Raw genomic sequence first — 288358 nt, forward strand, 5'->3', positions numbered from 1 at the left:
ATGGGCTCCTCAAAACAAGTCTCAAATGATCTGAAAACAAAGATTATTCAACATAGCTTTTCAGGGGAAGGATACAAAAAGTTGTCTCAGAGATTTAACCTGTCAGTTTCCACTGTGAGGAACATAGTAAGGAAATGGAAGAACACAGGTACAGTTCTTGTTAAGCCCAGAAGTGGCAGGCCAAGAAAAATATCAGAAAGGCAGAGAAGAAGAATGGTGAGAACAGTCAAGGACAATCCACAGACCACCTCCAAAGACCTGCAGCATCATCTTGCTGCAGATGGTGTCACTGTGCATCGGTCAACAATACAGCGCATGCATAACGCCTTTTTGTATGACCAAACAACTCAATCTTTGTTTCATCAGTCCACAGGACCTTCTTCCAAAATGTTACTGGCTTGTCCAAATGTGCTTTTGCATACCTCAGGTGACTCTGTTTGTGGCGTGCTTGCAGAAACGGCTTCTTTCGCATCACTCTCCCATACAGCTTCTCCTTGTGTAAAGTGCGCTGTATTGTTGGCCGATGCACAGTGACACCATCTGCAGCAAGATGATGCTGCAGGTCTTTGGAGGTGGTCTGTGGATTGTCCTTGACTCTTCTCAGCATTCTTCTTCTCTGCCTTTCTGATATTTTTCTTGGCCTGCCACTTCTGGGCTTAACAAGAACTGTACCTGTGTTCTTCCATTTCCTTACTATGTTCCTCACAGTGGAAACTGACAGGTTAAATCTCTGAGACAACTTTTTGTATCCTTCCCCTGAAAAGCTATGTTGAATAATCTTTGTTTTCAGATCATTTGAGACTTGTTTTGAGGAGCCCATGATGCCACTCTTCATAGGAGAATCAAATAGGAGAACTACTTGCAAGTGGCCACCTTAAATACCTTTTCTCATGATTTGATACACCTGGCTATGAAGTTCAAAGCTCAATGAGGTTACAAAACCAATTTAGTGCTTCAGGAAGTCAGTAAAAAGTAGTTAGGAGTGTTCAAATCAAGAAAATGATAAGGGTGCCCATACTTTTGCACCGGTCAAATTTTGTTTAAATGCAGATTGCACATTTTCTGTTAGTACAATAAACCTCATTTGAATCCAGAAATATAACTGAGTCCATTCGTTATTAGATATATGAAACTGAAATAGCTGTTGCAAAAACCAAAATTGCTATAAAGAAAAAAGGTTAACATTAATAGGGGTGCCCAAACTTTTACATATGACTGTATTAAAAATAAGGGCTTGCCTATCACAGTACTTAATGTTTATGCCATCTGGGCCTGGTGACTTGCCTACCTTAGTGTTTTTGAGGCAATGCCATACTTCTGCTGGGTTAAGCAGGTGACATTTGCGTATTTATGGCATCCTTGATCATGTCGTCTGTCATGGGATTTTCTTGTGTAATTACTGTAGAGAAAATGGGGTTTAGCATATTGGCCTTTCTCTCATCCTCTTCCACCATTTCATCCAGATTATTTGTTAGAGGACCCAACACTATCATTTTTGAATTTCTTACTTTTTATGATGTTGAAGAATATTTTTTAATTATTTTTACTTGCTTTGACAATGAGTCTCTCTGCCTTTTTCCCTTGATTTGCTTTTTACACAATTTATTTTCTCTTCTGTCTATAATTATTTAATGCCTCGTCACTACCCTCTTGCTTTAATTTTATAAACGCTTTATTTTTGTCATTTATTACGCCCCTTACAGTAATATTTAGCCTTAGTCTTTTCTAGTTTTTTTCTTCCCATAGGGTATATATTGTGTACAGGTCATAATCAGGGCGCTTATAAAAGTGTCTCATTTCCTTTGTGTACTTATATTTTCAAGGACACTATCCCAGTTTGTAGCACTAAATCGTTAGCCATTGAAAATTCACCATCCTGAAGTTTAGTGTCCTTGTACCACCTCTCTTATTCACCTTAGTAAAGGATAAGTTAAAAGTTAGTATTTTGCAATTACTATTACCCAAGTGACCCCTACCCAAACATTTGATATTCTGTCTCACCCATTGGTTAAAATTATATCTAGAAATGGCCCCTCTTGTTGGGTTATGTGCCAGTTGTGAAAGGTAATTGTTTTTATAATCTTCAAAATATGATTTTCTTTGCTGGACCTGCATGTTTCTGCTCCCCAATTTATATCAGGGTATTTGACAACAGAAAATATAATAATAAAGAAAAGAGATGAGGCAGCAAATCAGAGAGAAGCCTCATCTATTTTCTTTATGATTATATTTTCTGTTGCCTCCATTATATTTTGAGACTTATAAAAAACCCTTTCAGTATTTCATTTATCTTTCTCCCATTGCCTCTACCCATAGGGACTCTACATGTTCATTTCCCCCACATATATTATCATGCAGGATAAGTTATAGGAATGAGTTTATAGGTGAGCAAACCCCTGTACCTCGCTATCCTCTTTCACGCATCAGTTTTTTTTGCCATCAGTCACAATCCATCCTTTTTTGAAAAAAACGGATCCAGTGAATTATGCCACTGGATCCCTTTTTTTAAAAAAAAACTTGTATTTCATCTGTCATTTGACGGACCCGTCATAAATTCTTTTCTCGTCGGCCAGAGACAACGGCCAAAGTAGTGATTTTTGTGTATGTCGAAAAGTCAGACAGCGACGGATCCAGCACCATCCGTCGTTGGCTATAATGGAAGCCTATGGGCGCAGGATCCGTCGCTGTCCGTCAAAAGATGGAATCCGTCGCTGTCTCTTTCTCTCTCTCCAAAATTCTGCTCCTTTAAAATTCCTCCAGCTGCTACTTCGATGGATCCATCAAAAAAATGGATCCGGTGCATCAGTTTTTTACAATCTGCACAAGATCCGTTTTTTCAACACTTTGACGGATTGTGACTGATTCTAAAAAACTGATGTGTGAAAGAGGCCTAACATTATCATTTCTAATTTCCTTTATCTTGTTGGTGAGACTTCTGGCATTAGTGTAACTGCATGCTATGTATTTCTCTCTACCTCTATTCCTCCTCTGTTCCTCAGTAGTGGTACCCTAGATAGGACACCCCTCTCATTTGCCAACTTAGTGAATTTTTTGGGGTGTGCTAGATCAATACTAACCTCACTGATACTCTTCCCTCTACCTCGCCTTTTAAAGGGAATCTATCACCTATTTTTTCGCATATTAGATGCGGCCACCGCCATCAGGGGCTTATCTACAGCATTCTGTAATGCTGTAGATAAGCCCCCGATGTAACCTGAAAGATAAGAAAGACGAGTTAGATTATACTCACCCAGGGGCGCTCCAGGTCCGGTCCGGGTCCGATGGGTGTCGCTGTCGGGTCCAGCACCTCCCATCTTCTAGCGATGACATCCTCTTCTCTGCTTCCTATCGCAGCTCTGGCGCAGGCGCACTGCTCTGCCCTGTTGAGGGCAGAGCAGAGTACTGTAGTGCGCAGGTGCTGGACCTCTCTGACCTTTCCCGGCACCTGCGCACTGCAGTACTCTGCCCTCAACAGGGCAGAGCAGTGCGCCTGCTCCGGAGCTGCGACGGGAAGCAAAGAAGAGGACATCATCGCTAGAAGATGGGAGGCGCCAGATCGGACCGCGATACCCAACGGACCCAGACCGGATTCGGACCGCCCCGCCGGGGTGAGTATAATCTAACTTGTTTTTCTTATCTTTCAAGTTACATCGGGGGCTTATCTACAACATTACAGAATGCTGTAGATAAGCCCCTGATGGTGGTGACCGCTTCTTATATATGAAAAAAGAGGTGACAGATTCCCTTTAACTGTCACCCAGCTAGCTGTGGTACTGTCCTGCAGCTCCACGCTACCATCCTCCACACATCTACTCCAGTAAGGAGCTGCCCAGTCAGCAACACACTCCTCTATATAATGTCTTTGGATCTCAATGTTACCAGCTGTTCATTTAGTTCCAATACCTGGGTTTCCAAATGTACAACATGCACACATCTTGCACAGCAGAATGTACCCTCAAACAAATAGTCAAAGACATGAGATAAGATGTACACTGGTTGGCACTGTCAATAATGGATCACATATTACTAATAAAGATTACCCAACACAGCAATATAAATAATTATATAAATAAGTAAACACAGACAGTGAATTAATAAAAATTACTCCATTCTAAACACCCTGACTCCAAAGAGTCACACACTGAAGGCGAACCACACTTGGGAACAAATCACTCGCAATCACTTTAATTCACTATAATCAGGTATAATCTAGTTGCCTTACCTATAGCTGAAATCCATGTACTAAAGGTTGGTCAGGATAAAGAAAAATGTAATGCACGGTTGTTGGCAATGCACTATTTTATTGAATTTCAAAAATAAATTTAGACAGCCCATAATGTACATTCCAAAAATAAGAATCATCTCAAATAGCCAAAATAATATTTAAAACAATCAAAAATATATCTGGTATTTTACAGGACTGAAAATATATTCATGTTCCTTGCTAAAGCTTATCAATTAAATAGAAATTCTTAAGTCTATCCTTTCAATGTTTCCTTCTCTTGGATCTCTTTTTGTCAATGTTACCATATCCAAATTGAAACAATACATGCAAAAATAAGGAACATATTTTTTTTCTTTAGGTGACGAATAATGTAATTCATGAAATATGTTAAAATATTTAAAAAAACTGAATAAAAATATATTACATTGTATTTACTGTAATAATTTGCTATTTTTTTAATTATGAAGGAAGCGGCAGTTAAATGTTTATTCTAGGGAATAAAAATATAACTAAGTCCTCAAATTGCTTAAAAAAAAGAAAAAGAAAAGAAATAATACTCATCCTCTCTAATCTATTTAACATCTCATTCTGACCGATGATTGACTATGAATATATTCCTGGTGTGTCAAGGACTGGATTAAAGATGGGAAGGTTACTGATTATATTTGTTGCTGTTTTTATGTTTTCTAAGGACTTAAAGGGTTATGCCATTACTTTTACATCCTTTGACTAGGTCATCAATTGCAGATCAGTAGTAGTTCAATACATGGCCCTTTCACTGACTGCCATTGTCCAGATGTAAGAAATTATGGAGCTATACAATACATCTCTATCAATTGTTTAGTGGCCATTTCCACATACTACCAATCCTCTTCTAAAATATGTTACTCTCCAGAAGACCATTTTAATAAACATAAATTACCGTCAGACATGTAGATCATGGGTATAAAAGTCAGCTCACTTGTTTCATTTTATGCACCCTAATCAAGGAATTGTTCCCAATTTTGCCTCTTGACAAACTGGTTTATAAACCCATTCTTGAAGTGAATGTCCACCATTTTCATTTCTAAAAAGAGCTAAAATTTTGCGAAATTTAATTGCATATTTTATTTTTGCATCTTGCGAAGCCCAATTGTCCAATATTGAGTTCCAAATTTACACCCCAGATGAAGAGTTAAATTAAAAACACAGCCTGGCGGTCTTCATCCACCAATAGTGGGGGGGCAAATAAAATGTATTTAAAAAATGGCTCACTGCTGTTAAAAAGAATGGATACTTAACCTCACTCCACCCCCCATAGGTCACGTTCCCCGCAACATTATGTTTTCTGCTACCATCATTGACACACCGTAAATGGACAGAAAAGCCTGCCTAGTCAATCATTATCTGCAGTGGGTCAATGCAGCAGCCGGTGAATGAGTAGGATTTTGTATGATGTCAAGAACAGAACAAGGAAGCACAGAGGAGCTAAGCTCCATTATGGGCCGTGCATTTTGTTTATATAACTTTCCATGTGTGGTGTTGAAACAATGAGGTCTGGGTCCTGCTCTACCACCTTCTATTTTGGGGCCTACTGGCATGTAATGACATGAGATTCTAGCATTAGACACCCTACTCATTGGGTACACTTGGGATGAATTTTTAGGCTCCTTTGGTCAAAATAGTGCCACCTAAGTGCTCAATGTCATTTACATGTATTATTACTTACTGCAGGGTATTTGCACAATGTTTTTAGGTTATGTCTGTTAACAGCCAAAGTGTGAACACATTGCACTTATACCAACATGTGTTCCAGCTCATTTCTTTGGTTTTGTTTTAGTTTTTTGCACGTAGTACATAAAGGGGTGTGGCTCCCCTATTTTGGGCTGTGCATATGGTTTATATAGCTTTCTATGACCAGGTGTTGAAACAGCCATATCTGCAACCAGCTCCATCTATTCTGAGGACTGCTGGCACATAGCAAGGTGAACTACACAACTAGGCCAGGAGTAAAGAAGAGATCGGGGGGGGCATCCATGCGTGAGTAAATGGTATTGCATTCTTGGATCAAAGATGAATTACAAGAGATGGGTAGAAAACTCTTTTAATTGTATGAACTTGTTGAGAATATTTGTATCCCTGGATCAAAGTCCTGAATATTTTAAAGATATATGAGGAAATTTATAAAGATTATATAGTTTTAAAGTATGGGCATTGAATTGATAATCTTGTGGATAGTTCTAGAAAGTGTGTTAGTAACTGGTTGATGTAAGCAATTAATAACAAAGCTTGTATTCTATAGTTTTCCCTAAACAGCCATAATCTATTAGGAGCCAAGAGAAAAAATGAAATATTTGCAATATACTGAATACATTTTACAAAAAAAATCACTGTAAAAAATTAATTCTTATTTACTAATATAAAATCGATCTCATCTGTGCCATACATACATATAAAATAAATTTCCTTTTAAACCTGGACAATAAATAGCTAATTCCAGTGTCGTAGATTTTGGCCACTTTGTACTCCATAGGAAGTTGAACTACAGTATATACAATACAGAAGTATAATAATAACTAAACAATATATGTTTCTTATTTTATATAATAATTTTTACATATACAGGGTGTAAAAGTAAAATTGTCATTTTATTTGAATTAAAGGTGTACATTGTAGTAATGGTATAGAAATATTTCTTGTGTAAGTTATTTCCATTGCTTTATTATGTTGCTATTTCTTTTATGCTACAGCATAAGCCATTATTTAGATCCTCTCTAAAATTTGGTTTTAAAAATATAATCTCTGTGATAGTTTTCAATACAATTTTCATGATCAATTGAGAATATTAAGAATGATATAGGACTATTCCAACTATGACTGGAGGGTCAACATAAAACATGTATAGTCCAAATACAACTCTTCAGATAGTAACCAAAGCAGTAATTGGTCATGTGGAGAACATGTGCTTTTGATGAAAAGAAGCTCTTAGTTTGGCACAAGGAGATGACCCTACTCACCATCGTCACATAGGACATCCGAGGGGCATAACTTTGTGGTTGGTCAGGGCCCTAGGTTCTGGGGGTCAGGAGGGCACTGTTAGAATCTGCCTTAATTTGGGTACTGTATGGCATGGAACATTGTCTTTTCTAGGCTTTAATTAAGTGAAGCCTGTGCAATGACATGGAAGATCAAGGACTGAAAAATGTCCTGCTAACCAAGGTCAATTAGGCATCTTCCTCTTCTTTGTCATTCAAAGCTTTCTACCTTTGACCCTACCTGAATTGAAGAACAATAGAAAAGTCATAGATATTTTTTTACTCTCAACAAGTCCAAACCTGAAGCACATAATCTTCATTCTTAGCAGCATTTTAAAAAGTCTGAACATGTAAAATGAATCAATGTTACAAAAAAAACCTATTTCAACCTTTACGTCTACATATTTGACGTTTGACATTGAATGAAACTCCAAAAAAAATACGTGGTTAAACACAATGGTTCCATGTTTCTTTAGTCCATAAACTGTAGAGAAAATCGGTAACAAGAGAAATCCTTCAGCAAGTTATAACCAAAGAAGAGTCTTCAGTAAAGGTTTTAATATAAATTGACATTCTCTGACAATGTTGAGTTTCCATATGTCGGCAATGAATGACATTTGCAGCATGATTTTTATTTCTTCATATTATGAAGAATAGAATGACTTAAGCACACACTTGCTCTTGGGTAGGATGAATATGCATCAAGAAGTATCCAGAAGAAATCACAGTGTTAAAATGTTAAGTATCTCCATTCCAGAAGCATCCTCTTAGGTATAGTTCCACCCTTGACTACGAGCCTTTGCCTGTTAGCCAGGAGATATCACCAGTTCTAGGAGAAAAGCAGATCGTAAAGAAAAATCATATATCCCATCTTAATTCTGTTAAATAGCTGAAGGAGTCAAAAGGGGGAAGTGTCATATTAACAAAACTCTTTTCCAGACTTGTCAATTGCACTCTGGGGTCAAATATCACTCCACTTCAGTATTGCGGCATTGACTCTAAACTGGCTAAAAGTATTAACTTATCATATCTATCATATTTATGTTATGTGGTATAATAGATATGTTGGAAATAATCCTTTTGTTTGTTAAATTCAGATCACTTAGGTTACTTTCACATTATTATGGTCAGTATTTTGCATCAGTATTTGTAGGCCAAAACCAGGAGTGAGTCCAACACATGATGGGGTGCAAATCTTTCCATAGGTTTTCATGAATAGATCACACTTTCGGTTTTGATACTTACTCATCAAAATACTCATGCATGAAAGTAGCTTTACTGCTAGTAAGACACCTAACTATAGATGTCAGCCAATGAAGGTGCACACAATTACACACTGTAATAAGGCCCAGGCTAACAATAGTGCACTTTTAAACATCTCATAATCTATTAACTTACTTGCAATGACGGACAAACATCCTAAGCAGATTGAAGCATTAAAAGATTTAAAAACACAAACATTATAAATCACAACAATTAAAAATAATATATTTATTAACACCTATAGCTTTATGTTCTTTCATTTCATTAAAATACTTTATTCTGCATGTGTGTTTATTTAACCCTTTACACACTTTAGGATTAGTAATGGATAGGTGTCTTATTGACACCTCTCCATTACTAAGCCAAGCTTAATGTCACCTCACAATACAAAGGTGACATTAACCCCTTATTACCCCATATGCCACCTCTACAGAGCAATGGGAAGAGAGAGGCTAAGTGCCGGATTTGGCGCATCTTACAGATGCGCCTTTTCTGAGGTGGCTGGGGGCAGATTTTTTTAGCCGGGGGGGAGGGGGCAATAACCATGGTCCCTCTATAGGCTATTAATACCTGCCCTCAGTCACTGGCTTTCCCTCTCTGGTGCAGAAAATTGTGCGGGAGCCCATGCCAGTTTTTTCCGTGAATACATTCTTTTAGTAAATACATACAGGTCCCAAATTTTATGCACACATACTACTAACAGTATTAGACACTGACATATATAAATCTAAATGTTCTGCATGGGTTTACTGTATGTAAATCATGTCTCCTATCCTGTTGGGTTTTGCAATGATTTTACAGAAGCCGACAAATGAATTATCGGCTATTCTGCTATCTCTCTATGAAATATAAAGATGTATCTATATATGTGTGTCACTGACACACATATATATATATATATATATATATATATACACACACACACACACCTATTCTACATGTATATATCTATTCTATCTATTATAATCTAACCTATTCTATTCTATACCGTACGCGGCATCTGCCGGCTTTTAATCTATCTATATCTATATACACAGGGTGGGCCATTTATATGGATACACATAAATAAAATGGGATGGTTGGTGATATCAACTTTCTGTTTGATATATGGAAGGGCGAAACTTTTAAAAATGGGTGGTAACCAGGACGGCCATTTTGGATCCAACTTTATTTTTTTCAATGGGAAGAGGGTCATGTGACACATCAAACTTATTGAGAATTTCAAAAGAAAAGCTATGGTGTGCTTGTGTTTAGCATAAGTTCATTATTTCATGAGTTATTTACAAGTTTATGACCACTTATAAAATGTGTTCAAAGTGCTGCCCATTGTGTTGGATTGTCAATGCAACCCTCTTCTCCCACAATACATACATTAAAGCCTAACTGATTTACCATATTAATGAGGAATATTCATATACATGTATATTGAGGTATAACTATGATTATCAGACATTCTAGAAGAATAGAACTCATTAATCAGAACTGGATTGGACATACTGTCTACGTCAGACCTCAGCTGTCATTTCAGAAACTTCTCTTGAAAAAATGAGAGCCGCATCATCAGCCGTTCCTTATGCTGATCACGCTGATGGCCAGAGACCAACATTTGAATCATGCTTCATGGGCCACTTTAATGTCTTGCCCCAATTCTCAAAACTCCCATTTTGGACACATTTATAGTTTACCACACATTTTCAGAAGACCTGTGACCAAGGTCAAAGTCAAAAGTGGTCAGTTTTTAAATCCAACATACGGTTCCAGAGATAAGGGAGATAAGGGTATTTTTATTTACAGGTAATTTTTATGGTCTTTAAAAGGGTGTTTGGTTTACAGGATTCTCTTGGGTGTGTCTGCACACTGCAATGCATAATTACCCTTACACCCCCTTGGTACTTAAGAAGGGCCATATTTCTGGAACAGAGTGGTGAGGAGTGCACTGAGGAACAGTGGAAGTAAAAGAAGCACAAAACTGGCCACTTTTGACCTGGTGACATGACTTCTTTAAAGGGAAGGTGCCGCAATTTTATATAATTTGCAAAAAAATAGTAAGTAACAAAACATGTTGTTTCAGCAAATGTTGTACTAACCAGGATTTATGGTTTGTTTGTAATAATGTTTTAATGTAGCCACTGGGCGCTGCCATCTTGATTTGCAGATCTGTGGAGGACTCATACAGTCTGCAAATATGGCCGTCCCTGGACATAGGAGACTGCGGTCGGCTCCCGACCCCACATTGCAGCCTCATTAGCAGTGAACTAGGCACGCCCCTGTGGGCTGCACCATTCACTGCTGTAGGTGTGGCTGGGCGCCATTTTACTGTAGCCCAGTGCTATCTGCTGAGCTCCACTTACCCTCTATCACAGAAACACTTGTGGCATAACAGGTCCTGTGTTGTGAGGAGAGGCTGAAGATATGGAGAAGGTGGTCAGCAGAGGAGAGAAGCGCTCACTGGAGCCGGAGGATGGAGAGTGGTGAGTGCGGGTGACTTTCCTCTATGCTCCTCTGTCCTGCTTACTCCAGGCTCGGCCCTGTGCTTCCTGCTCTACTGTGTTCTTCTGCTCTGTCTCCGCCTCCTCACTCACAGCCCCAGTGATCTCCGGTAATCTGACACCTTTGCTTTTATGACAGCTTTTATGGCTGTCTGAGGAGGACAGTGACTTATACAGCCCATAGTCTAGTGTATGGGGGGGGCTGGAAGTTTTACCAGTGTGGGCATATCTGTAATACTGTCTTGTGTGATACTGCCTGCTGAGCGGTGTATCTAATCCTCTCCTGTGTGATACTGTCTGCTGAGCCGTGCATCTAATCCTCTCCTGTGTAGTACTGACTGCTGAGCCGTGTATCTAATCCTATCCTGTGTGATACTGACTGCTGAGCCATGTATCTAATCCTATCCTGTGTAATACTGACTGCTGAGCCGTGTATCTAATCCTCCCCTGTGTGATACTGACTGCTGAGCCGTGTATCTAATCCTCACCTGTGTCATACTGACTGCTGAGCCGTGTATCTAATCCTATCCTGTGTGATACTGACTGCTGAGCCATGTATCTAATCCTCTCCTGTGTGATACTGACTGCTGAGCTGTGTATCTAATCCTCTCCTGTGTGATACTGTCTGCTGAGCCATGTATCTAATCCTATCCTGTGTGATACTGACTGCTGAGCCGTATATCTAATCCTCCCCTGTGTCATACTGACTGCTGAGCCGTGTATCTAATCCTATCCTGTGTGATACTGACTGCTGAGCCATGTATCTAATCCTATCCTGTGTAATACTGACTGCTGAGCCGTGTATCTAATCCTCTCTTGTGTGATGCTGTCTGCTGAGCCGTGTATCTAATCCTATCCCGTGTGATACTGACTGCTGAGCTGTGTATCTAATCCTCTCCTGAGTGATACTGACTGCTGAGCCGTGTATCTAATCCTCCCCTGTGTCATACTGACTGCTGAGCCATGTATCTAATCCTATCCTGTGTGATACTGACTGCTGAGCCGTGTATCTAATCCTATCCTGTGTGATACTGACTGCTGAGCCGTGTATCTAACCCTATCCTGTGTGATACTGACTGCTGAGCCGTGTATCTAATCCTATCCCGTGTGATACTGACTGCTGAGCTGTGTATCTAATCCTCTCCTGTGTGATACTGACTGCTGAGCCGTGCATCTAATCCTCTCCTGTGTAATACTGACTGCTGAGCTGTGTATCTAATCCTATCCTGTGTGATACTGACTGCTGAGCCATGTATCTAATCCTATCCTGTGTAATACTGACTGCTGAGCCGTGTATCTAATCCTCTCTTGTGTGATGCTGTCTGCTGAGCTGCGTATCTAATCCTATCCCGTGTGATACTGACTGCTGAGCCGTGTATCTAATCCTCCCCTGTGTCATACTGACTGCTGAGCCGTGTATCTAATCCTCTCTTGTGTGATGCTGTCTGCTGAGCCGCGTATCTAATCCTATCCCATGTGATACTGCTCTCCTGAAATACTCTGTGCTGCTGTCACCCTGCTGGTTTTATGTGTGATCTACATGGTGGTATGAACTATATGGCAGTATTATGTGAGAACACTATGGCAGTATTATCTGCTAAAAGGGGACCCATTCTAGGGTGGTTCTGGCTGAGCACCTGCACACGGGTCAGGGGTAATAGTTAGGTGCAGTCAGGGGAGGGCTGGTGAGGCAGCTGAAGATAGGGGTCTCATTTTTATCGTTACTGTATGGCTACATTTCCCCCATCCTGCTTCCCAGCGTCACCCCGGACTGCGCCTGTGGCCTCGCTTTCACACATCGCCAGGACAGGATCTGAGGAGGGGAAGGTGGTCTTTACCTGCAAAGTCTGGATCAGGCTGATTGATGGCCGTTCTGATCCAGACTTTACATGCAAAGACAGTCAGTAACTTTGCAGGCCCCATCAAAATGGCTTCTCACTGTGTTCCTAGATGTCATAGGTTTTTGTGCCAGATTTCAGTAGCTGCTCCCCCTAGTGTTAACAAGTGGAAATGCCAAACTTTTTAAAATTATTTTTCATATTTTGCAAAATTAAAAACAAATGATAATATTTTTTAAGAAAATGTAAACATTAATTCTTTACATTTTTTTCAATTGCTGAAAAAAAATTTTTTGGATGGCACCTTCCCTTTAAGGCTGAATTAATGGTGCAATGATTGGAGGTGTTTTAGTCCTAATCTTCAATATAGCAAATTTAAGTACTTTATGCAGAGCACCAAACACCCTTCGATTAGCCTCTATAGCTCTGCATATGGGATGTCTACTCAACCTTCCATGGAATTTTTATATGTTGGCTGGTGCCGGTATTTTTTCTTTGAACATTGCGTATGCATGTTTATGTTCAGTAGTTTTGTTATTTGTATGTAAATTATTCTAAAACTTTGCTGATAGTAATTAATTCCTAATTTTTCTAGCACTGTTTCATTGGTCTGTAACATACAGTTGTGCTCAAAACTTTACATACCCGGGCAGAATTTTTGCTTTTTTGGCCTTTTTTCAGAGTATATGAATAATAACACCAAACTTTGTCTCCACCCATGGTTAGTGGTTGGGTGAAGCCATTTATTGTCAAACTATTGTGTTTTCATTTTTTAAATCATAATGACAACCAAAACATCCAAATGACCCTGATCAAAAGTTTACATACCTCATTTCTTAATACTGTGTATTGCCCCCTCTAACATCAATAACAGCTTGAAGTCTTTTGTGGTAGTTGTGGATGAGGTTCTTTATTTTCTCAGATGGTAAAGCTGCCTACTCTTACTGGCAAAAAGCCTCCAGTTCCTGAAAATTCTTGGGCTGTCTAGCATGAACTGTGCACCTCCCCAGAGTGGCTCGATGATTTTGAGGTCAGGAGACTGAGATGACCACCCTGGAACCTTCACTTTGTTCTGCTGCAGCCAATGACTTGACCTTGTGTTTTGGATCATTGTCATGTTGGAATGTCCAAGTATGTCCCATGTGCAGCTTCCGGGCTGACGATTGCAAATTTGCCTCCAGTATTTGCTGATAAGTGCTGCATTCATCTTTCGTTCAACTTTGACCAAGTTTCATGTGCCTTTGTAGCTCACACATCCTCAAAACATCAGTGATCCATCTCCGTGCTTTACAGTAGGAATGGTGTTCCTTTCATCATAGGCCTTGTTAACCTCTCCAAATGTAACGTTTATGGTTGTGACCAAAAAGTTCAATTTTGGTCTCATCACTCCAAATTACCTTGTTCCAGAAGTTTGCCTCTGTGCTGTTTTGCATATTGTAGGTGAGATATCTTGTGGCATTTGCGCAGTAATGGCTTTACACATGATTGGAATACAAGACTAGAAGGATACAACTTATTTGCAAGAAACAGACTTGATAAACGAGGAGGAGGTGTTGCATTGTATGTTAGAAATGTGTATATCTGCACAGACATTGAAGCTTCAGAGACTGGGAGTTCTGTGGAAACTGTTTGGGTAAGAATACAAGGACAGAACAATGGAAAGGACACCATTGTAGGCATTTACTACAGGTCGCCTGTGCAAGCTGCAGATATGGATGAACTCTTTATGCATCAAATGGCCAACTTCTCCAAAAAATATGACGTAGTTGTCATGGGAGATTTCAACTATCCAGACATTTGTTGGGAATCTCTCTCAGGCAAAACTAACAAGTCAAGGAAATTCTTATCCTCTCTTGCTGACAACTTTATCTTCCAAAAGGTAGGGAAGAAAAACTAGGGGATCTGCTACCTTGGATCTATTCCTTATAAACAGGGAGGAAGCAACCATGCTATTTTAGAATTTTGGATAACTAGAGGAGGAAGACCTGTGAAGTGTTAGGAGTCAGGTTCCTGTGTCTGCTCTGCAGGAATCCAGACCCCCTTACATTCTGCGGTCTCTTGCTCTTTATCTACCGCAGAGGAGATTGCCTTGCAGCAAATCTCTCCAGGGGCTAAGTCCCTCTGTCCTCCTACTGAGCATGCTCATGAGACGGTTTCCCATTGGAGATCGGGAGTCATGTGCTCAGGTCCTACTCCAGATCTCATTGGTCCATCTCGGAGATCTGGAAGCTTCCAGAAGGTCCCGGCTGCTATAAAAAGCGCGCATGGCCGTTTCGCCATGCGCAAGTATAGACTATACTGCTATGTGTGAATGGTGATGAATGTATGATTCTGGTGACTGACTTATTATGAAACACCTTCCCTCTGATATTACGCATGTGGTTAGGGAATTAGTTCAGTAGTCTGCGCAGTAGCGACGCCGCACACATGGTAGGTCTAGTTGAAGTTGAACCCATGTTCATTATATCGCCTTATTGCTCATCTCCCACTACTCAGCAGCGGTTGTAACACCTACTGCATGGTGGACCCCGAGCGGCGAATGCACTTTATTATTATTTTTATTTAGTGAGTTCCGCCGTTCCTAACATGAAGACTCAGACGTCAAGGTTAGATTTCAGAAAGGCAGATTTTAAGGGATTCAGAAAGAGAATGGGAGGGATCCAATGGCTGGATATCCTTAAAGACAAAAATGTCCAGGAAGGATGGGAAATCTTGAAAAATGAAATTCTCAAAGCACAATTGTTAACAATTCCGAAAAGAGGGAAGAATAGGAAGCATTTAAGGAAACCAGGATGGATGAATACAGAACTTAAGCACATGCTAAAAAGGAAGAAAGAAATGTTTATAAAATGGAAAGAGGGAGGCATATCTAAAGAAGAATATAATGCTGTCTGCAGAACCTGCAGGGCACAAATCAGATTATCTAAAGCTGACAATGAATTGAGGCTTGCAAGAGACGACAAAAGCAATAATAAAGGATTTAGGGGATATGTCAAAAGTAAAAGAAAAGTCAAAGATGCTATAGGATTTTTACAGGATGAAAATCAGGCCAAAATCACCAGGCTATGTAAACTTTTCATTAGGGTCACTTGGATGTTTTGGGTTGTCATTCTGATTTAAAAAGAAGAAACACAGTAGTTTGACAATAAATGGCTTCACCCAACCACTCACCATGAGTGGAGAAAAAGTTTTGGTGTTATCATTCATATTCTCTGAAAAAAAGGTAAAGAAAGCAAAAATTCTGCCGGGGTATGTAATCTTTTGAGCACAACTGTACTTTCTTTTGTAATTGTAACAATGTGTTATCGTACGTGCTATTAATCATTATAGGTAAAAGGTCTACATTTTCCCTTGTATTTTTACCAACAATAACTAATCTCAATCTCCTTTGCATTTCTTAACAGTCTGAAACACAAACATTGTTTCTATCAAACACTACTTACTCGACATCACGCTTGCGTATCGGTTTTCCTGATGCCATAACTTCTGCTACCTTGGAAACTATAGGGTCATAATTCATGCTGGCAACTGCAATGACTTCATCATTCCTGGAATACACAGACAAAAAACACAAACCACCATCCTTAGTTTGTATAGGATAAATCTATTTATGTTAAGTAACTAAACTATTACATTTGAAATACTTATATAAAAAACACATTTTTGTGCTTAATGTTTTTATTCTTTTAATGAACGCTTCAATCTTGACAGTAAGTACAAATAGATGACCAAGAAAAAACTTGCAAATTTCAATTAAGCCTTCACCTGGCTGGGGAAAGGTCTTTTATTCCTTTTCCTCATTTGGTTACATTGAACGTGACGACATAGAACAGCTTATTCAAAAAAAGTTGGGACACTATGTAAAATGTAAAGAAAAGAAGAATGCAATGATTTGGAAATCTCTTAAAGACATATTTTATTCACAGCAGAACATAGAACACAGATGAAAAGCTGAAAGTCAGACATTTTCCCACTTTGATTTGAAAATATTAACTCATTTACAAATTAATGGCAGCAACACATCTCACAAAAGTTGGGAAAGGGCCATGTCTACTATTGTGTAATTGTTTAACGTCTCCTTTTCTTTTCACAATAGTCTGTAAATATCTGGGAAGTGAGGAGACCAATTGCTGTAATTTTGGGAAAGGAACATTATCCCATTCTTGTCTGATACAGGATTTTAGCTGCTGAACAGTCCTGGGATTTCGTTACTTTTTCGCTTCATAATGCACCGAATGTTTTCTGTCTGTGAAAGATCTGGACTGCAGGCGGCCAGTTCATCACTCAAACTCTTCTTCTGTTAAGCCATGTTGTTGTGACGGATACAGTATGTGATTTAGTATTTTTTTGCGGAAATATATAAGGCTTTCCCTGAAATGAACGTTTCTGAATGGGAGCATAATTTATTCTGAAACCTCTATATGATGCTCAGCATTGATAGTTCCTTTGAAGATACCCATGCTCTAGGCATCAATGCAGCCCCATACCATCAAAGATGCAGGGTTTTAAATTGTGCTCTGATTACAAGCTAGATGATCTCACTCCTTTTGAGTCTGTAGGACATGTAGTACACAATTTCCATAAAAAAAAAAAAAAATTAAAATTTTGATTCATGCTACCACAGAACTGTTTTCCATTTTGCCTCAGTTCACTTTAAATGAGCTTTGGCCCAGATAAGACAGCAGTATTTCAGGACTTTGTTGATGTATGGCTTCTTCTTTGTATGATACGCGTAGAGCTTTAACTTATATTTGTGCATGGTACGATGAACTGTGTTCACAGACAATAATGTCTGGAAATATTCCTGAACACATGCAGTAATTTTCACAACTGAATTATGCTTGTTTTTAATGCAGTGCTGCCTGAAAACCCTCCTGAGCATCCAATATTGAGAATGGGGTTTGACCCTTATGCACATTGATTTTTTCAGAAACTCTGAATCTTTTGATGATATTATTTACTGTCATTGGTAAGATATTCAAAGCAAAGTCTTTTCAATTTTGCATTGCGGAACATTTGTCTGAAATAAGTTTACAATTTTTAGACACGTTAGTTCAGTTTGATGACTCCTGACCACATTTGGTTCTTAGAGACTCTGCCTTTTCATACACAGTGATATGACTTAGTTGAAAATTGCCCCTCCATCACTTAAATTTCAGGCCTTTTGTTAACCTTGTCCCAACTTTTTTTGAAGATGTGTTGATATAATCAATTTCTAAATGAGATTTTTTTTTTATCAAATGGATAAGGCCTAACTTTCAACTTCTGCTCTGTGTTCTATGTTCTGTATGTGATAAACTGTAACCCCTGTAGGGAGAGCATGGTGTTCAAGAGACTGCTGCAGCTAAACAGCTGAAGCAAACAGGGTTACATAGTTGCAAATATTAATAATTATTTTTTGCCGCATTGCCTTGTACTACAACTCTCCAAAGCCTTTGCTCTTCTTAGAGCTTAGAAGAGGTGGAGCAGCAGCAAAAGAAATTACTGATTGGCTGGGAAAGAAGGGAAGAGGTAACTGCACTGAGGAATATGTGGGCTGTTGTCCATTGCAGTGAAGACCCAGCAAAGGAGCACAGATTGAGTTTTGACAGCTTTGCAGACCTGTGTGAGAGAAGAACAGTGAACCCTGGAGCTGTACAACATCTGCAGACCAGCCAGATTACTAGGCGTTGCCCACCGCCCTCTGGCCTTATCTTGGAGGATGATCCAGCCATTTATTCTCTGTGTCCCCCCAAGCATCTGGACTCTGCAGCCCCAAGCTGGATTCCTGTGTGACATTGGACCTGCTATATTAAGGGGTGCTTGTACTTGTAGTTCTCCATTGTTGAGGAAGTCATAATAGAACTACTTATTAAGGGAGTGTTGCTGGGATTTGTGGTTTCACATGCCAGGAGGATCATCAGTAAGGGGGATTTTTTTCTCATTGGTTTATCAAGTGCACCAACGGTTCCTGTAAAACTTCCGCAGCAACCGGACACCAATGTTGGACTGTATTACTAGCATTGCTGCAGCCATTTGTGGATTTAGTGTTATTTGTTAGCCGAGTATATGCTGTCATTTAAAGAGAAAGTGTCATCCTTAACATGCAGGTCTACTGCAAAGCAAATGCTGTACCTTTTAAGACAAGAACTTATCTTCTGGGTTTATATGGTATTATTGATTTTGCTGTTCCTTGTTATCCCTGTCTTCAAACCAAACAAGAAAAAGAGCAATGATTCCCGGCCGCTGCCACAGAGTGAAGACAAGGGGGTATGTTCTCTGGATCCTTAGTCATTCGTACAACTCGTTTCATAGTCAGATTGACTTCTTCATCAGGTTTCCTTTGCTCGCCGTGTCATATATTGAGGGTAACATACTTCCAGCGCCGTTTATCTTTGTCTTCTTTTATCCCCGTGTATTTTTCACCATTTGACCTCCTATAATTAAACCCATTAAGTTGTGCCAATCATCTCACATCATTGTGAGTGTGTATAGAACGTGTACGTGGGTTTCCTGATTTGAACCCCCGGCAGAAGAGAAAGACGCTCCTGCATTCCCCTAGAACTCGTAGCAAGCATTGGGTATATGCAATGCACCACACTGAGGTGAGAACTACCAAACACTCTGCCCATAGAAGCAGTTTTAAGGGTTATTAAATAAATATGGCTAAAGAAATTTCCAAATTCTTACATATTTATTTGCTCTACAATTTCACAGCATCCCAATTTTTTTTTAAGTAGCGGTTGCATTAATGTTTGTGATAAAGTTATATTACCTATTGAGCAAAAAAATGTAGAATGACATTTTATACTTTGAAAGCATGATTTTCATAATACTAATTACAAGTTGCTACTTTAGTTTCACCTCTTCATCCTAAATGAATTCCAGTACCGATATCAGTGGCTCCACTCCATGACCAGCTTTAGGATGCATTTATACTGCACGACTATCAGAATTCTTGATAATGGTGCAGTGTAAACAGGTTGCAGATCACCAGAGCGAAACACTCATTCATCAAGTGAAATGATCTTTTAGCTTCAGCGTTGTATGTGTGGGAGATGTAGTCTAAGCACGCTATTAAATGTCTGCCATTCAGAAAATATGTTGCCAATCATCGATAGTTTACTGCTGTGAATCATTCAGTATAAATTCACCTTTAGTTTTACAATATATTTGTATAGCTTATGGACTTGAGCCATCCATGGACAAATTACATATGAGCTGTCCATGACTTATGTTATTTGAATAGCTACAATGTAATATTACATTTCCTCTATGGTGGCTGCAGTAAATGAAATATTTAGCTGGTCAATACTTTTTGCAAAAAAACCTGCTTGGCAAGAACATTTACACTATTAATCACACTGATCAGCAAAAGAGTAATAATTAGTGATGAGCAAGTATACTCGTTGATCGCGTTTTTCCGAGCATGCTCAGGTGTCATCTGAGTATTTTGGCGTGCTCGGAGATTTAGTTTTCGTCTTCTAATCTTCATGAATTGCGGCTGCTAGACAGCTTGAATACATGTGTGGAATGCCTGTTTGTTAGAGACTTCCCACATGTATTCAGCCTGTCTAAAAGTCGCAAATCATGCAGATTAGACGACGAAATCTAAATCTCCGAGCACACCAAAATACTCGGAGGACACCCGAGCAACTCATGACTAGTAATAATGTTTTGAAATTTTGACTTTCAGGCTCCATAACGCACCATCCACTACTGCTTCAAATGTGAGACTGTCATCATTTTATAGACAATCATCTTGGCTTTCTCACTGCATTGTTGCAAACTGTATACATACTGTCACAGGTTTATCACAACAGAGAGGGGTCAGAAGACCGCAGCATCTGATTTCACATACTCCAGCACCGATTAGAAGCACCTCTCCTTCATATTAAACGGTGCAAATTTCAGTTAGAAGTGCAGGGGTTAATCTGTTCAGCTTGGAGTCTCTGTAGCGTCCCAGCTTGGATGATCTCAACTGTTCAGTATTGGTCACTCCCCTCTCCTATATATACTCACCTCAGGCAATCTGAATTGCCAGTGTTAAGTCTTTTACTACCTGATGAAGAGTGGAGAAGTCTGTTGTTGGTAAAGGCGTTTTGAAGTATTTATCTTTGACTGTTGCTAGGTGTTTCGGCTGTGTACAATTCCTCATTCTCCTTCTTAGTTTCCCTACCTTCTCTACTTGGTGTTCCCCTTTGTTGTCTGTGAGTGCATATTTATATGTTTGGTATATTCATTTATCCCTATACGTCCTTCCTCGTTTGTCTGGTTTGTGTACATATATACACTATTCCTTCCCACTTTCCTGGGTGGGGGGTGACATATATAGGGCTGATTCAGGAGTTCAGCAAGGTACATGGCCCCAGCATCTTCACCATCAGAAGTAATCTGGGGAGCAGCTACTGTGTTCCTAGCATTAGGAACAGGGAAGGAACCCCCGGCCCTGGGTAACCTGGCACATACCCAAGTGAGTCGACTAGTATATACCAACTTTGGGAATGTGTAGAAGAGATCTGAGGTCAGCTTTCAATCTCAACATGTTTTAATCTGCAGTGTAGGGTGAGATATGGAGCCTGAAAGTCAAAAGTTCAAAATATTGCTACACTTTTGCTTGTCATTGTACGTTATTTGTGATGAGACAGCAAAACTTGATATCCAGACAGATAGTGCCTTAATAACCACTTTTTTTTTTCTTTTTACGTTTCTGCAGCCAAAATTATTGATCCTGGAGTCAACAGGGTGTCTCTGTCTGACAGGCAAGGACCCGACCTGCTCAAAAGTTGTTTCAGATACAAGATGTGCACCGCTCATCATCTTGTGATCATTAGAAAGTTAAGTTATGCTGTCCAGCCATCATGTCAGCTAAATATAACTATATTTTTATAATTTTATTTTTTAAAAACAATTGCAGTAATTTTTTCATATTTTTACAAAATTATTAAGGGACTTACCAAACGTCTCTTTTCTCCATTTTTCATGTATATATTTTAGCAGATATTCTCACTTCCTTGTACGCTATTTGTAAATCATGGAAAACCCGTATAATACTGATTTGTATGACATTATTACCAAAAAAAGTAATTAAAAGTTAATTATAATTACTGTATTTATGGATTGCTATTATTTTAGTCCCAGATGATCCAGGCTGAATAATTGCTTTTGAATGATCTGTGAATATGTAAATAATAGCCCATTAAATACAGAAATTAAAAGTGTATCATGCAAAACTAGGAGAATATTTCCTGCATTTTGTTACCTTCACGTCCCCAGGATTAGTGAATTTTGAATAGTTACAGAGAACTTCAGAATGAAATGCAATATAGTTTAAATGTAGGTCCCACCAATTTAGACTGAACAACAGAGTTACCGACTGACAGTCATAATAATGAATTTGGCAAATTTTCTTTGTTGCAAAGGGAGCAACTCATTCCTGAAAAATTACATTGAGTTAGCAAAATGAGACGTTTGAGTCTTGTGACTTGACTGGAAGGAATGGCAGTTTTTTTTGTTTGGCTAACCAGATTACGACAATTGGTTCAATATGGTAGCAAAACCTCCAATGGAAGTAGACTGCATACCTACTATGTGGCTCCTGCGTTGTCAAACGTCCTTACCGAACATACTCAAGTCTACTTTTCTGTAAGACTAGTTTCTAGTCCATCCTTACAGAGTGAAGTTCTGCTTTGCGGCCTGCCAAGTCTTCTGACTTTTCTGGCCAATCTCTTCTGTGATTTTGCTTATACGACTTGACACGGCCAACTCCTCTTTGTTCTTGCTTATTGCAGTGCAGTGCTCCGACTGCAGAAAATACAGCCTCAGCTCAGCCTTTCTTGTGTTAGTGAAGGAGACTGGCAGAGGCTTAGTTTTTTTTTTTTAAATATTAATTTAATTTTGTGGTGTGTGAATTAATGCGTGAATGTGTCAGAATTTCATGTCAATGGCACCTTTAGAAATATATTTAATTAGAAAAGTGGTGACATGTTCAATCCTTATTTCTTCCGCTGTATATATTGCATTTGCTGTATAAATATATGAATTATTCATTGTATAAATACAATATAATAGATACACTGTGTAACCTGACAGTAAAGCTAGAGGCAAAAAAGTAACTAATTTGTCTGTATAATTCTAATTTAAATTAGGTTGAAGCAGTCGAGACATTCTGCTTCTCCCACCAGCTGTTAGCCTTTACCTTAGTGTCTTATTATAAATCTATAAGCTGGCGGCAGTTTAAATACACTCTCTTATGCTTTGAGTAGTGATATAACGAAGTCTGACCTTGTAGCCACAAAGAGCTACATAGTTAGAAAATGTAACTAAAAATGAAATGGCTTTTATGGGAGAATTATAAGGCCAACACCTTGTATTGCAAAGCTAAGGAATATTTTTTTCAAATGTCAATAAGGCGTGAAGCACTACAGGTCACCAAAAGTTAGAATGAGGTTGTCTACGATGAAGCAGAAGGGTCTGAATTTTGTTTTCCAGAGACAGAACCATTCCTTTCCCTTTGCTGTGTCTGGAAATGCAACTCATTACTGTTCAAGTACATATGTCCAAAATACCAACATAGTCTTAGGACAGGAGTGGCGTTGCTTAAAAAAATGTTTTATGTTATATACCTTTGACTTAAAGTCCAGGATATATGTCAGATGCCACCAAGATATAAGGTCAAGTTGTTAACTCTGTTGTTTAGTCTATGAGAAACCAGAGAGAGTAACCTTCACCCTGGAGACCTGAGTGTTCCTAAGTATTACCTCCACTGATCTACGCAGGATGTCATCTCACTATTGGGATACAAGCGCCTTACGGTTCTCCTAAATTGCAAAATAATTTATAGCTTTACACAAGCAGTTTACAAGTTTAGGTAATATCCAGTACTCATACACCATTTAGCATTTCCATTAGAAAAAGGTGGAAAAAAAAAACAGAATTACAACAAATTATATCAGTTATTTAGACCAACATTCACTTATTTCTTCACATATATTTATGACACTTAAGGAAAACAGCATGAACCTGATCAAGTAGGTATGATCTGTATATATCACTTAGACCTAAAAAAGTGGTGACATAATATGTCAACATTGATGAGAAAAGAAATGGAACTTTTGATATAAAATGTATATAATAACCAAACCTGTTGATGTTAGCAGTTTTTGCTTGTTTTTGTTATTCCATGACAAGCATCAGTAGCCCTAAAGTCTCCATTTGTTGGTCCATTAAAAATGCCAATTTTTGAAAACTATGACTATTCCACAAAAGTCAAGATGGTTATGAGCTCAACTTGACTCCTTAATGACCTGTGAAACATTTTTGTCACAGGTTACTGTGGGATGTATGGGGGGGCTCAGGAGCTGAGCCTGTTCAACACATGGTACATACTGGCTGTTTTTCATTGCTGGCATCTGCCTGTAGCTGCAGTGGTTAGAACGAGTTCCTGTTGAGGATTTAGATGCCACTACCAATCACTCACAGTGGCATTAAATTATAATGATTGCCACTTGCAATTTATGCCCTGTCTCTCATTGCCCCACCCATAACATGATCATGGTGAGCTGATGTTTTGACCTGGAAGACGGGACCTGCTGAAGGCCCATTGGCCAATTGTGATGTTCAGGCAAAGGCCACGCTCACATGCTCAGTTTTTGATCAGTATTTACAGTACATAATTATTTGTAAGCCAAAATCAGAGGAAAAGTATAATAGAAACACATGCACCACTTCTGTATTTTTCACCCATTCCTTGTTTTTGATTACTAATGTAAGATACTGAACAAATACTGAACATATGAATATGGCCAAAGGCTGAGCTTAATAGGAGGACTGCAGTTATACTATACTAGCTATGAACCCGTTCTATGCCCAGGTGGCGAGCATTTTTATTGGTATATGGTATCCTATCCAGCTATGTGCTGCCACCCTCCTATCCTGGTATGCATAGCACCCCTCATTCCTATCCTGGTATGCATGGTACGCTCACCCGCCCAATCCTGGTATGCATGGCACCCCATTCTTCATCCTGGTATGCATGGTCCCCTCACCCCCCAATCCTGGTATGCATGGCACTCCCTCATCCCTATCCTGGAATGCATGGTCCCCTCACCCCCTATCGTGGTATGCATGGTACCCCTCATCCCCCAATACTGGTATGCATGGTCCTCTCATCCCCCAATCCTGGTATGCATGGTACTCCCTCATCCCTATCCTGGTATGCATGGTACCCCTCATCACCCAATCCTGGTATTCATGGTATTCCCTCATCCGTATCCTGGTATGTACAGTCCCCTCACCCCCTATCCTGGTATGCATGGTACCCGTGATCCCCCAATTCTGGTATGCATGGTCCTCTCACCCCCCTATCCTAGTATGCATGGTCCCCTCACCACGTATCCTGGTATGCATGGTACCCCTCATCCCCCAATCCTGGTATGCATGGTACTCCCTCATCCCTATCCTGGTATGTATGGTCCCCTCACCCCCTATCCTGGTATGCATGGTACCCCTCATCCCCCAATCCTGGTATGCATGGTACCCCTCTTCCCCAAATCCTGGTATGCATAGTCCTCTCACCCGCCTATCATGGTATGCATGGTCCCCTCACCCCCTATCCTGGTATGCATGGTACCCCTCATCCCCGATTCCTGGTATGCATGGTACCCCTCATCCCCCAATCCTGGTATGCATGGTACCCCTCATCCCCCAATCCTGGTATGCATGGTCCCCTCACCTCCTATCCTGGTATGCATGGTACCCCTCATCCCCCATTTCTGGTATGCATGGTACCCCTCATCGCCCAATCCTGGTATGCATGGTACCCCTCATCCCCCAATCCTGGTATGCATGGTCCCCTCACCCCCTATCCTGGTATGTATGGTCCCCTCACCCCCTATCCTGGTATGCATGGTACCCCTCGTCCCCCAATCCTGGTATGCATAGTCCTATCACCCCCCTATCCTGGTATGCATGGTTCCCTCACCCCCTATCCTGGTATGCATGGTACCCCTCATCCCCCAATCCTTGTTATGCCTGGTACCTCTCATCCCCCAATCCTGGTATGCATGGTCCTCTCACCCCCCCTATCCTGGTATGCATGGTACCCCACATCCCCCAATCCTGGTATGCATGGTACCCCTCATCCCCCAATCCTGGCATGCATAGCCCCCTCACCCCCCAATCCTGGTATGCATGGCCCCCTCTCCCCCCTATCCTGATATGCATGGTTCTCTCACCTCCCCTATCCTGGTATGCATGGTCCCCTATTAAAAGTGCACAAAAAAAAAACCCATTTATACTCACACTTCTTTCCTGTGCTCCAGCACTATTCTATTACCACTCTGGACATGGCTATCCACCTGTCCTGGGACACCCACACAGTGCCCCCTAGCGGACAAAGTGGTCACTACACCACATAGTGTATTTTATGTAGTATCTATAAACCCATAGCGCTGTCCGGTGCCATATTGCTGAAGACACACTGCAAGTGTGTTTTCAGTAAAATGGCGCCGGATCGTGCATGCGCAGCACGATTCCAGCCACACTCCAGCCCTGGTCTCCTGCCACGAAGAGAAGCGACGCGGCAACGCTCCTCCTGGTCAGGTAAGTATGTAAGTACTTTTGAATACAGCTAGACATTATGTGCATATGCACTCCAATTTATGCGTTCTAACCTTAAGCAGTGCTGGCTTCCCCCCCTATTTTCTTGTTGTTGGTTTGTGGCTCACCACCACTGTTGCCGTGCACGCTTGGTTATGTCCGCCATAATTTTTCTGTGTTCATTGTGATGGATTAGGCTGCTGTGCACACACACGGCAGCCCCACCCTGCCCCAAGCTTTATTTAATTGTGCACCTGTGTCTGGACCAACATCGCCCTTCATCTATGTTTGCTGGTCAGGCAATGTGTGGAGGCCATTCCTGATATGTCTGTGTTCAGACCTGGTTGGCCTTCATCTGCACTTGCTTCATCTGGCTTCATGGGAGCGATCCAGTAATGTTCAGGTACAGATTGCACTTGATGTGGTCATGCTCTAAATGTATTTAGGAGGCCGTAATGGCACAGCATTTATTAAAAATATATAGAGTAGGACCCCCCATATGAGATTGCCTTGGCGTGGCGGGGTGGCTCAATTGAATTGATCAATTTTTTTGCTAAATATCTCATTTTTGAATACAGCTAGACATTATGTGCATATGCACTCCAATTTATGCGTTCTAACCTTAAGCAGTGCTGGCTTCCCCCCCTATTTTCTTGTTGTTGGTTTGTGGCTCACCACCACTGTTGCCGTGCACGCTTGGTTATGTCCGCCATAATTTTTCTGTGTTCATTGTGATGGATTAGGCTGCTGTGCACACACACGGCAGCCCCACCCTGCCCCAAGCTTTATTTAATTGTGCACCTGTGTCTGGACCAACATCGCCCTTCATCTATGTTTGCTGGTCAGGCAATGTGTGGAGGCCATTCCTGATATGTCTGTGTTCAGACCTGGTTGGCCTTCATCTGCACTTGCTTCATCTGGCTTCATGGGAGCGATCCAGTAATGTTCAGGTACAGATTGCACTTGATGTGGTCATGCTCTAAATGTTGCTCTAAATGTATTTAGGAGGCCGTAATGGCACAGCATTTATTAAAAATATATAGAGTAGGACCCCCCATATGAGATTGCCTTGGCGCGGCGGGGTGGCTCAATTGAATTGATCAATTTTTTTGCTAAATATCTCATTTTTGAATACAGCTAGACATTATGTGCATATGCACTCCAATTTATGCGTTCTAACCTTAAGCAGTGCTGGCTTCCCCCCCTATTTTCTTGATGTAAGTATGGCATCGGAGATGGCGGTATGCAGTGTGCACGGCACCGTCATCTCTGGTGCCATACACACTCATCACCGCTGGCTGTCTCACTCTTTCTGGAGACAGACTGCGCAGGGGCGTCACGCTTGCGCAGTCTATAAAGGCTTCGGACAGAGTGACGCTTACAGCGTTATATTATAGATACTACATACAATACACTATGTGGTGTAGTGACCACTTTGTCCGCTAGGGGGCACTGTGTGGGTGTCCCAGGACGGATGGATATCCATGTCCAGAGTGGTAATAGGAGCAAGGTCCTAAATGACTGTTATTGATCCCAAGGTGGGTGGCCTTGGGATGAAGGCTTGATTTTGTGCTGATCAGCAGAGCTGATGTTTTGTTCCAATGTGTTAGGGTGAAGCCTTCAGGTGATTGATCCCACCCGTCTCACCAATCACCTACAAACCCACCTAGGGGCATGTGTCTAGAATGCCATAGTAAAGTATATGTGTGTGAATGGTTGTAGGACCTGTGATGAGGTCATAGCCATGTGATCCGGGGGGCGTGGCTACGGACCATATAAGGTGACCAGGGTAGGTCACATGAGTGAATGCTTGGACCCGGTTGGTCCGTATGGAAGGTCTTGTCAAACCGACTGTGCTGAGGAAGATGTGTCTGCCTTCCTGAATGCACGTGTGTAACATGGCTGCACGTGTCTGAGAATTCCCAGGAGAGGGAATGAACGTCAGGACTGAGAAGCAGCTATGAAATGACCCGGACAGGGGACATAACTGTGAGGCTACAGTGCCTGTGCACCGGACATAACAAAGCCTGTGTCACCACAGGGTTAACAGAGTGGAGCTCTGTAATGGACGCTATGCTGTTTTGATATGAACATTCTGTTGCTGTTGATGGTTTATGCTGCATAATAAACCGAATGGACTGAGTTACGTTGAGAAACCTGTGCCGGACCTGATTTATCGGCTGCCTAGCGAGTATCCCCTACCTGAATGACAAGCGCTACCTTACAACAGGTATTGCAGTATATACAGTGATAATCAAAAGGGTAACAATGTTTGAACTTTTGACTTTCAAGGACCATATCTTCACTATCCACTACTGTTTCAAACTACCATCATTTTATGTAATTTGTAGTATACAGGAAGGAAAATATTTTTCCATCACCAGGAGCAAATGAGCAACAATGCATGACAAGAATCTGCATAACTAAACATATGCTAAATAGTTGCAAGTCAAATTCATGTATGAGATACCCAAGATGATTGTCTATAAAATGATGGCATTTTCACGTTCAAAGCAGTAGTGAATGGTGAGATATGGAGCCTGAAAGTCAAAAGTTCAAAATTCCTATAGCCCCATTTGGAATCTCTATACCACTCCGCTGTGGCCTCTTCTTTTCAATCCATTCTTTCTACTCAAGTGTGGTTTGATAAAGACCCATAATTGGGTCGAAACGTTACCTTGACACTTAATTATTGCTGTGGTGACCTCAATAAATCTGAGTGCGGCTGTTTCTTCATCTATACATTTAAAATCATAACAGGCTACTGAACAGCCGCCATGCTCATGAATAACTCTTAGTTATTGGCAGTTGGATATTTCACAGTTTGCAGGTGCAAGATGCAATGTTCCAAAAACTAGCTCATATTGCAAGTGGCAGTATCTTCACAAATTTTTTTAGGTGGCCAAAAATGTCTTTTTGTCAAGTGGAAGTTTCTTCAGGAATCACTAGTTTTTTCTGGAGCTTTGTCTTTTCTAGCATTTTTAGGTCGTTTACTGAGCCTCTTTTTACAATTTTTAGGTCTCTCCCTACATTGTGGCGCTCTTTGATTACATAGCAAAAACCTGCTGACAGAAGAATATCTTTCAAAAAAGCTCCAAAGTTTGAACATATGAAGCCTCGGGATCCCAGCGGCGGTTGGGTTCGCAGCGGCGGCCTGGATCCGAGCGGCAGCTGGGATCCGAGCGGCGGCTGGGATCCAAGCAGCGGCCGGGATCCCAGCGGCGGTCGGGATCTCAGCGGCGGCTTGGATCCGAGCAGCAGCTGAGATCCCAGCGGCTGTCGGGATCGCAGCGGCAGCCTGAATCCGAACGGTGGTCGGGACTGCAGCGGCGTTCGGGATCGCAGCTACGTCCTGGATCCGAGCGGCATCACTTGGGTGTTCCAAAATGGCGGTTAGCGTACTTCCGGTGCGGCGCAGTGGATTGTGGAATTCGGGGACATCCAGACGGAAGTGGATGATGGACAATTTAAGGCAATTATATATAGATTATATATATATAGATTTTGTTTCAGTCAACAAAGTTGCTTTCTTTGAAAACAGATTATTTAAAAAGTTGATAAGCTAAATTTCACTAGACAATGGAAACTAATTATGTGGATTCATAAAAAGATATGAAATAAAAAAAATTGTGTTCCATACCTCGTATAAAATGCCACAAATTTTAATTCTTCAATATCTCCTTGAATGATAACATCATCAAATCCTTCCCCATTACCTGAAAAGCAAGGTATTTTAATATAGACCTGTTTTATCTATTTGTCTGTGCTTGAGTAAATAACTCATGTTTCCTGCTATTACGTGCAACAGCAAACTTGATTGCAATGACCAGCGCTAACATAAAACATTGGTAACTATGTAGTTTAAATTTGCATTCATACTTCGTCACCTCGGTATTCTACTTTGGTAGATTACCAAGAAGTACAAAGAAGAAAGTATCATTGCAGAATCAGACTACAAAGTTTGCCCATTGCCAGTTTCTATAGAGACAGATACGTTTGCACAGGATTTGTGGACACAAAACAAACTTTTTTTTATTAAATTCCTAACAAAGTTGATTGCCGTGTAGATTTCTGGCTGTAGTTTACTTATGACATTAAAAACAGATTGAGGGCAATATAGACCCATCTCACCTGTACTGTGAATAATACACGGTGGGCCATTTATATGGATACACCTGAGTGGCCATGTATATTGATACACCTAAATAAAATGGGAAAGGTTGGTGATATCAACTTCCTGTTTGTTGCACATTAGTATATAGGAGGGGAAAAACTTTTCAAGATGGGTGGTGACCATGGCGGCCATTTTTAAGTTGGCCATTTTGGATCCAACTCTATAAATGGCCCGCCCAGGTGTATCCATATAAATGGCCCACCCTGTATATACAAAAAGTGAAACTCATATTAGATAGAGTCCTTAGAAGCAGAGTGATCTACTGTATTTCAAGTGTTTACTTCTATTAATGTTGATGATTATGGCTTACATCCAATGAAAACCCAAAAGTCATTATCTCAGTAAATTAGAATACGTTATAACACCAGCTTGAAAAATGATTTTAAAATCTGAAATGTTGGCCTACTGAAATGTATGTTCAGTAAATGCACTCAATATTTGGTTGGGGCTCCTTTTGCATCAATGCGGCATGGCATGGAGGCAATCACCCTGTGGCACTGCTGAGGTGTTATGGAAGCTCAGATTGCTTTGATAGCAGCCTTCAGCTTGTCTGCATTGTTGGGTCTGGTGTCTCTCATCTTCTTCTTGGAAACCACCATTACCACCATATTAAGTGGCCCTTTAAGTCAATATCCAGCTCTTTACGAGTTTACAGATATGACAAGGCTGGGTCCTTCCCTGGAAGAATATCTGGCTAGTCCCGTGTTTGAGACTCTTAAATGTGGCTCCATGGACTTTATTTGCATATTCGTATTTCCCAGGGAGCAATGCACCTAGGATTTCACTGTGATTGAGCGACTTTGCCGGCTGCCGCAGTGTTTTCTTTGACTGGTCTCCCTGAGGTCAGTGATTGTTTCGTGATGTTGGTCTACTAGGCATTGCTCCCACCTAGCCAGAATCCTACTCCACACTGATGAGGGGCAACACCCCGAAACAACTGTCTGTGGATGGATACCTGGCCTTGGTATTTCCCTTGTCATATCTGTAAACTCGTAAAGAGCTGGATATTGACTTAAAGGGCCACTTAATATGGTGGTAATGGTGGTTTCCGAAAGGAGCCACCCCTTGGCTGGGTCCTTCCCTGGAAGAATATCTGGCTAGTCCCATGTTTGAGACTCTTAAATGTGGCTCCACGGACTTTATTTGCATATTTGTATTTCCCAGAGAGCAATGCACCTAGGATTTCACTGTGATTGAGCGCCTTTGCCGGTTGCCGCAGTGTTTTCTTTGACTGGTCTCCCTGAGGTCAGTGATTGTTTCGTGATCTTCCTCTTGACAATCAAGCACAGTGACACTGTTGTTTTTAAACCAGGTATTGGTACTTTTCGCAGTGTGGACAGGTGCCAAGTCCTGCTAGAGAATGATATTTCCATCTCCAAAAAGCTTGTCGGCAGAGGGAAGCATGAAGTGCTCTAAAATTTCCTGGTAGATGGCTGCGCTGACTTTGGTCTTGAATCTTGATAAAACACAGTGGACCTACACCAGCAGATGACATGGCTCCCCAAACCATCACTGATTGTGGAAACTTCACACTAGACCTCAACCAGCTTGGATTTTGCACCTCCCCACTCTTCCTCCAGGCTCTGGGACATTGATTTCCAAACAAAATGCAAAATTTACTTTCATCTGCAAACAACACCTTGGACAACTGAGCAACAGTCCACTTCTTTTTCTCCTTGGCCCAGGTTAGAAGGTTCTATTGGTCATGAGTGGCTTGACACAAGGAATGCGACACTTGTAGCACATGTCTGGATACGTCTGTGTGTGGTGGCTCTTGAAGCAATGACTCCAGCAGCAGTCCACTCCTTGTGAATCTCCCCCAAATTTTTGAATGGCCTTTTCTTAACAATCCCTTTCAACGTTGCGTTTATTCCGGTTGCTTGTGCACCTTTTTCTACCACACTTTTTCCTTCCACTTAACTTTCCATTTATATGCTTGGATACAGGACTCTGTGAACTCTGTGAACAGCCAGCTTCAGCCAGCTAAAGAGCAATGACCTTTTGTGGCTTACCCTCCTTGTGGAGTGTGTCAATGACTGCCTTCTGGACATCTAGCAAGTCAGCAGTCTACCCCATGATTGTGGAGCCTACTGAAACAGACTAAGTGACCTTCCTAAATGCTTAAGAAGCCTTTCAGGTGTTTTAAGTTAATCTAATTTACTGAGATAATGACAATTGGGTTTTTATTGGCTGTAAGCCATAATCATCAATATTAACTAAAATAAACACTTGAAATAGATTACTCTATATAATATGAGTTTCACTTCTTGTATTGAAGAACTCAAATTAACGTTTTGATGATATTCTAATTTTGTGAGAAGCACCAGTGTGTGTATATACATATATGTATCTAATATATAAAGCTCAAGTGTGTGTATGTATGTATGTATGAATGTATGTCCGGGATTGGCAGACGTCTGGACCCCGAGAGTGTCCTAGGCTATGTTGTGAGGTGAAATTTTAACCCCGCGCGTTCCAATTCAGCAAACAATTTTGCCCCTATCTACATAATGGGGAAAAAGTGTGTGTATCAAGCCACGCCCCTCATTATGATGTCATAATGGTTGCCATGGCGACGCTAATGTCATAATAGGTTGCAATGGCGAAGATGCTGTCACAATGGTTGTCATGGTGACGATGATGTCTTAATAGGTTGCAATGGTGACGGTTATGTCATAACGGTTGCCATGGTGATGATGATGTCATAATGGGTATATGGGCACGGGACTATGGGATGGAGGATGTGTGATGGGTATATGGGCACTGGACTATGGAATGGAGGATATGTATGATGGGTATATGGGCATGGGACTATGAGATGAAGGATGTGTGATGGGTATATGGGCACTCGACTATGGGATGGCGAATACAGTTGTGGTCAAAAGTATTGAAACCCCTGCAATTCTGTCAGATAATACTCAGTTTCTTCCTGAAAATGATTGCAAACACAAATTCTTTGGTATTATTATCTTCATTTAATTTGTCTTAAATGAAAAAACACAAAAAGAATTGTCCTAAAGCCAAATTGGATATAATTCCACACCAAACATAAAAAAGAAGGTGGACAAAAGTATTGGCACTGTTCGAAAAATCATGTGATGCTTCTCTAATTTGTGTAATTAACAGCACCTGTAACTTACCTGTGGCACCTAACTGGTGTTGGCAATAACTAAATCACACTTGCAGCCAGTTGACATGGATTAAAGTTGACTCAACCTCTGTCCTGTGTCCTTGTGTGTACCACATTGAGCATGGAGAAAAGAAAGAAGACCAAAGAACTGTCTGAGGACTTGAGAAACCAAATTGTGAGGAAGCATGAGCAATCTCAAGGCTACAAGTCCATCTCCAAAGACCTGAATGTTCCTGTGTCTACCGTGCGCAGTGTCATCAAGAAGTTTAAAGCCCATGGCACTGTGGCTAACCTCCCTAGATGTGGACAGAAAAGAAAAATTGACAAGAGATTTCAACGCAAGATTGTGCGGATGTTGGATAAAGAACCTCGACTAACATCCAGACAAGTTCAAGCTGCCCTACAGTCCGAGGGTACAACAGTGTCAACCCGTACTATCCGTCGGCAACTGAAAGAAAAGGGACTGTATGGTAGGAGACCCAGGAAGACCCCACTTCTTACCCCGAGACATAAAAAAGCCAGGCTGGAGTTTGCCAAAACTTACCTGAAAAAGCCTAAAATGTTTTGGAAGAATCTTCTCTGGTCAGATGAGACAAAAGTAGAGCTTTTTGGGCAAAGGCATCAACATATAGTTTACAGGAGGAAAAAAAGAGGAATTCAAAGAAAAGAACACGGCCCCTACAGTCAAACATGGCGGAGGTTCCCTGAAGTTTTGGGGTTGCTTTGCTGCCTCTGGCACTGGACTGCTTAACCGTATGCATGGCATTATGAAGTCAGAAGACTACCAACAAATTTTACAGCATAATGTAGGGCCCAGTGTGAGAAAGCTGGGTCTCCCTCAGAGGTCATGGGTCTTCCAGCAGGACAATGACCCAAAACACACTTCAAAAAGCACTAGAAAATGGTTTGAGAGAAAGCACTGGAGACTTCTAAGGTGGCCAGCAATGAGTCCAGAACTGAATCCCATAGAACACCTGTGGAGAGATCTAAAAATGGCAGTTTGGAGAAGGCACCCTTCAAATATCAGGGACCTGGAGCAGTTTGCCAAAGAAGAATGGTCTAAAATTCCAGCAGAGCATTGTAAGAAACTCATTGATGGTTACCGGAAGCGGTTGGTTGCAGTTATTTTGGCTAAAGGTTGTGCAACCAAGTATTAGGCTGAGGGTGCCAATACTTTTGTCTGGCCCATTTTTGGAGTTTTGTGTGAAATGATCAATGTTTTGCTTCATTCTCTTTTGTGTTTTTTCATTTAAGACAAATTAAATGAAGATAATAATACCAAAAGAATTTGTGTTTGCAATCATTTTCAGGAAGAAACTGAGTATTATCTGACAGAATTGCAGGGGTGTCAATACTTTTGGCCACAACTGTATGTATGATGGGTATATGGGCATGGGACTATGGGATGGAGGATGTGTGATGGGTATATGGGCATGGGACTATGGGATGGAGGATGTGTGATGGGTATATGGGCATGGGACTATGGGATGGAGGATGTGTGATGGGTATATGGGCACTCGACTATGGGATGGAGGATATGTATGATGGGTATATGGGCACCGGACTATGGGATGGAGGATAATTATAATTTGCTATAACTAACCACAGTTAGTTACTATGCCGGGCTCTTCAACTAGTATAATATATATATATATATATATATATATATATATATATATACACACCGTATTTTGCGGTTAATAAGACGCACTAGATTATAAGACGCACCTCAAATTTTGAGGAGAAAAATAGGAAAAAAATCTTTTTTTAAAAAAAAAATGGTGGTTCTTCTTACAATCCATGTGTCTTATTGCTTGCCAGGGGGTGGTGGCTGTGGCGAAGCGGGGTCCCAGGGTCACTGCTGGGGGAGGCAGGAGTGGGGCGATGCTGCGGACCCCAGACTTGAAGAAAGGGATGTTGGGATGTGCGACACTGAGGGTGTTGGGTGGTGCGAGAGCTGTGCCAACATTTTGTGAAAGCCCGGAGCCCTCGTACTTCCTTGGTTTACTTTGCGGTGGACTCTGGGAAAATGGCCGCCAGAGGGGGCGCATGCGTAGATGGAGATCTTGGCGCTGAGATCTCATCTCCTGAGATCTTGGTGCCGAGATCTCCATCTGTGCATGTGCTGCCCACCGCCGGCAGCCATTTTCCCGGAGTCCACCACAATTTAAATCGTGGAAGTGCGGGGGTCCTGGGCTATCACAAAATGTCAGCGGAGCCTCCGCACCACCAAACACCCTCAGTGTCACACCTCCAAACACTTCCTCTTCCCAGACTACGGCCTTCAGCAACGCACCACTCTTGCCTCCTCCAGTAGCGACCCTGGGACCCTGCTCCACTGCGGTTGGTAAGGTATATTCAAATTATAAGACACACCCCCATTTTCCCCCAAACATTAAAAATATAAATATGCAAAATCATCTTTATACCTGCATATCTTATGCTCTTCCCAAACATTGCAGTCCACAGATAAGGAATTGTATTGATTTCTGTACCTTGAGCTAACATATTCAGTGCTGCAATACGACCTGATGAAAAGAGAGGCGAGAAGTCAGATTTACTGAGTAATTTTTTTAGTAAAAAAATATAAAAATTATAGGGTACAATTTTAATAAATAATAAGCTTTTTTATTTTATTTATAATTTCGTCATACGGTGGCTCAGTGGTTAGCACTGCAGCCTTGCAGCGCTGGGGTCCTGGGTTCATATTCCACCAAGGACAACATCTGCAAGGAGTTTGCATGTTTTCCCTGTGTTTGCGTGAGTTTCCTCCGGGTTTTTTCGGTTTCCTCCCACATTCCAAAGATATACTGATAGGGAACTTAGATTGTGAGCCCCATTGGGGACAGTGCCAATAATGTATTTAAAGCGCTGTGGAATTAATGGCGCTATATAAATGAGTAAAATAAATAACGAGAACCTAAAGGAACTGTAGATATTGCTATTATTGATGTTAGAGGGTTTGAGACTACCAATAGACTCCGGCCACGTTGCCTCCAAGCCCTAGAGGAGCAGGATAGTTGTCTGAAAAATTTAAGGATAGTAACACGGGTTGTTGAGCCCAAGGACGTGGAAGCCTGAGGGCCTTGGAGGCCTACTGCTACAGGCAACTTGCATGAAGGAGACCCAACCAGGAGTGTTCACATTTCCAAAAAAGTATTGGCAGACACCACCAAAGTGGCATCAATTTCACCACAGTAGAAATAGTATAATAGGGACTTGCAGGTCTTCCACTAAATCCAATCCAGCAGATGGACACCCAGCCAGGAGTGTTCACATTTAAAGAAATGAAGGCCTTACACCACTGAAGTGACATCGATTTCACCACAGTAGAAATAGTATATAATAGGGACTGACAGGTCTTTCACTACACCCAATCCAGCAGATGGACACCCACAAGGAGAGTTCACATTTTAAAAAATGAGGGCCTGTCACCACCGAAGTGGAATAACTGTCACAAAAATAGAAATGGTATAATTGGGACCGACACATCTTCCACTACAGCTAACCCAGCAGATGTAGGCCAACCATGACTGTTCACATTTCCACAAATTTGTGTTAACAGCAGCAGCAGCCACAGAAGCGACACTAAAGATATCACAGAGTGCAGTTACATGACAATAATGCATCACACTAAAAAATGGAATATCACCTAGTCTGTGCGATTGGGGTGCAAAAGTCCTTGGAGAGCCATGACTTGTTCATCTTATTGAAAGTTAGGTGGTCTACACTTTCAGGGGACAGCCGGATGCGCTTATCCGTCATGACACTACCAGTAGTGCTGAAGACACGTTCTGAGAGATTGCTGGCTGTTGGGCACGATAAAACCTCCAAAGCATGTTAGGTGAGCTCAGGCTACTCATCCATTTGGCAAGACCAAAATTTGAAACTGTTCAAACCCTCCCTGATGGTATTGATATTTAGTTCTAGATACTCCTGCATAATCCTCTCCATTCGTTCACCACGTGTAAGACTTGGACTCTGTTGTGCTAGTGCAGGAGTTGGTCTTAAGAAAAGTGTCAAAGGACTCTCCGAAATTTCTTCTTTAACTTCCACCACTGCTGCTGCTAATGATTTGGCAATGACGAATTGACGGGCCGGAGGTTGGAAGTCTACAGCTGCAATGCGAACTGTGTGCTTCACTGCTGTCTTAGGGAAAAGCTCTCTTTAGGTTGTATGAAAGCGTGTTTCGATACGCCAGCATTCACGGGTCCCATTCTACTGCAGGAATCATCTGGCAAAATTTGGTTTTATAACGTGGATCTAATAAAGTGGCAACCCAGTAGTCAGCATTATTCCTAATCATAACTATATATATATATATATATAGTGCAGCAAGAAGGCACTTATATGTCGGGCTCTACCATGAGGTCCAAGCCCATGCTGTGTTGATGGCTGAGTAACAATGAGGCTCGTTTCCTCCATTCCCTCCCGCCAACCACGAACAACAGAGAAGGGAGGCTTATTCTCTTTATCTGACTGTTGCTCGCCCATCACTTCTTCCTCCTCAATTTGTTCCTCGGATCTTGCACCTTCGATAACAGTTTATTTTCACCAGCCCCCCTTGACCACAGTAATCCACCCTCCCTTGGCACCTGCCTGTGTGACAACAGACTTGAACTTAGAGACAATGTTATCCCTTCCGCAGCCTCCTCTGCTTCCTCCTCTTCTTCTGGGACCACCATCTCCTCCTGCAGGCTATTCAAAGTCTGCTCCAGCATATAGATGACCAAAACAGTGATGCTGTTGATGGCGTCATCAGCACTAACCACCTTAGTATCCATTTCAAAACTGTACAGAAGGGTGCAGAAGTCCTTAATCTGTGCCGACTCTGTAAATGTGATATGCGCCACGTCCGTACTGCGTTGGCCCAGGCTATATGACATGACATACTGCATCAGGGCTCGCTGCTGCTGCCACAGTCGCTGCAACATGTGCAGAGTGGAATTCCACCGTGTCGTCATATCGCATGTCAACCTGTTAACTGGCATTGACAAAGACCTCCGTATTGATGCAAGTCGATGAGCAGAAGGGATGCAAATGGCGGAAATGAGTACATAGCTTATCTGGTTTCTGAAGCAGTTCACCCAGGACAGGATAGTGGATGAGAAAACACGGTAACACCAGATTGAGGATGTTCATGTTAGTGGTAAAATTTCTTTGATATAACTTGCGTTTATTTGTGAAAAAAACGGAAATTTGGTGAAAATTTTGAAAATTTCCCAATTTTCCAAATTTGAATTTTCATGCCCTTAAATCACAGAGATATGGCACACAAAATACTTAATAAGTAACATTTTCCACATGTTTACTTTGCATCAACACAATTTTGGAACCAAAAATTATTTTTTGTTAGGAAGTTATAAGGGTTAAACTTTGACCAGCAATTTCTCATTTTTACACCACCATTTTTTTAGGGACCACATCACATTTGAAGTCACTTCTATATGATAGAAAATACCCCCAAAGTGACACCATTCTAAAAACTGCACCCCTCAAGGTGCTCAAAACCACATTCAAGAAGTTTATTAACCCTTCAGGTGCTTCACAGGAACATTTAACTTTTTTTCACAAAAAAAGTACTTCAGGTCCAATTTTTTTATTTTACCAAGGGTAAAAGGAGAAATTGGACCCCAAAAGTTATTGTGAAATTTGTCCTGAGTACGCTGATACCTGATATGTGGGGGAGGACCACTGTTTCGGCACATGGCAGAGCGCCGTTTGACTTTTTCAATGCAAAATTGGCTGGAATTGAGATCGGACACCATGTCGCGTTTGGAGAGCTCCGGATGTGCCTAGACAGTGGACCATTTTGGAAACCAGACAACCCAAGGAAATTATCTAGATGTGTGGTGAGAACTTTGAACCCCCAAGGGCTTCACAGAAGTTTATAACATACAGCCGTAAAATTAAAAAATCATATTTTTCCACAAACATGATCTTTTAGTCCCCAATTTTTTATTTTCCCAATGGTAACAGGAAAAATTGGACCACAAAAGTTGTTGTCCAATTTGTCCTGAGTACGCTGATACCCAATATGTGGGGTAAACCACTGTTTGGGAGCATGGCAGAGCGTGGAAGAGAAGGAGCACCGTTTGACTTTTTCAACGCAGAATTGGCTGGAATTGAGATCAGACGCCATGTTACATTTGGAGAGCTCCTAATGTGCCTGAACAGTGGAAACCCCCCCAATTCTAACTCCAACCCTAACCCCAACACACCTCTAACCCTAATCCCAACCCTAACCCTAGCCCCAACCCTAATGGGAAGATGGAAATAAATACATTTTTTTAATTTTATTATTTTTCCCAAACTAAGGGAGTGTTAAAGGGGGGTTTGATTTACTATTTATAGCGGGTTTTTATGTTTTGCAGCTGTCACACGCTAAAAGATGCTTTTATTGCAAAAAATAGTTTTTGCATCACCACATTTTGAGAGCTATAATTTTTCCATATTTTGACCCACAGAGTCACGTGAGGTCTTATTTTTTGCAGGATGAGTTGACGTTTTTATTCGTACCATTTTCGGGTACATTTTTGATCGCTTTTTATTCTAATTCTTGGGATGCAGAATGAACAAAAACCAGCAATTCATGAATTTGTTTTGGGGGAGGGCGTTTACACCGTTCCGCGTGTGGTAAAACTGATAAAGCAGTTTTATTCTTCGGGTCAGTACGGTTACAGCGATACCTCATTTATATCATTTTTTTATGTTTTGGCGCTTTTATGCAATAAAAACAATTTTATATAAAAAATAATTATTTTTGCATCGCTTTATCCTGCGAGCTATAACTTTTTTATTTTTTCGCTGATGATGCTATATGGTGGCTCATTTTTACCGGACAAGATGATGTTTTCAGCGGTACCATGTTTATTTATATCCGTCTTTTTGATCGTGTGTTATTGCACTTTTTGCTCGGTGGTATGATGATAAAGCATTGCTTTTTGCTTTGTTTTTTTTTGGAAGTGATTCACTAAAGGGGTTAACTAGTGGGACAGTTTTATAGGGCGGGTCGTTACTTTTATTGCTTTTTATTTAAAAAAAGAAATGAATTTAATGGAGAATATTTTTGTTTTTTTTTCCATATTTAGGAAGTTCTTTATTTTTACACATGTTATTTTTTATTTTTTACTTTTTTACATTGTCCCAGGGTGCGACATCACTATATAGTGTCAGATGGCTGATCTGGAGGTTTGCACTGCAGTGTCAGATCAGTGATCTGACAGGCAGTGAAGGAGGCTTCTCAGCACCTGCTCTCAGCAGGCACTGAGAAGCCACCTCCCTGCAGGACCCGGAAGGAACCCTCAGGAGGCCCTCAGAACAATGCGATCACATCGCGTTGTTCTGAGGGTCTCAGGGAAGCACCCAGGGAGCCCCCTCTCTGCGCGATGCTTCCCTATGCCCCCGGAACACTGCGATCATGTTTGATCACAGTGTGGCGGGGGTTAATGTGCCAGAAGTGGTCCATGACACATTGTGCCAGGTTTCAGCTGTGATAGTCAGCTGACCCCCAGCCGCGATCAGCTGCGCTACCCCTGTGAGCGCAGCTGATCGCTATGACGTACTATCCCATCTATGGGCATTAAGGCCCAGGACACATGGACAGGATAGTACGTCAAATGTCGGGAAGGGGTTAAAGTCAAGTTCCTTAGTGTATGACATTAATAACAGAATAATTTTTTGTGGCCTTTGGATCAGGCCTTTACAGCTTAATTTCAACCCAAACAAATGACAAAGTGTGATACGGCGGGTTGACTAACTTTTTGCAAATGAAAAATTATGTTTTTTTTTAATGTGCTTTAGATCTGCAGACAAGTTCATATCACCTCCACAAAATGACTACGTGGGATACAGAAGGCTGTTTTACATTGGGCAACAGAAAAGATTATAACTTTTTTTTTGCGCGTTAGGTCTGCAGACAGTATTATATCACTGCAGCACTAAATGACAAGGTGGGATAGAATCATAGAATGGTAGAGCTGGAAGGGACCTCCTGGGCCATCTGGTCCAACCCCCTGCTCAAAGCAGGATTCGCTAAATCATCCAAGTCAGATGTCTGTCCAGCCTCTGAAGACTTCCATTGAAGGAGAATTCACCAATTCTCGTGGCAGCCTGTTCCACTCATTGATCACTCTGTCAAAAAGTTTTTTCTAATATCTAATCTGTGTCTCCTCCCATTCAGTTTCATCCCATTGCTTCTAGTCTTTCCTTGTGCAAATGAGAATAAAGTTGATCCTTCTACGATGTGACAGCCCTTTAGATATTTGTAGACAGCTATTAAGTCTCCTCTCAGGCTGCTTAATATTTTTTCAGTAGCTACATGTGAATTAGAATGCTATACTCATACATGGAGCACAATAGAAGAAATGCACAAAACGTGCCCTGCTGTCTTTCTTTGTGGACCTCTGTATGGCCAAAAAAGAGAAAAAGTGCTGGAAGGTAAATTTAACAGCCACACTGGACACTAGCTACCTACAGTATCTGACTAACATACAACCACCTGGCTATCTAGCTAAAATGTGGGATACAGCAGGCTCGGGTTTCCAATCACGGATCCGAATGTGCCATATTCGTGCCGAATTTATGTTTGGCGATAGTTTTCCGAACAAATTTGCTCATCACTACTAATTAGAAATAAATAGAAAAACCACATCCATGAGACACATGTGCAAGTAAGTACATTAGAAATCAACACCATGTTCAGGGTGGATTGTTGCCGGTAAATCCTAAGCAGAGAATACATATAAAGATAGACTGAATGGTCTGTTTTTTTATTTGTTTCTATTCTTGGTTTTGGCTAACAGAAAAAAACACTTGTTGGAGAAGTTTTCAGGCCTAGATTTATATGAGCAATGTTTATAAAGAAGTTCACTATTATTGTAATAGTATCTAACAGTATTTCTTTGAATCCTGATATATAATTACTAACAAAACATATTTTTCCACCTTTGAACCATCATGAGAAGAATTCATGTTTTTCTTTTCCTTATCTAAATAGCCTCAATGTTTTCTTGCAGATATTCTACATCAAGCACAATTTTGATAATCAGGACATAGTCTATAACGCTTAGTAAGATTATTCCTAGGTCATATTTATTTCCATTAGAAGCCAGATTGTCTGATGCCACAATATGAGGAATTGTTCATGTTTACTAATATATATTTAGAAATTATAGGAAGTAGCTAAACTTGTTAACAGACATAAAGTGGCATTAACACTGTGTGTACACACTGGGAAAATCTGACACATAGGCTAAATGTATCCATTGACCATATTCATCCAGGGTAGGCCAAGAGAGTGTCCTTTGGCTGGTATTAGTTTGTATGCTCTGTTTTGCTGTATGTCAAATAGTGCAAGGTGTATTTTTTTCCATAGTGTCCTATTGGTGATTGATGCCACTGTATGCAGATATACAGTGCCTTGTAAAAGTATTCGGCTCCCTTGAACTTTTCAACCTTTTCCCACATATCATGCTTCAAACATAAAGATACCAAATGTTAATTTTTGGTGAAGAATCAACAACAAGTGGGACACAATTGTGAAGTTGAACGAAATGTATTGGTTAATTTAAATTTTTGTGGAAATACTAAAACTGAAAAGTGGGGTGGTGCAATATTATTCGGACCCTTTACTTTCAGTGCAGCAAACTCACTCCAGAAAAAGTGTTGTTTAAAGTTAGCAACAAGCCACCTGGGAGACACACCAAACATGTGGAAGATGGTGCTCTGGTCAGATGAAACCAAAATCGACCAAAAGGCTACACAGCTCATCACCCTGAACACACCATCCCCATTGTCAAACATGGTGGTGGCAGCATCATGGTTTGGGCCTGCTTTTCTTCAGCAGGGACAGGGAAGATGGTTAAAATTGATGGGAAGATGGATGGAGCCAAATACAGGACCTTTCTTGAAGAAAGCCTGTTGGAGTCTGCAAACGACCTGAGACTGGGACGGAGATTTGTCTTCCAACAAGACAATGATCCCAAACATAAAGCAAAATCTACAATGGAATGGTTCACAAATAGGTGTTAGCATGGCCAAGTCAAAGTCCAGACCTGAATCCAATCGAGAATCTGTGGAAAGAGTTGAAAACTGCTGTTCACAAGCGATCTCCATCAAACCTCACTGAGCTCGAGCTGTTTGCCAAGGAAGAATGGGCAAGAATTTCAGTCTCTCAATGTACAAAACTGATAGAGACATACCCCAAGAGACTTGCAGTTGTAAACACAGCAAAAGGTGGCGCAAAAAATTATTAAGATAAAGGGGCCGAATAATATTGCAAGCCCCACTTTTCAGTTTTAGTATTTCCACAAAAATTTAAAATAACCAATAAATTTCGTTCAACTTCACAATTGTGTCCCACTTGTTGTTGATTCTTCACCAAAAATTTACATTTGGTATCTTTATGTTTGAAGCATGATATGTGGGAAAAGGTTGAAAAGTTCCAGTGGGCCGAATACTTACGCAAGACACTGTATATCAATATATACCTATATATCAATATAATGAAAACATAGGAATGTCTTTGTTAAATTGCTAGTGATTTTCTCTGCATGAACAACACAATGGCAGTGAGATCATCCACCCTGGAATCATCACCCACTGTGAATTTATAAGTTGGACATCAAAAGACTCTGTCAGATAGCACTGTTTGTGGAAGCCTAGCAGAGTACTTCCAAGGACAGGCTTAGTTCAAGCCAATCAGTTTACCAGAACCCAGGGGTTGGCCAGGCCTTCGCTCTTCAACCCCTGTAGAAATCTGGACTTTCATAATGACCCCTGGCTGGGGCAACAGAGTCAGCTATCACCTGGTAGAGGAAGCTGACGGGGCAAGAAGGATCGTCACTCGGGGTCAATACCAAGAGGTCACGTCAGAGACAAAATCAGAAAGCAAGTGGGTGGTCAAAATACAGGCTGAGGTAAGAAAAAGGATCAGGAAGACACAATAAGAGCAAGGAATAGAGCTACAGACCAGTTAAGAACTTTTTGACTGGCAGTGGAAGTCAAGAGCTTCAGAGTTTTAAATAGCTGACAGCTCTGTCCAAAACTTTCAGGAAGTAGTAATCAAAACCAGACAAGAATTAACCCTTTAGGTACCAAAAGGCCCAAGAATAAAACAAGACTCTGGCTGTTACACGTTGCCAGCAGTGGCCGAAGCAGAATTTGAGGGCACAAAAACCGGCATAGATGTTACATTCTCTTCTGATCCACATCCACTGCTGTATGCAGTTGGCATCTTACAGGCGCATTCCAGGTCCATTCACTTCTTCATCAGGAAGGGAGTGACACCAGTGACATCTCGGCTACAGATAAATCTGCTGGTTTGGGTGTGAAAGTGTCAGGTAGAAGCACCTGTCCTATGTATTAGATGTCAATGTAGAAGTGGGAGGAGCTAGAATATCTCTTTAAAAAAGACATAATAAAGACATTGATACCGATATCTCATTTATGGCAACATGTGGAGCATTGACTCCTTAATGATCATCAATGAGCTTTTTTACTGACCTGAGTAATAAGAGAATAACGTCATCCTACAAGAAAGAATGCAGCAGGTTGCAGCTGTATACTAGTTTGTTAACAGAGAGAAGAGGCCCCTTCTTTAACCCCATCAGCACCCTGTGATCCTTGATGGCACCAGAGGTCATGTAGTGGCCTTGTGGACTCAAAGCTACAGTGTTCTCTTATATTGTTAGCAACATTTAAGTGTAAAAAATTATTTCTTTCATTTTCTTATTCCACTTTGCGACCACTACTGTGCACACTTGAAGAGGTAACAAACTTACTGACAGCAGTTTTGAATATTTTGAGAGTGCTAATTCTAAAATGGTGTCACTTTTGAAGGTTCTCCAATACAGTGGGGAAAAAAAGTATTTAGTCAGTCAGCAATAGTGCAAGTTCCACCACTTAAAAAGATGAGAGGCGTCTGTAATTTACATCATAGGTAGACCTCAACTATGGGAGACAAACTGAGAAAAAAAAATCCAGAAAATCACATTGTCTGTTTTTTTTTTCATTTTATTTGCATATTATGGTGGAAAATAAGTATTTGGTCAGAAACAAGCAATCAAGATTTCTGGCTCTCACAGACCTGTAACTTTTTCTTTAAGAGTCTCCTCTTTCCTCCACTCATTACCTGTAGTAATGGCACCTGTTTAAACTTGTTATCAGTATAAAAAGACACCTGTGCACACCCTCAAACAGTCTGACTCCAAACTCCACTATGGTGAAGACCAAAGAGCTGTCAAAGGACACCAGAAACAAAATTGTAGCCCTGCACCAGGCTGGGAAGACTGAATCTGCAATAGCCAACCAGCTTGGAGTGAAGAAATCAACTGTGGGAGCAATAATTAGAAAATGGAAGACATACAAGACCACTGATAATCTCCCTCGATCTGGTGCTCCACGCAAAATCCCACCCCGTGGGGTCAGAATGATCACAAGAACGGTGAGCAAAAATCCCAGAACCACACGGGGGGACCTAGTGAATGAACTGCAGAGAGCTGGGACCAATGTAACAAGGCCTACCATAAGTAACACACTACGCCACCATGGACTCAGATCCTGCAGTGCCAGACGTGTCCCACTGCTTAAGCCTGTACATGTCCGGGCCCGTCTGAAGTTTGCTAGAGAGCATTTGGATGATCCAGAGGAGTTTTGGGAGAATGTCCTATGGTCTGATGAAACCAAACTGGAACTGTTTGGTAGAAACACAACTTGTCGTGTTTGGAGGAAAAAGAATACTGAGTTGCATCCATCAAACACCATACCTACTGTAAAGCATGGTGGTGGAAACCTCATGCTTTGGGGCTGTTTCTCTGCAAAGGGGCCAGGACGACTGATCCGGGTACATGAAAGAATGAATGGGGCCATGTATCGTGAGATTTTGAGTGCAAACCTCCTTCCATCAGCAAGGGCATTGAAGATGAAACGTGGCTGGGTCTTTCAACATGACAATGATCCAAAGCACACCGCCAGGGCAACGAAGGAGTGGCTTCGTAAGAAGCATTTCAAGGTCCTGGAGTGGCCTAGCCAGTCTCCAGATCTCAACCCTATAGAAAACCTTTGGAGGGAGTTGAAAGTCCGTGTTGCCAAGCGAAAAGTCAAAAACATCACTGCTCTAGAGGAGATCTGCATGGAGGAATGGGCCAACATACCAACAACAGTGTGTAGCAACCTTGTGAAGACTTACAGAAAACGTTTGACCTCTGTCATTGCCAACAAAGGATATATCACAAAGTATTGAGATGAAATTTTGTTTCTGACCAAATACTTATTTTCCACCATAATATGCAAATAAAATGAAAAAAAAAACAGACAATGTGATTTTCTGGATTTTTTTTTCTCAGTTTGTCTCCCATAGTTGAGGTCTACCTATGATGTAAATTACAGACGCCTCTCATCTTTTTAAGTGGTGGAACTTGCACTATTGCTGACTGACTAAATACTTTTTTTCCCCACTGTATATAAACCCCTCAAAGTCACTTTAAAACTGAATAGGTCCCTAAAAAAATAAGGTTTGCAATGTACTTTGAAAAAATTACTGTTAAACTTTTAAACCTTCTAATATTCTAGCAAAATAATACAACATTTCAAAAATGATCCTCATGATGTAGAGATACCATAAATGGAATTTATTAACTTTTTTCTGTGTTATGGCTATCTAAATTCAAAGACCGAAAATTGCATTTTTTAATTTTTGTCATAAATAAACGTAAAACCTAAATTTACCATTAACATAAAGTACAATGTGTCACAAAAACAGTGTCAGAATCACTGGAATATGTTACAACATGCCAAAGTTATTACCAAATAAAGTGGTACATGTCAGATTTGAACATTTTGGCCTGGTCAATAAATGAGGTAAAGTCCTTATAAAGGAGCTGGTAGACCTAGGTATTCTCATTTACTTGAGTTAACCCCTTCACCCCCAAGGGTGGTTTGCACGTTCATGACCGGGCCAATTTTTACAATTCTGACCACTGTACATTTATGAGGTCATAACTCTGGAACGCTTCCATGGATCCCGGTGATTCTGACACTGTTTTCTCGTGACATATTGTACTTCATGTTAGTGTTAAAATTTCATTCAAATAACTTGCGTTTATTTGTGAGAAAAACGGAAATTTGGCGAAAATTTTGACAATTTCGCAATTTTCCAACTTTGAATTTTTATGCCCTTAAATCACAGAGATATGGCACCCAAAAAACTTGATAACTAACATTTCCCACATGTTTACTTTACATCAGCACAATTTTGGAACCAAAATTTTTTTTTGTTAGGAAGTTATAAGGGTTAAAAGTTGACCAGCGATTTCTCATTTTTACAACACCATTTTATTTTTACGGACCACATCACATTTGAAGCCACTTTGAGGGGTCTATATGATAGAAAATACCCAAAAGTGACACCATTCTAAAAACTGCACCCCTTAAGGTGCTCAAAATCACATTCAAGAAGTTTATTAACCCTTTAGGTGCGTCACAGGAATTTTTTTGAATATTTAAAAAAAAATGAACATCTAACTTTTTTTCACAAAAAAAGTACTTCAGGTTCAATTTTTTTTATTTTACCAAGGGTAACAGGAGAAATTGGACTGCAAAAGTTATTGTGCAATTTGTCCTGAGTACGCTGATACCTGATATGTGGGGGGGAATGACTGTTTCGGTGCATGGCAGAGCTCAGAATGGAAGGAGCGCCGTTTGACTTTTTCAATGCAAAATTGTCTGGAATTCAGATCGGACGCCATGTCACGTTTGGAGAGTCCCTGATGTACCTAAACAGTGGAAACCCCCTACAAGTGACCCCATTTTGGAAACTAGACCCCCCAAGGAACTTATCTAGATATGTGGTGAGAACTTTGAACCCACAAGGGCTTTACAGAAGTTTATAACGTACAGCGGTACAATTAAAAAATCATATTTTTTCCACAAAAATGATCTTTTCACCCCAAATTTTATTTTCCCAAGGGTAACAGGACCCTAAAAGTTATTGTGCAATTTGTCCTGAGTACGCTGATACCCCACATGTGGGGGTAAACCACTATTTGGGCGCATGGCAGAGCTCGGAAGGGAAGCAGCGCCATTTGACGCTTTTGGCTGGAATTGAGATCGGACATCATGCCGCGATTGGAAAACCCCTGATGTACCAAAACAGTGGAAACCCCCCACAAATGACACCATTTTGGAAACTAGACCCCCCACGGAACTTATCTAGATGTGTGGTGAGAACTTTGAACCCCCAAGGGCTTCACAGAAGTTTATAACGCTCGGACGTGAAAATAAAAAAATATTTTTTTTCCACAAAAATGATATTTTTGCCCCCAATTTTTTATTTTTCTAAGGGTAACAGGAGAAATTGGACCCCAAAAATTGTTTTGCAATTTGTCCTGAGTAAGCTGATACCCTACATGTGGGGGTAAAACACTGTTTGGGCGCATGTCAGAGCTTGGAAGGGAAGGAGCACCATTTGACTTTTTCAACTCAGAATTGGCTGGAATTGAAATCAGACGCCATGTTGCATTTGGAGAGCCCCTGATGTGCCCAAACAGTGGAAACCCCCAATTCTAACTCCAACCCGAGCCCCAACACACCCCTAACCCTAATCTCAGCCCTAACCCTAACCCTAACCCTAGCCCTAACCCTAGCCCTAGCCCTACCCTAGCCCTAACCCTAGCCCTAGCCCTAACCCTAACCCTAACCGTAATGGAAAAATGGAAATACATTTTTTTTATTTTATTATTTTTCCCTAACTAAGGGGGTGATAACGGGGGGTTTGATTTACTATTTATGGCGGTTTTTATGTTTGGCGGCTGTCGCACGCTAAAAGACGCTTTTTATTGTAAAAATAGTTTTTGCATCACCACATATTGAGAGCTATAATTTTTCCGGATTTTGACCCACCGAGTCATGTGAGGTCTTATTTTTTGCGGGACGAGTTGACGTTTTCATTGGTACCATTTTCAGGCACGTGACATTTTTTTATCGCTTTTTATTCCGATTTTTGGGACGCAGAATGAACAAAAACCAGCATTTCATGAATTTCTTTTGGGGGGTGCGTTTACACCGTTCCGCGTGCGGTAAAATTAATAAAGCAGTTTTATTCTTCGGGTCAGTACGGTTACAGCGATACCTCATTTAGGTCGTTTTTTATGTTTTGTCGGTTTTATGCAATGAAAACTATTTTATATAAAAAATAATTATTTTTGCATCGCTTTATTCTGCGAGCTATAACTTTTTTATTTTTTTACTGATGATGCTGTGTGGCAGCTTATTTTTTGCGGGACAAGATGACGTTTTCAGCGGTATCATGGATATTTATATGCATCTTTTTGATCGCACGTTATTACACTTTTTGTTTGGCAGTATGATAATAAATCATTATTTTTTGCTTCGCTTTTTATTTTTATTTTTTAAGGGGTTCGCTAAAGGGGTTAACTAATGGGACAGTTTTATAGGGCGGGTCGTTACGGACGCGGCGATACCTAATATGTGTACTTTTACTGTTTTTGTTTTATTATTTTCAAAAAATGGATTTATTTGGGGGAATATTTTTTTTTTTTTGTAATTTATTTGGCGATTTTTTTAAAATTATTTTAACACTTTTTTGTTATTTTTTTTACTTTATTACATAGTCCCAGGTGGGACATCACTGTCCTGTGACAGATCGCTGATCTGTCACATCACAGATCACTGTGACAGATCAGCGATCTGTCACAGGCACTGCAGAAGGCTTCCTCATGCCTGCGCTTTGCAGGCACTGAGGAAGCCAGCTTCCTGCAGGCCACCGAAGGCCCCCGTCGCCATCTTGGATTCGGGGGCCTGCAGGAAAGGAGCCCCCGGCAGCAGCGCTGCACATTGCGCTGCTGTGGGGGGCTCAGGGAAGCACGGAGGGAGCCCCCTCCCTGCCGATGCTTCCCTTTAACCCCCGGTACACCGCGATCATGTTTGATCGCGGTGTGCAAGGGGTTAACGTGTCGGGGGCGGTCTGTGACCGCCCCTGAGACATTGTGCCGGGTGTCAGCTTTGATAATCAGCTTACACCCGGCCGCGATCAGCGGCGCTCACCACGTGGGCGCCGCTGATCGCAGTAGACGTACTATCCTGTCCATGGGCATAGGGGCCCGGGTCCCATGGACGGGATAGTACGTCTGATGTCAGGAAGGGGTTAAACACTAGAAATTTACATTTGCATAAGCTCTGAGTTGCTATATCCTCTCATTATATGGCTCCTGGATGATTGAGTTGGAGATCATTTTGTTACACTGCAGTTATGATTACCTTGCATGTGTGCCATCTGCCAGTGAGGAACATTAACTTTTTTGTTATTTCGGAAAGCAAGTGGAAAAGTTACAACATCTCCTGCAGCGAAGACACCAGGAACATTGGTCTGCATCATCTAGAGGAAAGGAAAATGATTTTATATAATGTCATAGCACATCATATCATCATATAGGGATTAATGGGGTTGTCTGATACAATTTTATTTCTTTCTCACGGGGCTAACTACCTGCCTCATCTGTCTGGTGTTGGCTCACAGCAATCAGAGACTTCTGCTTCACATCAACAGGGCAGCTCTTCTTCCAGTTTGCTCTGTCAATGGTGCGTGACTGCTGACGTCATGCTGACTGACAGTCGGCTCCTCGCAGTTAGGCAGTGGGGAGCTGACTGTCAATCACCATGACATTGGCAATTATAACCTATCAACAAAGCAGAGCGAAAGAGATGTGATGTCACTGGAAGTAGAAGTATCGCCGACAGCAGCAATCACTCTGTGCTAGCAGAGATTGGCGCTGGGCACAACAGGCAGGTAGTTAGCAACTAGCTGCCTGTAAGTTCCTAGGCCCATAAGAGAAAGATAAAATAGTCCCGGATAACCCCTTTAATTATCGTCTTTGGCACAAATATACACTACAGATTTACAGTGGAATTGATGTGCCATGCTTTATTGTTATTCTTTCAGAGCTGGAGGAAAAATTAGGATTGTAGGAACAGAAGATCAAAACTGGTATTTCTAGGGAATTAATTTCATTATCCTAGGCCACATTAGTAGGAATCTCTTGTTAGAAAATTACCTGTTAAAATCAATATTGTATGCAAAACATATTTTTTACTTTTTGGTGATGTTTTGCTAGTTTTCTATGTCATCATCAATGAAAAATAGAAGTTTTTACACTGATCACCACAAAGGGCTAACACTTGGAGAGCTCACTTCTCAAAAGTCATTTCATTATCATCACAGGCTAAATTGTCATGAAACATAACACTTTTAATATAGAATTACATCCTCCAAATTAGGTGATGGTCACTCCTTTCTTCTCTGCAAAGTCACCACTCCATAGGTCACAGAGCATGACAAAAAAGATCTTATAGGATCCCATAGGCTGGCATTATATGCATGGTCTGTTATGTCACTGCAAGCTTTCTTCAGACACTTACAGTGACATAGCAGAGCTTTGTCAGGGATCAAAGTGATCAGAGAAAAGCAGCATGATGATTACACTGCAGCGCTAAGAACATGACGTCGGCGGGGAGTGGTGATTAGCAGCCTCGTTCCATAGTGCTAATACTAGGCTATGAACACCGTTCACCACCGCAGATTCTCACCTCATCCCAGATCTCCGCATCCCGTCACTTCCTGTTGCTCGCACTGAGCGGTGACAGGGGGAAACTGGAACTCACAGCTTAGCTGTGGGCTGCAACAAAATGGTGCCAGTCTCCTCCCATAGCTTTGACCTGGACGTTGCAGGGGACATACTCAGGTAACAACTGGAGGCAGCCACACTGAAGGAGATGGCATTGGACAACTGCAGACTCCATGGGTTTGGGCTGCCGTATTTAAGGTATGTAAGTGTCGTGCTAGGGCTACTTTCATACATCCGTCTTTTGTAATCCGGCACGATGCGGTGAAAATTGTAATCGGAATTGGATCCGTTTTTTTCACATAGAATGTAATGATCGCCGCATCGTGCCGGATGGACATGCGGCGCCTCCGTTTTTTGCCAGATACGGCAAACATGCGCCGTCCGGCGTCTGCAGAAAAAGTTCCGATACGTTTTCTTGCAGCGCCGGAATGGCTTTTTAAAGAGCGCATGCCCGGACACTGTGAGTTTTAACCCCACAAGCGCCCGGCGAATGCAAAATATTCTCTCTCTCTCTCGTCCCCCAGTTCAACATACCTTTCTGCGGCAGGCTCCTTTATATCCGGCCAAAGCCGTATCAGGGGACGCATGTGAATCCGGTGTCACCGCTGCAGCCCGGATCCAACAGTGCGGCTTTTCACCGCACGGTGCCGGAGACAAAACACCGGATGTGTGAAAGTAGCCTAACCATTTACACACCATCAAATTCAAATGGCAGCCCCCAGTGGCTGAAGAAAAAAATGAATAAGTACAAAAATATTTAGCCAGTGCATTTAATTTTGCATTAAAAATAATTGATTATATCAGTAATAATTATTACTAGAAAAATAAAAATCATGTCACGTTCCCTTTAAAAAAAAAAACCTGTGCCTTCCTTACCTTCCCCAAGTCTCCACAAGTGCTATGATATCTGTAGTTTGTCTATAGCGCTGACATCACATTGTCAGTGCTGCAGCCAATCACTAAGCTCAGCGGATCAGCTGGTGTAGATAGTGAAAGTCACTGAGGTTATTGATTAGCTACAGTGCTGCAGACAAACAACAAAGACAGATGCAGAAGCTGAGACTTGACACTGGACCCATGGAGGGTGAGGAAAGCGGAGTTTGATTTTTTACAACAAACGTCACCTGGAAATGGAACTTTCCTGAAAGTGGGAAACTCTTTAATCACAAATAAGTAAGCCTTAAAATGCAACTTTACCTTGTTAACTGGGATGTATCCTTTGGAATCAATGGTAATGCCGCTCTGTTTCAGAAAACCTGTAGTTGGACTTGCTCCTAAAACAATGATACGTTTTGCAATCAGGTTATTCTTTTAGCTGTGGGTACCACAGAGGACATTGACAGTTGCGCTCTCAGATATTCCGTAGGAGTAGCAAGTTGTTTGTCGCCTAGTAATTCTCAAAGTAAAAGTTTAAAAAAAAAAAAAAAAAAAAGAGGATCGATTTTTTTTATTTTAAATACTGTATTTCTCTGTGAATAAAAGGACAATAAAAACAATATGATAATTTACAGCAACCAGGGTTATGCCAAAAATCTTTCTTAAGGCATATACTGAGTGCATAACGGGATACAGAAGTCATAGGAAAAGTGTTATGCCTCACACAAATTTTGTCTTTCACTCAATTCACTGCTTCAAATCTTTTACTCAGATGTTTTTGTAGTTACTGAAGTACAATTATAAGCAATTCATAAGTTTTGTTTTTGTTTACAAATACCTCAAGTTAATGAAAAACTCAAAATTTACAGTTTTGACCCTAATTTTTTAAGACTTCAGCAATTTACCCTGGCATGCTGGATATCAGATTCTGAGCCAAATCCTGACTGATGGCAAGCTGTTATTGCCTAATCAATGCTACGAGCTTATCACAATTTCTGTGATTTTGCACTCTTCGAGGATTCACCACAAGTTCTCAATGATATTAAGATTTGGGGCGTTTCCGTAAACCATAGTGCTCCATTATGCTGGAAGCAATGTTCATCAACAAATTGTTTCTGGATCATTGGGAAATGTTGCTTTTGGAGGATGTTTACATACTATTCTTTATTCGTGGCAGTGTTCTTATGCTAAATTGTGAGTTAACTCACTCAAATGGATGAAAAGTAACCTCACATATGAATGGTCTCAGGATACTTTGCTGTTGGCAGGACACAAGACTCATAGTAGTGTTCACCATTACTTCTTCGGGCATTCTTCCAGATATCCCAAACAGTCTGAAAGGGGTGTCATCAGAAGAAAATACAGTAACTTTACCCAGTCCTCTGCAGTATGATCTATGTATTTCCTGCAGAATGTCAGTCTGCTCTTGATGTTTTTCTTGGAGAGAAGTGGCATTTTTATGCCCTTTTTGACAAGATGCACCGACACTTACCTGCTGTCATTCAAGGGCAAGCTCTGTACTGATTTTGAACCAATCTCATAGATGAATAATGAAATACTCATTAGGAGATGGTCCTGGCACTTTATGGACTTTCTTGGGCACTATGAATCCTTCTTAAAAGCAATTGATACTCTCTCTTTGAAATTCTTGATGATAAATGATTGATTTAAGGTAATCATACAACAATATTCTTGCCTTTTTACACCCTTTTGATGCAAAGCAATGATGTTTACAAGTGTTTCCTCAGAGGTAAACATGGTTCATAGAAAAAGACAGTGATTTTAGCACCAGCAATCACTTAAAGAAACTAATCTGCCCTTATAAGTCAATCAGCATGGTATCAGCTACCTTGTCCTCGTTAGCACTTTCTCCAGAGCTAATGAAAAAATCACTGAAATTATGTATGCAGGTTATTTGGTGGCTGGGCTGAAGTTCAGTGGGTAATGGGGTTTTTGGTGATTAAAAAAGCACTCCCAAGCATTTTTTTTATTCCCTAGACATGTCTAAATGTGTATGAAACGTAGGGCAATTGCAAAAGAAATAACACACTGATCAACTCTGGTTTGTTTCCACCATCCCAGTCCCCTTCTCATTCATGTGACTGAAATTCCGACTCGCTGGATCACACAGGGGTTTAAGTGTGACCCAGAAGTCGCTTTTACAATGTAAGGCTAAGAAGCATCATAATAAGGCTCCATAGGTTTACATTGTAACAGTGACCACTGGGTCACACATAAACCCCAGTGCGATCCAGCCAGTCACATGAGTGAGAAGAGCGGTGATCGGTTAATTTTTTTTTGCACTTAAAATACATTACACACAAATGTAGATGTGTTTAAGGAATAACAAATTCTTGGAGTGATTTAAATCATTTAAATTAATTTGCAGTTGAAGGAATGACTTTGCAATTTTTTGCAATTCATCTGATCACTCTTCACAGCAATCTTGAATTATCGTAATTCAAATTGCCAAACTGAAGCAGCAAAGATGTGAAAAACCAAATTTGCTTTAGACTCAAAACTTTTAGCCATGACTGTATATTCTGCATATACAGTTAGGTCCACAAATATTTAAACAGTCACACAAGTATTGACTTTTTAGCTGTTTACCAAAACATATTCAAGATACAGTTATATAATATATATGGGCTTACAGTGCAGACTCTCAGCTTTAATTTGAGGATATTCACATCCTAATTGTTGTAAGGGCTTAAGCTCTTTAATATGTAGCTGCCTCTTTTTAAAGGGACCAAAGGTAATTGGACAATTATTTCAAAAACTCATTAATGGGCTGCATGCACTATTCCCTTATTAAGCCATCATCAAATACGCAGGTAAAAGGTCTGGAGCTGATTCCGGATGTGACATTTGCATTTGGAAGCTGTTCCTGTGAACCCACAACATGCAGTCAAAGGAGTAGGCCCTCTCAATGAAAGAGAAGCAGACCATTATTATGCTGAAAAAAGAAGAAATCTATAAGATAGATAGCAGAAATGTTAGGAGTGGCCAAATCAACAGTTTGGTACATTCTTAAAAAAGTGCACACTGGCGTGCTTAGGAATTTGAAAAAGCCTGGACATCTACAGAAGAAAACAATTGTGGATGATCGCAGAATCCCTTCCATGCTAAAGAAAAACCCTTTTATAACATCCACCAAAGTGAAGAACACTCTCCAGGAAGTAGATGTTTCAGCATCTTAGTCAACTATAGAGAGAAGACTGCATGAGAGCAAATACAGAGAGTTCACTACAAGTTGAAAGCCATTAATCAACCTCAATATTAGAACGGTTAGATTAAACTTTGCCAAAAACACCTAAGAAGCCAGCCCAGTTCTGCAAAAAGCATTGTTTTGACAGATGAAACCGAGATCAACCTGTGCCAGAATGATTGGAAGAAGAAAGTATGGAGAAGACTTGGAAAGGCTCATGATCCAAAACACACCACATCCTCTGTAAAACATGGTGGAGGCAGTGTGATGGCATGGGCATTCATGGATTCCAATGGCACTGAGCCACTAATGTTTATTGATGATGTGACTGAAAACAGAAGCAGCCGAATGATTTCTGAAGTGTACAGGGCGATACTTTCTGGTCAGATTCAACCAAATGCAGCAAGGTTGATGGGCTGGTGCTTCACAGAACTGATGGACAGTGACCTAAAACATAGGGCAGAAGCAACCCAGGAGTTTTTAAGGCAAAAAAGTGGAATATTCTGCAAAGGTCAAGTAAATCACCAGATCTCAACCCCATCAAGCAGCATATCATCTGCTTAAAACAAAACTTAAGGCAGAAAGACCCACAAACAAGCAACAACTGAAGTCAGCTGCAGTAAAGGCCTGGCAAAGCATCACAAAGGAGGAAACCCGGCGTTTGGTGATATCCATGGCTTCCAGAGTTCAGGTAGTCATTGCCTGCAAAGCATTCTCTATAAAGTATTAAACATGGACATTTTATTTATGGTAAAGTTAATTTGTCCAATTACTTTTGAGACCCTGAATGACTGAATGAGGAGGTTTTATCGAAAAATGGTTGTACTTCCTAAAAGTATCACAGGATATTTTTGTTCAACCCCTTTCATTATACCTGAAAGTCTGCACTTCAATAGCATGTCTGATGTTTCATTTTAAATAAATAATAGTGTTATGAAGAATCAGTCACTGTGCAAATATCTCTGGACCTAACTGTATGTCCTCAGCTTACCCAGTGCTTACAAGTTGCAGAGTCTACATTGATTTCTTTTGAAGACAAGTGTAGGGATAAACCTGTGACTTCCCGAGTCACCTGCACTCTGCAGTCACTCTCAGCTGGAAAAGTTTAGCAAAAAGTCAAGACTGCTTGTTTGATTTGAGAATCTATGGTCAGGCCAATATATGATAAATAAAATACGTCTGCTATGCATTTGCGGGAATTAGTCCTCAAATCACTAAATACAAAGTATTTTAATTGATAGAATTGCTATTTATTCTACCTCTTACCTATTCCAATGACACAAACATCAGCTCGTAGAACCTTTCCACTTTTCAGCACCACCTCTTTCAGCTGAAAGGCATAACATTGAACATGTGACGTCATGTAAAATAAAAAGACAAAATCACACAGCAAGGCTGTGCTAAAATTGGACGTAAAACTGTTTCAAATATTGGTAAAAAAAAAGCTGGCGTAGCGTAACAGGAAGGGCGTGTTTGTGCGCAGTTGACCAACTTCTCATAATTTATACCACAAAAGTGGCAAAAATTATGAAAGCTATATACCCCAGTCCCTGAGTGGAGATTTCTCACGGTGATGCACACAAGCATATGCTTGTTCAAAAATTTGGTGCATCTTACTCCAGTGCACTGGTCATCAAAACTGACTTGGGGCACAAGAATATTTTAGTAAAACTCTAGGTACAGTTGTCGGTACCCTCCACTACATTGATTTCTACAAAGTGAATAACATTTTTTAAGGGGAATCTGTAACCAGATTTCTGCTGTTTAATCTGAGAGAAGCATAATATAGGGGCAGAGACTCTGATTCCAGCGATTTGTCACTTGCTGGTCTGCATGCACTCATTTTGATACAATCACAGTTTTTTCTGCTACAAACGTAGCAGCGCTTAAATGCTGAGCCCTTTATAACCCCGCCCCCACCGATTGGCAGCTTTCTGTGTGCACTGTGTCTTGGCCGAAAGCTGTGGGGCGTGTTTACTCAAAGCAGATGACTAGGAGGCCTGAGGCAACTAGTTCTGTACTGATAATCTGCTGACAAAATGCTCATTTTATTGAAACAGCAACACGCAGCCTAGTAATTGACACATCTCTGGAATCAGGGTTTCATCCCCTACATTATGCTGCTCTCGAATTACATTTTGACAAATACTGACATCCAGGATATACATGTGTATAGAGTGTACCCTCAAGGAGGACATACCCATACAAATAAAGAGGGGGGGCAAACTCCCGCAATAATATAATCCTACAAAATTTCTGGAGTACGAAGCCCCATATCAGAAATGAGAGAAAAACAGATCAAAAGATATTTAAAAGTTCAAGATTTTATTAATACAATTTAATAATATTATATAGACAAACAATACATCATAGAATCATAGAATCGTAGAGTTGGAAGGGACCTCCTGGGCCATCTGGTCCAACCCCCTGCTCAAAGCAGGATTCGCTAAATTATCCCAGACAGATGTCTGTCCAGCCTCTGTTTGAAGACTTCTATTGAAGGAGAACTCACCACTTCTCGTGGCAGCCTGCTCCACTCATTGATCACTCTGTCAAAAAGTTTTTTCTAATATCTGATCTGTGTCTTCTCCCATTCAGTTTCATCCCATTGCTTCTAGTCTTTCCTTGTGCAAATGAGAATAAAGTTGATCCTTCTACAATGTGACAGCCCTTGAGATATTTGTAGACAGCTATTAAGTCTCCTCTCAGTCTTCTTTTTTCCAAGCTAAACATTCCCAAATCCTGCAACCTTTCCTCATAAGACAGGGTTTGCAGACCGGTCACCATTCTGGTCGCTCTTCTATGAACTTGCTCCAGTTTGTTGATGTCTTTTTTAAAACGTGGTGCTCAAAATTGATGAGTAAAGGTAAATGACTAGGTGGGCAAACACGGCAGCAAGCACATGGCACACCATGTAATCAGTCATTTAAGCGGACTAAGTGACACTCCGTGTCGTTACGTATGTACTGCAATACGGCCGGTGAGGAGTGGGGCAAAATAGTGTGTACACCCTTGTAAATAAAGTTTATAAAGCAAAACAAGAATCTATTGCTAGTAACATGGTGTCATATATAATGCTCCCTCCATTATTGCACATGGGCCAACTAGAAAAAAATGACTACATGAATCTAAAGTGCCGCAAATCGTGCTTACCCACAATGCTAACCTTCTAGGGGCTTTAGGGGGACGTTCACAACAGGCATCCCACATGAGTGAGCAGTAGCACGATTTGCGGCACATGTGCAATAATGGAGGGAGCATTATATATGACACCATGTTACTAGCAATAGACTCTTGTTTTGCTTTATAAACTTTATTTACAAGGGTGTACACACTATTTTGCCCCACTCCTCACCGGCCGTATTGCAGTACATACGTAAGGACACAGTGTCACTTAGTCCACTTAAATGACTGATTACATAGTGTGGCATGTGCTTGCTGCCGTGTTTGTCCTCCTAGTCATTTACCTTTATTCATCAACATGTATTGTTTGTCTATATAATATTATTAAATTGTATTAATAAAATCTTGAACTTTTAAATATCTTTTGATCTGTTTTGCTCTAATTTCTGATATCATACTCCAGAATTTTTGTAGGATTATCTGCTCTCGGATTACATAGCAAAAAAGCTGCTGACGGATTCACTTTAATGGAAGACAGAAAAAAAACAGCACTGACGACTTCAGAGTTTGAATGAATTAAGGCAGAATCTGTAATGAAAAGAACTTTGCCCTTTTCCATCCCATGCTGTATTTGGCTCTGTTGTCGCTTGTTTCTCAGGCCTCTGAGCTTGTATGTTATTGGTAACCAGTACTATATGTAGAACCTTTATGTACTGATCGCAAATGGGGAACGCCAATGACCTCCAATGCAATGGGACAAAGCCCTATGGAGAATCACAGAATCACCATGCAGCGGTGTACAGAGCCTATGGCTCTATGGTGTAGTGTTACAATAAAGGAGTTGCATGCATAAAGCTAATGCACGGGTTTGCCTCAGTTAAAGGGTATTTTCAAATGTCGCGCTTTCTGCATGAATTTTTGCCTTGAAACATGCAGCATTTTACTGTCCCAGCAAAGTGAATGAGCTTTCTGAAATATCATGCGTATGTTGTTAATTTTTCCTTGCAGATTTGAAGCAGTGTTACATGTGCAGATTGTCAATTTTTTTTCCCTGATTTTTGCAGCGTTATTCACTCATTCTAATGATCAGGGGAAAACGCATGTAAAAACGTGGCAAAAATGGACATTTTTATTACTTCCAAAAAACATGTCTTTGAAATCTCGCTCAGTGCAGCAAATCAAAAAGTGGAGACCTCAGAAAGAATGGCTGACTCCTTTGCAGGCTGCAAAAAGAAATCCTTTATTTAGGGAATAGAGACTATAAGGAAAGGAAGGGAAAGGAAAGGGTGGAAGGAATGGAAAGAAAGGAAGGAAGGAAAAGGAAAGTAGGGAAGGAAGGGAAAGGAAAGCAAAGGGGAAAAGAAAGAGGGAAAGCAAGGAAGGAAAAGAAAAGAGTGGAAGAAAAGGAAAGGAAGTGAAGGAAATGAAGCGAATGAAAGACAGGAAGGAAGGACGGATAAGCAGCGCTAGTTATCAAGGCTACACGGTACAGAAACTCCACGGTATGTATCAAACATCTTCCAATATTTACAAGATTGGAATCAGCACTGAACCTTTTACAAGCAGCGTTATACTGAATAGATCACATACAGCATATACAAGGGTAACAATAAAGTGTATAATTACAGATCAACTACATAATTAAGGAACAATTTGTATATAATAATCACATGTATAATATACATATAAATGTGTTCAATATATGATAAATAGATAGATAGATAGATAGAGCTATACCTTTCCTTCTTGTTCCCTTAATTCAGAAACTTCTGTCTGCATGTAAAACTTCACTCTGTTGTTTTCAAACATCTTGGATAGAAAAAAATACATTCATGTTTTTTAATATCTTGACAATTTGTATATTCACGTAGCATTAAAAAACCATTAGTGTGTGAATCCCTCTCTATCAACAAAACAGCCCATGTGTGGGACTAGACAGAGCAAGCCTCTGCCCCATCATGCGCATCCAAGTACCTTGAGCACACATAACATGTTCACTGGTTGTCCTTCCATGGACAACTTTTATTAGGTATTAAACGCTGTAAACTGGGAACACCCAACAAGATTTGATGTTTTCTACATGATTTCACCCAATTTGCTAGTCATCACAATTTGGCAGATGCTAATTCTGCTCCAATCCTTACACTTTCTCATTTTTCTGTCTTTCAAAAACTGTGCTTCAAGAAATGATTGTTCACTTGCCCCTAATTCACTTCAGCCCTTGGCAAATGTCATTGTTGAAAAAAATAATTCTTTCATTCATCTGTCAGTGATTGAACATTATGATTGATGAGTACAATTGTTATATTGAGTAACTAAAGCATTAAAGTGGCTAATGATAATTACGACATACCCTTGGTATGGCCAATGCCCATGGTCAGCTATTATCAGCTTTGGCAGCGCCCGGGAGTAATCAGTGAATGGAGCTCTCTGGCACAGTGCCATTCACTATAAAGTGTCCACTGCTGAGAACTGCAGCTCAATGTCTATTCTCAGTACCAGTACCTATCACATAGACCAAAAAATAAAAGGCTCTTCTATTGGACCTTTTAAACAAAACCTATATAGAAGCCTCCTATACATACAGGAAATTCAATAAATATCATACATATATTAGATTTAAGAATATATCAAAAAACAAGTTCATCCAATATACCTTCCATACACAGGGGATATATGATTAATATCATTTATGTGTACATGCTATTCTCAGTAGCAGCCATATGACTACAGTGTGAATAGAGCTGTGCTGTGGAGCTGCAATTATTGTTTATATCTGGCCTCCCCTGGAGTTCATAATAACTGACTGGTAGGGGTGCTAGGTGTCGGACCCTCATCAACCTGATATTGATGACCTATCCTAAGGACCCCTTGTGAAGGAAAGACCGGTTCCTCCCACGTCACCAATGTGACGTAACTACACAGGCACAGCTCTCCGATGCCCCCTTTGTCTCTCAGGTCAGTAAGGGAACTGCACCTAGAGCAAATGGCCGCCGGGGAGGATGTCCTGTTACCCGCTGGGTATTCTAAGATTCGTAATCAGAGTAAAAGCATCAGCCCAAGATTAATTTTATGGTTTAATTGCCTCAAGGGCGCACTAGATAATTACAGAGATATACAGTAAGCTATACAATGGAATTACAGTGGATTTGCAGTCAGAGTAAAATATAACAATAATGGTACAAGACTTAGTGATATTAAGCTGGAGGTCAATTTACCAGGTTGTAGGTTGCATGTGGATGCCGGGAGCTCTGCAGTCCACAGGTACAAGAATCTTAGTTGCTGGACAGACCCCAAAGTGCGTGCCGCTGCTCCCTTGGCAGATCTGTCCCCAGTTCCTTCTTAGATCATCATCATCTGGTTCATCTATGAGAGTGAGACTCTGCCATGTGCTGCTAGTTCTTAAGCATGCTGGGTTCCTCCCCCCTGTGTCAGAGGGTGGGCTAATAATCTCCACCCTTTAGCTCCCTGGAGAACTTATTCCCAATATCTAAGAAAGGGGGTAACTTCCTCCAGGATGATCGGATCAGGACACGAGAGGTACCAGTGAATGCGGTTTGTTTTGCCTGTTGTGTGGAGAGCAAACATGGCCCCATTGGGTCGCTGTGGAGGGCCAATCTCTATATCTCAGGTCCCAGAGCCCTCACCAACTCAGGAGTCGCACTGCCAGATGCGCGATTTCCTCAGGGTCACGCGGATATTTTTTATGAGTCTATAACTCGAAAGGTGTGCCCATAATCCATGATCCTAGGATGGAGTCGGAATGGCTGGGAGAGACAATGGATGTGTATTTCTAATTGAAGCCCCCAGGCACCTTCCTGCCCTATGCTGGCGTGGCTCCTACTCAAGCTTTGAAGTTCTGTTTTGGCCTTATCTCATTATCATACTAAAAGGCCTTGCTATTCAACATTGGAGCACTAAATCCTGCTTTCTTCATGAAACCCCTATATTTATAATAATTGCTCTAAGGAGAGATAATCGTTATCATAAACCAAGGCAAACCCCCTTTAAAGACATTTTTGTAGTTACGATATACATCAAAGGTCCTCACCCCATTTTAGATTGAGAGCCACATTAAAATTGACCAGGCATATCAAGAAAGGTATCAGACATCAAATTTGTGAAAGGAAATTGTGTATTCTAAGTAAACCCATACGGGTATGGGAAGAACATTCAAACTGCACCGGTTGACCTTGGTAAGATTTGAACCCAGGACAACAGCGCTAACCACCGAGTCACCATGATGGACACAACATAAAATGAAATTATCAAAATCAAAAGTTTACATTTATTAAACGTTAGCCAGATACTAATAAGTACCAGCAAATTTATGGAGAAAAAATGGCAAGTGATGTGCCATGATTATGAGAGTTACTATCGCACTGTTTGTGGTATGATCAACCTGGTTTTAACCACCAGTAAAATAATTCTGACCCTGATGCCAGGTATCAGGAACTATCAATTTAAGGCACATTTGTATTTGACAAAACCAACCTACAAGCGAACACGATAAGAAAGCATCTCCACAATCACTTTGCCGGTAGACAGGGGTGATGGCCTAACAGTGGAAGCCCCTCCTTCCATCTAATACCTTTAGATGCCATGTTGCAAAGGTTAAATGGTCAAGAATCAACTTAATTGGTTTCCAGTCAAAGCCCCCGATGCCTGGGCATTGGGATTTGGTAACACACAGTACTGCAATCTTCTGCCGCACCGTTGTTAAAAGGTTTACTCTTAAAGGTTGCCAAAAAATATGGCACAGCAGTCAATTAGGGGTTAAAGTAATTTGCGCCTTGTGCCATTTATTATTATGGGGTATTTTTGTAAATGAACTATTAGGCCATCTCAGACATGAGGTGCTTGGCATTCAGCGCCCCCTATAACTTCATCGAATCCTGGGCCAGAAAGCAAATTTTAAACCTCCCCCTTTGTTACGTGTGTTTTATAATATGGGGGTCCATTTGACCTCCTTAGACATGGTGGCCTGGCTTATACATCTTCTTCTGCACCCTCTCTACCTACAACCATAGAAATTCTCATATTCAAAGTTATTTTGGTTTCATGGTTTTTATCATTTTCAATTCTAACAAAAGTATAGAAGCCCTTTGTTTCCGTAGCTCTTAATTAATGATTGAACAAACTGATCATTCTCCCGGGTAGGAAACTGACATCACTGCTCTTTTCTGTTCCAGCCTTACCCTCTAATTTTTTTTGCTTCCTGATTGTTTCTTTTCTTCTCTGAAAAACATGACACAGCTCCTGTCACATTCAGCTCTGTCATTACCATAATCACACACATGGAGAGGTCACGGCGTCCCACTAGATCTCCTCAGTAATCTACTGATGGTATGTACATTATAAGGTTACGATGTGAACCATGATGGCTTGTGATATTGTGGATCACATTCAAGTGAAAAGCATTGTGAACAGGCACAGGCTAAGTGTGAACATGCATCTGTAAAGTTGATCAAAATTGTGAAAGCAGCACTCAGATAATGGCAAGAAACAATATAACAATATGACCCCACATACATACACATATACACTCACTGGCCACTTTATTAGGTACACCTGTCCAACTGTGTGTTAAGACTTAATTTCTAATCAGCCAATCACATGGCGGCAACTCAGTGCATTTAGGCATGTAGACATGGTCAAGACAATCTCCTGCAGTTCAAACCGAGCATCAGTATGGGGAAGAAAGGTGATTTGAGTGCCTTTGAACGTGGCATGATTGTTGGTGCCAGAAGGGCTGGTCTGAGTATTTCAGAAACTGCTGATCTACTGGGATTTTCACGCACAACCATCTCTAGGGTTTACAGAGAATGGTCCGAAAAAGAAAAAAAATCCAGTGAGCGGCAGTTCTGTGGCCGGAAATGCCTTGTTGATGCCAGAGGTCAGAGGAGAATGGGCAGACTGGTTCGAGCTGATAGAAAGGCAACAGTGACTCAAATTGCCACCCGTTACAACCAAGGTAGGCAGAAGAGCATCTCTGAACGCACAGTGCGTCGAACTTTGAGGCAGATGGGCTACAGCAGCAGAAGACCACACTGGGTACCACTCCTCTCAGCTAAGAACAGGCATCTGATGGCTACTTTCAGCAGGATAATGCGCCATGTCATAAAGCTCGAATCATCTCAGATTGGTTTCTTGAACATGACAATGAGTTCACTGTACTCAAATGGCCTCCTCAGTCACCAGATCTCAATCCAATAGAGCATCTTTGGGATGTGGTGGAACGGGAGATTCGCATCAGGGATGTGCAGCCGACAAATCTGCGCCAACTGTGTGATGCCATCATGTCAATATGGTCCAAAATCTCTGAGGAATGCTTCCAGCACCTTGTTGAATCTCTGCCACGAAGAATTGAGGCAGTTCTGAAGGCAAAAGGGGGTCCAACCCGTTACTAGCATGGTGTACCTAATAAAGTGGCCAGTGAGTGTATGTATAAGACAGGTGGCTATATAAAAAGTAAAACCTTTAGGGAAATCTAAAAGACAAAAAATGTCTGAAACATGGGGAATAAAATAATCAACAATTGCTATGACAGCAAAGAAATCCCAGACGGAATTGATAACCTGATGGTGGACGTGGTAAAAAACCCAGCTACAGCATGGTGCAAGGAGGAAAGGACCCCACACGTATTGCCACGGAGCATGGTTTCCTCAGGGGAAATTGATGCTAGAATTGTTAGAGTCTATTTTATATTTAATTAGTAAAATGAATACATAATAATCAGGTGTATAGATGGCAAGATGATGTCGTGTCTGGAAATAACAATCGTGCATGCGCGCGGTACAACTGTGTGAATATTTCTTTAAGAATGAGTGACATAGATGCGGTTGCACATTTTAAGCCAAAACCAGTGAATCATGAGGTAAGACTTACGTAATTGCGCTTGTGCAATGAATTCAGTGGTGACAGCGCATGCGTCAAGAAATTAAAGTATTAAAGTTTCATTGTTTGTTCCGGCGCCTGCGCAATGGGTGAAGGTGTTAAGTCGCATGCACAAAAACAAGTGACTAAGGAGCATAAATGCAACGGTAACATAAATAACGTAGTTGCGGTTGCGCACTATGGTATAAGAAAAAACTGGCGTAGTTATGTTTGCGCAGTAGGACAAAAGGTAGCAGCGCATAAGTAAAGTTGTTAGGATGTGTAAGTCCATATACAAATTCATTGTTTGATTATTATGCTTGCACACTAGAAAGAAGTTTTTAGCAACAAAAGCATGAAAAGTAAAGGAATAACTAAACTCAAAAAGCACCAGTGCATTGAAACACAAGGTAACGATTGAAAGCCCAAATGCAGTGAATGATGATGCAGAAGCATCTATACAACGCATGTATTGGTAAGCAAATACCATAATAGTGTCCAAGTCGTAAGTCACAAATTGAGCACAGTATTGTCAAGAACTATAAAGAAGAATTTATTTCTCAAAACTGGAAGAGTGCCTTAGAAACATTTTATCACAAAAATGGAGATTGATCGCTAAAGAATATATATATGAACCCAACTCATGAAAAAAAAGAGAAAAAGAGGGTGCACGTGCGCCATATGTAGTAAAAACACTTCTGTAAATTAGGCCTAAGCTACAAAGGGGGAACACACAGTATGCAATATAGCATTTAGTATATAAGGCAACCTAAGAAAAACATGTGGAAAAAATAGGACTACTATGTAGAATGAAAAGGAAAATTCAATAAGGTGAAAAGAATGCTAAAAACATGAAGAAAATGAGAGTAAAATGTATTAGAGAATGGGGCTCAATAGACTGGAGCAGCAGCCACTGCCGGGTCTCTGCCGCTGTACTCCGCCTGGTCTCTCAGAGTAGAGCGTTGACATGACCGCGAGTGATCTATGCAGTGTAGAAAACGAGACGGCATAGGTCACTCATGGTAATGTCTCACGAGCGATGACGTCAGTAACGTGACCCGATGGAGTACAGTGTTGACTATGATGGACCGGCATGGGACCTCCATGTGGACAACGGCAGACTGGTGTGGTTTTTTTTTAAAGGGGTAAAGAGGGAAATTGTTGGGGAGTTTTTTTTCAAATAAAGAATTTTTTGTGTGTGTGTTTATTTAATTTAACTACAAGGTTAGTAATGGAGGAGCCTGACAGATGCCACTCCATTACTAACCTGCCATCAACTCCACATTCCCATTACCCCAATTGCCACCACACAAGGGCAATAGGGAAGGACCAGTGCTAAGCGCCAGAATTGGCAAATCTAATGGATGCACCACTTCTGGGGTTAATGAGGGCTAGTCTTATTAGGCTGAGAAGGGGTCAATAGCCTTCTAAGCCTACTAATATCAGCTCCCAGATGTCTGCTTGGCCTTAGCTGGTTATTAAAATTAGGAGAGACCCCATGTCACTTTTTGGGGGGGTCCTTCCATTTTTAATAATAAGCAAAGGCAAAGCAAACAATATGAGGCTGATCTTAATAGGCTGGTAAGGTCCATGGATATTAGACCTTTCCCAGCATAATAAGACCAGCTCACAGCTTTCTGCTTTCCCTTGGCTGATTATTAAAAAATAGAAGGGACCCCACATTGCTTTTTTCATTTATTTATTTATTAACAAGCACAGTAAAATACATACTCAAGGCATTGCTCCACTTGGACCTCCGCCTCCTTGTACAAGATTATTATTTTTTTTATTATTATTTTAAGTCATTTCTCTATCCATATTTGTTTACAGGGAAATTGTACTGCTTTTATCCCCATTTTCCTTTTTCAGCCCCCTAGAGATTACTACGACCATTTTACAGCACCAAAGTTCTGGTCCGCAGTGACTTATAAGGGGTTCTAGAGCAGAATGCAATTCAAATTTCATATATTTCATGTTTACATTCTAAAGAACTACAACTTTATACGTTAGTTATGTACAGAGATGGCTACTCTTAATATGCACATGTACACACCAGTTTCTGTTTCGAAGTAACGGTCAGTCTTGATAATTATACATAGGCTCTTTGACTGAGCACTCCACCCATCAGCCTGTGACAGTTTTAATTACAGCAGAATCCTACCTACCCATATAAATGTAGGCATCAGCCTAGGAGAGGAATCACATTTGGATAGGTTCCCAGCAAAGAAGGTTGCCTTCCTATGGCTGCTTGACATGCATGAATTATATGCTAAATATCTTTGTTTTTTACTATTTTCTAGAGCAGTAATGCAATTCAAATGTCATATATTTCATATTTACATGCTTTAGAGCTACAGCGTGCAACATTATTTGGTAGTTATGTATGGAGATGGCTACTCTTAGTATGCACCTGTACACCCCAGATTTCTGTTTGGAATTGACGGTCAGTCTTTTGATATTTATATGAGGTTTGTGTCCAGGGTTAAGTTCGGATCAAGTTCTGGTACCCAAACCGAACTTTGGACAAAAGTTTGGCCGCACCCAAACTTCCACGGGTCCACTCATCCCTATGCATAATGTGTCAATGTGTGTGTAATGTATTACCATTTGTATATTTCATATATGTGTGCCTATTGTTTTTTTGCATTGAAATGTGTGCGTTTATATGGATGGGGCAGACACAAAACCTACAGAGGGACCTTTCAATCACTGAACTCAGTTTCTCGCACTGCTGTTGAGCTCAGCGATTAATTGTAGCGGTCATTTGTGCTGTATATATCATAACACCGCTTCAGCCTGTTAATGAAAGAGCTGGCGTGGGAGCAGAGGAAGGTTCTTTTCAAACATTTGAAGCTTATGGGGTCAAAAATGTCATTTATGGAAAGCCCCTTAAATACTTTTTTTATTATTATTATTATTATTATTACTGTACCTTCATAATTGCAAGGCCAACCTTTTCGCCTAAAAATTTCTTAAAGGGAATGTTCTCCAATTCTACCACAGAAACAGAATGAGCTTTTTCATAAAGATAGGCTGCTACTTCCATGCCTAATAGATAGAGATACATTTATATAAAAAAATCATTACATACAAGATTGGATATTCAGGTTGACACAATTGATATGTCAGATTAGAAAGGGTGTAATAAACTTTCACTGTCGCTTGATAGACTGTTGCTTGCTACATTTCTACTAGCTCATATATCATAAAATTCACATCTGTAGTTAAACGAAGCATATATTAAAATTTGTGTAGAAATGAAATATAACCCCTTGCTCAATGTCACTATGAATGTACCTGACCATTGGTTGAATCTAAATGGGCACTTGATTTGATGTACACTTGTATAAAGCAACAGCAAAATGGCAAAGGCAGAAATCAATTGTGCTGCGCAGAGGAGAATGCAAAGGATAGAGGTGCTAGCAGGAATCAGCCTTCCCTTTCTGCAGCAAAGTATCTACAGTTGATTTTTTTTCTCTTATGGAAATCCATTTGCAGCTACGAGGGTTTTTTTAAACTAGTCTTTACTAGTCAACTCAGCAATGTAGTTAGTTTGGTGTCCCTAAAGCTCCTGATGTGTACTTTTTCAGTACTCCCAGGAATTCATGTATGTATGTACAGAATGTGTTAATATTATGCCTCCAATTTCAAAGCTTACCTAAGAAAGAAGCACCCACAATCACAGCATTCCTGCTAGTTGCCAGTTTCACCACCCTGTTTGCATCTTCAGGTGTTCTTATTGTGAATACATTATCCAGTTCCTTTCCTTTACAGGTAAGAGTCTTGGGACTGTAAAAAAATCAACTTGTTATAATCTTTTCACATATACTTTACATATTTCTCCCTTTCACAGCTTAAATTCAATCAACCATTTGTTGCTGCCCTGTTTGAAGGCAACATATGTAGTGTCAGAGACCCTGATTTCTAGCACTGGGTGCATTCACCCTTGTTGGTGCGGTAGTTTTCATAAACTCACAGTTCATTAACTGCAGTGCAATCCAAAACTGTGGTCATATCAATGTAATGTACCCGCTCTTGAGTTCCCAACATTCATGAGCAATGGGCTTATCTTGCCCTTCGGCCTTGATTAACAGCTTTTTCCATACACAGCAAGTAGTGAACCTGATGCTTATGAGCAGGAGGACTATACAGCTCTTACTGCAGCCAATAAAAAGACAATTTGTGAACAGTACTGCACAGACAAAAATATGTGACCCAGCATATTACTCAGGGTCTCTGTTACTACTTTATGTGCGAATGTCCCTAAAAGTAACACATGCTGGAATTGCGCTGCATTACACAGCCTCAACACTTGCGGGGATGGCCTGTTTGTTAGGGAATCTCCTCATGTGTTCAGGCTGTCTAACAGCCGCAAAACATGTAGCCGCAGGAAGTCGAGTACATTATCCAAGTACACCCAAGATACTCAGATAACCCCCAAGCATGCTCAGATAAAACGTTATCCGAGCACGTTTGTTCATCACTACTCATAATATATGCTGGATGTGAGACCCCACATTCTGGATGTGATATCTCTCCCTTTAACACATGTTGGTTTTGTGAATTCCCTCCCAGTAACACATGCTGGATGTGAGGTTGCTCCCAGTAAGGCTATGTGCCCACGTTGCAGAAATGCTGCGGAATTGTCCGGAGCATTTCCGCAACTCCCCGAAGCGGGTAAAACGCATGCGGAATTCGCATAAGTTTTCCCGCAAAAGACAAGCGTTTTTAGCTTGCAGAATGCTAGCGCTTTTCCAAGCGATTTGAAGCATCACTTGGAAAAGTCATTGACAGGTTGGTCACACTTCTTGTCAAGCATAGTGCTTGACAAGTGTGACCAACTTTTTACTATTGATGCTGCCTATGCAGCATCAATAGTAAAATATAGAATGTTAAATATAATAATAATAAAAAAAAATAGAGATATATTTACCCTCTGTCGACCCCCAGAGTCCTCCGTCTTCATCGGCGATGCCGGCAACGTTCGTTCCCAGGGGTGCATTGCGCGACTGACCTCTGATGACGTAGCAGTCATGTGTTTTGCGGGAAAACTTAACAAAGAAACCACAAAAAACATATGACCATAAGTCCTGTTGTAAAATTGTATATTTTATTAATAATTCAGTAAAAATAAAGTTTTTAAAAAGCAAAGCCACAATGTCGACATCATGTTATAATCACTATATAAATAGAGGGGGCAGTGCTGTCCACTTAAGGGACCATACCTATTCAATAGACACTTTGCTGGAAAAAAAGTGCAACATAAGCGTATAAAATATAAAATTTAAAAAAAACAGATAATTGTTACCACGAAAAAAAATTTTTCACCAATATATGCAGAGAGAAAACAAATTGTTTATTACTAAAGAGTGATAAAAATGTGGACAAATAAAGTGCAAATATAAGTGCAGTAACCATAAAAGACCAGCAGGCGTCTTAGTATAGGGAATAATAATCAAACTACCCGCAAACAGCAATCAGTACAAATGTATAGGCATGATCTATCTAGGCTCAGGATTAGTATAAACACCCATAGCATAAGATTCAAAACATCATTGTTATTTAGAACTATAACTTACAGGTTGTAAAGCTCCTGGACATCTGGGATAGCTGCCCCTACCCAACGCGCGTTTCGTCCTGTAGCTGAAAACAATTTGTTTTCTCTCTGCATATATTGGTGAAAAAAAAATTTCTGTGGCAACAATTAGCTGTTTTTTTTACATTTTATATTTTATACACTTATGTTGCACTTTATTTCCAGCAAAGTGTCTATGGAATAGGTATGGTCCCTTAAGTGGACCGCACTGCCCCCTCTATTTATATAGTGATTATAACATGATGTCGACATTGTGGCTTTGCTTTTTAAAAACTTTATTTTTATTGAATTATTAATAAAATATACAATTTTACAACAGGAATTATGGTCATATGTTTTTTGTTGTTTCTTTATGACTCAGATGCTGCTGTCTTTACCAGATCTCATATAACATAGTTAGGTCCAGAAATAATTGGACAGTGACTGAACCTTTGTGATTTGGGCTCTGAATGCAACTATTCTGGCTTTAAAATGAAAGATCTGTGATGCAATTGCAGTGTTTGTGTGGCGCCCCTGAGGCTTCAGTCGCCACAGAGGTACTGCACCTTCTCCTAAGGTGTAGTGTCCCACCATCCAGGTAAGGTGGGAACTCCTGACCACACTCCACAGCTGCATTCCACACACAGGATAGTTCAGTGGGGCCACCTAACAGCTTCAGGCTGTGGGTTAGCAGAGCACCCCTCGTGGAACCCTGCTTCCTAACACGAGATGTGCTGGGAGGCGGGTGGAGTGAGATGATATAAAAGAGTGGGAAGAGTGAGAGTTAGAGGTCGGTTGGTTAGTTGGTTAGAGGAGAGAGAAGAGAGAAGATGGGTGTCTGAGGGACGTGCTGCAGCAGGTCCCAGTGACCTGGGCTGCTGGCACGAGAAAGATCAGAGAAAGAGACTGATAAGATTGATAACCTAACCTTCCATAAGAGAGATAGAAGAGATCGTAACGAAGGAGAATAGAAGGACGGTGGGAAGTTGGTTGAAGAAAGATAGAGAACCCTTCCAGTCCAGAGAGCGCAAAGGCCGGGGCCCGGTCCCCGAGGTTGATTGGATCTTTATGTCCGGCAACAGACACCGGAAGAGTAGTGAGCCGCTAACGCCTTGCTCCCATCATAGATTTGGGACACAACAGCAACTGAATAGAGAGCCGGGACGCAGTGAGGAGTCCCCGAAGCAGGTTACAGCTGTCTGTCATACAAGTAAAGACTAGGAACACCTAGAGAGAGGCATTCCAGGGTAACTAACTACTGGAGTGCTTCGCACCTAAAGGTGCATTGGAGGAGTCGTTCAGTAAGGTACATGTTGGCGGAGTGTGGAAGGGAGAATCCTACCCTGCCTGGAGGTTGGCTGGAGCCCTGACCTGGTGAACACGGTACGGAGGCAGGCAGTTGAGTGAACTGCAAACAGTGAGTAAAGCTTTGGAACCGCACACCCTGGTGTCCTCCAGTTATTCCAGCACCGCTACACCTGAGTAACAACATCGATACCATTCTGCGCCTCTCCTCATCCATTGCACCTACACTGCCCTGGGACTACAGCTCCACCTGTGGGGAGCTACACCATCTTTGCTGCACCACACCATCAGTCCCAGCGGATCTGCATGCAGCGTTGGCTCAACATCTTACTTGCCAAACACCACGGGTGGCGTCACGAACTATTCTAATAAACTTTAACACCATTAACATCACCGCCATTGATATTGGGCGCCCAGGGCCACGGACCAGGTCACCGCTGCTGTGACACATTCCCACCTTGACACCGGCCCGGTACCGAGTACCCCGCTGCCCTGGGTGTGCGAGGGCGACCCATTTGCTTTCAGGTTTAATTAAAGGGATTGAAGAAAATTATCCTGTGAAACATTTGGGAATTGCAAGCATTTTTCTACAAAGCCTCCTCATTTCAGGGGCTCAAAAGTAATTGGACAAATTAACTTTACCATAAAAAATGTTTATTTGTAATACTTTGTGGAGAATGCTTTGCAGGTAATGACTGCCTGAAGTCATGGCCATTACCAAACGCTGGGTTTACTCATTTGTGTGCCAGACTTACTGTGGATGACTTCAGGTGTTGCTTGTTTGTTGGTTTTTATGCCTTAAGTTTTGTCTTAAGCATGTGAAATGCATGCTCGATTGGATTTGAGATCTGGTGATTGCAGAATATTTCACTTCTTTGCCTTAAAAACTCCTGGGTTGCTTTCGCAGTATGTTTTGGGTCATAGTCCATCTGTACTGTGAAGCACCGTTCAATCTACCTTGCTGAATTTGAACACTAGTGACACAGTGCAATTACAAGCCATGCATGCCCATGCCATAACACTGCCACCACCATGTTTTACAGAGGATGTGGTGTGCTTTGGATCATGAGCCGTTCCAAGCTTTCTCAGTACTTTCTTCTTCCTATCATTTTGGTACAGGATTGTCTTAGTTTCATTTGTCCAAAGAATGCTTTTCCGGAATGGGCTGGCTTCTTTAGATGTTTTTTGGCAAAGTCTAATTTGACCTTTCCATTTTTAAGGCTGATTAATAGTTTTCACCTTGTGGTGGACCCTCAGTGCTTGCTTTCATGAAGTCTTCACTTTATGGTAGACCTAGATATTGAAACACCTACTTCCTGGAGAGTATTGTTCACTAGCGTGGATGATGTCAAGGGGTTGTTCAAGGGGTTTTTCTTCACCATGGAAAGGATTCTGTGATCATCCACCACTATTGTCTTCTGTGGACATCCAAGTCATTTTGAGTTCCCAAGTTCACCAGTGTGTTTTTTTTGCAGAATGTACCAAACTATTGATTGGGCCACTCCTAACCTTTCTGCCATCAATAAAGAGCGTTGAGATAATTGTGCAATTACCTTTGGTCCCTTTAAAATTTGCCGCTACATATTAAAAAGCTGTAATTACTAAATCCTTACTCCAAATAGGATGAGAATACCATCAAATAAAATCAGAGAGTCTGCACTTTAAGCCCATACTGATTACCGTATATACTCGTGTATAAGCTGAGATTTTCAGCCCATTTTTTTGGGCTGAAATCCCCCTCTCGGCTTATACGCGAGTCATATATGCCAGGGGGTCGGCGGGGGAGGGGGAGCGGGAGTATCAGATCATACTTACCCACCCAGGTGTGTCTCTGCAGCCCCCGCTTCTCCCACGGTTTCAGGCTCCTTCCTTCAGTGGTCACGTGGTACCGCTCAATAAAGTCATGAATATGCGCATATTCATGACTTTAATGAGCGGTACCACGTGACCGCTGAAGGAAGGAATAGCTGCCGGAGAAGCGGGGGGGTTGCAGAGACCGCGCTAGGAGGGGGTAAGTATATGCGATATTCACCTGTCCCCAGTCCATCGCTGCGCGCCACTCTGTCCTCCGCATCTTCTGGCTGTGATGTTCAGGTCAGAGGGCGCGATGACTTAGTTAGTGTGCGCCGCGCCCTCTGCCTGAACAGTCACTGACAGAAGGACCCAGAAGACCGAGCAGCGCGCAGCGATGGACCAGGGACAGGTGAATATCTCAGGTGCCGGGGCCGTGAGTCAGTGGTGACACCGGCACCTGTCCCCCATAGCACACCAGTGTTCCCGCCTGCTCGGGACATCGGCACATGGCCCCCAGCAACGAGAGGTGAGTATGTCATTGGTTTTTTTATTTGCAGCAGCGGCATCATATGGGGCCTATTCTATGGAGCATCTTATGGGGCAGCCAGCATATGGGGGCATAATCTATGGAACATCATATGGGGCAGCATATGGAGCATAATCTATGGAGCATCTTATGGGACAGCATATAGGGCCTATTCTATGGAGAATCCTATGGAGCATCTTATGGGGCAGCATATGGGGCATAATTTATGGAGCATCTTATAGAGCATCTTATGAGGCAGCATTTGGGATCTATTCTATAGAGCATCTTATGGGGCAACATATGGGGGCATAATTTATGGAGCATCTTATGGGGCATAATCTATGGAGCATCTTAAGGGGCAGCATATGGGGCCTATTCTATGGAGCATCTTATGAAGCATCTTATGGGGCCTATTCTATGGAGCAGCATATGGGGGCATAATCTACGGAGCATCTTATGGGGGGCATAATCTATGGAGCATCTTATGGGGCATCTTATGGGGCATAATCTATGGAGCATCTTATGGGCATAATCTATGGAGCATTTTATGGGGCAGCATATGGGGCATATTCTATGGAGCATCTTATGGGGCAGCATATGGGGCATAATCTATGGAGCATCTTACGGGGGCATAATCTATGGAGCATCTTATGGGGGCATAATCTATGGAGCATCTTATGGGGCAGCATATGGGGGCATAATCTATGGAGCATCTTATGGGGGCATAATCTATGGAGCATCTTGTGGGGCATCTTATGGGGGCATAATCTATGGAGCATCTTATGGGCATAATTTATGGAGCATTTTATGGGGCACCATATGGGGCCTATTCTATGGAGCATCTTATGGAGCATCTTATGGGACCTATTCTATGGAGCATCTTATGGAGCAGCATATGGGGGCATAATCTATGGAGCATCTTATGGGGGCATAATCTATGGAGCATCTTATGGGGCATCTTATGGGGGCATAATCTATGGAGCATCTTATGGGCATAATCTATGGAGCATTTTATGGGGCAGTATATGCGGCATATTCTATGGAGCATCTTATGGGGCCATAACACTTTATGGAGCAGCATATGGGGCATATTGTTCTATGGAGCATCTTATGGGGCCATTATTAACCTTTATGCAGCATTAAATGGAGTATATTTTGTATGGAGCATCTTATGGGGCCATCATGAACTGTATGAAGCATTAGATGGGGCTCCTGATTCAATATGGATATTCAAAAACATTTAACCTACTGATGTCTCAATTAATTTTACTTTTATTGGTATCTATTTTTATTTTTGAAATTTACCAGTAGCTGCTGCATTTTCCACCCTAGGCTTATACGTGAGTCAATAGGTTTTCCCAGTTTTTTGTGGCAAAATTAGGGGGGTCGACTTGTACTCGGGTCGGCTTATACACAAGTATATACGGTATGTAACTGTATCTTGAATATGTTTTGGTAAACAGCTAAAATGCCAAAACTTGTGTCATTGTAAGAAATAATGGAGGGTGCGGCCAGGATTGGTGTGCTGTCCAGGGGCATCGCTAGCATCAAAGATCTGACCTCGAACTTCTTGCCCGGGGTCCTGGATCTCCTGTAACCACCGCATTGAACTGTGTTGACGTCAACATGACGCTAATACAATTAATGTCCATAATATAACAGCGAGATACAAGTTCCCTTCCCTATCACTGTCCATCCCGTAAGCTGGAGCTGATATAGGCTTGTGGCTTACGAGCAGTTAGAGTACTTCCACCATAGAAGTTAGAAGCAAAGACACAGGCTGCGGTGCCAGGAATCAGGAATAGGTGATTAATCTTTATTGTTTTTTATATTATCAGGTTGGGGGGGCCACCATAGTATATATAAGGGGTTGTGGGTGCAATTTTACTATATATAAGAGGCCATGGGGGCCATCATACTATAAATAAGGGGCTGTTAGTCCTATCACACTATATATAAGGGGCAGTGGGGCCATCATACTATATGGTGTGGTCGTATGGGGAAACATGTACTTTGGGGCTTGATCTTTTCGGACCCCTAGCAATGCCCCTGGTACTGTCAGTAATATGTCAGAAGCAGCAGTACAGCCAGATGTTTGAAGGAACAACAAAATGGAAGTTGCTTAGTTTGCATATTGGAAGAACTTGTAGAAACTCCTAGCTATTTTTCAAACAGTGAAACATTTTATGTAGATGATACAATATACTAAGGTCTTAAGGTTTTCATTTAAATCAGATCCTTATAGATATTATTTTATAAATCTGTTTTTACTTTTTGACAGTAAATTGTTTTTTTCCATTTTTTTGTACATAACTATGGGGGAATCAATCTTGCTTGAGGTTCTGTTAGCAGTATTTAGAGATAGAGTTGATATATCATATTTTTTTGGACTATAAGACGCACCGGACCACAAGATGCAGGAAATTAGGAAAAAAAACTGAAGCAAAAATGTGGTCAATTCTGTACTTAGTATCGCCTCTCCTGGTAAATATGGTCCTCACATCCCCATCCTGATACACATGGCCCCTCATCCCTATCCTGGTATGCATGGCTCTCTCATCCCTATCCTGGTATGCATGGCCCCCTTATTCCTATCCGGTTAGGAATGCTCCCCCTCATCCTTATCCTGGCAGGAATGATTGCCTTCATCCTTATAGTGGTATGCAGGGTCCCCATCTCGTCCAAGTATGCATAGCCCCATCCCTATCCTGATATGCAGGGCCCCATCCTTATCCTGGTATAATTGGCCCCCATCCTAGTCCTGGTATGCATGGCCCCATCCTTATCCTGGTATGATTGGCCCCATCCCAGTCCTCGTAGGCATGGCCCATCTTTATCCTGGTATGAGTGGCCCCATCCCAGTACTGGTATGCATGGCCCCATCCTTATCCTGGTATGATTGGCCACATCCCAGTCCTGGTATGCATGGCCCCATTCTTATCCTGGTATGACTGGTCCGATCTCATTCCTGGTATGCATGGCCCCATCAGAAAAGATTAAAAAAACAAAAACATTACACTTACCATCCTCCGCTCCCTTGCAATATAGTGGCTGACACTGCGCACTACTGAAAAGCAATGAATGCTCACTGCTCTCTGCAATGAACAGTTCCGGTGAGTATTCCGGCAGCTGTGCTCTGCTTGTGAGCAGCGCATGACATCCCTGCCATGCGCTGCTTGCAAGCATTAAGCAGCTGCTGACAATGGAGTAGGACACTGCAAGGGAGAGGAGGAAGGTAAGTGAAATGGTTTGTTTTTTTAATCTTTTCGGATGGGGCGATGCATACCAGGAACGGGATGAGGCCAAATCATACCAGGATAAGGATGGGGCCATGCATATCAGGACCAGGATGAGGCCAATCATACCAGGATAAGGATGGGACCAATCATACCAGGACTCAAATGGGGCCAATCATACCAGGAATAGGATGGGGCTAATCATACCAGGATAAGGATGGGACCATGCATACCAGGAATGGGATGGGGCCAATCATACCAGGAAAAGGATGGGGCCATGCATACCAGGACCAGGATGGGGCCAATCATGCCAGGATAAGGATGGGAGCAATCATACCAGGATTGGGATGAGGCCAATCATACCAAAATAAGGATGGGACCAATCATACGAGGAACGGGATGTGGCCAATCATACCAGAATAAGGATGCGACCAATCATACCAGGAACGGGATGGGGCCAATCTTACCAGGAATGGGATGTGGCCAATCATACCAGAATAAGGATGGGACCAATCATACCAGGAACGGGATGGGGCCAATCATACCAGGATGCCAAAAAGAAATTAATATTCATTGCCCTCCATGCCCATGGGCGTGAAATGCAATGAATAATCATTTCTCTTTAGCAGCGGGCACAAGAGTTAGCCACAGCTGCCGGCTCCTGCCTCTGTGACCTGCTGCTCTGCCGAAACGACTCCCCCACCTCCCCAACACAGCCAGAGCCAGTACATCCAGACTATATGACGCACCCCCCATTTTCCTCCACATTTTGGGAAGAAAAAAGTGCGACTTATAGTCCAAAAAATAAGGTAAAATGTCTACATATGCTAGATTTTTATCATGTAAAAAATCATACCAAGAAGAATCATTTGAGAACTTTTACCACCTTTAATGTCACTCACAATCTGTAGAAATCTGTTGAGTAAGGAACTGAAATAATTTTGAGGCATAAAATAACTAAAGCAGAAACCTGGCATTTTAGCAGGGGTATGTAACCTTTTCACATTAATTGCATGCTTTACAGCAACCATGTGAATAATAGAAAAAAATTGTATGGAGAGAAGTCACAGGATTGTAGTTTTGTTGGCATGCTTTACGATCTGTACAGAAGTGATTGTGCAGGGAGGGGGAACAGTCGACCTGTGTCTATCCTCTACTGTGAATGGTGTTATCCTTTGATATCTATATACTGTATGTCATCATCAGCTATATGTGAGTTTTTATTTCAATCCTTTATGAACCTCCTTGATAGCATGCTAAGGTGTGTAAGTGTGCATATTTTTGTGCATGGCGCTCATAATGCTGAATGAATGGAGATGTTTTGAAAATTTTGTTTCCATTTTCTTCATCATATGCATACCATTAACTTGTCTATCGATCCTATGATTTATATAATTCGTGACTTTTTCATCCTGGTGTTGCAATTTCAATGTTGAGGAGTGTATAAACTTGATTCATTTTCTGATAATTCATTCCCATTGATTACATCTAAGTGCCGTACTTAATTGATACAAATTGTATTTGGATAAAGCAGCTGAACTCACCTGCTTCCAGTGGCAATTAGCAGCTTGTTGTACTCCATCCTAAATCCATCCTTGAAAACAACCGTCTTGCTCTTTGTGTCAACATTGACAACCTAAAATCAATTCTGCATAATGTAAATTTAAGAGAAGTCTGATGTATAAGTTTATTAACAAGGAAAGTTAAAAAAAGCCTAGCTGGTATGTCCATATGACACTAAATGACTGATTTACCATAGCCAGGGCCCAATTTCCCATCAGGGGCATTTACAGAAGCACTGTGGGGCTAGCCCTGTTCAGCAGAGAGCACAAAAATGCCACCGACTACTGACAGTCACCATGTGCTCCCCTACCTCATTCTCTGTGACCTAGTATGGAAATTCCACACTAACCATAAAACTGTTATCCAGGGAATAAGACATCCACAGTTGCAGATATACAATAAAGGTACACACGTGGTCAAAATTGTTGGTACCCCTCGTTCAATGACAGAAAAACCCACAATAGTGACAGAAATAACTTGAATCTGACAAAAGTAATAATAAATCAAAAGTCTATGAAAATGAACAAATGAAAGTCATACATTGCTTTTCAACCATGCTTCCACAGAATTATTTAAAAAATAAAACTCATGAAATAGGCCTGGAAAGAAATGATGGTACCCTTAACTTAATATTTTGTTGCACAACCATTTGAAGCAATCACTGCAATCAAACGATTCCTGTAACTGTCAATGAGACTTCTACACCTCTCGACAGGTATTTTGGCCCACTCCTCAAGAGCAAACTGCTCCAGTTTTCTCGTGTTTGAAGATTGCCTGTTCCAGACAGCATGTTTCAGCTTTTTCCAAAGATACTCAACAGGATTTATGTCAGGGCTCATAGAAAGCCACTTCAGAATAGTCCAATGTTTTCCTCTTAGTCATTCTTGGGTGTTTTTAGCTGTGTGTTTTGGGTCATTGTCCCATTGCAAGACCCATGGGCATCACATTTCTCTCTAGAATCCCTTGATAGTCTTGAGATTTCATTGTACCCTGTACAGATTCTAGGCACCCTGTGCCAGATGCAGCAACGCAGCCCCAGAACATAACAGAGCCTCCTCCATGTTTCACAGTAGGGAAAGTGTTCTTTTCTTGATATGCTTCATTTTTCCGTCTGTGAACAGAGCTGATGTGCCTTGCCAAAAAGCACCAAATTTGTCTCATCTGTCCATAGGACATTCTCTCAGAAGCTTTGTGGCTTGTCAACATGTAGTTTGGCAAATTCCCATCTGGCTTCTTTCTGATTTTTTTATCAACAATGGTGTCTTCCTTGGTCGTCTCCCATGAAGTCCACTTTGGCTCATACAACGACAGATGGTGCGATCTGACACTTATGTTCCTTGAGCTTGATGGTCACCTTTAATCTGTTTAGAAGTTTTTCTGGGCTCTTTTGTTATCATTCGTATTATCCATCTCTTTGATTTGACATCAATTTTCTTCCTGCGGCCACGTCCACGGAGGTTGGCTATAGTCCCATGGAGCTTAAATTTTTTAATAATATGTGCAACTTTAGTCACAGGAACATCAAGCTACTTGTAGATGACCTTATAACTTTTACCTTTAACACATTTGTCTATAATTTTCTTTCTAATCTCCTGATACAACTATTTCCTTCACTTCCTCTGGTCCATGTTGAGTGTGATAGACACCATGTCGCCAAACAGCACAGTGAATATCTGTAGCCCTCTATACAGGCCCACTCACTGATTCCAAGATTGTAGACACCTGTGATGCTAATTAGTCGACATACCTTGATTTAACATGTCCCTTTTGTCACATTATTTTCAGGGGTACCAGCATTTCTGCACAGGCCTATTTCATGAGTTTTATTTTTTTTTCTAAATTATGTGGAAGCATGGTTGAAAAGCAATGTCTGACTTTCATTTGTTCATTTTCATTGATTTTTGATTTATTATTACTTTTGTCAGATTCAAGTTATTTCTGTCACCATTGTGGGTTTTTCTGTCACTAAACAAGGGGTACCAACAATTTTGACCACGTGTGTATAATTATAATTACAGATTTACAATGAAGGTGGAAGTACAACTACAGATACCAATAAACATTTAGAAATAAACTCATTTTACAATATGCTAAAATTATCCAGAATTCTTACCTGTGTTTCAGTCAGAACTTCAATATCATATGTATGGAAGAATTCTTTGGATCTAAGGAAAATCTGTTCTGCTTGAGAATCCATTGACTGGAAATCAGCAAAAAATAAGATGGTTCAAGACACAACATTGGGATGGTTTGGTGTAATTAAAGTCCAGGGTCACACCACCGTATTTTCCGTATGAGTGCAATCTAACTACACATCAGATCGCACTCGGACCAATGTTAATTTTTGAGGCCATGCACAAGTCCAATTTTTTACTCGAACCAAGCCTATCTCAGGAAAAAATTGTACCATGTCCAAGTTTAATTCAACATTCGAATCTCACTTGGCCATGCAACTCTAGAGGTGCATGGAAAATATCGGGCTGAACTCAGATGATAGCTGAGTGCAATCCGATTTCCGTGCACTGACATGATGGGCAAAATGGAGACATTTTTTTTCTATATCTTCTGATCATCTGAGAAAACCGTATCACACTATGCTGACACTCTGATCAAACTCCGATCAGCTTTTGATCAGAGTTTAATTTGCATAATTGACCCAATTCTCTCGGATGAGAGAATCCATGGTTGTATGGCCGTATTTTGCCACATACGGCCATGTTGTGGCCCAAGGATAAAGCCTGATCAGATGATATAATGAGAAATTGGCCGTACTAATATCTAATAATGAGTTATACTAGGTAGGTTGCTCATTAATACCAGGGAGACTTTAAACGCTATCTGTGTACTAAGCAACAGGAGCTTAAAAGACTGATATATAGTTGTGTGCGGGGGAGAAATAATATATCTTCCATTTAATTTATTAAATACCACCTCTTTCTATGTTCAGCAGTCTAGTAGGTGGGTCTACAAGGTGTTTGATAGGCGTCTGTGTATGCAGTCATCCATAAAAGGTTATCAATTACTTAGTAGGACCGCCCACTGGACTCCAAAACATTGAATGAGCAGAAGTTTGTATTATTAAAATCCACGTTATACTTAATCTTCTCCCTCAACACTGCACACCAATCTGCTCAGTCCCGTCAGCTCAACAATATACTGCCCTTAGATAAGACTCCATTACCAATGATTCCATTATCTTGATTACTGGACATCATCCGTATAACCATATATCTCTTTACAACAAAATCTCACTAAAAATGTATACCAGTACATGTAAGCATACAATGTGCATGCTGAGGTTAGATACATATCGATAGATACATACTTTGCTTAATTTTGACCGGTCATATGGTAGATACTTCTCCGAAGTACACATTACGATTCTGTCGGAAAAGCCCTCTTGTCTTAGCGTTTCTGCACAGACTAAGCCGGCGGGACCTATAAAAAAGGAGAACATTGTTAGGATTGGAAATAGCTCTTATTGTTGATTATCAATGATTTTCTGAACTAGAAAAGCTTTTACCTGCTCCAATTATGAGCATGTTAGTTATTGCCGTACTGTAGTTGCTGAGTGCTATGCACTTGGCCATTACTTTAGTCCTTCTCTGTGACTGTAGAGCCTGTGGATGACAAACATATTGTAACATGCACTTTTCATTCTAGCATTAAATATAGTTAAAATTAGTGAATTGATTGATATGTACGTGTCAACTCCAGCAAATATATATTATAAATAGTATTTTTATTTATTTTGGAAATACACATGTATATACAATAGTAGATATTGCAGCTCCACGAATGTGGGATATGTAAGGTAGCGCTGTTATTCGGGTAGGGGATACTCGCTTAGCAGCCACAAAACCAGATTCGGCATGGGTTTTCCATAAACAATCATAGTCCATGCGGTGTATTTAGCATCATAAACCCATAGCAGCAACATAAACTTCATAACATCAGCATAGCGTCCATGACAGAGTTCAGCTCTGTAATCCCTGTGGTCACACAGGTTATGCATACACAGGCTCTTCAGCCTCAGTTATCTCACCCACGTCAGGGTTTCCTCATGGTTCCTTTATCACGCTGCAGACGTCCATTCCCTCCAGGGAATCATCAGGCACATGCAGCCATTCAACACAGCGTTCCTTGCTGTCAGGAAGACAGCCCACATCTCTCCCAGACGGGGCCTTCCAAAATGGACCAATCAGGTCCCTGCATTCACTCCATGTTACCTACACTGGCCACCTTATATGGTCCGTAGCCACGCCCACCGGGTCACATGGCTATGACCTCATCACAGGTCCTTGAACCATTCTCACACACTTTACAATAGCATTCTTAACCACACCCCTGGGTGGATTTGTAGGTAACTGGTTCCGCCCGACTCTCCAGCTACCTAGAGACTTCCCAACACATTGAAAATGCACCTCAGCAGTATCACTGCTGATTAACACACACATAAGTCTCCATCTCAAGGTTATTCAGTATTCTGCCATTCATCCCTTCTCCTGGGACATCCATACAGCGCCCCCTACCGGCCACAGTGGTCACTACACCACAGATATAATTAAAGAAAGTCACCTGCTGCTCCCCTGCTTATACATTTTTTTTTTTAATTTCAATCCGCCATACGGTTCCAGATAGGTCTTTTCATTTAGTGCAAATTGTTATAGCCTTTACCAAAGGTGCTGTTCTCATAGGATATCTTTAGGCTGCTCTGTATTATTACCATGTGATCCCCATAAAAATTAACACTAAATATAGGGGCCAATATCTCTGGAACCGCATAGCAGATTAACTGGTTATGCAGCAGCACTAACGTAAAAGCAAAAACTGGTCAGTTTTGGCCTCGTGACAGGTCCTATTTAAAGAGATTCCCCACTATTTTTTCATTGATGATCAGCTGTTCTCTGTGTCAGTGGCAGCGGCAGCTCGATTGCGGAGCTGCTCCATCCGTATTCTATTCAAATGAATAAGTAGAAAATGTGCAGTACCCTGCCAAGGCCACTATCAAGAAAAACAAAAACAGGCAGAGATGCTTACCTGTCTAAATAGGCCTCAATACAAATGCACTAAACTGTAAACTGTGGCCTCTGTTCACACAGGATGCATTAAGTTAGCACTGGGAAGCCGGCCATAGGGCATCATCAATAGGCTTGAATCAGATGCTCTGCATTCCTTGTGTGAACATTGCCACATACAGATTATATTTTTTTTGCATTGGTGTGCCACACGGCCAATCCCTGTTTGAAGGCTGGCTGTCTCATTTGGTATTATTGCACCTGTGCAGTTGCCATTTTACTTGGGTCCGCTGCACCCTGTTAGTGCATTTGTATTGAGGCCTATTTAGACAGGTAAGCATCTCTGCCTGTTTTTGGTTTTTCTTGAATATTAGTTTTTTTTCCTCTTTTGGGTGTTTGTATGTTAGAGTAGGACTGGCAAGTGTAGGACCTTTGACGCGGGTTGCCAGCTTATGTATTATGGCCAGAATATCAACCAATACCTGACATATATTGATGTGTTTTTGTGCACTTCATATATTTTTTTCGGGGTGCAGTTGGGCCCAAATGGTTCTGCTTACTGTGGCCTGTGTTCACACAGGATGCATTTAGTTAGCACTGGGCAGCCCGCCATAGGACATCATTAATAGGCTTGAACCAGATGCTCTGCATACAAATTGTATATTTTTTGCACTGGTGTAGGTTGGCTGTCTCATTTGGTATTATTGCACCTGTGCAGTTACTATTTTAGTTGAGTCCGCTGCACCCTGTTAGGCTACTTTCACACATCAGGTTTTCGGCGTCAGGCGCGATCCGGCGTCGTGCCGGAACGCCGGATCCGGCAAATGTTTAGTAAAACCGGATGTGACGGATCCGGTTTTCTGCCGGATCCGTCTTGTTCTTGACAGACAAAACCGGATCCGTCTCATCCGGTTCATCCGTTTTTCTATCCGTTTTTCGACGGATTACGCCGGATCCGGTTTTTAAAATTGACCCTTGTGGCCTTCCGAACGGGATTGGCTACTGGAAAACTATATATAGAGTGTTCCTACAGCCCTTCTTTGACAGGTTGTCGAGGAGAAAGTGCAGGTTGGAGAGAAGAGCAAGTTACTGGCGAAGATGGATGTTGTGATTGGAAATATTTTGAAGAATTTGGCGGATTTTATAGCGGAGGCGAATCGTTTGAGGGTGATTGTTCTGGAGAAGGAGAGAGCGAGACAGCAGCGCATCAGGCATCGTAGACGACGTTTGTGGATCCACCCCATCACAGCCAAGAGAATGACGCGTGGGGTCTATTCTACACTCTGCATGGACCTTCGACGAAACCCGGATAAATTTTTTGGATATGTTCGGATGAAAATGGAGAATTTTGATTACTTGGTGGAGCGCATTGCACACCTCATAAGAAAAGCGGACACCTATTGCCGCTTCTCTGTTTCACCCGCAGAGCGTCTGATGGTGACTTTAAGGTAAGCCACATTTATTGGATGTGATCGCATCAGAGCACACTTTCACTGCAATCTTGTTGGTGGTAGTTTGTATCTCCACGTGTTATAGCTGAGTTTTGGTATGTAATGCTGTGATTTTAAACTAATTGATTGTTTTTTAATTCCCCACAGATTTCTTGCAACTGGAGAATCCCTTTCGTCACTGCATTTCCAGTACAGACTCGGGATTTCCACCATATCAGGAATAGTGAAGTACACATGCCGTGCACTGTGGGACTCCTTAGCTGAAGAGTTTTTACCAGAGCCCACAACAGAGAGGTGGATTGAAATTGCTGACAAGTTTCAACAGATATGTCAGTTTCCCAACTGCTTGGGCGCTGTGGACGGGAAACATATCCGCATTGTAAAGCCAGCCGGATCGGGATCGGAATATTTCAATTACAAGAAATATTTTTCAATTGTCCTCATGGCCATCGCTGACGCGGAATACAAATTTATTGCTGTGGATATTGGGGCCTATGGCCGCTCCAATGACTCTCAAGTTTTCAAACTGTCTGCCATGGGGCGTAAACTGTATGGAAACACCTTCCACTTCCCACCCCCTAGACCGCTGCCGCAAACATCTGGTCCACCTATGCCATTTGTCTGTGTAGGGGATGAAGCCTTCCAGCTGTCAGAACACCTTTTGAAACCATACTCTAGCAGAGGATTGACAAGACCAAAACGCATTTTTAATTACCGCCTCACAAGAGCAAGAAGAATGGTTGAATGTACCTTTGGTATTCTGACAGCCAAATGGCGGGTCTTATTGACTGCGATCAACCTCAAGACAGAAACTGTTGACGAGGTGATCAAAGCTTGCGTGGTACTGCACAATTTTGTTATCTGCAAGGAACCCATTTCCATTGAGGACACCTCTGAAGAAACCACCTTGCAAGATTACCATGACATTACCACTAGAAGTTCTGTGACGGTTTCAGTAATGAGGGACAATTTTGCACTATACTTTATGTCACCTCAAGGCAGAGTACACTGGCAGGATGACAGAGTGTGAAAGATTTGTGCCCTAACCAAACTTGTGTACCTTCTGTACCAACAGTATATACCTTTGCCAACCAAAGTTGGCTATCTTGTCATGGTCTCTATTTTTAGCTTTAGGCCACAGGTGTGTATCTGGTTGTGTTTTATGCAAAGTATTTCACCTTTTAACAAAAGTTGTGTACATTGTTATGAAATCACCAACAATAAACACAACTTTTTAGGTGAAATACTTTGCTTCAAACACAACCAGGAACACAACTGTGGCAAAAAGCTAAAATTTACCCACAGTTATATACCTGGTTTTGAATACCTTTTTACCTTTTAAATACCCTTTATTTAACCTTTTTTTTAAACATATTTCGCCGCAGAAAGAAATGACAGACAACCAGTGTAAACAATAATTTAACTTTTATTTAAAATATTTTTTTGTTTGTAAACTGTTTTTAAAGTTAAAAAAACTTTTTTAATAAAGGTTTGAAAAAAAACTGGGCATTTTTATTACAAAACACATCATAAATCTGTGTAGTGTGGGGTGGAAATACTGCTGGAGGGGCTGCGGGACACTTCGACACTGGGAGTGTGGAGAGAGGATTGGGATCGTGGTGGGGAAGGAACAGTTAGAGGTGATGGTGTGGAAAAAGCTACAGAATGGGTGGACATGTGGGAGGCAGAAGAGGTGGTGGGCGGTGGAGTGGAGGGTTGGGCAGGGACTGTAGGAGCAGATGATGTTGATGGAAAGTTGTATGGGGAAGGAGTTTGGTACGGGGAAGGAGTTTGGTACGGGGCAGGTTGCTGGAAGTGGGGAGATGTCTGGTACTGGGGAGGTTGCTGGTACTGGGGAGGTTGCTGGTACTGGGGAGGTTGCTGGTATGTAATAGGAGGGGGAGGATGGAAAGTGGCTGGAGGGGGTGCAGATGTAATAGGAGGGGGAGGATGGAAAGTGGCTGGAGGGGGTGCAGATGTAATAGGAGGGGGAGGATGGAAAGTGGCTGGAGGGGGTGCAGGTGGAGGAACTACAGTGGTGGGAGGTGGAGGTTGGGAGGTAACCTGCTGTAGAGCACCGTGGCACGAATGCATTACATGCATCTGCTGGGTAGGAGATAGTGTTGCCATGCGCTCCACAACAGACCTGAAAAAGGTGTGGTTTGGCGAAGATCTTGCTTCTGAATGCATGGTTTGCAGAAGTGTCTTCACCTCCAGAATGCTGGAGTTGATCTGCTGAAAGCCTGCGGAGATTTGCTCTGACAAGACTTTTAGACAGTTCTGGAAAGATGCATTCAGATGCAAGAACTCTGGCGCATAACTCTTTTCCTGACCCCTCTGCCGCTGCCGCCCAGTACCCGCAGGTGTACTAGAGGTGGCAGGGGCAGAAGGGTGGGGTAAAGGGAAAGCGATCTCCTCACCAGCAGCTTCATGTAATGTAGGCGTCCACGATGCTCCTGTGCTGGTGGATGGGACAGATGGGTCGAATGTGTGGGAAGGCTGGGAAGGTGCAGATGTACCGGGGCGGTCGAAGTGTCCCTCGGTGCCGGTCTCCTCAGGGATCGCCTCAGAAGGGTCCAATCGTGCAGGCTCCCGAGTGCTGCTCACCGTGCTGTGGAATAAAGAGAAAAAAAAACAATTAAAATAGTGACATGGTATGGCCCTGGCTGAAAAAAAAAAGTTACATCTAAACATTTTTTTGTCACATGTGGTGTGTAATATTTACCTTCTGGTGAGCATTGTTTCCCGGAGGAACGACAGGGCTCGTGCGTACTTGTACTTGCTCCTGCGTCCTCCAGATCCACTCGGGGCCCGCATCTCTTTATTGAACTCCTTCTTGAAACGATCCCTCACAGACCGCCACCGCTTCACAATTCTCTCCCCTGAAACGAGAAAGGACAAAGTGGTTAGTATACAACATCAGTGTTTCCCAAACTCCAGTCCTCATGGTCCCCAGGGGTCATGTTTTCAGGATTTCCATAGTAAATAGAAATCCTGAACACATGATCCGTGGGGACCACGAGGACTGGAGTTCGGGAAACACTGGTTTAAATCAAGCAACCGGTACTGTATATACTTACTCTCTTTAATCTGGGCCCGAGCTTCGAGGTCCTCCCAGCGGTCCACAAGGAGCGAACAGATTTCCTCCCAGAGTCGTCGGGTAACGATCAGGTCAGCGTGGCGGCGGTCAGCCATATTCCAGAGCGGCTCCCTTTCTCTGACGAGATCGATGAGGCGGTCCACATCAATCCCTCCATCCTCACCGTCAGAGTCGGGAGCACGCTGTGAAGGCTGTTAAAGAAAAAGACAAAAATAACATAATTAGCCTCCACAAAAGAAATGAAATAAAAAGTGCAAAAAAAACAAAGCAAAAATATTTATACTTACACGCTGGTGACCGCCGCGTTGCTGTCGCCGACGACCCTGGGAGGCACTGCGAGGACCTCTTGGCCGAGCACCAGATTGGGAAGACTAGAGAAGAAAACAAAAAATGTTATGTCTTTGGATGTAGGCATTTGTTTGCTGTGTGTGGTCTGCAGAACATTGTTTTCTATGTGTTGTGTGTAGTGTGATGTTGTGTTTCTGCGTTTGATGCAAAAAACTTACCAATTGTGAGCCCACTCCAAGTGTCTGTCAACCCCTTCCTTCTTCTTCTGGGAGCTCCTCTTCATCTTGTGATTCCTGTTTTGAAATAAAAGGCAATGAATACACATATATTACAGAGATGATGGATTTTGGAAATAAAAACTTACCGTCAAACGCTGACGATGCGAGGGAGGGCTCCCAGAAGAAGATGTGCTGTCTTCCTCATGGCCAGACTCCATGGCTGTGGGTGGTGTTTCTGCTGCTGCCATTGCTGCTGCTGCTGCTGCTGCATCTATTGGGTGGCTGTTGAATAAAGAGAAACAAAGGGCCAATGAATATCTTGATATTCCATAGCCCTAGTTTGGAGGAATGGGGGATTTGATAATTACCGTCTCTCATCTGCTGCTGGACTCCCCTCCCGTTGTTCAGCATGCTGCTCCATTTGGGGTGGTGCTGATGGTGCTGCTGCTGCAGATGTCTGCTGCCTTCTCCTGCTCCTGGTTCTTGGCTTGGGTGGCATGTTGGGTGTGGCTGAGGGTCCCACTGTCTTGCTTTTATATATGTCTTGTGGGCAGAGCTACTGAGCATGCTCAGACCAAAGAAACCGGATCCGGCCGCCGGATCCGGCTGTCGCCGGATCAGGCGCATTGCGGCGCTCATAGGCTTTCATTGTATGAAAAAGCCGGACATGCCGGATCCGGCGTGTCCGGCTTTTTCGCCGGAGACAAAAAACGTTACAGTAGCCGTTTTTTCCAGACGCCGGATCGCGTCACATTGCCGGATCCGGCGAAAATCGGATGAAACGCATGGCCATCCGGCTCGATCCGGCTCTAATGCAAGTCAATGGGGGGGAAACCGGATCCGGCATTGCATTTCGCCGGATCCGGTTTTAGTCAAAAGCGCCGGATCGCGCCTGACGCCGAAAACCTGATGTGTGAAAGAGGCCTTATAGAATCATAGAATCATAGAAACGTAGAGTTGGAAGGGACCTCCTGGGCCATCTGGTCCAACCCCCTGCTCAAAGCAGGATTCGCTAAATCATCCCAGTCAGATGTCTGTCCAGCCTCTGTTTGAAGACTTCCATTGAAGGAGAACTCACCACTTCTCGTGGCAGCCTGTTCCACTCATTGATCACTCTAACTGTCAAAAAGTTTTTTCTAATATCTAATCTGTGTCTCCTCCCATTCAGTTTCATCCCATTGCTTCTAGTCTTTCCTTGTGCAAATGAGAATAAAGTTGATCCTTCTACAATGTGACAGCCCTTTAGATATTTGTAGACAGCTATTAAGTCTCCTCTCAGTCTTCTCTTTTGCAAACTAAACATTCCCAAATCCTGCAACCTTTCCTCATAAGACAGGGTTTGCAGACCGGTCACCATTCTGGTCGCTCTTTTCTGAACTTGCTCCAGTTTGTTGATGTCTTTTTTAAAATGTGGTGCCCAAAACTGGACACAATATTCCAGATGAGGTCTGACCAAAGAGGAGTAGAGGGAAATAATGACTTCACGTGATCTAGACTGTATGCTTCTGTTAATACATCCTAGAATTGCATTTGCCTTTTTTGCTGCTGCATCACACTGTTGACTCATATTCAGTCTGTGATCTATTAGTATACCCAAGTCTTTTTCACATGTGCTGTCACTTAGCCCTATTCCTCCCATTCTATATATGCTTTTTTCATTTTTATTGCCCAGATGTAGTACTTTGCATTTCTCCCTGTTAAAAACCATTCTGTTAGTTGCTGCCCACTTCTCCAGTTTATTTAAATCTTTTTGAATCCTCTCTCTCTCTTCTCTAGTATTAGCTATCCCTCCTAGCTTTGTGTCATCAGCAAATTTAATCAGTTTACCCTCAATTCCTTCATCTAAATCGTTGATAAAGATGTTGAACAATACAGGGCCCAGGACAGAGCCCTGTGGTACCCCACTTGAGACATTCTTCCAACTGGATGTGCAGCCATTTACGACCACTCTTTGGGTCCGATCACTAAGCCAGTTATGAACCCACCTAACAGTTGCCTTGTCCATTCCATACTTAGTCAGTTTTTCAATAAGGATTGTATGAGAGACTTTGTCAAATGCTTTGCTGAAGTCAAGATATACTATATCTACAGCATTTCCTTGATCCACCCAATCAGTGATACTGTCATAGAAGGAAATTAAGTTAGTCTGACATGACTTATTAGTTACAAACCCATGCTGACTCTGTTTAATCACTTCATTCTTATCCAGGTATTGACATACATGTTGTTTAATAATTTGTTCAAAGATCTTTCCTGGTATAGAAGTCAGACTCACCGGCCTATAGTTGCCTGGGTCCACCTTCTTCCCCTTTTTGAAGATAGGAACAACATTTGCTCTTCTCCAGTCTTCTGGCACTTCTCCTGTTCTCCAAGAATTTTCAAAGATTATGGAGAGGGGTTCAAAAATTTCTTCTGCTATCTCCTTCAGTACTCTGGGGTGTAATTCATCTGGACCTGGAGACTTGAATTCATTTAGGTTAGCTAAGTGTTTCCTCACTATCTTTCTGTTTATAGATATCCTGGATTCTTCTATTCCCTTAATAGGACAGTGAATAACAGTTGATGTTACATTTCCTTTCTGAGAGAAAACAGATGCAAAATAGGAATTTAAAAGTTCAGCCTTCTCAACATCCTGTCTTACCATTTCATCATTTTCATCCTGTAAAAATCCTATAGCATCTTTGACTTTTCTTTTACTTTTGACATATCCCCAAAATCCTTTATTATTGCTTTTGACATCTCTTGCAAGCCTCAATTCATTTTCAGCTTTAGATAATCTGATTTGTGCCCTGCAGGTTCTGCAGACAGCATTATATTCTTCTTTAGATATGCCTCCCTCTTTCCATTTTATAAACATTTTTTTCTTCCTTTTTAGCATGTGCTTAAGTTCTGTGTTCATCCATCCTGGTTTCCTTAAATGCTTCCTATTCTTCCCTCTTTTCGGAATTGTTAACAACTGTGCTTTGAGAATTTCATTTTTCAAGATTTCCCATCCCTCCTGGACATTTTTGTCTTTTAGGATATCCAGCCATTGGATCCCTCCAATTCTCTTTCTGAATCCCTTAAAATCTGCCTTTCTGAAATCTAACCTTGACGTCTGAGTCTTCACAGGTCTTCCGCCTCTAGTTATCCAAAATTCTAAAATAGCATGGTCGCTACCTCCTAGGGTCCCAGCCACTTTTACCTCCTCAACCATTTCCTCCCTGTTTATAAGGATTAGATCCAAGGTAGCAGTTCCCCTTGTTTTCTCCATTACCTTTTGGAAGATAAAGTTGTCAGCAAGAGAGGATAAGAATTTCCTTGACCTGTTAGTTTTGCCTGAGAGAGATTCCCAACAAATGTCTGGATAGTTGAAATCTCCCATGACAACTATGTCATATTTTTTGGAGAACTTGGCCATTTGATGCATAAAGAGTTCATCCATATCTTCAGCTTGCACAGGCGGCCTGTAGTAAATGCCTGCAATGGTGTCCTTTCCATTGTTCTGTCCTTGTATTCTTACCCAAACAGTTTCCACAGAACTCCCAGTCTCTGAAGCTTCAATCTCTGTGCATATATACTTGTTTCTAACATACAATGCGACACCCCCTCCTCGTTTATCAAGTCTGTTTCTTGCAAATAAGTTGTATCCTTCTAGTCTTGTATTCCAATCATGTGTATTGTCCCACCAAGTTTCAGTGATTCCAATGACATCATATTTCTTTTCCTGTGTTAGTAGTTCCAATTCTCCTTGTTTGTTGCCCATGCTTTGTGCATTAGTATAGAAACATTTTAGTTTGTGATTGGTTTCTCTTTCTCCAATATTTTTATTAATTAGATTCTTTCGTCTTTGTTCTTCCTTTCCACTTCTAATAGCAGAGTTCTCGATAGCATTTGTCAGGTGTATGGCTTTTTCTGGTCTTTTGCTTCCCTTCCCATGTTGTTCTAGTTTAAAGCTCTCCTTACAAGTGTAGCAAGGCGACTTCCAAATACATGCTTTCCAGTCTTCGTAAGGTGCACCCCATCTCTAGCAAGTAGTCCATCGTATAAGTAGTTCACTCCGTGATCCAGAAATCCAAATCGTTGCTGACGGCACCATCGATGTAGCCAGTTGTTCACCTGCAGAATCTTATTCCACCTCCTTGTTCCATGGCCATCCACTGGGAGGATGGAAGAGAAGACCACCTGCGCTCCCAGTTCTTTCACTTTCTTGCCTAAGTCTTCAAAGTCTCTGCAGATGGTTTCCAGGTCGTTTCTTGCGGTGTCATTTATCCCCACATGTAGTAGCAGGAATGGGTAGTCATCTGTAGGTCTGAAGAGTCCTGATATCCTGTCAGACACATCTTTAATTTTTGCACCTGGAAGACAGCACATTTCTCTTGAAGTTATATCCGGTCTGCAGATAGCTGCCTCTGTTCCTCTCAACAGGGAATCCCCCATGACCACCACTCTCCGTTTCTTCTTCACAACATTTTTCTTTCTCCATCCGGGAGGACTCTGAAGGTGTACAAGGTTGTTGTTTGTTGGCAAAGTCTTATCCTGATGTATTTCTTCATTGTTTTCCTGCGTGAGAGCCTGGTACTGGTTTCTGAGCAGTATGGGTGCTGACTGCCTCCTGATCCTCCTGCTTCTCTGGGTCACATGTCTCCATTCCTCTGTTTCTTCAGGTGCACTCCGAATTTCTTCTCTTTCTGTAACATGAAGAGATAATTCTGCTCTGTCTAAGAACTCTTCACCTTCCTTAATGATCTTCAACGTAGCTAACCTCTCTTCGAGATTTTGCAACTTTTCCTCCAACAGGGACACAAGCTTGCATTTGTGGCATGTGAAGTTTGGCTTTTCCACTGGTAAATCTGTGAACATGTAGCAAGAAATGCAGCTCACCAAATGGCTCCTGGCCTCTTCCATCTTGAGATTTCTTAAAAACGATCAAAGATGAGCCAAAATTCCAATTTCCTCTTTTCAGCTGCAACGGCCAAAACCCAGTGATCGTTGAGCTCGCGGAGACTCTTCACTTATCCCAGAAGGCACTGGGAATATGCAAATGATCTCCTCAAGACTCTTCCCCTGGTTTTCCGATTTCCTCTTTTCAGCTGCAGCAGCCAAAACCCAGTGATCGTTGAGCTCGCGGAGACTCTTCACTTATCCCAGAAGGCACTGGGAATATGCAAATGATCTCCTCAAGACTCTTCCCCTGGTTTTGAGGAGAAATACAAATGCCTTAGTGCATTTGTATTGAGGCCTATTTAGACAGGTAAGCATCTCTGCCTGTTTTTGGTTTTTCTTGAATATTGAAGGATTTTTTCCTCTTTTTGTGGTTTCAAGGCCACTATCAGAAGATGGAGCAGCCCTGCAATTGAGCAGTTGCCGCCACAGACATTGGGAACAGCTGATCGGCGGGGGCACCAGCTGTCTGACCCCAACCGATCAGACATTGATGACCTATGCCAGTGGTCCCTAACCTTTCTGACCTTGAGAGACACATTTAGCTCTAAAATAGGGTCGCAAGCCACATTCAGCTCCGAGAGAGGGTCATGAGCCAAATCCAGCTCCTGCCCCCTCAAAGTAGTGGGAACCAAAGCCCCCATTATAGGCATAATGATAACCAAAGCTTTTCCACAGAAATCCCCCTGAAGCAGTACACTGAGATCGAAGGGTTCCCACAATACCCCCATTCAGAATTCTCACATCCAGCAATTTCCAACACACTGTCACATCCAGCTTCAAGCAACTCCTCCAACAGGTAGTATCATCCTGTCTCCAGCGTACAATACTTAAATTATCTCTAAACCCCTAAGAACAGTATATTTGCATCAAGATCTGCTCTTCTGTGCATGGCTACTCACAAAATTCACTGTTTTGAGATGTACTCTTCATACAGGTTTGCTAAATGTACCAAGCTGGCAGACAGTCGCAAGCCATAATTCATAGGACCATGAGCCAGATGTGGCTCCCAAGCTATAGGTTGGGGACCCCTCACCTATGCCAAGGATAGGTCACTCACCAATGAAAAAGTAGTGGACAACTCTTTAAGCAAGATTTGGTGAAGTATTGGTAACTGGAAAATGAAACAAGGTTTGCTCAATAAAATCACAATGTTTGGTATATTAGATAGTTAGGTTGATGAAATGGAATAGGAGGGTGTAGAAAGGGAAAGTTGTCAAGATTAATTTCATATGTATTGGATTCACTTGAACTGAACTAATTTGTTAGGACTTATTCAGACTATTATGTTTTAAATGAATGTTCTCTCCGTGTTTTTCAGGAATAGGACATGTGTCTATTACAGTCCATGAGGTTCTTCCCATGTATTTGTTGTTTTGAGAACTGAATGTCCTCAAAAAATAAAAAAGGAGACATGTCCATTTTTTATCTGAGTCTTCTATCAAATTCGTCAATGCAAGTCTATGTGTCCATGAAAAAGAGGGATAGAACATGAATGTCATGTGTCATTCATGCACTGACTGTTTTGTACTGTTTAATGAGTGTAAGAACATAGTAACATAGTTATTAAGGTTGAAGGAAGACTTTAAGTCCATCTAGTTCAACCCATATCCTATCCTAACATGCCCTAACATGTTGATCCAGAGGAAGGCAAAAAACCCAAGTGGCAAACAGTAAGCTTCACATTGGGGAAAAAAAATCCTTCCCGACTCCACATACAGCAATCAGACTAGCTCCCTGGATCTGCGCAATATTAAGGAAACTAGTGTATATACCCTGTAATATTATACTTTTCAAAAAAGGCATCCAGTCCCTTCTTAAATTTTAGTAGGGAATCACTCATTACAACATCATGTGGCAGAGCGTTCCATAGTCTCACTGCTCTTACAGTAAAGAATCCGAGTCTGTGATTATGATTAAACCTTCTTTCCTCCAAACGTAGAGGGAGCCCCCTTGCCCCCGTCACAGGTCTAAGAGTAAAAAGATCATTAGAAAGGTCTTTGTACTGTCCCCACATATATTTTTACATTGTAATAAGATCACCCCTAAGCCTGTAATTTTCCAAACTAAATAACCCCAAGTGTAATAACCTGTCTTGGTATTGCAGACCCCCCAGTTCCCTAATAACCTTGGTCGCTCTTCTCTGCACCCACTACAGTTCAGCTATGTCTTTCTTATACATCGGAGACCAGAACTGTGCACAGTATTCTAAGTGTGGTCGCACTAGTGACTTATATAGAGGTAAAATTATGTTCTCCTCATGAGCATCTATGCCTCTTTTAATGCATCCCATTATTTTATTTGCCTTTGCAGCAGCTGCCTGACACTGGCCACTAAATGTGAGTTTGTCGTCCACCCATACACCCAGGTCTTTTTCAGTGACAGTTTTGCCCAGTGTTTTACAATTAAGCACATAATTATACATCTTATTTGTTCTACCCAAGCGCATGACCTTACATTTATCCCCATTAATGCTCATTTGCCATCTATCAGCCCAAGCTTCTAGTTTACATAAATCCTCCTGTAATATAAAATTTAAAATTGTCCTCCTCTGTATTGATTACTCTGCAGAGTTTAGTGTCATCTGCAAATATTGAAATTCTACTCTCTATGCCCCCTACATGGTCATTAATAAATACTGTACCCCTGTGGTACCCCTCTGCTAACTGTGACCAAGTCTGAGTGTGCTCCATTAATAACCACCCTTTGTTTCCTATCCCTGAGCCAGCTCCTAGCCCACTTACACATATTTTACACATATTTTCCCCTATCCCCATTGTATCAACCTTTTGTATGGCACCATATCAAAAGCTTTTGAGATGTCCATGTACACCACGTTCACTGCTTTACCTTGGTCCAGTCTGGAACTTACCTCTTCATAAAAGCTTATCAGATTAGTCTGACAGGAACGGTCCCTCGTAAACCCATGTTGATATTGGGTCATGACTCATGAGGTTATTCTTCTTCAGATACTCCAGTATATTATCTCTTAGACAAGGATTTTACCCACAGTTGAGGTTAAACTTACTGGCCTATAATTTACAAGTTCAGTTTTTGTCCCCTTTTTAAATATTGGCACCAAATTTGCCATACGCCAGTCCTGTGGTACAGACCCTGTTATTATGGAATCTTTAAAGATTAAAAATAATGGTCTATCTATGACTGTGCTTAATTCCTGCAGTACTCGGGGGTGTATCCCATCCGGGCCCGGGGATTTGTCAATTTTAGTGATTTTTAGATGCCGCCGTACTTCCTGCTGGGTTAAGCAGGTGACATTTAATGGTGAATTTTTGTTATCACTGATCATGTTATCCATCATGGGATTTTCCTGTGTAAATAGTGTTGAAAAAAAGTCATTTAACATATTGGCTTTTTCCTCATCCCCATCCACCATTTCACCCACACTATTTTTAAGGGGGCCAACACTATCATTTTTTAGTTTCTTACTATTTATGTAAAGAATATTTTGGGATTATTTTTACTTTCTCTGGCAATGAGTCTCTCTGTCTCAATCTTAGCTATGTTGATTTGCTTTTTACAGAATTTATTTAATCTTCTGTATTTACTTAATGCCTCATCACTACCTACTTGTTTTAATTCTCTAAATGCTTTCTTTTTGTCACTTATTGCTTGTAAAAATAATTTTATTACTCGAGAATGACTGTTACTACACCAAAAAATATAGTCGTGACTGAGACCTTATTCACAGTTACAGATGCCTGAGGTTTGGTTTCCCAACTAGATAGCCTTAGGATATATTCACACAACTGTATTTTCGGACCAAGTGTTTTCCATGGAAAAAAAATGACATAACTCAGACGTCATTAGTACCAATGTTATTCAATTCGGCTGTTCAGATGACCATTTTTTCACACAGACCAAGAGTTTGCCTGAGAAAAATTGCACCTTCCCACCTACTTGCTTTCCCTCTATCTCCTCCCATCTCAGGCTCTGTCAGATGAAAATTACCAATTCAAGTCTATAGCGTGCAAAAAGAAAAAAAATCGGATCATATACGCATCAACCGCTTCTGATTTTTGTGGATACTTTTCAACTGGAACCGGAATCGGTCATCAGGTTATTACTATATAATCTGATGACAGCATGAGGTAGAGTCTGAGACACAGTTCAGGAATGTGCTGCTTATTAGGCCGAGTGCTGTTGTTTCCATACAATTAAGGTTTTATCAACAGGAGATAATTATTGACTGGACCACAGTGCACTGAGCCCTAGTCTGACTCTGCCCCCCTCCTCGGATAAGCAGCTCACTGCCAATATACAATGTACTCAGAAAGCTGTGGTGTGGGCAGGGCTAGCATTTTGAGTTCTGCTTCAGCACCTGCCACATCTAAAAGCTCTGATTGTGTCACAACTGAAGCACCATAAGCTAAGTGATACATCGCTGGAATCAGGGTCTCTTTTCCTACATTATGCTGCCCTCAGATGAGGTAGCAAAAACCTTGAGACAGATTTCCTTTAATATAGCAAACTGTATTTGAATAGCGTACAGATAACAATACTAATTAAAAATGATCAATTTTTTTTGTGGAAAATCGGATGATTTTGTATACGCTTGTGTGTCCTTAGGCCTAGAGGATTTTCTTCTTTAAACAAACCCTACTTGTTCATGGTGTCCCTTGACACTAGGCAGCTGGGATCCCAAGTGATCTGCTGTTGTCCATGGGAAAAACTAGCAGAAAATGTTCAGCTTTCCTGCATCTGGATCACAGGGATCAGAGGCGTAGCTAGTGTTTTGGTTCAGGGGGGGCGAAACTTCTGAGTGGGAACCTTATCAGAGAATCTCAGCAGATGACCGCGCTGTTGCCAAAATAATCTATAGATATATTCCATTATTGCGGCGCCAGCGTGGCCCCACAGTGCGCACCACAATAATGGAAGAGAGAGCGTCACATGACGCTCCCTCTCTCATCATTACCCTCTTCCTCTGACACACAGCGGGTGCGCAATGACGTCACTTCATCGCATCCCCGCTGTGTGCCGGTCTGACTGCAGCGCAGCTCCTGACATCAGAGCAGAGCCGCTGCCGAAATCAGCGTGGGAGCGAGGAGGAGAGGTGAGTATAGTTTTTTTTTTAATTTATTTATATAGTGAGTCCTGGTTGAATGATTATGATACCCCGTATGGGGGGGCGACAGCATGATACCCGTATGAGGGGGCAGCATGATATACCCTGTATGAGGAGGGGGCAGCATGATACCCCATATGATGGGGGGCAGTATTATACCCCATATGAGGGGGGTAGTATGATACCCCGTATGAGGAGGGGGCAGCATGAAACCCCGTATGAGGGGGGTAGTATGATACCCTACATGAGGGGGGACAGCATGATACCCCGTATAAGGGGGCAGCATGATACCCCATATAAGGGAGGGCAGCATGATACCCTATTTCCTGGATCCACTCATTCCTCAACCATGAAACCACAAAAAACACTAGTGCACGCCCTTATCATCTCCCACCTCGACTACTGCAAGATCCTACTCTCTGGCCTCCCCTCTAGCACTCTGGCACCACTCCAGTCCATCTTACCCTCTGCTGCCCGACTAATCCACCTGTCTCCCTGCTATTCCCCAGCATCACCCCTATGCCAGGCCCTTCACTGGCTTCCTATTGCCCAGAGACTCCAGTTCAAAACCCTAACCATGACATGCAAAGCCATCCACAACCTGTCTCCTCCATACATCTGTGACATGTTCTCCCGGTACCTACCCGCACGTAACCTTCGATCCTCTCAAGATCTCCTTCTCTACTCCCCCCCTTATCTCTTCTTCCCACAACCGCATACAAGACTTCTCCCGTGTTTCCCCCATACTCTGGAACTCTCTGCTGCAACACATCAGACTCTCACCAACAACGGAAACCTTCAAGGAGAACCTGAAGATGCACCTGTTCTGACAGCCTGCAATGATCCTCAGTCTACTGATGCACCGCACAATCAGCTCTAACCTCTCCTAGTGTATCCTCACTCATCCCTGTAGACTGTGAGCCCTCGCGGGCAGGGTCTTCTCTCCTTCTGTACTTGTGTGTCCCTTGTCTTACACATGTTTATTGTACTTGTCTATATTTCCCCTTTTCACATGTAAAGCGCCATGGAATATATGGCGTTATATAAATGTATAATAATAATGAGGGGGGCTGCATTATATTCTGAAGGGGCTATATTATATTCTTTGGGGGGCTGTATTATAACATATGAAGGTGGCTACATTATAAAGAAGGAAACTAAGAACAGAGATAGAAAGAGAGGAAAGAAAGAACAGAGAGAGAGAAAGAAAGGACAGAGATAAAGAAAGAAAGAACAGAGAGAGAGAAAGGAAGAACAGAGAGAGACAAAAAGAACAGAGAGAGAAAAAGAACAGAGAGAGAGAAAGATTAGAGAGACAAAGAAAGAAAGATTAGAGAGAAAGAAAGAGGGGAAAGAAAGAAAGAACAGAGCGAAAGAAAGAATAGAGAGAGAGAAAGGAAGAGGGGAAAGAAAGAAAGAAAGAAAGAATAGAGAGGAAGAAACAAAGAAAGAAGAGAGAGAGAGAAAGAAAAAAAGATTAGAGAGAGGAAGAAAGAACAGAGAGAGAAAGAAAGAAAGAAAGAACAGAGAGAGAAAGAAACAGAGAGAGAAAGAAAGAAAGATTCTATAAAGATACTAAAGCAGCCCGGTTCCCATTGTAGTGCCCACCTGAACCACCCGGTGCAGGACATATCATGATCCGCTCACATGGCCGACATCCCCCAATCTAAGGCGATCTCGCTGTCCGTGCTGTCGGAGCAGACGGTGATGGATCTGAAGCATTCCCTGAAGTGCCTCCATGGTTCCGTCACAATGTCCTCCCGAAATTACCTCATTTCCGGTCAGCTTCCAGCACGTTACTTCCGGTGGAACGTCACGTGCGAATTTTAAAGTGCTCCTCGGGGCTCTGCCGTAGACTCCTGTGTCCGCGGGAAAAGTGAGCTCCCGACTGGGGCAGACGCTCTCTCAAAATCAAGACGGTTGGGAGGTATGAATGCTACCCACCATACACCTTGTACACGCATAGCTCCACACACCTCATAGACACACGGTTCTGCTTTCTAAGCCTCGGGCACACGCGACTCCGCAACGTACACCTTGTACACACACGGCTCCGCTCCGTACACCTCTTACACACGCGGCTCCACTCCGTACACCTCGTACACATGCAGCTCCGCTCAATACACCTCGTACACACACGGCTCCACTACATACACCTCGTACACACACGGCTCCGCTACATACACGTCGTACACACACGGTTCTGCTACATGCACCCTGTAAACCCCTCCTGACCCCACACATACACTTCCCCTCATCCAGCACTATGACAACTAGCACAGCAGAGTCCATACACTGAGACCCCTGATCATGTGACCTCGACTCCTTCTGTCCTGTGACCTCATCACAGGTCCTGTTGCAGAGAAGAGAACAACATACATAGCAGCAGAGCAGGGAGATCATCAATTCTCCCTGCTCTGACGCAGATACAGTTGCAGTAGCGTGAATCCGGGTGGGCCCCCTCAGAGCGTGGGACCCGGGGCCACCGCCCCTTCTGCGCCCCCCTTCCCCCCGGTAGCTACGCTACTGACAGAGATAATTACAAATTACACAAGGCCAATTAAAATATTGTGTTTTCTGTGTAGTGTAGGACAGATGAGGCTTGTCAAAAGCATGAGACTCTTTATATCCTCCTAGGCGTAGAGCGATACCCGCTTGTCTCCCACCAGAACATGGTGACACATGGGCCTCACTATTGTTGAACATTAAACTTTTATCTCAACTTATATCATCTTTATTTCAACTCTTTAGATAATTAGAACATTAAAAATCACAGAAGGAGACAATTACGTTGCTAAATCAGAGATTGGTGCAGTCAGAAAAAAGCTTTTTCATCATAGATTATTTTGTTCAAATGCGATTTCCCAGCTGTGACTTACCAACAACTGAGAGGCATCACACCAATTAGACTCATTTCACAGTTTGAGAAACAGCAATTAAGAGAATTTTACTATTTTTAGTCATAGACCAAAACGAATTATGACTAAAAGTATTCACATTAAAGGGGCTGTCTGGCTTCAGAAGAAAAGTCACCAATCACTCTATGTATACGCGCACTGTTATGATTCCCCTGCACTTCTTGTGAGGGTGTGTGATCACGTGACTGCATACTTGTGGTCACATGCCAACTAGTCTCACCTAGTGTCTCTTAATAGAAAAGAGCTGAGAAAAGTGCAGGAGTCTAGTCGGTATGTAACCACAAGTATACACATAACAGACACAGTGGATGTGATCACAAGACTGCCCACACACACCTGGAATCTAGGGGTATCGGGAAAGTGTGCACATAACATGCTGTCACGTTCGACAGTCTGCAGTAACATACAATGACTGTAGACTTTTCTTCTAAGACCATACAACTCTATTAATTAATAAACATAATAAACCAAACGTTTAAAGCAAACAAATCTAAATAGCATTATCTAGTGAGTGACTTGCCTGTTTGCTTGCACGTATATACACTCTTTCTTTCTCTATTTTAACCTGCAATGTATAAAAAAGCAATAATATGGAGAAAACAATAGTCAATAACTATACATCAGCAGGTATCTTAAAGCAACAACTCCAGCAAATATGAATATTCCCATAATTATTATATGTCAGTCACAATGACTGTCCTTGTGTGGCTGCAGTAATATTTTATCACAATGGTCAGAAGTACCATTGTATAAAATAGGATTTAAAAAATACAAAAACACCTTCTGAAACTGCAGCAAGCCTTTAAGGGACTCTGTCAGCACAGAATGACAGTCCAAACCAAGAAGAGATGCTCAATACACCCATCGTGTGGCCAAACATTTAATTACACCTTCCCACCTGCTTGTTTTCCATATGTCTACACCCTCTTTGATTGACAGCTCTGGCTATGTAGAGCCAAACAAGGGCATAGACTGATTGTTAGAATATGTTTGGTGCAACAACTCTATTCCTGTCTATGAGTGTTTAGTTGCTAGATTTGTATGCTGTTTATAAAGTAAAAAAAAACTCCCAGAGGCTCACACAGGGAGAGTATGTGACTGTATTTCCTGTTTTCCTGTGTCTGTGTATGAGAGAAGCAGCCTGCTGTAGATGATGCTCAGACAGAGACACACAAATGATTTATTCCTGATCTATTAAGCTTATCATATATTGTTCCTGAATAAAGAAGCTCTGTTGTCACACGCTTCGAGAGTATCCTGAATAATCCGCTGCCAACAGGTTATGGGTCCAGAGTGACACAGAATCCCAGAGTAACACTGCAACAGAAACCCAAAGCAAAAGCAGCACGGAACAACAGAGAAGATGTCCATTAGCAGCAATCCTGTCAAGTTCTCAGTGCCAAGCCTCACTAACCAGAACTACCAGTCCTGGAAATTCAAGATGAAGTTACTGCTCATAAGCGAAGGTATGTGGAAATATACTCAGGAACAAGTGCCTCATCCATTACCAGATGATTGGCTAGAGAAGGATCAGAAAGCACAAAGCTACTCCCTCAGTGTAGATGATAATCAGATTGTGCATATATGCAAGTGTGCAACTGCAAAGGAGATGTGGGATGAGTTAGGCTGTGTGCACACGCTGCGGAAAAGGTGCGGATTCATCCGCGCGGATTTTGTACAATCCGCAGGTGAAACCGCAGGTCAAAAGACCTGCGGTTTTACCTGCGGATTGCTCTGCGGTTTTGCCCTGCGGTTTTTCATCTCCTCAATGGAGGAGATGGCAAACCGCAGGAGAATCCGCAGAAAGAATTGACATGTCAATTCTTTCTGCGGATTGAAAACCGCAGATAATCCGCGCGGAAAATTCCGCACCGTCTGCACTGCGGTTTTTGATTCCCATAGGGAATCAAGGTACTGTACACCGCAGCAAAAACTGCTGCGGGTCCGCAGCGGCCAAAACCGCTGCGGAACCGCAGCAAAATCCGCAGCGTGTGCACACAGCCTTAGAGAAAGTGCATGAAAGATCAAATCTCAGCAATAAGCTTTATCTCATGAGAAAGCTGCATCGGTCTAAGCTAAGTGAGTGACAGAATATACAGGACTATATAAGAAACACTCTAGAGCAGTGGTCCCCAACCTTTCTGACCTTAAGAGCCACAGTCAGCTTAGAGAGAGGGTCGCGAGCCAAATTCAGCACTGAGAGAGGGTTGTGAGCCACATCCAGATCCCACCCCTCTCAAAGTAGTGTCAACCAAAGCCCCTATTACAGGTATGATCATAACCAAAGCTTTTTCACAGAAATCACTCCATAGAAGTACCCTGAGATCCAGGGGTTGTTCTCACAATACCCCTATTCAGTATTCTCCCATCAAGGACTCCCAACACACTGTTGCATCCAGCTTCAAGAACCTCCTCTAACAGGTAGTATCATCCTCCAGCGTACCATTACCTAAATCATCTCTAAACCCCAAGACAGTATATGTGCATCCAGATCTGCTCTTCTGTGCAGGGCTACTCACAAAAATCTCCATTTTGAGATGTTCTCTTCATACCTGTTTGCTAGAACAGGAGCTAATGCACCAATCTGGCAGACAGTCACGAGCCACAATTCATGGGATTGCGAGCCACATGTGGCTCCCGAGCGACAGGTTGGGGAGGGGGTATTGGAGAAGAAATTAAAGATTTTCATGATGCTGCACTTCTATTAAGTGGTCTTCCAGAAAGTTATGACACACTCGTGACTGCACTAGATGCATGGCCAGATGATGAGCTGACACTAGAGAATGTTAAAGGCAAACGTGTGGATGAATTCAAGAGAAAAAGGCAGCATGTAAGCAGAAGTAATGAATCCAGAGCAGAAACAGCATTAAAGACACAGGATTTCCCTAAATATAAGAGCAATCTAAGAGAAACTCATGAATGTTTTGTCTGTAAATAGCCTGGCCACCTTAAAACAGACTGCAGAATTTGGAAAACAAGAATGAGTCAACTTAAAAAAGCAGCCTGATGTAGATGTTGCCCAGCTAGAGACACACAAATGATTTATTCCTGATTTATTAAGCTTATCATATATCCTGATTGTTCCTGAATAAAGAAGCTCTGTTGTCACACGCTTGGAGAGTATCCTGAATAATCCACTGCCAACACTGATGGAAAGCAAGAAGGTGGGAAGGTGCACTGAAATGTTTGTCCACACCATAATACACCAAGCGCCTGTACTTGGTTTGGACAGTCATTCTGTGCTAACAGAGTCCCTTTAAAAAGTTAATCCCATCTTAGAAGTTACAACCCATCCTCAAAAAAATTGATAACTTGCTATTTACTGGGGATTCTTAAAATGGGACCCCCACTGATCTGGAGGACAGGATGTTAATGACTGATTAAACCAAGTAAAGTCACTCCGTGCACCATGGTGGGGCAAAACATTTACTGTAAGTGCATGTTCCCATCTACTTGCTTTCCCTTTATCTCCTCCCTTCTCTGGCTCTGTCAAATTATGAGATGGGGCATGCCATGAAGCACCGAGAGGTGGTACTTGGTTTGAACAGTTATTCTGTGCTGACAGAGTCCATTTGAATGCCTCTAGTGCCTGGGATCACTGTTGGCTCCAGCTGCTACTACTCTTTTCCAAAGAGACATTTTTGAGCACTGTTCTCGAGATCAGTGGGGATTCCAGCTAAGAAACCCTCAGCAATCAGCAAGTTATCATCTAAATAGTGATGAGCGGACATGTGGATGTTCGGGTTCTGCAGGTTCGACGAATATGCAGTGGGGAAAAAAAGTATTTAATCAGCCACGAATTGTGCAAGTTCTCCTACTTAAAAAGATGAGCGAGGCCTGTAATTGACATCATAGGTAGACCACAAATATTAGAGTCAAAATGAGAAAACAAATCCAGAAAATCACCTTGTCTGATTTGGCAAGATTTATTTTTCAAATTATTTTGGAAAATAAGTATTTGGTCATCTAAAAACATGCAAGAATTCTAGCTCTCACAGACCGGTAACTTCTTCTTTGAGAGTCTCCTCTGTCCTCCACTCATTACCTGTAGTAATGGCACCTGTTTGAACTTGTTAGGCCTCTTTCACACTTCAGTTTTTTACAATCAGTCACAATCCGCCAGGTTTTGAAAAAAACGGATAAAAGTTGCTGTTCGTCACCATCCTCAAAGATTTCAAAACGGAGCTTGCAACGTTTTTTTCTCTGGCGGATACTCCAGACACTCATTTAACCCGAAATTCTTTCTGGGTGCCGGACAAAAAAAAAAAATTCTCTCTCATTCATTCTCTCTCTCTCTCATTCTCTCTCTCATTCTCTCATTCTCTCTCTCTCTCTCTCTCTCATTCTCTCTCTCTCTCTCTCTCTCATTCTCTCTCTCTCTCCTCTTTTTCCCGGCCAGCGGTTCCTTTAAATTTCCTCATTTTCAGGATCCGTCTGAAAACGGATCCTGTGCCATCCGTTCACATCAGTTGAGAACGGATCCGCTTGTCTGACTTTTTGGCGGATTTCAACTGATGCAAAAAACTGAAGTGTGAAAGAGGCCTTATCAGTATAAAATACACCTGTCCACAACCTCAAACAGTCACACTCCAAACTCCACTATGGTGAAGACCAAAGAGCTGTCAAAGGACACCAGAAACAAAATTGTAGCCCTGCACCAGGCTGGGAAGACTGAATCTGCAATAGGCAAGCAGCTTGGTGTGATGAAATCAACTGTGGGAGCAATTATAAGAAAATGGAAGACATACAAGATGACTGATAATCTCCCTCGATATGGGGCTTCACGCAAGATCTCACCCAATGGAGTCAAAATAATCACAAGAACGGTGAGAAAAAGTCTCAAAACCACACGGGGGACCTAGTGAATGACCTGCATAGTGCTGGGACCACCGTAACAAAGGCTAACATCAGTAACACACTACGCCACCAGGGACTGAAAACCTCCAGTGCCAAACGTATCCCCTACTTAAGCCAGTACATGTCCGGGCCCGTCTGAAGTTTTCTACAGAGCATTTGGATTATCCAGAAGAGTAGTGGGAGAATGTCATGTTGTCTGATGAAACCAAAGTAGAACTGTTTGGTAGAAACAAAACTTTTCATGTTTGGAGGAGACAGAAAACTGAGTTGCATCCAAAGAACACCATACCTACTGTGAAGCATGGGGTTGGCAACATCATGCTTTGGGGCTGTTTCTCTGCAAAGGGACCAGGATGACTGATCCATGTATATGAAAGAATGAATAGGGCCATGCATTGTGAGATTTTGAGTGCAAACCTCCTTCCATCAGCAAGGGCACTGAAGATGAAACGTGGATGGGTCTTTCAGCATGATAATGATCCCAGGCACACTGCCAGGGCAACAAAGGAGTGGCTTCATAAGAAGCATATGAAGGTCCTGGAGTGTCCTAGCCAGTCTTCAGATCTCAACCCCACAGAGAACCTTTGGAGAGATTTGAAAGTCCATGTTGCCTCTCTCATCTTCTTAAGTGGGAGAACTTGCACAATTGGTGGCTGACTAAATATGTTTTTTTCCCCACTGTAAATGAGTGTGAGATTGTCATGGAACCTCATCATTATGGATTAATGGTGGACAGGTGAGGATTACTTTGATTTTTTTTATGTTTAATTGTACAGTGTTGGCCAAAAGTATTGACACCCCTGCAATTCTGTCAGATAATACTCAGTTTCTTCCTGAAAATGATTGCAAACACAAATTCTTTGGTATTATTATCTTCATTTAATTTGTTTTAAATGAAAAAACACAAAAGAGAATGAAGCAAAAAGCAAAACATTGATCATTTCACACAAAACTCCAAAAATGGGCCAGACAAAAGTATTGGCACCCTCAGCCTAATACTTGGTTGCACAACCTTTAGCCAAAATAACTGCGACCGACCGCTTCCGGTAACCATCAATGAGTTTCTTACAATGCTCTGCTGGAATTTTAGACCATTCTTCTTTGGCAAACTGCTCCAGGTCCCTGATATTTGAAGGGTGCCTTCTCCAAACTGCCATTTTTAGATCTCTCCACAGGTGTTCTATGGGATTCAGGTCTGGACTTATTGCTGGCCACCTTAGAAGTCTCCAGTGCTTTCTCTCAAACCATTTTCTAGTGCTTTTTGAAGTGTGTTTTGGGTCATTGACCTGCTGGAAGACCCATGACCTCTGAGGGAGACCCAGCTTTCTCACACTGGGCCCTACATTATGCTGCAAAATTTGTTGGTAGTGTTCTGACTTCATAATGCCATGTACACGGTCAAGCAGTCCAGTGGCAGAGGCAGCAAAGCAACCCCAAAACATCAGGGAACCTCCGCCATGTTTGACTATAGGGACCGTGTTCTTTTCTTTGAAAGCCTCTTTTTTTCTCCTGTAAACTCTATGTTGATGCCTTTGCCCAAAAAGCTCTACTTTTGTCTCATCTGACCAGAGAGCATTCTTCCAAAACGTTTTAGGCTTTTTCAGGTAAGTTTTGGCAAACTCCAGCCTGGCTTTTTTATGTCTCGGGGTAAGAAGTGAGGTCTTCCTGGGTCTCCTACATACAGTCCCTTTTCATTCAGACGCCGACGGGTAGTACGGGTTGACACTGTTGTACCCTCGGACTGCAGGGCAGCTTGAACTTGTTTGGATGTTAGTCGAGGTTCTTTATCCAACATCCGCACAATCTTGGGTTGAAATCTCTTGTCAATTTTTCTTTTCTGTCCACATCTAGGGAGGTTAGCCACAGTGCCATGGGCTTTAAACTTCTTGATGACACTGCGCACGGTAGACACAGGAACTTTCTGGTCTTTGGAGATGAACTTGTAGCCTTGATATTGCTCATGCTTCCTCTCACAATTTGGTTTCTCAAGTCCTCAGACAGTTCTTTGGTCTTCTTTCTTTTCTCCATGCTCAATGTGGTACACACAAGGACACAGGACAGAGATTGAGTCAACTTTAATCCATGTCAACTGGCTGCAAGTGTGATTTAGTTATTGCCAACACCTGTTAGGTGCCACAGGTAAGTTACAGGTGCTGTTAATTACACAAATTAGAGAAGCATCACATGATTTTTCGAACAGTGCCAATACTTTTGTCCACCCTCTTTTTTATGTTTGGTGTGGAATTATATCCAATTTGGCTTTAGGACAATTCTTTTTGTGTTTTTTCATTTAAGACAAATTAAATGAAGATAATAATACCAAAGAATTTGTGTTTGCAATCATTTTCAGGAAGAAACTGAGTATTATCTGACAGAATTGCAGGGGTGTCAATACTTATGGCCAACACTGTATATTAATAAATGGGTAAAAGAGGGGGTTTGTAGGGGAGGGTTTTCTTTAATTAAAGGACTTTTCTCTGTGCGTGTATTTCTTACTTTTAACTATGGGGTTAGTAATGGGGGTGTCTGATAGACACCTCTCCATTACTTACCCCTGGGCTTGATGTCAGCGGACATAAAACAGCTGACATCAACCCCAAAACCATTACCTCGCTTGCCAGGACAAGCCAGAAGAGCTGAGGCTAAGCACCAGAAATGGCACATCTAATGGATGTGCCATTTCTGGGGCAGCTGAAGACTAGTGTTATTAGTCTGGGAGGGGGCTAATATCTATGGTCTATTCACAGCCTATTAATATCAGCTGTCTGCATAGCCTTTGCTGGTTATTACATATAGGGTGGAACCCACATCATATTTTTGGGGGTCACCCCATTTTAATAACTAGTAAAGAATACGCAGACAGCTGTGAGCTGATATTAATCGTCTGGGAAACTTTATGGATATTGGCATCTTTCAAGAATTAACACCAGCTCTAAGCTGTCTGACTTTCCTTGGATGGTTTTAAAAAAGACCAAACATTGTTTTTTGTTTTTTTATTATTATTTATTTGTTTTACACAGTCAGGCCTGATCATGTGTTGCTCTGGCCATTCACAGTCATGCCATTACTTGTCATGGCTGTGACAGAGCCGGAAGTACCCACCGCCTTAACACTTGTTGATTGGCTGCGCTCTTACCACTTGCCCTGCTGTGTTGGCAAGTAAGGTAATGGTTTCAACAAGCTTTACTAGCATGATGAACCCGAACAGGAAACTGGACATACAGCAAGTAGTCCGTGTTCAGGTCTGGTACCGGACACTAGACGTTCGGTACGAACCCTAAACTTTTCAGTTCAGGTTCGCTCATCCCTATACCTAAACTGTGGATACATGACTACTTGTTTTTATGGAAATAACCTATGCAATCCACAATTTGTTGGTATTTCTAGCTTACGTTTTCATAATTATGTTGCATTCATAGTTGTTTTCATCAAAATGTGGATACAGAAATGAGAAACATAATTATTTCACTTGTTCTTTACCTCTATTCCGTACCCACTTTTGTCTTTGGATAAAACAAATAGTAATAATCAAAAATGACAGAAAACTAGGCTTTGCAAACTTGGCCTGATAATTTAATCTAACAAACGGTTATCTAATCCAAGTTTAAGATTGTAATTCAAACTATTTTAAAGATAACTGTTCATTTTATCTCTTATTTTTATTACTATATCTATTTGTTACATTATTATTGCTTTTGTTATCAATTAACAGTTGTCTTTCTAGTTTATTCTTGCTTACACAACACCATATCATGCAATTCAACTATTTGTATTAGGGTTCGCTCACACTGACGTATAACATGGCCGTATGCTCTCCGATGTTTTACCGTATAGCACTCAGAATAATGTTATATTATGGGGCAATGCAGATCTGAGATTATTGTCTTATACAGATTCAGCTTGAGAAAATAATCGCTGCATGCAAAGATTGATCTGAATATCGGAGACATACGCACCCATACAAATCTATGGGTGCGTGTGAAACATCAGACTGAACTCAGATGTCAACCAAGTGCAGTCTGATGTACACACACCTGTGATGCAGCTCTCTCATGCGAGCGACTTGCATCACGCTCAGATGACACTCGGATAAAACTCTGACAGAGTTTTATCAGACTGTCATTAGCATAATTGGCCCAATTCTCTCGCATGAATTTACGCCAGTGGGAGCGTACCTTAAATGTAATTAAAAAAAAGAGAATGGTTACACTTTTAGCATCAATAGAGCTTAGAGAGTGGTACATAATGTACCTGAAATTTTGGTAGACCGTCTAGTCCTGGGAAATCCTCAATATCACCAGTTGCAATATTAAAGCATGCTCCATGCCAGGGGCAACGAATTCTGCCTCTGGAGAGAACACCTTTAGAATGGAAAAAGAAGAATGAACCTGCAGTGTATTATAATGACAATAAAGCACTGGTTTATAATGCAATAGGTTAAATATCGTTGTCTAGGTCATAGACGTAAGAGCGCTCTCATTAGCACTCCAGGACAATCTGGGTCTGATTCATTAACGCTTTCAAGTCAGATTTTTGGCATAAAAGATTTAAAACATTGCTAAACGAAGGCGTAACTCCGAGTTGATCAAACATGTTGAAGGTTTTGGTGTTTTCAGGCCAGTTTCTCCCAGTTCCAACAAAATGGGTGGATCTGGGGTGGGACGGGGGTATAGCTACAGTACACATATTACTCCAGCAGGGACTAATGTGGGATTTGTGGCAAGGTGCAACACAGAGGTGTACGTCACTCGATTAATGCTCCTGAGTCATGAAAATGCATGAGTCTTTTAATATATCCAGAGCGTCTGACACCAGCACATCTACTAATTAAATGGAATCTGTCAGCAGGTTTTTCCTACCTCATCTGAGAGCAGCATCATGTAGGCAGAGAGAAGCTGGGTGCAGCCGTTCTCACACAATCAGAGCTTTTAGATTTAGAATGAAGCAGAGCTGAGAAAGCTAACCCTGCCCACACCAGGCTCTCTGTCCATAGACAGTGAGGTACCTATCAAAGGAGGGGCTTTCTGGACCAGGGCTCACACGACCAGCTAGTCAAAGCAATGATAAGCTACTGGTGCAAAAACAATCATTCTAAGCAAACAAAGTCACAAGCTTGATAAGAGAGGCATAGCTGAAATCTGTGTTTTAACATATACCTCATGCTGTCTTCAGATTACTAAGCAAACACCTGCTGACAGATTACCTTTAAAATTGGCCCTTTGTATTCCTATACAATTTGATAAAATCTCACAGCTCATAATATTCTATTGGTTTTGCAATTATCATAACATCTTGAAAGCCTGTTAAAACAGTTAAAGGGAATCTTTAACTAGCTTTTCACCATCTAATCTGAGAGCAACATAACGAAGAGATAGAGATCCTGATTCTAGTGATGGGTCATTTACTGGGCTGCTTGTTGCAATTTTGATAAAATTACTGTTTTATCAGCAAGAGATCAACACTAGAGGATAGTAAAAAAGATGCCATGTAGTCTAACATATTCATGAGCATCAACTTTCTGCCTATGCACAATGTACAAAGAAAGTTGTCAATCAGTGGTGTGGAAAGAGTTATACACAGCTCAGCATTAAAAGATCATTTTGAGATCTGCAACAGATAAAACAGGGATTTTATTGAAAATACAACACACAGACTATTAAGTAACACATCACTAACACATCACTGTAATCAGGGTCTCTGACCCTATATCATGCTGTTCTCATATGGGGCAGCAAAAACCTGGTGACAGCACATGGATAGCATTGTGATTAACACTTAAAAAGATTAGATACATTTTGTAATATATTTATTTATTATTTATCCTATGGGGCCCATGAGTCAGGGGGTCCAGTGCCAGCGATATGCCCCCCACCGGCATCCTACTTTCAACTGTTTCGGCATCCTGGATGGGAGAGGGAGCCATTAGCTGATGCTCCCATTCCCATCATTCCCCCTCTGTGTCTGAGCTTTGTGACATCTCAGAGCAGAGGGCGTGATGACGTCACTACTTCGCGCCCTCTGTGCTGAGCAGTGCAAAGGGTGAGAAGATGCTGAGGAAACTGAAGCAGCAGGGGAAGAGAGGTGAATATTTGATTATTTGTTTTGTACGTATGTAGCATTATATGTGCTCATTATACTGCATGGGACAACATATGGAGCACATTATACTGTAAGCAGCACTATGTGGGGCCCATTATACTAAATGGAGCCATATATTGGGTCCATTATACTGTATGGCATACTATATGGGGCCCATAATACTGAATGAAGCACTTTGTGGTGTTCAAAATACTGTATGGAGCACTATGTGATGCTCATAATACTATATGGAGGACTATGTGGAGCCCATAATACTCTATGGAGGACTATGTGGTGTCCATAATTCTGTATGGAGGACTATGCGGTGAGCATAATACTGTATGAAGGACTATGTGGTGACCATACTACTGTATGAAGGGATATGTGGTGACCATACTACTGTATGAAGGGCTATGCGGTGCCCATAATACTGTATGGAAAACTATGTTGGGCCCATTACACTGTATCGAGATCTATGTGTGACCCACTACGCTGTATATGGCACTGTGTGGTGCCCATAATACTGTATGGAGGACCATGTGGTACCCATAATACTGTATAGAGGACTATATAGGAGGGAAATTACTTTGCAAGGGATGCAAAGATGTGAGATATGCTCTTCTGTGACCCCACTGAATATTAGGGTAGAACTTCTGCTATGGGGCTCAGTGACTTCTATGTACCCCCCTGTTTCTAGCATTCCATTTTTTTAGGATAGAAAAGAATCCTAGATCAGATTGTATAGAGTTTGTTTGTCATCTGTTACCATTGAGAAATATCTTACGGCTTCCTTTGTAGCACATTTATGGCAGAGTTCACCCCTGATGTATTGATAGGGGTGAGAATCTGCAGAAGAAATTGACCTTGGATTTGAAAATCTGCATTACATGTCAATTTCCACATTCGAAAATCTCATCCTCTTGCCTGGAATTGTGATCTGCATGTAAAATCCATAGCATTTCTGAACTTTGTAGACAAATAGTGGTTATCTAACACAACAAATCTTTCTTTTCTTTATGCTTTGCTACTAAAACTCTTGATGCTTCCACCAATGTAAAGTCTATAGTCCAGATCCAGATCATTTTGTCTACACTGGAGTGCTGGTGCAGACAATACGGTTTGGTCAATCGGGCGCTGTGTGCAACTATTGCTAATTCTTTCAATGTCATGGGACAGGCATAAGTAACCAAGCTCAGTGCTTAATTCTGTCCATCATTCGCACAGACATGAATGGGTGGGCAGTGCTTATACTTGACCATGATGTCCCCTTCTATGTCAGTGCAGTAAGAAAGAACAGGTGATTGTGACCCATTTATCACTTATTCAGTGTATAGTTGATCGCCGTTATTCTTGGGATAGTACGTTTCTAAAACAATAAGTAGTAAAGGGGAGTTCATCAAAACGTCTTTAAACATCATTTGAAAATCCTAACCTTTTACTAGTGGTGCTCCATAATGCGGGCACTTGTGTCCCATTGCATAGTATTCTCCATTTTGCTTAATTAGCAGAGCTTTACCACATCCCAAGTCAACCTCCCGCATCCTAAAGATAAACATAAAAAGTCTTTCAAAAATGCAAAAATTGAACACAAAATATATATCCAGCTGATGGATGTCTAGAGCAACAAGTTGACTAAATGAAATCATTGATAGTTACAATAAAACTTTTCTCATAATAATAATTGAACTACGCACAATTCCAGGAAAATGTAAAGTCAGCAAATATCATGGCTCCCGTGTCGGAATTGTTATCAGAATAAAATATTAGGGTTTATAAAGAACATACTGTCCATTCTCCAGATCTTTTACATGACACACAGAGGCTTCCACCATATCTTTGGGATTTGTGTATGGATTTAGGACTATAGGTCTTTCTTCATGATGATAGTGTCGAGTTGTCCCATTGGCTTTGTAGGCAAGAGGACTGGCTTTGCCATTGGGAGACATTTCTTCTTTTTCCCTTTCTTTTTCAGGTAGAACAACTTCAACTTTTACTTCTACTGTAAAAAAAAAAATGTAATTTTACAACAATTTTTTTTAAATTAGGCAGATGTGATGTTGCGATATGTGTTTGTACTGCAGCTCTCTCAATCATACTGCCTAAACTACAATCCTACACAATATATGTAAAATTAAATTAGGCTCAGTTGCAGCACCAAGCACTGTCCATGTACCATAAGTGGTTCTGGAAAAAAAAAATAATGAAACCTTCACTAATCCTTGGAAGACGCTTTTAATGTGACCTCACATTTCTTGAATGTGGGTCTGAAGCTCAAAAACGAATGTAGGCTAAGTCCACTAATAAATAAATATATATATATATATATATATATATATATATATCTCAAGTACATTTTTCAACATGTAACAAGTTTTTTTGACGCAATTTTAACTCATTGCAAATTGTGTCAATTCCATATTTTAGAAAAAAATCAATTCCTTCTTCTTAAGACATTAATTAACTTTTCTGAAATATGTATTTACTTAATCATAAAATTCTGCTTTGAACTGTGTTAATCCATATTAACTCTGTTTTCAATTAAAAGAAAAATTGATGCATGCAAAACTGCCAAAACTACGCAGCTATCAAGCTGCTCCCCGCTGCTACAAGAGGGAAAGGATTTCGAATTATTGTCATTATTGTAGTTTTGTCGTGTATAAACTATGTTAGTCGAAGCTCATTATAGTAAATGTTCTGTGCTCATTCCAGCTGACTGTTCTGTACGTGAAAGAAAGCAAAGTGTAATTTTCCTTGGATTAATTGTAACCTAGAGCGTTCTTTAATCCTCCCTGCAAGAGCGCAGAATTAACATTCCTTCCAGCAGTCACCCTGCAGAGTCACTATGCATGACCTAGTTCACTGCACATTCTTGTAGGACATAATAATGGTCTCTCACCTGGTTTAGGTTTGGAAAAGCATCCCCCCATTGTGATTCAAAGTTAAAAACTAAAAATGTATAAAACATACAATGGTCCCATATATAAAGATCCAGCACGGACTTCTAAGCCATGTTTTTCTGTTGGGCAGAAACTATAAGAACTTGGCACAAAAGTCGATGGTATTGGACATCTTCATAGTTGGTATTTCCCATCTGCTCATCTTGGCAGTTTTCTGCCTGCAAAAGACACATAAGGTGGTAAAAAGTAGAAGACCAAGAAAATGTCCTAAACTTTCAAAAACCTGATTATCGGGCCAATCTTATTATAAATAACAAACATATTATTTGATGCCCAATCTGTGCGACTTTCCAGTGAAAAACATACCTTAATAGCTGCTGAACAATGCTGTAGACTAGTAGGACAGGCAAGTCCCCGGCGGCTTCTCCCGGCTTGCTGCTGGGGACTGTCAGGTCTCTGCCTATACATGCACATAGGCAGAAACCAGTCAGTTCATGGAAGCAGGCAGAGAGAAGCTACCGGGGACAAGCCACCGGGGACCTGCCTGTCTGAGTAGTCTACAGCACGGTCTCGGACCCCCGCGGCTATTAGTGTATGCTTTTCACCAAAATGCCGCAGCGTCAAACATCGTAAAGCCAGTGCCTGATACCTGCTGCCCAAAGTATCGGCTAACGGGTTAACTTTAAAAGGATGTTAAATGCACAATCCAAAATTATAGCATTTTCTTATCTATTTGAAACAAAACTTGGTGATTATTCCATGAAAGACCTTACTTCATGAAAAAGAACTGACTTTTGTCTGAGACACGTAGGAAAATGCTATAATTTTGGATTGAATTGTGTCTGCAACATGATTTTAATTACACTGGAACAATGATTACAAAAAGGTTATAGCATTAACAAGGACTAAGTTTTGTCTGAATTCATAGGAAATGCTTTAATTTTGGATTGGATTCTGTTTGGAATGTGCTATTAATTTTTCTGGAATAAGGGTTATGAAAATGTTCTTTTAATTCTAAAAATGGAAGGAATATCCTCTATATTTGTTACTACCGTTACACCACATCAGCAGAGGTGTTTTTTCAGTGCCAAAGATTAATAAGAGCTGAAAACAGTAAGCTGGATTCAATTTTTATCCACAATCTTATCATGCAAGATTTTATGTTTCCTGTAAACCTGTGTAGTAGTATAACATTAAAGGCTCATACTCATATGTATTTCTATGCAGCTGAACGCTCCGATCCGAGTGCTGGCGGCACTGCCGGGCATTGACGTGCAAGACTCGTCCGAGTTTCTCGCATGTGAGTATGAGCCCTTATAGTGAGATCAGACAGTCTTCAGGGGACATAAAACATTAGATGCACTAAATAAAACCATTCTTACAGGTAAAGCTAGGCATTATACATCATTACGTATAAACCCCATTAGATATTGATCTAAATGCACTGTCCAACAGTACAACTGTGTGGAGAAGTAAAATGTAATAATGCTCCTCGGAATATGTACCGTACTACTATATGCACAATGGAGTTGTGTTGGCCTAATTATCCCTAGTATGATTGTCGTGGGTCTCAATGAAGCTAGGATTAACCATCCTGCTTTATTTTTAAATACTTAAAGGGATTGTTCAGACTTTTTCCAAATGTTTGTAAGTCACTCTGTGTGACTGCAGACTTGTGAATCCTCAGATACTGGCCACAGCTTGCTGTGAGGATTCTCCAGCGCCGGTGGTGAGACTGAGCGGTTATGTAACCACAAGTTTGCAATATGAATACTACGGCCACATTCCAACTAGACATGTGCGGTCTCACACAATTTACTTGTTTTGAGCAAGGCCGCTCATGTCTAGTCAGAATGTGGCCAGAAGTATGAATATCGCATAACTGCGGTCACATGATCGCTGTGTCTCGCCACCTGCACTGGAGAATCCTCACAGAGCGTGGTGCGCACAATCTGAGGATTCACAAGTCTGTAGTCACATACAGTGACTACAGACTTTTGTGAAAAACCTGGACTTAACTCCTTTAAGGGGTATTAAGTTTACATAAATTATCACCTATCCACTGGATAGGTGACAATATTTAGATCAATGTAGGTGCCAATACTACTGTGATCTGTTGTACACAGACTGTGAGCTTGGAGCGAGGAGTACTAAAATTGAGTGAATAGTTATGCGTATGCCCCACAGCTTCATTCAAGGTTTAACCCCTTTACTACCAAGGGTGGTTTGCACATTTACTCCCGTGCCAATTTTTACAATTCTGACCATTGTCCCTTTATGAGGTCATAACTCAGGAACGCTTCAACAGATCTAGGCGATTCTGACATTGTTTTCTCGTGACATATTGTACTTCATGTTAGTGGTAAAATTTCATTCATATAACTTGTGTTTATTTGTGAAAAAAATGGACATTTTGCAAAAATTTTGAAAATTTTGCAATTTTCCAACTTTGAATTTTTATGCTCTTAAATCACAGAGATATGGCACTCAAAAAACTTAATAAGTAACATTTCACACATGTTTACTTTACATCAGCTCAATTTGGGAACCAAAATTTTTTTTTGTTAGGAAGTTATAAGGGTTAAAAGTTGACCAGCGATTTCTTATTTTTACAACACCATTTTATTTTTACTGACCACATCACATTTGAAGTCACTTTGAGGGGTCTATATGATAGAAAATACCCAAAAGTGACACCATTCTAAAAACTGCACCCTTCAAGGTGCTCAAAACCACATGCAAGAAGTTTATTAACCCTTCAGGTGCTTCACAGGAATTTTTTGAATGTTTAAAAAAAATAAACATTTAACTTTTTTTCACAAAAAAAACTACTTCAGGTTCAATTTTTTTATTTTACCAAAGGTAACAATAGAAATTGGACTGGAAAAGTTATTGTGCAATTTGTCCAGAGTGCACCGATACCTGGTGTGTATTTATGCATATTCTTCTATGTATGCATACAGCTATGTGGGGGGGGTTTCTGATGGTTTTCAGGTGCTTCTGCATGCAGTGATATTGCGATATATTTCTTATACTCTTTATACTATTGTGGCTATATTTATATATGGATACAATTTTTTGCATAGTATATACCCATTATTGGGTGCCTATCTAATTGAGAGCCTTTTTTAGCTCCTATTTTGATAGATATTAGTATCCTATATGTAACCATATGCTATTGGCATAGGCAAGTGGAATATGCCAATATAGTTCCACATATAATATCATGTTTCTTTCTTTTATGCCACTTAATTGAGCATTGACCAACATCTAGTATCCTGACGCTATACCCCGTTTTTTTACACACAATGATTATTGTTTTGTGCACTGTTTTTTGTTTGCCCTATACCTTGCCCTTTTTATACATGGCGGCTTTTGCTTGATGCCATCTGTGCACATGCGCACTGTCCGTCGGTCAGTCATCAGTGTTCCTTGCTTGGTGTGTTGGATCACGTGGGCCCGCGTGTTTCCGGTTGCGCCGCAGCATGGACTTAGCTGATGCATGACAGGCAGTCTGCGCACATTGACGGCCTCCGGCAGGCGCGCCATATAAACCCGGTGGTTGCGCCCTTTTTCCACACCCCTGAGGAAGGAGCCTTTTGGCTCCAAAACGCGCGTCGGGGACAGGACTGACCTCACTGCCTCCACTGCCTCCAGGTATATTATTGTAACCATTAGCAATCTTTGTTGTGATGCTCTTTGATCATCAGTTCAGTATTGACCTTGTGTTCTCAATTGTCAGGGTATTTTTTCAGCTTAATCAAGGGCAGTAGCATTTGCTACATGATGATGTTTTAAAACACTTCTTGCTACATTATTCATTTATGTGTCCCTGACTTATTACTAGTGTTTTGCAATTATTTTCTGTATACCATTTTTTCCTGGCGTTGTGCTTGCAGTGTGGCTGGCCCTATGACCACTGTGCTTTTCCATCTGTTGTTCCTCCCTATCCATGCACTGTATGTCCATATTTATCAGTATTATTTAATAAATATTGCAATTTTATGGATTTTTTGACTGCTGGTTCTTTTTGGGTAGTTTCTAGTAAATGTGCAGTTTTCCTATATTGTCCTGTTTTAATTATGTGGATCATGGTATACAATATATATTATTGATCATCATTTTATGGCCATTATAATCGTTGATTTTTTGGCCTCCACATATGATATGTCTATCACCTATTTATTCTACTATATTCTTACTGTGTTATGCACAGGTGTTCTGGTTGTGGACAGGATGGACTATCGATCAAGAGATAAAGTCTGGCTCGATCAAGTGGACCAGGTTTTTGGTTCTGGGGGGGAGCAGTGCTCCACAGACGGTTGATTCAAGTTGGGATGTTAAGTTGCAACATGTTAAAACACTACTCCTTAAACGATCTAGACTGTGGTGGAACAGGTTATTCCTGGAGAAATATATATCCAATAAAATGATTCCCAGGGGTTTGAGAGTTAAAGTCATCCCCACTTTTCCCATTGAGGATGATATATTCATTGCCAAGTGGGAGGAAGCATCCAATTTGTGTTCCCTGACCTTCTTACAACTTTTGGTTAATTTTAATTCTTTTAACATTGAGATGCTGGATAAATCCATTGATTCAATCTAAGAAGAGATACGTAAAGGTTGTTCTTCGGATAAAATCAAATCGTTTGAAATCGAATTGGATAAGACCATGGACACGGTGGTCAAAAAAATCCAACATAATCAATTGACCAAATTTAACAGGGACCTTAAAGATTATCAAATGAAGAAAGTCTACCTATGGAGAAATAGTAACAGCCCTAATTTGCATCGCACGATTTCCAGCACTTCAGTTACCTCCATAAGTGGGCAATCGGATGGATTGCAAATCTCGGCCTCATCCCATGGTACTGGTGGGTTCCGCAGGCTACGGGACCATTCATTTCACCCTTATAAAAGACACCTAATGAATCAATCTGAATTGCATCAGAAGGATAATAAGGTGATCAATCTAAGTCATTATGACCTCACAAGGGTGGATTTGTCTTTACTGGGAAGAGGCCTTACTTTTTCACCCACTTCTAGTTTCGATACCTTTACTGCTGTAAAGGATCTTAACTTATTTGCTAGATCATTGCTTTTCAAAAGATATTTTTTCAATGACGATCTCCAACATCTTTTTCCTACAGAAGAGGAGCAGGAGGCAATAAGAACTCTGGAGACGCTAGCGGCTGAACATGGTGGTGAGGGAGGTAAGATTCCCCCATCCATTCGTCCAAGATCAGTGAAATTCCCCCCATTTACATCATGTCCTAGTATAGATCTATTTGTGCGTGTGGTGACCGATGAGTTCAAGAAGATTCCTAAATACGGCAGAGCTGACAATCTGACTAAGAATGAAAGGGTGAGGCTTAGGTATCTTCAAAATCTTCCAGATGTGGTGCTGAAGCTGGCTGATAAAGGTGGCAATGTGGTGATCTGGCCTATAGCAATGTATGAGAGAGAGGCATTCCGTCAACTAAACAACTCGATATGCTACAAAAAGCTCACTTACAATCCCCTCTCGGCTTTTATTGCTAAATTGGATTTGATTATTAATAAGGCCGTGATTAACGGTATTGTCACCAAACAGCTGGCTTCGGCACTTACTGTGAAAGAGCCCACCATAGCCACATTGTACCTCTTGCCCAAAATTCACAAGGACATCAGGTCACCACCGGGTAGACCTATTATATCTGGTCGAGGGAATTTCCTTGAAAACATCAATAAATGGATTGATCATCATCTTCAGCCGTTGGTGTCCAGTCTGCCCTCCTTCCTTAAGGACACTGGAGATCTTTTGCGGAAGGTCAATGGACTCTTTATGGAGAGTGACTCTCTTCCTGCCTCTGTTGATGTTGAGTCCCTATACACTAACATAAAGCATACTGATGGCCTACGTGCCGTTCTATTTTTTCTGACCACCTCCACTATTTCAGTGGGACTTAGGGACCTCATCCTGGAGCTCCTAGAGTTCACTCTCACACACAATTTTTTTGTATTTAAGGAATCCTTCTACCTACAACTCCAGGGGACTGCTATGGGTGCGGCCTTTGCGCCATCCTATGCTAATCTCTTCCTGGGGCTGTGGGAGAGGGACCTTTTCCTGTCTGATAAACAGGGGTCGATTGAGCGTGTCCAATTATGGGCATGCTACATCGACGATATCTTCTTTATCTTTCAGGGCAGCTCCGTCGACCTCCTGCAATTTATATCCACCTTGAACAGTAATGATCTTAATATTAAGCTTACATTGACTTGGGACCCGGGAAAAATTAACTTTTTGGATGTTCCCATTAGAAAGGATATAGAAGGAACAATTCAGATGGATATCTACCGTAAGGAGACATCTACCAACACCTTGCTCTATGCCTCATCTTGCCATCCGCATCATCTTATTAAGGCTATCCCTGTGGGGCGGTTCTTACGACTCCGTCGTATCTGTTCCACTAATGCTGATTTTGAAAATCATGCTAATGAATTAAAAACTCGTTTTCTATCACGTGGATACAGTAAACGGAGTGTTAAAAAGGCCTACCAACGTGCTAAACATGCAACTCGCAATGATCTGCTCTACAGGAATTGCAAAAAATCTGAGGGGAATGATGTTGTGAGGTTCATCACTTCTTTTCACCCCCAACATGGAATGATGCGTGATGCAATGAGAAGGGCTTGGCCTATCCTTATGGTGGATCCGATTCTGAATAAATTTCTCCCGGAGTATCCGTCCATCACCTTCAGAAGGGCTAGGAATCTACGTGACCAGTTGGTGGCTAGCCATTATGTTGATCATCCAGTACATACTTTTTTGGATGATATTCCGATTAGACATGGGTGTTTCCCTTCCGGCAGATGTATAGCCTGTCCTAACATCGAACGGAGTACCTTGTTTACTAACTATGATGGTACCAAGACATTTTCCATCAAGCAACGTATATCATGTACCACTCGGTACGTGATATACTATGCCACCTGTCCCTGTGGACTCATTTATGTGGGTATGACCACACGGCAGTTGAAAGTACGCACAAGGGAGCATGTCTAGGGTATACTGGCTGCTGCCGCCTGTACTGATGATTCAAGTTTGAAGACTCTGCCCAGGCATTTCAAGGAATTCCACCAGTGCAATGCTACACTCCTTAAAGTAAGGGGTATCGATGCTCTTAACATCAATAAAAGGGGTGGTAAATTGTCCAATCACTTGGCTAGGTCAGAAACCAGATGGATCTGGACCTTAGGCACCATTCATCCACGAGGATTAAATGAAAATATTTCATATGCCCCATACTTGTAACTTAACCTTGGTGGACACTAACATGAGCACTGTGGTTTTGTACTTTTCTATTTTATATTTTAACATTTATGTTTTATATTTTTGTAGTGATCTGAACATGATTCGATGTCTTCGGAAATTGTGGAAGGTGTCCGAAGGTCCTCTGGAATTACAAAGCTGCCTGATGGATTAAATCTATGATGACGTCTTTTGATATTTGTGTGTGTACTAGTTTTAATATACATATGTGGTATTATATACCTGTCTACCCAGTAGTGACAGGTTTTTGGTGCCATCTATATTGTAATATAGCCTGTATGTATTATATATTTGGCTAATTATATCTTGTAACCTTTTGTGCCCTGTATTTATATTATTTATTTATTATTTGTATATGTATTTGTGTGTATTTATGCATATTCTTCTATGTATGTATACAGCTATGTGGGGGGGGTTTCTGATGGTTTTCAGGTGCTTCTGCATGCAGTGATATTGCGATATATTTCTTATACTCTTTATACTATTGTGGCTATATTTACTGTATATATGGATACAATTTTTTGCATAGTATATACCCAATATTGGGTGCCTATCTAATTGAGAGCCTTTTTTAGCTCCTATTTTGATAGTTATTAGTATCCTATATGTAACCATATGCTATTGGCATAGGCAAGTGGAATATGCCAATATAGTTCCACATATAATATCATGTTTCTTTCTTTTATGCCACTTAATTGAGCATTGACCAACATCTAGTATCCTGACGCTATACCCCGTTTTTTTACACACAATGATTATTGTTTTGTGCACTGTTTTTTGTTTGCCCTATACCTTGCCCTTTTTATGCATGGCGGCTTTTGCTTGATGCCATCTGTGCGCATGCGCACTGTCCGTCGGTCAGTCATCAGTGTTCCTTGCTTGGTGTGTTGGATCACGTGCGGGCGCGCCATATTAACCCGGTGGTTGCGCCCTTTTTCCACGCCCCCTAAGGAAGGAGCCTTTTGGCTCCAAAACGCGCGTCGGGGACAGGACCGACCTCACTGCCTCCACTGCCTCCAGGTATATTATTGTAACCATTAGCAATCTTTGTTGCGATGCTCTTTGAGCATCAGTTCAGTATTGACCTTGTGTTCTCAATTGTCAGGGTATTTTTTCAGCTTAATCAAGGGCAGTAGCACTTGCTACATGATGATGTTTTAAAACACTTCTTGCTACATTATTCATTTATGTGTCCCTGACTTATTACTAGTGTTTTGCAATTATTTTCTGTATACCATTTTTTCCTGGCGTTGTGCTTGCAGTGTGGCTGGCCCTATGACCACTGTGCTTTTCTATCTGTTGTTCCTCCCTATCCATGCACTGTATGTCCATATTTATCAGTATTATTTAATAAATATTGCAATTTTATGGATTTTTTGACTGCTGGTTCTTTTTGGGTAGTTTCTAGTAAATGTGCAATTTTCCTATATTGTCCTGTTTTAATTATGTGGATCATGGTATACAATATATATTATTGATCATCATTTTATGGGAATTATAATCGTTGATTTTTTGGCCTCCACATATAATATGTCTATCACCTATTTATTCTGATATGTGGGGGGAACCACTGTTTGGGCGCGTGGCAGAGCTCGGAAGGGAAGGAGTGCCATTTGACTTTTTCACTACAAAATTGGCTGGAATTCAGCTTGGACGCCATGTCAAGTTTGGAGAGCTCCTGATGTGCCTAAACAGTGGAAACCCCCCACAAGTGACCCCATTTTGGAAACTAGACCCTCCAAGGAACTTATCTAGATATGTGGTGAGCACTTTGAATCCCCAAGGGCTTCACAGAAGTTTATAATGTACAGCCGTACAATTGAAAAATCAAATTTTTTCCACAAAAATTATCTTTTCACCCCCAATTGTTATTTTCCCAAGAGTCACAGGACCCCAAAAGTTATTGTGCAATTTGTCCTGAGTACGCTGATACCCCAAAGGTGGGGGTAAACCACTATTTGGGTGCATGGCAGAGCTCGGAAGGGAAGCAGTGCCATTTGACTTTTTTGGCTGGAATTGAGATCGGACGCCATGTCGCGTTTGGAAAGCCCCTGATGTGCCAAAACAGTGGAAACCCCCCAATTCTAACTCCAACCCTAACCCCAACACACCCCTAGCCCTAACCCTAGCCCTAATGGGAAAATGGAAATAAATACATTTTTTGTTATTTTATTATTTTTCCCTAACTAAGGGAGTGATAACGGGGGGTTTGATTTACTATTTATGGCGGGTTTTTATTTTTGACAGCTGTCGCATGTTAAAAGATGCTTTTCATTGTAAAAATAGTTTATGCATCACCACATTTTGAGAGAAATAACTTCTCCATATTTTGACCCACCGAGTCATGTGAGGTCTTATTTTTTGCAGGACGAGTTGACGTTTTTATTGGTATCATTTTTGGGCACGTTACATTCTTTGATCGCTTTTTATTCCAATTTTTGGGACGCACAATGAACATAAACCAGCGTTTCATGAATTTCTTTTGGGGGATGCGTATACACCATTCCGCGTGCGGTAAAATTGATAAAGCAGTTTTATTCTTCGGGTCAATATGGTTGCAGCGATACCTCATTTATGTCTTTTTTCATGTTTTGGCGCTTTTAAATAATGAAAACAATTTTATATAAAAAATAATTATTTTTGCTTCGCTTTATTCTGCAAGCTATAACTTTTTTATTTTTTTGCTGATGGCACTGTGTGGTGGCTAGTTTTTTGCGGGACAAGATGACGTTTTCAGTGGTACCATGGATATTTATATCCGTCTTTTTAATCGCGCGTTATTGCACTTTTTGTTCGGCGGTATGTTGATAAAGCTTTATTTTTTGCTTCGTTTTTTATTTTTAAAGGGGTTAACTAGTGGGACAGTTTTATAGAGCGGTTAGTTACGGTCGCGGTGATACCAAATATGTGTACTTTTATTGTTTTTTTTATTTTATTTATTAGGGAATTATTTTTTTTTAATTTATTTAGCGATTTTTTTATAAATTATTTTTACACTTTTTTTTAACTTTATTACAATGTCCCAGGGGGGACAAAACTGTCATGTGACAGATCGCTGATCTGTCACATCACAGATCCCTGTGACAGGTCAGCGATCTGTCACAGGCAGTGCTGCAGGCTTCCTCATGCCAGCGCTTTGCAGGCATGAGGAAGCCAGCTCCCTTCAGGCCCCCGAAGGTCCCCGCCACCATTTTGGATTAGGGGACCTGCAGGGAAGGAGACCCCGGCAGCAACGCTGTACATCGTGCTGCTGTGGGGGTCTCAGGGAAGCACGGAGGGAGTCCCCTCCCTCCCGATGCTTCCCTAATCCCCCGGTACACCGTGATCGTGTTTGATCGCAGTGTGCCAGGGGTTAACGTGTCGGGGGCGGTCCGTGACCGCCCCTAACACATAGTACCTGGTGTCAGCTGTGATAATCAGCTGACACCCGGCCGCGATCAGCTGCGCTCCCCCCGTGAGCGCAGCTGATCAGGCAAGACCTACTATTCCGTCCATGGGAATTAGGTCCCGGGTCACATGGACGGAATAGTACGTCTAATGTAGTAAAGGGGTTAAAGAACTGAATGGTGAAGATAGCTGAGCACAACACTGTAATTAGCTACCTTCAAATCTTCATGGATGTAGAATGGAGTATCAGGCTACATATGTGACCATGGTCTTGCAGCCAAGAGAGAACAGGGTTCACAAGTTTTCCATTCTGGTGACGGGTAGGGGTCCCAGCATTGATATATTCATCAATCTAAAAATTCACATTTATACAGTGAATAGGTGATGATTTATAGAAATCGGAATATCAGGGAATCTGTCAGCAGGTTTTTGCTATGCAACCTGAGAGCACCATGATGTAGGGGCAGACACCCTGATTTGAGCGATATATCACTTAAGGTACTGTCACACTTAGTGATGTACCAGCGATCCCGACCAGCGATATGACGTGGTCAGGATCGCTAGTACATCGCTAAGTGGTCGCTAGTGAGCTGCCACACAGGCAGATCTCACCAGCGACATCGCTGGGGATGGGGGTCGCTACTTACCTGTCACACCAGGCGATCCTGCGTCCTCCCGCCCAGCTCCACGCTCGTCGCTCATCTCTCCACAGAAAGCGCCGCAGGAAGCTGACGACGAGAAGCGGTCCTGAACGTTCTCGCGCGATCAGCGATAAGCAGCGGGGGAGCGGGTCGTAGGTAAGTATCAGACACAGCGATGTCGCTAGCAATATCGCTTAGTGTGACAGTACCTTTACTAGGCTGTGTTTTGCTTTTTCAATATTATCAGTGCTTTATCTGCCGGAGACTATCACTAGAGGACAATGACCAAGACAGACAGCAATTAATGGTCTTCTTATGTCTGTGCAACTTGAACTATTCATACTGAAATGTCTCTACATTTCAGCAGGTTCTGCAATGGCAAATAAATGTTCTGCAATGGAAATATCCTTCTGATTGGGGCTTACCATAATAAAAATGTCATTGAATTTAGCATTAAAGCCATAAACCTAAACGAATAGGTCCAGCTTTTGTTTTTAAATGTAAAATCTGAGATCATTTATTATTTTCATTATATAAAATTCACAGATTTTGATAGATATTTGTTCTGGATATTTTTTTTATTTGTGAATATGTCAGTGGGAGAATGATATGTAACAAGCTATTATCTTAACTCCTTTATCATAGCTTTATCTTCCATGAGATCACACTGGTCAAAGGCTAGATATGTCTTATGTCAACAAGTAAGTTCACAGCATTTACCAAAGGTAGTCTATATACTCTCAGCAACTTGGACACACAACTTATGGTGAAACTTTGATATTGTCTAAGAAAAGTCGACAAATCCAAACTTAACAAATGAAGGAAATGTGAAAGCTAGAAATGATGGGGGAAGACGCACATTATCTGTCTCCCTCATACAATGGCAAGAAACTGGGAAGTCAACAAAGCATTGTTTAACTACGCAGCACATTGCCTCCCAGAGGGTTCATCCATTATGGCTAGCGGTACCGAGGGTTAAAATGCTTGACTATAGGTCAGCAAACTTGGACCTGTGACAATGTAATCCCAGCTTTATTCTGCATTTCTTAGAACTGACCCTGTGTGCAAATGACCATTTTTAAAGTATTATTTTCCAATACTAATCCTCTTGTGCTTTCACAGAGGGGGCACATACTTATGAGACCAATATATCATGGTATTATTGTCTGAGGTACAGATTTAGCTGGTTTGTCTTTAACCCCTTCACCCCCAAGGGTGGTTTGCACGTTCATGACCGGGCCAATTTTTACAATTCTGACCACTGTACCTTTATGAGGTCATAACTCTGGAACGCTTCCATTGATCCCGGTGATTCTGACAATGTTTTCTTGTGACATATTGTACTTCATGTTAGTGGTAAAATTTCATTCAAATAACTTGCGCTTATTTGTGAAAAAAATGGAAATTTGGCAAAAATTTTGAAAATTTCGCAATTTTCCAACTTTGAATTTTTATGCCCTTAAATCACAGAGATACGGCACACAAAAAACTTGATAAGTAACATTTCCCACATGTTTACTTTACATGAGCACAATTTTGGAACCAAAATTTTTTTTTGTTAGGAAGTTATAAGGGTTAAAAGTTGACCAGCGATTTCTCATTTTTACAACACGATTTTATTTTTAGGACCACATCACATTTGAAGCCACTTTGAGGGGTCTATATGATAGAAAATACCCAAAAGTGACACCATTCTAAAAACTGAACCCCTTAAGGTGCTCAAAACCACATTCAAGAAGTTTATTAACCCATTAGGTGCGTCACAGGAATTTTTTTGAATATTTAAAAAGAAATGAACATCTAACTTTTTTTCACAAAAAAAATACTTCAGGTTCAATTTTTTTTATTTTACCAAGGGCAACAGGAGAAATTGGACTGCAAAAGTTATTGTGCAATTTGTCCTGAGTACGCTGATACCTGATTTGTGGGGGGAACGACTGTTTCGGCGCATGGCAGAGCTCAGAATGGAAGGAGCGCCTTTTGACTTTTTCAATGCAAAATTGGCTGGAATTCAGATCGGACGCCATGTCACGTTTGGAGAGTCCCTGATGTACCTAAACAGTGGAAACCCCCTACAAGTGACCCCATTTTGGAAACTAGACCCCCCAAGGAACTTATCTAGATATGTGGTGAGAACTTTGAACCCACAAGGGCTTTACAGAAGTTTATAACGTACAGCGGTACAATTAAAAAATCATATTTTTTCCACAAAAATGATCTTTTCACCCCAATTTTTATTTTCCCAAGGGTAACAGGACCCTAAAAGTTATTGTGCAATTTATCCTGAGTACGCTGATACCCCACACGTGGGGGTAAACCACTATTTGGGCGCATGGCAGAGCTCGGAAGGGAAGCAGTGCCATTTGACGTTTTTGGCTGGAATTGAGATCGGACACCATGTCGCGTTTGGAAAACCCCTGATGTACCAAAACAGTGGAAACCCCCCACAAATGACACCATTTTGGAAACTAGACCCCCTAAGGAACTTATCTAGATGTATGGTGAGAACTTTGAACCCCCATGGGCTTCACAGAAGTTTATAACATAAAGCCATACAATTAAAAAATCATATTTTTTCCACAAAAATGATCTTTTCACCCTCAATTCTTATTTTTCCAAGGGTAACAGGACCGTAAAAGTTATTGTGCAATTTGTTCTGAGTACGCTGATACCCCACATGTGGGGGTAAACCACTATTTGGGCGCATGGCAGAGCTCGGAAGGGAAACAGCGCCATTTGACTTTTTGGCTGGAATTGAGATCGGACACCATGTCGCGTTTGGAAAACTCCTGATGTACCAAAACAGTGGAAACCCCCCACAAATGACACCATTTTGGAAACTAGACCCCCTAAGGAACTTATCTAGATGTGTGGTGAGCACTTTGACCCCCCCAGTGCTTCACAGAAGTTTATAATGCCCGGGCATGAAAATAAATAATTCGTATTTTTTCCACAAACATGATCTTTTAGTCACCATTTTTTTATTTTCCCAAGGGTACCAGGAGAAATTGGACCCCAAAAGTTGTTGTCCAATTTGTCCTGAGTATGCTGATACCCCATATGTGGGAGAAAACTACTGTATGGGCACACGTCGGGGCTCGGAAGGGAAGTAGTGACGTTTTGGAATGCAGACTTTGATGGAATGGTCTGCGGGTGTCATGTTGCCTTTGGAGAGCCCCTAATGTACCTAAACAGTGGAAATCCCCCACAAATGACACCATTTTGTAAACTAGACCCCCCAAGGAACTTATCTAGATGTGTGGTGAGCACTTTGAACCCCCCAGTGCTTCACAGAAGTTTATAACGCCCGGGCGTGAAAATAAAAAATTCGTATTTTTTCCACAAACATGATCTTTTAGTCACCATTTTTTTATTTTCCCAAGGGTACCAGAAGAAATTGGACCCCAAAAGTTGTTGTCCAATTTGTCCTGAGTATGCTGATACCCCGTATGTGGGAGAAAACTACTGTATGGGCACACGTCGGGGCTCGGAAGGGAAGTAGTGACGTTTTGGAATGCAGACTTTGATGGAATGGTCTGCGGGTGTCATGTTGCCTTTGGAGAGCCCCTAATGTACCTAAACAATGGAAACCCCCCACAAATGACCCCATTTTGAAAACTAGACCCACTAAGGAACTTATCTAGATGTGAGGTGAGCACTTTGAACCCCCAAGGGCTTCACTGAAGTTTATAATGCCAGGGCATGAAAATAAAAAAATCGTATTTTTTCCAGAAACATGATCAATTAGTCCCCAATTAGTTCATTTTCACAAGGGTAACAGGAGAAATTGGACCCCCAAAAGTTGTTGTTTAATTTGGCCTGAGTACGCTGACACCCCATATGTGGGAGAAAACTACTGTATGGACACACGTCGGGGCTCGGAAGGGAAGCAGTGACGTTTTGGAATGCAGACTTTGATGGAATGGTCTGCGGGTGTCATGTGCGTTTGGAGAGCCCCTGATGTACCTAAACTATTGAAACTCCCCACAAGTGACCCCATTTTGGACACTAGACCCCCCACGGAACTTATCTAGATGTGTGGTGAGCACTTTGAACCCCCAAGTGTTTCACAGAAGTTTATAACACTTGGACGTGAAAATAAAAAAATCATTTTTTTCCACAAAAATGATATTTTTGCCCCCAATTTTTTATTTTCCTAAGGGTAACAGGAGAAATTGGACCCCAAAAATTGTTTTGCAATTTGTCCTGAGTAGGCTGATACCCTACATGTGGGGGTAAAACACTGTTTGGGCGCATGGCAGAGCTTGGAAGGGAAGGAGCACCATTTGACTTTTTCAACTCAGAATTGGCTGGATTTGAGATCAGACGCCATGTTGCATTTGGAGAGCCCCTGATGTGCCCAAACAGTGGAAACCCCCAATTATAACCCCAACACACCCCTAACCCTAATCTGAGCCCTAACCCTAGCCCTAACCCTAGCCCTAACCCTAACCCTAGCCCTAACCCTAGCCCTAACCCTAGCCCTAGCCCTAACCCTAGCCCTAACCCTAGCCCTAGCCCTAGCCCTAGCCCTAACCCTAGCCCTAACCCTAGCCCTAACCCTAGCCCTAACCCTAGCCCTAACCCTAGCCCTAGCCCTAAGGCTGTGTGCACATGCTGCGGATTTTGCTGCGGTTCCGGCTGATGCGGACCCGCAGCAGTTTCTGCTGCGGTGTACAGTACCATGATTCCCTATGGGAATCAAAAACCGCAGTGCAGACGGTGCGGAATTTTCCACGCGGATTATCTGCGGTTTTCAATCCACAGAAAGAATTGACATGTCAATTCTTTCTGCGGATTCTCCTGCGGTTTGCCAACTCCTCTATTGAGGAGATGAAAAACCGCAGGACAAAACCGCAGAGCAATCCGCAGGTAAAACCGCAGGTCTTTTGACCTGCGGTTTCAAACCTGCGGATTTTACAAAATCCGCGCGGATGAATCCGCACCTAATCCGCACCTAATCCGCAGCGTGTGCACACAGCCTTACCCTAACGGAAAAATGGAGATAAATACTTTTTTTTTAGTTTTATTATTTTTCCCTAACTAAGGGGGTGATAACGGGGGGTTTGACTTACTATTTATGGCGGTTTTTATGTTTGGCGGCTGTCACACGCTAAAAGACGCTTTTTATTGTAAAATAGTTTTTGCATCACCACATTTTGAGAGCTATAATTTTTCCGTACTTTGACCCACTGAGTCATGTGAGGTCTTATTTTTTGCGGGACGAGTTGACGTTTTTATTGGTACCATTTTCGGGCACGTGACATTTTTTGATCGCTTTTTATTCCTATTTTTGGGACGCAGAATGAACAAAAAACAGCGTTTCATGAATTTCTTTTGGGGGGGTGCGTTTACACCGTTCCGCGTGCGGTAAAATTGATAAAGCGGTTTTATTCTTCGGGTCAGTACGGTTACAGCGATACCTCATTTAGGTCTTTTTTTATGTTTTTGTCGGTTTTATGCAATGAAAACTATTTTATATAAAAAATTATTATTTTTGCATCGCTTTATTCTGTGAGCTATAACTTTTTTATTTTTTCGCTGATGATGCTGTGTGGCAGCTCGTTTTTTGCGGGACAAGATGACGTTTTCAGCGGTACCATGGATATTTATATGCGTCTTTTTGATCGCGCGTTATTACACTTTTTGTTTGGCGGTATGATAATAAATCATTATTTTTTGCTTCGTTTTTTATTTTTATTTTTTAAGGGGTTCGCTAAAAGGGTTAACTAATGGGACAGTTTTATAGGGCGGGTCATTACGGACGCGGCGATACCTAATATGTGTACTTTTATTGTTTTTTTTTTATTATTATTTCCAAAAAATGGATTTATTGAGGGAATATTTTTTTTTTTTTTCTAATTTATTTGGCGATTTTTTTAAATTTATTTTTACATTTTTTTTATTTTTTTTTTACTTTATTACATAGTCCCAGGTGGGACATCACTGTCCTGTGACAGATCGCTGATCTGTCACATCACAGATCACTGTGACAGATCAGCAATCTGTCACAGGCATTGAAGAAGACTTCCTCTTGCCTGCGCTTTGCAGGCACTGAGGAAGCCAGCTTCCTCAGGTCCCCGAAGGCCCCCGTCGCCATCTTGGATTCGGGGGCCTGGAGGATAGGAGCCCCCGCAGCAGCGCTGCACATTGCGCTGCCGTGGGGGGCTCAGGGAAGCACGGAGGGAGCCCCCTTCCTGCCGATGCTTCCCTTTAACCCCCGGTACACCGCGATCATGTTTGATCGCGGTGTGCAAGGGGATAACGTGTCGGGGGCGGTCCGTGACCGCCCCTGACACATAGTGCCGGGTGTCAGCTGTGATAATCAGCTGACACCCGGCCGCGGTCAGCGGCGCTCACCACGTGGGCGCCGCTGATCGCGGTAGACGTACTATCCCGTCCACGGTCATACGGGCCCGTGGACGGGATAGTACGTCGGATGTCAGGAAGGGGTTAATGTAAAGAACCAAGAGGATCAATTACTTTTACCTGCACTGGAATTCTAGTAATAACTACTTTGTATGGGTAACAAATGTTTTCTACTAACACGCAGCCAGTATTTTTCTTTCATTTGGAAAACACGCAGCCAGTATGGCTCCATAGTACCATAGATGTCTGTCGAGACAAAGGTAAAGGGAACCTGACAGCTGATGGAGGTTTTGGCAGCATGTATCAGACACTGGCTGCATGATTTTAGCCAGGAATATTGGACTCTGAAATGCTGCCGCGTTCCAGAGACACTTTAAAGGCCCCGGGGACCAACCCACACCGGAGACTACTCAGATAGGCAGGTCCCTGGCGGCTTCTCCCCACCTTCTCCCCTTGAGTAGCAGGTCTCTCCCTGCGTGAGCGTATATATTTCCACCTACAATGGAAATGTAATATGATATTAATATCATAGCAGTTGCCCAAGCTGCAACCATGAACCTGACCCCCAAACATTTAAAGGAAATCTGTCAGGAGCATTAGGGACACCAAATTGATTACTTTGCTGGGTACAGTAATAAAAAAGCAAGAATCTTTATGCAAATGAGGCTACAAGCGCAACAAGAGGAGTCTGATTCCTGGCTGGTGCACTGTTCCTCCAAAATATTACCCCGAGGCCTCAACTGATGGCATTACATCTTCTGTCACACTACACCTTCAAGCAGATGATTCATCAATCAAGCACATGTAAGTGGAGCTAAGTGAGAAATAATAGTTTGGAAGCATCAGCCGGGAATTGTCCCACCCTCAGTGTACTTGCAGGATCATAACGATTCAAATTGGGTTTTCTCCAAGATGAAATATCCATTAGTTCCCTGAAAGGTATGTATGAACTTGTCTTTTACTACCCTACCAAGCAATGTAGTTAGATAAACACTAAATCTCCTGACAGGTTACCTTTAAGCATCTGCAGAAAATACTACATTTACACTGCAACAACCAAGTGTATCCACACCACTGGCGATAATTTTTTTTCTTTTTTGCTCAAGTAAAAGAGAGATTACGTATTTCCACCATATAAATTCATAGTTTTAAGGATGAAAGTAAACACAACCTATAACCTGACATGTTCATCCCAAGGTAGGCAAAAAAAAGCCCAAGAGGAAGATGCCAATTGACTCATAGTAGGGAAAAAATTTCTTCCCAACTTCAAGTATGTCCATCAGACTAGTTCTTTGGATCAATGTAAATTATTTTAATAAGTGCAGAAACAAATGCCCTGAATAAGTGACTTTCTCCAATATTTTAGCAGGAGATGTATCTGTATTGAATTAAATTATGTTACTGTAATAAGCAGGACTTACAGTCTCCCGTATAGTCCCCCCAGGAACTGGCACAGGTAATGGTATGCCATTGTATAGTAATTTATGAAAATGAACATCACTATGTAACCAGTAACACATAGTAAATCATGATTGCACAGGGCACTATATTATTGTTCCTTATCAGCTATAAAAGATAAGAAGTCGAGGAGGCGCAGCAGTACCGTACCGCCTGTGCTAGAGAAAATAGATAATAGCCTGTGCAGGTGCTAACTGATATGAATCTGCTGTACTGTGAAGTCTGTACAAAGTCTGTACAAAGTCTGAAATTTCAACAATATGTTCTTGTTTTGCAAAAGGCCTTTCCTTTATCACGGGGGGGAGGGCGGGGGACGGACTTCCAGTTCCGGTGAAGTAATTGGCATTTCCTCCGTCCCCTGCATGGCCATTTCACTGATGAGTTTGAACTGCCTGCAAATGATAGTATGAAGATTCAAATGGCGGTTAGTAGAAAAAAGGTTCCCCACCCGCTTTATCACATCACAGTATATAGGTGTGATCTGTGTCCAATGGAAAACAGTGTTATTTTGTCCATAAAAGAATAAATATTTGGCCAATACAATCCATAATTAAGATTCTTTCCCATATATACTATGAGGCTATGTTTGGCCATTATCAGCTGGTACAAATGTATTTTATTAGACAGGAAACCTTTTTTTAAGGCTTCGGCCATGATTCATGAAGGCGCTTTTTGGCAGAATTCTAGTGTAAAAAAACTTCAAATGTCTAAAATTTTAGCGGCTTTTGGAATTTTTAAGCCAGTCCTGGCCAAATTAGCAAATTTCAAGATGAGGCACTGCAAAGCCTCCCTAGCAAGTTAACGAAAATGTACACTACACATGTCTGCATCCAGAGTGTATGTTTGTTATTGACATCCATATCACTTCTATTTTTTACATCTGCATTAAATAAAATGCCACATTTAGTTTCCTACGTAATTTTTACAATAGAGATGAGATAAATGGATGCCTCTTTTACTTTTGCACACCCATTGAGTTCAATGGACAAGGCTTGTCCTGAAATGACACTTGATAAGTGCATGCCACTTCTTTCCTTTTTTTTCAAAGTCGAAAAACATTTGTCTGTATTGTGCCATTGACTGATAATGATCCTTGTACTGTTCATGTGTAGTCTGTCATTAACAGACTGAAAATTTGCATTGGTCAGGGCTGTAGATCTCATGAAATTGTATGTTGATGACATCAATAGTTCAGATTCAGCCAAATTCCTTGATGACCCCAAACAAAGCTCTAGAGAAATTCTGCCATGATTGCCATGACATGTACTGCATAGTGAAAGGGTTAAGCACTCGAGGTTTGAAATAAATATACAGCCTTGCAAGAGAGAAATAGAAATTCTATCCAGGGTAATCAAGGCCACAAAGAACAAGGATAAAAGACATACAACCTATCTAAATGCCTAATTTCCGTAAGCTAATGAATTCACACACAGCAGAAAGCTAAAAGGGAGCAGATGTCAATGTCACACTGGACGGAAATATTAAATAGTGAAAACAATAGCAGAAGCATTTCCTCAAACTATGCTTAGTGATTCAATTAATTTGTGAATATGTCTGATTTTTGGAACAGGACTGAGGGTTTTGCAATATTCCTGAATCTACAACCATCAGTATTTGAGCACTTATCAATAGATAACAGCTATAGGTTGTATTTAGGTGAGCTGAGCCCCTGCATCACACCATCACATTGACACACAGGAACAACATTTTGTAATTCTTCTGAAAACCTTGTTGTCCTGATAAACAGGTTCTACTGCTATGACTTTTAGATAGCACATATAGTGGGGGTTCATACGTCACAAAGAGATAACGCTGTAATAGAGGAACTCTTTACTGGGACTTCTTTAAGACAGATGCCCTTCACACCTGGAGGTTCACATCTAAGTGCACAAATTTTAGGGTTTTAAAGCCATTCAAACTTTACAGCCCTGAATGGTAGTGAAATTCTCCTTTAGGTGATCACTCAATAGATGTTCAGGATTTTGCACTCACCACAGCTACTCTTGGTTTTTAGCCTGATTTCAGACCTCAGAAAGATTCAAACTTGCATAGTTCATACCTCCATAGGAGTAAAAAGTAGTAGCAATTACATACTACTGTCACGTCCGCACATGGGTACGTCCGGCGGACGGCAAAACATATAGGTACAATGAGATAATAAAGGGACTGAAAGACCCTAACGGTAGGTAGCAAGGGATGGGACACTTCCTGACACCAAACTTTGTCTGTCCCTTAGCCCCCCTAACATCCTATGCGGGTCCTTTCCCCTGCCACCATCACGTGCCTAGTCCCTGGCTGTCCCCTCTGCTAACACTGGCTAGTAGAGTTGAGTGACTTTGGTCGGATCGGGTTTCATGAAACAAAATTTGCTTCAGATGAAACTCGTCCGACTAGGGCAAAAAAAAGTTGGATTTTCGTCCGAAACCCGACCCCAATGCAAGTCAATGGGAAACAAAAGTGGGCATTGAGCGGACGAAACTCCGACTTTTTTTGCCCTAGTCGGACAAGTTTCATCTGAAACAAATTTTGTTTCATGAAACCCGATCCGACCAAAGTCGCTCAACTCTACTGGCTAGTGCAATGGCCGACACGGATGCTAGCTAAGCCACTGCAGGTAATATAACACAGAGAACAAAACAAAGAAGGGACTGACAGGAGGGATACAACTTAGCTCAAATCTGCTGCTAAACTGAAAAGCAGCAGAGTAAATGGCACCAGATAAACAGGACTCCAACAGCGACAATACCACAGTTGCGGTCAAGCTCCACACACCTAGCTGGTCTGCATAGAAGTAAACTCTATAACCGACGAACAGTTAATGAATCATGTGACTAGTTCAAGGGAGGTGGGAGTGGTTACCAACCAACATCAGCTGACAAGCCTTAAAGAAGCTGCAAGAGATTGACATTAACTCTTGTTGGACCAAAGGAAAAACACCTCATTTAAATTCCAGGAGACCCAAAGCTGTCATAAATCCCTTAATGATTCGTGACTGTTAGGCATCGGGTTCCTGTCGCTGCACAGCAGGAATCCCGAGACTTGCATTCGGCAGTCTCCCATTCCTCTCCAGCCACAGAGAAGGCTGCTCAGCAGTCTCGTCGATCCAGGCGCTCTGCTCAGACCAGCTCTGTAGGTTTGGTTGCTGCTGCCACCTCTGGTCCAACTATAGCAAGGCATGCTGGTCAGCAGCGAGCTACTCCAGGGACTAAGTCCTCCTTTAGGTCCACTGAGCATGCCCGTGGGATGAACTCTCACTGGAGATCGGAGGTCACATGCTCAGGTCCTTCTCCAGCTCGGATTGGACCATGTGCTAATATAGAGAAAGATTTAGACCATGTGGAGTGAGAGTTGCATGCATGTATAAATGTCTCTGGTGAATGACTCATTGGAAACCCTTACCCTTGGTATGCATGTGTTGTGTAGCCTAGCCTGTTAGCGCCCAGACTGAGGAGCAAGTAGGAGGCTGAGTCAGAGACTGGTATCAACGCCAAGTGGTGGCTTGGTCTGTAAACCACGGTTCACTTGGTCGACACTCCACGGTCGCCAGCGTCACTTAGTGGCATCCGCAGTTGCAACGCCGCAAGCTTAGTAGGTCTAGAGGGACTCTGAGCCTGTGTCCTTGGGGCTGAGTTCTGTGACCTGATACTGAGTGTGTAAGGGTCTCAGTCTCTTTGGACATGTTTTTGAAACTTAGGTTTTTCTGTTGGCCATTTTGCTTTCTGTCCTGCCGCAGCTATCTTGCCCTCAGTTAGTATGGAGTTTCCAGCTTTTATGTTCCCGCCCTGATGCTCTCCCTCTTGCCTTTTAAACAGCCTCAGCTGATCAATCTGTGCTTCAGAATCAAGTCTGCTGTTAGCCTGTGACCTGGCTCCTGGAAGCCTTGGACTTGGTACTCCAGTCACCGCCTGTTGATGAACTTGGAAACACTTATGGACACTGGAAACTTGCTGCCTGCTAAATCCACAGTTACAAGGGAAGTAACAGAGAGAGACCCTGAACCTGTTGTGGAACTTCTGCTGTGCTAAACGTTTACTCTGGCCTGCTGTGTCTCCTGCCTTGTATCTGCAAACTGTGTGAACCCTTTGGCTTACTTGTATGAAGTAATACAAGTCCTTTCTAATCACACCTGTGTCTTCTGTGTTTTTCCTCGCACCCAAGCACAAGACGCTATATGAACTGTACGCTATACATCACAAGATTCTGAAGCCAACGTTAATGTCTGCTGGGTCTGGGAAGGCCGTGTCTGCTGTGGCCGTGAATGTCAGATATCCATTTATATCTTCTGTGATGACAGTGGTTGTGACTTCTCACAACCATTCCAGGTGAGCACATTCCCTTCTTTTTACTCAGGTGTGTTACCACAGGTAAACACTATTGTGTGCTTTTTTTTTTTCTCCTTCCAGTACTTCTGCCTTAAAGCATCTGGAAGATGGAGGCTCGCATAAAGGAGTTGTGTGGAGTGACAGATACAATCCTTGCAGATCTACAGACTCTAAAGACTCGCTTTGCAAGTCTGTAGGAACTTACTAATCACAATTTGCAAATTTTTGGACAAACTACTCAGGATTTATGAGCCAGGATTGAGGCCCTAGAGGAAAGAGTCCAGGCTCCAGCCATAACCCCGAGTTCTGGGATCCCCAAGTTACCCCCTTTTTGTTTTGGCGGCGAACAGGAAAAATTCAGGGGATTTATTGACCAATACAATCTGTTTTTCTCTGCACATGCTTCACAATTTCCCACTGAACGATCCAAAGTGCTTACTATAATCATGTTACTCTCCAACAAGGCTCTGATGTGGACAAACCCTCTGATTGAGACTGAGGATGAATGTTTAAATCATCTTGATGCTTTCATTTCAGCCATGGGGCAGGTGATTGATGACCCTAACTGAGGTGCAACAGCTGAAGCAGCCATGTTAACTTTGTGCCAAGGTAAGCGCTCAGTAGTCGAATATGCCTTGGATTTCAGGAGATGGGCTCTCGATACCACTTGGGACAGTTCCGCCAAAAAATTTATTTTTCGGAAAGGGTTGTCTCCCATGATTAAGGATTAACTTGCTCGTGCTGACCCTCCCACGACATTAGGTGACTTTATTAACTACTGCATCCGTATTGATACTCGTCTTACTGAACGCAGACAGGAGAGATGGTTCGAAAATAATCGCACTTACCTTTTCCCACCTTCCTTCCCAGCTAAGGAACCTTTGGGTAGTATCACACGGGAACCAGAACCTGAACCCATGCAGGTGGACTCTGTACAGAGACGGGTTAGTGATGCACACAAAGAACATCGCCTAAAAGAGAACCTATGTTTCTACTGCGGTAAGTCAGGGCACTTCATTATAAACTGCCCCAGCCGTTCCCGCAAGACTACTGTGGCAGTCATTCACTGTGTTGCGAGAGGAGATCTGTCATGTCTGAGCCTCAGGCTCCAGAAAGATCTGCAGCCATAGATATTGATTTCTCAGACTTAAATTCCATTATTTCTGAGGCCGATGACTGTATAAATGCTGCAGTTTTTCAAGTTTCCTCAGCGGTGACTTAGCTGAGCTGTAAGAAGAACAATTCTCATTGCTTTCTTTAGATCAAGCTCTGGGTTGACTCGGTCTGGGTGTCTAGCTCTGCTATGATCGACTCAGGGGCAAGTGGCAATTTTATGGATATCTCCTTTGCTCAGAAACATGGGATACGTTCAGTGAAGAAGGCTACTCCAATACAGATGGAGACCGTGGATGGCTCCCTGCTGACCTCTGGACCCGTGGATCAGGAAACGGAGCATTTGAAGGTCCTTATGGGTAAAGATCATCAGGAAAAACTATCTTTTATGCTTATCTCTTCTCCCCACTTTCCCATTATTCTAGGGCTACCATGGCTGCAGGCTCAGAACCCTACAATTAACTGGGAGTCCAAGGAGCTACACTTTCTGGAGAAACAGATGAGTCCAGAAGTTTCAGCTTAATCTGTTCCTAAAAGGACCATGTTAGTCCCTGAACTACCAGCTGTATACCAGGAGTATGTGGACATGTGTGACAAGAAGAACGCTGACCTGCTTCCCCCTCACCGTCCATATGATTGTCCAATTCAATTATTGCCTGGAGCAGAGATACCCTTTGGTAAGATCTACCCCCTGGCAGGGCCCGAGCTAAAGGCTTTGAAGGACTATATAGACGAAAATCTAGCCAAGGGCTTCATACGCCACTCTTCATCTCCGGCTGGTGCACCCATCTTTTTTGTGAAGAAGAAAAATGGATCTCTTAGACCCTGCATAGACTATCGGGAACTCAAAAAGGTGACAATTAGAAACCGTTATCCAATGCCATTGATCCCTGAGTTATTGGAGAGAGTGCGGCATGCCAAAATTTTCTCTAAGCTGGATCTCCGTGGGGCCTATAATTTAGTTCGTATTAGACCTGGGGATGAATGGAAGACTGCATTCAGGTCACGCTACGGACACTTTGAATATCTAGTCATGCCATTTGGTCTGTGTAACGCCCCAGCCACTTTCCAACACTTAGTGAATGACATTTTTAGAGATCTCTTAGATACTTTCGTGGTGATTTATCTGGATGATATTTTAATTTTTTCTAATTCCACAGAGGAACATCATGGACATGTGAGAATGGTCTTAGAACACCTAAGACAGAACCATCTTTACATCAAACTTGAAAAGTGTGAATTTCACAGATCCGAGATTCAATTTCTGGGATATGTAAAGTAATGTCTACACAAGGCATTAGTATGGATGGAAACAAGACCCAAGCCATCAAGAATTGGCCAGTTCCTAGGAATGTGAAGGAGGTGCAGCGCTTTCATCGGGTTTGCCAATTTCTATAGGCGTTTTATTAGGAATTTCTCTGAGGTAGTGTCACCTATCACACAACTTACCCAGAAGGAGTCTAGCTTCACTTGGACCTCTCAAGCCCAAGAAGCATTTTCCCGTCTAAAGGATAAATTTACCACAGCACCTATCCTAGTGCATCCCAACCCCGAACTTGCCTTCATAATAGAGGTGGATGCTTCAGACTGTGCCATTGGAGCTATACTCTCTCAGAGAACAGGTGAGAAGAATGTCTTGCATCCCTGTGCTTTCTTTTCCCAGTGGTTGTCTGTGGCTGAGAGGAACTACGATGTGGGCAATAGACAATTGTTGGCCATTATTGCCGCCTTCAAGGAATGGAGACACCTTTTTCAGGGTGCTGCACAGCAAATAGTCATCCTGACAGACCACCGTAACCTTGAATTTATCAGGTCGGCGAAGTGCCTGACTCCTCGCCAGGATCGTTGGAATCTTTTTCCAAACAATTTTAATTTTGTAATCTCTTATAGGCCATGATCGCGCAATGGAAAGGCTGATGCACTCTCTAGGATTCATGCAACAGAGACCCGTACACTTACTCCTCCTAAGACTATTCTTCCTGACTCTAGATTCCTGGGAGTGATTCATAATCAAGACCTACTTAAGGACATCAAGGAAGCATACCCTTTGGATTCTTTGCTGGCACAACCTCCAAGGGAAGTAAGTCTTGTCTATAATAATGGAGTGTGGATTCAGGAGCAACGCCTGTATATACCTGAAATGGTCAGATTAAAAGTATTGCAACTCATCCACGATTCTAAGATAGCTGGGCATAGAGGAGTTCTAAAGACACAAGAATTTCTTTCTCGTTTCTTTTGGTGGCCCACTTACAGAAAGGATGTCCTAAATTACATCACTTCATGCGAAATCTGTGCAAGATGCAAAACACCACAGTCCTCGCCAACGGGTCTATTGCAACCCCTTCCCACCCTGTCCCGCCCTTGGGGATCCATTTCTATGGACTTCATTGTGGAATTACCAACCTCTCAAGGGAAGAACACCATTCTAGTGGTGGTGGATCGGTTTAAAAAGGCAGCTCATTTTATTCCCTGTGTCGGCTTACCCACTGCAAAACAGACATCAGATTTAATGATTCAGAATGTGTTTCGCTTGTATGGAGTACCGGAAGAGGTCATTTCAGATCGAGGGGTGCAATTCACTTCAAGGTTTTGGCAGAATTTCTGTGCTGCATTGGACATTAAAGTAAACCTTTCTTCTGCTTTTCATCCCCAGACTAATGGACAGACAGAACGGACCAATCAGACCCTGGAGCAGTATCTCCCCTGCTTTATCTGGCACCTACAGGATGATTGGGTCGATCTACTTCCTTCCACTGGCTGAGTTCTCCTACAACAACTCTGCACCAGCTTTCAAGGTGGGAGACTTGGTCTGGCTGTCAACCAGAAATCTTAAGTTAAAAATCCCATCATCCAAATTGGGACATAAGTACATTGGACCCTATAAAATCAGTAAAATTATAAGTGCCGTTGCTTGTCGTCTTCAACTACCCAGAACTATGAGAATCCACCCTGTCTTTCATGTTTCCCTACTAAAGGCAGCAACACCCAACACGTTTCCTGGATGTTCTTCTCCCCGCCCTGACCCAGTGCTGGTCGATGGTCAGGAGGAATTTGTGGTGGAAAGGATTTTGGATTCCAGATTGTACAGAAATCAGTTACAATACCTGATTAAATGGCAGGGCTACCCAGTTGAAGACAACTCATGGGAACCAGCCAATAACATTAATGCTCCTCACTTACTCCGCCAGTTTCATCAGAGGTACCCAGACAAGCCTGGTCTGAGGTCATCCGGAGGCTGTCCCTAAGGGGAGAATAATGTAAGGTTTCTCTTTCTCTTTGGACATGTTTTTGAAACTTAGGTTTTTCCGTTGACCATTTTGCTTTCTGTCCTGCTGCAGCTATCTTGCCCTCAGTTAGTATGGAGTTTCCAGCTTTTATGTTCCCCTCCTGATTCTCTCCCTCTTGCCTTTTCAACAGCCTCAGCTGATCAATCTGTGCTTCAGAATCAAGTCTGCTGTTAGCCTGTGACCTGGCTCCTGGAAGCCTTGGACTTGGTACTCCAGCCACCGCCTGCTGATGAACTTGGGAACACTTGTAGACACTGGAAACTTGCTGCCTGCTAAATCCACAGTTACAAGGGAAGTAACAGAGAGAGACCCTGAACCTGTTGTGGAACTTCTGCTGTGCTAAAAGTTTACTCTGGCCTGCTGTGTGTCCTGCCTTGTATCTGCAAACTGTGTGAACCCTTTGGCTTACTTGTATGAATAAATGAAAATTGTGGAATTCATTATGTGTATGGGACCAAAAGAATCTCAATTAGTCACATGGCAGATATATACAAAACCAATACACATACACATGAAGGACAAATAGTCTGGACAACTGCAATCACAAGGAATCAAAAACTGAATGAAACGGCCAGGAGTCAAAATGTCACATAAAAATCAATACTTTATTAATGATCTGTAATTGGACAAAGGTACATGGGAGGGGGGGGAAACGACTCACCAAAGGCTAGACAAAAGGCCTAGTATGTCACCCACATCAAACAGGATAACAACCACGTATGGTCACAATAATCAGGAGTTCATACCAAGTTACCCCATAGTTGGTAAATAAAGTATACATCGGCATGATAACCGGGGGCATCAGGAACTAACTGACAGTAACGAATATATATAATAAAGAACAAATGTTCCAATTACATGGACCTACACAGGGCCTATAATGTTACCTGGACGAAGTGGGAATGAAGCATACAGCGGCCGGACCCCGACGCGCGTTTCGGAGCGTACTGCTCCTTCCTCAGGTCTGCTTTCAGACCTCAAAAAATGCTAAGAAAACAAGTTCATAATCATTTAGAAACAACAATACTAATGTTTTAACTCAGGAAGAGTACAGAAAGCATTATTTTGTGGAATAACCATGATTGTTAAATACAACTTTCATGCATCTTGGCATGCTTGCCACCAGTCTTCCACACTGCTTCTATTGCAAAAATTTAAGCAGTTCTTTGTTTGATAGCTTGTGACTATCCATCTTCCTCTTGATTACATTCCAGAGGTTTTCAATGGGGTTCAAGTCTGGAGAATGGGCTGCCCATGAAAGGGTTTTGATGTGATGGTCTCTTAATTTTTGCCAGAGCTGTATATACAGCAGAGCCTCAGTGTATCCTATATGGTGTACATACAGAAGAGTCTCAGTGTCTCCTATGCGCTGTACATACAACATTCTCAGTGTATCCTGCTTGATATGTACAGCAGTCTCTGTGTGTCCTGTGTGATATGTACAGAGGTCTAGGTGTTTTATATGGGATGTATACAGCAGACCTCCCACTGTTTGAATTATATAAATGTTACATGAGTAATTATGAATTTCAACTTTAAAGATACTTGCATTAGCATAAAGTTGTCTGCCCTCCAGACTGACAGATTCAAACCGGGAAAAGATGTTGTGAAAAGCAACATCATCAATACCCTCACAAACTCACCATAGAGAAGCAGTTTCAACCATCACATTAGGGGGTGAGTTAAATAAATGTTTGACCAAACATAGCAGGGTAATTTTTAAACTGCTAATGTAATTGACCCACAAATGATGTTAGAATTATACAAATGGCCCTTAGAAGAAAAAAAGTTTCCCACCCCTGGTCTAAATGTTAGACAGAATTAGTTAATTTATTAGTTTCAGAGACAATTCATCCAAAAGATGAATACTTGGAAGACATATTTAGAAATAAATGTTAGACTACTATATTTATTTATAATAAGAAACTACCGTATATACTCGAGTATAAGCCAAGATTTTCAGCACGTTTTCTAAGGCTGAAAGTGCCCCTCTTAGCTTATACTTGAGTCATAGACCAGGGGGTTGGTGGGAGAGGGGGAGCGCAGCTGTCAGATCATACTCACCCCCTCCTGGCGCAATCTCATTACTTTAATGAGCAGTACCACGTGACCGTTGAACACTGGAAGGAGATGCCGGCATCAGAGAAGCAGGGACTGCAGAGATGCGCCAGGAGGGGGTGAGAATGACAGAGGGAGCATATGCGATATTCACTTGTCCCCATTTCACCGCCGCGCGCCGCTCTGTCCTCCGCGTCCTCTGGCTGTGACGTTCAGGTTAGAGGGTGCGATGACGTAGTTAATGCACACCCTCTGCCTGAACAGTCAATGCAGAGACGCGGAAGACAGAGCGACGTGCGGTGGTGGAACGGGGACAGGTGAATAACGCAGGTGCCGGGGCCCTGAGCCAGCGGTGACACCGGCACCTGGCTCACATAGCATGCCGGTGTCCCCGCCTGCTCAGGACATTGGCACCTGGCCCCCAGCGACAAGAGGTGAGTATGTTTTTTTTTATTCGCAGCAGCAGCATATGGGGCATATTCTACGGAGCATCTTATGGGGCCATCAACCTTTATGGAGCAGCATATGGGGCATATTCTATGGAGCATCTTGTGGGGCCATAACCTTTATGGAGCAGCATATGTGGCATATTCTATGGAGCATCTTATGGGGTCATAACCTTTATGGAGCATCATATGTGGCATATTCTATGGAGCATTTTATGGGGCCATAACCTTTATGGAGCAGCATATGGGGCATATTCTATGGAGCATCTTATGGGGCCATCCAGATATATGGAGCAGCTTATGAGGCACATTCTATAGAGCATCTTATAGGGCCATAACCTTTATGCATTATATGGAGCATATTATGGGGCCATCAAAATTTATGGAGCAGCATATGGGGCATATATATCTATGGAGCATCGTATGGGGTCATTAAACTTTATGGAGCAGCATATGGGGCATATTATTCTATGGAGCATCTTACGGGGCCATTATTAACCTTTATGCAGCATTTTATGGGGCATATTTTGTATGGAGCATCTTATGGGGCCCATCATGAACTGTATGGAGCATTACATGGGGCTCCTGATTCAATATGTATATTCAAAAACATTTAACCTACTGATGTCTCAATTAATTTTACTTTTATTGGTATGTTTTTATTTTTTAAATTTTCCAGTACCTGCTGCATTTCCCACCCTAGGCTTATACTCGAGTCAATAAGTTTTCTCAGTTTTTTGTGGCAAAATTATGGGCCTCGGCTCATACTCGAGTATATATGGTACATGTGAAATTAAATAACTCATTAATACAAACTGACAAGATCTCCATATCTGAACCATAAACTGGGGGTTATGCCAATCTAGGTAAAGGGTCCTCCTGATACACCTAAACACTACTGGATACTAGGGTAATATTTTTAGAAACCTATGGATATTCTTGCAAACCTAAGCACAAAATTAAATATGTAGCAGGTTTACTTGCCTGTGTACAGCTTTACTAGCCATTTATGACCTCATATAACCTCTTAAACACTGGTTTAAAAAGTTATGAATTAGTGAGAAAGTTTTACACAATATATTTACCTCTCATCCAAAGTATCCCATGAGCCAGTATTTCTGCTGGTGTTTTCTGTGAAGCTGGCTTTTGATGCATACAGTATATCACAGGCAGGAGCCAGTTTATATATTTAGCCAATAAAATTGCAGCAGGACTGTGGATACACAAGGATTAGTGAGGGTTCTCGTCCTCTGGCCCAGCTGTCTTTAGGAAGACCACATGGACCTGGGCTCATCCCACTGAATGCCGCAATCCTTTCCCATGGGCAGAATGCAACTCAGACAACACAGGGTGAGGGTAAAAGAGTGTAGCAATAATTTATTGAACCACCAACAGACAATAACATATAGAATAGTCCCAGCAAAAATACAAGATTGTCTTTTGTCTCTCCCTTCCTCTAGTTCACCCGAATTAGAGAAGCTGAGACTTTGGGGTATCCAGGGCCTACTACCCAACTAGTAGCACCACACTTTTGTTGTGCACCCACAGAATGGAGGTAGTGGCATGCTTAGGAAGCTGACCAAGTGCAGTGTGGTATGTGGCCAGGTGATCTCATTGTACCAACTTGGATTCTCCAAACATGTTTAAGGGTTCAGTGATGGTCAATGGCATAGATCTGTAATCCTCTAGCTAGGTCCCTTAAGTTGGCATCCTGTAGAATGTCTCAAATCTGTATTCCTTGTGTTGGCGCCATGGTGCACTGGCTGCTGTTCTGAGTCTCTCTGTAGAAGGATAAAGGTCCCTTTTTGTACCCATAACTGTCCTTCAGGCCATTATCCACTGGTTAGGGGGACAGTGGAATGAGGTCAACTCTCATTGTTTGAGAATTTAAGCAATCCACATAGTTTGTCCTTCTCTGTAGATCAACAAGCTACATAGACTTATACAATGAGTAATCAACATATTAGCAAACATCAATTGTTCACTGACCCTGCGTCCCTGTCCTCCAAGGATAGCAGCACAATAAATTCTAGGATTTAACAGGTAAACAGCAGCCATTCAACAATTCACAAACTTCAATTCAGTCTACAACAAGAGTCAGTGTTCAGACTCATATGAACAACAGTCTATGTCTCCTAACTTACTGAAAAATACATCTGACCTAATTAAGAATAAATGCTGTGTCATCATAGGGACATTAGCTGCTTCTCTGCATTCAGGTGCAGACAAATTTCTATGTTGTTGTTTTTCCAGCAAAAAATTCACATAATTATCGCTGTATGATCAATTGACAGCCAACAGGCCAGTGGGAGATCTTATGTGAATACAGATGCATACAGACTCAACACGATCTGTGAATAGATTCACCCTTCTCTAGCTGTAAGGCCATTAACAAACAATTTGAAGTCCTTCATTCTACAGTGAGAAAGATTATTCACTAGTTGAAAACATTCAAGACAGATGACAATGTTCCCAAGAGTGAATGTCTCAGGAAATTCACCTCATAGTCAGATTCTATAATGTTTAGAGAAATTGCAAACAAAACAAGAGCTACAGCTAAGTCTGTAAATGTGTCAATTAGCATATTAAATATTCAAGTTCTTGACAGGACAATTAGAAAGAAACAGAACAAGTATGGCTTGTTTGTATATGTTACTAGAGAAATCTTCTTTCTAAAAAGATCATGGCAGCTTGGCAAAGGTTTGCAAAGTTGAATCTGGACAACCACAAGAACTCTGGAAGAATGTCCTTTGGTCAAATGACACCAAAATAAAGATGTATGGTTATATAGACCTGTGCCACATTTGGCAAAAAAAAAATGCAAATAAAGCATATCAGCACATACACCTTATACCAACTGTCAAGCATGGTGGTTATGGGGTAATAAAGAAAACACACTTGCAGGAAGACTTCAAAACATTCAAACAAGCAATTCTCACATTCAAGTCGGCTCTTACCTCTGCTAAACAAGAATACTTCTCAACCCTCATATCTACTTTATCCCATAACTTCAAAGAGTTATTCAACACTTTAAACTCCCTCCTGCATCCACAGTTATTACCCGAAACCTCTCTCATTTCTGCAAAAGAATTTGCAGCACTTTTCAAAAATAAGATCGACCAAATAAGACAAGTCTTTAGTGTTCAACCACTAGAACCCCTCCATATAGCACACCAATGCCCTTCCCCCATAACCTTCCTTCTTACCATCACTGAAGAAAAGCTTACTCATCTTCTCTCCAAATCACAACTCACCACTTGTTGTCTTGACCTTATCCCATCCCATCTCTTTCTCAATCTCAATCTCACCACCCTGTTTATCCCAGTCCTAGCCCATCTCTTCAACCTATTATTAACCTCTGATGACTTTTCTTCTTTCAAACATGCAGCAGTCGAAGCTATCATGAAGAAACCATCCTTTTACCCAACCTCTACATCCAGCTATTGCCCCATATTGCTACACTCGTTCGCTTTTAAACTCCTCGAACAGCATGTCTACATTTAGGTTTCTTCTCACCTGTACGCTAACTCACTCTTTGACAACCTACAATCTGGTTGCTATCCCCATCACTCCACTAAAACTGCCCTAACTGAAATTACTAAACACTTACCACCAAAGCTGACCAACAATTCTCTATACACCTGCTTTTAGACATGTCATTCGCCTGTGCTACAGTTAACCACTCCCACCTATTACAGATATTCTCTCGGCATCAAAGATTTTGCCCTTTCCTGGATCTCCTCATACGGCACTAAATGCACGTTTAACATCTCCCATTCCCACACTACTTCCTCATCTCGCCCTCTCTCTGTTGGTGTCCCTCAAGGCTCGGTCCTGGGACCCATTTTCAATCTATACCTTTGGCCTAGGACAAAACATAAAGTTGCATGGTTTTTCCCATATCATCCATATGTTGATTATACTCAAATCTACATCTCTGGCTCAGACATGACCTCTCGCCTGTCCAGAATCTCAGAGTGCCTATCATCCACATCCATCTTCTTCTCATTAAGCTTCGTAAAACTTAATGTGGTCAAAACCGTACTAATCATCTTTCCTCCATCTCACTTAACATCCCTACCAGATCTATCACTATAACAATACTCTTTTCCCTAAGTCTGAAGTTCACTGCCATGGTGTAACCTTTGACTCTGCCCTGTCTTTTAAACCACACATCCAAGCCCTCACCACCTCCAGCTGCCTCCAACTCAAAAATATTTCAAGAATTTGTTGCCTTTCTAAACACTTAATCTACTAAAATGTTAGTGTGTGTCCTCATCATCTCCCGCCTCAACTACTGCAATATCTTCCTCTGTGCTTCCCAGCTAACACCCTCGCCCATCTCCAGTCTATGCTTAACTCTGCTGTAAGATTGTTCTCTCCCCTCGCTACTCATCCTCCTGTCCGCTCTGCAAATGTCATTACTGGATCCCAATTTCACATTGGATAAAGTAAAAACTAACAATAACCTACAAGTCCGCCCATATTCTATTTCTTCAATACATCTCTGAACTAATTTCCTGATATCTTCCCACATGTAATTTCCATTCCTCACAAGACCTCTTTCTCTCCTCCATCCTTGAACGTTCCTCACCCAATCGCCTTCAAAAAATTCTCCCGATTATCCCCCATCCTTTGGAATCCTGTTCCCCAATACATCTGTTTGTCTATAACATTCAGAACCTTCAGATTGAACTTGAACCCATCTCTTCAAGAAAGCTTACAGTCTGCAATGACCATGCTGCTACCTCACCACCATCGGACCTGCTGCAATCCCCTAACCTACTGTGTCCTTCCCCATTACCCCGTAGACTGTAAGCCCGTGAGGGCAGGGTCCCCCTCTGTAAGAGTCTGTCAATGTTATTTTGTTCATTATAATTGTATATTTGTATTTTGTAGGTAAACCCTTTTCCATGTACAACACCATTGAATCAATGGTGCTCCGAAAATAAATATTAATTTGGGCTTGTTTTGCAGTCACAAGAAATGGGAACATTGCAGTCATTGACCCCACCATGCACACCTGTATTGGTAAGCCAAATCATTCTAATGTCAAATGTGAGGCCATCTATTGAAAAGCTTAAACTGGGTCATGCAACAGGGCTAGAATTATTATTATTATTATTATACATTTATATACAGTTGTGGCCAAAAGTATTGACACCCCTGTAATTCTGTCAGATAATACTCAGTTTCTTCCTGAAAATGATTGCAAACACAAATTCTTTGGTATTATCTTCATTTAATTTGTCTTAAATGAAAAAGCACAAAAGAGAATGAAGCAAAAAGCAAAACATTGATCATTTCACACAAAACTCCAAAAATGGGCCAGACAAAAGTATTGGCACCCTCAGCCTAATACCTGGTTGCACAACCTTTAGCCAAAATAACTGCGACCAACCGCTTCCGGTAACCATCAATGAGTTTCTTACAATGCTCTGCTGGAATTTTAGACCATTCTTCTTTGGCAAACTGCTCCAGGTCCCTGATATTAGAAGGGTGCCTTCTCCAAACTGCCATTTTTAGATCTCTCCACAGGTGTTCTATGGGATTCAGGTCTGGACTCATTGCTGGCCACCTTAGAAGTCTCCAGTGCTTTCTCTCAAACCATTTTCTAGTGCTTTTTGAAGTGTGTTTTGGGTCATTGTACTGCTGGAAGACCCATGACCTCTGAGGGAGACCCAGCTTTCTCACACTGGGCCCTACATTATGCTGCAAAATTTGTTGGTAGTCTTCTGACTTCATATGCCATGCACACGGTCAAGCAGTCCAGTGCCAGAGGCAGCAAAGCAACCCCAAAACATTAGGGAACCTCCGCCATGTTTGACTGTAGGGACCATGTTCTTTTCTTTTTTTCTTCTGTAAACTCTATGTTGATGCCTTTGCCCAAAAAGCTCTACTTTTGTCTCATCTGACCAGAGAACATTATTCCAAAACGTTTTAGGCTTTTTCAGGTAAGTTTTGGCAAACTCCAGCCTGGCTTTTTTATGTCTCGGGGTAAGAAGTGGGGTCTTCCTGGGTCTCCTACCATACAGTCCCTTTTCATTCAGACGCCGGCGGATAGTACGGGTTGACAATGTTGTACCCTCGGACTGCAGGGCAGCTTGAACTTGCTTGGATGTTAGTCGAGGTTCTTTATCCAACATCCGCACAATCTTGGGTTGAAATCTCTTGTCAATTTTCCTTTTCCGCCCACATCTAGGGAGGTTAGCCACAGTGCCATGGGCTTTAAACTTCTTGATGACACTGCGCACGGTAGACACAGGAACATTCAGGTCTTTGGAGATGGACTTGTAGCCTTGAGATTGCTCATGCTCCCTCACAATTTGGTTTCTCAAGTCCTCAGACAGTTCTTTGGTCTTCTTTCTTTTCTCCATGCTCAATGTGGTACACACAAGGACACAGGACAGAGGTTGAGTCAACTTTAATCCATGTCAACTGGCTGCAAGTGTGATTTAGTTATTGCCAACACCTGTTAGGTGCTGTTAATTACACAAATTAGAGAAGCATCACATGATTTTTCGAACAGTGCCAATACTTTTGTCCACCCTCTTTTTTATGTTTGGTGTGGAATTATATCCAATTTGGCTTTAGGACAATTCTTTTTGTGTTTTTTCATTTAAGACAAATTAAATGAAGATAATAGTGCCAAAGAATTTGTGTTTGCAATCATTTTCAGGAAGAAAATGAGTATTATCTGACAGAATTGCAGGGGTTTCAATACTTTTGGCCACAACTGTAGCGCCATTTAGTCCATGGCGCTTTACAGGGAAAAGGGGAAATATAGACAAGTACAATAAACATGTGCAAGACAAGGGACACACGAGTACAGAAGGAGAGAGGACCCTGCCCGCGAGGGCTCAGAGTCTACAGGGATGGGTGAGGATACACTAGGAGAGGGTAGAGCTGGTTAGTGGGGTGGTTCAGTAGACCGAGGATCATTGCAGGCTGTAGGCTTGTCGGAACAGGTGGGTCTTCAGGTTCTTCTTGAAGGTTTCTGTTGTTGGTGAGAGTCTGATGTGTTGTGGCAGAGAGTTCCAGAGTATGGGGAAGCACGGGAGAAGTCATATATGCAGTTGTGGGAAGAAGAGATGAGGGGGCAGTAGAGAAGGAGATCTTGAGAGGATCGAAGGTTGTGTGCGGGTTGGTACCGGGAGACCATGTCACAGATGAATGGGGGAGACAGGTTGTGGATGACTTTGCATGTCATGGTTAGGGTTTTGAACTGGAGCCTCCGGACAATAGGAAGCCAGTGAAGGGCCTTGCATAGGGGGGAGGCAGGGGAATAGCAGGGAGACAGGTGGATTAGTCGGGCACCAGAGTGTAGGATAGACTGGAGTGGTGCCAGAGTGCTGGAGGGGAGGCCAGAGAGTAGGAGATTGCAGTAGTCGAGGCGGGAGATGATAAGGGCGTGCACTAGTGTTTTTGTGGTTTCATAGTTGAGGAATGTGCAGATCCGGGAAATATTTTTGAGTTTGAGGTGGCAGGAGGAGGCAAGGGCTTAGATATGGGGTTTGAAAGAGAGGGCAGAGTCGAGGATCACCCCAAGGCACCGAGCGTGCGGGACCGGGAAATGCCAATCACATCATCAAATCTACATCAGAAAACAATCAATGGGCTGCAATAGCCAAGTCAAAGTTCAGATATCAAGAAATGATGCTGTGGGACTTTAAGGGCCCCGTTACATGCTCAATGTCCCAGCGATCCCACCAACAATCCGATGTAGATGGGATCGCTGGGACATAGTTAGACAGACTCACCAGCGATCAGGACCAGCAAGCAAGCTGGTATCCAAGGTAAACAGCGGGTATCTAAGAGCTGCGTGGCTTAGATACCCGCTGTTTACCTTGGATACCAGCATGCACGCTGGTTTCCAGGGTAAACAGCAGGTATCTAAGAGGCGCACGGCTCTTAGATACCCACTGTTTAGCTTGGATACCAGCTCCCAGCGTCGCTGATCGTTGGTCTCTCGCTGTCACACGCAGCGGGGGGGGCGGTCACTGATGCGTGTCACACACAGTGATATTGCTGGCGAGATCGCTGTGGCATCACAAAATCAGCGATCTCTCTAGCAATCTCGCTGTGAGTGACGGGGCCTTAAGAGAACTGCCCATAAACTAAAGCTCACAAACAAAACAATTTAAAGGAAACCTGTCACCCTCCCACAGCATTTTTCAGTTAAAGAGCCACCTTCAGCAGCACTAAGGCTGCATTCTGTGTAGGTGGCTCTTCTTTTTCTGACCCCTAGTAACGCTGAAATATCATCTTTTATAAATAGCTCCTCATACCTGCAATGTGTCCCATAGGTATGTTGTGTCCCCCTGTATCAGCCGCCTACCATCCATCATGCCTGTCCTGTGTCTCGGCACTGCCCACCATCCGTCCATCATGATGCCCCTGATGCTCCTGTTTTGAATGCCGGCGCATGCGCTGTGACAAGAGTTCTCGGGCATGTGCAGTGCGCGCTGCCCGAGAACCGACATCATGCTATTGCACCTGCGTGTTGTGGAGGCCCCAGATCCCGCCCCCCATTGTGTTATGATGTATTCACACTACGGGGCTGGGGCCTCTGCAACACGCAGGCGCAATAGCGTGATGTCGGTTCTCGGGCAGCACGCACTGCACATTCTGACAGGGAATAAACTTCCGTCATTTTAATCAGCAAGGGGACTCAGACACTTTCCAATCTAGTGGGTAGCTGATAATTTTATTTTTCTGGAATATTTCTTAAAATTCCATTGTAGAGTTAAATAAACCACTCTGCAATGATTTAAAACTAGTTTGCAGTGCTTAAAGGCACTTCAAATTTGCTACAATGTAAAGAAGAATTTCCTGTTCTACCAAATACTTAAGTGATTATTGAACAAGATCTTCTGGTCTCTCTTCGTATGAAGTGTTTTTTAAGCAAAATTCAGGATTTTCAAAGAAAGAAAAAACAGCTAAGATGTTGCAGCCAAAAATTATTCATTTTATTAATTAAATTGTTAAGCAATACCAAATGTTTGCAATTTTTTTAAATTTTCATCTGGCTGAAAAATATACCCACAGATACTGTTGTTACTGGCTCTTGTTTTCTGTAAGAAGCGAAAACAGGATTACAAACTGTGAAGCTATTGATTTGAATTATAACATGCATGGTAGTATGCTATATATTTTTTTATCAATCTGAAAACGTTCTATGACTGTTTCTGAAAAGGTGGCTATTTATTAATATTGTACTGTGCAAAAGTTGTAGGCAGATATGGAAAAAATGCAAGTAATAATGTTTTTTTTTTGTTTTTTTTTAATGGAAGTATTTATTTCTATCAATTAACCAAATGCAAAAGTGAATGAACAATAGAGTAAATTTATATTAAACCAATATTTGGTGTGACCACCCTTTATCTTCAAAACAGCATGAAAGCATAAATTCTTCTTGGTACTTGTACTTGCTCACAGTTTTTGAAGGAACTCAGCAGGAAGTTTGTTCCAACCATCTTGCAGGACTAACCACAGATCTCCAGTAGACTTGTGCATTGCCTTCTTATTCTTTATGTAATCCCAGACAGGCTCAATGATGTTTAGATCAGGGGTCTGTGGGGTCATATAATCACTTCTAGAACACCTTGTTCTTCTTTTACGCTGAAAATAGTTGTTAATGACATTGGGTGTATGTTTGGGGTTGTTGTGTTGCTGCAGAATAAATTTGGAACCAATTAGATACATCCCTGATGGTATTGTATGATGTATAAGTAAAGCAATGAGGGCACCAATAAATGGGCAACATTTATTGAGGATGGTAGGTGAAGTGGTGGACTAGGAAAAGTTATTGCAACAGCATGTTTACCTCCCTTTTTGAGATCTGAACTGATGGCACTACCGGACATGTCCTGAATTGGCAGCAACAAGAAGGACCCAACTACACCCATCTACTGTTCAAAAGATTGGCCAGAAGATGTCTCCATGGAAGAACTGTTTCAAAAAAACCTTACCTTCAACAAGGAAACAAGGCCAAGTGACTCAACTAGGTACAAAACATAAGAACTGGGGTAAAGAAAAATGTGTGCAGGTGCTCTTTATTGATGAGTCAAAATGTGAACTATTTGGTTGTTGTGACAGAAGGCAGTTTGTTAGAGAGAAATACAATGAGCATCTGCAAGTAACAATGAAACATGGTGGAGGTCCCTTGAAATTTTGAGGATGCATTTTGGAAAATAGAGTTGTGATTTGTTCATCATTAATGGTGGCCTCAATGCTGAGAAATACAGGTAGATACATATCCATCATGCAGTACCAGCAGTAAGAGGCATCTGAATCACTCCACATTTATTTTGCAGCACGACAATGACCCCAAACTTACTGACAATGTCATGAAGAAATATCTTTTGCCTAAAAAATAACAAGGAGTCCTGGAAGTGATGATATAACCCCCTCACAGTATACCTAGAAAAATTGATGCTGTTTTGAAGGCAAAGGGTGGTCAGAAAAAATTTTGATTTGACCATTTTGTTCATTCACTTTGTAAGTTTATAAAAATAGACTATTAACATTTCTATTTTCTAAAAAATTCTTATGTTCCAGCATTTTTCCACCCAAGCATAAAACATTTGCACAGTACTGTATATTGTTGTTAATTGGTGCCTTTGTAGGGGCTCAAGGGAATTAACAGAGAATTAATTATTGGATATATCTACTTAGAGCAGATTCTGTCGCAGAATTATAATAAAAAAATGTATACTGACATGACTGCATAATGGTGCCAGCCTGTTCAACCATCACTCACTTCACTCACCGGAGTGAGTTCTGGGGGAAAAGCTTGGCATCATTATGCAATCAGGGCAGTACATATCTTTGGGCTCAATGTTATTGTATGAACTATTTGTAAACTATTATTATTTTGTGTATCATCGAGTTTGTGCCATAGTTAATATAGTGAATATAGCCTTTATTTTAGTTAATATTTATTCTATTATCATATTGTCTTATTTCATTCCAATTCTTGTTTTAGCCACTTGTGGTTTCTTTGAAATATTGTACAATTCTATGTACATCACTGTTATATTTTCATTTTCCTTCTTATTGCTTTGGTTGAACTGTCAAACTGTAACTCTTCAAAATTGATTTTATGTAGTAACTGATTGTTATATATTTGCAGTGTTGGTTACTTTCTGTTCCTCTGCATGATTTTATATGATGCCTTGTGTGATTTCATTATATTTGTGTCCTTTTTTCTATTATAAAATAATTTTTATTTTTTAATCATGTGAATATTCATTGACATTGCTATTTGCATTTATTTGCATTTTTTTATTGTTGCAGAATTGTCTGTGAATGTCCTATTTATCTCAATGGAAACTATTTTTTTTTTCATTTCATTTCAATCAATGTGTATGGCGCCAAAAATAAACCTACTCAGATGTAGAGAACTGATTTTCACATTTCAGATATTTCTGCAACAAATCTGTCATATGTTGAATGTGACATTTGATAAAATTGGAAAGCTACAATGTTATAAATGGACAGCACACAGATTACACACAGATGGCATCCATGTGCTGTCCATGCTTGTGAGGGCGCCTTAGACTTGTATGGGTGCTTCTGATCCATGACTTGGGTCAAAAATGAACATATCTTCATGATTTTTTTGAATAAACACAGTCCGCAAAAAAAAAAACACAGACTTGTGAACAATTCCATTGACTATTAGGCTATGTGCCCAGCCCGAGTTTTTGACAGCAAAGTGGATGGGATTTATGGAAGTCTCCTGCCTAATGTGTATTTTTTTTTTTTGCTCAGGTTAAACTGACCAGTGGTGCATGTTTCAAATCCACAATTTGTCAATTTTCTCTTGTCAGTATGTTGAGTTTTATGTGCAGATTTTTCCCTTAGACTTATATTAGATACGAAACATCCGTAAGTGAAAACGCACGTTTATAGTCCATTTCCGGAGCAAAAACTTATCAAAAACACATGTAATCTGCACATGACTGTATCAATAAAGTTTCGTCAAGGCCAAATACCAGGAAGTATCAAAAACAAAGCAGCTTTATTTAAAAAATGACATGTCAACAAAAGGCAAGAAATGCATCCTCAAAACTGCAATAAAAATGCATGTTAAAAAAACGCACTGAAAAATGCAATATAAAGGCAAGTAACCTAATTTACTTAATAGGTGCATAAATGGTGACGAAAATCTGCAACATCAAAAACTCACCAAAAAACTTATTGTGGGAACGTAGCCTAAGGAGAATGTTTACTAATGAAAAATTGGTGTCTGAAGTAGCCCTAGCTGTCAGTCACACAGCATAGCCTGCTATAAAATATTTACTGCCATATTTCTAAATAAACAGAAATAGGAGCCGAACTTCTAAGCAATGCTATGGATTAGTGATTATGTTTATGGGAACCCAAAAAATAAAAAAAAAAAAGCAGCACGCTCCGTTTACCGTATCATAAAAAGCCCAAGTCCTTTATTTTAGAAAAGTATACATGGACAAGGTTTATGATGGCAGGACAAGTGCAGGCACGCAGACAAGAGACAGGACTACGGCCGTTTCACGTTTAGCACACTTCCATGGGTCATCTGGACCCGTGGAAGCATGTTAAACGCGAAAAGGCCATAGTCCTCCTCTCCTGTCCTGCACCTTCACACACAGTGTCCCAAGCCAGCAGGCTCGGATCTTGTCAGGCGACATGCTCTAGGTCCCCTGGATCCTATCTGGCTGCCTTTTCAGCGAATGTATTGGATGTGGCTGCAGCACATGCAGATACTGCAACCTCTGGTTAGCTAGCTGAGTCCCTAGTTTCTCCACTAGTGTGGGGCTGGTCCCCTAACTGCGACCTGGTCCCTCCACCCGACTATGACCAGAGTGGATGCAGGCCCCATGGGTGGATTACTCACTACCCGTGCCCCTAGGACCCCTTCTTCCTCTCTTCCACTGAAGCTATCTTTCTGTCTTTTGTCCTTCTTTTCTCTCTTTCCACTGCATGTTGGTCCAGGGCTGAGCTCCTCACTGCTCAGGCCCCCAGCACCAACTGCTGACTTACTCTCTCACTGTCACTTCCTACAGCTCTCCCCACTACTTTCTCCACCCACACCCTCTACCTAGCTCCTCCCGAGCTCTGAAAGGTCTGGTGTTTGGTACAAGTGTGTGAGTTCTGTGTGGTGCTCCCTCCTTACCTGAGAGTGGAATACCACACCTCTGGATGAGGTGCAGTACCTCTGTGGTGACTAAACTCTCAGGGGTGCCACACATGCAGCAGAAATTGGCCAGTAATTTTTTTTTTAATACTTGCAGCACATGAATTTCTGGCTTGGATTTTCCCTATTAAAATCACTGGGGATGAAGACTATACTCACCTCTCGAGCTACAGCGACACGTGATCACTGCAGTCAACGACAGGTGATAATATTCTATGTCTGTCCAGGAAATAACTGAGAGAATCCAAGATGGCAGAGGTGACTATAAAAGTCTGAAATGCCGCAAAGGTGAAAAAAGATATGAGCTCACCAGTTCAATTTAGAGTTCACATGCAAAATAGGGGGCGACTGGGTTAGGGAAAAGAAGTTTCAGAGGTTCATTTCATTTTGAGAGAGAACTACTCCATACAGGGGTGTACAAAGAAATCATGGGCCCTTTAACATAAATCCTAATTGGGCCCCCCAACAAAAATAAAATATTTGTCATGGTCACAGAGGAGCATATCTCCCAACTTTGCAGCCTTTACAATGTCATTTTGTTCCTATTGAAGCCCCTTAGTGTTCCCACGCAGTAAAATATCCCATTCATGGCACTTATAAAGTATGATCAGGGCCGTCATCAGGGCATTACTGCCCTTACTGTATGGGGACCGGTGAGCTGCAGTACAGAGGGGGGCCCGCAAGCCGGGGCCCCGCTCTTGTGCTTCTGGTCACTGGGCCCCATCGTGCACTAAAGTTCTCTGTGCTGCAGGTAACATGTCATTGCTGGGGCCCAGGAGCTTTTTCAGAGCTGTGCACAGCCGTCTAACCTTGACGGCTGCGCAGCTCCCGCTCCTTCCATCTTCTCTGTACTTCCAGTCAGGTGACAGAGCATACGCAGAGACATGTACCGGACGCTAGGAGCAGATATGCTCCTGCAGGGGATCATCAGGGCCGTAAGTATAAAAAATATCTTTGTTTTCTTTATAAAATGAGTTAAATGGGAAGTGGGAAGGAGAAGGAGGGGGACTGCAAATGATGAAGTGTGACTGAGGGGGAACTGCACATGATGAAGTGGGGGTGAGGGGGACTGCAAATGATGAAGTGGGGAGGTGAGGGGGACTGCACATGATGAAGTGGGGGTAAGGGGGACTGCACATTTTGAGGTTAGGGGAGTAAATGAGTAAATGATGTATTGAATGTGGGGGAGAGCAGCTGATATGAATAGAGAATGGGAGAGAAAGACATGATAATGATTTAGGGTGAAAGGGGCATGTAAATATAATGAATCAGGGTTAGGGTTATAGCGGGAGGTACATAGTGGAGTACGTTGAGGATGCAGTGACTGGTAATGAATTGAGGGTAAGAGTACAGGTGCTAATTTATACATTAGGTTGAGAAAGTGGCTATGTATAGTTAGTAGGTGCACAGTGGTGGATTATAATTTATATTTGGAATAGTAGGCTGCATAATAACAAATTATATATTAATGGTGGGTGCTAGTCTGCATTCAAATGTGTAATGTAGAAGAAAGGGAAAAAGTGGGGAATATGCTCTGGAAGCCGTGCTCTAGATAACTATTATTTTTGAGTAGAGACAAGTCCTGGCTGGATTAAGTGATGGCAGTCTGGAAGGACTTCAGCTAGAGACGTCACTAGTGAGTCAGTGTGTTACACTGACACTATACACTGTATACTATATACTGAGCTTCTGTGTATAATGTCACTGGTGATCACTGTATTACCTGTACACTGACACTATATACAGATCTCCTGTGTATAACGTCACCAGTGATCACTGTATTCTGCACCCTGACACTATATACAGAACTCCTGATTCTATGATTCTATGATTCTAATGTCACTGGTGATCACTGTATTACCTGTACACTAGCACTATATACAGATCTCCTGTGTATAATGTCACTGGTGATCACTGTATTATCTGTACACTGACACTATATACAGATGTTCTGTGTATAATGTCACTGATGACCACTGTATTACCTGAACACTGACACTATATACAAAGCTCCTGTGCATAATGTCACTGATGATCACTGTATTTCCTGTACACTGACACTAAATACAGAGCTCCTGTATATAATGGCTCTTGGTATTGTGGTTTTTTATTATTAATGATCAGTATTGTAGTATTTGGTCACTATGTGGTGGTAATATGTGATCTGGTCATGGTGTGGCTGTATTACTCCCTTGTATGTGGTAGTATTTGGTCACTATGTGGTGGTAATATGTGGCCTGGTCTTGGTGTGGCTGTATTACTCCCTTGTACCCTTGTATGTGGTAGTATTTGGTCACTATGTGGTGGTAATATATGGTCTAGTCATGGTGTGACAGTATTTGTTCCATTGTGGCATTAATGGTCATTTAAAAAAATGTATGTGACTCATTCCGTTTAAAGAAAAATACATGAAAATATACCTAAAGAGAGTATTGAATATTTTATTAAATATTTAATACGTTACAGTAGAGTAGGGCCGGCCAAAAGAGTCTACCTTGTAGTTTTGCAGATTAAAAATTCTTTTGGCCAGAAAAAAAGCTGCTGGCTATGTATGTGATCTGGTGTTTGAAGGGAACTGTTAGTATATCATTGGAGAGGACATGGTGGAGAATTTGAGTTTTTCCAAGAGTGAGTGGTGGGATTGTGGAAGGTTTGAAGGGTGGAGGCGAAGCCAGGGTGGAGCCTGGGCGGAGTCTCAAGGGGGCTCAAAAATTTTGCCAGTATGGATCCCCAAAATTCCTAGTGGAGTATGATGCCAACAAAAGTTCCCCCCAAACACAGTATGATACCCCCACAGTGAATTCCTCCATAGTATCTTCCACACGCACAGTATGATAACTTTACAGTAACCCTGCTCAAAGTATGATACCCTTACAGTGAGCCCACCACAGTATGATGACCCCCACAATTCCCCACACACAGTATAATGGCCCCCATATAGTCCTTCCATAAAGTAAGAGGCCCACCACAGCCCTGCACACAATATATAGGCCCCCCACAGCCCTCCATACAGTTTGATGGCCCTCCATATAGTATGGTGACCCTCCGTACAGCATAATGGCCCTCCATACAGTATAATAGCCCTCACACCCCTCCACAGAGCATGATGCACCCCACGCAACCCTCTACATTGTATGATACACCACACTCAACCCTACACACTTTAAAATGTATATACAGTATAATGGCACCCATTAGCCCACCAAACAATATAATGCCCGCCACTTAGCCCTCCAAGCAGTAAAATGTCCACCCACACAACTTTTCACACAGTATGATGTACCCACACAATTCTCCATACTGTATAGTGACCTGCACATAGTATAATGTCCCTCACTAGCATTCCAAACAGTATAATGGCCCCCACATGGCTCTCAAAATAATATAATGGCCGCTGCATTTATGAATCTTCTGCAGGCAACTTCCGCTCCAGTGACAGCCGGTGTGCATGATAATAAGGTGCTCTCCCCACTTCCTACCTGCATAGTCATCACTAAGAACCATTTGTACATGACTCTGTAAGGAGGAAGTGGGGAGAGCACCTTTTCGGCATGCACATTGAAGGTCACAGTGAATCGCCGGTGCCTGCGTATAAGATCCCTGACTACAGCGCCCATAGAAGAGAGCATGAGACATGGCTTTCTGAGTGAGTGCAGGGAGCAGGATTCTAGGGCTGTATCTGAGATGCTTGGGAGGGAGGTAGTATTAAAATGAAGACAGGAGGCAGGGATTTCTTCCAGGCACTGCACGCCCCGGAGCCTGCAAGAAATCATTAGCATACATACAGAATATAACATTTCTCCACAACAAGACCATTAATATGAGGCATACAGGTAGGACTAGTGTAACATTTCTATTACCTGTATGCCCATATTAATAGGTCATATATGTCCCGGGGGTCAGCAGATTCTCCTGAACAATAACTTTTTTGGTTATTTTCCAGATTTAAAACTTTAGAGGGTAAAAGGTTTTATAGTAAATGTTTCCAAAGATATAAATCTATGGATCTATCTTGAACTTTTTCCTGAAATAATACTTTTTAGTAAATATTGAGGATTATTCATAAAATGGAAGGGGGGAGGGAAGTGGGGTCACTATAAGGAAAACAAAATATCAATAATAATACCATTCATGAACAAAATATAGTAAAGCAAATGCAATGTTTCAAAATAATTTTGTGTTTGTTATTTGCAAAGTGATATAAATAGCCAAAGTCTGAGCGAGGTTCTTATAAATGACGACTCTCTTGGCATTCAGGAACTGAACATAATATCGTTTTACTTAATTGAATGTAATAAAAAGTGATCTCACTGAAATTCTCAGGATGGCCATCATCGGGACAGTTTTGTTTCGCTATGTATGGTTTATTATTATGGAATGTCGATCTTTAAAAAGGACAGAGATTTTAATTATGAAAGGAAGTTCTCCATTTGGCTGCCGCAAATTTTGCTTTTTTTTTTACATTACCGCATATGGATTTTTTCTCTATGATATTGTTGTACTATTTATTAGCACTAAAAGACAAACATGAATACATTCAAAACCTGCTCCGAGCAATCGGAATGCATTGTATAGATATTGCAATTATCATCAGTCAGTTGGATTGTTATTGATTGTGATTACATCCATAGTCACCTTATCTCAGCTGTGCTGTATTTGGTGTTTATTCCAACTTGACAATCTGTAATCCATTCCCTGCTGTGCTAAATGATGCATAATAAAATATTTTATTTGGAGCTTTTAGTATGGCAGTCAGCACTGATGTACTACCTACACACTGACATAGACATAAGGAATGAATATGTTCCCTACACCAGATTTTACATGCTGGTATTAAAAGCACACACATTGGACATTGAATAGATTTGTTCCTCTGCATAATGTCAGATCTGAAAACCTATTGGATCTCACTCCCACTGTATGCAGCAAAGCCCAGAGATACCTATGCACCTGCATTCTGCCAAACTCCAAAGCTGCATTGCAATGGAAAGTGTGCAGTTCTGTACATACATCAGTCTGCAGCATTGCTGTCCCTTCTGCTACCTACAACTTAACTGAGATGATCAATCAGAAGCCACTTACCTTAGAAGACAGAGTCATATGTTAAAGTTACAACTTCCCCTGATTTCTTTAAAACATACAGAGCCTGGTATAACCAAGGAAGAAATATATTCGCTTTGTATCCATTTAGAGGGGTTGAAATGATGATGATGATGATGGTGGTGATGATGATGATTGGTGGAGGAGGATATGTATTTTTTGGAGGGGGCTAGCTGGAGAGAATAGACAGAACTGGCAGTCCTGGGTTTGCAGCAGAGAACACAGGCAGCACCCTACAGCTGCATGCAGTATTGATGAAGTAAGTCAGGATGCAAGCACAGCAAGAATTGTCCAACACTCTGCCCCCTCCCACACAGTTTATCCCATAGCCTGAGCCAGCCCTACTGCCAAGGGAAGAAATCCCTGAAGCAATATACCTAGTCTCACTCTCCAGAGGGAATGTCTATGACATTTAACCTGAAGGGTTGATAAATGATTACCCATGTTACCTGAAGGTGTATCAGGTCAGATTAGTGTCAACATTAGATACATGTAATGTAGCCAGACTACTGACAGAAGGAGTCTCCAATATACCACATTCCTTGTGTAGTTACATTGTATTTTTTCATATGATGAGTTTAAACATTAGTTATTATTTCATCAGTCCTATACAAAGAGGATAGGAGCACAATATGTGAAATCTCTGCATGTCATTCAGCTCGGCATTTCTCCAGAGTTTTCTCTGGATGCTTGCACTTTCAGCCCTCCATCCCAGATGCTGCTAATCACAGCTTGGCAGCTGATCTAGCAGTCTAAGGGTGTGTGCACACGCACGCTGCGGATTTTGCAAAATCTGCAGGTAAATCCGCAGGTCAAAAGACCTGCGGTTTATCTGCAGATTGGCCTGCAGTTTGCGCCTGCGGTTTCACACCTCTACAATGGAGTAGGTGTAAAACCGCTGCGGATTCCGCACAAAGAAGTCACATACTGCGGTTTTTAATTTCCATAGAATATAAAAGGTACTGTACACCGCAGCAAAAACTGCTGCGGATCCGCAGCAGAATCCGCAGGGAGTGCACACACCCTAATAGTTTCAGTAGCTGCCGACATGTGATTGGTGGCGCCTGGGAGGGAGGTGTGAAAGCAGTCCTCCCTGGATAAGACTCAGAAAAAAAACAATGATCAGATGCACTACAAGCAGAGATTTCACATATTTCCCTTCAAAAACAAAAACAGATATTTCTCTACAGTAGAACAACACACAACAAAATGAAAAAAAAAAAAGTCAGAATTAGGGTGCTGGATGGTTTTTAGAAGTTGTTTTTTTTATTTTGCAAGTGACAGGTCGTTAAACAGAGAGCCCCTTTTTTGACAATAAGCCTCTACGATCTTCATATTTAAATGTAAATATTCTCTAAGCTGAGATCCAGGGTTGACAGAGTCTAGCTCCTATGATAATTCCCATATTCCCATATATTGCACACATAAAAAAGAGAGCAGATCCTGCTCACCTATCTATATGTACTACATTTGAGCAGTAGCCATAGAAAGGATGTTAAAGGGGTTGTCACTACTCAGACAGACCCTTCTCAATTGCTATATTCCATTATATAAAATAATGACGTCCTATATTCATCTCCGGTGCTGACAACGTACCTGCAGCGTTAGTGCCTTGTCTAAAAGCTTGAACTCCACCATCTCCAATCTGTTGTCTACAGAAATGCTGCCTTTCTGCCTGGTGAATACAGACGGTTTCAGAAAGTTGATGGCCGTCATAGTCAGGGCCGGACTGGGACTAAAATTCAGCCTTGGCAATTGAAGTTACACAGGCCCACTAGTCACATGGTCACTATATAATATCTTTGTACACTTGTAGGTTACAAGAAGTGAGAGATTAACACGACTATATAACTTGAAGTCACAGCTGTGCCCAGTATTTCAGCTCAGTCCTATTTATTGCTTTTAGGTACAGTACTCCTCCCAAAGCTCTGTCCCCTTTTGTACGCACAGTGACAGAATTCCTGGCAGAACTGCTATCCATTGGGCAACCAGACCCCCTGGTCACAGCCGCCCCTATCATACCTCCCAACTTTTGAAGAAGGGAAAGAGGGAGAAAGACAGCGGCGCGCTGCAAATTTTAGGCCATGCCCCGGCCACATCCATTTCACAACTAGTCACACCCATGTCCACGCCCAACTGCACTCATTTAGCAGTGCTGATCACACTGACTGGTACTGAGGGCACAGTGGCTGGCATTATGGGCACACTGACTGGCACTAAGGAAGAGAGAAAACAGAGAGAGAGAAAAAAAAGAAAACAGAGAGAGAAAGAAAGGAGAGTGAGAGAGAAAGAAAGAATAGAGAGAGAAAGAAAGAAGTAAAGAAAAGAAAGAAAGAAAGAACAGAGAGAAAGAAAGAGGGGAAAGAAAAAGAAAGAAAGAGGGGAAAGAAAGAACAGAGAGAGAGAAAGAAAAAGGAAAGATTAGAGAGAGAAAGAAAGAACAGAGAGAGAAAGAAAATGAGGGAAAGACAGAACAGAGAATGAGAAAGAAACAGGGCCATTTTTAGGGGGGGACGGGGGGGTGCCATCGCCCGGGGCGCCACCCAAGCCAGGGGGAGCCTGCAGGGCCGCACCTATCATGAGCCAAGTTGAGCTATTTGCCTCAGGCGGCAGTGCTTCCTGAAGACAGGGGGCGGCAGAGCGGCCCCCATGTCAGATAACGTGGTTCCGACTTTCCCTGTAGCCCCTGCTGTGACACATGTCTGACTCTGACAAGGAAGTTTTTCTGTGGGCGGAGTTTGTGCTCTGTCCCGTTGTCTCTATGGAGTCTGCTCTGTGCCTGTATTGTCTATGGAATCTGCTCTGCGTTCCCACCTTTCATCTTCCCCTCATCAGGATCTGGGTGAGTCCAGGCATGGAGCATCTGTTATTGTATGCACAGTCCTGGCCCCATTAATGTGTATATACCCCAGTGTCTGTATATACCCCAATGTCTGCCCCAGTGATATGTATATACCACAGTGTCTGCCCCAGTGTCTGTATATACCTCAGTGTCTGCCCCAGTGTCGGTATATACCCCAGTGTCTGTATATACCCCAGTGTCTGCCCCAGTGATGTGTATATACCCCAGTGTCTGCCCCAGTGATGTATATACCCCAGTGTCTGCCCCAGTGATGTATATACCCCAGTGTCTGCCCCAGTGATGTATATACCCCAGTGTCTGCCCCAGTGATGTGTATATACCCCAGTGTCTGTATATACCCCAGTGTCTGCCCCATTGATGTGTATATACCCCAGTGTCTGCCCCAGTGATGTATATACCCCAGTGTCTGCCCCAGTGATGTGTATATACCACAGTGTCTGTATATACCCCAGTGTCTGCCCCATTGATGTGTATATACCCCAGTGATGTATATACCCCAGTGTCTGCCCCAGTGATGTGTATATACCTCAGTGTCTGCCCCAGTGTCTGTATATACCTCAGTGTCTGCCCCAGTGTCTGTATATACCCCTGTGTCTGTATAAACCCCGGTGTCTGCCCCAGTGATGTGTATATACGCCAGTGTCTGCCACAGTGATGTGTATATACCCCGGTGTCTGCCACAGTGATGTGTATATACCCCGGTGTCTGCCACAGTGATGTGTATATACCCCGGTGTCTGCCACAGTGATGTGTATATACCTCAGTGTCTGCCCCAGTGTCTGTATATACCTCAGTGTCTGCCCCAGTGTCTGTATGTACCCCAGTGTCTGTATATACCCCAGTGTCTGCCCCAGTGATGTGTATATACCCCAGTGTCTGCCCCAGTGATGTGTGTATACCCCAGTGTCTGCCCCAGTGATGTGTATATACCCCAGTGTCTGCCCCAGTGATGTGTATATACCCCAGTGTCTGCCCCAGTGATGTGTATATACCCCAATGTCTGTATATACCCCAGTGTCTGCACCAGTGATGTGTATATACCCCAGTGTCTGCCCCAGTGATCTGTATATACCCCAGTGATGTGTATATACCCCAGTGTCTGCCCAGGGATCTGTATATACCCCAGTGTCTGCCCAGTGATATGTGTGTATACCCCAGTGTCTGCCCCAGTGATGTGCATATACCACAGTGTCTGCCCCAGTGATGTGTATATACCCCAGTGTCTGCCCCAGTGATGTGTATATACCCCAATGTCTGCCTCAGTGATGTGTATATACCCCGGTGTCTGCCCCAGTGATGTGTATATACCCCACTGTTTTCCCCAGCGAAGTGTATATACCCTGGTGTCTGCCCCAGTGATGTGTATATACCCCAGTGTCTGCCCCAGTGATGCGTATATACCCCAGTGTCTGCCCCAGTGATGTATATACCCCAGTGTCTGCCCCAGTGATGTGTATATACCTCAGTGTCTGCCCCAGTGATGTGTATATACCTCAGTGTCTGCCCCAGTGATGTGTATATACCTCAGTGTCTGCCCCAGTGTCTGTATATACCCCAGTGTCTGTATATACCCCAGTGTCTGTATATACCCCAGTGTCTGCCCCAGTGATGTGTATATACCCCAGTGTCTGCACCAGTGATGTGTATATACCCCAGTGTCTGCACCAGTGATGTGTATATACCCCGGTGTCTGCCCCAGTGATGTGTATATACCCCACTGTTTTCCCCAGCGAAGTGTATATACCCTGGTGTCTGCCCCAGTGATGTGTATATACCCCAGTGTCTGCCCCAGTGATGCGTATATACCCCAGTGTCTGCCCCAGTGATGTATATACCCCAGTGTCTGCCCCAGTGATGTATATACCCCAGTGTCTGCCCCAGTGATGTGTATATACCTCAGTGTCTGTCCCAGTGTCTGTATATACCTCAGTGTCTGCCCCAGTGTCTGTATATACCCCAGTGTCTGTATATACCCCAGTGTCTGCCCCAGTGATGTGTATATACCCCAGTGTCTGCACCAGTGATGTATATACCCCAGTGTCTGCCCCAGTGATGTATATACCCCAGTGTCTGCCCCAATGATGTGTATATACCACAGTGTCTGTATATACCCCAGTGTCTGCCCCATTGATGTGTATATACCCCAGTGTCTGCCCCAGTGATGTATATACCCCAGTGTCTGCCCCAGTAATGTGTATATACCACAGTGTCTGTCCCAGTAATGTGTATATACCTCAGTGTCTGCCCCAGTGTCTGTATATACCCCAGTGTCTGCCCCAGTGTCTGTATATGCCCCAGTGTCTGCCCCAGTGATGTGTATATACCCCAGTGTCTGCCCCAGTGATGTATATACCCCAGTGTCTGCCCCAGTGATGTGTATATACCACAGTGTCTGTATATACCCCAGTGTCTGCCCCATTGATGTGTATATACCCCAGTGTCTGCCCCAGTGATGTATATACCCCAGTGTCTGCCCCAGTAATGTGTATATACCACAGTGTCTGTATATACCCCAGTGTCTACCCCATTGATGTGTATATACCCCAGTGATGTATATACCCCAGTGTCTGCCCCAGTGATGTGTATATACCTCAGTGTCTGCCCCAGTGTCTGTATATAGCTCAGTGTCTGCCCCAGTGTCTGTATATACCCCTGTGTCTGTATAAACCCCGGTGTCTGCCCCAGTGATGTGTATATACCCCAGTGTCTGCCCCAGTGATGTGTATATACCCCAGTGTCTGCCACAGTGATGTGTATATACCCCAGTGTCTGCCACAGTGATGTGTATATACCCCAGTGATGTGTATATACGCCAGTGTCTGCCCCAGTGATGTATATACCCCAGTGTCTGCCCCAGTGATGTGTATATACCTCAGTGTCTGCCCCAGTGTCTGTATATACCTCAGTGTCTGCCCCAGTGTCTGTATATACCCCAGTGTCTGTATATACCCCAGTGTCTGCCCCAGTGATGTGTACATACCCCAGTGTCTGCCCCAGTGATGTGTACATACCCCAGTGTCTGCCCCAGTGATGTGTACATACCCCAGTGTCTGCCCCAGTGATGTGTACATACCCCAGTGTCTGTATATACCCCAGTGTCTGCACCAGTGATGTGTATATACCCCAGTGTCTGCCCCAGCGATCTGTATATACCCCAGCGATGTGTATATACCCCAGTGTCTGCCCCAGGGATCTGTATATACCCCAGTGTCTGCCCCAGTGATGTGCATATACCACAGTGTCTGCCCCAGTGATGTGCATATACCACAGTGTCTGCCCTAGTGATGTGTATATACCCCAGTGTCTGCCTCAGTGATGTAAATACCCCAATGTCTGCCTCAGTGATGTGTATATACTGCAATGTCTGCCCCAGTGATGTGTATATACCCCACTTTCTGCCCCAGTGATCTGTATATACCCCAGTGTCTGCCTCAGTGATGTAAACACCCCAATGTCTGCCTCAGTGATGTGTATATACCCCGGTGTCTGCCTCAGTGATGTGTATATACCCTGGTGTTTGCCTCAGTGATGTGTATATACCCCGGTGTCTGCCTCAGTGATGTGTATATACCCCGGTGTCTGCCCCAGTGATATGTATATACCCCGGTGTCTGCCCCAGTGATGTGTATATACCCCACTGTTTGCCCCAGCGATGTGTATATACCCCGGTGTCTGCCCCAGTGATGTGTATATACTCCAGTGTCTGCCCCAGTGATGTGTGTGTATACCCCAGTGTCTGCCCCAGTGATATGTGTGCATACCCCAGTGTCTGACCCAGTGATATGTGTGCATACCCCAGTGTCTGACCCAGTGATGTGTATATACCACAGTGTCTGCCCCAGTGATGTGTACATACCACAGTGTCTGCCCCAGTGATGTGTATATACCCCAGTGTCTGCCCCAGTGATGTATATACCCCAGTGTCTGCCCCAGTGATGTGTATATACCCCAGTGTCTGTATATACCCCAGTGTTTGCACCAATGATGTGTATATACCCCAGTGATGTGTATATACCCCAGTGTCTGTATATACCCCAGTGTTTGCACCAATGATGTGTATATACCCCAGTGTCTTCCCCAGGGATCTGTATATACCCCAGTGTCTGCCCCAGGGATCTGTATATACCCCAGTGTCTGCCCCAGTGATATGTGTGTATACCCCAGTGTCTGCCCCAGTGATGTGTATATACCCCAGTGTCTGCCCCAGTGATGTGTATATACCCCAGTGTCTGTCTCAGTGATGTAAATAAAGAAAAGAAAGAAAGAAAGGAAGAACAGAGAGAAAGAAAGAGGGGAAAGAAAAAGAAAGAAAGAGGGGAAAGAAAGAACAGAGAGAGAGAGAGAAAGAAAAAGGAAAGATTAGAGAGAGAAAGAAAGAACAGAGAGAGAGAAAGAAAATGAGGGAAAGACAGAACAGAGAATGAGAAAGAAACAGGGCCATTTTTAGGGGGGGACGAGGGGTGCCATCGCCCGGGGCGCCACCCAAGCCAGGGGGAGCCTGCAGGGCCGCACCTATCATGAGCCAAGTTGAGCTATTTGCCTCAGGCGGCAGTGCTTCCTGAAGACAGGGGGCGGCAGAGCGGCCCCCATGTCAGATAACGTGGTTCCGACTCTCCCTGTAGCCCCTGCTGTGACACATGTCTGACTCTGACAAGGAAGTTTTTCTGTGGGCGGAGTTTGTGCTCTGTCCCGTTGTCTCTATGGAGTCTGCTCTGTGCCTGTATTGTCTATGGAATCTGCTCTGCGTTCCCACCTTTCATCTTCCCCTCATCAGGATCTGGGTGAGTCCAGGCATGGAGCATCTGTTATTGTATGCACAGTCCCGGCCCCATTGATGTGTATATACCCCAGTGTCTGTATATACCCCAATGTCTGCCCCAGTGATATGTATATACCTCAGTGTCTGCCCCAGTGTCTGTATATACCTCAGTGTCTGCCCCAGTGTCGGTATATACCCCAGTGTCTGTATATACCCCAGTGTCTGCCCCAGTGATGTGTATATACCCCAGTGTCTGCCCCAGTGATGTGTATATACCCCAGTGTCTGCCCCAGTGATGTATATACCCCAGTGTCTGCCCCAGTGATGTGTATATACCACAGTGTCTGCCCCAGTGATGTGTATATACCACAGTGTCTGTATATACCCCAGTGTCTGCCCCATTGATGTGTATATACCCCAGTGATGTATATACCCCAGTGTCTGCCCCAGTGATGTATATATACCACAGTGTCTGTATATACCCCAGTGTCTGCCCCATTGATGTGTATATACCCCAGTGATGTATATACCCCAGTGTCTGCCCCAGTGATGTGTATATACCTCAGTGTCTGCCCCAGTGTCTGTATATACCTCAGTGTCTGCCCCAGTGTCTGTATATACCCCTGTGTCTGTATAAACCCCGGTGTCTGCCCCAGTGATGTGTATATACGCCAGTGTCTGCCACAGTGATGTGTATATACCCCGGTGTCTGCCCCAGTGATGTATATACCCCAGTGTCTGCCCCAGTGATGTGTATATACCTCAGTGTCTGCCCCAGTGTCTGTATATACCTCAGTGTCTGCCCCAGTGTCTGTATGTACCCCAGTGTCTGTATATACTCCAGTGTCTGCCCCAGTGATGTGTATATACCCGAGTGTCTGCCCCAGTGATGTGTGTATACCCCAGTGTCTGCCCCAGTGATGTGTATATATCCCAGTGTCTGCCCCAGTGATGTGTATACCCCAGTGTCTGCCCCAGTGATGTGTATATACCCCAATGTCTGTATATACCCCAGTGTCTGCACCAGTGATGTGTATATACCCCAGTGTCTGCCCCAGTGATCTGTATATACCCCAGTGATGTGTATATACCCCAGTGTCTGCCCCAGGGATCTGTATATACCCCAGTGTCTGCCCAGTGATATGTGTGTATACCCCAGTGTCTGCCCCAGTGATGTGCATATACCACAGTGTCTGCCCCAGTGATGTGTATATACCCCAGTGTCTGCCTCAGTGATGTGTATATACCCCAGTGTCTGCCCCAGTGATGTGTATATACCCCAATGTCTGCCTCAGTGATGTGTATATACTGCGATGTCTGCCCCAGTGATGTGTATATACCCCACTTTCTGCCCCAGTGATCTGTATATACCCCAGTGTCTGCCTCAGTGATGTAAACACCCCAATGTCTGCCTCAGTGATGTGTATATACCCCGGTGTCTGCCTCAGTGATGTGTATATACCCCGGTGTCTGCCCCAGTGATGTGTATATACCCCGGTGTCTGCCCCAGTGATGTGTATATACCCCGGTGTCTGCCCCAGTGATGTGTATATACCCCAGTGTCTGCCCCAGTGATGTGTATATACCCCAGTGTCTGCCCCAGTGATGTGTATATACCCCAGTGTCTGCCCCAATGATGTGTATATACCCCAGTGTCTGCCCCAATGATGTGTATATACCCCAGTGTCTGCCCCAGTGATGTGTATATACCTCAGTGTCTGCCCCAGTGTTGTGTATATACCCCAGTGTCTGCCTCAGTGATGTGTATATACCCCAGTGTCTGCCCCAGTGATGTGTATATACCCCAATGTCTGCCTCAGTGATGTGTATATACTGCGATGTCTGCCCCAGTGATGTGTATATACCCCACTTTCTGCCCCAGTGATCTGTATATACCCCAGTGTCTGCCTCAGTGATGTAAACACCCCAATGTCTGCCTCAGTGATGTGTATATACCCCGGTGTCTGCCCCAGTGATGTGTATATACCCCAGTGTCTGCCCCAATGATGTGTATATACCCCAGTGTCTGCCCCAATGATGTGTATATACCCCAGTGTCTGCCCCAGTGATGTGTATATACCTCAGTGTCTGCCCCAGTGTTGTGTATATACCCCAGTGTCTGCCTCAGTGATGTGTATATACCCCAGTGTCTGCCCCAGTGATGTGTATATACCCCAATGTCTGCCTCAGTGATGTGTATATACTGCGATGTCTGCCCCAGTGATGTGTATATACCCCACTTTCTGCCCCAGTGATCTGTATATACCCCAGTGTCTGCCTCAGTGATGTAAACACCCCAATGTCTGCCTCAGTGATGTGTATATACCCCGGTGTCTGCCTCAGTGATGTGTATATACCCCGGTGTCTGCCCCAGTGATGTGTATATACCCCGGTGTCTGCCCCAATGATGTGTATATACCCCAGTGTCTGCCCCAATGATGTGTATATACCCCAGTGTCTGCCCCAGTGATGTGTATATACCTCAGTGTCTGCCCCAGTGTCTGTATATACCTCAGTGTCTGCCCCAGTGTCTGTATATACCCCAGTGTCTGTATATACCCCAGTGTCTGCCCTAGTGATGTGTATATACCCCAGTGTCTGCCCCAGTGATGTATATACCCCAGTGTCTGCCCCAGTGATGTATATACCCCAGTGATGTGTATATACCACAGTGTCTGTATATACCCCAGTGTCTGCCCCATTGATGTGTATATACCCCAGTGTCTGCCCCAGTGATGTATATACCCCAGTGTCTGCCCCAGTAATGTGTATATACCACAGTGTCTGTATATACCCCAGTGTCTACCCCATTGATGTGTATATACCCCAGTGATGTATATACCCCAGTGTCTGCCCCAGTGATGTGTATATACCTCAGTGTCTGCCCCAGTGTCTGTATATAGCTCAGTGTCTGCCCCAGTGCCTGTATATACCCCTGTGTCTGTATAAACCCCGGTGTCTGCCCCAGTGATGTGTATATACCCCAGTGTCTGCCACAGTGATGTGTATATACCCCGGTGTCTGCCCCAGTGATGTGTATATACCCCAGTGTCTGCCCCAGTGATGTGTATATACGCCAGTGTCTGCCCCAGTGATGTATATACCCCAGTGTCTGCCCCAGTGATGTGTATATACCTCAGTGTCTGCCCCAGTGTCTGTATATACCTCAGTGTCTGCCCCAGTGTCTGTATATACCCCAGTGTCTGTATATACCCCAGTGTCTGCCCCAGTGATGTGTATATACCCCAGTGTCTGCCCCAGTGATGTATACATACCCCAGTGTCTGCCCCAGTGATGTATATACCCCAGTGATGTATATACCCCAGTGTCTGCCCCAGTGATGTGTATATACCCCAGTGTCTGTATATACCCCAGTGTCTGCACCAGTGATGTGTATATACCCCAGTGTCTGCCCCAGCGATCTGTATATACCCCAGCGATGTGTATATACCCCAGTGTCTGCCCCAGGGATCTGTATATACCCCAGTGTCTGCCCCAGTGATGTGCATATACCACAGTGTCTGCCCCAGTGATGTGCATATACCCCAGTGTCTGCCCCAGTGATGTGTATATACCCCAGTGTCTGCCTCAGTGATGTAAATACCCCAATGTCTGCCTCAGTGATGTGTATATACCCCACTTTCTGCCCCAGTGATCTGTATATACCCCAGTGTCTGCCTCAGTGATGTAAACACCCCAATGTCTGCCTCAGTGATGTGTATATACCCCGGTGTCTGCCTCAGTGATGTGTATATACCCCGGTGTCTGCCCCAGTGATATGTATATACCCCAGTGTCTGCCCCAATGATGTGTATATACCCCAGTGTCTGCCCCAATGATGTGTATATACCCCAGTGTCTGCCCCAATGATGTGTATATACCCCAGTGTCTGCCCCAGTGATGTGTATATACCTCAGTGTCTGCCCCAGTGATGTGTATATACCTCAGTGTCTGCCCCAGTGTCTGTATATACCTCAGTGTCTGCCCCAGTGTCTGTATATACCCCAGTGTCTGTATATACCCCAGTGTCTGCCCTAGTGATGTGTATATACCCCAGTGTCTGCCCCAGTGATGTATATACCCCAGTGTCTGCCCCAGTGATGTATATACCCCAGTGTCTGCCCCAGTGATGTGTATATACCACAGTGTCTGTATATACCCCAGTGTCTGCCCCATTGATGTGTATATACCCCAGTGTCTGCCCCAGTGATGTATATACCCCAGTGTCTGCCCCAGTAATGTGTATATACCACAGTGTCTGTATATACCCCAGTGTCTACCCCATTGATGTGTATATACCCCAGTGATGTATATACCCCAGTGTCTGCCCCAGTGATGTGTATATACCTCAGTGTCTGCCCCAGTGTCTGTATATAGCTCAGTGTCTGCCCCAGTGTCTGTATATACCCCTGTGTCTGTATAAACCCCGGTGTCTGCCCCAGTGATGTGTATATACCCCAGTGTCTGCCACAGTGATGTGTATATACCCCAGTGTCTGCCACAGTGATGTGTATATACGCCAGTGTCTGCCCCAGTGATGTGTATATACGCCAGTGTCTGCCCCAGTGATGTGTATATACCCCAGTGTCTGCCCCAGTGATGTGTATATACCTCAGTGTCTGCCCCAGTGTCTGTATATACCTCAGTGTCTGCCCCAGTGTCGGTATATACCCCAGTGTCGGTATATACCCCAGTGTCGGTATATACCCCAGTGATGTGTATACACCCCAGTGTCTGCCCCAGTGATGTATACATACCCCAGTGTCTGCCCCAGTGATGTATATACCCCAGTGTCTGCCCCAGTGATGTGTATATACCCCAGTGTCTGTATATACCCCAGTGTCTGCCCCAGCGATCTGTATATACCCCAGCGATGTGTATATACCCCAGTGTCTGCCCCAGGGATCTGTATATACCTCAGTGTCTGCCCCAGTGATGTGCATATACCCCAGTGTCTGCCCCAGTGATGTGTATATACCCCAGTGTCTGCCTCAGTGATGTAAATACCCCAATGTCTGCCTCAGTGATGTGTATATACCCCACTTTCTGCCCCAGTGATCTGTATATACCCCAGTGTCTGCCTCAGTGATGTAAACACCCCAATGTCTGCCTCAGTGATGTGTATATACCCCGGTGTCTGCCTCAGTGATGTGTATATACCCTGGTGTCTGCCTCAGTGATGTGTATATACCCCGGTGTCTGCCTCAGTGATGTGTATATACCCCGGTGTCTGCCCCAGTGATGTGTATATACCCCGGTGTCTGCCCCAGTGATGTGTATATACCCCACTGTTTGCCCCAGCGATGTGTATATACCCCGGTGTCTGCCCCAGTGATGTGTATATACCCCAGTGTCTGCCCCAGTGATGTGTATATACTCCAGTGTCTGCCCCAGTGATATGTGTGTATACCCCAGTGTCTGCCCCAGTGATATGTGTGCATACCCCAGTGTCTGACCCAGTGATGTGTATATACCACAGTGTCTGCCCCAGTGATGTGTACATACCCCAGTGTCTGCCCCAGTGATGTGTATATACCCCAGTGTCTGCCCCAGTGATGTGTATATACCCCAGTGTCTGTATATACCCCAGTGTTTGCACCAATGATGTGTATATACCCCAGTGATGTGTATATACCCCAGTGTCTGCCCCAGGGATCTGTATATACCCCAGTGTCTGCCCCAGGGATCTGTATATACCCCAGTGTCTGCCCCAGTGATATGTGTGTATACCCCAGTGTCTGCCCCAGTGATATGTGTGTATACCCCAGTGTCTGCCCCAGTGATGTGTATATACCCCAGTGTCTGTCTCAGTGATGTAAATACCTCAATGTCTGCCTCAGTGATGTGTATATACCATGGTGTCTTCCCCAGTGATGTGTATATACCCCACTGTCTGCCCCAGTGATCTTTATATACCCCAGTGTCTTCCTCAGTGATGTAAACACCCCAATGTCTGCCTCAGTGATGTGTATATACCCCGGTGTCTGCCCCAGTGATGTGTATATACCCCAGTGTCTACCACAGTACTGTGTATATACCCCGGTGTCTTCCCCAGTGATGTGTATATACCCCAGTGTCTGCCCCAGTGATGTGTATATACCCCAATGTCTGTATATACCCCAGTGTCTGCCCCAGTGATGTGTACATACCCCAGTGTCTGCCCCAGTGATGTGTATATACCCCAATGTCTGCCCCAGTGATATGTGTGTATACCCCAGTGTCTGACCCAGTGATGTGTATATACACCACAGTGTCTAACCCAGTGATGTGTATATACCCCAGTGTCTGCCCCAGTGAAGTGTATATAGCCCAGTGTCTGCCCCAGTGATCTGTATATACCCCAGTGTCTGCCCCAGTGATGTGTATATACCCCAGTGTCTGCCCCAGTGATCTGTATATACCCCAGTGATGTGTATATACCCCAGTGTCTGCCCCAGTGATATGTGTGCATACCCCAGTGTCTGCCTCAGTGATGTAAATACCCCATTGTCTGCCTCAGTGATGTTTATATACCGCGGTGTGTTATGAGCTCATTTTCTGCTCCACCAGTTGAGAGTTCCCCTTCCGTTCTCCCTCTGGTGGTGACAGGAGGTAGTGAGGTTGGTTTAAGTGGTAGTAATCTGCCACCTGGTGAGGAAGATAATGATTGGATCTCTGGAGTGTCAGACTGGATATAAGACAGCCGACGCCCTATCCTAGTGCTGGTGATTCAGTCTGTTTCTCAGGTCTACGACTCGGCTCTGTTCCAGTCTTCCCAAGATAAGTTTGTTTTTTGCTAATGTTTACACTTGCTCTTGTTGGTCTTTTCAGTTTTTTGTGTGGTCAGCCAGCCCGGCTGGGCTGTGCTGAAATTCCACTCTTATTTGCCAAATTTCCTTTTTTTGTCTCTTATTAGATTGGCCTCTTTTTGTTCTGTCTCAGAATATTGGATTTAAGACAGCCGACGCCCTATTCAGTTGCTGGTGATTCCTTCTGGCTTGTCAGCTCTTGGTTTTCAGCTCTGTTCCAGTCATCTAAAGCTAAGTTTTTCTGCTAATGTTCACACTTGATTTTGTTGGTCTATTCAGTTTTTTGTGTGGTCTGCCAGCCCCGGCTGGGGGCTGAGCTGAATTTCCACTCTTATTTATCAGTATTTTGCCAATTGGCTTTTTGTCCCTTATTAGTTCGGTCTCTTTTTGCTCTGTCTCAGAATATTTCAGAGTGCTGATATAGTGTGAGAAGTCTAGTGACTTCAGAGTTAATTTTGCTATCAGAAGTGTTGGACATTATTTTTGTAGGGTTTTTTGCAGGTTGCAGACAGTGTCTTCCCTTTCCTTTCCTGTCTAGTTAGTTTGGGCCCCAACATTTGCTCAGCCTATTTTCCTGCCTGTGTTTGTGCCTTAGTTACCAACCACTCTGGCTTTCTGTGGCTTAGCTTGTTTTGCCTTTTTCTCCTCGGTGACCCATTCATAACAGGACCGTCCTGGTGCGCTGCGTCAACTTAGAAGACCAAGACATCATCCTGAAGCCACGAGCTGAAATGGTGAAACTGGTGAGACCTTTGGAAGAGGTGCTGCCGACCCCTGCGCTTCAACTAAAAGTGCAGGCAGGGGACCCTTGGGCGGTGTCTATCCAGTCTCTTCAGGCCACCGGGATCTCGACAGAAGAAAAGGGCCGAGCCATCCTGGAAAAAATGCGAGCAGAACTCTCGGGCCTTACATCAGCCCAAATTCTCCAGATAGAAACGCTTTTGGTTCAGTACCGGGAGGTATTTGCCAAACATGAAGACGATTTTGGATGTACCACAGCCATTATGTACGGCATTCCCATGGCAGGAACTGCTCCCATCAGAGAGCGGTATCGGCAGATTCCCCCACAACTATACCTGGAGGTGAAAACTTTACTGGGCCAGATGCTGCGGAAGGGGGTCATCCGAGAAAGCCAGAGTCCCAGGGCAGCTCCCATCGTATTGGTTCGCAAAAAGGATGGCACCTTGTGGTTCTGTGTGGACTATCGGAAATTGAACGCGTGTACCATCAAGGACTCATACCCGCTGCCTCGGATAGAAGAGTCCCTATCCGCCCTGGGGAAGGCAACGTACTTCTCGACTCTAAATCTGGCCAGCGGCTACAGGCAAGTGCCGATGTCAGAGGAAGACAGGGTCAAGACTGCGTTCATTCTTCCCATGGGACTGTTTGAGTTCAATCGGATGCCGTTTGGGCTGGCCAACGCCCCGGAGACCTTTCATCGGCTGATGGAGCCTGACGACATCATCATCTATGCCGCCATTTGAGGACCACCTGCGGCGGTTGGGGCAGGTACTCGGCCGGCTGCAGAAGTACGGGTTGAAGGTAAAACCCCAGAAATGCCACCTGTTCCACACCGAGATTGAATATCTGGGGCATACCATCTCAGCCGAAGGCGTTAGACCGTCCCGGGAAAAGGTTGCTTTAATCCAGGGATGGCCTACTCCCGAGACAGTAAAAGACGTGCGGGCCTTCCTGGGCTTAGCTGGATACCACCATCGTTTCGTAAAGAATTTTGCACGCCGAGCTAAGACCTGCTAAAGGGGGCTCCTGCCGGGTCGAATGGGCCGAAAATCCAGTAGCAACAACCGCAAGAAGACACTTTTCAAGACCTCAAGGCTGCACTCTTGGGTGCCCCCGTGTTAGCTTATGCGGACTTCTCACAACCGTTCATACTGCACACCGACAGGAGCCTCCATGGACTAGGGGCTGTGCTGTCACAGGTTCAAGACGGCCGAGAGAAAGTGATCGCCTATGGTAGCCGATCACTTCATGACTCCGAACGTAACCCTGACAATTACAGCTCCTTTAAGCTTGAGCTCCTCACGGTAGTGTGGGCCATGACGGAACGGTTCGCAGAGTACCTGGCAGGCTCCGAGATAGTGGTGCAGACTGACAACAACCTGCTGGCCTATTTGGAAAATGCCAAACTAGGGGCTTCTGGAGCAGCGATGGGTGGCCCGGATGGCCAAGTTCAACTATAAGATCATCTATAAAAGAGGAGCCGAAAATGTACACGCCGACGCCGTCTCCAGGATCCGGCACACAACCCCAGGGAAATTGGAAGGGGAAGAGACGCTGTTCGCTCTCACCCCCGCCGTGCTTACAGCTCCCACACAGGAGGAATCCCATTTGGGACCTTTACGGGGAATGCTGGAACAGATGGATCCAGCAGCAGCAGGAAGATGGAGAAACTGGACTCCTGCGTCAATGGGTAACAACCGGCAAATTGCCCACTGACTCAAAGAGACAAACTTTGTCCAAGGATATGTTGCTGATGTTGCGCCAATGGGAGAAATTAGTCATCAAGAAGGGGCTATTATATCGTAAGGCAGTGTCACGGGCGATGCCTGATATAACTTGGCAGGTGGTCGTGCCCGAAGCCCAACTAGGTGAACTGGCTCGGGAAGCCCACGAAAAAGGGGCTCACTTCGGTGCTCAAAAGACTTTGCAATGGTTACAGCAGATAGTCTACCACCCCCGCTTGCACGCCGCTGTGGAAGAAGTTTGCCGAACCTGCCGCCCATGCGAGCTTGCTAAACCACCCGCACAAAGAGCCCCGGTGCAAACAATTGTAACATCAGCTCCCCTCGAGCTCCTCACAGTAGAGTATCTGACCATAGGTCCTGCATACCAGGGGTATTAATATTGTCTCGTTATGGTGGATCATTTCACCAAATTCGCCATGGTCACCCCCACCCGAGACCAAACTGCAGAGTCGGCCGCCTATGCAATTTGAAAAAACTTCATCCAAGTGTACGGCTGCCCGCAACGAATACATTCAGACCAGGGAGCGTGCTTCCTAGGAAAAGTTATGGAAGAATTATATCGTCTCTTTTGGATCAATAAGTCCCGGACTACACCATACCACCTGCAGGGAAACGGAGCCTGCAAACGATTTAATCGGACACTAATTCAAATGTTGCGTACCCTGGAGAGTGACCGAAAGGCCCGCTGGCCTGAGTATGTCCCTGAACTGGTGTGGGTTTACAACAACCAAGTGCACCGGGGCGACCGGTTATACCCCCTACTCACTGCTATTTGGGCGAGAAGGCAAAGGAATCACAGAAGTGGAATTAAACCCGGAGGAACCTCAACCTTGGACCGGAGTATCATCATGGGTCCGAAATCACCGGCACCAGTTACAAACCCTCCAACGAATCGTCCATACAAAGCTCCAGGATCTAGAACACCCAGGGGGGGCGCTGCCGCCACCCACTGACTTTCAAATGGGGGATCGAGATCTTGTACGAGACCAACACCCCCCAAAACAAGTTAGATCTTACCGAGTATTGCGCCGAGTAAGCCCCGATGGACTTGTGTATGAAATACAATCTGAAAGAGACGGTGCACCTCTCACTCGTACTGTGCACCGAAATATGTTGCACCCCTGTGTGTCCACTGATCCCATGCGACCCGAGCCAATCCTTCAGGTCCCCGACCCCCCAGTCAACTGTCTGGGACCTGGATGACTAAGAGGACTTCCCAGCCACATCGGCAGGCCCTCCAAGTAGTGACATCGCAGCAGACCCAGTTAGCCCGCCAGAATTGACCAACCTACCACCATCCACCTCCCCAGAAAGCTCCACCACAGTCAAACTTAGACGCTCTGAGCGGGCAACAGCTGGCAAACCCCCCGAGCGTTATGAACAGGACCAGTTCGCATGGCGACAAGAACTGTTGTCTCCAGAAACTAACTCAAGCCTACGAAAGCCCTCGCCCGAGGACTGGCGAGCATACAGGATGGGGGAGTGTGGGAGGAAGGGCCCTCGCCGAGTGTCCGGGCTGGAACCAAGGGGACCGTCATCTAGGTTCCAGGGGAAACTATTTCCGGGGGACAGAGTTCAGGGATGGGCCGTGGAGATTGACAGGTGGGCTGGGGGAGGAGCCGATATAAAAGGGGCGGGGAACGCTAGTCACAGTTAGTCAGCAGAACGGGACAGAAGGAGCAGGAGACCATGGGAGCGACTGAGAGCCAAAGCGACTTACCGGAGCCAGGAAGGAGGACAGAGGCAGGAGAGACACTCACCCTGGACATCAGTGGGACGGCGCCGAGACGACCGTCCGAGAACTGCTGCTCCATGTCAACCAGCGGCCGCTGCCGCCTCACTCCATTCCGCGGCTGTGGCCTGCCCGCGGTCACCAGTGGCCACTGCCGCCTCACCCCATCCCGCGGCTGCGGCCTGCCCGCAGTCACTCGCGGCCGTTGCCGCCTCGCCCCTGCCCACGGCTGCGGCCTGCCCGCGGGTCCCAGTGGCCGTTGCCGCCTCACTCCAGCCCACGGCTGCAGCCTGTCTCCCGCTGCCCGCAGCCACCCTGCTTCTACCCGTGGCCGTGGCTAGTTTAGTGCCGTCGGCGGCCACCACTGTCCCGCGGCAAGGGCCGGGCCGTTGCTCGCCGCGGGTCCTCCATTGCAGTTGCTGGCTGTGCAGGTGGCCTGCCAGCCGCCACCCCTCATCGCCGCTGAGGGACGTCGAGCCGGTTAAGTGACACTATATAGTTAAGGACCCGTAGTCGGCCATACCGTGGCCCTATAGTGACCGGCTTTGCCAGACGTAGCCGTGTTCTTATATTTCCGTGTTTGCTTGTATTGAGTCTCTGCGAGGACAATTCCTGTTATTTTGTTTGGTTGCTTAGACTATCCCTGTGGATAGTTACCTATAAACCTATAAAAGTTGTTACCAAAAACACAAGACCGTCTCGCGTCTTGTCACTGCATCCTGCGTACCTGCTAGTACCACACATGACCCAGCCTATTTTGACCCTGATGACCTGCCCATTTTTTGCAATTCTGACCCTTTATGAGGTAATAACTCTGGAACGCTTCAACGCATCCTAGCGATTCTGAGATTGTTTTTTCGTGACATATTGGGCTTCATGTTAGTGGTAAATTTAGGTCAATAATTTTTGCGTTTATTTGTGAAAAAAATGGAAATTTCGCAAAATTTTGAAAATTTCGCAATTTTCACGTTTTAAATTTTATTCTGTTAAACCAGAGAGTTATGTGACACAACATAGTTAATAAATAACATTTCCCATATATACTTTACATCAGCACAATTTTGGAAGCAAAATTTTTTTTCTTAGGACGTTATAAGGGTTAAAAGTTGGCAAGCGATTTCTCATTTTTACAACAAAATTTACAAAACCATTTGTTTTAGGGACCACCTGACATTTGAAGGCACTTTGGGGGGTCTAAAGTATATGGCAGAAAATACCCAAAAGTGACACCATTTTAAAAACTGCACCCCTCAAGCTTCTCAAAACTACATTCAAGAAGATTATTAACCCTTCAGGTGCTTCACGGGAACTAAAGCAACGTGGAAGGAAAAAATGGACATTTTAATTTTTCCAACAAAAATTTTCTTTTAGCATCAACTTTTTCATTTTCACATGGGTAACAAGATAAAATGGATCCTAAAATTTGTTGTGCAATTTGTCCTGAGTACACCGATACCTCATATGTGGTTATAAGCCACTTTTTGGGTGCACGGCAGGGCTCAGAAGGGAAGGAGCGCCATTTGACTTTTTGAATGGAAAATAATGTATGCTGGAATATTTAGCGGTTGCCATGTCGCGTTTGGAGAGCCCCTGTGTGCCTAAACATTGGAGCTTCCCCACAAGTGACCCCATTTTGGAAACTAGACCCTCCAAGGAACTTATCTAGATGCATAGTGCGCACTTTGGACCCCCAGGTGCTTCACAAATTGATCCGTAAAAAAAGGACTTTTTTTCACAAAAATTTTCTTTTAGCCTCAGTTTTTTCATTTTCACATGGGCAACAGGATAAAATTGATCCTGAAATTTGTTGGGCAATTTCTCCTGAGTACACCAATACCTCATATGTGGTCATAAACCACTGTTTGGGCGCACGGCAGGGCCCGGAAGGGAAGGAGCACCATTTGACTTTTTGAATGGAAAATTAGCTCCAATAGTTAGCGGACACCATGTCGCATTTGGAGAGCCCCTGTGTACCTAAACATTGGAGCTACCCCACAAGTGACCCCATTTTGGAAACTAGACCCCCCATGGAACTTATCTAGATGTGTGGTGGGAACTTTGAACCCCCAAGTGCTTCACAGAAGTTTATAACGCAGAGCAGTGAAAATAAAAAAATCCTTTTTTTTCCTCAAAAATGATTTTTTTAGCCCACGATTTTTTATTTTCACAAGGCTAACAGGAGAAATTGGACCACAAAAGTTGTTGTGCAATTTGTCCTGAGTACACCGATGCCCCATATGTGGGGAGGAACCACTGTTTGGGCGCATGGGAGAGCTCAGAAGGGAAGGAGCGCGATTTTGGAATGCAGACTTTGATGAAATGTTCTGCAGGCATCATGCTGCGTTTGCAGAGCCCCTGATGTGCCTAAACAGTAGAAACCCCCCACAAGTGACACCATTTTGGAAACTAGGCCCCCCAAGGAGCTTATCTAGATATGTAGTGAGCACTTTGAACCCCCAAGTGCTTCACAGAAGTTTATAAACGCAGAGCCATGAAAATAAAAGATAATTTTTTTTCCTCAAAAATGATTTTTTAGCCTGCTATTTTTCATTTTCACAAAGGTAGCAGGATAAATTGGACCCCTAAAGTTGTTGATCAGTTTGTCCTGAGTACGCTGGTACCCCATATGTGGGGGGGAAACCACTGTTTGGGTGTACGGCAGGGCTCAGAAGGGAAGGAGCGCCATTTGACTTTTTGAATGGAAAATTAGCTCCAATCGTTAGCGGACACCATGTCGTGTTTGGAGAGCCCCTGTGTGCCTAAACTTTGGAGCGCCCCCACAAATGACCCCATTTTGGAAACTAGACCCCCTAAGGAACTTATCTAGATACATAGTGAGCACTTTGAACCCCCCAGGTGCTTCACAGAAGTGTATAACGCAGAGACGTGAAAATAAAAATTATTTTTCTTTCCTCAAAAAATGATTTTTTAGCCTGCAATTTTTTATTTTCACAAGGGTAACAGGAGAAATTGGACCTCAAAAGTTGTTGTACAGTTTGTCCTGAGTACGCTGGTACCCCATATGTGGGGGGAACCCCTGTTCAGGCACACGTCGGGGCTCAGAAGGGAAGTAGTGACGTTTTGAAATATCGACTTTGATGGAATGATCTGCGGGCGCCATGTACGTTTGCAGAGCCCCTGATGTGCCTAAAGAGGAGAAACTCCCCACAAGTGACCCCATTTTGGAAACTAGACCACCCAAGGAACTTATATTGATGTGTGGTGAGCACTTTGAACCCCCAAGTGCTTCACAGAAGTTTATAACGCAGAGCCGTGAAAATAAAAAGTCATTTTTTTTCCACAAAAATCATTTTTTTAGCTACCAATTTTTTTATTTTCCCAAAGGTAACAGGAGAAATTATACCCCCAAAAATGTTGTGCAATTTTTCCCATATGTGGGGGTAAACCACTGTTTGGGCACATGTCAGGGCTTGGAATGGGCACACGTCAGGGCTTTTGGGAGCGCTGTTTGACTTTTTGAACGCAAAATTGGCTGGAATAAATCGTGGCGCCATGTCGCATTTGGAGACCCTGTGATGTGCCTAAACAGTCGAAACCCCTCAATTCTAACTCCAACTCTAATCCCAACACACCCCTAACCCAACCCTAATCATAACCCTAACCACAACCCTAACCCCAACACACCCCTAACCCTAATCCCAACCCCAACCCATCCCGAACCCTAATCTTAACCCTAATTCCAACCCTAACCCTAATTCCACCTCTAACCCTAACCCTAATTATAACCCTAATTCCAACCCTAACCCTAATTATAACCCTAATTCCAACCCTAACCCTATTTCCAACCCTATTTCTAACCCTAATTTCAACCCTAGCCCTAATTCTAACCCTAAGCCTAACCCTATATCTAACCCCAATTCCAACCCTAACCCTAATGGAAAAAAAAAAAAAAAAAATTATTTTATTGTGTGCCTAAGTATGGGGGTGATAAACGGGGGGTGTATTTACTTTTTCCATTTTTATCACTGTGAGAGTTTATCACAGTGATCAAAATTAAAAATTAATGGGCAGCCGGCAAATTCATGGGCTCTGCCATCTTGGAAAATGGCAGGCACACTGTGCATGCGCCCGCCATTTTCCAAGATGGCGGCACCCATGATCCGGGATGGCGGGACTCCGGGAGCCACAGCAGGACATCGGAGGTACCGGGGGTGAGGGGGGGATCAAAAGGTGGGGGAGCGGAGATAAAGGGAGGGGGATCAGATGATGATGGCGGCGACCGATCGCCACCGTCCGTCGGTGGCGGGGGCCCTCCCGCACGTGGAAGCTAAGCCACACCCCCTGGGTTTAACTCTAAGGTGTCCTCTGTGTGCGGGTCAGGTGACCTTTCAGTGACCCCGGTCACCCGACCTGCAGGGGGCAATCAATTCATGATGCCACATAGGCGTCATGGGTCATATTGGCACGACTTTTCATGAAAAGTCAAAGGTCGGGAAGGGGTTAATGGTACATGCGTTCCAACAGTGCAAAGAGAATCACCCCCACCTCCACACTGCGCAGCCAGGGTTCACCGCAGTTAGGCAGTGTTAAAATGAATATGCCTTGGAGATTGCAGTCACACAGCTCACGAGTTGTGGACAGCTATCCAGGCCGAGTTAGAGTAATGGATGTCTCCACTGAACCTGGAGGCAGGGAAGGCTGTGTACGATAACGATGCAAACTGTTGTGAGTTCATTTTCCCCTTCAGTACTGAGGCCCGAGGAACTCCCTCTTCTGGTAAAGAAAGGTAGTGAGCCTGATTATCAAACACCTGAGCCTGATTATGATGACTGGCTGAGTGGAGTTACTGACTGGATATAAGGCTGCCGACGCCCTTCTGCCCTGCGGGTGATTTCTCTGTGGGATCCTTGGAGACCAGTCTGAATTCCTGCTCTTCTAAAGCTAAGTTTTCTGCTCGGCTTTTTGCATTTGTGCTTTGACTTTGTTTTGCTTTGTTTTTCTGGATTTCTGCCATTCCCTGCTGGGGTGTGCTGAATTCCTTTAGCTCTGTCTTCTGAAAATACCTGAGTGCTGATTTAGTTTTTGAAGCCTAGCTGCTTCAGGGTCTTTTTCCATATCAGCTTGTTGGCTTATGTCTTTGATAGGGTTTTGGCAGATTGCAGACAGCAACCTTCCTTTCCTGTTCTGTTTAGTTAGCTTGGGCCCCATCGTTTGCTCAGCCTATCTTTCTATCTGTGTGAGTGTTTTTCATCTTGCTTCACCGTCATTATATGTTGGGGGCTGCCTTTTACTTTGGGGTCTGCTCTGGGGCAGTTTAGACTTCCTTTTCTGTCTTTAGGCTATTTAGCGCTCCGGCTGTGATCGAGGGGTCTAGGGCATCGTAGGAACCCCCCACGGCTACTGCTAGTTGTGTTGATAGGTTCAGGGGTCTGCAATCTGATAGTTGCCAACTTCTCTGGTTTTCTGGACGTAGCTTCTATTTGTGTCTGCCTCCTACGGTGATTCAATCATAACAGAATCACCCACTATACCGCAGATCCTAGGGTACTCAATAGCAGGAAAGAATTGTAAAAAAAAAAAAAAAAAAAGTGTGTATTTTTTCCTCTATATCTCTGAGGCCGTAGGGGGGAGTTTTTTTTTCTCTCAATGGAGATAAAGCAATTGTCTGATCGTGTGGAGCAGCTCGCTGCGGAAGTGCGGGGAATTTCCGCCTACCTTGCTCATTCACATGCTGCTGAACCAAAGATTCCTACACCTGATGTATTTTTTGGGGATCGGTCTAAATTTTTGAATTTCAAAAATAATTGTAAATTATTTTTTGCCTTGAAGCCTAACTCGTCAGGGAGCTCCGCGCAGCAGGTTTAAATTGTCATCTCTTTACTACGTGGCGATCCCCAGGATTGGGCGTTTTCTTTGAAACCAGATGATCCTATTCTGACTAATGTGAACGCATTTTTTCAGGCCTTGGGGTTGTTGTATGACGAACCTAATGCCATTGATCAGGCTGAAAAGACCCTGCTGGCATTGAACCAGGGTCGAGATTCTGCAGAATTGTACTGTCAAAAATTCCGAAAGTGGGCAGTACTTACTACCTGGAATGATAATGCCTTGGCTGCTCTCTTTCGGAAGGGGTTGTCAGAAGCAGTAAAAGATACTATGGTGGGATTTCCTGTTCCCTCTGGTCTTGACGATTCTATGTCATTAGCCATTCAGGTTGATCGGCGTTTGCGCGAGCGCAAAGCTGCACGAGAGGTGTTGCCACCTGTTGAACAAATGTCTGAACCTATGCAATGTGATAGAGTTTTTTCCAGAGAGCAGCGTCAGGAGTTCAGAAGGCGTAATAAGTTGTGTTTTTTCTGTGGAGATGCCTCGCATATTATTTCTGTCTGTCCTAAACGAGAGAAACGCTTTGCACACACGTTTTCTGTTGGTGGTGTTCAACCTAAGTTTCTTCTGGCTATTACTCTGATCTGCTCCCTGTCCACATTTTCTGCCAAGGCTTTTGTGGATTCAGGAGCAGCCCTAAACCTAATGGACTTGGATTTTGCAAAACGTTGTGGATTTCCGATGACACCTCTGCAGACGCCTATCCCTTTGAAGGGGATTGATGCTACTCCTTTGGCTAAAAATAAACCTCAGTTTTGGACCCAGGTGGTAATGCGGGTCGCCCCAGACCATCAAGAAAATTGCAGATTTTTGGTGTTGCATAATCTGCATGATACTATTGTTCTGGGGTTTCCCTGGTTACAAATTCATAATCCAGTTTTGGATTGGAAATCTGTGTCTGTGGTGAGTTGGGGTTGCCGGTGTGCCTTTAGTGAGGCTCCGGTGTTTTCCACCTCTCCTCAGCCGCATGATGTTCCTGATTATTTGGTGGACTTTTATGATGTATTTAGTGAGAATGAGTCTGCTTCTCTGCCTCCTCATAGGAGTTATGACTGTGCAATTGAACTGAGCCCGGGGTGTAAATTTCCCAAGGGTCGGCTCTTCAATTTATCTGTACCCGAGCACGAGGCTATGCGATCCTATATTAAGGAGGCGTTGGAGAAGGGTCATATTAGACCATCCTCGTCACCCTTAGGTGCCGGTTTTTTTTTGTAGCCAAAAAGGATGGATCATTAAGACCTTGTATTGATTATCGTGCCCTCAACAAAATTACTGTTAAATATCAGTATCCGTTACCCCTGATTTCTGATCTATTCTCCAGAGTTAAAGGTGCTTGCTGGTTTACCAAGCTTGACCTCAGGGGGGCGTATAATCTTATTCACATTAAGCATGGGGATGAATGGAAGACGGTGTTTAATACTCCGGAGGGACATTTTGAGTACCTGGTGATGCCTTTTGGGCTCACTAATGCCCCTTCTGTCTTCCAGTGCTTCATGAACGATATTTTCCGAGATTTTGTTGATAAATTTTTGATTATCTATCTGGATGATATTTTGATCTTCTCCAAGGATTGGGATTCTCATGTGGAACATATTTGGACTGTGTTCCGGATCTTGAGGGAGAATTCCCTGTATGTCAAAGGATCTAAATGCCTTTTTGGAGTACAGAGGATTTCTTTTTTGGGATTTATTTTGTCCCCGTCAACTATTGAAATGGACCCGGCCAAGGTACAGGCCATTTACGATTGGGTTCAGCCCACTTCTTTGAAGGCCCTCCAGAAGTTTTTGGGTTTTGCTAATTTTTATCGGAAATTTATAGCAAAATTTTCTAGTATTGCCAAGCCATTGACTGATTTGACTAAGAAGGGTGCTGATGTGTTAAATTGGTCTCCGGAGGCTGTTTCTTCCTTTCAGGAGCTGAAGCGAAGATTCACCTCTGACCCGGTTTTGCGGCAACCTGATGTCTCACTTCCATTCCAGGTAGAGGTGGATGCTTCTGAGATTGGTGCAGGAGCTGTTTTGTCCCATAAGGATCCTGTAACATCTAAAATGAATCCCTGTGCTTTCTTTTCCCGAAAGTTCTCTCCATCCGAATGTAACTATGATGTGGGGAATCGGGAACTGTTGGCCATGAAATGGGCATTTGAGGAGTGGAGACATTGGTTGGAGGGAGCTAAGCATCAAGTCGTGGTCCTCACTGACCACAAGAATTTGATTTACCTAGAGTCGGCTAAGCGCTTGAACCCTAGACAGGCTAGGTGGGCCTTGTTTTTTACACGTTTTGATTTTGTGGTTTCTTTTCTTCCTGGAACTAAGAATGTCAAGGCAGATGCCCTCTCTAGGAGCTTTCTTGCTGATTCTCCTGTGGTGACCAAGCCTGCTACCATCTTAGGCGAAGGGGTAGCTCTTTCTGTCATCTCGCCTGATTTGAGACGTGCTCTGGAAGAGTTCCAGGAGGACAAACCTGAGCGTTGTCCCAGTGGAAAGTTGTATGTTCCTGACCAGTGGAAGAAGAGAGTGATGTCTGAAGTTCATTGCTCTGCTTTGGCTGGTCATCCAGGTATTTTTGGTACTAGAGATCTGGTGAGTCGGTCTTTTTGGTGGCCTTCCTTGTCTCGTGATGTCAGGAATTTTGTGCAGTCCTGTGGGACGTGTTCCCGGTCTAAATCGTGTTCTCGCTCTAGTGGGTTGTTGATGCCTTTGCCTGTCCCCAAGAGGCCATGGACCCATATTTCAATGGATTTCATCTCTGATATGCCTGTCTCTCAAAGGATGACTGTTATTTGGGTGATTTGTGATAGGTTCTCCACGATGGTTCATCTTGTACCACTCCCTAAGTTGCCGTCTTCCTCTGAGTTGGTGACCCTGTTTTTACAACAGGTGGTTCGCTTGCACGGGATTCCTGAGAACATTGTATCTGACAGAGGAGTCCAGTTTGTGTCTAGATTTTGGAGAACTTTCTGTTCCAAGCTGGGAATTCAGTTGTCCTTCTCCTCTGCTTTTCACCCTCAGACCAATGGGCAGACAGAGAGAACAAACCAGACCTTGGAGTCATATTTGAGATGTTTTATTTCTGCTGATCAGGATGATTGGGTTTCATTTTTGCCCTTGGCCGAATTTGCTTTAAATAATAGAGCTAGTTCTGCCACTTTGATGTCACCTTTTTTTGTAACTTTGGGTTTCATCCTCGATTTTCTTCAGGGCAGGTGAAGCCCTCTGCCTGCCCAGGTGTTGACACTGTGGTGGAGAGAATGCACCAGATCTGGGACCAAGTGGTGGATAAGTTATCTCTCTCCCAGGAAAAGGCCAAGCGGTTTTCCAACCGACATAGGACCATTGGACCCCAGTTTAAGGTTGGTGATATGGTGTGGTTATCATCAAAAAATATTGCTATGAAGGTGGCTTCTCCTAAGTTTAAGCCTAGATTTATTGGACCTTACAAGATTTTGGAGATTATTAATCTGGTCTCTTTTCGTTTGGCTCTTCCTGTCACATTTAAAATCCATAATGTGTTCCATAAAACTTTGTTGAAGAGGTTTGTTGAACCTGTTGTTCCGGGGGTGGCACCTCCAGACCCTGTATTGGTTGAAGGTAACATGGAATATGAGGTAGAGAAAGTACTGGATTCCCATCTGGCTAGACGGAGACTCCAGTATTTGGTTAAGTGGAAGGGTTATGGTCAGGAGGATAATTCCTGGGTATCTGCCTCTGATATTCATGGCAAAAGATTGGTGCGTGCCTTTCATCGGGCTCACCCTGATCGCCCTGGTGGCGTGGTTGAGGGTTCGGTGACCCCTCCTCAAGGGGGAGGTACTGTTGTGAGTTCATTTTCCCCTTCACTACTGAGGCCCGAGGAACTCCCTCTTCTGGTAAAGAAAGGTAGTGAGCCTGATTATCAAACACCTGAGCCTGATTATGATGACTGGCTGAGTGGAGTTACTGACTGGATATAAGGCTGCCGACGCCCTTCTGCCCTGCGGGTGATTTCTCTGTGGGATCCTTGGAGACCAGTCTGAATTCCTGCTCTTCTAAAGCTAAGTTTTCTGCTCGGCTTTTTGCATTTGTGCTTTGACCTTGTTTTGCTTTGTTTTTCTGGATTTCTGCCATTCCCTGCTGGGGTGTGCTGAATTCCTTTAGCTCTGTCTTCTGAAAATACCTGAGTGCTGATTTAGTTTTTGAAGCCTAGCTGCTTCAGGGTCTTTTTCCATATCAGCTTGTTGGCTTATGTCTTTGATAGGGTTTTGGCAGATTGCAGACAGCAACCTTCCTTTCCTGTTCTGTTTAGTTAGCTTGGGCCCCATCGTTTGCTCAGCCTATCTTTCTATCTGTGTGAGTGTTTTTCATCTTGCTTCACCGTCATTATATGTTGGGGGCTGCCTTTTACTTTGGGGTCTGCTCTGGGGCAGTTTAGATTTCCTTTTCTGTCTTTAGGCTATTTAGCGCTCCGGCTGTGATCGAGGGGTCTAGGGCATCGTAGGAACCCCCCACGGCTACTGCTAGTTGTGTTGATAGGTTCAGGGGTCTGCAATCTGATAGTTGCCTAGTTCTCTGGTTTTCTTGACGTAGCTTCTATTTTTGTGTCTGCCTCCTACGGTGACTCAATCATAACAGCAAACCTGCAGTCAGCCCTATGCTGGGGAAACCTCTCACATGAGCCTTGCATGGCTCACATCCTCAAACTGATGGTACAGCAATTTCTCTGCAACTATCCCGGCCTGGATGCGCTGTTGCAGAGAGCATAGTCAGTGTGCTTTCACTTCTGATAATCGCACCCAGCAGGTCATCAACTTGCATCGCTACCGAGGTCTTTCGGTTAACCGCTTGATTTGCGATGTTCTGACATAGTGGAATTCCACTCTGCACATGTTGCAGTGACTGTGGCAGCAATGACGATCCCTGGTGCAATATGTCCTTGTGCATAGCCTGGGCCAATGTAGTACAGACGTGGTGCAATTTACGTTTGCAGAGTGGTCACAGATGATGGACCTCTGCACCCTTCTGCACAGTTTCAAAATGGCTACTAAGATGGTTAACGCTGACGATGCCATCATCTGCATCACTATTCCGGTCAACTACATGCTGGAGCACACTCTGAATAGTGTGCGGGAGTAGGTGGCAGTCCCAGAGGAAGAGGAGGAAGCAGATGAGGATGCAGAAGGGATAGCAATATCTCAAAGCTCCGGACTGTATTCACACAGGCGGGTGCCATGGGAGGGTGGATTACAGCGACCGAGGGGGGCTCATGGTACCAGACAAACTGTTAGTGGAGGTGCAGGAGCCGAGGAACAAATTGAGGAGGAAGCGGTGATGGACATGCAAGAGTATGGAGCTAAAGAGGATAATGATCCCCTTTCTGCTGTCTGTGTTTGGCACAAGGGGACAGAGGAAGCAACCTTGGGTGTTACCCCACCACCAACAGACAATGGACTTGGACCTCATGGAAGCACCAGACACATGAGCGCCTTCTTGCTGCACTATATTCAACATGATGCTCGTATTCATAGGGTTAAAAATAGAACTGACTACTCTGTTAGATCTGTTGCTGCACTTCATCCAGAGGTGTGGTACTCTGCTCTCAGGTACGGAAGGGGCACTACCAGGACTCACACACCAGCACCCAACACTAATCCTTATTTGGCCAGGGGGGAGTTAAGTAGAGGGTGTGGGTGGAGAAAGTAGAGAAGGAGCGGAGCTTAAGTGACAGATGGTGGGAGGAGTTAGTGCTGAGGTAATGAGATTGTTCTGGAAAGAGTGAGTCAGCCAGCCAGAGAGTGGTGTAAGAGGACAGAAGTCAGGAGGGAGGGAGAGAGAAGGAGTCTCATGTGAAGATTGAAGCTGAGTGTAGCTTGTCTCCAGACTAAAGAGAGTGAGAGAGACGGAGTGAAGATAGAGAAGAAAGGAAGGAAAGCTCCAGGAGGAGAGGACGAAGACATCTTAGTGGCACGTATAGTGAGCAATCCATCTGTGGGGCCCGCATCCACCGGCGTGGTGGGTGGAGGGACCAGGTGGGAGTTAGTGGACTGGCCCCAAAACTAGTGGAGAAACTAAGAACTCAGCTAGAAAACCGGAGACGGCAGTATCTTTAAGTGCTGCAGCCCACCCCACACTCATTCGCTGAAAAGGCAGACATATAGGATCCAGGGGTCTGACCAACGTTGCCCGACAAGATCCGAGTCTGCTGGCTCAGGACACTGTGTGAAGACGCAGGGCAGGAGAGGTGGGAGCCAGCGTAGTGAGACAGCCAGGAAAGGAACATCAAAGGGAGCCCTGGCAACGTACACCCCAAGCTACCTGAGAGCTGTCAGGACCACAAGCCTTGAGGACACAGCACCACCACGGTTGGGGACTGTAACAATTGAACTGTGAGTAAAAGTGTGAAGACTGCCCTCTGCTTTGTCCTCAGAATCATTTACTGCATCATCCACCCTGCACTGCACTACCACCATCTTAAATCATATCTCAACAACTGCCCTGGGGAAGAGCTCTGCCTGTGGAGAGCTGTACCAACTCTGCTGCATCAACAACTACCCCAGTGGACTGAATCTGCAGCATCGGCTAACACCTTACTTGCCGAGTACCACAGGTGGTGTCACGAATTCTATCATCTAAACTTTATTCCCCTTTATTAATTATTTTCATTGGACGACCAGGGCCACAGACTGGGTGTCTGCTGCCAAGACACATTCCCTTTAAGAACTCCAGATCCACGATACAAGAGTAAATTTTGTCAGATGTTTCCCCCCTGGAAAGGGATGCGCGCATTCTGGAGTATCGAAACACGCTTGTAGACAATCTTAGCGGTGGTTTTCTCTAAGACAGCAGTGAGGCACAGAGTGTGCATCGCAGTCATAGACTTCCAAACTCGTCAACGCAAAAACATTATGAACAGTGTAAGTGGCAGAGACAGCATGATGGCTTAGTGGTCAGCACTGCAGCCTTGCAGCACTTGGGTCCTGGGAACAAACCCAACCAAGGATAACATCTGCAAGAGTTTGAATGTTTTCTCTGTGTTTGCATGGGTTTCCTCTAGGTACTATGGTTTCCTCCCACATTCCAAGCACTATTGTCCCTATGCGGACATGTTCTCCAAGAGGGCTGCGGAGACCCTTCCGCCTCACCGCCCCTATGACTGCCCTATTGACCTCTTGCCTGGTACTGAGCCTCCGCGGGGTCGAGATTATCCACTGTCTCTCCTGGAGATGGAGGTGATGTCTCAGTACATCCAGGAGAATCTGGCAAGAGGATTCATTAGGAAGTCAGTGTCACCTGCAGGGGCGGGGTTCTTCTTTGTGCAGAAGAAGAACGGAGAACTACGTCCATGCATAGACTACAGGGGTCTTAACGCCATCACCATTAAGAACAAGTACCCTCTGCCCCTGATATCAGAGCTATTTGATAGGTTGCGGGGAGCGAGGGTGTTTACTAAACTTGTTCTGAGGGGTTACAACCTGATTCGCATCCGTGAGGGGGACAAGTAGAGATAGCATTTAACACCAGGGACGGGCACTATGAATACCTGGTGATGCCCTTCGGGCTCTGTAATGCCCCTGCCGTCTTCCAAGACTTTGTGAACGACATCTTCAGGGATATGCTCACCACCTCGCTCGTAGTCTATCTGGATGATATTCTCATCTACTCTCCAGATATAGACTCCCACCGGAGAGATGTTTGCAAAGTCTTCGACCTCCTATGGGCAAACTCCCTATATGCCAAGTTGGAGAAGTGTCTGTTTGAGCAGGAGTCCTTGCCTTTCCTGGGCTATATGATCTCTGCCCAGGGATTGGCCATGGATCCTGCCAAGCTACAGGTGGTGATGGATTGGCAGGAGCCCCATTCTCTCAAAGCGGTGCAGTGCTTTATGGGGTTCATTAATTACTATCGCCAATTCATTCCCCACTTCTCAACTTTGGTAGCTCCCTTGGTTGCCCTCACCAAGAAGGGAGCAAATCCCAAATTCTGGTCAGAGGAGGTCTCCAAGGCCTTCCACTCTATCAAGTCACACTTCGCTAGTGCTCCCATTTTACATCGCCCCGATGTAGATAAGCCATTTATTATGGAGGGACGCCTCATCCGTCGGTGCTGGAGCAGTCCTGTTCCAAAAGGATGCTCAAGGTTGGAAGCATCCTTGCTTCTTCTTCTCTAAGACCTTCTCACTGGCGGAGAGGAATTATTCCATCAGGGACAGGGAGTTGCTAGCCATAAAGTTGGCCTTTTCGGAATGGAGACACCTCCTGGAGGGGGCTCACTATCCCTTCCAAGTATACACCGACCACAAAAATTTGGTCTACCTGCAAACCGCCCAGGGGTTAAACTCTCGCCAGGCTAGATGGTCCTTGTTCTTCTCCCTGTTCTACTTCACCCTCCACTTTCTTTCTGGGTAGAACATTCATGCCGACGCTCTATCCCACTCCATAGTGTCATCAGAGGAGGAGGAGCCTCGGCTAATTGTCCCTTCTGAGAGCCTGAGGACCATGGTCCCGGTTTCGCTTGAGTCTGTGCCTCCAGGAAAGACTTTGGTGCCACTTAATCTGCGACCGGAGGTTCTCTCTTGGGCTCATTTGTCCAGGGTGGGTGGACATTTTGGGACCAAGAGGACATCTGAGCTGCTGGCGAGGATGGACTGGTAGCCGCATATGGCCCGTGACGTCGGAGACTATGTTCGGACGTGTGTCTCCTGCGCCAAGAATAGGTCTCGACAACAGCCTGCTGGGCTACTTTACCCCCTGCCGGTGGCAGACAGGCAATGGGAGATGGTCGGGACAGACTTTGTGGTGGGCTTACCCAAGTCTCGTAGCTGCACCATTATCTGGGTAGTCACCGACCATTTTTCCAAAATGGTGCACTTGGTGTCTCTTTCGCGGGTGCCTTCTGGCGGCGTTGTTCAGTAAACACGTCTTTCGCCTACACGGTATGCAGGACAAAATCGTCAGTGACCGGGGTCCCTAGTTTGCATCTCGGTTCTGGAGAGAGCTTTGTCGCCTACTCAGCATTGAGCTGAATCTCCCTTCAGCTTACCATCCTAAGACGAATGGGTTGGTAGAGAGGTCCAACCAGACCCTGGTCACGTATCTGCGACATTTTGTTTCGGCCAGGTAGGATGACTGGGCATCCTTGCTACCATGGGCGGAGTTTGCGCTGAACGACGCAGTAGCCGATTCCACTGGACAAACCCCATTCCTCCTCAACTACGGCCTGCATCTGCGGGTCCCTGTGCCGATGCCCGTGTCTTCCAACAACTCAAGGGTGGCAGACTGGGCGCTGGAGGCACGTGACAATTGGGACCGCACACAGGATGCTATCCGGACTTCCAAGGAGAAAATGAGGGTTTCTGCCGATGCTCACCGGTGCTCCGCTCTGACCTTTGCTCCTGGCGACTTAGTGTGGCTCTCCACTCGTAATATCAGGCTGCAAGTTGAGTCCACTAAGTTTGCGCCTCGCTATATAGGTCCCTTCAAGGTCCTGGGAGAAGTTAACCCTGTGGTCTATCTTCTGGCCCTTCCTCCACACCTAGGTACCACCGACACCTTTCTTGCCCGTTCACATGTCCCGGTTTTCCGAGTCATCTGCCGGGACATTGGGCTCGTATACGGATGATTTTGAGGTGAACACCATTGTTGGGTGCAAGGTGGTACGTGGCAAAAAATACTATCTGGTGGACGGGAAGGGTCATGGCCCAGAGGACAGGACCTGGGAACCTGTTGAGCACATTTGTGCTCCTCAGCTCATTGCATCTTTTGAGCATAGCGAGTCCGAAGGAGGGGGGCCCTAGGAGGGAGGGTAAAGTTAGGCGTCGAGTTTCCCCCACTGCACATATCAAGCAATGTCCTCTGCTGTCTCTCATTCTTCTGCAGCTGCAGAGGTTCCTGCTCAGCAGAGACGTCGGTCCCAGCGTCTTGCTCAGGCTAATGCTATGCGTCTGGTTGCTGCTGCCATCCCAGCCTCAGCTATAGCATTCTGCATTAGTCAGCGATGAGCAGACGCTCCTGGGACTAAGTCCTGCTTTTCTCCATCTGAGCATGCCCGTGAGATGACCGCTCATTGGTGGTAGGAGGTCACATGCTCAGGTCCTCAAGCAGCTCAGATTGGGCCATCAGGAAGGTCCCAGAAGGCAGCGGCTATAAAATGACCACACGGCTGCACGGCCGTGCGCTAGTATAGACAATGTGGAGTGAGTGTTGTATGCACGTATGAATGTCTCTGGTGACTGACTCATTATGAAATCCCTGCCCTTGGTACACATGTGTTGATTCAGCCTTGCCAGATAAAGCCTAGGCTTCAGCGCCAAGTAGTGGCTTTGCCTGTACGCCACTGAGCACTTGGTCTGCACTCCACAGTAGCCAGTGTCTATTAGTGGCATTCGCAGGTGCGACGCCGTGCGCCTAGTGGGTCTTAAGAGTCTCTTATCCTTATCCTGCATGTTTGGGGCAGAGTCTTGTGCCCTGTGACAGATAACAGGGTACGTCATCTGTGTTATGTGGTACCGTGGCTCTGTGAAGCAACAGAGCCCATCGCTATTACATACTGGGTGGCATTTTACCCATGTGTGTCCAGTGCGATACCGCCATTTAGTATCCGCCATTACGGAGCAGCAGTTAATATCTCTACTCGGTGGACCCCGGGCTGCGAATGCATCTTATTACCATCTTTTTATTAGTTGGTGCGTTCCGCCAGCCCTAACACAAAGTACATAAAAAATTACTAAATACATTGGGGGAAAAAGTATTTAGTCAGCCACCATTTGTGCAAGTTGTCCCACTTAAAAAGATGACAGAGGCCTATAATAGACATCATAGGTAGACCACAACTATGAGAGCTGACTAAATGCTTCTTTACCCCACTGTAACTACAATCATTGCAATTTCAAGTTGGTAACTTTCTCTTGGCCTGCCATTTGTAATATAGCTCTGGAGTGTGTCTCTTGATTGTCCAGCAGTAGCCTCATGCTGATGCACTGCTATGTGTAGCACAGGCGATTGGATGACTGCAGCTTCAAGTCTCCTAAGGAGATTATTGAAGCCAGTAAAAAGTTAAAAAAAAAGTTTAAAAAATATTAAAGAAATAAATAAAAACACAAAAGTTCAAATCATACCCCTTTTGCCTCATTGAAAATAAAACAATAAAAAATACGCAGAATTGGTATCGCTGCAAATAGAAATGTCCGATCAAGCAAAATATAAACTAAATCTAATCTGTAAACAGCGTAACAACAAATTTGGCTGTCATGACGTTGCAATAAAATGTAATCACAGGCGATCAAAACATCATATCTACCCCAAGATGGTATAAAAAAAAAAAAGTCAGCTCGGGGCACACAAAATAAGCCCTCACACAGCCTCAGATCCCAAAAAATGAAGATGCTATGGGTCTCAGACAATTGTGACATAAGCAAATTTTTTTTTCTTAGAAATTTTTTATTTTCTTTTTCACCACATAATCTGCTGTTCTGTTCGGTCAAAGATGACCGAATTTGAAATTTGATTTTTTTTCCTCATTTGAGGGGTTCTTATTATGAGTATTTTTTTTTTACTTTTTGCTCCACGGTTTTTGGTCAAAAATGACTGATAGCCTTTTATACTAATCTCTAGCCATTTTTTGAGTAAAATATAGGAGTTATAATCTTATTTTGGACTATATCATCTACTATTATTTAACAATTTATCTAGTGTGACAGAGTCAGCTTCTGCTGAGTTGATTTTTTGAGTGGACCCTCTGGGTCATGGCACCCACTCACCTAGGGCGAGCTGACCTTGTGAGGAACCACCCCCTATACAGGGAGTGCCAGGGGCAAGACCAAGGGGGTGGGTCACCACGACTGCTGGAACCAGACGGCCAGCTCACGGGAGACACAAGTGTGGGTGTCTGGCAACAGGGAACGTGCAGGATCCAAGACAAGACAAAGCATGATCTCAGGGTATCTTCATTAAAGCGTGGTCTCAGGGTAACATCAGGTGCAAGACATAATTACGAGGATAAAGTGAAGCCAGGGTTCAGGCAAGGAGGCACGCCAGAGTTCAAGACATGGTGCATGTTAGGAGACATGCCAAGGTCCAGGGCAGGGTTCAAGGAAGGATGCATGCTAGGAGACACGCCAAGGTCCAGGGCAGGGTGTGTGCTAGGGGGCACACCAGGGTCCAAGTCAGGGTCCGTGCTAAGGGACACGCCAGGGTTCAAGGCAGGGTGTGTGTTTTCTCAAGCTAAGTGTATCAACTCATTTGTCCACCCTCTCTGTCTTTAGTTGTAGTGGGGGCTGATTAGCGCTCACCCCGTCTGTCTGGTAGTTTTGCTACCCCTGCTGATGCTGGCCTGGCAGGTGGTGCAAATGTCCTTTTTGGGGTTATTGGCAGAGTCTTTAAAAAACAACCAGACTCAGGAAGACCTAACAATTGTATTGGCAACTTTTGTCGTCTTGGTTTTACGGGGAATTGTTGCCCGCCTTCTGTCTGTGGCCACCACACTGCTTCTTCCTGCCTGTTGGGATGCTATGCCTCCCTCACCCTGTGTGCTGCTGTCCTCGCTCTGCATTTCCTCCTGCCAGGTTGGGTCAGTTACTATATCATCCACCACGTCGTTTTCCATTTCCGCACCCTGGTCCTCCTCCTGACTCTCTGGCAATTGTGGTGTCTTCGTGTGACCGTGGCTGCTCAAACATTTGAGCATCGCTACATGCGATCTCCTCTTGCCCCGCTTCAAGTGGACCGAGTGAGAGGCCCGAATCTGTTAATGGAAAAGTGAACAGCTCTTCGGAGTGTCCAAGTGTGGAATCAGTTGTCTTTGGGCACTCGCATGGTGGGAGGAAGGAGGATCAGGGTGAGGAATATGCGGTCCAGGCTCACGGCTACTGAGACTTGACCATGTGGAAGACAGGGTGATGGTGGTGGCAAAGTGACTGGAAGCATTGTCCGCTATCTAACCAACAACCTTTTGACACTGCTCTGGGTTCAATAGTGGTGTGCTGCAGTCCCCTAGTAATTGGGACAGGAAGGTCAGACCAGAAGATGTGGGTGGGGTGTTTGTTGTGGCACAATTTCAGCTTGCCCACTGCCTCGGCCTCTGCATGCACCATCACCATCACGTCCAGTTCCCCATCCTTGGCCACGCACCTAACCCATTTTAAAAGGAGGACAATATTTTCCACATTCACTACAAATGGCTGAATTTGGAGCAAATTTATATGTGATCCGTGTGACGGAAAACCTCAGTTTTAAATAGCTGTCCTGTAGGTAACTATTTCTCACAGCAAACTGGTGTCAATAACTTTGCTAACACACTGCAACAAAATTTAAATGGAGGGCAGAAATGACTGAATTTGGAGCGCACTTATATGTGATCAGTGTGACAGAAAACCACAGTTTTAAATAGCTGGCCTGTAGGTAACTATTTTTCACAACAAACTGGTGTCAATAACCTCGCTAACACACTGCAACAAAATTTAAATTGAGGGCAGAAATGACTGAATTTGGAGTGAACTTATATGTGATCCGTGTGATGGAAAGCCACAATTTCAAATAGCTGTTCTATAGGTAACTATTTTTCACAACAAACTGGTGTCAATAACTTCGCTAACACACTGCAACAAAAATTAGACGGAGAGCAGAAATGGCAGAATTTGGAGTGCACTTATCTGTGATCCATGTGACAGAAACCCACAGTCTTAACTAGCTGGCCTGTAGGTAACTATTTTTCACAGCAAACTGGTTTCAATAACTTCACTAACACACTGCAGCAAAAATTAATATATAATATTTTTATATGTGATCCATGTGACAGACAAACCACAGTTTTAAATAGATTTTTATCGCTGTAATATGGAAAGGATCTGCCTGTATTCTGTAGTGCCAACAAGCAAATGGAGCAGAAAAAAGGTGTTCTCTGGACTGCTTTTTAAGCAAGTTATCAGGATCCAAAAAAAAATATTCCTGGCCCTTTATAGCTGGGGCTATGTCTAGAACTACCTGTAACAGCAGCAGCAGACAGAACTGGAATGGACCCTCTTGCTATATGCACTGCAGTCTGCCACATACACTGCCTGCCTGCCTAGCACTGATAGGCCTGAGTGTGGATGGCCTGAGGACAGGGAGGAGGAGGAGAGCATGGTCAGTCGTCCTCTTGGTGAGGACACGGAAGTCTTGCCTGTAAGCAGTCTGGCACGCATGGCTGAGTTTATGTTACGCTGCCTTTCCCATGACCCTCGCGCTCTCAAAATTTTAGGTGACAGTCATTACTGGTTGGTGACACTTCTAGCCCCACGCTACAAGGAGAACTTTCTATCTCTTATTTCCGAGGCGGACAGGTCTACTAAAACGTGGCAGTAACAGAAGGCCTTTGTTGCATAATTATTAAAAAAATTCCCATCTGAAAATGCTGGCGGCAGAGGTCACAGTTCGTTGGACAACCAAGGAGCACAGGCGAGAGAGACACAACTCCAATCCATCAGAGGCAGGGGAACACTGTCAAAGGTCTGGGAGAGTTTTCTCAGACCCTCCCATCGCACAGACCCTGAGGTGCAGGGTACTCTCACAAGAAGTGCAAAGTTTGGGAAGATGCTGAGGGAGTACCTTGCTAACCTTACCAACATCCTCCGTGATTCCTCTGTGCCTTATAATTATTGAGTATCCAAGCTGGACATGTGGCATGAACTGGCTCTCTACGTGTTGGAGGTCCTGGCCTGCCTTGCCGCTAGCGTTTTGTCAGAGCGGGTTTTTAGTGCCACTGGTGGAATTACAACTGATAAGTGCATCCGCCTGTCAACTGAAAATGCTGACAGGCTGACTCTTATAAAAATGAATAAGGGCAGGATTGGGCTAGACTTCTCAACACCACCGAATGATAGCAGCATAATACAAACTCAAAGCCAGTGTCTTTTCTTGGGAGGTCTATTCCCATGCACCTCTTTATACCCACACATGGGTATATGCTTCCTGATTTTGGCTATTTGCTGTTGTCCTCCTCCTTCTCCTCATCCTCAATCATCATATCACCGTGGTCCATGATGCCACACCCACATAATTTTTTCAAAGGGTGTTAATAATGCCCGTACTAAAAAATTTTTAGACAGTATGTTCATGTATAGCTCTGGCAAAAATTAAGAGACCACTGCACAGTTTTATAAAAATCAGCTTCTCTACATGTCTAACAGCCATTCCATTCCAGTGTCAGTTGAATTCCAACCAGAGTACACCTCATTCTACAGCACTTAATGTGCTTCTGATTAGGTGATCACCTGAACCAATTCTTATTTAACGAAGGAAAGTATTAAAAAAAAAACCCTGCTGTGGTGTTCATAATCCTCTTGCAATAGGACAAGCTGGATGACAAAACAAGTGCTAGTAATATCCCAAAAGTAATAGGAATTAAAAAATAACTTTTAGCCATGCCAAAGCAGTTGAAAAGAAAAGTCTGAGTGTGAGGAAAAGAAGGGCTCAATTCTGGCTTTACTAGCAAAGGGATTCAGTGAGCATCATGTTGCCTCCATCCCTAAAATTTCTAAGACGGCAGTTTATTACAACAAGGTCAAGCAACAGACATTGGGGACAATGAAGCTACAGACCGTCAGAGGGTGAAAACGACTCTCCACTGACCGGGATGACCGTCATCTTATTCGAATGTCACTCAGCAACCACAGGATGACATCAAGTGACCTACAAAAGAAATGGAAAATGGGGTGAAGTGCATGGCAAGAACAGTTCATAACAGGCTCCTAGAGGCAGGGCTCAAATGATGTAAAACTAGAAAAAAGCCTTTCATCAATGAGAAGCAAGGGAGAGCCAGGCTGAAGTTTGCCAAAGACCATAAGGATTGGACCATAAAGGACTGGAGTAAAGTAATCTCTGATGAGTCTAATTTTCAGCTTTGCCCAACACCTGGTCATCTAATGGTTATATGGAGACCTGGAGAGGCGTACAAGCCACAGTGTCTTGCACCCACTATGAAATTTGGTGGAGGATTAGTGATGATCTTGGGATGCTTCAGCAAGGCTGGAATTGGGCAGGTTAATCTTTGCGAAGGATGTATGAATCAAGCTGCATGCAAGGTTATCCTGGAAAAGCATTTGATTCCTTCTGCTAAAGCAATATTCCCCAACTCTGAGGACAGTTTTTTCCAGCAGGACAATGTGCCATGTGACACAGCTAGGCCAATCAATGTGTGGATGAAGAACCACCACATCAAATCCCTGACATTGGCAGCCCAAATACCAGACCTGAACCCCATTGAAAACCTCTGGAATGTAATCAAGAGGAAGATGGATAGTCACAAGCCATCAAACAAAGAAGAATGCAAATATTTGTACTAGGGGGTGGCATAAGGTCACCTAAATGGAGTGTGAAAGACTGGTGGAAAGTATGCCAAGACGCATGAAAGCTGTGATTGTAAATCATGGGTTATTCCACAAAATATTGATTTCTGAACTCTTCCTGAGTTAAAACATTAGTATTGTAGTTTCTAAATGATTATGAACTTGTTTTCTTAGCATTATTTGAGGTCTGCAAGAACTGTATTTTTTTGTTCTTTTGACCATTTTTCATTTTCTGAAAATAAATACAAAATTTAGTTCTTGGAAATTTGAAGACGTGTTGTCAGTGGTTTATAGAATAAAAGAGCAATTTAGATTTTACTCAAAATATACCGTATTTTTCCAACCATAAGACGCACTTTTTTCCCCCAAAATTTTGGGGGAAAGTGGGGGGTGCGTCTTATTGTCGCAATACACGGTACTAACCTTCTGGCTGGTGGCTGGTGGCAGCGGGCGGCGCTCTGCGGTGCAGTGGTGGCAGCGGGCTGTGCTCCGGTGCAGGGGCGGCGGGTCTGCCGGCATTTCTTCGCAGCCCGGAGGCACCCGTACTTCCCTTGCTGGCCACCGCCATGTTGCGGTGGCCTCCGGGAGCATGGACGCCGGAAAGATGGCCGCCGGTCCGGGGACGGCGCATGAGCAGCTTCAGATCTCGTCCCGAGATCTCGGGGGACGAGATCTCGTTGCCGAGATTTGAATCTCGTCCGCCGAGATTTGAATCTCGTCCCCCGAGATCTTGGGACGAGATCTGATCCCGCGCATGCGCCGTCCCCGGACCGGCGGCCATCTTTCCGGCGTCCATGCTCCCGCAACATGGCGGCGGCCAGCAAGGGAAGTGCGGGGGCCTCCGGGCTGCGAAGAAATGCTGGCAGAGCCGCCGCCCCTGCACCGGAGCATAGCCCGCTGCCACCACCGCATCGCAGAGCGCCGCCCGCTGCCACCACCGCAGAGCCCACCTGCCCCAGCACAGCTGCCCCTGCCTCAGCACAGCTGCCCCAGCACAGCTGCCCCTGCCCCAGCACAGCTGCCCCAGCCCCAGCACAGCTGCCCCAGCACAGCTGCCCCAGCCCCAGCGCAGCTGCCCCAGCGCAGCTGCCCCTACCCCAGCGCAGCTGCCCCAGCACAGAGCCGCCACCGCACGAGCCTGGACCACTGAATGACCCCTGTGACTACTTCTTCACCTGTGCCGGATCCCTTCCCAGGTAAGCTGAATTCGGACTGTAAGACGGACCCCCATTTGACACATTATTTTTTTTTCCCTATTTTCCTACTGAAAATTGGGGTGCGTCTTATGGTGCGTTATAGTCCGAAAAATACGGTACTTATAAAGAGAAAAATCAGACAAACTGAAAATTTTGCAGTGGTCTCTTAATTTTTGACAGCACTGTATACCCCCAGGGCTAAATGTTTGCCAGCCCATACACTTAGTGCATGGGCATTACAAGTATAGGAGACCCGCTCCTTTTTAATGGGAACATTTTTTTTTATGAGGCCCTCCTCCACGTCTTTTCCAAGGGGCATTGGAGTGACTCCAAATTTTTGGCCCTCCTTGCATTCACTGAATAGGCAAACAGTATGGGTGACCCACTTCCTAATAATGGGAACATTGTTTTATGAGACCCTCCTCCACATCTCTTCCAAGGTGTATTGAGGTGCTTTCAAATTTTTGGCAGCCCTTGCATTCACTGCATAGGCAAACACGATGGGTGACCTACTTCATAATAATAGGAACATTTTTTCATGAGGCCCTCATCTACATCTCTTCCAAGGGGCATTGGAGTGCCTCCAAATTTTTGTGGCAGCTTTTGGATTCACTCCATAGGCAAACAGTATGGAAGACCCACTTCCTAATAATAGGAACCTTTTTATGAAGCCCTCCTCTACGTCTCTTCAAAGGGCCCTTGGAGTGCGTCCAAATTTTTGGCAGCCCTTGCATTCACTGCATAGGTAAGGCAAACACTATGCGAGACCCATTTCCTAATAATGGGAACATTTTCTCATGAAGCCCTTCTCTACGTTTCTTCAAAGGGGCATTGGAATGCTTTCAAATTTTTGGCAACCCTTGCATTCACTGCATAAGCAAACAGTATGGGAGACCCACTTCCTAATAATGGGAACATTGTTTTCAGGAGGCCCTCCTGTACGTCTCTTCAAAGGGGTACTGGGGTGCTTCCAAATTTTGGGCAGCTCTGCCACTCACTGCATACGCAAAAACAGTATAGGAGACCAACTGTGTAATAATGGGAACAACAGGGCATAGCCGGGTGATGGCTCGCTAAGAATAGTGAGAGCCGACTGCTGGCCCTTTAAGAATAGTTAAAGCTGCCTGATGGCCCTATAAAAATAGGTTTTGTGACTTTCAGAGTCCCTCCTTCACAAATGAAAAAGGATGCGTCTGATGACGTGTCACATACCACATGGCCAGATAAGGTTGTAAAATGTTAAAATGACATGTCCCAGTAAATGCATTTGTCTTGGTTGAAAGCAATCCTAATGTTCAAAAACGCTACGTGTGAACACAGCCCAAGGTGTGGAGGAGCATTTTTGTTTATGATTATTTATTTTGCCTTATATACAAGTCATTACCCTGAAAAGGATGTTCCTTAACATATTTCCCAAGAAAATCCATTTTGGTTTCATTTTTGTATGTCTTATTGTGAGTCTGTAAAACTGGCATAAGACTCTGACAACATTGTTCACAAATGTGACCTGGGAGTCAGAAATGCTTACAGGAGTCTTCTCATGTTGTTCCCATGTCAATTGAGCACTGTTCCCATCGATTTCTGGAAATTCTAGTCCCTCTGCAGACCGCCGGTGGGGCCACCAGAAAAATGCTCGAGTTTCCCTTAGACTTACATTGGGCTCGTTGCTCACGTCGAGCACTCAAGTATTCCAATTAGCTCAACCAGAACGAGCATTTTAGTGCTCGCCCATCACTACTATTGAGATCATGTGGACCCTTCTTAATGAGAGATTGATGGAAAAGGAAACGTTCACCTCTCTGGTCAGTGTCTGGGAGGCTGTGATTGATGCTGCCAAAAAGTTGATCATCAACAGATTAAGATACTGGCAGACACTATTGTTGGAAAACTTATGACTGTTATTAAAAATTAGTCAAAAAACAAAAGTTAAACCCCACCTCATATAGCTAAGGTCCTACAGGACACTAATTAAGATGCACATCACATCCAGTGAGTCCATCCTGTAAAAAAAAGTCAATACCAAATAGTAGAAAAGACAGTGCCTTGAGAAAGATCTTCGGATCGAAACGTTGCCACAGGAGGCAGAATAAATGTGATTTTTTTTTCACCAACGTTTGAGGCGCTGTCTTTTCTACTATTTGGTATGTTATTAAAAATTAGTCATTATTGTTCAGTGATATTTTAAATGTCAGAAATTTATTTTTGTACATTTTAAGTTATCCCAGATTGTCAAACGAAATAGTGGTTTATACTACCCATTTCAAAGTACAAAAGACTTCTTCATCAGGAAAGCCCGCAAGTGACTTGACAATCTGGAATATGCGTCTCATCATTTATCAGCAAGCGTGGAAACCATCCACAAACCTCTTCTTTCTTTCCTGGACATTTTTAATTTAGTTACTTAAAAATTCTGCAACTAAACCAAAAAAAATGAAGTGAAGTATAAGTTGGTATGCAAAATAGGAGCATGTTCACATTGGCCTCTAAACAGAAAAACCCAAGACATACTAATAAGTTGGTTAATAATTATGCACCCATGGATATTTTCACGAGAAAGACAAAACCTAACTTTTACTTTCTTTAATAGTCAGGTTTCAGGTTTATTAACTTTAACAGCACTACAATAATTGTATATTATACATTTAATATTAAAAAAACAAATTGCCTAATAAATGTGCACACAGTGTATAATTAGCAGAATCTCTATGTATCTGTTCCTCTATACAGTTAGTCCCTTCTTCTCCACCTTCTTCCACATTCCATAAGCTTCTGTAACCCACAGATGTAACCAGATTCTTCAGTGAAACTGAAAACACAGTTCATAACAGTATGGTGGTGCCCATAGCAACCAATCAGAGCAGAGCTTTCATTTTACGAGTATAAGAACGGAAAGCTGCACTGTGTTTTTCATGGTACAGAAGCAGAGAAAAGGAATTCCTTCCATACTTAACAAATTTAACAATGAGTAGAATGTGAGCGACTGAAGACTATTGATTCATTAAAAAAAAGTCTGAAAGCTGTGCTACTGCACAATGGCAGCAAGTATGTTCAGTACATAAACTATAAAGATATAGTCATATTGCAGTGCATGAAAAAAGAAAAAAAATTCATATATTTTCAATAGCGTATAGACTATATAAATCATCCAAAGAAGCAAAAATTATGAAAGTACCAAACTTTATTAAGCTTATATCAGAGGATGTTAACAAAACAACATAGCATAAAGGTGTGAGAAGCAAAAGGACAAACAGAGACAAAAACTTTTTGTAGCAGTAGAGTTAGGCAGGGATATCTGCCACTTTTAAAATCCTTTGCAAACCTCCAGTAAATTATATATTCAGGATTATGTACTCTAAACAGAACCAGAAAAAGAATAATCCCTAAAAATTAACTTTTAATTAAATCACTAAAAAGCATAATACAGTAAAATTACCTCAATACATAGGGAGGTAGATAAATAGATAGAGGGTCAGGTAACCAAATGGTTCAATAATTCACAGACAATAAGGGCCAAAAACTACTTTGCCCTAGTATGCCCTACCAAGACCCTTCCTGCCCGCGGAGGTTGGCACCCTAATTGTTGACGATGTGGCGCCCCCGCTCAACGTCGGCGTCCCTAGTAACACCCTAGACCTCCCTACATATACAAAAATAGGGGACACAAAAAATACCCACACTCACACCCACAATACCGAGAATAGTGAAGAGACAATAATTGTCTCGTGCTAAAAAAAAGTGCTAGGTGCTGTAAACTTATCTCGTAGTATAGGACTGTAAACTTATCTCGTAATAGAGGACTGTAAACTTATCTCGTAGTCTAAAAATTCTTAATAATTCACAGAATGGGTATCAGCAGAAAAAATAGAACTTATCTCGCAGTCAAAAAAATTACCCTGCTGAAATAAATCAAACCCATAATAGAAAATCTTAGAAAATAGGCATACAGAGAGATCAATGTCGCTAGTCGCTAGGTGGATTCATAACTGGCTTAGTGATCGGACCCAAAGAGTGGTCGTAAATGGCTGCACATCCAGTTGGAAGAATGTCTCAAGTGGGGTACCACAGGGCTCTGTCCTGGGCCCTGTATTGTTCAACATCTTTATCAACGATTTAGATGAAGGAATTGAGGGTAAACTGATTAAATTTGCTGATGACACAAAGCTAGGAGGGATAGCTAATACTAGAGAAGAGAGAGAGAGAGGATTCAAAAAGATTTAAATAAACTGGAGAAGTGGGCAGCAACTAACAGAATGGTTTTTAACAGGGAGAAATGCAAAGTACTACATCTGGGCAATAAAAATGAAAAAAGCATATATAGAATGGGAGGAATAGGGCTAAGTGACAGCACATGTGAAAAAGACTTGGGTATACTAATAGATCACAGACTGAATATGAGTCAACAGTGTGATGCAGCAGCAAAAAAGGCAAATGCAATTCTAGGATGTATTAACAGAAGCATACAGTCTAGATCACGTGAAGTCATTATTTCCCTCTACTCCTCTTTGGTCAGACCTCATCTGGAATATTGTGTCCAGTTTTGGGCACCACATTTTAAAAAAGACATCAACAAACTGGAGCAAGTTCAGAAAAGAGCGACCAGAATGGTGACCGGTCTGCAAACCCTGTCTTATGAGGAAAGGTTGCAGGATTTGGGAATGTTTAGTTTGCAAAAGAGAAGACTGAGAGGAGACTTAATAGCTGTCTACAAATATCTAAAGGGCTGTCACATTGTAGAAGGATCAACTTTATTCTCATTTGCACAAGGAAAGACTAGAAGCAATGGGATGAAACTGAATGGGAAGAGACACAGATTAGATATTAGAAAAAACTTTTTGACAGTTAGAGTGATTAATGAGTGGAACAGGCTGCCACGAGAAGTGATGAGTTTTCCTTCAATGGAAGTCTTCAAACAGAGGCTGGACAGACATCTGACTGGGATGATTTAGCGAATCCTGCTTTGAGCAGGGGGTTGGACCAGATGGCCCAGGAGGTCCCTTCCAACTCTACGATTCTATGATTCTATGATTCTAGTCTACAAAAAAAGTACACATATTTGTTCAAAAAACCTGTAGCCATGGTTCCTATAAAGAGTGCAGAAATTCCCTGCTGTACCATGCTGTGCTGTGCCTCAACGCACGTTTCGCCTATAAGGCTTCGTCAGGAAAGTGTGTTTCAGTGCCTGTAGGGCATTCTGTACACTTGAAGGAAAGCTATGAGAATTTTGACTTTATTCAAAAGAAACATAACTACCAGGATCAAGGATGTGGTTATCTGAAAGTTCTCTCTTTGCTTCTTGGGCAGCAAGGAGGATACATGAAGTACCCATGTTTTTTGTGTGAATTGGACAGCTGGGATAGGATTACTGGAGCCAAAAAAGTTGGCCAACGAGAATATCTTTGCAACCTGGACTCAAGAACATAGTTGCAGAAAGTTTAGTTGATCCCATTAAAATTCTCCTGTAACTACTCCACATTAAGCTTGGACTGATAAAGCAGTTTGTGAAAGCTCTACTGAAATATGAAAAGATTTTTAAGTAGCTGTGTACCAAGTTTCAGGAACTGTCAAAAGCAAAACTGAAGGAACACAATTTTGTGGGTCCAGATATTCGGAAACTCATGAAGGACGATGTGTTAGAAACAAAAATTAAAGCTGTTGAGAAAAAGGCTTGGGATTCTTTTAAAGAAGTCGTGAATACATTTCTAAGTAACAACAAAGATCCAAAATTTAAGTGTAGCTCCAGCTGTATCTGTTAACCTGTTAAATGCTGCTTGTAATCTGTGACAGTGACATTTAAAGCAGGTTGCCCAGAAGGCGCACTGTTCTAACTGATCATGGGGTACTGATGGGCTGCAATGATGGCCGGGGCTCTGCTGAAGACCCACGTGCCTGACATGACGGTACTCCTATGAAAGCCAGTCCACGGTTACCATTAAAAGACCAACACACACACAGTAAAAAATTAAAGCCATAATTGTTTGAATAACTACCTCTTTTCTGAATTAAAAATAAAGGAATAAAGAAAAATTTAAAAATACATATATGTGGTATCTCCATGTCCATGAAAGTCCGATCTATCAAAATATAAAAATCATAGAATCATAGAATCGTAGAGTTGGAAGGGACCTCCTGGGCCATCTGGTCCAACCCCCTGCTCAAAGCAGGATTCGCTAAATCATCCCAGTCAGATGCCTGTCCAGCCTCTGTTTGAAGACTTCCATTGAAGGAGAACTCACCACTTCTCGTGGCAGCCTGTTCCACTCATTGATCACTCTAACTGTCAAAAAGTTTTTTCTAATATCTAATCTGTGTCTCCTCCCATTCAGTTTCATCCCATTGCTTCTAGTCTTTCCTTGTGCAAATGAGAATAAAGTTGATCCTTCTACAATGTGACAGCCCTTTAGATATTTGTAGACAGCAATTAAGTCTCCTCTCAGTCTTCTCTTTTGCAAACTAAACATTCCCAAATCCTGCAACCTTTCCTCATAAGACAGGGTTTGCAGACCGGTCACCATTCTGGTCGCTCTTTTCTGAACTTGCTCCAGTTTGTTGATGTCTTTTTTAAAATGTGGTGCCCAAAACTGGACACAATATTCCAGATGAGGTCTGACCAAAGAGGAGTAGAGGGAAATAATGACTTCACGTGATCTAGACTGTATGCTTCTGTTAATACATCCTAGAACTGCATTTGCCTTTTTTGCTGCTGCATCACACTGTTGACTCATATTCAGTCTGTGATCTATTAGTATACCCAAGTCTTTTTCACATGTGCTGTCACTTAGCCCTATTCCTCCCATTCTATATATGCTTTTTTCATTTTTATTGCCCAGATGTAGTACTTTGCATTTCTCCCTGTTAAAAACCATTCTGTTAGTTACTGCCCACTTCTCCAGTTTATTTAAATCTTTTTGAATCCTCTCTCTCTCTTCTCTAGTATTAGCTATCCCTCCTAGCTTTGTGTCATCAGCAAATTTAATCAGTTTACCCTCAATTCCTTCATCTAAATCGTTGATAAAGATGTTGAACAATACAGGGCCCAGGACAGAGCCCTGTGGTACCCCACTTGAGACATTCTTCCAACTGGATGTGCAGCCATTTACGACCACTCTTTGGGTCCGATCACTAAGCCAGCTATGAATCCACCTAACAGTTGCCTTGTCCATTCCATACTTAGTCATTTTTTCAATAAGGATAGTATGAGAGACTTTGTCAAATGCTTTGCTGAAGTCAAGATATACTATATCTACAGCATTTCCTTGATCCACCCAATCAGTGATACCGTCATAGAAGGAAATTAAGTTAGTCTGACATGACTTATTAGTTACAAACCCATGCTGACTCTGTTTGATCACTTCATTCTTATCCAGGTATTGACTTACATGTTGTTTAATAATTTGTTCAAAGATCTTTCCTGGTATAGAAGTCAGACTCACCGGCCTATAGTTGCCTGGGTCCACCTTCTTCCCCTTTTTGAAGATAGGAACAACATTTGCTCTTCTCCAGTCTTCTGGCACTTCTCCTGTTCTCCAAGAATTTTCAAAGATTATGGAGAGTGGTTCAGAAATTTCTTCTGCTATCTCCTTCAGTACTCTGGGGTGTAATTCATCTGGACCTGGAGACTTGAATTCATTTAGGTTAGCTAAGTGTTTCCTCACTATCTTTCTGTTTATAGATATCCTAGATATTTAACACAATCGGTAAACTCTGTAGTGAGAAAAAAAAATCTAAACACTTGAATTGCTTTTTTGGCTGCTGCAACATTTCAAAAAATTCAATACGAGGTTATCTAAACTTTAGATCGATTGAAAGTTGTATCAATAAAAAAGACAGCTTAGGGTAAGTGCACACGTTGCGGATTGTGCTGCGGATTAGCCTGCGGTTTTCCCCTGCGGTTTGACACTTCTACAATGGAGCAGGTGTAAAACCGCATCGGAGGCCGCACAAAGAATTGACATGCTGCGGATTTGAAACCACAGCAAATCCGCGTGGAAAAATCCGCAGCATGTGCACAGCGTTTTTTGTTTTTCATTGATTTTAATGGTACTGTACAACGCAGCAGAAACTGCTGCGGATCCGCAGGGCCAAAACCGCTGCGGATCCTCAGCTGAATCCGCAGCGTGTGCACACAGCCGAAGGAGGCAAATAACAAGCCCTCATACAACCTGTCATAGGTAAAATTAAAAATCCATACAGACATCAAAAGAACAGAGAAGAGCTGACACATTAAACATGTGTAACTAATTAAAGCAAGGGAAAGAGAAACTAATTAAAACAGTGAAAAAAGAGAGAGATGACACTTCTATCTCCTTTTCCGCAGGGATCTCCTGCAGTGACCAGATGGGTAGAGCAGGGAAAATTGCTGGGAAAAAGACAGAGACACCTATGTTCAAGTGCCAGATAAGTGGAAAATATAACACCTTCAGAGGTAAGTTTCATTTTCTTCAAAGGAAAACTGGTCAATTGCAGATAGACACTCTGTCTCTGTGGTCCAGATATGAATATTGACGTTTACATTGATCCAATCTTTATAAGAGATGTATTTTCTGCGTCGTTGCTAAGGGACGAACATGACAAATTAAATCACATCACTGTGGGGCCATTCTAACCCCTCTTACTTAATAATGCTCCAACAGATTACGCTATCCATGTCTGTGAAGTCCGCCTGCGGGTCTGGGCTGCAGCCAGGCAACACCCCGAGAAACACTGATACCCTTTACCCCTATACAGGGATCTGGATTTATAGCAGAGCCCAGGAGGCGCTGTCTGAATAGGAGCAGTGACCAGAGCAGGACGGTTGCCAGAAAGGTGTTCCAATACAGGACACAAACGTGGAGATATGCGAGTCTAAACCAGTCGGGCAGCAATGGTACAAAAACGGTAGACAGAAGCAGAGTCAGATTCAGGCCGAGAGTCATAAACCAGGTGAGTCGCAGAGGTACAGAATCGTTAGGCAGAAGGAGAGTCAGAAGTCCAGGCCAAAGTCAGTCAGTCAGAAAGCAATTCACACAGTAACACACAGGGGAACCAAGAATATATCCGGCGGCTTGCAAGACCAGTCCCAAGGTATTTCAGGGATCAGGTCACCCCTCATAGGTTCCTGGACTGATGATGTCATCAGTACCGCCCCCAGGACCAGGCCAGATGGAGATGCAGTAACCTCTTGATGACTGACAGAGGGGTGGAGCCTGCGTCCACCAGATGCCTGCGCAGGTGCCCTTACTCTGTCAGCACCATAACTCCCGGGTGAGCCATGGCGCCTCCTAGTGACCGCGACAGGAGCAGCAGACCCAGAATTTAACGGCGACGTGACAGACCGGCGCCTCCTAGAGGCTAAAGCCGGGACAGTAGGCTCTGAGCCTGACGTGACAGAACCACGGCCCTGTCCAGTGGCCGAGGCAGGAACAGCCGTCCCTGAGTCTGACGATAAAGTGGCGGTCCGGCGCCTCCTAGAGGCCGTGACCGGAACAGCAGGCCCTAAGTCTGGCGGAAACGTGACAGTACCCCCCCCCTCCAAGAGGGGCCTCCGGACCCTCAAAACCCGGTTTATCAGGGTGAAGGAGGTGAAACCTTCTAATCAACCCCTTGGCATGAATGTCACTAGCGGGGACCCAGGACCTCTCCTCTGGGCCATAGCCTTTCCAATGAACTAAATATTGCACAGACTTTCTCACTAAACGGGAATCAAGGATGCCCTGGACTTCGTACTCCAAGGCACCCTTGACCAAAACTGGAGGAGGAGGGGACTGGACGGGATGAATTGGGGAGCGGTACACCTTGAGAAGGGATTTGTGGAAAACATTAGGAATTTTAAAAGACTGAGGGAGCCTTAAACGAAAGGCTACCGGGTTAATTACTTCTAATATCTCGTAGGGACCAATAAACCTGGGCCCCAGTTTGGCAGATGGCACCTTAAGCTTAATGTTTCTGGTAGACAGCCAAACTTTGTCCCCAACTCCTAGGTGCGGCCCCGTGGACCTCCGTTTATTTGCGGCCGAAGCCTGCCTGACCTGGGACCCTTTCAAGTTTGTGTTCACCTCCGACCAGATTGTCCTTAAGTGACGTATGGAATTCTCTACTCCTGGAAGCTCCGACATCTTGGCCGAAAATGAACCAAAACGTGGGTGCAAACCATGATTGCAGAAGAACGGGGTGGTTTTGGTAGATTCCTGGTACTGGTTATTTAGAGCGAACTCAGCTAATGGGAGATGTTCCGCCCAATCAGACTGATGTTCCGAGACATAGCAGTGAAGATATTGCTCTAGAGCCTGGTTGGTACGCTCCGTTTGACCATTGGTCTCAGGGTGGTAAGCGGAGGAGAAGGATAATTCAATACCAATACGTTTGCAGAATGCTCTCCAGAATTTGGAAACAAACTGGGTACCTCGGTCGGACACGATATTCTCTGGAGCGCCATGCAGCCTTATTACATGAACAATAAACAACTTACTCAGAGTTTCTGAATTAGGTAATCCAGAAAGGGGAACGAAATGACATTGCTTACTGAACCTGTCCACCACCACCTAGATACATGTCTTCCCCTCTGAGGGTGGTAGGTCAGTAATGAAGTCCATGGAGATGTGGGTCCATGGACTCTCTGGAGCGGGCAAGGACTGGAGCCAGCCGGCAGGCCGATTGTGAGGGGACTTGGCGCGAGCACAGATTTCACAAGCTAGTACATAATCCTTGCAGTCCTTAACTACCGTTGGCCACCAAAAACTCCTAGTCACAAGCCTGGCGGTATTATTGACCCCAGGATGGCCTGCCAGGACGGAGTCGTGCGACTCCTTCAGAACTTGTAGGCGAAACGGCGCTGGAACAAACAATTTCTGGGGGGGCGTCGAGTCAGGGGCTGGTTCTGGGGACCTACGGATCTCCTCCAGAAGGTCCAGAGACACAGCCGACACAACAATACCATTGGCCAGTATTGGAACTGGCTCCGAGTCCTCAGCCTGTGAGGGGCAGAAACTTCGAGAGAGAGCATCAGCCCTCACATTTTTGGTACCAGGACGAAAGGTTATTAAGAAATCAAACCTAGAGAAGAACAAGGCCCACCTCGCTTGTCTAGGATTTAATCTTTTAGCTGACTCCAGGTAAGTCAGATTCTTGTGATCTGTAATCACAGTGATCTTATGTTTGGCGCCTTCGAGGTAGTGGCGCCATTCCTCGAAGGCCCATTTGATCGCCAATAACTCCCGATTACCTATATCGTAATTCTTCTCAGTGGCAGAGAATTTGCGGGAGAAAAAGGCACATGGGCGAAGCTGAGTGAGTGATGCAGTGCCTTGCGACAGCACTGCTCCAACTCCGACCTCAGAGGTGTCCACCTCTACAATAAACGGGCGGTCCAGATCAGGCTGAACCAAAACTGGGTTGGCTGCAAAGCACTCTTTTAACGTAGCAAAAGCCTGAATTGCCTCAGGGTTCCAATTGGTCACGTCTGCCCCTTTTCGGGTCAAATCCGTGAGTGGTTTAGCAATTTCGGAGAAACCCCTGATGAATTTTCGGTAATAATTTGCAAACCCTAAAAATCGCTGCAGCGCTTTTGGCGATTTGGGTTGCACCCAAGTTTTAATAGGTTGGATCTTGGCAGGATCCATACGGAAGCCTGTGCTTGAAACCACATATCCTAAAAATTGTACCTCCTCCGCAAAAAAAAACACATTTCTCCAGTTTAGCAAACAGGGAGTGTTCTCACAGTCTCTGCAGTACAGAGCGAACGTGCTGAGCATGTGTCACAGGGTCAGCAGAATAAATCAAAATGTCATCTAAATACACGACGACATACACCCCACAAATGTCCCTGAAAATGTCATTTACAAAGTGCTGGAACACGGCAGGTGCGTTACTGAGTCCGAAGGGCATTACCAGGTACTCAAAGTGGCCAAGAGGGGTATTAAAGGCTGTTTTCCACTCATCCCCGTCTCTTATGCGGACTAGATTGTATGCCCCCCGGAGGTCCAGTTTAGTAAACCAACGGGCTCCCATTAGCTGATTAAAAAGATCAGGGATGAGTGGAAGCGGGTACTGGTTCTTTACAGTGATTGCATTCAATTCCCGGTAGTCAATGCAGGGTCTGAGACCACCATCTTTCTTTTCTACAAAGAAGAAGCCAGCTCCAACTGGTGAAATGGACGGTCTAATAAACCCCTTTTTTAAGCTATCAGCTATGTACTCGTTCATAGCCTGACGCTCTGGACCTGAGAGATTAAATATTCTCCCTTTTGGGAGACGGCATCTGGAATCAGATCTATAGGGCAATCATACTTTCTGTGAGGGGGTAGCTTTTCAGATTTTGCAATAGAAAAGACATCCTCAAAATCTCTGAAGGCAAACGGTATGTGGAGGGGTTTAACTTTAACTTGGTTTACTGTTAGCGACATGCAGTTTTCCTGACAGTGTGAACTCCAGCGTATAACATCGCCTAGGTGCCAGTCGATGACTGGATTATGCTGGTGTAGCCATGGCATCCCCAAAATGACTGCAGCAGACAAATTATCCATCACAAAAAATGACATAACCTCGGTATGCAATGCTCCCACCGACATAGTGATTTTGTCAGTAACAAATTTAACCCCCTCCTGGACAATAGATGTGCCATTAATAGCCGTAGTTTTTATAGGGGCATTAAGTCTTAATAGGGGTACACCGAGACTTTTAGCAACCAAAGAATCCATAAAATTCCCTTCAGATCCACAATCCACATATGCGTTCACACACTGAGATTTCTGACCAAAAGAAAGGGCAATAGGCAATAAAACTTTAGCCGCATCTGCGGGCAATACCTGTGCCCCTGGGCAACCATAGCCAGAGTTGCCCAGAGGCCGATGTCTCAGTAGTATGGATCTCTGACGCTCAGCTCTCTCTCTGAAGGCTCCAGACTGCAGCATACTGGTGCAGGAAGATGAAAGTGCTCCTTCAGGCTGTGCACTGAACCAGGTGTTTAGGCCAGAAATCAGCTCAGTCAGAAGAAGGGAGAGAAAAAAAAAGTTCAGGGAGACTGCTTTTGTATATGCTGGATATATACACAAGAAGCAGGTTTTTTTTATATGGCCGGATATAATGTGACGTCCGCCTGCGGGTCTGGGCTGCAGCCAGGCAACACCCCGAGAAACACTGATACCCTTTACCCCTATACAGGGATCTGGATTTATAGCAGAGCCCAGGAGGCGCTGTCTGAATAGGAGCAGTGACCAGAGCAGGACGGTTGCCAGAAAGGTGTTCCAATACAGGACACAAACGTGGAGATATGCGAGTCTAAACCAGTCAGGCAGCAATGGTACAAAAACAGTAGACAGAAGCAGAGTCAGATTCAGGCCGAGAGTCATAAACCAGGAGAGTAGCAGAGGTACAGAATCGTTAGGCAGAAGCAGAGTCAGATTCAGGCCGAAAGTCATAAACCAGGTGAGTCGCAGAGGTACAGAATCGTTAGGCAGAAGGAGAGTCAGAAGTCCAGGCCAAAGTCAGTCAGTCAGAAAGCAATTCACACAGTAACACACAGGGGAACCAAGAATATATCCGGCGGCTTGCAAGACCAGTCCCAAGGTATTTCAGGGATCAGGTCACCCCTCATAGGTTCCTGGACTGATGATGTCATCAGTACCGCCCCCAGGACCAGGCCAGATGGAGATGCAGTAACCTCTTGATGACTGACAGAGGGGTGGAGCCTGCGTCCACCAGATGCCTGCGCAGGTGCCCTTACTCTGTCAGCACCATAACTCCCGGGCGAGCCATGGCGCCTCCTAGTGACCGCGACAGGAGCAGCAGACCCAGAATTTAACGGCGACGTGACAGACCGGCGCCTCCTAGAGGCTAAAGCCGGGACAGTAGGCTCTGAGCCTGACGTGACAGAACCACGGCCCTGTCCAGTGGCCGAGGCAGGAACAGCCGTCCCTGAGTCTGACGATAAAGTGGCGGTCCGGCGCCTCCTAGAGGCCGCGACCGGAACAGCAGGCCCTAAGTCTGGCGGAAACGTGACAATGTCATGTTTGATAACTATGTAAGGTAAAATCACGATAAGAGTTTTGAAGACAATATTTATCGCCTGGATCCTGTAAATTGAACAGACACAGCACGTGCCACATTCCACATGAGCTCATCAAGGGGAGGTATGTGGGTAACTTGGAGCTAATAAAATGCAGTATTTGAGTTTGGGTCAAAGTTCGCTATGAGAGAGGCCCATTTTCCAAATCTGAGTGCTTCCCTCCGCTTCCCTAAGCATCTCATGTGTTTTTCCTAAATTTCAAAAGCCATTACGCTATTCACACTTCCTGTGTTTCACATTGATATGCCTTAATGCAATTGAGTGCAGCCATTTCCTCATTTTGATATGTAAGCTGTTTTTTGGTATGCACCTGTTCAGACTAGTTCTTGATGTGCCGGTCAGTTTTCTGTTATTTACATGCTAGCTTTCTCACCGAGCACTCCTCCCTTCACCATGCTGTGGTTTTAATTACATCCAGTCACATTTGGTTCCGACTTTCTTATAAATATAGGCTTTACCAAGTTATTAGCCAGAGGTAAGTGTTCACACTAGGCAGTTAGGTCAGGGACCTATTCGATCCATGAGATCACCTAGACGTTGGTGAATGGGCTCACATTTTTTTGGCAAAATTTTGTGGTAAACATCTCATGTGCTTTTCTTAAATTTCAAAAGCCATTATGCTATTCACACTTCATGTATTTCACATTGACATGCCTTCATGCAATTGAGTGCAACCATTTCCTCATTTTGATATTTTTTTTGGTATGCACCTGTTCAGACTAGTTCTTGATGTGCCGTCAGTTTTCGGTTATTTATTTGCTTTACAGACATTATCATCGCTGTCCTCAAAGAGGCTCGCAATCTAAATTCCTTATCAGAATGTCTTTTGGAAAGTGGGAGGAAACCCACGCAAACTATTTATGTTTGGGAGCACTGTAATTTTATTGACTTGGAGAATCATATTTCCTCATAATTTTTAACATACAATAAAAGCTGTAAAAAGAAAACCCAAAAAACAACAGTTTTTTTTTTTAACAATTTTGATGCACTTGAATTGTTTTTTACCATTTTGCAGTACATCAAATGACAAAATAGATGGTGTTATTCAAAAGTTCATCTCATCCTGTCAAAAAAGAGAAGAAAAATAAGAACTGTATGCCTGTTGGAAGAAGGGGCAAAACAAATAAAATTGCAAAATTGGAAAATCACCAAGTCGAGAACGGTTTAAAGCCATATTTCACTAGTCAACTGAAAGGTAGTGATCAATCCAAGAAGAAGATGGGAGGTGGAGAACTTAAGCTAAGTGGGGAAAGAAAGATTTTTCTGCAGTAAAATATATTATAAATAAGAAAGTGTGATCCAGCTCACCCACGTTGAAGTAGCAATTAAATCCTCGGCTCTGATGAAAAAAACACTCAAGGATCATCCACAAGCGAGGATTGAGATTCAGCCTGAAACATGTAGGAAAAGCTTGCACATATATTTTTTTCTATAGTGCGGGCAATGTTCTGTTTTTATTTATTTCTACCAATAAAATTTTTTAAATTTTTTTCCAAAAAACGTCGGCTATCCCTACCTTTTCCTAGTAAAATATATTACAAGTTTTCTTTCCTTTGCCTATCCTAATGAATTATAGAAAGTGTGTTAAAACAGCAGATTAGGGGAATGTATATGTTATTTGTTGTTTGCAATGACTGCACATCTCTTCTTTTAGCAAATCCCTTCACTAAAATGTGCATCCTCCCAAAATACATTGCCATGTAGTGTTTTTCTGATTAATATATGAAGTAGGAAATTCCTTGTCATCCATAACTAGTATAGATAAAGAGACTACTAAGAAAAATAATACTAAATACAAGCAGAATATTACTTGAATTGGAACGCCATCCACAAAACATTGCTGCCCCAGGCACATGGGTCCCACTATATACATTTTAAATAGCTAAAGTGGTGTTTCAGTTTGCGCTAAGGCCTGTTTCACACTTCCGTTTTTGTGTCCGCCAAACGGATCCGTTTCCGTTTTTTTGACGGAAACTGATGCAAACGGATCCGTTTTTTAAAAAACGGATCCGTTTTTTTGACGGATCCGCGGTAACCGTAATGGAAGTCTATGGGACAAAAAACGGATCCTGCAAAAAATGGCGGATCCGTTTTTTTACGGAAAACAACGGATTTTGACGGATTTGAAAAAACGGAAGTGTGAAACAGGCCTAACATTTACATATTCTGGATTACACAATTTAAGAAAGGGGATCTGGGTTTTACCTGCTGTATAAGATTTGGAATAAGCTTATCACAGCATTTGTTAACATAGCCTATAATTGATTTCCTTGAGTACTGTCATCATTAAAGATTTAACTACAAATCTAGGCTGCAGTTTGGCTTCAGGAAAAAAAATTCTACATAACCTTCAAGTTAAAAGGAATCAGACTTAGATTCATGCTGCCCATACCAGTCAGTGCGTAGGGGTGTGCAAGTGGCTAGTTTGGGCCCTGAATTCCTGTACATGCCTGCTTAATGAAACTGGGTATGGCTTATAAGTGTTAATATGTGTAACGTTTAATATGACAACAACTGACTTCATTTTAGTGTGTTAACTAATGTATTAATGGTTATACATTGTGCAAGTTGTGTATATGCACCTTTTTGGGAGTTGAGATAGGGATATATAGTGGTGAAGTCAGGTTTAGCATTAGTTAGGATCTAGAACAGTGGGGGGCACTTTAGAGCTACTGTAGATGTTAGATTAGATAAGATAGGAATAGTTGAGCCAATGGGAAGATATCTGGTGGGAGGAGTTAGGAGAAGGTTTTTTCTGAGGTAGTGTGTGTAGGAAGAGGAAGAAGAACTGAGATCGAGGAGTGCTGTGATGTCTACCTTCGGGGTACGTGTGGATCTGGGCAGCCGGAGGAATTCAGCGGTCAGGCTTTTGGGTAACTTCCATGACGTCCAGGACCTATGGTCCGACAAGGATTGGCAGTGGCATCCTGAAATTTCACCAAAGATGTGGAAAGTGGATGGAGAGCACCAGGGACAAGCTAGATCGGTGATCCAGAAAGCTGCGGGAATAGAGACCACGGTACCAGCTTACAAGTTGTTTGAGAAGGCCAGGGACAGCTTAGCTGAAGGAACATTCATGACTTATGAAGACTGTTGGACAGTGTCTGTAATGAAGTTGAATGAGTTGAGTAAAATTTTATTGAAAATGAACCTGGACTTTGAGAATATTTGTGTGCTACTGAAGCAGATTGGGACTTTGCACTCTGAGACTTCTGACCCACAGGTGGATGAAGCACATTGCAAACACAGCACACAACAGAAAGAGCTTGATGTTTCTGTAGTGGATCGTCAGGGTGTAACAGAACAGCAGCAGACCCTTGCCATGATTATCACCCTGGCCCCGTTACAAGTACATAGAGAGACCTGTCAATACTGGAAAGGGAGAAGCCGGCCAGGGACTGCACTGGATCTTTGGTTGGCTTTAGAAACTATACAGTGGGTACGGAAAGTATTCAGACCCCTTTAAATTTTTCACTCTTTATTTCATTGCAGCTATTTGGTAAATACAAAAAAGTTCATTTTTTTCTCATTAATGTACACTCTGCACCCCATCTTGACTTGAAAAAAACAGCAATGTGGAAATTTTTGGAAATTCATTAAAAAAGAAAAACAGAAATATCACATGGTCATAAGTATTCAGACCCTTTGCTCAGTATTAAGTAGAAGCACCATTTTGAACTAGTACAGCCATGAGTCTTCTTGGGAATGATGTCACAAGTTTTTCACATCTGGATTTGGGGATCCTCTGCCATTTTTCCTTGCAGATCCTCTACAGTTCCATCAGGCTGGATGGTGAACGTTGGTAGACAGCCATTTTCAGGTTTCTCCAAAGATGCTCAATTAGGTTTAGGCCAGCGCTCTGGCTGGGCCAGTCAAGAATGGTCACAGAGTTGTTCTGAAGCCACTATTTTTTATTTTAGCTGTGTGCTTAGGGTCATTGTCTTGTTGGAAGGTGAACCTTCGGCCAAGGATGATTCATGTTTCCTTTAATGGCAACCAGTCGTCCAGTCCCTGCAGCTGAAAAACACCCCCATAGTATGATGCTGCCACCACCATGTTTCACCATTGGTATTGTATTGGGCAGCTGATGAGCAGTGTCTGGTTTTCTCCACACATACCACTTAGAATTATCACCAAAAAGTCCTGTCTTCATCTCATCAGACCAGAGAATCTTATTTCTCATAGTCTAGGAGTCCTTCATGTGTTTCTTAGCAAACGCTATGCGAGCTTTCAAATGTCTTGCACTGAGGAGAGGTTTCCGTTGGGCCACTCTGCCATAAAGGCCCGACTGGTAAAGGGCTGCAGTCATAGTTGACTTTGTGGAACTTCATCTACATACTGCATCTGTGGAGCTCAGCCACAGTGATCTAGGGGTTCTTTACCTCTCTCAGCAAGGCTCTTCTCCCACAATTTCTCAGTTTGGCTGGACAGCCAGGTCTAGGAAGAATTCTGGTGGTCCTAAACTTCTTCCATTTAAGGATTATGGAGGCCACTGTGCTCTTAGGAACCTTGAGTAGAGTTGAGCGACTTTTGGTTTTTTAGGGTCGCGTTTCGTTTTGTGAAACCCGACTTTTCCAAAAGTCGGGTCGAGCAAGATCGTCTGATTATAGGGAAAAGTCGGGGTCGTCCCGAAACACGAAACCCAATGTAAGTCAATGGGGAATAAAAGTCGGCAGTGAGAGGAGGACAGGAAACACACCTACAGTGCCGATTTGAATGCCAAAAGCATCAATTCTTCTTACTTAAGCTTGTCAACCTTAATTAACTTCATAATACAAGTTACGCACTGAAAAATGGGGGTTATTTGGCTAAAGTTGTGGGGGGGGGCTGGCTGCAGGTTTTCATGTGCCCTGGACGAAAGAGCGCCCCTTTAACACATACCACAACTCATCATGCTCCGATACGGCAGAGAAATAGCGGTATAGTACAATGAAAAATACCTCACTTTTTACATCTCATGACGAGGCCCATCTATTTCTCCATACAGAATCATTGGTCCCATATAATGTTTGAAACAGTATATGATGAGCTCCACATAATGCTACAGTATATGTTGGTCCCCATGGATGAAGCTCCACTGTCTTATGGGCCCAAATAATGCTCCAAACATAATGGGCCCCATTTCTAATGCTCTAGTGTATAATGGGCCCTGTAAATGCTGCTCCAGTGTCTGATGTCCACCTTTGGAATGTTCCAGTGTATGGTGGGCCCCATCTATCATTCTCCAGAGTATAGTGCTCCCCAAAAATTGCTGTCCCAACATTGAAAACAATCAAATAAGTCTCCTCGCTAGGCAATCCCTGTACTTGTCTGGACTCCTCGTCGTCCCCATCTTCCATCTCACTGCACAGTATTTCAACTTTGCAAGTGCTGTGATCCTGGGCAAGCAGGGGGGGCCCACTCGTTGGCGACGGCACTGGCACAGGGCCCCTGATAGTACGGTGGTGTGTCTGATGGCGGGTGGGCCGAACCTGCACTTTCATCTGCAGCTTCCTCTTTGTCACCGTGTAAGATGGAACTGTATATGGGAAGGGTAACCTGAGTTTCATCAGGGTCAGATTCAGGTCGTGTAGCGTGCGAGGGGAATGTAGTGGTCTGGGTCAATGTACCAGCAGATTCATCGAGCAGTGGCTGGGCATCAGTGCACTTGTGTCGCCCCCAGGAGTACGGTCGCCACAGTAGCATTACCTTCTTCCTAGGGAGTGTGATGTCATGCTTGGGAGCAACGAAGGATCTCTCTAGCAGGTTAACTGATTGGGCGGCGTTATTCCCACGAGTCATGACCCTCCAATCAGCGTTCATGAAGGCAAAGTGTTTGTTTTACGTGGGCAGTATGGTTGCAAAGCTGAACCTTAAAGGAATGTCCAGAAGGGCACCACCAGGAGTGGAGCCTACGGTTAAATTCGACTCCACCTGGGAAACCTCAACCATGCCAGCTACAGAACAGATGCACACATTGCAAGCTTAATTCCGTTAACGAACGAGACTCTGTCATGCCCCGCGGTCCGAGTCCGGCTTACTAGAGGGACACGTGAGGCTCTGGCACATGAGATTGGCCAATAACTGGTGTGTCATGCCCTTACATGTCCGTGGCTGCATGTGCGCTACACTGAAAAGGCCAGCGTTTGTCGCTTACAGGTGCAGATAACCCACTGAACAACGTTAGTGATGGGGATCACTGATTACAATTATTACCCGCGAACAATGATTTCCCAGTAAGTGCAGGTCAACCGCAGTTCCGGAATTAGGCCTAACCGTCATTCCTGAAAAAATGAAAAACTTACGTGTGCAAACCACAGGTGCTGTAGCTTGCTTAACAGCTCGCCAGCCGTTCTCACGCCCAGTATGGATTACAAGTGATTGCACAAAGGTGAGAAAGGGTACCGTATCCCCAGGTAACATGTATGGATAGCGTACACATTCAAAATATATGTCTATACATCAGGAGGCAGGCTAAGACGGTGTTAGGCCCAGTATGGATTGCACGTGATTGCACAAAGGTTAGAAAGGGTTCCGTTTCCCCGGATAACATGTATGGATAGCGTACACATTCAAAATATATGTCTCAGGAGGCAGGCTCAGACGGTGTTAGGCCCAGTATGGATTGCACGTGATTGCACAAAGGTTAGAAAGGGTACCGTATCCCCAGATAACATGTATGGATAGCGTACACATTCAAAATATATGTCTATACATCAGGAGGCAGGCTCAGATGGTGTTAGGCCCAGTATGGATTGCACGTGATTGCACAAAGGTTAGAAAGGGTACCGTATCCCCAGATAACATGTATGGATAGCGTACACATTCAAAATATATGTCTATACATCAGGAGGCAGGCTCAGACGGTGTTAGGCCCAGTATGGATTGCACGTGATTGCACAAAGGTTAGAAAGGGTACCGTTTCCCCGGATAACATGTATGGATAGCGTACACATTCAAAATATATGTCTCAGGAGGCTGGCTCAGACGGTGTTAGGCCCAGTATGGATTGCACGTGATTGCACAAAGGTTAGAAAGGGTACCGTATCCCCAGATAACATGTATGGATAGCGTACACATTCAAAATATATGTCTATACATCAGGAGGCAGGCTCAGACGGTGTTAGGCCCAGTATGGATTGCACGTGATTGCACAAAGGTTAGAAAGGGTACCGTTTCCCCGGATAACATGTATGGATAGCGTACACATTCAAAATATATGTCTCAGGAGGCAGGCTCAGACGGTGTTAGTCCCAGTATGGATTGCACGTGATTGCACAAAGGTTAGAAAGGGTACCGTATCCCCAGATAACATGTATGGATAGCGTACACATTCAAAATATGTCTATACATCAGGAGGCAGGCTCAGACGGTGTTAGGCCCAGTATGGATTGCACGTGATTGCACAAAGGTTAGAAAGGGTACCGTTTCCCCGGATAACATGTATGGATAGCGTACACATTCAAAATATATGTCTCAGGAGGCAGGCTCAGACGGTATTAGGCCCAGTATGGATTGCACGTGATTGCACAAAGGTTAGAAAGGGTACCGTTTTCCCGGATAACATGTATGGATAGCGTACACATTCAAAATATATGTCTCAGGAGGCAGGCTCAGACGGTGTTAGGCCCAGTATGGATTGCACGTGATTGCACAAAGGTTAGAAAGGGTGCCGTATCCCCGGATAACATGTATGGATAGCGTACACATTCAAAATATATGTCTCAGGAGGCAGGCTCAGACGGTATTAGGCCCAGTATGGATTGCACGTGATTGCACAAAGGTTAGAAAGGGTACCGTATCCCCAGATAACATGTATGGATAGCGTACACATTCAAAATATATGTCTCAGGAGGCAGGCTCAGACGGTGTTAGGCCCAGTATGGATTGCACGTGATTGCACAAAGGTTAGAAAGGGTACCGTTTCCCCGGATAACATGTATGGATAGCGTACACATTCAAAATATATGTCTATACATCAGGAGGCAGGCTCAGATGGTGTTAGGCCCAGTATGGATTGCACGTGATTGCACAAAGGTTAGAAAGGGTACCGTTTCCCCGGATAACATGTATGGATAGCGTACACATTCAAAATATATGTCTCAGGAGGCAGGCTCAGACGGTGTTAGGCCCAGTATGGATTGCACGTGATTGCACAAAGGTTAGAAAGGGTACCGTTTCCCCGGATAACATGTATGAATAGCGTACACATTCAAAATATATGTCTCAGGAGGCAGGCTCAGACGGTGTTAGGCCCAGTATGGATTGCACGTGATTGCACAAAGGTTAGAAAGGGTACCGTTTCCCCGGATTACATGTATGGATAGCGTACACATTCAAAATATATGTCTCAGCAGGCAGGCTCAGACGGTGTTAGGCCCAGTATGGATTGCATGTGATTGCACAAAGGTTAGAAAGGGTACCGTTTCCCCGGATAACATGTATGGATAGCGTACACATTCAAAATATATGTCTCAGGAGGCAGGCTCAGACGTGTTAGGCCCAGTATGGATTGCACGTGATTGCACAAAGGTTAGAAAGGGTACCGTTTCCCCGGATAACATGTATGGATAGCGTACACATTCAAAATATATGTCTCAGGAGGCAGGCTCAGACGGTGTTAGGCCCAGTATGGATTGAACGTGATTGCACAAAGGTTAGAAAGGGTACCGTTTCCCCGGATAACATGTATGGATAGCGTACACATTCAAAATATATGTCTCAGGAGGCAGGCTCAGACGGTGTTAGGCCCAGTATGGATAGAACGTGATTGCACAAAGGTTAGAAAGGGTACCGTTTCCCCGGATAACATGTATGGATAGCGTACACATTCAAAATATATGTCTCAGGAGGCAGGCTCAGACGGTGTTAGGCCCAGTATGGATTGCACGTGATTGCACAAAGGTTAGAAAGGGTACCGTTTCCCCGGATAACATGTATGGATAGCATACACATTCAAAATATATGTCTATACATCAGGAGGCAGGCTCAGACGGTGTCAGGCACAGTATGGATTTGACGGCCCAGATTACACAGCGGAGGAGCAGGGAGAGGTAAAGATTGCAAATGCTGGGGCCCTGCCCAAGCAAGGGGGGCCCACTCGTGGGCGTCGGTACTGGCACTGGGCCCCTCATAGTACAGCGGTGTGTCTGACGGCGGGTGTGCACCACTACCGTCAGAGACACTTGATTGCACTATGAGGGACCCTGTGCCAGTGCCCGCGCCCAAGAGTCGGCCTACCCACCTGTCCAGGGCAACGGCACTCGCACGGTGTCGTGCGCTAGGTGGTGACCCCGGCCATGGGGGGGGAAGCAGCACAGTTAGGGAGTTTTAGAAAGTGGCATGTTGATGTTGGACATTCAGCTGATGCAAAAGGCGAAATAGGTGAAGTCCCAGGAAGAGGTGGACCAAAGCAAGCCATTTTTCTGTCACCCTATGTGTCATCAGGGGAAGGTGGGACAAAATCCTTGGAAACCCATGCATGGTTCATTTTAATGAAGGTTAGATCATCCACATTTTGGGTTGACAGACGGGTCCTTTTTTCTGTCAGGATTGATCCAGCTGCACTGAAGACTCTTTCCGATAGCACACTTGCAGCTGGGCAAGCGAGCTCCTGTAAGGCATATTGGGCCAGTTCAGGCCAGGTGTCCAGTTTAGCAGCCCAATAGTCAAAGGGGAATGACCTGTGTGGGAGAACATCGATATGGGAGGAAAAGTAGTTTGTAACCATAGTTGACAACTGCTGTCTCCTGTCACTTTCCATCGATGCAGTATTACCAGTTGTGTGAGCGGTATTTGAGAAATCAGTCCACAACATTGTCATGAAACCCCTGTCTCCAACGCCACTTCTGCTGTGTGCACCACGAACACCTCTGCCAAGCTGCCCCCGGCCCGTACGGCTCGTGTGAGAACCATCACCGCTGCTGTGTGCTGGGAATGCCTCAAGCAACCGATTTACCAGAGTTGCTTGTTTATTAGCCAATATTAGGTCAAGGTTCTCCTGTGGCATGATGTTTTGTAATTTGCCTTTATAGCGTGGATCCAGGATGCTGGCCAACCAGTAGTCGTCATCGTTCATCATTTTGGCAATGCGGGGGTCCCTTTTTAGGATCTGCAAGGCATAATCTGACATGTGGGCCAATGTTCCAGGTGTCAATGATGCACTGCGAGTGCTGGGTGGAGGAGCACTTTCTGGCAAATCCACATCCCTCCAGTCACGCACAAACCCTGTACCAGACCTTGCCACGCCAACATTTTCACTTGCCCCACGAGATGCATCCTCCTCCCCTAAGTAATCATCCCCATCATCATCCTCCTCCTCCTCTTCTTCCTCCACCTCGTCCAGGAGAGGTCCCTGAGCAGACAATGGCTGAATGTCATCAATGATTCCCTCCTCCTCTTCCTCCTCATCAACATTGGCTGCAGACGCCTGCTCCTTAAGGTGCGTCAAAGTTTGCATGAGCAGATGCATAAGTGGGATGCTCATGCTTAGGATGGCGTCGTCTGCGCTTACCAGCCGTGTGCATTCCTCAAAACACTGAAGGACTTTACAGAGGTCTTTCAGCTTCGACCACTGCACACCTGTCAACTCCATGTCTGCTCTCAAAGTGCCTGGCCGTGTATCCTCCCACAAATGCATTATGGCCTGCCTCTGCTCGCACAGCCGCTCCACCATGTGCAGGGTGGAGTTCCACCTTGTTGCAATGTCGATAATGAGGTGGTGGTTGGGAAGGTGGAGCAATCGCTGCAGCTTCTGCATACGAACGGAGTGTACAGGCGACCGGCGGATGTGCGCGCACAGTCTTCGCACCTTCTGGAGCAGGGCTGTTAACTCCGGATAATTTTTGAGGAAGCACTGCACCACCAGGTTCAAGGTGTGAGCCAAGCAAGGTATGTGGCTGAGTTTTGAAAGGGCTATGGCTGCCACAAAATTACGGCCATTATCACTAACTACCTTGCCTGCCTCAAGATGTACACTGCCCAGCCATGACTCAGTTTGTCGCTTCAAGCACTCGGCCAGCACCTCGGCAGTGTGTCTGTTGCCCAAACACATCATCTGCAACACAGCCTGCTGACGCTTTCCACTAGCTGCTAGATAGGGGGACACATCGTGTGCAACAGTGACAGCTGCAGATGGAGTGCTCGTACGACTGCGCTCTGTGGACGAGCTTTCGCTTCTGGAGGAGGAGGAGGGTCGAACGCCTACAGCCAACTGTTTCCTATACCGTGGGCTAGGCAGCACTGTCCCACCACCGCTGTCCCCTGTGGACCCTGCATCCACCACATTAACCCAGTGCGCAGTGATGGACACGTAACGGCCCTGGCCATGCCGACTGGACCATGCATCAGTTGTGAGGTGCACCTTTCCGCTCACTGACTGCTTGAGTGCATGAACAATGCGGTCTTTCACATGATGGTGGAGGGCTGGGATGGCTTTGCGAGAGAAGTGGCGACTGGGTAGGTCATAGCGTGGTACTGCATAGGCCATGAGTTCACGGAAAGCTGTGCTTTCCACCAACCGAAAGGGCATCATCTCAAACGAGATTAGTTTGGCAATGTGGGCGTTCAAACCCAGTGTACGCGGATGAGAGACTGAGTACTTTCTTGACCTACTCATAGTGTCTGGGAGGGTGAGCTGGACTTGAGAGCTGCATATGGTGGAAGTAGCGGTGGACAGGGCGGACTGAGAGAGGGTTGATGATGGTGATGGAGTTGGTGTTCTTTCTGATGGCCTAGAATCAGTCTTTCGTTGATATAACAGTGGGATTCCCTGACTGCTGTGGCCTTGCAACGACACCTCAACATTTGCTGCTGTGCTAAGCGGTGGGCTTACAGTGGGGGAAACAATGTAGCGTTGCTGACTACCTTCGTTGTGATCAGTTGCACATGTGGCACTTGAGGTTTGGTGTTGTGTCCACGCTTGCAAGTGCATGCTGGTTAAATGTCTAAGCATGCAACTGGTATTCAAATTTTTCAGATTTTTCCCTCGGCTAAAGGTCTTTGCGCACTTCTTACAGATAACCTTGGCCTGATCATGAGGATTTTGTTCAAAAAAGTGCCACACTGCACTCTTCCTACTTTGGCAGACATTTTGCGGCCTAGCACGCTGTGATCTTTTGACCCTCTGGACAAGCTGTCCAGCAACTCTTTTGATGTTTGGAACCTGTCTTTGGAGTGTTACGGGCCTGCCAGATAACAGCTGTTGCGATGTCGATGTCTGCTGTGGATGCTCCTCATCTGAGCTATTGGAAGCAGCACCCTCTTCCCCCAATGGATGCCAATCTGGGTCAACAACTGGGTCATCCATCACCTCCTCTTCTATGTCATGTGCACCTTCCTCTGTGTCACCGTGTATGGTGGTATAGTGTGCGGGAAGGGGCACCTGAGTCTCATCAGGGTCAGAATCTGGCTCTGTACACTGCGAGGACAATGTAGTGCTCTGAGTGAATATACCAGCAGAATCATCCATCAGCGGCTGTGCATCAGTGCACTCCATGTCAGATTCATCTTGGCCTGGGTAATTCACCATTTGACTTGATAATCCAGGCATGGTATGTGAAAACAGCTCCATGGAGTAATCAGTAGTATGGCCTGCGTCATCCTTCAATCTTGGTTGGGGTGAAGGACACAAGGAAAGGTGTGGTTCATGAACATGAGCCTCCAATGACGACTCAGTGCTTTTACTTTTTACAACTGAAGAAGAGGAGGCGATAGAGCTGGAGGCTGAGTCAGCAATGTAAGACAAAACTTTTTCCTGATGCTCTGGCTTTAAAAGCGGTTTGCCAACTCCTAGAAAACTAAGCGTTCGAGGCCTTATGTAGCCAGACGATGACGCAGGCTCAACACCTCCTGCATTCGGTCCTATTTTGCTCTTGCCACTACCATCAGATCCACCACCAACCCCATCATTACCAGCTGCCAACCCCCGCCCAATTCCACGGCCTCTTCCACCAGCCTTCCTCATTTTTGGTAGAAATGTAGACAAAATCCAACAAACTATATAGTAATGTAAAACAAGGTACAAGGTGTCTATAGGACAGGGGAGATTTTGAATTTCTGCAGACACTTGTGGACACTGGACACTTTTGGATTGTGTGAGGCCCACTGATATCTGAGCGCTATGTGACAGGCTCGATGGCACAGCTGTGACCAAAGTGACTAGAGGATAAGGGAGATTTTGAATCTCTGCACACACTTTTGGACACTGGACACTTTTGGATTGTGTGAGGCCCAATGAATATCTGAGCGCTATGTGACAGGCTCGATGGCACAGCTGTGACCAAAGTGACTAGAGGATAAGGGAGATTTTGAATCTCTGCACACACTTTTGGACACTGGACACTTTTGGATTGTGTGAGGCCCACTGATATCTGAGCGCTATGTGACAGGCTCGATGGCACAGCTGTGACCAAAGTGACTAGAGGATAAGGGAGATTTTGAATCTCTGCACACACTTTTGGACACTGGACACTTTTGGATTGTGTGAAACCCAATGAATATCTGAGCGCTATGTGACAGGCTCGATGGCACAGCTGTGACCAAAGTGACTAGAGGATAAGGGAGATTTTGAATCTCTGCACACACTTTTGGACACTGGACACTTTTGGATTGTGTGAGGCCCAATGAATATCTGAGCACTATGTGACAGGCTCGATGGCACAGCTGTGACCAAAGTGACTAGAGGATAAGGGAGATTTTGAATCTCTGCACACACTTTTGGACACTGGACACTTTTGGATTGTGTGAGGCCCACTGATATCTGAGCGCTATGTGACAGGCTCGATGGCACAGCTGTGACCAAAGTGACTAGAGGATAAGGGAGATTTTGAATCTCTGCACACACTTTTGGACACTGGACACTTTTGGATTGTGTGAGGCCCAATGAATATCTGAGCGCTATGTGACAGGCTCGATGGCACAGCTGTGACCAAAGTGACTAGAGGATAAGGGAGATTTTGAATCTCTGCACACACTTTTGGACACTGGACACTTTTGGATTGTGTGAGGCCCACTGATATCTGAGCGCTATGTGACAGGCTCGATGGCACAGCTGTGACCAAAGTGACTAGAGGATAAGGGAGATTTTGAATCTCTGCACACACTTTTGGACACTGGACACTTTTGGATTGTGTGAGGCCCAATGAATATCTGAGCGCTATGTGACAGGCTCGATGGCACAGCTGTGACCAAAGTGACTAGAGGATAAGGGAGATTTTGAATCTCTGCACACACTTTTGGACACTGGACACTTTTGGATTGTGTGAGGCCCACTGATATCTGAGCGCTATGTCACAGGCTCGATGGCACAGCTGTGACCAAAGTGACTAGAGGATAAGGGAGATTTTGAATCTCTGCACACACTTTTGGACACTGGACACTTTTGGATTGTGTGAGGCCCAATGAATATCTGAGCGCTATGTGACAGGCTCGATGGCACAGCTGTGACCAAAGTGACTAGAGGATAAGGGAGATTTTGAATCTCTGTACACACTTTTGGACACTGGACACTTTTGGATTGTGTGAGGCCCACTGATATCTGAGCGCTATGTGACAGGCTCGATGGCACAGCTGTGACCAAAGTGACTAGAGGATAAGGGAGATTTTGAATCTCTGCACACACTTTTGGACACTGGACACTTTTGGATTGTGTGAGGCCCAATGAATATCTGAGCGCTATGTGACAGGCTCGATGGCACAGCTGTGACCAAAGTGACTAGAGGATAAGGGAGATTTTGAATCTCTGCACACACTTTTGGACACTGGACACTTTTGGATTGTGTGAGGCCCAATGAATATCTGAGCGCTATGTGACAGGCTCGATGGCACAGCTGTGACCAAAGTGACTAGAGGATAAGGGAGATTTTGAATCTCTGCACACACTTTTGGACACTGGACACTTTTGGATTGTGTGAGGCCCAATGAATATCTGAGCGCTATGTGACAGGCTCGATGGCACAGCTGTGACCAAAGTGACTAGAGGATAAGGGAGATTTTGAATCTCTGCACACACTTTTGGACACTGGACACTTTTGGATTGTGTGAGGCCCAATGAATATCTGAGCGCTATGTGACAGGCTCGATGGCACAGCTGTGACCAAAGTGACTAGAGGATAAGGGAGATTTTGAATCTCTGCACACACTTTTGGACACTGGACACTTTTGGATTGTGTGAGGCCCAATGAATATCTGAGCGCTATGTGACAGGCTCGATGGCACAGCTGTGACCAAAGTGACTAGAGGATAAGGGAGATTTTGAATCTCTGCACACACTTTTGGACACTGGACACTTTTGGATTGTGTGAGGCCCACTGATATCTGAGCGCTATGTCACAGGCTCGATGGCACAGCTGTGACCAAAGTGACTAGAGGATAAGGGAGATTTTGAATCTCTGCACACACTTTTGGACACTGGACACTTTTGGATTGTGTGAGGCCCAATGAATATCTGAGCGCTATGTGACAGGCTCGATGGCACAGCTGTGACCAAAGTGACTAGAGGATAAGGGAGATTTTGAATCTCTGCACACACTTTTGGACACTGGACACTTTTGGATTGTGTGAGGCCCAATGAATATCTGAGCGCTATGTGACAGGCTCGATGGCACAGCTGTGACCAAAGTGACTAGAGGATAAGGGAGATTTTGAATCTCTGCACACACTTTTGGACACTGGACACTTTTGGATTGTGTGAGGCCCAATGAATATCTGAGCGCTATGTGACAGGCTTGATGGCACAGCTGTGACCAAAGTGACTAGAGGATAAGGGAGATTTTGAATCTCTGCACACACTTTTGGACACTGGACACTTTTGGATTGTGTGAGGCACACTGATATCTGAGCGCTATGTCACAGGCTCGATGGCACAGCTGTGACCAAAGTGACTAGAGGATAAGGGAGATTTTGAATCTCTGCACACACTTTTGGACACTTTTGGATTGTGTGAGGCCCAATGAATATCTGAGCGCTATGTGACAGGCTCGATGGCACAGCTGTGACCAAAGTGACTAGAGGATAAGGGAGATTTTGAATCTCTGCACACACTTTTGGACACTGGACACTTTTGGATTGTGTGAGGCCCACTGATATCTGAGCGCTATGTGACAGGCTCGATGGCACAGCTGTGACCAAAGTGACTAGAGGATAAGGGAGATTTTGAATCTCTGCACACACTTTTGGACACTGGACACTTTTGGATTGTGTGAGGCCCAATGAATATCTGAGCGCTATGTGACAGGCTCGATGGCACAGCTGTGACCAAAGTGACTAGAGGATAAGGGAGATTTTGAATCTCTGCACACACTTTTGGACACTGGACACTTTTGGAATGTGTGAGGCCCACTGATATCTGAGCGCTATGTCACAGGCTCGATGGCACAGCTGTGACCAAAGTGACTAGAGGATAAGGGAGATTTTGAATCTCTGCACACACTTTTGGACACTGGACACTTTTGGATTGTGTGAGGCCCAATGAATATCTGAGCGCTATGTGACAGGCTCGATGGCACAGCTGTGACCAAAGTGACTAGAGGATAAGGGAGATTTTGAATCTCTGCACACACTTTTGGACACTGGACACTTTTGGATTGTGTGAGGCCCAATGAATATCTGAGCGCTATGTGACAGGCTCGATGGCACAGCTGTGACCAAAGTGACTAGAGGATAAGGGAGATTTTGAATCTCTGCACACACTTTTGGACACTGGACACTTTTGGATTGTGTGAGGCCCAATGAATATCTGAGCGCTATGTGACAGGCTTGATGGCACAGCTGTGACCAAAGTGACTAGAGGATAAGGGAGATTTTGAATCTCTGCACACACTTTTGGACACTGGACACTTTTGGATTGTGTGAGGCACACTGATATCTGAGCGCTATGTCACAGGCTCGATGGCACAGCTGTGACCAAAGTGACTAGAGGATAAGGGAGATTTTGAATCTCTGCACACACTTTTGGACACTTTTGGATTGTGTGAGGCCCAATGAATATCTGAGCGCTATGTGACAGGCTCGATGGCACAGCTGTGACCAAAGTGACTAGAGGATAAGGGAGATTTTGAATCTCTGCACACACTTTTGGACACTGGACACTTTTGGATTGTGTGAGGCCCACTGATATCTGAGCGCTATGTGACAGGCTCGATGGCACAGCTGTGACCAAAGTGACTAGAGGATAAGGGAGATTTTGAATCTCTGCACACACTTTTGGACACTGGACACTTTTGGATTGTGTGAGGCCCAATGAATATCTGAGCGCTATGTGACAGGCTCGATGGCACAGCTGTGACCAAAGTGACTAGAGGATAAGGGAGATTTTGAATCTCTGCACACACTTTTGGACACTGGACACTTTTGGAATGTGTGAGGCCCACTGATATCTGAGCGCTATGTCACAGGCTCGATGGCACAGCTGTGACCAAAGTGACTAGAGGATAAGGGAGATTTTGAATCTCTGCACACACTTTTGGACACTGGACACTTTTGGATTGTGTGAGGCCCAATGAATATCTGAGCGCTATGTGACAGGCTCGATGGCACAGCTGTGACCAAAGTGACTAGAGGATAAGGGAGATTTTGAATCTCTGCACACACTTTTGGACACTGGACACTTTTGGATTGTGTGAGGCCCAATGAATATCTGAGCGCTATGTGACAGACTCGATGGCACAGCTGTGACCAAAGTGACTAGAGGATAAGGGAGATTTTGAATCTCTGCACACACTTTTGGACACTGGACACTTTTGGATTGTGTGAGGCCCAATGAATATCTGAGCGCTATGTGACAGGCTCGATGGCACAGCTGTGACCAAAGTGACTAGAGGATAAGGGAGATTTTGAATCTCTGCACACTCTTTTGGACACTGGACACTTTTGGATTGTGTGAGACCCACTGATATCTGAGCGCTATGTCACAGGCTCGATGGCACAGCTGTGACAAAAGTGACTAGAGGATAAGGGAGATTGGATTGCTCTTAAAAAAGCAGTTTGCAGAGCAGTGGGTAAACAGCAATGCCAGCCTGTCAGGAAGCCTTAAAAGGCAGCCCAACAACCAACACCACTGATACACCACAATATAGCCTCCCCTTGCACTGCACACACAGTGACTGGTGTGTTGTGCAGGCCAAATTGCTAGCAGCAGAAGCAGTTTTTTTTTCTTCTCAGCAGGACAAAAAAAAAAAATTGGGATTGCTTTTAAAAAAGCAGTTTGCGGAGCAGTGGGTAAACAGCAATGCAGGAATGTCAGGAAGCCTTAGAAGGCAGCCCAACAACCAACACCACTGATACACCACTATATAGCCTCCCCTTGCACTGCACACACAGTGACTGGTGTGTTGTGCAGGCCAAATCGCTAGCAGCAGAAGCAGTTTTTTGTCTTCTTCCCTGCCTAACGCTCTCCCTACAGAATCAGCAGCAACCTCTCCCTATACTGAGATCGGCAGAAGTAAGATGGCGGTCAGCGTGCACGCCCTTTTATACCCCCTGTGACGCCCACCAAAGCAAGCTAATCACTTGCATGCCCTTCTGAAAGATGGTGGTGACCCCTGCCTATGTCATCACGTTGCCCGCAGTGTCCGTGGATCCTGATTGGCTGAAAAAGAGCGCAAAACAAACTTTTGAAACGCGACTGGCGCGTAAGTCGCCGACCTCGTAGCCAACCCCATCCTAGGGTCGGGTTTCGTTTCATGAAACCCGACTTTGACAAAAGTCGGCGACTTTTGAAATTTTTCGACCCGTTTCGCTCAACTCTAACCTTGAGTACAGCAGAAATTCTTCTGTAACCTTGGCCAGATCGGTGCCTTGCCACAATTCTATCTCTGAGCTCCTTGGCCAGTTCCTTTGACCTCATGATTCTCATTTGGTCTGACATGCACTGTGAGCTGTGAGGTCTTATATAGACAGGTGTGTGCCTTTACAAATCAAGTCCTATCAGTTTAATTAAACACAGCTGGACTCCAATGAAGGAGTAGAACCATCTCAAGGAGGATCACAATGAAATGGACAGCATGTGACTTAAATATGAATGTATGAGCAACGAGTGTGCAATGAAACAAAGTGTGAAAAATTTAAAGGGGTCTGAAGACTTTCCGTACCCACTGTATACCAGGCGAACATAAATAACAGAATGGTGAGCCACATAAACCAGGATGGTGGGCCATATATACCAGGAATGTGAGACATATATACCAGAATGGTGAGCCATATATCCCAGGATGGTGGGCCATATTTACCAGAATTGGGAAACAATATATACCAGTATTGTAAGCATATATACCAGGATGGGGGGACATAAATACCAGGATGAAGGGGGCTATATATACCAGGATGTGGTGGGGACATATACACCAGGATGGTCAGCCATATATACTAGGATGGGGAACATATATACCAGAATGGTGAACCATATATACCAGAATGGTGGGCCATATATACCAGGATGGAGGAGTCATATATACCAGGATGGATGGGGCCATATATACCAGGATGAAGGGGGCTATATATACCATGATGGAGAGGGACATATATACCAGAATGGAGGGGACCATATATACCAGGATGGAGTAGCCATATTTACCAAGATGGTGGGCCATACAGTGGGTTCGGAAAGTATTCAGAGCCCTTTACATTTTTTCTTTGTTTCATTGCAGCCATTTGGTAAATGCAAAAAAGTTCATTTTTTTCTCATTAATGTACACTCCGCACCCCATCTTTACTGAAAAAAAGCAGAAATGTAGAAATTTTTGCAAATTTATTAAAAAAAAGAAAAACTGAAATATCACATGGTCATAAGTATTCAGACCCTTTGCTCATTATTGCGTAGAAGCACCCTTTTGAGCTAGTACAGCCATGAGTCTTTTGAGAATGATGCAACAAGTATTTCACACCTGGATTTGGGCATCCTCTGCCATTTTTCCTTGCAGATCCTCTCCAGTTCCATCAAGTTGGAGGGTGAACATTGGTGAACAGCCATTTTCAGGCCTCTCCAGAGATGCTCAATTGGGTTTAGGTCAGGGCTTTTGGTGGGCCAGTCAAGAAGGGTCATAGAGTTGTTCTGAAGCCACTCCTTTGTTATTTTAGCTCTGTGCTTAGGGTCATTGTCTTGTTGGAAGGTGAACCTTTGGCCAAGTCTCAGATTCAGACCACTCTGAAAGAGGTTTTCATCCAAGATATCTCTGTACTTAGCCGCATTCATGTTTCCTTCAATTGCAACCAGTCGTCCTGTCCCTGCAGCTGAAAAACACCCCTATAGCATGATGCTGCCACCACCATGTTTCACTGTTGGGATTGTATTGGGCAGGTGATGAGCAGTGCCTGGTTTTCTCCATACATAGCACTTAGAATTATTGCCAAAAAGTTCTATCTTTGTTTCATCAGACCAAAGAATCTTATTTCTCATAGTCTGCGAGTCCTTCGTGTGTTTTTTTTAGCAAACTCTATGTGGGCTTTCATATGTCTGGCAGTGAAGGGAGGCTTCCATTGGGGCACTCTGCCATAAAGGCCAGACTGGTGGATGGCTGTAGTGATAGTTGACTTTGTGGAATTTTCTCCAATCTTCCTACTGCATCTAGCTCAGCCACAGTGATCTTGGGGTTCTTCTTTACCTCTCTCACAAAGGCTCTTTTCCCAAGATTGCTCAGTTTGGCTGGACGGCCAGGTCTAGGAAGATTTCTGGTGGTTCCAATCTTCTTCCATTTAAGGATTATGGAGGCCACTGTGCTCTTAGGAGCCTTGAGTACTGCAGAAATTCTTTTGTAACCTTGGCCACATGTGTGCCTTGCCACAATTCTGTCTCTGAGCTCCTTGGCCAGTTCCTTTGACCTCATGATTTTCATTTGGTCTAACAGGCAATGTGAACTGTGAGGTCTAGAGATGAGCGACTTTGCCTTTTTTCAGGTCGAGTCGGGTTTCATGAAACCCAATTTTCGCAAAAGTCGGGTCGAACTAAATCGGCCGACTATAGGGAAAAGTCGGAGGCCGACTGAAACACGAAACCCAATGCAAGTCAATGGAGAAGCAAAGTTGGCAGGGAGTGGAAGACAGTAAACACACTTACAGTGCCCATTTCAATGCCAAAAACATCAATTCTTATAACTGAAGCTTGTTAACCTTAATTTACTTCCTAATAATAGTTACGCATTGAAAACTGGGGGTTATTTGGCTAAAGTTGTGGGGGGTTTGGGCTGGCTCCAGGATTTCGTGTGCCCTGGGCCAAAGAGTATCAGTGCGCCCCTTTAACACATACCACAACTCATGATGCTCTGATATGCCACAGAAATATAGATATAGTACAATGACACATACTTGACTGCTTACATGACATGACTGATCTATTTTAAATTGTACAATAGCTCAAAAACAGGACAGTATATTACTCCATACAGTGTTATGGCCACCACATTGTGCGTCATACAGAATAATGAGCCCCATATATTTCTCCATACCAAATAAGGCCTCTTTCACACATCAGGTTTTCGCCGTCAGGCGCGATCCGGCGCTTTTGACAGAAACCGGATCCGGCGAAATGCAATGCCGGATCCGGTTTCCCCCCCATTGACTTGCATTTGCGCCGGATCGCGCCGGATGGCCATGCGTTTCATCCGGTTTTCGCCGGATCCGGCAATGTGTCGCAATGTGTCGCGATCCGGCGTCTGGAAAAAACGTCTACTGTAACGTTTTTTGTCTCCGGCGAAAAAGCCGTACCCGCCGGATCCGGCGCGTCCGGCTTTTTCACACAATGAAAGCCTATGAGCGCCGCAATGCGCCGGATCCGGTTTTTTTGGTCTGAGCATGCTCAGTAGCTCTGCCCACAGGAGATATATAAAAGCAAGACAATGGGACCCTCAGCCACACCCAACATGCCACCCAAGCCAAGAACCAGGAGCAGGAGAAGGCAGCAGACATCTGCAGCAGCAGCACCATCAGCACCACCCCAAATGGAGCAGCATGCTGAACGGGAGGGGAGTCCAGAAGCAGATGAGAGACGGTAATTATCAAATCCCCCATTCCTCCAAACTAGGGCCATGGAATATCAAGATATTCATTGGCCCTTTGTTTCTCTTTATTCAACAGCCGCCTAAGAGATGCAGCAGCAGCAGAAATGGCATCACTGGCAGCAGCAATACCCACAGCCATGGAGTCTGGCCATCAACAGGACAGCACATCTTCTTCTGGGAGCCCTCCCTCGCATCATCAGCGTTTGACGGTAAGTTTTTATTTCCAAAATCCATCATCTCTGTAATATATGTCTATTCATTGCCTTTTATTTCAAAACAGGAATCACAAGATGAAGAGGAGCTCCCAGAAGAAGAAGGAAGGGGTGGACAGACACCTGGAGTGGGCTCACAATTGGTAAGTTTTTTGCATCAAACGCAGAAACACAACATCACACTACACACAACACATAGAAAACAATGTTCTGCAGACCACACACAGCAAACAAATGCCTACATCCAAAGACATAACATTTTTTGTTTTCTTCTCTAGTCTTCCCAATCTGGTGCTCGGCCAAGAGGTCCTCGCAGTGCCTCCCAGGGTCGTCGGCGACAGCAACGCGGCGGTCACCAGCGTGTAAGTATAAATATTTTTGCTTTGTTTTTTTGCACTTTTTATTTCATTTCTTTTGTGGAGGCTAATTATGTTATTTTTGTCTTTTTCTTTAACAGCCTTCACAGCGTGCTCCCGACTCTGACGGTGAGGATGGAGGGATTGATGTGGACCGCCTCATCGATCTCGTCAGAGAAAGGGAGCCGCTCTGGAATATGGCTGACCGCCGCCACGCTGACCTGATCATTACCCGACGACTCTGGGAGGAAATCTGTTCTCTCCTTGTGGGCCGCTGGGAGGACCTCGAAGCTCGGGCCCAGATTAAAGAGCGTAAGTATATACAGTAACGGTTGCTTGATGTAAACCAGTGTTTCCCGAACTCCAGTCCTCGTGGTCCCCACGGATCATGTGTTCAGGATTTCTATTTACTATGGAAATCCTGAAAACATGACCCCTGGGGACCATGAGGACTGGAGTTTGTGAAACACTGATGTTGTATACTAACCACTCCTTTCTCGTTTCAGGGAACAGAATTGTGAATCGGTGGTGGTCTGTGAGGGATCGTTTCAAGAAGGAGTTCAATAAAGAGATGCGGGCCCCGAGTGGATCTGGAGGACGCAGGAGCAAGTACAAGTACGCACAAGCCCTGTCATTCCTCCGGGAAACAATGCTCACCAGAAGGTAAATATTACACACCACATGTGAAAAAAATGTTAGATGTAACTTTTTTTTTTCAGCCAGGGCCATACCATGTCAGTATTTTAATTGTTTTTTTTTCTCTTTATTCCACAGCACGGTGAGCAGCACTCGGGAGCCTGCACGATTGGACCCTTCTGAGGCGATCCCTGAGGAGACCGGCACCGAGGGACACTTCGACCGCCCCGGTACATCTGCACCTTCCCAGCCTTCCCACACATTCGACCCATCTGTCCCATCCACCAGCACAGGAGCATCATGGCCGCCTACATTACATGAAGCTGCTGGTGAGGAGATCGCTTTCCCTTTACCCCACCCTTCTGCCCCTGCCGCCTCTAGTACACCTGCGGGTACTGGGCGGCAGCGGCAGAGGGGTCAGGAAAAGAGTTATGCGCAAGAGTTATTGCATCTGAATGCATCTTTCCAGAACTGTCTCAAAGTCTTGTCAGAGCAAATCTCCGCAGGCTTTCAGCAGATCAACTCCAGCATTCTGGAGGTGAAGACACTTCTGCAAACCATGCATTCAGAAGCAAGATCTTTGCCAAACCACACCTTTTTCAGGTCTGTTGTGGAGCGCATGGCAACACTATCTCCTACCCAGCAGATGCATGTAATGCATTCGTGCCACGGTGCTCTACAGCAGGTTACCTCCCAACCTCCACCTCCCACCACTGTAGTTCCTCCACCTGCACCCCCTCCAGCCACTTTCCATCCTCCCCCTCCTATTACATCTGCACCCCCTCCAGCCACTTTCCATCCTCCCCCTCCTACTACATACCAGCAACCTGCCCAGTACCAGCAACCTCCCCAGTACCAGCAACCTCCCCAGTACCAGTCATCTCCCCACTTCCAGCAACCTGCCCCGTACCAAACTCCTTCCCCGTACCAAACTCCTTCCCCGTACCAAACTCCTTCCCCATACAACTTTCCATCAACATCATCTGCTCCTACAGTCCCTGCCCAACCCTCCACTCCACCGCCCACCACCTCTTCTGCCTCCCAAATGTCCACCCATTCTGTAGCTTTTTCCACACCTTCACCTCTAACTGTTCCTTCCCCACCACGATCCCAGTCCTCTCTCCACACACCCAGTGTCGAAGTGTCCCGCAGCCCCTCCAGCAGTATTTCCACCCCACAGTACACAGAATTGTAATGTGTGTTTTTTGTAATAAAAATGCCCGTTGGGTTTAAAACCTTTATTAAAAAAGTTTTTTGCACTTTAAAAACATTTTACAAAAAAAAAAAAAAATTTAAATAAAAGTTAAATTATCGTTTCACAATGGTTGTCTGTCATTTCTTTCTGCGGCGAACTATGTTTTAAAAAAAGGTTAAATACAGGGTATTTCAAAGGTAAAAAGGTATTCAAAACCAGGTATATAACTGTGGGTAAATTTTAGCTTTTTGCCACAGTTGTGTTCCTGGTTGTGTTTGAAGCAAAGTATTTCACCTAAAAAGTTGTGTTTATTGTTGGTGATTTCCTACCAATGTACACAACTTTTGTTAAAAGGTGAAATACTTTGCATAAAACACAACCAGGTACACACCTGTGGCCTAAAGGTAAAAATAGTAAGACCATGACAAGATAGCCAACTTTGGTTGGCAAAGGTATATACTGTTGGTCCAGAAGGTACACAAGTTTAGGGCAAAAATCTCTCACACTCTGTCATCCCAGTGTACTCTGCCTTGAGGTGACATAAAGTATAGTGGAAAATTGTCCCTGAAACCGTCACAGAACTTCTAGTGGTAATATTTCCAATGACAACATCCATCTTCGCCAGTAACTTGCTCTTCTCTCCAACCTGCACTTTCTTCTCTAGAACCTGTCAAAGAAGGGCTGTAGGAACATGCTATATCTAGTTTTCCAGTAGCCAATCCCGTTCGGAAGGCCACAAGGGTCAATTTTAAAAACCGGATCCGGCGTAATCCGTCGAAAAACGGATAGAAAAACGGATAGAAAAACGGATGAACCGGATGAGACAGATCCGGTTTAGTCTGTCAAGAACAAGATGGATCCGGCAGAAAACCGGATCCGGCACTTCAGGTTTTACAAAACATTTGCCGGATCCGGCATTCCGGCACGACGCCGGATCGCGCCTGACGCCGAAAACCTGATGTGTGAAAGTAGCCTTATTAGTCACATATAATGTTCCATACAGTATCTGATGAGCTCCACATAATGCTCCATATATAATGGGCCCCATTTGTAAAGCTCCAGTGTATAATATGCCCCTTAGATGCTGCTCCAGTGTCTGATCTGCCCCATTTACAATGCTCCAGTACATGATGGGCCTCATGGATGATGCTCCAGTGTATCATGGGCCCTAATAATGCTCCATATATAATGGGCCCCATTTGTAATGCTCCAGTGTATATTGGGCCCCTTAGATGCTGCTCCAGTGTCTGATCTGCCCCATTTACATTGCTCCAGTACATGATGGGCCTCATGGATGATGCTCCAGTGTATGATGGGCTCCAATAATGCTCCATATATAATGGGCACCATTTGTAATTCTCCAGTATATAATGGGCCCCTTAGATGCTGCTCCAGTTTCTGATCTGACCCATTTACATTGCTCCAGTACATGATGGGCCTCATGGATGATGCTCCAGTGTATGATGGGCTACAATAATGCTCCATATATAATGGGCCCCATTTGTAATGCTCTAGTGTATAATCTGCCCCTTAGATGCTGCTCCAGTGTCTGATCTGCGCCATTTACAATGCTCCAGTACATGATGGGCCTCATGGATGATGCTCCAGTGTATCATGGGCCCTAATAATGCTCCATATATAATGAGCCCCATTTGTAATGCTCCAGTGTATAATGGGCCCCTTTGATGCTGCTCCAGTGTCTGATCTGCCCCATTTACAATGCTCCAGTACATTATGGGCCCTATTTTTAATTAACCCAGGCATGGTATGTGAAAAGAGCTCCATGGAGTAATCTGAGGTGTGTGCTTCCACATCCTTCACTTTTGGTGTGGGTGAAGGACACAAGGAAAGGGGTTGCACCTGACCAGAAGCCTGCAGTTATGACTCAGTGTTTGTATTTTTTACAAGTTCAGAAGAGGAGGCGATAGAGCTGGAGGCTGCTTTAAAAGCAGTCTAACTACTCCCAGAAAAGGGAGCCTTACAGGCTTTCCAGAGCTACACCATGATGCTGGCTCAACACCTCCTGCCTTAGCTGCTATTGTGTTTTTGGCACTACCAGCAGATGCACCACCACCACCATCAGTACCAGGTAGCCCTCCACGCCCACATCCGTGTCCTCTTCCACCATACTTCCTCATGTTTTTGAAAATGGACCCAAAATACCAGCAGATATATGGTACTGTATCAGAAGCGTACAGCTCTATACAGTCTATGGATAACAGTAAATCTACGTATATATTTCATACACAGGCATACACAGACGCTCACAGGCTCAGTATGGATTACCCAATAAAATAACAAGTTGAAAAAGGGTACAGTATCACCAGATACAAGGTATATATAGTATAGTGTAAACATTCTGATTCTCCGTATACATTTCAGGAGGCAGACACAAACGCTCTCAGGCCCAGTATGGATTACACAAGAATACGAAAAGCTGTAAATGTGTTATGTAACACAAGCGTACAGCTGTATACAGTGTTGGGGTAATCTTAAAGTTCCAAATATATTGTCGGAGTAACAGACAGACATTTTCAGGCTCATTATGGATTACACCAGAATCTAAATAGCTAAAAAGGTTACTGTATCAGAAGCGTTCTGCTGTATACAGTGTTGGCCAAATTGAAAATATCGGTATATATTTCCATAGTCACCCTCAGACGCTCACTCAGTTTGGTTTTGACCATAATAAAAAATGTTGTAAAAAAGGTCCTGGATAACAAGATAGCAAGTATATATTTTTTAGGGTACAATTGAAATCTCCGTATAAATAGTCCCATAGTCACTCTCAGACGCTTACACAGTATGGATTTGACCGTAATGCTAAATGTCGAACAAAGGTACTGTATAACAAGATACAAGCTGTATCGAGTATAGTGTAAAAATTTCTTTCTCCGATTCACCGTATATATAGAAGACGTAACCCACACACTCTCACTCACTATGGATGATGTAGGGAAGGTGGACTGACAGACAAACCAGCCTGTAGTGAGAAGCAGAGGTGTAGCGCAGTGTAGGTTTGAAACCGCTAAGATAAAGAGAAAGGGTGCAGTGTTTTAGCTTGCCCATTGGAGGGCAGTGGAGAGTGTAGGAGTGGGACTGAATAACTGCCATTGGTCAGAGAAACTTTTAGGTGATGGTGGGTGGAGTTACCAGAACTGGAAGTATAAAAAGCTGAGGGAAGGTTCTTCGAGAGTCAGTCAGCGAAGGGAGCACAGTAAAGAGGAAGTTCTGCTGAGGAAATAGAGACAGTGGAAAGGCTCCAGAGAGGACTGACAGTTGAGGCAGTCACGGGGGGGGTGGTCCAGAGGACGGTAGCCGCAGACGAAGACGGCCTGGGGCTATCATACGGACGGTGTGCTCAAACTGGTGCAGCGCTGTGGTGATTGGGCCTAGGCCAGCCACAGTGGAAGAGCCACAGAGGATGCCACAATGGAAGTGAAGGTACTGGGGCCTGTGTACAGAGAAATGTGAAACGGCTGTGGTGTATTGCTGTTGTCGACAGAAGGATGGGCACTAAAAACGGACCTGTTCAATACAAACTCTGTCTCAGTCTCGTGTTTGTCTGCGGCAAGAAGAGGGTCCCCCCCACAGTTGGTTATCCTACAGATGATACCTTAATACAAATTTTTGAAACAAGGCACTGTATCAGCACATACCAGGTGTGTCCAGTCTAGGGTTAAATTTCCATCTATACTTCTGGAGTCAGACACAGACACTCACAGGCTCACTATGTATTACACCAGAATTAAAAAAGTAGAAAAAGGGAAAGGTATTCATAGCATACACCAGTATACTGTGTTGTGGTACTTTTAAATCTTCGTATATATTTAAATCTCAGTAAGCCAGTCAAGAATCTCCGCTACTGGAAACTACGTGGATACAAGTATAGACTGTTGTGAGTTCATTTTTCCCTTCACTATTGAGGTCTGATGAACTCCCTCCTCTGGTGAAGGAAGGTAGTGAGGCTGATTATCAGCCACCTGGGCAGCTAGATGATGACTGGGTGGCTGGAATTGAGGACTGGATATAAGGCTGCCGATGCCCTTCTTCCTGGCTGGTGATTTTCCTGCTGGATTCTTGGAGACCAGTCTGATTCCTGCATCTCAAAGCTAAGTTTTTCTGCTCTGCTTTGTACTCTTCAGTTTTGTTTTTGTTTTTCCTTGTTTTTTGGGAGTTCTGCCATTCCCGGCCGGGGGTGAGCTGAATACCATTTTTGTCTCTGATCTGTTGATCTTTTGCTCTGTCTTCAGAATGTACCTGAGTGCTGATATAGTCTTTTGAAGCCTAGCGACTTCAGGGCCTGTTTTTCCTATCAGTCGGTTGGCTCATTTTTATAGGGTTTTTGCGGATGGCAGACAGAAGCTTTCCTATCCTGTCCTATGTAGTTAGCTTGGGCCCCATCATTTGCTCAACCTATCTTTCTATCTGTGTTAGTGTTTTCATCTTGCTTCACCGTCATTATATGTTGGGGGCTGCCTATTGCTTTGGGGTCTGCTCTGGGGCAGTTTAGTTTTTCCCCTTTCTGTCTTTAGGCTATATAGTTCTCCGGCTGTGATCGAGGGGTCTAGGGCACCGTAGGAACCCCCCACGGCTACTGCTAGTTGTTGTGGATAGGTTCAGGGGTCTGCAATCAGATAGCTGCCAACCTCTCTGGTTTTTCTGGACTTAGCTGGTATTTTGTTTTTTCCTCCTTCGGTGACTCATCATAACAGAATCACCAGCCGTACCGCAGATCCTAGGGTACTCAATAGCAGGAGAGAATTGTACAAAAAAAAAAAAAGTGTCAGATTTTTTTTTTTTTTTGTGTGCATATTTTTTCCTCTATATCTCTGAGGCCGTAGGGGGAATTTTTCTCTCAATGGAGATGAAGCAATTGTCTGATCGTGTGGAGCAGCTCGCTGCTGAAGTGCGGGGAATTTCCGCCTATCTTTCTCATTCACATGCTGCTGAACCAAAGATTCCCACTCCGGATGTGTTTTTTGGGGATCGGTCTAAATTCTTGAATTTCAAGAATAATTGTAAATTATTTTTTGCCTTGAAGCCTAACTCGTCGGGGAACTCCGCGCAGCAGGTTAAAATTGTCATCTCTTTGCTCCGCGGCGATCCCCAGGATTGGGCGTTTTCTTTGAAACCTGATGATCCTATTCTGAATAATGTGAACGCATTTTTTCAGGCCTTGGGGTTGTTGTATGATGAACCTAATGCTATTGATCAGGCTGAAAAGACCCTGTTGGCATTAAGCCAGGGTCAGGATTCGGCAGAGTTGTACTGTCAAAAATTCCGAAAGTGGGCGGTCCTTACTACCTGGAATGATGGTGCCTTGGCAGCCCTCTTTCGGAAGGGTTTGTCAGAAACTGTAAAATATACTATGGTGGGATTTCCTGTTCCCTCTGGTCTTGACGATTCTATGTCATTAGCCATTCAGGTGGATCGGCGTTTACGTGAACGCAAAACTACATGAGAGATGTTGCCACCTGTTGAACAAATGTCTGAACCTATGCAATGTGATAGAGTTTTGTCTAGGGCGCAACGTCAGGAGTTCAGAAGGCGTAATAAGCTGTGTTTTTTTTGTGGAGATGCCTCGCATATTATTTCTGTCTGCCCTAAACGAGAGAAACGTTGTGCACACACGTTTTCTGTGGGTGATGTTCAATCTAAGTTTCTTCTGGCAATTACTCTGATCTGCTCCCTGTCCACATTTTCCGCCAAGGCTTTTGTGGATTCAGGAGCAGCTCTTAACCTGATGGACTTGGATTTTGCTAAACGTTGTGGATTTCCTATGACACCTCTGCGGACGCCTATCCCTTTGAGGGGTATTGATGCTACTCCTTTGGCAAAGAATAAACCTCAGTTTTGGACCCAGGTGGTAATGCGGGTCGCCCCAGACCATCAAGAAAATTGCAGATTTTTGGTGTTGCATAATTTGCATGATACCATTGTTCTGGGGTTTTCCTGGTTGCAAATCCATAATCCAGTTCTGGATTGGAAATCTTTGTCTGTGGTGAGTTGGGGTTGTCGGTGTGCCCTTAGTGATGCTCCTGTTTTCTCCACCTCTCCCCAGTCGCATGATGTTCCTGACTATTTGGCTGACTTTTATGATGTATTTAGTGAGAATGAGTCTGCGTCTTTGCCTCCTCATAGGAGTTATGACTGTGCAATTGAGCTGAACCCGGGGTGTAAATTCCCCAAGGGTCGGCTTTTCAATTTATCTGTACCCGAGCACGAGGCTATGCGATCCTATATTAAGGAGGCATTGGAGAAGGGTCATATTAGACCATCCTCTTCACCCTTAGGTGCTGGTTTTTTTTCGTGGCTAAAAAGGATGGTTCATTAAGGCCTTGTATTGACTATCATGCCCTCAACAAAATTACTGTTAAATATCAGTATCCTTTTACCCCTGATTTCTGATCTATTCTCCAGAGTTAAAGGTGCTTGCTGGTTTACCAAGCTTGACCTCAGGGGGACGTATAATCTTATTCGCATTAAGCATGGGGATGAATGGAAGACGGCGTTTAATACTCCGGAGGGACATTTTGAGTACCTGGTGATGCCTTTTGGGCTCACTAATGCCCCTTCTGAGATTAGTTTGGCAATGTAGGCATTCAAACACAGTGTACGTGGATGAGAGGATGAGTACTTTCTTGTCTTACTCAGAGTGTCTGGTAGGGTGAGCTGGACTGGAGAGCTGCATATGGGGGAAGTAGTGGTGGACCGGATGGAGTGAGAGGGGGTTGGTGATGGAATTGGTGGTGATGGCCTAGATTCAGTGTTTTGTTGCAAAACCATTGTGATTCCCTGAGTGCTTCGGCCTTGTGACGACACCTCCACATTTAGTGCTGGTGCTGTGCTTAATGGTGGCGGTGGTCTTACAGTGGGGGTAGCGATGGAGCGTTGTTGGCTACCTTCAGTTGCAGCAGGTGCACATGTGCTACCTGAGGTTTTGTAGTCCGTCCACCCTTGCAAGTGCATGTTGATTAAATGTCTATGCATGCAACTGGTATTCAAATTTCTGAGTTGCTTACCTCGGCTAAAGGTCCTTCCGCACTTCTTACAGGTAACCTTTGCCTCATCAGTAGGATTTAGGACAAAGAAGTGCCATACTGCACTCTTCCTACTATGGTAAACATTTTCTGGCCTTGCACGCTGTGCTAAGTTGACCGTCTGGTCAAGCTGTCCTGCAACTCTTTTAGTTTTTGTTCCACGTTTTAGGACAGCTACGGGCCTGCTAGATAACCGCTGCTGCGATGTCAATGCCTGCTGCGGATCCTTCTCCTTATCTGAACTATTGCCAGCGCCACCCTCCTCCCCCAATGGATGCCAATCCGGGTCCAGAACTGGGTCATCCATCACCTCCTCTTCAAAGTCATCTGCACCTTCCTCTATACCTTCCTCTGTGTGACCGTGTAAGGTGGTATAGTATGCGGGAAGGGGCACCTGTGTTTCATCAGGGTCAGATTCTGGCTCAATAGACTGCGAGGGCAATGTAGTGCTGTGGGTCAATGTACCAGCAGAATCATCTAGCAATGGCTGTGCATCAGTGCACTCCATGTAAGATTCATCTTGGACTGGGGAAATCAGGATTTGACTGGATAACCCAGGCATGGTATGTGAAAAGAGCTCCATACATAGAGTAATCTGAAGCGTAGGCTGCCGCATCCTTAACTTTTGGTGGGGGTGAAGGACACAAGGAAAGGGGTTTTTATAACCAGAACCCTGCACTGACGACTCCGTGCTTGCAGGTTTCGACCGTTCAGAAAAGGAGGCAATAGAGCTGGTGGCTGTTTCGGCAATGTACGCCAAAACCTGTTCCTGATGCTCCGGCTTTAAAAGCGGTATTCCTACTCCAAGAAAAGACAACCTTACAGGCCTTCTTGGGCCAGAGGATGACGCAGGCTCAGCACCTCCTGCCTTAGCTGCTATTGTGCTTTTGCCAGAACCAGCCGCTGCACCACCACCATCAGTACCAGCTGCACCCCCCTGCCCACGTCCGCGGCCTCTTCCACCATACTTCCTCATGTTTGGGAAAATGTACCAAAAATACCAGCAGAGAGATGGTACTCTATGATGAGCGTCCAGCTGTGTAAGGTGTATTAAACAAATTAAATCAGTGTATATATTATGTTAGTCACAGACGCTCTCACAGTATGTATTGGACCGTAATCCAACAAGCAGATATACGGAACTGTATCAGAAGCGTACAGCTGCATGCGATTTTTGTGCAACTAACAATCTCTGTATATGTATTTACGGAGGGTCACACACACACGCTGACTAGGTATAAAAGTGACTGTAATGCGAACGGCAGATATACAATACTGTTGGAGAATTGGACTGTTCTATACGATGTGTGTAAGGAAAATTGTCAAGCTCCGTGTATTTGTATACGGACTGACACATGCTGTCTCTGTCTAGTTTTGACCATAATCAAACAGCAGATATACGAAACTGTTTGAAAAATGGACACGACTCTAAGGTGTAGGTCTGGAAAAACGGAAAAACTCCTCATTTTTTTTTCCAGAGTCACACACAGGTAGCTTCTATTTGTCCCTGCTAGAAGGCGGTACACGGTAGTGTGTGGGGAGCGTACACCGCTGTACGGTGTGTGTATGTAAAATTGTCAAGCTCCGTGTATTTGTATACAGACTGACACACACTGTCTCTGTCTAGTTTAGACCGTTATCAAACAGCAGATATACAAAACTGTTTGAAAAACGGACACGACTCTAAGGTGTAGGTCTGGAAAAACGGACAAACTCCACAGCTTTTTTTTCCAGAGTCACACACAGGTAGCTTCTATTTGTCCGTGCTGGAAGGCGGTACACGGTAGTGTGTGAGGAGCGTACACCGCTAGACGGTGTCTGTATGTAAAATTGTCAAGCTCCATCTATTTGTACACGGACTGACACACGCTGTCTTTGACTAGTTTTGACCATGATCAAACAGCAGATATACGAAACTGTTTGAAAAACGGACACGACTCTAAGGTGTAGGTCTGGAAAACGGACAAACTCCACGGCTTTTTCTTCCAGAGTCACACCCAGATAGCTTCTATTTGTCCGAGACACCACCTGGTACACGGTAGTGTGTGAGGAGCATACACCGCTAGACGGTGTCTGTATGGAAAATTGTCAAGCTCCGTGTATTTGTATACAGACTGACACATGCTGTCTCTGTCTAGTTTTGACTGTAATCAAACAGCAGCTATACAAAACTGTTTGAAAAATGGACACAACTCTAAGGTGTAGGTCTGGAAAAATGGACAAACTCCTCTGCTTTTTCTTCCAGAGTCACACCCAGATAGCTTCTATTTGTCCGTGATACCAGCCGGTACACGGTAGTGTGTGAGGAGCGTACATCGCTAAACGGTGTATGAAGCAATGAACACTCAGTAACTCACCAGGACAAAATAATAAAATTTGGAATGCTTTGAAAAAAGCAGTTTGAACAGCAGTATGCACACAGCAATGCTGCTAGCAGGTAGCCTTAAAAGGCAGCCTAATCACCACCAGCGCTGCTACACACAACAAAAATCCTCCCCTTTCACTTCACACTAACTGCACAGTGAAAAGCGCTATCAGCAGAAGTTTTTTTTTTCTTCTTCCCTGCCTAACGCTCTCAATGTTCAGATTCAGCAGCAGCACCTCTCCCTATTGTGAGATCGGCAGAAGTAAGATGGCGGTCGGCGTTCACAGCCTTTGATACCCACTGTGACACCACACAAAGCCAGCCAACCACTTCAATGCCCTTCTCTAAGATGGTGCTGGCCGCTGCGCATGTCATCGCGATGCCCACAGTGTGCGTCCTCCATCATTGGGTGAGAAAAGGCGCTGAAAGCATCATTTGAAACGCGACTTTGGCGCGCTGATCAGCGACCTCATGGCCGACCTCACGCTAGGGTCGGGTTTCAATCGGCGAAACCCGACTTTGGCGAAAGTCGGCGATTTTTGAATCTGACCGACCTGTTTCGCTCAACTCTAGTGAGGTCTTATATAGACAGGTGTGTGCCTTTACAAATCAAGTCCTATCAGTTTAATTAAACACAGCTGGACTCCAATGAAGAAGCAGAAGCATCTCAAGGAGGATCTCAAGAAAATGGACAGCATGTGACTTAAATATGAGTGTCTGAGCAAAGGGTCTAATTACTTATGACCATGTGATATTTCAGTTTTTCTTTTTTAATACATTTTCAAAAACTTTTACATTTCTGTTTTTTATCAGTCAAGATGGGGTACAGAGTGTATATTAATGAGAAAAAAATGAACTTTTTTTTGCATTTACCAAATGGCTGCAATGAAACAAACAGTGAAAAATTTAAAGGGGCCTGAATACCTTCCAAACTTACTGTATGTACCAGGATGGTGGGCCATATATACCAGGACAGGGGGACATATATACTATAATGGAGGGGGCAATATATACCAGGATGGGGGACATATATACCGGGATGGTTAGCCATACATACCAGGATGGAGGGGGCCATATATACCAGGATGGGGAGGACATATATACCAGGATGGTGGGTCATATATACCAGGATGCCGGAGCCATACATACCAGGATGGGGCAGTCATATATACCAGGATAGAGGGGGCTATATATATCAGGATGGGAGGGACATATATACAGGATGGTTGGCCTTATATGCCAGAATGGGGGGCATCTATACCAGGAAGGGGCCAGAGAATGGGAGATATTAGTACAGAATTGAGGGACATTACCCATATATCAGTGTCAGCGGCAGATCTCCCCATAGTATAGAACATGGTTCATAAGGGCGGATGGTGTAGCGGTTACAGATGATAATGGCAGACAGTGTGGCGGGTGTAGCTCATTAAGGCGGACAGTGTGGAGGCCATATACTATAGGATGCTAATTTACGTCATACTAGTACAGATATTTTGTATTCAGGAGCATTCTAATAACACTGTTATATTTAAAGGGCAATGTGTGGGAATATGCTACAGAAGATGGAGAAGAGAGAAACTGGAGAGAAGAGCTGTAGATATGAAAAGTCATCATGGCATCTGGACAAGATGGAGCTGAAAATAAAGAAAAGGCTTAATCAGAGAAGAGATCACCCAAAAGGTACCAGGATGTAAATGTTAACCCTTTCACCTTGAAGCCTGTTTTCAACTTCCTGACCATTTTTTTCAATTTTGACCACTGTCAGTTTCTGAAGTAATAAATCTGGAACACTCCAATGGATCCCACTGATTCTTGTTTTTTCATGATAGTGGTAAAATGTATTCGATATGACGTACATGTATTTGTTGAAAAATCGTAAATTTGGCGAAAATGTTGAAAATTTAGCGATTTTCAAACTTTTAAATGTTATGCTCTTAAATCACAGTCATGTCACACAAAATAGTTAATGTATAACATTTCTCACATGTCTACTTTACATCAGCACAATTTTTGAAACACTCTTTTATTTTTTAGGAAGTTATAAGGGTTAAAAGTTGATCAGCAATTTCTCATTTTTACAACTATATTAAACCTTTTTTTAAGGAACCACATCACATTTGAAGTGACTTTGAGGGGCCTCTATGTCAGAAAATACCCAAAAGTGACACCATTCTAAAAACTGCACCCGTCAAGGTGCTCAAAACCACATTCAAGAAGTTTATTAACTCTTCAGGTGCTTCACAGGAATTAATGGAATGTGGAAAGAAAAGATAAACATTTAACTTTTTTTCACAAAAAAATTTCTTTATACCCATTTTTTTTCGCAAGGGTAACTGGAGAAAATGGTCCATACAATTTTTTGTGCAATTTCTCCTGAGTAATGCAAAATTTGCTTGAATAATTAGCAGACGCCATGTCATGTTTGGAGAGCCCCTGATGTGTCCAAAACAGTGGAAATCCCCACAAGTGACACTATTTTGGAAACTAGACTCTTTAGGAAGCTTATCTAGATGTGTGTTGGGCACCTTGAACCCTCAGGTGCTTCACAGAAGTTTATAACATTGAGCCGTGAAATTAAAAGTCACACTTTTCAAACAAAAATGTTTTTTAACTCGAAATTTTGCATTTTATGAGGGAAACAGGAGAAATGATACCATACAATTTGGTTTGCACTTTCTCCTGAGTACGCCAATACCCAATATGTGGAGGAAAACTGAAGTTTGGGCGCACGGCAGGGCTTGGAAGGGAAGGAGCTCCATTTGACTTTTTGAATGCAAAATTTGCTGGACTAATTAGCAGACGCCATGTTGTGTTTGGAGAGCCCCTTATGTGTCGCAACAGTGGAAACCCCTCACATGTGACACTATTTTGGAAACTAGACCCCTCAGGGAGCTAATCTAGATGTGTATTAGGCACCTTGAACCACCAGGTGCTTCACAGAAGTTTATAATATTGAGCCGTGAAAATAAAAACATCCCATTTTTCAAACAAAAATGTTTGTTACCCCCAAATTTTCCATTTTTTAAGGGTAACAGGAGAAATTGCACCATACAATTGTTTTGCAATTTCTCCTGAGTGCACCGATACCCAATATGTGGAGGAAAACTACTGTTTGAGTGCACGGCAGGGCTTGGAAGGGAAGGAGCACCATTTGACTTTTTGAATGCAAAATTTGTTGGAATAATTAGTGGACGCATTTGGTGAGCTCCTGATGTGCCTAAACAGTGTAAATTTCCTACAAGTGTCATCATTTTGGAAACTAGACCCCTCAGGAAACTTATCTAGATGTGTGGCAAGCACCTTGAAACCCCAAGTGCTTCACAGAAGTTTGTAACGTTGAGTCGTGAAAATAAAAAAAATCACATTTTTCCCACAAAAATGTTTTTTAGACCCAAATTTTGCATTTTCACAAGGGTAACAGGGGCAAAATGGACCCCAAAATTTGTTGTGCAATTTGTTCTGAGTACATTGATCTCCCATATGTGGTTGAAAACTACTTTTGAGGCACAGTGCAAAGCTCAGAACGGAAGGAGCACCATGTTACAGTTCAGATTTTGCTGCACTGGTTTGAGGGTGCCATGTCACATTAGCAGAGCCCCTAAGGTGCCAGAACAGCAGAACCCCCCATAAGTGACCCCATTTTAAAAACTACACCTCTCAATGAATTCATCTAGGGGTGCAGTGATCATATTAACTCAACAGGTGTGTCATAGAATTTTATACCTTTGGGCAGTGAAGAAAAAATAATTTACATTTTTACCCTCAAGATTGTGTGCTAGCCCCAGATTTTACATTTTCATACTGGGAAATGGGCAAAAATGGCACCAAAATTTATATCACAATTTCTGCTAAATGTAGAAATACCCTATATATGGCTGTACAGTACTGCTTAGCCACACAGCGAGACTCGGTACGGACAGAGCGCTATTTGCCTCCTGAAGCGCAGATTTTCTTAGATTAGTTTGGGGACTCATATACAAAGCCCTTAAGTGCTGGAGAAGAAGAATTCCCCCTCAAATGACTGGAAATTATACCCCTTTGGGAATTTATCTACAGGTGTAGTGACAATTTTGACTCCATGGGTGTTTTCCGGAAACATGGAGTAGTGGATGTTGCTGAGTGAAAATTGCAAACTACCATTGTAGTGACCAGTATGTTGAAGTAATTAGTACGTTGCAGTGACCAGTACATTATAGTGATCAGCTCATGCTTCTGGAGAAAAGCACCCGTAAATTAGGCGGGCTCTCATCACTACAGAAATGTCAAACATGTGGGCATTAAATCTGGTTAAGACACACTGGGGCTCAGAAGGGAGAGGGACATTTGGATTTGGGAGCGCAGAATGTGCTGAATTTCTTTTGGGGGGGGCGAGGAGCCATTTCGCTCTTCCAGAGCCTTTGTGCTACTGGTAACGTGGAAGCCCCTTATATTTCCATTGACAGATGACGGACCTAAGTGGGGACTTGCTTTTTTGTGGATTGAGTTGAAGCTTTTATTGGAAACATTTTACATATCATTTAGGGTCACATTTATCTAGCGCTGTACACTGAGTATTTCAGTGATTTACATGGAGACCCCGCTGTAAGTACTCAGCGCAGAGCGCAGAATAAATGTGAGCCGGGCCTTACTGCCATCTTTGAGAGACAGAATGAACAAATCAACAGCAGGTGAAGAATTGGTTTTATTTATTATTTATGCCGTTCCTCATGGCAGTGTAAGTGATTAGACAACTTTAATCTTCAGGGTCGGTGCGATTACATCGATACTGTATTAATATCTGGTATTTATGTTTGGCTATTGTCACACAGTAAAAGATGCTTTTTATTGCACAAACTAATATTTGCATCGCCATATTTAGACATCTATAATTTTTCCATATTTCAGCTGAGTGAATCATGTGATTGCTTCTTTTTTGAGTAATGAACTGACATTTATATTGGTACCATTTTCAGGTACATGACGTTTTTTGATCGCTTTCTATTCTGATTTTTGGGAGGTAGAATGGACAATTTTTGGTGAACAAAAGGGGGTACTTTAAGTGTTCTTTTACTTTTGTCTCTGATTCATACCTTTACTTGGGTGTTGAGGGTTTATCAGGGTTGGGGGGGCACCGTCAGTTTCATGTGCCTAGCGCACCAAAATACCCTGTCCTAGTCCTGGGGTCATGCTTATGAGCATGTTTATGAATTGCTTTGTTGATGATGATTTTGCTTATCCAGTTTTATTATGAAATTATTTAATGTTGCCTTAAATGATGAATTGTCTTCTTCACTCTAAGGCAGGGTGATCTCATATTAATGCTGCATGCTGTCATGGTCACGTGTGACTGGACACACCGCCTCCAGCAGGGCGAATTTATATGACACGTGTGACCCTGGATTCAACGCCTCCAGCAGGGCGAATTTAAATAATAGAACGTACAGCCGGATAAACCGTCTACAGCAGGCAAATTACAGTAGTAGACGTATGTTTCGATATGCCGCCTCCAGCAGGGCGAATTTCAGAATAAAGGAGATAACCAGGAAAACAATTACAATGGTGGCCCTGCCATAGGTAATGGGGACGTGGAGACCTCCTGCACTCCCCTGAGTCAGTGTCTCTACACTCCTAACGATCCCTAGGCCAGTCCCGCACCGGGCGCCGATCAGGATACCTGAAATTCCTAGCTCTCCCTGAACCAATCCCTTACAAGTGAAGTGGATGGTGCAGAAACTAATCCCACCACTGCACTAAAACACACATTGAGGAAAGTGACAAGCAGGGAAACAACACTTAGCTTTGCTCTGTTGCTAATGCTCCAAGCAACAGAGTCCGACACCTGAGTGCATCTTTTCCTCCAACCAGATCCAACACCTGAGTGCAGTTTTCCAGCAACAGAGTCCCGCATCTGAGTGCAGCTTTCCAGCAACAGAGTCCAGCATCCGAGTGCAGCTTTCCAGCAATAGAGTCCAGCATCTGAGTGCAGCTTTCCAGCAACAGAGTCCAGCATCTGAGTGCAGCTTTCCAGCAACAGAGTCCAGCATCTGAGTGCAGCTTTCACCATAGCTGCCACTCCACCAAGCTTTGCAAGAACTCCTCGCTGACACCATAGCTGCCACTCCACCAAGCTTTGCAAGAACTCCTCGCTGACACCATAGGTGCCACTCCACCATGCTTTACAAGAACTCCTCGCTGACACCATAGCTGCCACTCCTCCAAGCTTTGCCAGAACTCCTCGCTGATACCATAGCTGTCACTCCAGGATTCTGACTGAGCTGCCAGGAACTCTCTCTAGCTCCTTCCTTCACCAAGGATGGTTGGAAAACACCAATATCATCAACAGTGAGTGAGAACACCTGACACACCTTTATAGTTAGGAGCCAGAGTCTCACACCTGTTAGAGATTCCCGTGCAATAGCGCTCACCACCACCGGTGGCAAACTAGAACAAAAGACACCACTGTGCAATAACCCCAATGACCACCGGGGCAAAACCAACTCTAAGCAACCAGCTCAAAGGAAAAAAAAGGTTACTTATTCAAAACCTGTCATATCCAACCTGGATCATGACAGTACTCTCCCTCAATGAGGGGCCTCTGGACCCTCAAGACTGCTCCTCATCAGGGAACACCTACAGAGGGGACGCCCAGATCCAGAGTTCACCTCTGCAACTACCTGTACTTCAGGTTAAAGACAAATGGGCACCGCTGGTATTGGCAATGTATGTTCTGGCGGCGTTGCACATCCCCAGAGCACCGTCCTGGGAAGCGAATTGTGTATGAGCATGTTCGGAGGTAAAACAAGCTAACAAGACTCCGCACACACTTCCACTGGATGTTATTTGGTGGACACCCATACACGCTCGTTCACACACTGGTCCAGACTAGAACGTTTATTGCCACTCATTACTTTGTCAAATACTGTGAACTTTTACTGGAACTGACAACAGAGGCTTCCCCCTGTGTCTCCACACTCACACCCCCGCTATTCACCAAGGGAAACACCACCCTCCAACCCCTCCTACTACGAGGCCTGTGCCTCTCTGGGTTGGCTAATGGCGAGGGTTGAGACTTGCCCATACTCCCTGGCAGCACCCCTGCAGCCACAACTGGAGGAGAAGGGGACGGGGATATGGAGGCAATATACACTCCCTGGTCGCCTTCCTCCACACGACCAGGAGGGGGCGGCTTCTTCGGTCGTGTGGAAGGTTTGGCATGAGCCCCGCGGACTATAACACAAATCCACCCACCACAGGGACCTACCCCTTTACCTCGGGGAATACCAGGCAGCACCATGGGGACACCCACTCCTCCCACCTGCCTAGGTGTGTCTGCGTGCATGAGCAAGTCCCGCTCACCAGCAGGGACTCTGGGGGCTTCTTTGCCAGAGCCGCAATTTGATTTTCTGGTTGAGCCAGAGGGAAGGCCCCAGACCCTGATAACTGTTGCTGGAACTGCTTCAACACACCATGCAGCTCCTCACTCACCTCAGTGAGGCCTAGCAGCAATTATTCACCGGCCTGAACTTGGCTAAAGGCCTACCAGAAAAAAAAAATGTAAGGTTGGTAATAATGTCATGGCCACGTGTGACTGGACACACCGCCTCCAGCAGGGCGAATTTATATGACACGCGTGACCCTGGATACACCGCCTCCAGCAGGGCGAATTTAAATAATATAACGTGCAGCAGGCGAATTTCAGTAGTACACGTATGTCTGGATACACCGCCTCCAGCAGGGCGAATTTCAGTAGTACACGTATGTCTGGATATACCGCATCCAGCAGGGCGAATTTCAGAATAAAGGGGAAAACCAGGAAAACAATTACAATGGTGGCACTGCGATAGGGAACGGGGACGTGGAGACCTCCTGCACTCCCCTGAGTCAGTGTCTCTACACTCCTAACGATCCCTAGGCCGGTTCCCCACCGGGCGCCGATCAGGATACCTGAAATCCCTAGCTCACCCTGAACCAATCCCTTACTAGTGAAGTGGACGGTGCAGAAACTAATCCCACCACTGCACTAAAACAGACATTGAGGAAAGTGACAAACAGGGAAATACCACTTAGCTTTGTTCTGTTGCTAATGCTCCAAGCAACAGAGTCCGACACCTGAGTGCATCTTTTCCTCCAACCGGATTCAACACCTGAGTGCAGCTTTCCAGCAACAGAGTCCCGCATCTGAGTGCAGCTTTACAGCAACAGAGTCCAGCATCCAAGTGCAGCTTTCCAGCAACAGAGTCCAGCATCTGAGTGCAGCTCTCTTCCAGCAAAAGAGTCCAGCATCTGAGTGCAGCTTTCACCATAGCTGCCACTCCACCAAGCTTTGCAAGAACTCCTCGCTGACACCATAGCTGCCACTTCACCAAGCTTTGCCAGAACTCCTCGCTGACACCATAGCTGCCACTCCAGGATTCTGACTGAGCTGCCAGGAACTCTCTCTAGCTCCTTCCTTCACCAAGGATGGTTGGAAAACACCAATATCACCGACAGTGAGTGAGAACACCTGACACATCTTTATAGTTAGGAGCCAGAGTCTCACACCTGTTAGAGATTCCCGTGCAATAATGCTCACCACCACTGGGGGCAAACTAGAACAAAAGACACCACTGTGCAATAACCCCAATGACCACCGGGGGCAAAACCAACTCTAAGCAACCAGCTCAAAGGAAAAAAAAGGTTACTTATTCAAAACCTGTCATATCCAACCTGGATCATGACACATGCAATATTAATTATAAACATCAAATATATATGTAAATAACATTAAGATGTTATGGAATTTGCATAGTAGAATATTATGTTGGAAAAAAGTAAAAATAGAATGTTGTGCTCAATCTAATCACAATATCAGACAAGGTGAAAAGGAGGTTACTATTCCAAGTGCCTGTTTTTCTGCAAAGTGGTGTTACTGTAGCTTCCATTTGCAGCACTGACAAATGCTATAGTCTTCTTAGTTTCCTCTATTTGAAAATCTAATGTTCACTTTCTAAAGAAGGATTTCCTGTAGAGATTATCAAGTCTATTCATCACATTCTCCTGTCTGTAACATTTAGGTTACAACAACTATCTAGGTCTTCTGGCTGTAAGGATACTGCAAAACAGCAACTAATTTGTTTTATATTAGATACACTAAATAATTATAGAGAAGGTAAAGAGTATATGAATACACAGCCACAATAATTTATGCTACTAAATGGGAATCTTGCATAACCTACAGTAAAGCCATGGTATCTGTAAACGCCCTATACAGATAATATAGCTGTGGGCTGAAGGATCATTGAACAGATAACTTTCTCTCCCAACTCCTCCATACACAAGAACACTCATCTCCGCTAAGGTCTACTATATTCTCCATGAGAAAGCCACTACCTGGCTCCTTTGGCACTAGCTTACCTCCCAAAGAACAAATAAATCAGTCATTGAAAATCCAAAATGTTGCATCCTTCTTTTCTCTGCCATTATCTCTTGGGTTAGGAGAGTTAGTAGGCATCTGTACACTTTATATATTGGCGAGATTAGCTGACTGTAGTCTAATGTGTATTTAGGCTGAACCAAGTATTCCATGATACGGGCAACTAGTTATGATAGGTGTCGGCTATTTAATGTGTATATGTGTATGGGGCCTTTACTCAGTCTGCCACATTCCTTATAGCCAACCGTGAGCAATAATAATCACTATTACATATTACACATAGGCTAATTCTCAATCTGAACTAAATGTTTGTGACATTGTTGCATCAGATATGAGTGAATCTTATGGTGCTCTTATGAGTGAATATGGTGCTCTTGTTTGCATTAGTATGATTCTACTAAAGATCCTGTAATGGGATCTGTTGTAAGTTCATTTTCCCCTTCACCATTGAGGTCTGATGAACTCCCTCTTCTGGTGAAGGAAGGTAGTGAGGCTGATTACCAAGCACCTGAGCAGGATGATGATGACTGGGTGACTGGAATTGCTGACTGGATATAAGGCAGCCGACGCCCTTCTGCCTTGCTGGTGATTTCTCAGAAGGATTCTAGGAGACCAGTCTGATTCCTGCTCCTCAAAAGCTAAGTTTTCTGCTCTGCTTTTTGCATTTGTGTTTTGGTTTTGTTTTGCCTTGTTTTTCTGGATTTCTGCCATCCCCTGCTGGGATGAGCTGAATTCCTTTTTGCTCTGTCTTCAGAAAATACCTGAGTACTGATATAGTCTTTTTGAAGCCTAGCGTCTTCAGGGCTTTTTTCCCTATCAGTCTGTTGGCTCTTGTTTTGATAGGGTTTTGGCGGATTGCAGACAGCAGCTTTTCTATCCTGTCCTATTTAGTTAGCTTGGGCCCCATCATTTGCTCAGCCAATCTTTCTATCTGTGTGAGTGTTTTTCATCTTGCTTCACCGTCATTATATGTTGGGGGCTGCCTATTGCTTTGGGGTCTGCTCTGGGGCAGTTTAGATTTCCCTTTCTGTCTTTAGGCTATTTAGGAACAGGTTATCTATCTAGGAACAGGTTCTGGTTCAGAGAACATGAGTTTCAAGGGCAGGGACCCGACAACATACTGGTTGCACACACGCTATTGGTTAGGATCATTTCCAAAGTGCATGCTGCCCCTTTATGAATCGGGGAGCGCACGCACTAGGTACGCCACCGGGAGACCTGCATAGCATGCGCAGGCCCAGAGAAGCAGGAATCCACAGTAGGGAAAAGGGACACCGCCGTGCGGCCAGGGCAATAAGTATGTCAGTGTTGACATCACTGGAGGGGGAGGAACCACAGAGGAAAGTGACGTTAAACATAACTCATTAAAAAAGGCAGCTATATTTTATCCATTTTCAGCTCAAAATTTAGTATACAAAGCTTCTCTAGGTTGTACCTCTTGTCTCTATTTGACCCTTTTTGGGAGCAAATCTACACACAAAAATAATAGTGATAGAGAAAGAATTTCCCAGTGAGTCTGTCAAAAGCTTAAAATACTTCTGAATTCTAATATCAAGAAGATTGTTTTTTCTTTTCAGTTTTTTCCATGGTTGTAGCTATAAAGACATAGCGTGCACTCAGCCCAATGATCACGAGGTGCTGGTGTAATGGACCAAAGGTCCTTAGCATAGATTAATTTAAATTCAACGCACACTCTTGTGGATTATCTTTCCAAATAGCTTGAAATTTTATTTATACAGGGTTCTATTGTATAAATAAAATTTCAAGCTATTTGGAAAGATAATCCACAAGAGTGTGCGGTGAATTGCTATAAAGACAATAACGGTTCATATGCCGTAGAAGTCATAGAGAGGGCCCCACTCAGGAGTCCACTCAAAAAGAGGAGATTCCTGGAGGGCTGGGCAATGTGCACATGGATATGTGCTGATTTAGGTTTTTATTCATAACCAACTTGAAATTTCTTTTACAATACTTTACAAAGTTTGCCTTTTGTCTCTCTTTTTCCCTTTTTTGGGCACAAAACTATCTCAAAATAGAATAGTGATAGAGGAAGAATTTTTCAGTGAGTCTGTCAAATGCTTAATATTTCTGTATTCCAATACTACAAATATAACTTAATATTTTAATATTTGTTGTTAAGTGTTGCTTTTTTCAAGTGTAACTGTTGGGAAACTACATAAAATGAATTGGCTTGTCAATATACTGTCGCGCTTCTTAACATGTTATTTTAGAAAATTCTTAGTCCTAAATTAATAAGTTAAAGGGGTTGCATGAGACTAACATGTTAATGACTTTTTTTCAGGATGGGTCATCAGTATCAGATCGATGGTGATCTAACATATGGTGCCACCACTTGTCAGCTGTTTTCTGCTCTGGCTGAGGCCAAGTATAAACAATGCACGTAGCCGTAACATCTCTGTTCTGTACAATGTTTGATTGCATCTCCCGAGTTCTGCACATTATCTCCCATTCAGTTGAGTAAAAAATATGGTGCAGTACCCAGAAGTGGCCACTAAGCGATGTGTAGAGGTGTGCTGTCTGGCTGCATCAAAACACAAAATTGCTTATCAGTGGGGCTGGCATGTATCGGACACCCACCATTCTGATATTAATTATCTATACAACAGATATGTCACCCATTTATCAGTTCTGGAGTGTGTGTAAAGTGTGTGTTCAGTGAAAACAAGCTACCATCTAACTACAGATAGGTGATAATTTGTTGATAAGTGACGCCCAAGGCCCTACCAATCAGAAAAACGGGGAATTTTTATCACCGACAAGGCACTTTTGTCCTCATTATAAAATCTAGCAGCATATGATATGCCCAACCTCCACTCCATTATCTATAAGGCTGAAGGAAAAAGCTGAGATTTTGTGTCTGAACTTATATAACTTATCAGGAATGATAGTAATGTATGATATTCTTCTTTCAATTTTACTGTTCTGTTTTTATGAATTAATTCATCTTCTTGTTTATGTTGAGCTACCGTGATACTACAATTTCCCTCGGGATCAATAAAGTGTATCAAATCGTATTCTAAAGGGGTTAAAAGTTACCAGTTCTGTGGATAGGGTCCAGATCCTAGCAGTCAGAAACTCAACAATCAACAAGCTACAGTATTTCCTACCACGTAACTTGTTCTTTTTTAGATAACCCCTTCAAGTCTTACAGAACAAGCAACTCACTCTAGAGGACATGACCAACGAGGGGCGTTAATAAAAGATTTAAACTGACCCACTTCTATTTATCACAGGATGCTGAAACTGCACGTGTAATGATATAAGTCTCTATAGGTTACGTGCTAATTTGCAACTCAGAACTGATAACAGTCTTGATTTTACAGGTGCTGAAGTGGTGTGAGGTTTGATCATGGACCCAGTGAAATACAGAGCAGTCATCAAGCTCCTTTACTTGAAAGGCTGCACACCAAAGGAGACGTTTGATGTGATGAAAGAGGTTTATGGTGATGATTCCCCATCATATGAAGTAATCAAGAACTGACATAGTCAATTCAAATGTGGTCGAACTTCGGTTCAAACAGCTCCAATTCCAGGGCAACCTTACTCTGCTATAGATGAACACACCATCCAGCAGGTGGAGGTCGCCATTTTAGAAAATTGCCGCAAACCATTAGTCACATAGCCCAAAATGTCAAGATTAGTGTGGGGTCCGTGGAAGAAATCATCCAAGACCATCTTCACATGCATAAGGTATCTGCTTGCTGGGTTCCCCGGCTGTTAAACCTTTCCAGAAGTAGGAACGAGTCGATTGCTCACAGGCTCTATTGATGATGTGCCATGGAAACCAGGAAGACTGGAAGCATCGTGACTCAATGCCTCCAAAAAAGGCACATGCCAAACCATCGGCAGGCAAGGTCATGCTCACAGTATTTTGGGATCAGCACATTGATGGATTTCCTAGCAAAGGGTACCATGATCACTGGGGTATATGCTTCACTGCTGCGGAAATTGTGGGATGCCATCAAAACCAAGAGCTGTGGCATGCTTACCAAAGGTGTTCGCCTTCTTCAAGACAATGCGCCAGTTCACAACTCACATGTTTCCCAAATGGAAGCATGCTCCTGTGGCTTTGAAATTTTGCCGCATCCCCCTCATTCACCCAACCTCGCACCATCGGACTTCCACCTCTTTCCAACAATGAAGTTATTTTTGAAGGGCAATCATTTTCCAGATGATGAGACTCTGATTTCTGAAGTCACAACTTGGCTTTTGGAGCAACCTGTCGACTTCTATAAGCAAGGTGTTTACAGTTGCTTAAAGAGATGGGAGAATTGTGTGTCCCTTTGTGGCACCTATGTAGATTAGGACTAATAACTGTGCCAAGTTTCATTGCTCTCAGTCCACAGGAAGTGAGTGAGGGGAAATCTTTAATGAATGCCCCTCGTATTTGTGTAATGTATAGTTAATTTTAAAAAATGTTGATGAGACAAGAATTGATTGTTGATATTTTGATATTTATCTTTTTGATTTATTTTCTAAAATAATGAGTTAAAAAACAAGCATTTTATTTGATACATTGATTAGACTAAATTATTATGTTAATGGCAAAGAAATACAGGTCAATTACTGAACTGTTTTGACTGAGTTACTTATTTACAAAAAATCCTCACAGCTTTAACTCCTATCCATAGTATAATGCTTTATGGTACAGCAAATATGCCGTAATCATGATAAACTCTTGATCGTCATGTTCAACTACTGATAAAGTAAACTTTTACAATAATGGGATACCTTGAAAGTTAAATATACTTTTAAGTAAAAAAAATTTCAACAAGGTCAACTTCAAACAACATACAAAATTTAGTTGCCTATTTTTTCTTTTGTTATGTCACTTCTTTTAAGTTGTAATTTTTGATCATTTAAAAAAAGGTGAATAGATGACAGTCTGAGTTTATGTGTAGTCTTAATTTATTTACATAAGGATGATCCTCAATGTTTTTATAATCAGTTAAAAGGATCCAAAACTATTAGGCTAATCTATAATGGATTGTTTAATTTGCAATATCCTTGTTGGAGACAACTGAAACCTTTACGTCCCCCTCAAAGATAGCACTATATTCTAAAAGCCAGACTGGTGATTAATTATTGAATCCATCTTTATCTTCCCATTCATGCAGGAACATCCCTACAGAGACAACTACACTACACTACAAAAAGTGATAAATTGTGAAAATGTATAGAACGTGTGATGTAGTTTTGTTCCCAAATAGAAATTGTTCTTTTTCTCCTCTAAAAATTATGATTATCGCCATGTTGCATGTCTAAAGAAAGGTTAGCTGCAAAGAGGTTTTCCATTTTTTATTAATAGTAACGTTTTATATGGAAAGTCCAACAATATGCCATCTTAATTGACTTGTCAAATTCTGGTGTTTCATTCATACAATTTTTTACTTTTTTTGTTTCTTTTTGCTTTTTTTTTGTATGAAACATATTCTAATCTGAATTTTCTTAATGGAATTGACTGCATTTTTGGGATCATTATTCTGCTGCAGAATTAATTTAGAGGCAACCAGATGCTTCCTTGATGGCATTGCATTGTAAAGGTACTGGAAGTGAAGTTCGATGGATGCAGTGAAGAGCAGGAGGCAGAGAAGGGGTTATCAGAGTTTACTGTAAACATGATATTGAGTACAAGGGATACTTTACACAGGGAGATGAAATCAACAACAAAATGGCACAGGAACACTGAGCACAACAACGGAATTTGCACAAAAACACTATATTTGGGGGAAGGGGTGTACGAAAGAGGTAACTTATCACTTAAAGTTCTTGTTGGGGAGAGGCTGGAATATCTCCCACCGGCATCGTAGTTCGTGGACAATGTCTCTGGCTCTGTTGCGGAGGAACGAAATACACTGTTTTCCAACCATACCGATGTATCCGAACTTGCTTGGCTTCAGTACGTTGGTATGGGGGAACAGTCTCTTTTGTTGATTCCTCTGGGATGTTGCAGAACACGAGCAGCATGCAGGCTCGCAGGCCACGACAGTGTGTGAACCTCTAACGGGCTCGCCATGATCAGAGCTAGTAAAAATATCTTTCACTGCGAGCGATAAAGACCGGACCGGTACGGGAATATTTGAGGGAAGCTCAGTCAGGATGTTCTCCTATGGTAAGTCAATCTGCAGGGAGTATGTGGCATTCGCAGTTGGAGCAGTGGGGAAGGAGTCAACCTTCACCATGTTTTCGTGTCACCTTCCCGCCAAATCTCCCCTGTTCCCACACTCAGTCCCTTTTATCTCCCCCACGCCTCCTACTGTCCAGTGCAAAGGTCCTCTCCACTCGGATAAATGATCCCCCCGCAACAGTGGTGACAGTCCCGATAGAGAGTGTATAGAGAACCGCTAACTCTGTTCTGGCTCATCTTCTTATGGCATCATGGATAAATATTTGCCTGTATTTCCAGGCATTAAAGACACCAATAAATGGCGCAAATGAGCTCTGATAACGGCTTATCTGAGCTTGCATGTTACACAGCCTCATTAAGCTCATGAATATAATAATAATAATAATAATAAAATTTTATTTCTATAGCGCCAACATATTCCGCAGCACTTTACATTTCAGAGGGGATTTGTACAGACAATAGACATTACAGCATAACAATAATCACATACAGTAGATTATAACAAATACCAAGAGGAATGAGGGCCCTGCTCGCAAGCTTACAGTCTATGAGGAAAGAGGTAGACACGAAAGGTGTGTGGTAACAGTTGCCCTGATTGTATGGACCAGCCATAATATGAATATGGATGCCCATGGGCGTGGAAGCATATTCATGAGCTTAATGAGCGGTACCATGTGACCGCTGAAGGCAGGAAGAAGCTGTCAGCGCTGGACAATGGATGATTCAGGGACATTCAGCGACAGCACAGCAGGGTGAGTATGAAGGAGGATGGGGCTGCACAGAGGAGGTCGGGGGCAAATATTGCGTACCGGCAAATTTTTTTTTACAAAAAAAGCCCTGGGTGTATGTCTCCAGATGCACAAACTGAGTATACTGTGGTGGTCACTACATTGTACTGGGCACTACAATAGCAGATTTGCATTTAACAACATACACTGCTGCTTGTTTCGGGAAAACGCCCATGGAGTCAAACTATCACTACACCTGTAGATAAATTCGCAAAGGGATATAATTTCCAAAATGGGGTCACTTGGGAAAATAAAAATTGGGGTGAAAAGATCATTTTTGTAGAAAAAATATGATTTTTTAATTTTACGGCTGTACGTTATAAACTTCTGTGAAGCCCTTGGGGGTTCAAAGTTCTCACCACATATCTAGACAAGTCCCTTGTTGGGTCTAGTTTCCAAAATTGGGCCACTTGTGGGAGGTTTCCACTGTTTAGGCACATCAGGGACTCGCCAAACGTGACATGACGTCCAATCTGAATTCCAGCCAATTTTGCATTGAAAAAGTCAAACGGCACTCATTCCCTTCCGAGCTCTGCCATGCGCTGAAAGAGTGGTCCCCCCCCACATATCAGGTTTCAGCGTACTCAGGACAAATTGCACAATAACTTTTGCAGTCCAATTTCTCCTGTTACCCTTGGTAAAATAAATAAAAAAATTGGACCTGAAGTAATTTTTTGTGAAGAAAAGTTAAATGTTCATTTTTATTTTTTTTTTAAACATTCAAAAAATTCCTGTGAAGCACCTGAAGGGTTAATAAATTTCTTGAATGTGGTTTTGAGCACCTTGAGGGGTGCAGCTTTTAGAATGGTGTCACTTTTGGGTATTTTCTATCATATAGACCCCTCGAAGTGACTTCAAATGTGATGTGGTACCTAAAAAAAAAATGGTGTTGTAAAAATGAGAAATCGTTGGTCAAATTTTAACCCTTATAACTTCCTAAAAAAAAAAAAATTGTTGCAAAATTGTGCTGATGTAAAGTAGACATGTGGGAAATGTTACTTATTAAGTTTTTTGTGTGCCATATCTCTGTGATCTAAGGGCATAAAAATTCAAAGTTGGAAAATTGCAAAATTTTCACCAAATTTCCGTTTTTTTCACAAATAAATGCAAGTGATATTAATGAAATTTTACCACTATTATGAAGTACAATATGTCACGAGAAAACAATGTCAGAATCACATGGATCCATGGATGCGTTCCCAAGTTATTACCTCATAAAGGGACAGTGGTCAGAATTGTAAAAATTGGCCCGGTCATTAACGTGCAAACCACCCTTGGTGATAAAGGGGTTAATCTACAGTTTGTCTCTAATTAACTCAGATGTTGCAAAAAAAATAGAAGCTTAGAAACACATGACATCATCATATGGGCAGTCCAGAATTATTTCAAAGCATGGTAATCTTAGTGTATGTAAACTTTTCGCTTTGCAATAAAAATGCCTTATTAAAACAAGATCTCTTTTTCATTATTCTGGAATATGGCAAATATTAATAATTATGATAATCCTAATTGACCTAAAACTTAAAAGGTTTATTCTGATTTCATGTCAGATATTGAGAAAAACATGCATATGTGTCTTTTTATATAGAGTATGTTATCTTCTGGTTTCAACTGTAGATACATTCCTTCAGGGGACTACTTTCCAAAATGGGGTCACTTATGGGGGATTTCCACTGTTTAAGCACATCAAGGACTCTCCAAACTTAACATGGGGTCTTCCCTCGATTCCAGCCATTTTGGGGTTCAAAAAGTCAAATGTTGTTCCCTTCCGAGCCGTGCCATGGTGCAAAATGCAGTTTCCCCCCACATATGGTGTTTTGGCGTACTCAGGAGAAATTGCTCAACAAACTTTGAGGGCCTTTTTTCTTATTACCCTTGTGAAACTAAAAAAAATTGTGGCTAAAGTAAAATTTTGGGAAAAAGTAAAACGGTAATTTTTTTATCTCCTTTCATTCTGAACCCTGCGATGCACCCAAACAGTAGTTTTGCACCACATATGGGGTAGTGATGTACTCAGAAGTAAATGAACAAATGGCCTATTTTCCCCTGTTACCATTTTGAAAATGCCCAAATTGGGGCTAAAGCAATATTTTTGTGGGAAAAAGAATAATGTTCAATTTTTCCTTCCTCATTGCTTTAATTCCTGTAAAGATCCCTAAAAGGTTAACTTCGAGAATGTGTTTTTGAGGACTTTGAAGGGTGCAGTTCAGAATGTTGTCACTTTTGGGTATTTTTTGTCATATAGGTCCTCCAAAGTCACTTCAAATGTGATATGGTCCCTAAAAAAATGATTTTATTAATTTCGGTGGAAAAATGAGAACTTGCTGATCAATTTTTAACCTAATTTGCTAATAAAAAATTATCTTTTCAAAATGATGCAAATATAATGTAGACATATGGAAAATAATATTTATTAACTAATATGTGTGATACAACTTTCTGCTTTAAGGGGATAATAATAAAATTTGAAAAGTGCTAAATTTTCACCATTTTCACCAAATTTTTTATATTTTCACAAATAAACACAAGTCATATCGAACAAATTTTACACCTATCATGAAGTACAATATTTCACAATCTCTGTTCAGAATTGTTACATTTGGCCTTGTCATGGAGGTGAAAACAAGCTTGGTAGTGTTCAAGGGGTTAATATATTTTAACATATAGTTATAATAGTGTAAGGATTGATTTTTGCATACCACTTCATCTTGGTCTTACCTACAGATCTGCAGAACCTCCATTTTGTCATTTCTTTGCTCTCCAAATTTCAATCAAACTTATAAAACTGTGGCAAATGTTTAATTTTTTGTTGTTTTGTTTTTTTGTTAGCTTCTTATCTTATTTTTTATTTTATTATTTGATGAAATTAAGCAGAAACTACTTGGCCCCCAGCTATAATGGGCCTTTAATAATATTCTCCTATGGCTTAAAGGGACCATTTGGGCCTCCAATGCTTCAGGGCCTGGGTGTGAGTGAAATTCCTGACCCCACTATAGTTACGACCCTGTCGTAACCTCTTGTTTTTTTCACACTAATAGTACAACCGTACGAGTTGGAATTAATTACTCATTGCCCCCAGCACTCCCCTCCCTTTATGTTCTTTCTTACTTTGAAAAACTTGATTTTCCTGATGTTTTCAATCACCTTTTGCCCAGATTACCAATCCACAGATCGGTACATGAGTACAATTTGGGAAGCTAAATTTGGTGATCTGAGATCATAGTTCTGGTTGTCAGAGGTTCTGAGGCGGTTTAAATTATATTAAAGAATTATGTTATCTAAAATGCTGTAATATTTGTTTATTTCCCAAAATAAAAAGAAATTAAGTAACACAGTGTGATAGAAACAAAAAGTTCAATTGTCTGCCATTGCTGTCCTGCTGTCAGAAAGATATAGCCAATATAAAGTCATTTATTGCTATATTTTGAGATTGGATAAAAGGAAAGTTATCCTTCACAGACCTTCCTTTTCAACTTATAGGAAACATGCACAGCTACGTTCACACCTCAAGTATATAAGTATTTGGTCAGTATTTTACGTCAGTACCATATTCTTTGAACTATAAGACGCACTTTTTTCCTCCATAAATGTGGAGAAAAATAGGGGGGTGTCTTATTGTCCAGATGTACCGGCTTTGCTCATGGTGGGGAGGTGGAGGAGCGGCAGTGGTGGAGCAGCGGGTCACAGCAGGTGGCTGCGTCTTACTCCTGTGCCCACTGCTTATGAGAAATGAATATTCACTGCATTTCATGCTCTTTGGCGAGGAGGGTCTTGAATATTCATTTCTGTTTAATAGCATCTTGCTATGCATGGCCCCATCCTTATTCTGGTATGCATGGCCCCATCCCCCGTCCTGGTATGATTGAATTCCATCCCCATCCTGGTGTGCAGGGCCCCAACAGAAAAACATTAAAAAAAAACATTAGCAGGTCACAGTCTCGGCATTGGGAGCAGTGGGTATTCCGGCAGCTGTCCTTCAGCTTGTAAGTAGCCCATGATGTCACTGCCATGCCCTGCTTGCAAGCACAAAACAGCTGCTGGCACCGGAACAAGACTCTGTGAGGGAGCGGAGGAAGGTAATCGTAATGTTTTTTTGTTTTTTTTTCTGATGGGGGCATGCGTACCAGGATGGGGATGGAGGTCAATCATACCAGGATAAGGATGGAGCATGCATACCATGACAGAGATGGGGCCCTGCATACGAGGATGGTGATGGGTGCCAATCATACCAGGGTAAGGATGGGGCCATGCATACCAGGATGGAGATGGGGACCCTGCATACCAGGATAGGGATGAGGGGGACCATTACAACCAGGATAGGGATGAGGGGGCCATACCTACCAGGCTACGGATAAGAGGGGCATGTCTACCAAGCTAGGGTTGAGGGGGGCATGCATACCAGGAGGGAGATGAGGAGGCCATACATACCAGGATAGGTATGAGAGGGCCATACACACCAGGATGGGGATGAGTGGGACCATGTATACCAGGATAAGGATGAGGGGGCCCATGCACACCTTGATGGGGATGAGAGGTGGCATGCATGCCAGAATATGGATGAAGGGGCCATGCACACCAAGATGGGGATGAGAGGGGCCATGCATACAAGGATAGGGGTGAGGGGGCCATGTATACCAGTGTAGGGGATGTTAAGTACAGAATTGACCACATTTTTTGCTTCAATTTTATTTTCTGATTTCCTCCTCTAAAACCTAGGTGCGTCTTATGGTCCGGTGCGTCTTAGGGTATGTGCACACAGTGCGTTTTTGATGCGTTTTCACTGCATTTTTTCCACACTAAAATGGGCCAAAACCACTATGGAATCCTTATGCAAGCTTATTCAATGACAATGATGAGCACATGTTGTGCACATGATCAGTAAATTTCCTTAAGTATTTGCAGTGCGTTCGCAGCATGTCAATTCTTTTTGCGTTTCTGCGCCCATTGACTTCAAATGAGTCAGTCAAACCTGTAGCAAAACTATAACACCAGTATTAAAATGTTTGCAGATTTGCTGAGTTTTTGTTTTGCATTTTACCGGCTTTCTATGGTGTACCCACGCTGTCACAAAGATGACACCAGCGCAGTAGTTCTTATCGGCAGCAACGTTACCGCCGGTAAGACCGTCGGGCAGAGCTCTGAGGGATCATGCTGTCAGATGTCAGCATGATCTCGCAGCTGTGACTGACACCTACAACAATGCTACCACAGACTGTTGGTCAGAGCGGTGCAAGGTCGTGCTGTCAGATGTCAGCGTGATCCCGAAGCCTGCGTTAACGTTACCACAAACCGTTGGTCACAGCCATGCGGGATCATGTTGTCAGATGTCATTGTGACCCTGCAGCTGTGACTGTGACCCGCAGGCGTGGGCTGATGAGACTACTGCTCCCATCGGGCTACGTCTGCTGTCACTGATAACAGTGACAGCAGGTGTCACTGATGGGAGATGTATTCTCATCTGCCAGCAGGCCCGGATTGGTAATATGCCCAACCGAGCATTTTCCCGCTGGGCCGCTGTCATGTGGGCCGCGGGCGACTGATGCGGCCACTGGCCTGGCTGTTCTTCCTGCCGCCGGCTCTCTGCGGGCACAGCGGTTATAGTTTCCAACCCTCCCAGGATTCTTCTATCCCGCACTGCAGGGAGATAAGCCCCCACGCACCCCATCGTCGCCCTAGCATGAGACCTCCCCCCCTGCTGCCACTCACAGCGTCGCTTGGCTGCTCTCTTCTCTGTACACAGGACCTGTGATGAGGTCAAAGGAGGGGAGGATTCAGGGGGTCACATGATCAGGGGCCTTTGTCCAGATCCTTGATCACGTGACCCCCTGACTCCGCTCCTCCTGTGACCTCATCACAGGTCCTGTGTGCACATCCCTGCCTCTTGGTATCTGCAGGAGTCTGCTGTGCTGGTTGTCATGGTGCTGGATGAGGGAAGTATGTGTGGGTTCAGGAGGGGTTTACAGGGTAGCAGAGCTGTGTGTGTACGAGGTGTACGGAACAGAGCTGTGTATGTACGAGGTGTACGGAGCGGAGCCGTGTGTACGAGGTGTACGGAGTGGAGCCGCATGTGTACAAGGTGTACGGAGTGGAGCCATGTGTGTACGAGGTGTACGGAGTGGAGCCAAGTGTGTACGAGGTGTACAGAGCGGAGCCGCGTGTGTACAAGATGTACGGAGCCACATGTGTATGAGGTGTACGGAGCGGAGCCGCGTGTGTACGAAGTGTATGGAGCGGAGCCATGTGTGTATGAGGTGTACGGAGTGGAGCCAAGTGTGTACGAGGTGTACGGAGCGGAGCCGCATGTGTACAAGATGTACGGAGCCACATGTGTATGAGGTGTACGGAGCGGAGCCGCGTGTGTACGAAGTGTATGGAGCGGAGCCATGTGTGTATGAGGTGTACGGAGCGGAGCCGTGTGCACGAGGTGTACGGAGCGGAGCCGCGCATGTGCGAGGTGTACGGAGCAGAGCCGCGTATGTACGAGGTGTACGGAGCGGAGCCGCGCGTGTACGAGGTGTAGGGAGCGGAGCCGCGTGTGTACGAGGTGTAGGGAGCGGAGCCGTGCGTGTACGAGGTGTACGGAGCGGAGCCGAGTGTGTACGAGGTGTACGGAGCGGAGCCATGTGTGTACGAGGTGTGCGGAGCCACGTGTGTACAAGATGTACGGAGCCACGTGTGTATGAGGTGTATGAAGCGGAGCCGCGTGTGTACAAAGCGGAGCCATGTGTGTATGAGGTGTACGGAGCGGAGCCATTTGTACAAGGTGTACGGAGCGGAGCCGCGCGTGGACGAGGTGTACAGAGTGGAGCCATGTGTGTATGAGGTGTACGAAGCGGAGCCGTGTGTACGAGGGGTACGGAGCAGAGCCGCGTGTGCACGAGGTGTACAGAGCGGAGCCATGCGTGTACGAGGTGTACGGAGCGGAGCCGCGTGTGTACGAGCTGTATGGAGCGGAACCGAGTGTGTACAAGGTGTACGGAGCGGAGCCACGTGTGTACGAAGTGTACGGAGCAGAGCCATGTGTGTGCGAAGTGTACGGAGCGGAGCCACGTGTGTACTTGGTGTACAGAACAGAGCCGCGTGTGTATGGGGTATGCGGAACCATGTGTGTGCAGAGTGGAGCCATATGTGTACGGGATGTACAGAGTGGAGCCAAGTGTGTACGAAGCATACAAAGAGGGCTTTTCCCATGGACACAGGAGTACACGGCGGAGCCCTGAGGAGCATTTTAAAACTCGCACATGACGTTCCACCGGAAGTGATGTGCTGGATGCTGACCAGAAATGAAATAATTTCATGAGGAGATTGTGACGGAACTAGGAATGCTTCAGATCCATCACCATGTCCTCCGACAGCGCAGACAGCAGGATCGCCTTGGAATCGGGGATGCCGGCCATGTGAGCGGATCATGATATGTCCTGCACTGGGAGGCTCAGGTGGGCACTACAATGGGAGCCGGGCTGCTACAGTATCTTTAAAGAATCTTTATTTCTTTCTCTCTGTTTCTTTCTTTCTCTGTTCTTTCTTTCTCATTCTCTGTTCTGTCTTTCCCTCATTTTCTTTCTCTCTCTCTGTTCTTTCTTTCTCCCTCTAATCTTTCTTTTTTCTTTCTCTCTCTCTGTTCTTTCTTTCCCCTCTTTCTTTTTCTTTCCTCTTTCTTTCTCTCTGTTCTTTCTTTCTTTACTTCTTTCTTCCTCTCTCTCTGTTCTTTCTCTGTCTCTCTGTTCTTTCTTTCCCCTCTTTCTTTCTCTCTCTGTTCTTTCTTCTTTCTCTCTGTGTTCTTTCTTCATTCTCTCTCTGTTCTTTCTTTCTCTCTCGCTCTCCTTTCTTTCTCTCTCTGTTTTCTTTTTTCTCTCTGTTTTCTCTCTTCCTTAGTGCCAGTCAGTGTGCCCACAGTACCAGCAAATGTGCTCATAATGCCAGCCACTGTGCCCTCAGTACCAGTCAGTGTGATAAGCAGTGCTAAATGGGTGCAGTCGGGCGTGGACATGGGTGTGACTAGTTGCGAAATGGTTGTGGCCGGGGCATGGGCTATATTTGCTGCAGTGCGCTGCGCGCGCCCCAGTCTTTCTCCCTCTTTCCCTTCTTCAAAAGTTGGGAGGAATGATAGGGGCAGCTATGACCAGGGGGTCTTGTTGCCCAATGGATAGCAGTTCTGCCAAGAATTCTGTCACCATGCATACAAAAGGGGACAGAGCTTTGGGAGGAGTACTGTACCTAAAAGAAATAAATAGGACTGAGCTGAAATACTGGGCACAGCTGTGACTACATGTTATATAGTCATGTTAATCTCCTCTCACTTTTTGTAACCTACAAGTGTACAAAGATATTATATAGTCACCATGTGACTAGTGGGCCTTTGTAACTTCAAATGCCAGGGCTGAATTTTAGTCCCAGTCCGGCCCTGTCTGCCAGTGCCTTTGCTCACAGTTAAAAGAAGAGTAAAATTACATACCTAGTCAAATAAAAATAAAAGCCCATTATACTCACCTAACACCAAATCTCCGATGCCCTCATCTCCTAGAAATAATATAAAATAATAAACCAACATATACTCGCCTGTCCGGCGTAGTCCAAGTAATCCAGAGCATCCCACATTGATGTCACGTGTAGAACAGTCACATCGGGAGATGTGACCACTCTACCTGGCCTCCGGCGATTCACTAGTATGAGGTAATCGCTCCCGCAGTGTATCACTGAGCTGCAGTGAGAGTTCATCAGCTCGAGTGCTCTCACGGCACCGCTGTGTGATAACTTTTTCACATACCAGTGGTGCCATAAGTGAGAGCACCGGAGCTGATCAGCTGATGAGCGCCGGTGATCTCTTTCGCGGCAGCTCAGTGATTACCTCCTGTCAGTATATCACCAGAAGTCTTTGAGAGCAGTCACATCACTGATGTGACTACTGTCAATGTGATCAGGATCATTGTGGAACATTATGGATTTTCTTCTCGGCGGACAGGGGAGGAATATTGTGGTTTATTTTTTTATTTTTGCTGCAGGAGACATTGGCTTCAATGGATTAAGTGTTTGATGAGTATGGTTTAATTAAGATTATTAAAGGAGTCTGTGTCATTATTTCAAATAAAGGACTTTATTCTGGGTGTCTGTGTTTTTAAACAATATCACTATGGGGTTAGTAATGGATAGGTGTCTTATAGATGTCTCTCCATTACTAACCTGTGGCCTTGATGTCACCTGATAATATAAAGGTGGCATCAACCCCACAGACATGAACCCCACTTGCTACCACTACAGGGCAAGTGGGAAGAGCAAGGCTAAGTGCCAGAATTGGCATATCTTATAGATGAGCCTTATATGGGATGGCTGAGAGCTGATATTTTTAGTCTGGGAGGGGCTAATATCCATGGCCCATCCTAAGCTATTAATATCAGCCCGCAGCTGTCTGCCTAGTCTTTGCTGGTTAGATTTCATAGGAGGACCCTATGTCAATTGATTTCTGGGGTAACCCTGTAAACTAGCCAGTAGAGTCTAAGCAAACCACTGCGAGCTGATATAAACCCCTTTTTGCCATATGACGTACTATCCCATCCATGTGACCTGGGACTTAATTCCCAAGGACGGGATAGTACGTCATATGCTATCAGTGGCGCTCATGGGTGGAGCGCCGCTGATCATATTTATTTCCATTATCCCATTAGGGTTAGGGCTAGGGTTATGGCTAGGGTTAGGGTTAGGTTTAGAATTAGGCTTAGGGCTAGGGTTAGGGTTGGGGTTAGGGGGGTGTTAGGGTTAGGGCTAGTGTTAGGGCTATTGTTAGGAGTCTGTTGGGGTTAGGGCTAGGGTTAGGGCTAGGGTTAGGGCCAGGGTTAGGGTTGGGATTAGGGTTAGGGGTGTGTTAGGGTTAGGGTTGGGATTAGGGTTAGGGGTGTGTTACGGTTAGGGCTATTGTTAGGGTTAGCAGTGTGTTGGAGTTAGGGTTGGAGTTAGAATTGGGGGGTTTCCACTGTTTAGGCACGTCATGGGCTCTCCAAATGCGACATGGCTAGAGTTGAGCGACTTTTGGTTTTTTAGGGTCGCGTTTCGTTTCGTGAAACCCGACTTTTCCAAAAGTCGGGTCGAGCAAGATCGTCCGATTATAGGGAAAAGTCGGGGTCATCCCGAAACACGAAACCCAATGTAAGTCAATGGGGAATAAAAGTCGGCAGTGAGAGGAGGACAGGAAACACACCTACAGTGCCCATTTGAATGCCAAAAGCATCAATTCTTCTTACTTAAGCTTGTCAACCTTAATTAACTTCATAATACAAGTTACGCACTGAAAAATGGGGGTTATTTGGCTAAAGTTGTGGGGGGGGAGGGCTGGCTGCAGGTTTTCATGTGCCCTGGGCGAAAGAGCGCCCCTTTAACACATACCACAACTCATCATGCTCCGATACGGCAGAGAAATAGCGGTATAGTACAATGAAAAATACCTCACTTTTTACATCTCATGACGAGGCCCATCTATTTCTCCATACAGAATCATTGGTCCCATATAATGTTTTAAACAGTATATGATGAGCTCCACATAATGCTACAGTATATGTTGGTCCCCATGGATGAAGCTCCACTGTCTTATGGGCCCAAATAATGCTCCAAACATAATGGGCCCCATTTCTAATGCTCTAGTGTATAATGGGCCCTGTAAATGCTGCTCCAGTGTCTGATGTCCACCTTTGGAATGTTCCAGTGTATGGTGGGCCCCATCTATCATTCTCCAGAGTATAGTGCTCCCCAAAAATTGCTGTCCCAACATTGAAAACAATCAAATAAGTCTCCTCGCTAGGGAATCCCTGTACTTGTCTGGACAGGTGCTGTAGCTTGCTTAACAGCTCGCCAGCCGTTCTCACGCCCAGTATGGATTGCACAAAGGTTAGAAAGGGTACCGTATCCCTGGATAACATGTATGGATAGCGTGCACATTCAAAATATATGTCTCAGGAGGCAGGCTCAGACGGTGTCAGGCCCAGTATGGATTGCACGTGATTGCACAAAGGTTAGAAAGGGTACCGTATCCCCGGATAACATGTATGGATAGCGTACACATTCAAAATATATGTCTCAGGAGGCAGGCTCAGACGGTGTCAGGCCCAGTATGGATTGCACGTGATTGCACAAAGGTTAGAAAGGGTACCGTATCCCTGGATAACATGTATGGATAGCGTACACATTCAAAATATATGTCTCAGGAGGCAGGCTCAGACGGTGTCAGGCACAGTATGGATTGCACGTGATTGCACAAAGGTTAGAAAGGGTACCGTATCCCCGGATAACATGTATGGATAGCGTACACATTCAAAATATATGTCTCAGGAGGCAGGCTCAGACGGTGTTAGGCCCAGTATGGATTGCACGTGATTGCACAAAGGTTAGAAAGGGTACCGTATCCGCGGATAACATGTATGGATAGCGTACACATTCAAAATATATGTCTCAGGAGGCAGGCTCAGACGGTGTCAGGCACAGTATGGATTTGACGGCCCAGATTACACAGCGGAGGAGCAGGGAGAGGTAAAGATTGCAAATGCTGGGGCCCTGCCCAAGCAAGGGGGGCCCACTCGTGGGCGTCGGTACTGGCACTGGGCCCCTCATAGTACAGCGGTGTGTCTGACGGCGGGTGTGCACCACCAACGTCAGAGACACTTGATTGCACTATGAGGGACCCTGTGCCAGTGCCCGCGCCCAAGAGTCGGTCTACCCACCTGTCCAGGGCAACGGCACTCGCACGGTGTCGTGCGGTAGGTGGTGACCCCGGCCATGGGGGGGGAGGCAGCACAGTTAGGGAGTTTTAGAAAGTGGCATATGTTGATGTTGGACATTCAGCTGATGCAAAAGGCGAAATAGGTGAAGTACCAGGAAGAGGTGGACCAAAGCAAGCCATTTTTCTGTCACCCTATGTGTCATCAGGGGAAGGTGGGACAAAATCCTTGGAAACCCATGCGTGGTTCATTTTAATGAAGGTTAGATCATCCACATTTTGGGTTGTCAGACGGGTCCTTTTTTCTGTCAGGATTGATCCAGCTGCACTGAAGACTCTTTCCGATAGCACACTTGCAGCTGGACAAGCGAGCTCCTGTAAGGCATATTGGGCCAATTCAGGCCCGGTGTCCAGTTTAGCGGCCCAATAGTCAAAGGGGAATGACCTGTGTGGGAGAACATCGATATGGGAGGAAAAGTAGTTTGTAACCATAGTTGACAACTGCTGTCTCCTGTCACTTTCCATCGATGCAGTATTACCAGTTGTGTGAGCGGTATTTGAAAAATCAGTCCACAACATTGTCATGAAACCCCTGTCTCCAACGCCACTTCTGCTGTGTGCACCATGAACACCTCTGCCAAGCTGCCCCCGGCCCGTACGGCTCGTGTGAGAACCATCACCGCTGCTGTGTGCTGGGAATGCCTCAAGCAACCGATTTACCAGAGTTGCTTGTTTATTAGCCAATATTAGGTCAAGGTTCTCCTGTGGCATGATGTTTTGTAATTTGCCTTTATAGCGTGGATCCAGGATGCTGGCCAACCAGTAGTCGTCATCGTTCATCATTTTGGCAATGCGGGGGTCCCTTTTTAGGATCCGCAAGGCATAATCTGACATGTGGGCCAATGTTCCCGGTGTCAATGATGCACTGCGAGTGCTGGGTGGAGGAGCACTTTCTGGCAAATCCACATCCCTCCAGTCACGCACAAACCCTGTACCAGACCTTGCCACGCCAACATTTTCACTTGCCCCACGAGATGCATCCTCCTCCCCTAAGTAATCATCCCCATCATCCTCCTCCTCCTGCTCTTCTTCCTCCACCTCGTCCAGGAGAGGTCCCTGAGCAGCCAATGGCTGAATGTCATCAAGGATTCCCTCCTCCTCTTCCTCCTCATCAACATTGGCTGCAGACGCCTGCTCCTTAAGGTGCGTCAAAGTTTGCATGAGCAGACGCATAAGTGGGATGCTCATGCTGAGGATGGCGTCGTCTGCGCTTACCAGCCGTGTGCATTCCTCAAAACACTGAAGGACTTTACAAAGGTCTTTCAGCTTCGACCACTGCACGCCTGTCAACTCCATGTCTGCTCTCAAAGTGCCTGGCCGTGTATCCTCCCACAAATGCATTATGGCCTGCCTCTGCTCGCACAGCCGCTCCACCATGTGCAGGGTGGAGTTCCACCTTGTTGCAATGTCGATAATGAGGCGGTGGTTGGGAAGGTGGAGCAATCGCTGCAGCTTCTGCATACGAACGGAGTGTACAGGCGACCGGCGGATGTGCGCGCACAGTCTTCGCACCTTCTGGAGCAGGGCTGTTAACTCCGGATAATTTTTGAGGAAGCACTGCACCACCAGGTTCAAGGTGTGAGCCAAGCAAGGTATGTGGCTGAGTTTTGAAAGGGCTATGGCTGCCACAAAATTACGGCCGTTATCACTAACTACCTTGCCTGCCTCAAGATGTACACTGCCCAGCCATGACTCAGTTTGTCGCTTCAAGTACTCGGCCAGCACCTCGGCGGTGTGTCTGTCGCCCAAACACATCATCTGCAACACAGCCTGCTGACGCTTTCCACTAGCTGCTCGATAGGGGGACACATCGTGTGCAACAGTGGCAGCTGCAGATGGAGTGCTCGTACGACTGCGCTCTGTGGACGAGCTTTCGCTTCTGGAGGAGGAGGAGGAGGAGGAGGAGGAGGGTCGAACGCCTACAGCCAACTGTTTCCTATACCGTGGGCTAGGCAGCACTGTCCCACCACCGCTGTCCCCTGTGGACCCTGCATCCACCACATTAACCCAGTGCGCAGTGATGGACACGTAACGGCCCTGGCCATGCCGACTGGACCATGCATCAGTTGTGAGGTGCACCTTTCCGCTCACTGACTGCTTGAGTGCATGGACAATGCGGTCTTTCACATGATGGTGGAGGGCTGGGATGGCTTTGCGAGAGAAGAAGTGGCGACTGGGTAGGTCATAGCATGGTACTGCATAGGCCATGAGTTCGCGGAAAGCTGTGCTTTCCACCAACCGAAAGGGCATCATCTCAAACGAGATTAGTTTGGCAATGTGGGCGTTCAAACCCAGTGTACGCGGATGAGAGACTGAGTACTTTCTTGACCTACTCATAGTGTCTGGGAGGGTGAGCTGGACTTGAGAGCTGCATATGGTGGAAGTAGCGGTGGACAGGGCGGACTGAGATTGATGATGGTGATGGAGTTGGTGTTCTTTCTGATGGCCTAGAATCAGTCTTTCGTTGATATAACAGTGGGATTCCCTGACTCCTGTGGTCTTGCAACGACACCTCAACATTTGCTGCTGTGCTAACCGGTGGGCTTACAGTGGGGGAAACAATGTAGCGTTGCTGACTACCTTCGTTGTGATCAGTTGCACATGTGGCACTTGAGGTTTGGTGTTGTGTCCACGCTTGCAAGTGCATGCTGGTTAAATGTCTAAGCATGCAACTGGTATTCAAATTTTTCAGATTTTTCCCTCGGATAAAGGTCTTTGCACACTTCTTACAGATAACCTTGGCCTGATCATGAGGATTTTGTTCAAAAGTGCCACACTGCACTCTTCCTACTTTGGCAGACATTTTGCAGCCTAGCACGCTGTGATCTTTTGACCCTCTGGACAAGCTGTCCAGCAACTCTTTTGATGTTTGGAACCTGTCTTTGGAGTGCTCCGGGCCTGCCAGATAACAGCTGTTGCTATGTCGATGTCTGCTGTGGATGCTCCTCATCTGAGCTATTGGAAGCAGCACCCTCTTCCCCCAATGGATGCCAATCTGGGTCAACAACTGGGTCATCCATCACCTCCTCTTCTATGTCATGTGCACCTTTCTCTGTGTCACCGTGTATGGTGGTATAGTGTGCGGGAAGGGGCACCTGAGTCTCATCAGGGTCAAAATCTGGCTCTGTACACTGCGAGGACAATGTAGTGCTCTGAGTGAATGTACCAGCAGAATCATCCATCAGCGGCTGTGCATCAGTGCACTCCATGTCAGATTCATCTTGGCCTGGGTAATTCACCATTTCACTTGATAATCCAGGCATGGTATGTGAAAACAGCTCCATGGAGTAATCAGTAGTATGGCCTGCGTCATCCTTCAATCTTGGTTGGGGTGAAGGACACAAGGAAAGGTGTGGTTCATGAACATGAGCCTCCAATGACGACTCAGTGCTTTTACTTTTTACAACTGAAGAAGAGGAGGCGATAGAGCTGGAGGCTGAGTCAGCAATGTAAGACAAAACTTTTTCCTGATGCTCTGCCTTTAAAAGCGGTTTGCCAACTCCTAGAAAACTAAGCGTTCGAGGCCTTATGTAGCCAGACGATGACGCAGGGTCAGCACCTCCTGCATTCGGTCCTATTTTGCTCTTGCCACTACCATCAGATCCACCACCAACACCATCATTACCAGCTGCCAACCCCCCGCCCAATTCCACGGCCTCTTCCACCAGCCTTCCTCATTTTTGGTAGAAATGTAGACAAAATCCAACAAACTATATAGTAATGTAAAACAAGGTACAAGGTGTCTATAGGACAGGGGAGATTTAGAATTTCTGCACACACTTGTGGACAGTGGACACTTTTGGATTGTGTGAGGCCCACTGATATCTGAGCGCTATGTGACAGGCTCGATGGCACAGCTGCCTGTGACCAAAGTGACGAGAGGATAATGGAGATTTTGAATCTCTGCGCACACTTTTGGACACTGGACACTTGTGGATTGTGTGAGGCCCACTGATATCTGAGCGCTATGTGACACGCTCGATGGCACAGCTGCCTGTGACCAAAGTGACGAGAGGATAATGGAGATTTTGAATCTCTGCGCACACTTTTGGACACTGGACACTTGTGGATTGTGTGAGGCCCACTGATATCTGAGCGCTATGTGACACGCTCGATGGCACAGCTGCCTGTGACCAAAGTGATGAGAGGATAATGGAGATTTTGAATCTCTGCGCACACTTTTGGACACTGGACACTTGTGGATTGTGTGAGGCCCACTGATATCTGAGCGCTATGTGACACGCTCGATGGCACAGCTGCCTGTGACCAAAGTGACGAGAGGATAATGGAGATTTTGAATCTCTGCGCACACTTTTGGACACTGGACACTTGTGGATTGTGTGAGGCCCACTGATATCTGAGCGCTATTTGACATGCTCGATGGCACAGCTGCCTGTGACCAAAGTGACGAGAGGATAATGGAGATTTTGAATCTCTGCGCACACTTTTGGACACTGGACACTTGTGGATTGTGTGAGGCCCACTGATATCTGAGCGCTATGTGACATGCTCGATGGCACAGCTGCCTGTGACCAAAGTGACGAGAGGATAA

The 288358-nt window shown here is 43.6% G+C and overlaps 1 protein-coding gene across 2 annotated transcripts; it reads right to left on the minus strand.

Moving 5' to 3' along the window:
• Window positions 1-4281: 4281 nt before the first annotated feature.
• Window positions 4282-166275, minus strand: AIFM3 (AIF family member 3). Of its 2 annotated transcripts, XM_073557952.1 has the most exons (21): window positions 165924-166275; window positions 117268-117486; window positions 116157-116370; window positions 115804-115913; window positions 112545-112654; window positions 103957-104001; window positions 83958-84054; window positions 83760-83872; window positions 82548-82634; window positions 80416-80507; window positions 70094-70224; window positions 69368-69483; window positions 61297-61368; window positions 57703-57766; window positions 53550-53626; window positions 50989-51106; window positions 36141-36239; window positions 30048-30123; window positions 16273-16377; window positions 8638-8658; window positions 4282-8068 (listed from the first exon to the last, which is right to left on the minus strand). In XM_073557952.1, exons 2-21 carry the CDS (start codon window positions 117296-117298, stop codon window positions 8029-8031), a joined length of 1818 nt encoding a protein of 605 aa, XP_073414053.1. In that variant the 5' UTR covers window positions 117299-117486; window positions 165924-166275; the 3' UTR covers window positions 4282-8028. The 2 variants fall into 2 exon arrangements, with proteins under 2 accessions (XP_073414053.1, XP_073414064.1); XM_073557963.1 differs by lacking the exon at window positions 8638-8658.
• Between the last annotated feature and the right edge of the window lie 122083 nt (window positions 166276-288358).

The sequence above is a fragment of the Dendrobates tinctorius genome, unplaced genomic scaffold (genome assembly GCF_039654945.1).
Source record: "Dendrobates tinctorius isolate UK_male_01 unplaced genomic scaffold, ASM3965494v1 ptg000003l, whole genome shotgun sequence".
NCBI lineage: Eukaryota > Metazoa > Chordata > Amphibia > Anura > Dendrobatidae > Dendrobates > Dendrobates tinctorius.

What these genes read in the sequence shown, in the direction of transcription:
- AIFM3 (XM_073557952.1), bottom strand. Translation starts at nt 117,298, where the DNA reads ATGGGGGGATGCTTTTCCAAACCTAAACCAG. An exon ending in TGTGGGTGCTTCTTTCTTAG is followed by an intron (nt 69,484 to 70,093) that starts GTAAGCTTTGAA and finishes TCTATCTATTAG; the next exon opens with GCATGGAAGTAGCAGCCTAT. An exon ending in ATACGCAAGCGTGATGTCGA is followed by an intron (nt 8,659 to 16,272) that starts GTAAGTAGTGTT and finishes CAATCTGCTTAG; the next exon opens with GATGTTTGTCCGTCATTGCA.